Source organism: Gallinula chloropus, assembly GCF_964237585.1.
Source record: "Gallinula chloropus genome assembly, chromosome: Z".
Taxonomy (NCBI): Eukaryota; Metazoa; Chordata; class Aves; order Gruiformes; family Rallidae; genus Gallinula; species Gallinula chloropus.
Window position 1 is genome coordinate 56835880 of NC_140089.1, and position 261244 is coordinate 57097123.

The following is a 261244-nucleotide window of genomic DNA, read 5'->3' on the forward strand; positions in this document are numbered from 1 at the left end:
TCCAATCATGGCTTTAATGGTTGTCACACCTGGAAAAGATGCCTTACAAAGACACACAGACCCAAATGAAAAGGTGTTGCTGGATGTGCTTACAAAACCATGCTATTTGTTTTCGTCTCCCAGCCATCAAGTATATGAAGGCTTATCTTGAAATTCAGCTAGCAAATGTTCATCTTCCTTGATGTCATTCAATTCTTCTGGAAAAATCATCAGAAGGTGTTGCACTTTGGTATTCCTAACAAATGGGCTCAAAATCCACCCAAACTAATTCATCTGGAAGATTTCTACATAGCTCAGGAAATTCTCTTTGCCAATTTACATGTACAGAGTGGAAAGGTTTTTTTGTGTGACACTTGCAATGATTTTGGCAACAGGAATGCATTGACAACGTAAACACTTTCAAATACCACTTTTCAAAACACCTTCTCAAACGCATGACTTTCTTACAAAGAAGTAGATCACTCCTCCTTAAAACACCACCTTTATCTTGAAGGGACAAACTGTAAGTGTGTTTTGGGGTTTTTTTAAATAACTACTGGGTAGCACACTGCTGATGGCCACTTGTCATCACAGAAAATGTCAGCGAGTCTGCAAGTCTGTTTTGGTACAAGAAGAAAGCTGAAGCCATATTTAAATCCCTTGCCACAAGACAACCAGCAAACCTCTGTGCGATGCACAAAAGTTTCACGGTCACTTCCTCTACCATTACAAGGTGCAGCTAAAAACAACCCCTACTATTTAAAGAGAACTTCTATAAAATTAACCACACTGCTGGCATCCTGTAGCCCTTTGTGCACCAGCTCCACTTTCACTGCTGCAGTAACTTGCCTATGAATGAGGCGGTCAATAAATGTCATGGGTGGAAATAGATCGGTAACCTTATTCGAGAATCCATTTTTAGCCTAGTCAAAGCAATCACTCCATCAATGGTTACTCTGAGGCAGTCTTAATAAAAACATGGCTTTTATTAAAGAAATCATTCACTGTTGAGGATGCAGCTTCTCCAGCACAGCCCTCCTTCAGCATTTGACAATAAAGTTGTTCTTTCTGTATTTCATTACTGAAACAGAATTTAGCAAAAACCATAAGCAGAAACACGTTAGGAACATCTGTACAGCAAACCTTCCATACTGTGATCTGTTCTCATGCTTGTTTCTTATAATCATCAGCAATGTTTTCTATGTCTCCTTCCAACAGAATTTCCTGACAAATCCATTTGTCAACATATTGTTTGCATTTAATATTACAGACATTTTTACCACGTCTCTGGTGGTTTCTGAAATATATGCCAAGAAGTATCTTCAATATGAGTAAAGCTTGATTTTTCTTCTTTTTTTAGATAAAACTATTATAAAGGAATGCTCTGGTATTTTCTTCCTGCACCCAATGGATCGCCCAGCACATCCTCCTGGGGCTAAGAGCGCTCCACTCGGGAGTCCACGGCACTAGTGTGACTCAAGGTAATGTTACCAGATGTGTCAGAAAACTGAGCATTCGGTAGTCAAGCACATGGGGTTCAGACTCTGGAAAAATCAGATTCAGTGCTCTGATTACCACCCACAATAGTAAAATCCAAGTGATCGTCCACGTTTCTCACTATCCCCCACAAGACTGTAGACTTGTTTGAACTCCCTTCTGTGCTGCTCATCTCACTGTGCACTGTACTGGCCAGTATTCCCTGTCCCCACGTCCTTAAAAACCCTAAGTGCATCCACATGACTTCATCAAAAAGTTTCAAGAATAATAAAAACATTTACACTACTCTCTGTCAGATGTATGCCATACTGCCATGAGAAAGAAACAAATTCTTCCCATCAGCCTGGAGAAGAGCTCTCTAGGTTGATCCCAACACCTCTGGATGAACTGCTGTGCTTTAAAAAGACATGAATAAATATCACTGAGTTTCTGAGGAAGTTTCTGTACCTAATGACCTACCTGTAGCAGCAGTGGTAGCAGCTGTAGTCTCCCCTGCTGTGTTTGGTGGGGGTGTACCGGGTGGAGTTGTCTCTATTCCACTCTCTTCCATCATTTTCCTTCAGCTACAGAAAGCTGTAAGACAAAAAGAAAGGAAAATAAAGAAAAAGCTTATCTTGAGAAATAGGGATAGTGTTTGCTGCAATACTGAGCTGTAGTAACTCCAAGAAGGACCTGTTCTTTTCAGAGCTGATGCATGACAGGATGCAAAAGGTGGCAAGAAGCGAGACAGAGAACGAAGTCTCCCCCTTCTGCCCGTAAAGAACCACAACTACCCCTGAAGTTGGAGCCCTCTCCAGCTTAAGCACTGCCCCAGATGCTCTCGACCCACCATCAAACTGACTGCAAGCACTTTCTCCAACACCAGGCATAGTGGCAGAGCTTGCAAGGGCCTAGGGCTCCAGACTCCGTGACCTGAACTCTATGACCCTGTCTGCTTAAAGGAGAAGCTAAAGAAACCTCCAGACACGCCACAAGAAACCAGGGAAATTTACTTCCAACCTACCTAGAAGTACAATGACATTCATTTACACTGAACAAGTTCTCCACTGCACACAATTCCTGTAAAATCCAGGTCTCGTACTGCTCTGGTGAGTATCAGAAGTGACAGTAATTGAAAACTTTGGCTTTTCTTTTGAAGGCCACATTACATTGAAAGTATCTTCCAGCATCTTTGACTACACCTGTACAGTGCACTACTTGTGGAAAAGTAAAGCGATGTGCTTATTTAAAACCCCCTAAATTAAGAGAAAGGCCTCAGGAGATGAAAAGGAGAGGATGAAAGACTAAGATTAACACCTGGAGATTTTTGTTCTTCAGTGCAGAGGAAGTCACCTAAAACCCCCTGCTTCCTCCCAAGTCTGGTAAACCAGACCGAGATTGTTTGTACCACTCCCTGAGGTAGCAATTCCATAAGGACATTTTAATAACATAAAAACCCTACAGAAAGGAATTTATGTCTGAAAAATTGGCAGGAAAATATTTTCCATCATATCCATTACCTCAGTAGCTACTGAGGACTGACAGCTTACTACATTTAACAAGTATCAGAGGAAAAGCCTTAGGTAATGTGTTGAGTAAAAGTACTCACAGGTATTTATAAAGAACTCCACTTACAAAAATACAGGGGGGGTTCCTCTAAAAAAAAAGAAAAAACCCTCACTGCTGTTTAAAATGTGTATACAGCTATGTTTAATGTAGAGGGAAAATTACTGTTATGACCAAACTGAAAAATACAAAAAGTAGGATGCCAGTGTTAGTCTGGACAGGCTAAGGAGCATCAAAAGCAAATGAAAGCATTGAAATCACAAAGGAGAAAGTGTATTTCCTCTTACAACCAGTATGTGTTGTAAGAGGAAATAAAGTAACTCAAGATTAAGCATTTGAGCCCAGACTCGGAAAGCAAGTATGGTTCCTGTGCAGCACACCTCCTAAAAGCTCTGATGACCCAGGGACTGTGGGTTCTGAGTACCTTGAAAGTTTCTCTGCAGACGGGATGAAAGGGCCAGTAACTGCCTGGTGGGGAACAGACTGACCTTGACGAATGAGCACATCTCAGCATCCCTCAGAAAGGAGCTACACAGCCCTCCCCTAAAGTTCACTAAGCAGAAGAATTTGCAGTAAGATTTTGTCTTTTCACTCACCTACGGGAGTTCACGTTCCTCCTCGCAGAAGTATTTCTAAAGTCATTCTTCTTCCAATTATACACTGCAAACAAAGAGAGAATTTCCCACTGTGCAACATCTGTAATCACTGACCAAACCCTCCCAGAAACACTTTCTTTCATCAAGGCTCCTTTCAGCTGCTGCTTGATTTCACCTCTGTCGTGGTTTCACCCCGGCTGAGAGCCGAGATCCACGCAGCTGCCTGCTCCTTAAAGGAAAAGAGCAGGGAAAAGGGAAGGGGGGGAGGGGAGGGTAAGAGGTAAGGGAAGGGAAAAGGAAGGGGCAAATAACCCCAAAACCAAGAAATAAGAGGCCCGTGGGTTGGGATAAGGAGAGTTTACTAAGATAACAGAAAGATACCGTCTAACAATGCTGACAGGACTTTAGAGCAAAAATATATGAAGCTGTTGATACACAGTGCAGTTTCTCACCAAACCCACAACTCAGCCCGTGCCACCCAGAGCCGTCCCAGAACCCGACCGTCCCCCAAGAACCGCGCGTCCCGGAGCCGCCCTCGGCCTTCCTCCCGTCAGCCCCCCGATATCCTGGGCAGGAGGTAACTGGCGTGGAATACTCTCTTTGGTCAGTTAGGTCACCTGTCCTGGCCTCGCCCCTCCTTTCTCATGAAGAGCTGAGAAAGTCCTTGACTGTCTGACAGCAATTAACAACATCAGCATTCCATCTGCTGCTACAAATGAATTTAACTCCATCCTGACCAAAACCAGGACAAGAGGGAAAATTACTGTTATTACCAAACTGAAAAGTGAAGCAAGCATTGAACAGCAATAGCAAGCCCAAACCTGCAAAAATTAGAGAAGCCTGAAGCCTAAATGCTCCCTATCATCCTTCTCCCTTTAGCTTACCCAACTCCTCACACAATCAACAATCTCCTTGTGAACTCCTGACTTGGCAGGGATGAACAAGAAGTTTGCCCAGGTAACACTTTGCTATACACCGAATTCTCAACAAAAGCCAGGTGTAGTTTGCAAATGCTGCATGAAAAAGCATAAAAATAATAAGGTGAAGGAAAAAGATGAGAGATGGAAAGAGAAAATTCACAAGAGAAAAGCAAAACTATGATAGGTGTAATTGGAAGCAAATAGCTCATCATCTTGAAAGAATCTAGAACTGCTGACAATTAAAATTGATCCTACAGGACATGTGGTTAAATACTTTCATCTGAACGGCCTATCTGAAACCACTTACACGGAAGAAACCAGAAAGCACTGGGCTGAAAGAACATGGAAGGCAAAGAACCCAACCAACCCACGGACTTTTAAACAATGTTCAGGCCTCAGCAAAGTTTCCAGTGAACGTTTCTACCCTCCCCTACGGGAGATCCAGGGAAAAAGCTCCCCAGTAAGATCAGCCTGCAAATCCTCAATGCCAGATGGGTAGGGAAGTGGCTGCTCTTTTCAGTGACTTAAAAAAAACAGTAATAGATAATTCTCCACTGTCCAAGCCACAAACACAACATTTGCAGCAACTCCTGCTGAAATCCAGCCTAATTTCATAAGGAAGTGACTTCTATGTCCTTCTGCCAAGTAGAACGCTTTGTATTACTGCACTGAAAACACAAAGGAAACTCAGACAGCCCAGTGCAAACAGGCACTTTCGGTGACAGCAACTGCGGCACTGCCATCTAGCGATTTGTGAGCATCAGCTGATCTCACAAATTTCATCCCCCTGCCACATTTAGCTAGAAGGCAATCTCGGTTTAGGCTTACATGGAAGTAAAAAAGAAGGGATATGGAAAAAAGAAATACAGAAAACCACAAGGGGTGAGGGGGAAGGGAGGGGAGCGGGGGACACGGACGGGACGGGACACACACCACATTCCCAACACATCACGCTTAAATTTATTATCAAGTCGTTACGTTTCCGCTAATATTTTGCAATAATCTGGACAACATGACCATACTTCAAAAGCATTTTTCAGGTTGTGACTCCAAAATATAGAAATTCACAGCCAACTATAACCTACAATGCAGATGACCAAATTCCACATGGAAAAACACATTATCTAGAACGTGGTGGTATGTCAGAGTTTAGAAAAAGGAACTCTTTTCAGTCACCCTTAAATAACTGCTGCTTGTAGTGCAGTAGATGCTCCTGCTAATAAAGTCCTGTCCCCCCAATATACTTCATAACCCCAGGAGGAAAAACTGGTCTCTAAGCAGAGCCTCAAACAAAACAAACAGTTGGAATACTAAATTCAAATGCCATTAAAATGCTATTCTTGCCTGTAAGCGTAATATTGACTATTCTAATTGTGTGGAACAATACTGATTACATACATTGTTAATATCTAAGCACAAGTCAACAACTGTCCAGAAGAGTGAGCTGTCATTTATTTATTTATTTAACTAAACAAATCGATTGCTTTGAGCCATTCCCAGCGCAAAAACCTCTCTAAATAAGATATTGCATCCCAGGTTGCATTACCTGATAGAGAGATTCCTAGGCACATACTTGGAGTCAACAGGAGAGAAGACAAAAGGAAAACCTTCAGTTGTTAAAGACAGAGTGAAGCTGACACAAAATAAAAAGACAACACTTCAGAAAACACCCCAAAACAACAGAGCTGAGCTGTTCCTATATCAAAGTTTCATCTGAAAAGTCCCTCACCCTACTTTATTCCATTTCAGACAGGCAGGGACAAAACTTCCTTCAGACTGGGGCCTGGTCAATACAGCCAGATCCCAGGGGACACGCAAAGCCTCGCTCTAGCCAAAGCAAGGGCACGGAGGGATCTCCAATGTAATCACCTTGGGTCAAACGACTTGTTCTAACACCTGCTGAATAGTCACAGCATAATGTTAATCACAACTCCCACATTAAAAAAGAAAAAAAAAAGGAAATGTTTACCAAGCAGAAACCACTTTGCCTCAGACCTAATGCTGTACCAATAGCTTGAAACACCAGGCATGACAGAATGGTTTAGCCTCATCCTATGACTTCTGCAGACAGTTACTGTAGTGCACAGATAGCACAAAACCCAGGCAGTTTTTCTAAGAGTTTCCTAGTGCCTGAGAATTATTTTGTTTCCCACATTCTTAGTGCCATTGTCAACCTTTGGGATTCGTTGCACACCCTTACTGTTGTTATTTTGAAATCATAGAGAGCTTACATAGCTCCACAAGCCACTGATGACCACAGAGAACTGTTGGTCTAGTATACAGTGTTATCTACATGGGACTACGTAAACCCAAAGACACAGCTACACAGAACCACATGCATTCAACCAGTTTGTACCAACTGATGTAGGGTAAATGTCATGATGCAACAGCTCCAGCACCTGCAGACGATTTTGCCCAAAAGAAACGTTTGTTTTTCACGGCACTATAAACGAACTAGAAAGGGCAAAGCACTGCAACAAGGTATCCTCCAGAAACAGACTTCCTGAAGCATCACTTCTATCCTATGCTAAGAGATCCTCAAGGGTAAGGATTTCTACTGCCAATCATGCTAATTCCAGCTAAAACCACAAGGGATCTAGCACTTCCAGCCTGAGCTGCAACGCTGGAGCACAGGGCCCTGAGAGCAGGCATCTGAACACTACCCAGTGCCGGGAGAAAGCCTGGTCACCAGGAGGGTGACTCGCAGGAGCAGATCACTATACAGGACCTAGCAAGCTATCAGGAGCTGGAAGTTCCGTGAAGTGCTGGTGGTTTCCAATACCACTGCCAGTCATCACTGAGGCCGCAAGGGGTCTTGCTCTGTAGCTTCATCTGCCTCACAACCCACAACCGTAACGCTGCAAGAAGCCCCAGAGCCTGCCAGCAAGGAGCACTGGGGCCAGTGCAGCCTTTCTTTAGAAGGACAAGACGGTTCAGAGTAAGGGCAACAAGACAGACTGCCTACACCAGAATCAGTCTGGTGAGGGGCAGACACCGTGCAGTCGCAGGTGTGCTGCCCAAGGGGGGAAAGTCGCCCCGACGGGACGGCTGCCGGAGCTCGTCCCGGGGCGGACCCCGCCGACATTCCTCACACACACAGCCCGGCAAAGACCTCAGCGACCCTCCGCCCCACCTGGCACAACCTCCCGCGCTGCCCCCAGGACCGCGTCTTAACATCCGGACCTGCCTACAGGGCCCCAACGGCCCCAGACGGCACCCGGGACCGGGGGACACCCACCGCTCGCTCCGGGATGCCGCCCACCGCCCAGCCTCACCCGCCCAAAGCCTTCCAGACGCTCCCTCCCCGCCGCCGCCGCGGACGACGGGTGCCAAGGCGTGCCCTCCTCCCGCCGCGACACGGGGCCTCACCGAGCCCATCCTCCAGAGCCCACCGCCTCCTCCCGCTGCGCACCGCCCAGACATTCTGGCCCAGCCAGAAGGCCGCGGCCCCGAGCACCTCCGGGTGGCCCCGCCTCCCAGGAAAAGGCTCCTTCGGGCTCGGCCGCAGGAGCAGCACAGCTCCCCCGCCACGCTCGCAGCGGACCTCGCGTCACGTGGGGGTGCCGGTCCCGCAACCTGCCCCCCACCCCCCTCCCGGCCCGCTGCGTGCCGCCTCAGGCTGCGCAAGTCGGCAGCTGCCCAGCTACCCGTAACCCTCGTGCCTTCATCCTCTGCCAGCCGGAGAGAAAACAGTTACTTCAGTTTTACAGCCTTTACAAAGCACCAGGCAACCCTCCCAGCTGCCCAGGGTTTCCCCCACAACTCACCTCTGCTGCTGCCAGTGCACTTCCTGGGTCCAGTGAAGGTGGTGGACAGCGCTGGGGTGGCGAGTGATGGGGGTGTGCCCCAGCTGCTGGACCGGCTCTGGTGTTGGCAGCTCCTGGGCCCAGGTCTAGTTTTCCTGGGAGGGTGGCCTCTTGGGGGGCTGGGAAGAGTCCTGGGAGCCGCTGGCCCTCCTCTTTGCTGCTCGTCTTGGTCTCCCAGGGGCACGGTCCCTGCCCTGGCTGGCACTGGAGGGACCTGCCACAGCCTGCCCCAGACCCGCCGCCGGCTCTTCACGCTCCCCGTGGATGGGAGAGGGGGCGTGGTGTGGGCTGGTGGGATGCTCAGCAAGAGCAGCGGCCGAGGTGCTGGGGCGCTCCTCTTCCCGAGCCCCTGCTGGGCTGCTGGAGGGGGCTGGTCCAGGGGCAGGAGAGCCGGCTCTGGAGGCAGCAGGATGGGGGGCAGAGGTGGGCCTGCCCTCCCGCGCCTCGGCTGCAGGGCCATCCTCCAGGCCCAGGAGACGTCGGGCCTCCCTGCGGCAGCGCCGCACGGCGACACTGATGAGCCGGCGCACGAACGACACTGCGCGCTCCTGCAGGCTGGGCTGCAGCAGCCGGACCAGCACGTCTTCATCCAGCCCGTATAAGCCCAGGACGGCCCGGATGAGGTCCTCCAACACATCTGCTGTGGAAGGCTGCCGTTGAAATGTGGCCCTCAGGTGTTGTTGTAGCCACGGCAGAAAGCGTTGGAGGAGGGCTGGGTGCTCGTCAAAGAGAGATGCCCAGGTGTCTGGCTGCAGGCCACCCACTGTAGCCCTGGGCACCGTCTCCACCGCCGGCGGCTGGGCAGCTAGCGGGCGAGGGGGGCTGTCGGTCCCCGGGTGTGCGGGCGCTCCTCCAGCTGCAGGTATGGCAGGCCATGTTGAGTCCTCTTGTGGTGGTCTGATGTGGACCTCTTCAAATTCATGGTCTGCCCGCACCGAGTGCAAGATGGATTGTACTCCCCTCTTGCAGAGGGGGCACTCAGGTTTGCTGTTAGCCCACCGCAGGATGCAGGCGTAGCAGAACTGGTGGAGGCATGGCATCACGAAGGCGGCGTTGTCAATGCTGTCCAGGCAGACTGGACAGCGGTGTTCCACCTCCGTGGCCATGCTGTTCTGGCTGCGGTGGGCTGGGAGGAGCTGCGGGTGGTGAACTGCTTCCTCCAAATGGCGCTGCAGCAGCTGGAAGCTGCGCTCGAAGATGCGCCGCGTGTGCCCTGGACACACCCTTCAGTATCTCTGGGATACCGCACTGGAAAACCGTCCTGGATAAGGCAGCAGCACCAAGCCTCGCTCAGCACTCCAGCCTCGCTGGCTGCTCAGCTGGAGTCTGCGCTTGAGGCCGTTGGGCACCCCTGTGTGCTGGGTTACAGGGCTGGGTGACGTCACGCTTGTCCGTTGGTGACCAGTAAACATGGCACTCAGGCAGCTTCCAGAAGCTGCCATGTCAGATGACTACTTTTTGGTGGTCTTCTGGCTTTCACAAACCTTGACGGACAATAAAACACAACAGAACAGAACTGTCCCTGGTGGAAGGAACTCCAACAATCTTCTAGTCCGACTGCCCGACCACTCCAGGGCTGACCAAAAGTTCAAGCCTGTTGTTAAGGGCATTGTCCAAATGCCTCTGAAACGGATGGGCACGGGGCATGGGCCATCCCTTGAGGAAGGCTGTTGCAGTGTTTGATCACCCTCCTGATACAGAAATTGATCCTGAGCTCAAGTCTGAACCTGCCTTGACACAGCTTTGAGCGCTCAGTCACATGCTCTGGCTTGGCCGGCCCTGTGTGGAGCCAGGAGTTGCACTTGATGATCGTTGTGCATCTCTTCCCACTCAGGATATTCTGTGATTCTATGAATTTATACTTGTGCCTGGCACCCAGCCACCCAAGGTGCAGAAGCCAACAGTTTGTCTTGTTAAATTTCATGCCCTTGATAACTGCCCCAGGCTCCAGTGTATCTACTGCCCACTGCAAGGCCTGTTCTTGCTCAAGAGACTTAACAGCGGCTGCCGGTTTAGTAGCATCAGTAAACTTGCTAACAGTGCATCCAACCCCTGCCCCCGGATCACTGATAAAAGGATTGACTGGAACTAGCCCTAGAACTGAGCCCTGAGGAACAAGCCCGAAGCACTTGGCTCACTCTTGTGGGTTTTCTCCTGCCTTTCTCTCCTTCCATTATGCCAAATCTCATCCTTGATCAAACTCTAACTAAATTGGAATAATAGTTAAAGCAATAAATAAGTAGAACTAAAATAAATAACAATTTCCCACACATCTGCCTGTAACCAGTGTTTGAAATGAATCGTTGGCGGTCAGAGTTACAAAGGAGAAACTGCCATATGCTTTGCCCCTTTGTGCTGCGTTTGTACGTTGTTACTGGCTCCTTAGTCATTAATCCAAGGCGATCATTGTTATTATTATTATTAATTTATTAAAGTGATCTGAGGGTATAGAATCACGAATTGTGTTCGTAGACCTTGTTACTGGAGGAAAGCGGATAGTTAATAAGGACATAAATTAGTTCAGACTGATAAGAACACTGCAAGCTTGCAAGATCAGCACATTCCAGGCCAGAGTTGAAAAGTACATCATGAGGAGGACTCGGGGCCTTCCTCCCAAGGACCACCAAAGACCCTTGCCCACAATTTTTGGAAGAAAGTGCGCAATCGCAAAGGACTGATAAGCTAATTAGCATAAGAAGCGAGAGTAGGCGGGTTTAGGTAATGAATATGTATAAGACTTAATTGAATATTCATTATTTTATTGTATAAACATGGGACGGTTTTGTTACTCTAGGTGTGCACGTCTGTGGTGGAGCAATCTCCCATGCATCTGCGCGCAATAAACATACCTACATTATAACTTTCGAGTTATAGAGTCTATTTACATACGTCAAAAGGGAAAATATCTTGCTTTTGTGAAGTCAACTTCCCATCTTTCTCAAGGGTAAAGTATTCAAGGGACTGGCTTGGAAGAATCATCCCACTTCTGGACATGGTTCCTCTAGGAACAGGCAGAACATCACAGAAGTTCAGCAGCTCAAATCAGCCTTGATTTCTGTCAGAGTTTTGCGTGGCTGGGTCCTGGTGGAAAAGGGGGCGGGGGGCTGCAGAAAATGGCTGCTGCAAGAAGCAGCCAGAAGCTCTCTGCAGGCCCGAGAGAGTAAACATGGGCTAATTCAAGGCCAGAGTTGCTGCTGAACAAGGCCGAGCCAATCGTCCAATGTCACAGCGCATCAGGGAATCACATTTAGGAGAATAAAAACGCAGGCAGGTGCATTTTCCCACCAAAGAGGGGAGTGAGAAGATGTAAGGAGCTGCGCAGGCAGCAAGGCCGGGGAGGGCGGGAGAGGAGGCCTCGCCCTGCTGCTGGAGAGAATGATGCCCCTGCAGCCTGTGGAGAAAGCCATGGTGGAGCGGGTGTCCCTCCGCAGCCCATGGAAAAGGCTGAGACCCCACCTGCAGCCCCTGGAGAGGCTCCACGCTAGATGAAGCAGGTGGAGACATAGAGGAGATGCTGTGACCCACGTTAGAGCAAGCCCCTCCCTGTGCCACAATGCAGGGGAAGAAGGGAGTGAAATCATGACCAAAGTCTGAAGTGATAGAGCAGCTTTGGTGGGCGTCTGGCCTCCAGCCAGGACCAAACCACCACAATTTATGACAAAGCATCTCAGGAACTACTTGCTGTCTCTAAGAGAGAGACTTGTATGCCATCAAATACATGACTTGGTTGTCCAGCATGGGTAAGTGTAACATGTTTTATAGTTCCTGCGCTATTTCTAGACCCACCCTCAGCAAAAGAAAGGGAAAGGAAAAAACGTCACAGCATTTCACATCTTTCATTAGAAACTTTATTCCATCAGCCTACAGGTACATGAAGTGAAATAAATGGTAGTGAAGGGCAGAAGGACCAACAGCAGTCATGTTTGGAAAACAGAAACATTTTCACAACAAAACACCTTTTTGTTACAGCGAAGAAAAAAAGCCAGGCACACTTGATAGGTTTTCTTTAAAGATGTATTACAGTTCAGTCACACCAAAGTGAAACCTTGTGGGCTAAAACTGGGAAGTTCTGTGCTTTAGCACTAGTACAAGCCTACCAAACCACACGATTTTCTGGGCAGCAATTAGGAAACATGCTTCTTTCTGTCAAAATTTCTGTCCAAATGAGCTGTGTATTCTTCAGTCTGGACTTCAGAGCTTCAGTATAAGGATCATTAGTTGGATACCTACGTAATGAAACAAATTCAATCATGGTCACGGTCCTTGGAGAATCCAACAGATCTTAACTGACACCTTGGCCACTGTGGAGTTTGTTTTATTCTGTATTCCCTTCAATATGAACTCAGCTTTGCAGATTGTCTCAGCAGAAAGTATGAATGCACTGAAATCTTCTTTCCCCTAATCTGCATGTGCATCTCCAATTAAAATTTATGTGACTTTGCTGGGTACATCAGGACAAACATTATATGTTACTGTGTTGTGATTAAAATCTTTGCTTAAAAGCCTTTAAGCCTTTTAAAAAACCTTGAGGTTCATGGTGTTTCTCCATGACCACCATTAGTACACCTACATTATGGAAAACCTTAGGTTTCTACTTACTACCTCATTTAAAGTCAGCTACACACTTTGTGCATCGTTTTGCACTTTAGTAAACTGGCACCAAGTTGCTCCCTTTTCAGTGTGACATTTCTCACTCTTGTAATGTGACTGTTTAGCAGCAAAGCTTCTCTTGCTGTCCCTGTCCCTGGTGAAGGCATTTCTCTTAGTAGACAGTACTTGCTGAAATTACTCGTCAGCTTACTCATTAAATTCCCACCACAATATAGTATCTCTGTTTGGATTTAAATTCTCTAAAGAGCATACTGGGATCTACAGAAAGGGCTAGATGACAAGCATGAAGATTAAGTTGGGGGGGTGGTCTCTCAAATTGACAGATGAGTGTCCTTCAGTGGAAGCCTCCTGGGGCACAGAGGGGACAGTGGGATTGCCAACGCCAGTCCCACGGGCTTTTGTCCTGTGGCTGTCATTTGACAAAACTATGTGAGCCCTGCAGGTAATCTGTTCAGAGTGTCTACCAGCGATCCTTCGCTGAAATAAAGTCAGGGAGGACTCGTGCTTCCCGCTGTATGCCATACGATGCAACTGCCTATCCCAATGAAGAAGGTTAAAGTGTTATGTATTAGGTAACCACCTCTGACAGACATGGGGACGACACGAATTCTGCCTTCAATCCTCTCCCTCTGCCCAGAGGTTCCTTCAGCCGGACAAAATAAAGGCCAGTTGGCCAAAATGCCAAAGAAACGCACACACGGTAGAATATTTTTGCAATTACAACTAGATGGCTAGAACACAGACACACAGCATAGAAATGGAGACAGGAGTTAATAAAGAATAGGGGGTACATGTGTCACGTTATCAGTGATGCAAAAGACCAGCTTAAGCACGTGTTTCTCTACGTCAGCTATAAAAAAGGTGCCTTTTTAGCAAGTATGCACAGAGATTGCTCAGTTATTTCTAAGAAAAAAAAAAAAACAGAACACTTTACTATTTTTATCCTCTATTACAGACATTATTACTACCTGTTTATAAAATGTAAACCTTTCCTCGCAGTTAAGATTTACAGCAGTCATCACCTTTGTCCACTCCTTACATAATCAGTCCCTGGTGACAAAAATAAACTGATGTAGCACACACCTTTTCTGAAGTAATTACTGATATGTGATGGAGCATTAGTTGTGTAGTGGCAGAAGTAGTGGTCAGAACTGCAACGTATGGAGCTGAATGGCAGCAAAAGACTTGTTGAAGGCTGGTGCTGGGTCTGGAATATAAGGAGTTTCTCAAGGCATCCACCGTAGCATACTGAGGTACGCAATGCTTTTAACTCCCAAACTATGCAAGCAAGGTATGCCCACCACCAGTAATGGACAAGAAAAACCTGGTCATGGATTCCCCAAGCTTCCTTATCACCATTAGATCATGTCTTGAGATCAGAATGGAAGGTAAAATTTGGCCAAGCACCTTTTATTCTACAGAACTAGTGAATCAAATCACCTGTATAAAGTGGTATTTGGTAAATGGCACTGTCCTGGGAGGACACGAAGTCTATATTTAAAGTGGCTGAAATGGGATGTTATAAAAACTGATCTGCAAGCTAGTATTTTTAAGCCAGTATATTACAGTATAAATGTGCTGCATACCTGCAAAAGAACAACCAGGATCCCTAGAGTGTGGTGGCATTTGTCCATCTGTCACTTGTAGACACAATACAAACCTCACATTGAGATTCTGTTTCAGGTACAGCAGCTGTCTGCTGGACAGATTTGGAACCAAATCTGATGGGAAGGAAACTAGAGGAAGGAGCACAGTCCTGCCACTTTGCCCCGGGAGAGTCCCACTGTGCTACACATCAGCTTTTGGGGTCATTCACTGCCGACCTCTTTCGGTGAGGATGTGGGGCTGTCTCGAACTGGTAGCAAGTCATAATGACATGGAATGTGGCTGTTTTTTGGCAGATCATACGGATCCTGGCTGAAACGTCCGGTGCTGCTGAGTGCTCCCTGGACAACACTCAACGTAGGTTCTGTGATAAAAGAGAGAAGATGCATTCAACACTAGAAGCAGCAAACAGAAACAAACGCGGGGTTACACTTCAGTTTGCATTACAAAAGATCCTCTCTTCTCTGCTTCAGTATTCCTTGTCACAAGGCAGGTGTGGGAACAAAGAGGGGTATTATGGTGCTTTGGCTTTACACTAAGTTACACCTGTGGGTTTGCAGCAGGGCCCTGCCACAAGTACATTTCCTGACAGAAGCAAGTGTGCTTTGTCTGTGCATAAACAAAACCAACCAAACAAACCCCCCCAACAATAAACACAAAATTAAAAAACCCACCCACCAAACTAATTTGGGGATTTTAATTAGTTTCATAACGAATTTTTAATTAGTTTTTATAAAAATCCTTAGAAATGTGGGGAGGAATGGTGGGTTTTGGAGGAATGTCTAACTGGGGACAGAAAAGGCAAATGGTATCCTATGACAGAAGACATAGACTTTATTCCAGCCTAGAGAGCATTGGGATAAGGAGGATTCTACCAGACCCCCAACTTTTCTGGAACTACACCAGCCACAGTAACGCAGGAACTTGATAGGGCCCCTGTCAGTCAAATACAGCCCCGTTGTGGGGGGGGTGGAAAGATGCTGGTTTTCATGTCAAGAAGAGGAAACAGATTCTTTCTATCCCTCCCATAAATTTACTCCAGCTGTGTTCAGTACTTAACTGCTGCTGTGGGTCTGCATGGCCAAACCAGCTCAAGGACCGATCCGCCGCTGACCAAGGCCAAGCCCGTCAGCACCAGTCACAGCCCCTCTGTGGTCACATATTTAAGAGGAAAAAAACCCACCAGTGGACGCTTTTTGCCACCAGAGGAGGGAGTGAGAAGATGGAAGAAACTTTGCAGACACCAAGGTCAGTGAAGAAGGGGAGGAGGAGGCGCTCCAGGTGCCACAGGAGAGATTCCCCTGCAGCCCGTGGAGAAGAGCATGGGGAACAGGTTGTCCCCTTGCCACCCACTGAAGATGATGGGGAGCAGAGATGCTTCCTGCAGCCCGTGGAGAGGCCCCAGGCTGAAGCGGGGAGACACATGTAGAAGATGTAGTGACCTGTGTTGGAGCAAGCTCCTGGCAGGACCTGCAGCCTATGCAGAGACAGGCCCCAGGCCACAGCATGTTTTCTGGGGGCACTGGGGGGCACCAGGATGGAGCAGTGTGGGCCTGAGAGACTCATAGATGTTCTATGATTTTATGACTGTACTCCATAGCAGTGACCCACGCTGGGACAGCTGGTGAAGAGATGGAGCCCCGTGGGAAAAGACTGACGTTGAAGAAGTTTGTGGAGGACCCCATGCTGGAGGAGGGGAAGAGTGTAAGGAATGCCCACCCCCCCCTTTCCCGCTAAGAAGGAAGATTACTTATGAGGAACTGATGGAAACCCCCATTCCGCCACCCCCCTGTGACACCTCAGCGAGGAGGAAGGGAGAGAAATAATGAATAAAGTTGAGTCTTTGAAGAAGGGAGAGGCAGGGACAGGCTTTTTAAGATTTGGTTGCACTTCTCATTATTCAACCCTGGTTTCTGTGCATGTGAGTGTGGTAAGATGGGTTTTTTCAATTCCCTGTTGAGTCTGTTCTGCCTGTGACGCTGATTGCGGAATGATCTCTCCCTGTCCTTATCTCCACTCCTAAGCCTCTCAAGAGGTATTTTCTCCCCCAGCTGAAAAGGGGAGTGAGAAGAGTGTCTTTGCTGGGAACCCGGCCTCCAGTCAAGGTGCAACCACCACAACAGCCTAAAATAGAGTGCGATCAAATGCTTAGCTTACGCTGTTGTTTAAAGACAGGCCTTCAAACCAGGGAAATTGAGCGCTCTCTCTAGGTTAGAGATCAGAGCTGAAGGTATTTAAAGCTCTGTCCTTGTGATCTCTACCACTTCCCTGGAAAAGACGTTGTTAGATGGGTGGAGCAGAAAACAGAACCCGAACGTATCGCTTTTTTAACTTATTTTTTAATGTGTTTTGATTAACCTGGCTCAAAGGAAAAAGTCCTGTGCTCTTTGTTCTTAACCTTCAACATCGAGAAGTACATTTTGCACTTACCAACTTCATAAACGTTCCTATTGGCTGAAGCAGAGCCAGCGATCTCAGCATACGGGGAGTCCCCGCGTGCCGGGGACTTCATTTCCACATAGCCGCATTCTGAACTTCTGGGGACAAGAGCTGGTGGGTCTTTTATAGTAGCGTAGGGGTTCTCAGAACTACTTAACGAGCAATTACTTAAATTATATTGGGAGTTCTTCACTAGATCTGCAACAAGAAAAACACGTGTTTCTCTCAAGCATGCTAGTAGTATGGACATCAATGCTACACAGGGTGTTGAGTTCTAACAACTCGCTCCCCATCAAATATTTAAATAGAAACCAGTCATAGCACTTCCAAATGGTTAGACAGTCCTTAATGAATCCACTTCTACTGCTATTCTTGTTTATGGCCCTTGGTCTTGTCATCAGCAAATTCCTGTTGCAGTCTGAGAACTGTCAATTCTGGTTAGAATAGTAGCTGGCATTCAATACAGATAATCCCAGAGTGGTTGGGGTTGGAAGGGACCTCAAAGCACATCTAGTTCCAACGCCCTGCCGTGGGCAGAGACACCCTCCACTAGACCAGGTTGCCCAAAGCCCCATCCAGCCTGGCCCTGAACAATGCCAGGGAGGTGGCAGCCACCGCTTCTCTGGGCAGCCTGTGACGGGACCTCACCACCCCAACAGAGAAGAATTCCATCCTAACACCTGATCTAAATCTACCCTCTTTCAGGTTAAGGCCATGACCTTTTGTCCTTTCACTATATGCCCTTGTAAACAGCCCCTCTCCAGATTTCTGGTAGCCCCCTCCCGGTTAGGTAGTGAAAGGCTGCTACAGAATCTCCCCAGAGCCTTCTCTTCCCCAGGTGGAACAAGCACAACTCTCTCAGCCCGTCTTTGTAGGAGAGGTGCTCCAGCCCTGTGGTGACCTTTGTAGCCCTCCCCTGGCCTCACTTCAGCAGCTCAGTGTCTTTTACTGGGGAGCTCAGAGCTGGACACTGTACTTCATGTGCTTTCACTTTCTGTGCCTTGGGCACTGTGGCTTGAGCACTTGCCAGAAAAGACTGAGGCAAAAAGTCATGAAGTACCTCAGCCTTCTCCAGATCCTGGGTAACTGCATCTCCTGTTTCCTTCTGGAGACAAGCCCAATTTTTCTCTCACTCTCATATTGTCACTGATGGAGCTATAGAAGCTTTTGATGTTGCCCTTGATGTCTCAGGCCAGATTTAATTCTGTCAGCACTTTAGCTTTCTTAACCTGGTCCCTGGCTGTTGGAACAGTTTCTCGTTATTCCCCCTAGACTACCTGCCCATGCTTCTACCCTCTGTAGGCTTCCTTTCTCTGTCTGAGTTTGCCCAGGAGCTCCTTGTTCATCCAGGCAGGTCTCCTGGTGCATTTGTTGGGCTGCATCTCTCCAGAGCTTGAAGGAGGCAGTCCTTGAATACTAACCAGCTGTCTTGGGCCCCTGGTCCTTCCAGGGCTTCGTTCCATGGTACTCTACTGAGCAGGTCCCTGAAGAGGCCGAAGTATGTTCTCCTGCAGTCCAGGGTAGTGAGCTTGCTGTGCACCCTCCTTACTTCCCTGAGGATCTAGAACTCCAACATTTCATGGTCACTGCAACCAAGATTGCATCATGGTACTCTGTTACAAGCATTACAGCAGTCTAAAGGAACTTTCTCTAGACAGTCTCTCTCTAAACAAAATACACAGTTTCCAAGAACAAAATTAAGTTATTTGAGAAGACCTAAACCAACTAAATTTATTCCTACTCCATCTTTATTTACTAGGTCTCATGTCAGCTGTCCTGCTGTTTTTGCCAAGCCTGACACTCAGGTCACAAGCCTAGAGCTACCCAAGCAATCCCACTGCACCTTCTAGAAACCAGGCATAACATCAGCATTCCTCCAGTCTTCCAGAATCTCCCCATGCAGTGGGGTAGCCACAGCCGGGATCTCTCAGAAGTCCCAAGTGCTGGTACATCTGCTCTAAGAAAATGTAAAGCTGAACTCTGAGCGTTAAACTGTTTTCTTAAAAACCCCGGGTCTCGGGCGGAGCTGTTGTTAGACCAAGGCTGGGGATGGGCAGGGAAAAATCCTGCTGCAGACTGCTTCTGATGCTGCACCTGATCCCCAGAACCTGACAGTGAGAAGGACTAGAAATGAAGGTAATTAAATCATCTAAAGATTAATGGCACTCAAAGTCCCTTCTAAGGCTTTCACTGGGCAGAGACATGAGGAGTGTGATCCAGCCTTTTTGGGATGCTTGAGATTGGGAAAGGATGAAGCGACAACAGGATACAGAAATTCTCACCCCTTCTCAGGAATTTTCTTTTGACAGACAATGTGCTGTGTTTTAGCAGACAGGAGGCTTAGCTGGGAAGATGCTGCTACAATTTACATCTGCAGCAGCCCAGATGATGAGAAACTACTTCAAAAAGCCTTGATTCTGTGTGGTGGGGATTAGAGAAAAGGATTCACCCAACCCCACACCTATTTAATCAAAGTAATTTTGCCAAAGCAGATCCTTATTTACAACACCCATTGATTTATGAAAGTAATTAGTATGAAAATATTTGTATGACAATATGATGAGAGTTTTGCATATCATGTCTGCACTGGGCATCAGGCGGATTCACCGCTCCTCACAAGGAGTCACTTTTTTGTCTCCTTGAAGAAAGGTCGAACCCATAACCCTGAACCTCACGCACAGCCAGACCACCTTGGCATTACCCTGAGCGGAGAACCAGGAAAAATTCCCTGCTTCCCTCTCTATCCCAAACACAGTAAATACCATTCACCCTCTCCTCCTCCTCCTTCTTCCTTCTTACCAAGCTCGTTGAGGTAGCCACCATGTTTCCAGTCTGCAGGCAATGTTCCCGCGTAGTCCATGACAGTTCCTCGTTTTCCAGGTTCCACGTTTTTAAGGTTCACAAACAGCTGATTGGTTTTGGCCTAATTCAAAGGAAGACAGATAACAGAAACTGAAACTGATGGGAAGTTATAGGATTTCCAGGTGCTAATCAGGGAAAGTAGTTTGGGTTTGCGTGGCCAGGTTTTGGTAGTGGTGGGAGGCCAGGAGTGGCTTCTGCAAGAAGCTCCTAGAAGCTTCCCCTACATCCAACAGAGTAAATACCCAACGGCTCAAGGATGGACCCACCGCTGGCCAGCGATGAGCCCATCAGCGATGGTGGCAGCACCTCTGTGATAGGATGTTTCAGAAGGAAAAAAACCCACAGGCAGACACTTCTTGCTGCCAGAGAAGGGAGTGAGAAGATGAAGAAACTCTGCAGACACCAAGGCCAGGGAAGAAGGAGGGGGAGGAAGCGCTCCAGGCACCAGAGGGGAGATTCCCGAGCAGCCCATGGAGATGACCAGGGTGAAGCAGGCAGTCCTCCTGCAGCCCAGGAGGAAGATGATGCCGAGTAGAGATCCCAGCTGCAGCTCCATGCTGGAGCGGGTGGACACACCTGAAGGAGGCAGTGACCCCATGGGAAACCTGCATTAGAGCAAGCTCCTGGCAGGACCTGCAGCCCGTGGACAGAGGAGGCCATGCCACAGCAGGTTTCCCTGGGGCAGCCTGTGGCTTTGTGGGGAAGCAGGCTGGAGCAGTCTGTCCCTGGAGGTCTGAGCCCCACGGAAGCCACGCCGGGGCAGTTGGTGAAGAGCTGTAGCCCCCATGGTAAGGATTCATGTTGGAGAAGTTCATGGAGGATTGTCTGATATGGGAAAGACCCCACACTGGAGCAGGGGAAGCATGTGAGGAGTCCTCTGCCCGAACAGGAAGGAGCAGCAAAGACAACGTGTGATTAACTGGCCACAATCCCCATTCTGCCCCCTCCTGTGCCGCTCGGGGGCAGGTGGCAGAGAATTTGTGAATGAAGTTGAGGCCAGGAAGAAGGGAGAGGTGAGGGGAGGTGTTTGAACATTTGGTTTTATATCTCATTATCCCAGTCTCTTTTGATTAGGTAGGAAATTAGATGCATTTTATTCCGCGTTGCGGCTGTTTTGCCCATGATGTTATCTGCGGAATGATCTCTCCCTGCTCTTATCTCAACTCATAAGCTTTTGGTTATATCTTCTCTCCCCTCTCCAGCTGTGGAGGGGAGTTATAGAGCGGCTTTGCTGGGCACCTGGCCTCCAGCCAGGGTCAACCCACCACAAAAAGAAACCAAACGTGAAACATGATGGAACCAAATGAAATAAACTAGAAGCTAATTGACAGAGGAGCACTGAGATTTTGATGCTCTACCTTTGCCAGGGGCAGTCTGTCCATGTTGTTGACATGAGGTGGGGTAGCGCACTGAGTCAGAGTATGATAACTGGGGTTAGAGAAATAGTGACTGTTGGAATTTCCACCGGTACTGTGAGGGATGGCTTCTGAAAAGAAAAGAAAATCAACAACTATCAATAACATGGCATTTCTTTCTGAGGAGATGCAACACTCTCTAGTGCCTCAAGAGCACTCTCACCTTTGCTGACAGCTCTTTCTTGGCTCTGAAAACTCTTTCTGCCACCTTCTTCACCTGCTGCCTGCCTTAACAGCTGTGTGCAGAAGACGGCAGTGCCTGAAGTTTCACGTACCCGTTGCGTCACTCCCGGGTTTGCTCTTTGCCTTCACTTGTTTCAGACTTGAGCCTCTCTGCTCCCTGCCTCTCCAGGAAATCTTGCCACAGCTCCTGTGAAATCCTGACTGGCCACAGCTACAGCAGCCGCCTTTGTGCAGTCCAGCTGTTGGCACGGAACTAAAGTCTCAGTAGAAACTGTATTTTGCCCATTTCCAATCCTGTTTTTAAGTAGACACACAGGAATAGAAAAGGCCATGCCTCCAGTGTATAACGCAGAAAACCCTTTGAGAGTGCAAAATATCACACCACAGAGTGAGGTACATGGTCGCTTGTTCGTTACAAGCAGGGGAAGCCACCCGCAGAGGATCAAACGCAGAGACTAACAGAGAACAGGCTGAGCGGCTGGAGGTGCTGGGGCAGCACCCTCTGAACTGGGCTGAACTGTCTCTGACAGCTGAAAGGTAAGCACGTACATCTGCCATCACACCCCACTGGTCCCCTGTGCCAGTTCACCGGCACGGCTGCCAGGGTGGTCTCTCTGCCCCGTGAAAGGCAACTGACAGCAGTGTCTCAGGCTTCCTCTTCCCACAGGTGGAAGCCCTCCCCTGCCTCTCCTTCCAGGAAGCCTCCCATGGCAGTACTGTAGACATCCTCTTCAAAACCACATATGCGCCTGCTCACAGCAACCCTTGCTCATCCCAAATGGTGAAATGGGCACTGTTAGGGGCACGTGAGAACCCTTCAGAGCTCAGCTAAAAAAGTGCAATGTAAAGAGATGGAGAAAAACCCCCACCTTCAAAATGTCACTTACCTGGAATGGTGTAATCTGCATTGATGGCCCTCAGAGCAGGGGTGTAGGTCACTGCAGGCATATTCTTTTCCTTTTTGCTTACGTCTGTAAAGGATGAACAGCACCAGCAGGGAAAGCAGAACCATGACAAGAATGATGATGCCTGCGATAGCCCCTATCTGATAAGAATCAGCAGGGATGGCCGTACTGGTGCGACTTAAACTCTTCATGTTTCCAAGTATTATTACTGCAGCTGAAATTTAAAAAAAAGAAATTAAAAATGTGGCATGAATTCAGAGGCTTCTGTGTCAGGAACTGAAGGCAATTTTTAACTTCTAAACCTTTCTGCTAATTTAACTGTGTTTAATCAGGCAAAACAATTGAATGATGTTTGATACCAATGTGAAGACATTCCTGGCCTTAAGGAGAATCATTCATGTTCTGCCTAGAAAGAGGTGTTTTCATGGACTTGAGAAAGTAACAACATTTTCTAGGCAAAAGCTCAAAGCAGGTCAAGCACTCGCTCCATCAGCAATTCTGCCTTTTTGGAGAGGACAGCGCTGTAAAGGCTGTCCTGTCCTGTTCCAGACTCCCCAGGGAAGTGGTCACAGCACCCAGCTTGACTGAGTTCAAGAAGCGGCTGGACGATGCGCTCGGTCCCATGCTCTGACTTGGCTGGTCCTGTGTGGAGCCAGGAGTTGGACCCTATGATCCTTCTGGGTCCCTGCCAACTCAGAACATTCTAGGAAGGACTCTGTATTTCACACAACTACACTGATTGCTTTGCTCCAGTGAACTATTACTGAGGCATGGAATACGTACAAAATCCACAGAATATACATCACTTAACAGGATGGACTATTTAAACCTACGAGCTTTATCAGACTAATTTAGTGAGCGATACAGAGATGGAATGTAATAGGCTAATCCAAATTTCCTATCAAACAACTAGGAGAATTTACTTGGATGGAGGCTTTACCTTGATCACATCTGGCCCCCTTCCAGCCTGGGCTGCAGTAACATGTTCCCGTGATGTGGTCACACGTTGAGTTGTTCAGACAGTCACAAATCTGCCGAAATCCATACCCGTATGTACCCTGAGGGCATTCTGCACCAAGAGGATGTATCAAAACACTGGCCAAAACTGAGGCTCCCCTGAGGGTTGAGTAATTGCTCTTAGGCACCAACACTTGCCATTCCTACTCACTTTGCTCACAGTGCTTCCCCATGAAGCCCATGCGGCAGGTGCACTGCCCACTGATGTGGTCGCAGTCAGCTCCGTTCTGACACTGGCATAGCAATGCACAGTCCTTCCCATAAAAACCCAGGGGACATCCTGCAATAGAAGGAGCGGGAAGAGAACTGGAGTGAAGCAACTGCTCCAGAACTAAAATGCAAACATCCTGGGTAAGTATATTAATGGACTACAGCCAGTACTGCACATCCGCAGGGGGAGCATCTGAATGTCAGAGTCATTCATTCTGTGTGTGCACATGACAGACTCTTCCACAGGGATGCCCAGCCGCAGCCAAAAGTTGTCTTCCTCTAAAGCAAGGCTAAAGAGGAGTTCAAATGTAGTTGCCAGCACTCTGCCAGTGCTTGTGCAGCTGCCTCCCCTGCTACCGCGGAGGTAACGTGTTACATCTTCTGGGCCAAAAATGCTTAGCAGCGTGGGAAGACATCAACGACTGAAATGTGAAAACACCAAAGGAAAGTTCTGTCACTCGTTTATAGACCAAGAATGGATGACAAAAGTCACTTACTCTGTGTACAGTAAAGGCCAGTCCATCCTGGGGTACATTTGCACTCCCCATCGCAGGCACTGCAGTAAGCTCCATTATGGCAATTGCACGTGTGGATGCAGTTCGGTCCCCAGTGGGAAGGTGGGCAAGCTAAAACAACCCACAGCAATTCATTAATTGATCTCAAATGACAAAGATCAGTGATATCCACAAACAGAGCTGCTTACATTCACATAGAAGCACTGCTTCACTTGGTGTTTGTTGTTTTGCTTTTAAAGCCATTTCTTGGGCTACTCCATTCTGAGCAAATCGCCACAGGTTGGGTTTTCTCTAACTAAGGACTTCTTTTACTCTACATAAAAAGTGTTGAAAAAAATTGGAAGTGTCGAAAAAGCCAGCAATTCAAACTTGATCCTCAGTAACTAGGACACTCATACCAGCTTTCTCCACACAGAAAGCCAAGTAACTTTCCTCTTTTCATTATTTTTTAATCTGCAAGCAGTTATGTTGAACACAGCCAAAGGTATAAGTCTTCTAAGCCTCAAAACTGAAGGAGTACAAATAGAGAAGGTTGAAACACATCTCACAGCCTATAGATTTAGGCTAAATATGAAGCTTAATTCTTTAATTTCTAATGTTAGAGTCTAGGTAATTACCTAAATAGAGTGCAAATGATCCGGACTGTACCTTTATCAAGTGGACTCTTGCTGCTGTGGTTGCATTGATGAATATAGTATTTCTAAAAAATAGAAATTCCTGAATCCTTTAAATGCAAAAGGACTCATCTATGTGTGGGCTGCATTTTTGCAAAGTGGTGGTTTTGCCCAAATTTCACTTCATTAAGAAATATACTACATTGTAGTGACAATAAAAAAAAGCACTAAGTTTGGTTTTTCTTGTTTTTGCTTCAGTTGTGCCTTATGATTCTTTTTGTTATTGTTTTTGTTTGAAAATAGTGGTCAGCTATGAGGGAATGTAAATCCCATACAGATGAAAGGTTAAAAGTTTTAAGAAGGTTACTGGTTCCAGAAGAATTTAATGGAATCGTTATTTTCCATGTGAACAAAAGGCCTGTACACAAAGCAAAGAAACTTGCTCTGTTACAGCCCATGAGCACAGTCTAAATAGATGCTTCCATTCATATTGCTGGCACCATTTTCTTGTTATTGATTTGTGAGTAAGTCTCTCCTCCTCCTAAATACCCCTATTCTTCTACTCTCCAAAATACCTACTTATTTTACCATAAAACCAGACACCTTTCTTGCTACTGGCTTCCACAGGAATCGGCTCAAGATTTATCTTGCTATGATACTTAGTTGTGCATGCCAATCCTTCACAGAATTTAGACAGCAAAGAGTTTTTTTTCCAAAGTCACCAGCTGCTACATTGCACTGGTACAGAGCTAGTTAACCTGGACTAGCCAAGCCATAAATGAGTTACCATAAGTGACGTGAAACCAATGCGGGATGGTATTCGGAAATGCACCTCCATGGAAATCAGCACAGTCTCTTTGGAATGTTGACGTATCAGGCTCTGGTGTGGCTTCTTTTATTCACAGAAATGGGTTAACTGAAACTTTGGAATACAGTGTTTCGGACCGTGTGGATTTTGGTACTTCATGGAATCAATCTATTTCTTGTGAGAATTCTGCCTCAGGTATTTCTCTCCTATTATCAGTATTTTCATAGACCTGACAAGGCATCTGGAGAATGCTGATTTATTTAATAAAAGAACTCCTATGAAACATAATGAAATTAAGACCTCTGAGTGAGTAACAAAGTTTTCACTGCTTTAGCATACCAAGGCAATACTCCCCAAGTGAGGTAGAATGACAGTAAAAACGGGTATCTGCGTTGTGCTTTTATGTGGCAAGGTTCTGGTGGCGAAGCGGGGAAGCAGGGGTGGCTTCTGCAAGAAGCAGCCAGAAGCTCTCTGCAGATCCTCTACAACTCTTCTTGGGCAGTGAAAGACTGAAAATCGGTCTCTTCTCTCATATTCTCCATCCCACTTCTTAGAAAAGCCAGAGTGCAATTATGTTGCTGATAGTGCTGATAAACTGAAGAAGAAAACTTTCGGATTTCTTCCTCCCATACCACACAGTCCTCTTTTCTGACTTGGACAGTGGGGTCTTTTACTACAAACTAGATAATGTAAATAGTCAAACCCAGACTGATTGTTGTTAAAAGAAAGGGGAACATTCCATACTTACGTTGAGAGCAGTCACTACCAATCCAGCCAGGGTAACACTGACAGGATTTATCAATAGGATTGCACGTTCCGTTATTGGTGCACGTGCATATTCCAATGCAGTTCTTGCCAAATCTGCCACTGGGACATACTGGAACAAAACACAATTAGAACTCCTTAGTAATCAGAATGGGATTACCTTTTCTTTATTTCAAGAGGAATCTTGATACTAGGATCAAGACAGGTACTGCTTAGTATAATGTTCAGTAAGGCATTAGAAATTCTGGGAAGCCCTTTATACATGCTCATTATACAAATAATAGAAATAACAATACAGTGGGTTTCATACTGTAGGATCAAATGTTCAAACAGTTTAAACCTGCTTAAGATTCCTAATTTATACGCTGCAAGCACTACAACAGCAACTGCTGTTGGTTTTATGGCTTCCAAGCGACGGAAGGAAAATTGCTGAAGTGCCTGGTCTCTCTGTCCCAGAGAGTCTTTACTACAACTTGTACCTTTGTTACAGAGGGCTCCTGTAAATCCAGGTAAGCAGTCATGTAAGCCAGTAATATGGTGGCAGGGACCACTGCTGTGTACACACTGGGGGCATGTCTGGCTGCAGCGGTGTCCATAAAACCCAGGGGAACAGACTGGAATCGGAAAGAACAAACCGTCATTCCTTCCTACACTTTCTATACAGCCGTGAACTACTCTTCAGAGCACTTCCTGACTCTGAATTAGCGCTGCTTTCTAAACACACAAGGCTGGCAATGGCGTCCTCATTATTCGTGCAGTTCAAGGCTTTACACTCACAAATGGAGATTTGCTCGTCTTCCTCTAGGGTTTGCTATATCCCAGCTCTTAATGACTTAACTGACATTCTGTTACTTGTCAGGCCATGCTGACTTGGGTTGCATGTGAAATGCATCTCTAGTTTTTATGTTATACACATTTGACTACACATAGTATGTCCTCTCCAACACAAACAACTCCTAAGGCATATTTGAAGAAAAGTCATTTAAAAAGATCGACTGGACAGTTTTATCTGTAGAGGAGTATGGTCATCTTAGACCTTGACTTCTTACCTGTTTCCTAACTTGGAAAACAAATAGCCATTACTTCACTGAGAAAAACTTACCAATGTTTTCCAGTGATCCTTTAAGTACTCATGACATGATACAGCCAGCTACACATCACCTAACTTTTAGAGAACCTGAGACCAGAAATAGGAATTCACTTAATACTTACGCAAAAGGCACAAGTTTTTTAAAAGAAAGGAGGAAAAAAAAAAAAAGGAGAGGCTAGGGAGACGGACAGGGAGAGGCTGTTCCATAAAATCTCCTCCTTTGCTGCTCTAATCCCTTCTGGTATTTTTTTCCTGATAAATTAGAATATTAGGTAGCTAAGCTACTCTAACATACTTTGTTGCACTTAGTTCCTTCCTCTATTGTGACAAACCCTTTGCCTGCTACTCCACTTATTATGCATATACATATGTTCCACACCACCTTTCTGACGTGTGAAGTGTGGGAGGAGGATATTTCCAGACACCGAGCAGAAAGCAAACTATGCTCTTTATGTCATACAGTGTGTCCTGACATCACCAACGTGTTGAAACTAGTCCGTTACACACGCTGTTGTGATGACATCATCCCGGGACAGATATTCCATTTTTTCTAGAATCAAGCACAAAGTCTCTTTCCAGCAAAATCTTTTTCCTTTCCAAAGATAAAGATTTCACTGAAGCCAAAAGCAGTGTCTCCTTTCCAATACCTGAGGTCACGCAGTCAAGGTCTGTGCTACGCCTGAAGTCGTCATCTCCACCCAGGATAGTTCTATCACACCGGCCAGCTTATTTTTAGAACCTGTTACAAAAAGATGCTACACTTTTACTACGGACTTTCAAATCATAGAATCTACCTACTTTAACCTGGCTTCATTCGTTACCATACTTTCTGTCTCTGGAGATCTGTCTGCCCTAGTGTCTCACAAACTACTCATCGATGGCACAATGACAATACTACTATTTTCTCATCATTCACTCCAATTACTTTTATTATTTTTGCAGCCTTGCCATTTCCCAGCGGTATCTGAGTGACTGAGGGGAGGTCACACTGTGGCTTTTGGGACGACAATAAGGCCAAGAACACTCTGGGCTCAGTTAGGTGAGTGCTGGCTGTGGGAGCCTCTCTCTCTTTCTGTGAGGACTCCTGTGGAGAGAGTCCACAGAGGCTACTGACCCTTGAATACAAACAGGAAAGCTGAAGCTTGCAACGCTACAGTATCGCACGGAGACACAAAACTCCAGAACCCTCTGAGAGGGGCAAACTTAAGAATGTCAACTCCATCTTGCGGAAGCTGGAAGAGTTTTCCCAACACTTACATAGTCATTTAGGTGAGAACTCAAATCCCTTCCTGGAGATAAAAGGTTTGTGATAGCATGCCTTTCTGCAGAGTTTCATCATGTTTTCAAATTACCTTGCTCTTCATAGACAACAGCGTCAAACACAAATTCTAATGGATAACCAAATACAAATACTTCCTAAAACCACAAGGAAAATGCCAGAGAAACCTTGCAGAAAAGTGCAACAATTTTCATGCAGAACAAAATATGTGCAGAGACACTTGAGTTCTCAAGTTTGAAAAACCTAAGTGGAAGCACAGCTTCTGCACAACTGATCCTCTTTTTGGCTGCCAGAGCCAAGCTTTCTGGGTTCCTGCACGCAAGGCTTTACGTACCAGAGCTGCCAGCACAGCCCTGCATATTTACAGCTCTTCACCACTTCCTGAGGAATGGTTCTGTGAAGGCGCGCAAGGTTTCAGATTGACCCGTCTACTCTCCTACTCCCCGTTTGTCTGTGGATCCCACACTCAACAACATTTCCATACCTGTGAATCACAGATGGAACAAAACAGCCACAGAACTGGCCCTTGTCTCCTTCCAGCCCCACACAGTCCTCTTGTGCACACCAAGTGAAAGGCAAGACCAAGCCCCGCCATAGTGGAAACTCCCATTGTCCTTCAAGAGTCTCTTTTGTACCTGACCATCCCGGCAGACAGCGACAGGAACCCGTGGTGGGATGACAACTGTCTGCATGGCTGCAGTCACAGCGTTCAGCGCAATCCATACCGTACGTGCCATCCTGTGGAAACCAAACAAACAACCCAGAGATGACGACAGCTGGGAGCTAGAAGAGAACAAGTTCTGGTCAGTCCTGCCTCAAAAAACAACCACGCATCTCTCCTGAATCCATAAGCTGCGTTCTTAAGATAAAGCACTTTGGGCTTCTGCAGCAGTTTTTGTGTCCTGCATTTTCATTCCTTCAGTTACGAGGGGAAAATAAAGAATTATATTCTCTGGAAAAATCCCAGAGGAGGGACTTGGAGACGGTGATCCAGAACATGGCAACCTACACTATCAGAGGCTGCAACGAAGCCTTCTTGGACTGTCCCTCTAATTTCCCTAACAGCTGAGGTCCTACTCCAGGACCGGGGAATCCCTTGATGAGAAAGCAGTTCAGACTCCTTTCTGCCTCAGCTCCTGAGTTGTCGACGTACTGGACAAAAAGAAGATACCACAGAATACCACAATTTCTACAACAAAGTACTAAAACGTTAGATTAAAATGTATCTTCAGGGTAAAGCTCATTGCCTAAACAATGCAAAGTGTATCCCTTTGATTAAAAGTCCTTCTCTCTGCACTACAGCATGTGCTGTTAAAAGAGAATTTCTCTGGCCAGGAGACAGGGCACAAAACATTTCTTCTGGCTACGCAACGTTTTTTGAACCATCAAGAGAAATTACAGTTGTAGGTTAAACACCCTTCTTGCTGTGCTGAGCTGTGCCACAAAAGCACAGCTGATTTTCATGGAACTACATCTGAACGTCTGAATTTGCCTTTTCTTCTTCCACAGAAGGTGGCACATACATCTGGGGGCAGTTCCATACAAAATCAATCTGACAAACGGAAAAGAGCAAAAATCTTCACAACTGCATTTGTAAAACAAGGGAAAGTACAGCTGTGAACTGATCTTACACGAGAAGTGTCAAAACTAAATTAGCAACATGGAAAAACCCCACTAGGGTGGGGTGATACTTATGAGGCTGCCCACAGCAAAACAAAAAAGGAAAGAAAATCCATGCCAGGGTTTAAAACGAGCTAAAAAGAGGCTTTGCCTTCTAAATTAAATGAATTTATCAGTCCTTCAAAGTCAGAATAAACCCTATAGGAAAGCTCCTTTGCTGGTTTTGGTGTTCGTGCCTACAATTCTACTAGGTTCCACAGCATTTACCTATTCAATTCCAGCAATTTCGAGTCTGAAGTAGAACAAAATCTAAGAGCACTCAAGTGCTAGGAGCCCTTGCTCATGGCAACAGTACATTTTTATACAGAGAAAAAGAAAAGATTAGGCATTTCCTTTGCGTATAATCAGATTTGCAAAGAAAGGAAATCCTCAAGTACCTAATTGAAAAGTGGTATGTTTAGTCTGCTATTTATTTAGACTTAAGTAACGATCTGGGCAGTGATAGGAATTTTCTGAAGTTACTGAAAGAAATTGAAATACGTTGATTTAAATAAACTCCTCAAACAAGAACAAAACCAAGATAACTCTGGACTCAACTGAATTAGTTTCCCATTCATTCTCCTACTCTGGAATTCGGAGGCAGAATATGCATTGGAATATGTACATGCTTACAGACTTCACTTGACACAGGCAGAGAGAGACAGCAAGACAAGGAGCATGGGCATGCTAAATTATCTGATGGAGAAATGCTTTTAAGCACTATTGTGGCTCTATTTGCAACAGTGAAGCAAATGCTATGAGACACTACCCATCAGTTTTAGTAAGTCCGTTTTGGAAGAGCTATTGGAGCTTGGGAGATCGCATCGTCCTCCAGATCAGACACTAAGTGATAAACAAAGCTGCCCTAGGACAAAGAAACATTAGTCTTCTGATGGAGACGTACTGTTGAAAACGCTGCATGAACGTGCACAGATGGAACTCTAATCCACTTTGCAGAACGTCTTAGAATTTGTCTGTCACTCTACTCAATCCGTCAACGTAAACTGTAGCTCACCTGGAAACTAAAAACAACCACCAAAACCCCAAACAAAAAAAAGCTGAGTATTCTGAGAGAAGTTCAACAGAACAAATTTTCATGCAAAACAAAGTCGTGGCTCCCAGTTTAACACTGTAGTTCAGCCATTCCTACCACATTACTGCTCAGTAGAGCTCCTCCAACCTGAGAGAAGCTTAAAGGTGAATTTCCCAGAAAACCAAACTCTATCACTGGAAAAGATGGACTCTGGAAAACCCAGTTTTTCAGAGAAAGAGTTCATGTTTTGACTACAAAATGTAATAAAAAACAGTTATGGAATAAAACACATCAGGTTTGACTTTTACCATTTTAAAACCTTTGAAATTAGATATTTTGATTGCTCTCCCCAAGCACAAATTGCAAGGTGCAGCAGACCTGATGCAGCAATGTCATGTCAGTGCAATGAATTCTAACTTTGCAGTTCTCAATGTCGGCGTGACGGCGTCAGAGCCCCAAAAGGAAGGCAAAGACCTGTCTGTCACTGCACTCTTCGCAGTGCCTTCTCACAGCTGACTAAGAATAAAGGCAACTTCTCCGTTCATATTGTACCAGAGATAGAAGATAATTTAACTAAAATTATGTTGTTTGATGTTAAGTATCTATTTCTGGCACATTCTTTCCTCTCATAGTTTTTTCTGCTTTAACAGAAGCACTCTGGAGAGCATTTGATGCCAACAGGGAAAAATCTGGGTCTGTGTTTTTCAACAAATTCTAAAGGAGCTGGAGAAAAGTCTGAGGCTCGACTTTAAAGCATGAAAGCAGGAAGAGTTTTTCATCTGTGCATCATAACTGTGTGTTCTGTGCACTTCAGTGTGTTGCACTGGAGAGTTCTTCCCAAAGATTTGTTGGCGCGTGTCCCTAATCTTCAACCCAGTTGTGTATGGGCTACCAGGAGCAGTCCTCCTTGGAGACTTATCCCCCCGACAAAATTCAGTGCAAAATCTGGTGAAATTATGAAACTACCTGGCAAGGGAATTCACATTTTTCTCCTCTCCAGCCTGGAGCACAGGTACAGGTTCCATCCAGAGCACTGCAAGCCCCTCTGTTAAGGCACTGGCAAGTTAAGTTACAGCCAAGCCCCCAGGTACCTCTGGGACAATTTATTGAGCAATCTACACCATGCCAACCTGCCAAAAAGAAGAATTTCAAGTGACAAATTAATCCAAGTTTTCCCCCATTCCTCTCTGAGGACGTGTTTCACTCTGCCTATCAGGCAGCATCTTTCGGAGATGTGCAATGCCAGGGTACCACTAGCTACAAGCTAGTAGCAGCAGTTTCAGACGAGGACTTGTCCACGTTGGAACAAGGGTGGTGAAGGGCACCTCCTGACATCTCTGCACAGCACACATTTGCAGATGGGTGCCACCATGCAATAGCAATGCAGGGCAGATCGGCAAGGAAAACACAGACACCTTGAAATTTCACTGCCAAGCACCAGAGGATACTGAAGGTTTAAGGCATGGGTTGAAAAAGCAAGGACTGTATTCCCTACATTCAAGCTGCTGCTTTCATCATTCTTCCGCCAGTACTGAACAGATGGAGTTCTGCAATACAGTTTAGAAACTAAAATCCTAGACACAAAACAGAAGGAAACATAGCAGCAGTGCCTAAGTTGCATTTCTCCAAGGATACATGGAAGACCTCCTAGATCATTGCTGTACTTCCCTCCAGATGCAAAAAAGACTGTAATGGGAAATGGTTCTAAAATGCACCCTTCACTGCTGATTATGCTGGGTAGCAATGATTTGCAGACTGCACGCTGGAGGCAGAGAAATGGAAATAGATTTTTAAAAATGTGACCATCTGATACAATAGAAACGGCAGGAGACAGTCCGACGTGACCATCAGCAGTGACACAAGCCAAGGTTCTAATTTTGTACCTTGTTTACAGCAAGCCAAGGGAAAAGTAATTCTGCACTGAGCCTAATCAATAGACTGTGCAAAACACATGGATTGAAACGAAGCCGCCTCGTGCCCTGGATAGAGAACTTCACATTTAGGGGTCATTTCAGGCAAAAATCAGTCCCTGACAGAGGTGGGCAGGCACGTGCAGTTTCTGAGGGGGTACAATGTCCATCAGAATTACTGCTGGGAGGTGAGAGCCAGGCAGGGAGGTCAAGGAGCGTCAGTCTAGTCGCACGAATACTGGGAGACCTAGAAAGTTTCTCACAGAAGCAGGGAACAGCGCGCAAAGGCTTGGAAGGGTCTTAGGCAAGGTTTTCTCAGAGAGCTGGTGAGGAAAAGAGCATTCAAATAGAATAAATTGCCAGGAGATACTAACATCAGTGCTAAAATGGCAGGAAGAAATCGGTGCCTCTGTGTGGCTGAGAGGGGCAAGGGTTGCAGCCAGAGGTCATGCACACCCAGGCTGAGGGAAACCCGCCTATGCATTTCGACTAGACAGGCTGCTGTCAGACACATGGCAGGCATGCCTGTGGTACATCCAGCAGATGACAGCACTGCCACCAAGAGAGAAGTGGTGGCACACCTCAGGGTAAACACCAGTAATTCAGTAAACTGCAGCCTCCAGCCCACTGAGAACACAAACATGAGGCATGTGCACTCTTCTTGGGGCAGATGGTTTCCTAGTTTTCACCTCCCAGAGCAGCAGATGCATAAATCAGCTGGTGATATGGCCTTCAGGGTGCTCTGCTTTTTATTAAGTTTCTTTCTTCTTCTCTACTTCCAAAACTCAAATTCATTTTATGATTAGGGAAAAAGGAAATTAATCTGAAGGGATGCTTACCTGCTTTGCAGGCACAAGAACCATCTACTGGTGAACAGATGGCTTCGTTTTTGCAGTTGCATACAGATGAACAGTTTATTCCATACGTCCCCAGAAGACAGGCAGTACCACAAGCAGCACCCTGAATGACACAAAAACAGAGTCTAAAAACTATTCAGACAATAGAACCAGTACATTCTGTAGACTGACTCAGGTGCTACAAAAGCCAGAGAACATGCCTGTTCCAGGCTGTCACTAAGGTATCTGAAATTTCATGGCGAGGGACTCCTTCATGCTCTTTAAGTCCACAGTAAGCATTACTTTCCTGTTAGTTGTTGGGAGAGCTCAGGTCACACAGCAAACACCACTTGGTTAGATCAATGGACAGTATCTTAAGTAATAAGGAAGCCCTTCACGAAACCAAATCTCAGTAAGACAGCAGGTTCATGGAACGTGGATGTCTACGGTATTTTTAGGAATTAATTTGACTGAAGTTTTCACAGTTGTTGTTCCTACAACAGTCACCCTGTAAATATCCAAAGCACAGGTAACCGCAAATGCATGTAAAAGCTGCAGAATAATCCATCCTGAACTGCAAAAACAAGTGTCTTGCTCTAGATTTTCTCTGGATGGAACATCAGGAGCTGCTGCAGCAAGATAATGATTGAAACCATCATTCCTCCCTTTATTTACACCTCACAAGCACATCCTCCTACTTATCACTGTCTTACAAAGTCACTATCTTTTCTTTCCTGAAATGCTCTTCAGTGCTGAGAACCAATCCCAGATTTGCCTCAGAATCTTAGACAACGCCCAGTATTATTTATGTACCTAAATACCGTTACCTTTCTTTTCCTGTGGTGGAGAAAGGACACTCGGGCACCATGAAGAACTTGGCAATCAACTAAAGCCAATGGAGTTGAAAATGTACTGTGAAAGAGAGACTTATTTACCTTAAATCCAGGGCCACAGGTGCATTTTCCAGTCACACTATTGCAGTCAGCACCATTTTGGCAGCTGCGGATCTGCTGACATGACTCGCCATAGAATCCTGGAGAACACGTCTCGTTGCAGTAGAGCCCCGACCAGCCAGGCTTGCAGGAGCATTCCCCAGACACAGGGTGACAGCTGCCAGGAGGGGATGGAAGGATAAGTAATTCAGGACTAAATGTGACAATCTACAACTGAACAGTTCTTGAGATCTAAATTAGAACGTATTTATAAAATTAATAGTACTGGCATTTTAAGACATACATCACTGTCCTGTTTGGAGTGGTTTTTTCGTTTCTGCAGAGGAGGACACAACACACATGAGATAGCACTGGGTATAAAGCAGAGTCATTGAATATTCTTGGCCCCCCAGTGAGTGTTACTAAGGCATACTGACTCATATACTGATTCACACCAAACTTAGGACTCTGTAATTTGTAATTAGATGTAAGAAGCTGCAACACTTCTGAAGGTTTTTGATGGGTTCTCATGCAGTAGCACTGGGTATAAAGCAGAGTCATTGAATATTCTTGGCCCCCCAGTGAGTGTTACTAAGGCATACTGACTCATATACTGATTCACACCAAACTTAGGACTCTGTAATTTGTAATTAGATGTAAAAAGCTGCAACACTTCTGAAGGTTTTTGATGGGTTCTCATGCAGTTAAGCCTAATTGGCAGTAAGATTTATACATTAAAAAAGGGAATTAAAGAGATCTGGAGAGATACTGCCTATTCTGTAGCACCCTATGCAATTTAACATTCCCATGAAAAGCTTTTGACCATGTACACAAAGTCTGTGAGAAAAATGCAAACTTGCAAGATGGCCTATACTTTGGCTTAAAAAATACAAATGTGAAGTAGGGGTGGAAGATCACCAGAAAGAGCTTACAAGACAAAAGAAAAAACCCTTCTAGAAAAGTACGTAGCTACAGTGTGCTCTTTTTACACCAGGTGTCACGTGAGTAAAGACATTCCTGTACAAAACAAGGCGCTAATGTTGACAAAGGCAGACAGAGGCCTTTTTTGCTTCTTCCTGCAAACTGCATCTTTAGAATGACAAGTTTCTGTAAACCCCCCAACCTGTGATGGGAAGTGGCAGGGACGTATGGATCTGCTCATACCAGGTCACAGCGCTGTTGCTGTACCCCACTGAGGAAACGGGGTTTATGTGGCCTTAGTCTCAGCCAGCCAGTGCTCACTCTCCGTTTTCTCTTGACTGTTGAGTACCAAGGGAAAAATGGATACTTTCACCTGGTCACAGAGAACAGAGGGCTGGGTTCAATACACACTCTAGCTCAAATCCTTGCATATCTACCAAAAGAGGCAATCAACAAGAACCATTTGTGAAAAAACTCTTTGCCTAAGAGGCTTGTTACCTGCTGCTGCTCTCTGGACCCCTGGAAAATAGTAGAACCTCCCAGGTATACCTATATCTAACCCTTCACGAAGCATAGAGGCTGCTAAGCACAAGGATGGGCTTGCCCTTCATGCCCTGGAGCTGCCATCAACTGACCACATCTACTGATTTCAGTTATTTCGCACTTACAGCACACCAGAACGTGCAAGGGATGTATGATCTCTCCTGCCTACACACAGTGAGCAATGTAATGATCTACCCACCTGGTAAACAGAGACAAAGGTCCCACTTTGTCATAATATTTATTTGGCGGGTAAGCAACCAAATAAATACAGCAATGAATATTAAGATCACATATAGCTGCAAGCACTGTAATTCAGAAGCTCTTTTGGGCTGAGAGTTTCCTGATCCAGTTAGGGAATACCAGATTCTCTCACAAGTCCTTCGCTGCTTCAGATTGCATGAAAGTACTAGAAAAATCAGGAAATCTTTCTTTTCAGATTTCTATCTTCTCTACAGAAGAACAGGTTCAAGGGTGTAAAGCCTACCTCCAGGTAGTGGGCCTGTGCCAGGGACATCTTTTATCACACTTGAGACCATAAATTCCTTTGGGACAAAGCCTTGTTTCACACTGCTCTCCAGTGTATCCTGCTTCACAGAGACAGGCACCACTAATATGGTAGCATTTCCCACCATTCATACACTTGCAGGGCTCAATACACTGCACCCCGTAAGTCCCCACTGGACACTCCTCTTGGCACCTATGAGAAAAACAAACAAAGAAAAAAGTGGTTTAGTTCCCATCAAATACAGCTTTGGGACATTCCAGGGAAATCGAGTTTATGAGCAATCTCTATACGGCTCTAAAAAGCTTCTGAAGTGGAGCAGTGATTTATAGAAATTCATGTTTCAAGTACTTTATGTCAAAATTTGTAACTTTTAGAAGTAAACTAGATTCTCCACTTAGCAATAGCGTGAACAGCCAGCAGATTCCTGTGCCCCTGTAGATGCTCAGGGCCTGGCAGTCCTCTGGCAATCACGCTCAGCAGTCTCTGATGAGAACCTGTCTGTTTGCTGGTGGTTAACAACATAAATATGAAGGCTCTATGAGCTTTATTAAAGACTGAGTGGCAAGATCTCAAAATAGACACTTGTTCCTAAATGACGTGCCAGATACTTTGCTCAATTGCTAATGTGCTCACACAGACACCTCACTGGTGATGCCATTTTGTTGGCATTAGATTACACTCAAACACATCTGGGAAGTAAGCTAAAGAAAGGAAAATGAGCCTTTGGACGGGTAAGAGTGCTTACTGCACCTCCTAGGTGCACTTGCTTAGTGCATTACTTGAGCTACAAGACCTCCTTCTGCACCTAAGGAAGAGTGAGGATTCTTATCTATCTAAACATTTGTGAGTCATGGAATCAGATTGATGACAACAATTCAATAATTAAAGCTGTACTTCCTTTTCTGAGGGAGTACTTTGAGGTTATTTTTTCCTTGGTTAACTTCTTCTTGGAATATTTCTTCTTCTTTAACAAGAATTAAAATCAGCGGCTCAAGTGCCATGTACTGCAGAATGAAGACTCCCAAGGGAGAACTGCTTTTCTACAAAGGCCTGAAGATTTTTAGGCAATGCATGACTCAAAAATATTTTGATCCTCATTTTATAAACTAAGAAATTCAAGTGTAGCTACTACCAGTAAGGGCTGACATCATAAATTAAATCTTAAATCTGAAGTCTTAATCCAACTTTAATAAGAAAACAGAAAACTCACCTGCTGAACATATTGCAAAGGCACTGGTGTTGCTTGGGTAAAAGCTTCCAGATGAATTCCATGAATTGGATCCTCGATAATCAGACATCCAATGTCAAACCACCTGCAATGACAGCCAAGTTAGAGTCTGTTGAAAAGCAACATGTTAGTTCTTGAATGATGACCGTTTTACAACCTCTAATACAACTGTAGTTAAAAATGTAACAATGACTTACATCAAGGCATCCCAGCATTTTTCAAATCAAATTTGCATGTATCAGTTCATGTATATATGAAAAACTGTAGTGCCTGTGTTCCCATCTAAAGAATTCTATGGTTCCTGTTGTTTCATGTATTTTATATGTGTCTACATATAAATGACATTTTATTCTTTAAAGCACTGGAAGCAAGACCCTTTGAGTCAATGAGAAACAACCCTCTCCCCACCTCAGGGATATATTTCAAGTTCTCACTTGTCAGGAAGCAATTCCTCAATGAAGTTTTCTACCGATACAGCAGGCTGTTTTTCATGGATTACTCCAGTCCGGCGCAAGCTGTCTATTCTTTCTTGGGCTCCCTACATGGGAACATGATCTGTTAGACAACATTCTCTTTCAATCACATCATACAACACTCAGAGATGAGTGCAAAAAACCCCTCTGGAGCAGAATTTTCAAGTTAAACAGAAAACAGCGATTTTAAAAAATTACTCTTTTTATCAACAGTAGAAAAACAAGAAACAAAAGTCATGAAAAAGCACCATAGCCTTTCCCAAACAGGAATCTCAAACAGTAACACAAGCTATGATAAAACTCACTAAAGTATCAGAATATATCCTGTTACTCACATCAACATTTTTGCATCTTAAGATCTGTTGTGCTTTGATCCTTTCAGAGCTTTGGACCAACTCTGTCCAGTGAAGAGACCCTCTCTGTTCTGGTACCTATCCAGCTAAGGAATCATTTACTCCAACCCTGTTCTCACTCTGAGTTGCCATACAAACACTATTACCACTACGCTGCAGTAGCTAATCAGGTAAAGCAACATGTCTATTTTTCTCCTTTACCTCCATATAAAATTGTTTCAGCTAATACATTGCTATGAGGATAAGCTTCACTCTGCTGTGAATGCTGCCACAGCAGTTAGGAGAAAATACCCCCTTTTTATGGAGGAAATGGTTTGCTTACATTGAAGAAACAGAATACAAAATAGTTGGTGTCACTGGGTTTAGGTATTGGCCAAGGAGACGGTTCCACCTAGATACAAGGAACAACTGTGTATTTTTAAAAGGTGGTGAAACAACCCTTGCTAACTCTTCTTCTGGGCCAGCACAGCTGTTTGAAAAGCTGCACAATGAATTCCTACATACTAAATCTAAGAATGGAGCTGTTCAGGAAGATCCTTGGCAAGTGTTGATCAACCTGTCTTTCACCTACAGAATTAGTTGGGAGACAACCCAGTCTCAAAGGCTCTCTTAACTTCTGATTACATTTTTCCTATTCAATTTCTCATGTTTAGTTTTCATCCCAAAGTACTGTGCTAGTGACAGACTAAGAACAAATGCCTGATACACTTTCAAACTACAGTCATATCACAATGCATGCCAGATGTGATGGCAATCAACTGCTTTAGAAGAAAATGGACATAAATGTTCTTCACTGCTGTGACCGCGTTTGCACAAGAACCCCAAAGGCTATTCCAACAAGCAGCTTCAGAATGATCTAACGGAACAGGCGGCAAGTTACACCAAAAACAAGAAAAGGAGAAGTCTCCCAATGCCACAGACTGACATTCCCCTTAGGGAAAATCAGATTTTTCTGGGTCAATGCCCCATCCCTGGAAGTGCTTAAGGTCAGGCTCGATGTGGCTTTGAGCAGTGTGGTCTAGTGCAGAGAGTTTCAGCCCCCTCTGCTGAGGACAATTTGTAAGGTCACTTCCAAACCAAACCACTCTCTCATCCTACGTTTCCATTGCCCTTCTCTGTGCTGGAGGTACTTTACTACTTACTTTTAAACCTGCAGCGTAGCCCACAGGTTGTACTTTAGTAAAACACAAAATTGTGACTACCACAATGCTGCTCCTTCCTATTCATTTTAAAGCTCTAACTGAGATACTATGCTTTTCATTCCAGGCTCAATGCTCAGCAATACTTCACAAAATCACAGAATCATACGACTGGAAGAGACCTTTGTAGATCATCAACCCTTTCAGTAAACATTTCTTTCTAATATCCAATCTAAACCTCTGCTGGCGCAGCTTTGTGCCATTTCCCCTTCTCCTATCTTCTCTCTCCTGGCTGAAGAGACCATTGCCCACCTCCCCACAACCTCCCTTCTGGTAGTTGAGACTTTATTAGACTGTTTTAGCCTTTTCAATGTTCTTCCCAAGTGTTTCAGGAACTGCTTCAAGTTTGCTGAGCTTCCTAAAATAGTATAAATACTGTTGGGCTAGAAAAGCAGAACAGCTGAAAGTCAGAAGAAAGCCTCAAAAGCGATGTAAACACCGTTGTGAGCACGCTTACCTTTCGGCTTGTCGACCCTCAATGCGATACCTTACACACCGGGATTTAATCACCAGATCCAACAGAACACATACAGCATATTTTAAACTCAATTCCATATCACTCCCTCAAACAGAGAAACAGGGAGGGAAAAAAGTATGTGACTTCCAGATTACAGACAAGGACTTGTCACCGTTTTGTTCTCTGTAACTTGCTCATCTCTCACAACCTGAACTGAAGGGTATTACTATGCTACTACCTAAACTACAGCAGAATACACAAGTAAATGAACCTTAAGACGCACATAAAAAAATCAGCCTGCAGAGTGAGAGTCTCACTGGACAACGCACCTGAGAAATCACCACGTAACTGTGACAGAATTAACACACTCTCCAGATAAACTTCAAGTGCTGTTACATTAATCTAACATTCTATGCATTACTTAATGGTTTGTCACAAATACTTACTGATATATGGAACCATGCCAGGGTCCAGCGGTGTAATCATGGTCTCCACTGAATGTTTGGGTTTATCAAGAACAGACTTCACCATGGGATTCTCAGCTACACCCTAAACATAAGCAAACAGACTTCCATATCATTTTCTCGTTTTTCCCCAAGAAACTCACAATAGCACAGTTAAAACCCAACCAAACAAAACCCAAGTATTAAGCTGCTTCGTGGTCTTCTTACCACATTTACACTTTGTAATGCCTGGTGCATCTCACTCGCCAGCACAAATGCTGCAAGACGTGACCAGGAGTGCGTGACTTTTCGGATACAGCAAAGGCCAAATATCATCACCGCCATCCTCTCACGCACCAATGCAGAAACAGGCCTGCCAGTGATGGTGGGCAACACACTTGATTTCCTCCTATTCTGGGACGGGAAGTCTTGAACATTTAACAAATACTAATTACAGCTATCATCAGACTCGGTAGCTAGACTCAAACTGTGACAACTCCAACTGAAGAGCCTCTTTTTTATGACCTTACAGACAAGAGGACCTATTTTTGAATGGCCCATTACTAACAAATATTTTTACAGCTGAAATTGAGCTGAAATTCCTCAATTTATAAGTAGATTCTAAACAACGCTGAAAAAACGCTCTATCTTCTCCAGCCAAATCCCAGGTGGAGCTGCTGACAGACCTAAAAGTTCATTAAATGTAAGCACAAACACTGACAAGGTCTTACTGGCCTATTATCTACCTTGAGGGACATCTGAAAGAATGGTGTTGGATTTCTGAAGAACAGCAGAGCAAAAAGTAGTTCAATCGATTTCAAGAGCAGAAACAGAGATAACTGCAGCACTGCCGTGTATGCACTTCAACAGAGAATCCAGCTTGCATTTCTGCAAAAAATGACAGTTAAGCCTCACAGATTCTGTCTGATGTTTAAAAACCTGACTCTGACGTGTGCTTCCACACATCCAACACTTGACAGCTTCAGTACAACTAATGATTCCTCATTCTTCCACCTAGGAAATTCTCAGAGGTCATGGAAAACACAGAGCACGTACAACATTTAATACTCCAATCAAAGAATCTACATTTGGGTTGAAGTCAATCATACACATTCTCCAGAAACAGACATAGGTCACTTGCTGGAACCTACTGGTATACAGGCAACAATAACGTGGATGAGATTGGCTTCTCAACTAATTCACTACTGCCCTTTCAAACGGGCTACAAAATCATGTCACAAGGAAAACCTTCTCTTCTGGAACATTACCTTCTATCGCAAAAAAGCAAGAGGAATATGGTGACTGGAAGACATTTTCACTTGAAGACCAAAGAAGCTGTCTTTTTATGATTATAAGACACGTGCCCTAGAAAAAAGCAGCACGACAACTCTGCTCTCACCATACTGATGGACGATTAATCTTGCTCTTTAAGACTGTAGCACTGTCAAGATGACTGGAGTAAGGGAGGGCTCCCTCTGCCACGTCACACACAACTCATTCTTCCAGATTTTCTTCTTCAAAAGGCCTTGAAAGCCCCTCCAAAAGTCTCCAGTCCCACTGGGACGTCAATCTTGATTCTTCCTTCCGATTTACTATTGCACAGTACAGATAGTAGTGTTGCTCCTGAAGGCAGCTCAGAGCTCACACACAGTCCCTGCATCTTTCTGCCACAGCCTTCACGACACTACTCAGATGTAGCATGTCACAGCTCCAAAAAGGTTACAGGCTCATGAGATGCTGTCAGTTGTTGCTGCTTATTTCCTCTCTACAATTAGATCGCACCACAAGGATTATCTGTTCTGCATTATACACTCCGTGCCCTCTAGCGGAATAGAAAAATCCTACAAAATACCACAGACACCTCTTAAGAAACCCCTCCTCAGTGGAAGAAACACTTATTTCCCTCTCCCTGAGGAGACTTGTTTGGTTTAGAACAGGCAGGACTTGCATCCCCTAAAAAACCAATTCAGTTCATTAGGAAATGATAAAAAAAACCAGGATGTACAAAGAATCAAAGAGGTTCTGACATTTCCCATGATTTAAGGGCATGTGACAAAACCTCTAAGGTAGAAGGATCTCCCTGTCACGAGCACCTAGACGCCTGCATTTATGTAGTCATTCCTCTTCTGGAAAGGAAAGAAGCACAGTTTCAGCAAACGCGCCTATTAAAAACAGCCACCTGCAACTGAGCACAGAGGAAAGACAGGACCTAGAGCAACATGCCCTTAAAAGTTGTATCTTGTTAGAGACAACAAAAAATGGTAGTTCCTCCTGAAAGGTAACATACAAAACCACAGAGCTTTATAAACCCCCACAGCCCTCCAGCAGGTGTTCCACCTTGGGCAGTAGCTACTCTGGGGTCTTCAAGCTCCTCAGGAAAAGTGATTGCAGAACCAGTTCCAGGAGCCAAAGGGGAAGAGAAAGTTGCTTGCTGAGTAATAGGATCTGCGAAGACACCTAGGAAGAGGGAAAAACAAGACACAAGTACTGCGTTTCATTTCTTATGCCGTAGCAACATGCAATTGTTTTACAGGAAAATGAACAGGAAGAATAGAATAATACTGGGCTGATTCCTTTCATTTCTTGAAGGCCCCAGAACAATCCTGCTTGTTAGAGTTTAGCAGAGGCAACTACTGTGAATGAGTTCAACAATATCTGCTCATAGAACCGAGCCTACCTGCACCTTATGTGTAAAATTAAACAAAGACATGTTAGCTTAAGAGTGGTGCTTTTTATTGTCTTCAAATTTCCATAGGTCTTTCTGGACAGACTGCTTAAAAGACATGTCACAAACAATGGTTAAAGCCTGGCCCAACTGCTGCTGAAGAGCTAAGTTTCCATTAGGCTAGTAGAAAATCACCTCAGTTCAGCAACTACAGCACTCGCTTGCATGGCAGGCAAGTATTTTTCACTGTCCTGATGCAATTTAGTAGCCAGAAGCAAGAAAAGAGAAGCTACTCTCATGTGACAGACGACTTCTTACAGATAGCGAGCTTCTCAGAACAAAAACTTGCCCATTAGGAGATTACAGCCTGAGATACCTTACCATTCCGTGGAAATACAATGGCTGAAATTGCCTCTGAGCTGAACAGCAGCAACACAGAAATAAATGGTCAGCTGGGCTTTCCTGGGCACATTTTAAAATACTGCTCTCAAACACTTTTCTGTGAGCCTGAGTGCTAGCAGAACTCTGTGGAAGAGGACTCTTGTCCTACACCGTGATCGTACTTCAAAGGCCATTCTCCATTCCTCCGAGCGCAGCTACTCAGTAATTAAGTGTCACAAGAATACTAAAGAAGCTGAACTTGTGGGACTCTAGCAGACTGCTGAAGTAGCCACCCAGGAGACCCCTCATCCTGTCTCACAAGCACAAAGGTCTATATACAAAAGGTTACCTGTGACGGGAGGTGCAGAGAATGATGGCATCAGTGGGCTCTGTGGTGCTCGACCAGCGTGGCCTCTGGTGATATCATACGTTGAAGACATGGAAAATCCTGAAATCGGGGGACCAGCAGGAGGTGCAGGAAGACCAGAGCCAGCAGTAGAGCTTAATGAAGGAGCTGTAGAGAACTGCAACACAGAAGACGAAGGGGCAACTGGAGGTCGGGCTGGAGTTAGAGGTGGCGCCATAGTAGAAACTGTTGCAGATGGCACAAGTGGAAAAGAAGATGAAGTCATCATAGGAGGAGGAAGTGGAGATGCTCCAGCTGCCAGAGGTGCTGAGCACTCAGGAGAAGATGACAGGCTTGGTGTAGCAAGGGGACTGGACAAAGCTAGGGGAAAAAAAGACAAATGGAATTTTAGAAACACCGAGCCTTCATCTCAGAGATTCAGGTATGTAATTGTTCAGCTAGTTTACAAGTAAGTTTTGAGCAAGTCTGCTTTTCTCCTTTCAAAGGAAAAAAGTTTAGTTCTGCTTGAGTTTGCAACCACCACCAATTGCCCTCAATTTCTGGAGATAGTAGCCTGGAATCTCTTTTCTTCTCTGACCCTATTTATCACAGCTAAAAAGACGAGTCAACATTTGACTACCCATTTTGTAGCAGATGAAGTGGGCCTCAGAAATTTCCAGCTAGCACGCTTCTTCCTGCTTCATCCACAGGAATAACAAAGATGCAGGAAGTGTCCCTCTTTAGATTAAGAAATGCACTCAGGGGACCTGTGAGGCTGGGACTTACTGCAGAGGTACAGGTCTATGAGATGGGCTGAGCACCAGGCAGCCCTCTCTTCCCTGGCACCCAGCTACCCAGGCTCCTAAACCCTCTGCTTTCTGTGTTTCAGTCTGGCCCCCAGCTGATCCTTGGATAAGCCAATTTTGTTCTCTAAACCAAATTTAGACAGAAAATTAAGCCAGAGAAACAGAAAACACTGGTTTTTACAGCACTAAGCTGTTGGATCAGCTCAGATGTGAAACTGCACTCAGCCTAAACATTGATGACAGTCAAGTGACGTGCCAAGTTACCGTAAGGAGGTCGTTTCCAAACTTTATCACGCACACCAGTCAATAAAAAATGGAACATGCACACCCCCAACATAGCTACAAAATACTTACATGGGCCACTGTCCTAGTATATTCCATAGATTTTAAAACATACAGAACAGAAATATTAAAAGGATGAGATAAAGATCAAGAAACTCTTCTGCTCCCACTGAAAATTAGTATTTTAATAGTATATTCATAAAACAATATGTTATGTTATTAACGGTTAGCACACTATAGAATACCATTAATAATATTGTAGTGTGAGCAATGTCACTACAGAAGCCTCATCATTTTTACAATCTTGGGTTATCATCAGCAATTTGAAGGTCTGGTTCTATATTCCAATCATGGCTTTAATGGTTGTCACACCTGGAAAAGATGCCTTACAAAGACACACAGACCCAAATGAAAAGGTGTTGCTGGATGTGCTTACAAAACCATGCTATTTGTTTTCGTCTCCCAGCCATCAAGTATATGAAGGCTTATCTTGAAATTCAGCTAGCAAATGTTCATCTTCCTTGATGTCATTCAATTCTTCTGGAAAAATCATCAGGTGGTGTTGCACCTTGGTATTCTTAACAAATGGGCTCAAAATCCACCAAAGCTAATTCATCTGGAAGATTTTTACATAGCTCAGGAAATTCCACTTTTCAAAACACCTTCTCAAACGCATGACTTTCTTACAAAGAAGTAGATCACTCCTCCTTAAAACACCACCTTTATCTTGAAGGGACAAACTGTAAGTGTGTTTTGGGGTTTTTTTAAATAACTACTGGGTAGCACACTGCTGATGGCCACTTGTCATCACAGAAAATGTCAGCGAGTCTGCAAGTCTGTTTTGGTACAAGAAGAAAGCTGAAGCCATATTTAAATCCCTTGCCACAAGACAACCAGCAAACCTCTGTGCGATGCACAAAAGTTTCACGGTCACTTCCTCTACCATTACAAGGTGCAGCTAAAAACAACCCCTACTATTTAAAGAGAACTTCTATAAAGTTAACCACACTGCTGGCATCCTGTAGCCCTTTGTGCACCAGCTCCACTTTCACTGCTGCAGTAACTTGCCTATGAATGAGGCGGTCAATAAATGTCATGGGTGGAAATAGATCGGTAACCTTATTCGAGAATCCATTTTTAGCCTAGTCAAAGCAATCACTCCATCAATGGTTACTCTGAGGCAGTCTTAATAAAAACATGGCTTTTATTAAAGAAATCATTCACTGTTGAGGATGCAGCTTCTCCAGCACAGCCCTCCTTCAGCATTTGACAATAAAGTTGTTCTTTCTGTATTTCATTACTGAAACAGAATTTAGCAAAAACCATAAGCAGAAACACGTTAGGAACATCTGTACAGCAAACCTTCCATACTGTGATCTGTTCTCATGCTTGTTTCTTATAATCATCAGCAATGTTTTCTATGTCTCCTTCCAACAGAATTTCCTGACAAATCCATTTGTCAACATATTGTTTGCATTTAATATTACAGACATTTTTACCACGTCTCTGGTGGTTTCTGAAATATATGCCAAGAAGTATCTTCAATATGAGTAAAGCTTGATTTTTCTTCTTTTTTTAGATAAAACTATTATAAAGGAATGCTCTGGTATTTTCTTCCTGCACCCAATGGATCGCCCAGCACATCCTCCTGGGGCTAAGAGCGCTCCACTCGGGAGTCCACGGCACTAGTGTGACTCAAGGTAATGTTACCAGATGTGTCAGAAAACTGAGCATTCGGTAGTCAAGCACATGGGGTTCAGACTCTGGAAAAATCAGATTCAGTGCTCTGATTACCACCCACAATAGTAAAATCCAAGTGATCGTCCACGTTTCTCACTATCCCCCACAAGACTGTAGACTTGTTTGAACTCCCTTCTGTGCTGCTCATCTCACTGTGCACTGTACTGGCCAGTATTCCCTGTCCCCACGTCCTTAAAAACCCTAAGTGCATCCACATGACTTCATCAAAAAGTTTCAAGAATAATAAAAACATTTACACTACTCTCTGTCAGATGTATGCCATACTGCCATGAGAAAGAAACAAATTCTTCCCATCAGCCTGGAGAAGAGCTCTCTAGGTTGATCCCAACACCTCTGGATGAACTGCTGTGCTTTAAAAAGACATGAATAAATATCACTGAGTTTCTGAGGAAGTTTCTGTACCTAATGACCTACCTGTAGCAGCAGTGGTAGCAGCTGTAGTCTCCCCTGCTGTGTTTGGTGGGGGCGTACCGGGTGGAGTTGTCTCTATTCCACTCTCTTCCACCATTTTCCTTCAGCTACAGAAAGCTGTAAGACAAAAAGAAAGGAAAATAAAGAAAAAGCTTATCTTGAGAAATAGGGATAGTCTTTGCTGCAATACTGAGCTATAGTAACTCCAAGAAGGACCTGTTCTTTTCAGAGCTGATGCATGACAGGATGCAAAAGGTGGCAAGAAGCAAGACAGAGAACGAAGTCTCCCCCTTCTGCCCGTAAAGAACCACAACTACCCCTGAAGTTGGAGCCCTCTCCAGCTTAAGCACTGCCCCAGATGCTCCTGACCCACCATCAAACTGACTGCAAGCACTTTCTCCAACACCAGGCATAGTGGCAGAGCTTGCAAGGGCCTAGGGCTCCAGACTCCGTGACCTGAACTCTATGACCCTGTCTGCTTAAAGGAGAAGCTAAAGAAACCTCCAGACACGCCACAAGAAACCAGGGAAATTTACTTCCAACCTACCTAGAAGTACAATGACATTCATTTACACTGAACAAGTTCTCCACTGCACACAATTCCTGTAAAATCCAGGTCTCGTACTGCTCTGGTGAGTATCAGAAGTGACAGTAATTGAAAACTTTGGCTTTTCTTTTGAAGGCCACATTACATTGAAAGTATCTTTCAGCATCTTTGACTACACCTGCACAGTGCACTACTTGTGGAAAAGTAAAGCTATGTGCTTATTTAAAACCCCCTAAATTAAGAGAAAGGCCTCAGGAGATGAAAAGGAGAGGATGAAAGACTAAGATTAACACCTGGAGATTTTTGGTCTTCAGTGCAGAGGAAGTCACCTAAAACCCCCTGCTTCCTCCCAAGTCTGGTAAACCAGACCGAGATTGTTTGTACCACTCCCTGAGGTAGCAATTCCATAAGGACATTTTAATAACATAAAAACCCTACAGAAAGGAATTTATGTCTGAAAAATTGGCAGGAAAATATTTTCCATCATATCCATTACCTCAGTAGCTACTGAGGACTGACAGCTTACTACATTTAACAAGTATCAGAGGAAAAGCCTTAGGTAATGTGTTGAGTAAAAGTACTCACAGGTATTTATAAAGAACTCCACTTACAAAAATACAGGGGGGGTTCCTCTAAAAAAAAGAAAAAACCCTCACTGATGTTTAAAATGTGTATACAGCTATGTTTAATGTAGAGGGAAAATTACTGTTATGACCAAACTGAAAAATACAAAAAGTAGGATGCCAGTGTTAGTCTGGACAGGCTAAGGAGCATCAAAAGCAAATGAAAGCATTGAAATCACAAAGGAGAAAGTGTATTTCCTCTTACAACCAGTATGTGTTGTAAGAGGAAATAAAGTAACTCAAGATAAGGTATTTGAGCCCAGACTCGGAAAGCAAGTATGGTTCCTGTGCAGCACACCTCCTAAAACCTCTGATGACCCAGGGACTGTGGGTTCTGAGTACCTTTTCAATTAACTTGAAAGCTTCTCTGCAGACAGGATGAAAGGGTCAGTAACTGCCTGGTGGGGAACAGACTGACCTTGACGAATGAGCACATCTCAGCATCCCTCAGAAAGGAGCTACACAGCCCTCCCCTAAAGTTCACTAAGCAGAAGAATTTGCAGTAAGATTTTGTCTTTTCACTCACCTACGGGAGTTCACGTTCCTCCTCGCAGAAGTATTTCTAAAGTCATTCTTCTTCCAATTATACACTGCAAACAAAGAGAGAATTTCCCACTGTGCAACATCTGTAATCACTGACCAAACCCTCCCAGAAACACTTTCTTTCATCAAGGCTCCTTTCAGCTGCTGCTTGATTTCACCTCTGTCGTGGTTTCACCCCGGCTGAGAGCCGAGATCCACGCAGCTGCCTGCTTCTTAAAGGAAAAGAGCAGGGAAAAGGGAAGGGGGGGAGGGGAGGGTAAGAGGTAAGGGAAGGGAAAAGGAAGGGGCAAATAACCCCAAAACCAAGAAATAAGAGGCCCGTGGGTTGGGATAAGGAGAGTTTACTAAGATAACAGAAAGATACAGTCTAACAATGCTGACAGGACTTTAGAGCAAAAATATATGAAGCTGTTGATACACAGTGCAGTTTCTCACCAAACCCACAACTCAGGCCGTGCCACCCAGAGCCGTCCCAGAACCCGACCGTCCCCCAAGAACCGCGCGTCCCGGAGCCGCCCTCGGCCTTCCTCCCGTCAGCCCCCCGATATCCTGGGCAGGACGTAACTGGCGTGGAATACTCTCTTTGGTCAGTTAGGTCACCTGTCCTGGCCTCGCCCCTCCTTTCTCATGAAGAGCTGAGAAAGTCCTTGACTGTCTGACAGCAATTAACAACATCAGCATTCCATCTGCTGCTACAAATGAATTTAACTCCATCCTGACCAAAACCAGGACAAGAGGGAAAATTACTGTTATTACCAAACTGAAAAGTGAAGCAAGCATTGAACAGCAATAGCAAGCCCAAACCTGCAAAAATTAGAGAAGCCTGAAGCCTAAATGCTCCCTATCATCCTTCTCCCTTTAGCTTACCCAACTCTTCACACAATCAACAATCTCCTTGTGAACTCCTGACTTGGCAGGGATGAACAAGAAGTTTGCCCAGGTAACACTTTGCTATACACCGAATTCTCAACAAAAGCCAGGTGTAGTTTGCAAATGCTGCATGAAAAAGCATAAAAATAATAAGGTGAAGGAAAAAGATGAGAGATGGAAAGAGAAAATTCACAAGAGAAAAGCAAAACTATGATAGGTGTAATTGGAAGCAAATAGCTCATCATCTTGAAAGAATCTAGAACTGCTGACAATTAAAATTGATCCTACAGGACATGTGGTTAAATACTTTCATCTGAACGGCCTATCTGAAACCACTTACACGGAAGAAAACAGAAAGCACTGGGCTGAAAGAACATGGAAGGCAAAGAACCCAACCAACCCACGGACTTTTAAACAATGTTCAGGCCTCAGCAAAGTTTCCAGTGAACGTTTCTACCCTCCCCTACGGGAGATCCAGGGAAAAAGCTCCCCAGTAAGATCAGCCTGCAAATCCTCAATGACTGATGGGTAGGGAAGTGGCTGCTCTTTTCAGTGACTTAAAAAAAACAGTAATAGATAATTCTCCACTGTCCAAGCCACAAACACAACATTTGCAGCAACTCCTGCTGAAATCCAGCCTAATTTCATAAGGAAGTGACTTCTATGTCCTCCTGCCAAGTAGAACGCTTTGTATTACTGCACTGAAAACACAAAGGAAACTCAGACAGCCCAGTGCAAACAGGCACTTTCGGTGACAGCAACTGCGGCACTGCCATCTAGCGATTTGTGAGCATCAGCTCATCTCACAAATTTCATCCCCCTGCCACATTTAGCTAGAAGGCAATCTCGGTTTAGGCTTACATGGAAGTAAAAAAGAAGGGATATGGAAAAAAGAAATACAGAAAACCACAAGGGGTGAGGGGGAAGGGAGGGGAGCGGGGGACACGGACGGGACGGGACACACACCACATTCCCAACACATCACGCTTAAATTTATTATCAAGTCGTTACGTTTCCGCTAATATTTTGCAATAATCTGGACAACATGACCATACTTCAAAAGCATTTTTCAGGTTGTGACTCCAAAATATAGAAATTCACAGCCAACTATAACCTACAAATGCAGATGACCAAATTCCACATGGAAAAACACATTATCTAGAACGTGGTGGTATGTCAGAGTTTAGAAAAAGGAACTCTTTTCAGTCACCCTTAAATAACTGCTGCTTGTAGTGCAGTAGATGCTCCTGCTAATAAAGTCCTGTCCCCCCAATATACTTCATAACCCCAGGAGGAAAAACTGGTCTCTAAGCAGAGCCTCAAACAAAACAAACAGTTGGAATACTAAATTCAAATGCCATTAAAATGCTATTCTTGCCTGTAAGCGTAATATTGACTATTCTAATTGTGTGGAACAATACTGATTACATACATTGTTAATATCTAAGCACAAGTCAACAACTGTCCAGAAGAGTGAGCTGTCATTTATTTATTTATTTAACTAAACAAATCGATTGCTTTGAGCCATTCCCAGCGCAAAAACCTCTCTAAATAAGATATTGCATCCCAGGTTGCATTACCTGATAGAGAGATTCCTAGGCACATACTTGGAGTCAACAGGAGAGAAGACAAAAGGAAAACCTTCAGTTGTTAAAGACAGAGTGAAGCTGACACAAAATAAAAAGACAACACTTCAGAAAACACCCCAAAACAACAGAGCTGAGCTGTTCCTATATCAAAGTTTCATCTGAAAAGTCCCTCACCCTACTTTATTCCATTTCAGACAGGCAGGGACAAAACTTCCTTCAGACTGGGGCCTGGTCAATACAGCCAGATCCCAGGGGACACGCAAAGCCTCGCTCTAGCCAAAGCAAGGGCACGGAGGGATCTCCAATGTAATCACCTTGGGTCAAACGACTTGTTCTAACACCTGCTGAATAGTCACAGCATAATGTTAATCACAACTCCCACATTAAAAAAGAAAAAAAAAAGGAAATGTTTACCAAGCAGAAACCACTTTGCCTCAGACCTAATGCTGTACCAATAGCTTGAAACACCAGGCATGACAGAATGGTTTAGCCTCATCCTACGACTTCTGCAGACAGTTACTGTAGTGCACAGATAGCACAAAACCCAGGCAGTTTTTCTAAGAGTTTCCTAGTGCCTGAGAATTGTTTCCCACATTCTTAGTGCCATTGTCAACCTTTGGGATTCGTTGCACACCCTTACTGTTGTTATTTTGAAATCATAGAGGGCTTACATAGCTCCACATACCACTGATGACCACAGAGAACTGTTGGTCTAGTATACAGTGTTATCTACATGGGACTACGTAAACCCAAAGACACAGCTACACAGAACCACATGCATTCAACCAGTTTGTACCAACTGACGTAGGGTAAATGTCATGATGCAACAGCTCCAGCACTTGCAGACGATTTTGCCCAAAAGAAACGTTTGTTTTTCACGGCACTATAAACGAACTAGAAAGGGCAAAGCACTGCAACAAGGTATCCTCCAGAAACAGACTTCCTGAAGCATCACTTCTATCCTATGCTAAGAGATCCCCAAGGGTAAGGATTTCTACTGCCAATCATGCTAATTCCAGCTAAAACCACAAGGGATCTAGCACTTCCAGCCTGAGCTGCAACGCTGGAGCACAGGGCCCTGAGAGCAGGCATCTGAACACTACCCAGTGCCGGGAGAAAGCCTGGTCACCAGGAGGGTGACTCGCAGGAGCAGATCACTATACAGGACCTAGCAAGCTATCAGGAGCTGGAAGTTCCGTGAAGTGCTGGTGGTTTCCAATACCACTGCCAGTCATCACTGAGGCCGCAAGGGGTCTTGCTCTGTAGCTTCATCTGCCTCACAACCCACAACCGTAACGCTGCAAGAAGCCCCAGAGCCTGCCAGCAAGGAGCACTGGGGCCAGTGCAGCCTTTCTTTAGGACAAGACGGTTCAGAGTAAGGGCAACAAGACAGACTGCCTACACCAGAATCAGTCTGGTGAGGGGCAGACACCGTGCAGTCGCAGGTGTGCTGCCCAAGGGGGGAAAGTCGCCCCGACGGGACGGCTGCCGGAGCTCGTCCCGGGGCGGACCCCGCCGACATTCCTCACACACACAGCCCGGCAAAGACCTCAGCGACCCTCCGCCCCACCTGGCACAACCTCCCGCGCTGCCCCCAGGCCCGCGTCTTAACATCCGGACCTGCCTACAGGGCCCCAACGGCCCCAGACGGCACCCGGGACCGGGGGACACCCACCGCTCGCTCCGGGATGCCGCCCACCGCCCAGCCTCACCCGCCCCAAGCCTTCCAGACGCTCCCTCCCCGCCGCCGCCGCGGACGACGGGTGCCAAGGCGTGCCCTCCTCCCGCCGCGACACGGGGCCTCACCGAGCCCATCCTCCAGAGCCCACCGCCTCCTCCCGCTGCGCACCGCCCAGACATTCTGGCCCAGCCAGAAGGCCGCGGCCCCGAGCACCTCCGGGTGGCCCCGCCTCCCAGGAAAAGGCTCCTTCGGGCTCGGCCGCAGGAGCAGCACAGCTCCCCCGCCACGCTCGCAGCGGACCTCGCGTCACGTGGGGGTGCCGGTCCCGCAACCTGCCCCCCACCCCCCTCCCGGCCCGCTGCGTGCCGCCTCAGGCTGCGCAAGTCGGCAGCTGCCCAGCTACCCGTAACCCTCGTGCCTTCATCCTCTGCCAGCCGGAGAGAAAACAGTTACTTCAGTTTTACAGCCTTTACAAAGCACCAGGCAACCCTCCCAGCTGCCCAGGGTTTCCCCCACAACTCACCTCTGCTGCTGCCAGTGCACTTCCTGGGTCCAGTGAAGGTGGTGGACAGCGCTGGGGTGGCGAGTGATGGGGGTGTGCCCCAGCTGCTGGACCGGCTCTGGTGTTGGCAGCTCCTGGGCCCAGGTCTAGTTTTCCTGGGAGGGTGGCCTCTTGGGGGGCTGGGAAGAGTCCTGGGAGCCGCTGGCCCTCCTCTTTGCTGCTCGTCTTGGTCTCCCAGGGGCACGGTCCCTGCCCTGGCTGGCACTGGAGGGACCTGCCACAGCCTGCCCCAGACCCGCCGCCGGCTCTTCACGCTCCCCGTGGATGGGAGAGGGGGCGTGGTGTGGGCTGGTGGGATGCCCAGCAAGAGCAGCGGCCGAGGTGCTGGGGCGCTCCTCTTCCCGAGCCCCTGCTGGGCTGCTGGAGGGGGCTGGTCCAGGGGCAGGAGAGCCGGCTCTGGAGGCAGCAGGATGGGGGGCAGAGGTGGGCCTGCCCTCCCGCGCCTCGGCTGCAGGGCCATCCTCCAGGCCCAGGAGACGTCGGGCCTCCCTGCGGCAGCGCCGCACGGCGACACTGATGAGCCGGCGCACGAACGACACTGCGCGCTCCTGCAGGCTGGGCTGCAGCAGCCGGACCAGCACGTCTTCATCCAGCCCGTATAAGCCCAGGACGGCCCGGATGAGGTCCTCCAACACATCTGCTGTGGAAGGCTGCCGTTGAAATGTGGCCCTCAGGTGTTGTTGTAGCCACGGCAGAAAGCGTTGGAGGAGGGCTGGGTGCTCATCAAAGAGAGATGCCCAGGTGTCTGGCTGCAGGCCACCCACTGTAGCCCTGGGCACCGTCTCCACCGCCGGCGGCTGGGCAGCTAGCGGCCGAGGGGGGCTGTCGGTCCCCGGGTGTGCGGGCGCTCCTCCAGCTGCAGGTATGGCAGGCCATGTTGAGTCCTCTCGTGGTGGTCTGATGTGGACCTCTTCAAATTCATGGTCTGCCCGCACCGAGTGCAAGATGGATTGTACTCCCCTCTTGCAGAGGGGGCACTCAGGTTTGCTGTTAGCCCACCGCAGGATGCAGGCGTAGCAGAACTGGTGGAGGCATGGCATCACGAAGGCGGCGTTGTCAATGCTGTCCAGGCAGACTGGACAGCGGTGTTCCACCTCCGTGGCCATGCTGTTCTGGCTGCGGTGGGCTGGGAGGAGCTGCGGGTGGTGAACTGCTTCCTCCAAATGGCGCTGCAGCAGCTGGAAGCTGCGCTCGAAGATGCGCCGCGTGTGCCCTGGACACACCCTTCAGTATCTCTGGGATACCGCACTGGAAAACCGTCCTGAGTAAGGCACCAGCACCAAGCCTTCGCTCAGCACTCCAGCCTCGCTGGCTGCTCAGCTGGAGTCTGCGCTTGAGGCCGTTGGGCACCCCTGTGTGCTGGGTTACAGGGCTGGGTGACGTCACGCTTGTCCATTGGTGACCAGTAAACATGGCACTCAGGCAGCTTCCAGAAGCTGCCATGTCAGATGACTACTTTTTGGTGGTCTTCTGGCTTTCACAAACCTTGACGGACAATAAAACACAACAGAACAGAACTGTCCCTGGTGGAAGGAACTCCAACAATCTTCTAGTCCGACTGCCCGACCACTCCAGGGCTGACCAAAAGTTCAAGCCTGTTGTTAAGGGCATTGTCCAAATGCCTCTGAAACGGATGGGCACGGGGCATGGGCCATCCCTTGAGGAAGGCTGTTGCAGTGTTTGATCACCCTCTTGGTACAGAAATTGATCCTGAGCTCAAGTCTGAACCTGCCTTGACACAGCTTTGAGCGCTCAGTCACATGCTCTGGCTTGGCCGGCCCTGTGTGGAGCCAAGAGTTGCACTTGATGATCCTTGTGCATCTCTTCCCACTCAGGATATTCTGTTATTCTGTGAATTTATACTTGTGCCTGGCACCCACCCACCCAAGGTGCAGAAGCCAATAGTTTGTCTTGTTAAATTTCATGCCCTTGATGACTGCCCCATGCTCCAGTGTATCTACAGCCCACTGCAAGGCCTGTTCTTGCTCAAGAGACTTAACAGCGGCTGCCGGTTTAGTAGCATCAGTAAACTTGCTAACGGTGCATCCAACCCCTGCCCCCGGATCACTGATAAAAGGATTGACTGGAACTGGCCCTAGAACTGAGCCCTGAGGAACAAGCCCGAAGCACTTGGCTCACTCTTGTGGGTTTTCTCCTGCCTTTCTCTCCTTCCATTATGCCAAATCTCATCCTTGATCAAACTCTAACTAAATTGGAAAAATAGTTAAAGCAATAAATAAGTAGAACTAAAAGAAATAACAATTTCCCTCACATCTGCCTGTAACCAGTGTTTGAAATGAATTGTTGGCGGTCAGAGTTACAAAGGGGAAACTGCCATATGCTCTGCCCCTTTATGCTGCATTTGTACGTTGTTACTGGCTCCTTAGTCATTATTCCAAGGCGTTCATTGTTATTATTATTATTAATTTATTAAAGGGAAAATATCTTGCTTTTGTGAAGTCAACTTCCCATCTTTCTCAAGGGTAAAGGGATAAATTGAAGAGACTGGCTTGGAAGAATTGCCCTACTTCTGGACGTGGCTCCTCCAGGAACAGGCAGAACATCACAGAAGTTCAGGAGCTCAAAATCAGCCTTGATTTCTGTCACAGTTTTGCGTGGCTGGGTCCTGGTGGAAAAGGGGGCGGGGGGCTGCATAAAATGGCTGCTGCAAGAAGCAGCCAGAAGCTCTCTGCAGGCCCGAGAGAGTAAACATGGGCTAATTCAAGGCCAGAGTTGCTGCTGAACAAGGCCGAGCCAATCGTCCAATGTCACAGCGCCTCAGGGAATCACATTTAGGAGAATAAAAACGCAGGCAGGTGCATTTTCCCACCAAAGAGGGGAGTGAGAAGATGTAAGGAGCTGTGCAGGCAGCAAGGCCGGGGAGGGCGGGAGAGGAGGCCTCGCCCTGCTGCTGGAGAGAATGATGCCCCTGCAGCCTGTGGAGAAAGCCATGGTGGAGCGGGTGTCCCCCCAGAGCCCATGGAAAAGGCTGAGACCCCACCTGCAGCCCCTGGAGAGGCTCCACGCTAGATGAAGCAGGTGGAGACATAGAGGAGATGCTGTGACCCACGTTAGAGCAAGCCCCTCCCTGTGCCACAATGCAGGGGAAGAAGGGAGTGAAATCATGACCAAAGTGAAGTCTGAAGTGATAGAGCGGCTTTGGTGGGCGTCTGGCCTCCAGCCAGGACCAAACCACCACAATTTATGACAAAGCATCTCAGGAATTACTTGCTGTCTCTAAGAGAGAGACTTGTATGCCATCAAATACATGACTTGGTTGTCCAGCATGGGTAAGTGTAACATGTTTTATAGTTCCTGCGCTATTTCTAGACCCACCCTCAGCAAAAGAAAGGGAAAGGAAAAAACGTCACAGCATTTCACATCTTTCATTAGAAACTTTATTCCATCAGCCTCCAGGTACATGAAGTGAAATAAATGGTAGTGAAGGGCAGAAGGACCAACAGCAGTCATCTTTGGAAAACAGAAACATTTTCACAACAAAACACCTTTTTGTTACAGCTAAGAAAAAAAGCCAGGCACACTTGATAGCTTTTCTTTAAAGATGTATTACAGTTCAGTCACACCAAAGTGAAACGTTGTGGGCTAAAACTGGGAAGTTCTGTGCTTTAGCACTAGTACAAGCCTACCAAACCACACGATTTGCATCTTTCTGTCAAAATTTCTGTCCAAATGAGCTGTGTATTCTTCAGTCTGGACTTCAGAGCTTCAGTATAAGGATCATTAGTTGGATACCTACGTAAAGAAACAAATTCAATCATGGTCACGGTACTTGGAAAATCCAACAGATCTTAACTGACACCTTGGCCACTTTGGAGTTTGTTTTATTCTGTATTCCCTTCAATATGAACTCAGCTTTGCAGATTGTCTCAGCAGAAAGTATGAATGCACTGAAATCTTCTTTCCCCTAATCTGCATGCGCATCTCCAATTAAAATTTATGTGACTTCTCTGGGTACATCAAAATAAGGACAAACTTCATGTGTGACTGTGTTGTGATTAAAATCTTTGCTTAAAAGCCTTTAAGCGTTTTAAAAAGCCTTGAGGTTCATGGTGTTTCTCCATGACCACCATTAGTACGCCTACATTATGGAAAACCTTAGGTTTCTACTTACTACCTCAATTAAAGTCAGCTACACACTTTGTGCATCGTTTTGCACTTCAGTAAACTGGTACTAAGTTGCTCCCTTTTCAGTGTGACATTTCTCACTCTTGTAATGTGACTGTTTAGCAGCAAAGCTTCTCTTGCCGTCCCTGTCCCTGGTGAAGGCCTTTCTCTTAGTAGACAGTACTTGCTGAAATTACTCGTCAGCTTACTCGTTAAATTCCCACCACAATATAGTATCTCTGTTTGGATTTAAATTCTCTAAAGAGCATACTGGGATCTACAGAAAGGGCTAGATGACAAGCATGAAGATTAAGTTGGGGGGGTGGTCTCTCAAATTGACAGATGAGTGTCCTTCAGTGGAAGCCTCCTGGGGCACAGAGGGGACAGTGGGATTGCCAACGCCAGTCCCACGGGCTTTTGTCCTGTGGCTGTCATTTGACAAAACTATGTGAGCCCTGCAGGTAATCTGTTCAGAGTGTCTACCAGCGATCCTTCGCTGAAATAAATTCAGGGAGGACTCGTGCTTCCCGCTGTATGCCATACGATGCAACTGCCTACCCCTTTTACCTGGGCACAGAGCAAATGTTGGGACACGCTGCTCCCAAGAAGCTGGAGAGCTACTGCCAGAAGAGGGTGGAGGAGCCTGCTGGGGCTCTGTTACAAGCATGTTTTCCGGCACCATCACCAGCAGCAGCAGCTAGAAACAGTCCTGCCACACCTGATGCAGGGTTCTAGAGGTAACTTGGCACTGACACAGAATGTCCGGTCTGGATCAACCATTTTATTTCCAGCTGAGATGTTTGGGGAACAATTCTGCTCCAATGCATCGCTACCTTGGCAGATTTCACAGTTCCCAACAGGCTGTTCTGGAGGGAGAGAAAGGAGCCTGTTGGAAAGGTGCTCTCCATGCAGAGCCAACAGAATGAGCTAAACTTTAAGGAGGGACTGGTTTGGACTTTCCTTCTGCTTCCTCGTTACTAGCCTTGACAACACCACCTTGATGTTTTTTCCCAATGAAGTAGGTTAAAGTGTTATGTATTAGGTAACCACCTCTGACAGACATGGGGACGACACGAATTCTGCCTTCAATCCTCTCCCTCTGCCCAGAGGTTCCTTCAGCCGGACAAAATAAAGGCCAGTTGGCCAAAATGCCAAAGAAACGCACACACGGTAGAATATTTTTGCAATTACAACTAGATGGCTAGAACACAGACACACAGCATAGAAATGGAGACAGGAGTTAATAAAGAATGGGGGGTACATGTGTCACATTATCAGCGATGCAAAAGACCAGCTTAAGCACGTGTTTCTCTACGTCAGCTATAAAAAAGAAAAGGTGCCTTTTTAGCAAGTATGCACAGAGATTGCTCAGTTATTTCTAAGAAAAAAAAAAACCACAGAATACTTGACAATTTTTATCCTCTATTACAGACATTATTACTACCTGTTTATAAAATGTAAACCTTTCCTCGCAGTTAAGATTTACAGCAGTCATCACCTTTGTCCACTCCTTACATAATCAGTCCCTGGTGACAAAAATAAACTGATGTAGCACACACCTTTTCTGAAGTAATTACTGATATGTGATGGAGCATTAGTTGTGTAGTGGCAGAAGTAGTGGTCAGAACTGCAACGTATGGAGCTGAATGGCAGCAAAAGACTTGTTGAAGGCTGGTGCTGGGTCTGGAATACCAGGAGTTTCTCGAGGCATCCATCGTAGCATACTGAGGTACGCAATGCTTTTAACTCCCAAACTATGCAAGCAAGGTATGCCCACCACCAGTAATGGACAAGAAAAACCTGGTCATGGATTCCCCAAGCTTCCTTATCACCATCAGATCATGTCTTGAGATCAGAATGGAAGGTAAAATTTGGCCAAGCGCCTTTTCTTCTACAGAACTAGTGAATCAAATCACCTGTACAAAGTGGTATTTGGTAAACTGCACTGTCCTGGGAGGACACGAAGTCTATATTTAAAGTGTCTGAAATGGGATGTTATAAAAACTGATCTGCAAGCTAGTATTTTTAAGCCAGTATATTACAGTATAAATGTGCTGCATACCTGCGTCTATAAAATTAACTGCCATGAAAAAAGAACAACCAGGATCCCCAGAGTGTGGCATTTGTCCATCTGTCACTTGTAGACACAATACAAACCTCACATTGAGATTCTGTTTCAGGTACAGCAGCTGTCTGCTGGACAGATTTGGAACCAAATCTGATGGAAAGGAAACTAGAGGAAGGAGCACAGTCCTGCCACTTTGCCCCGGGAGAGTCCCACTGTGCTACACATCAGCTTTTGGGGTCATTCACTGCCGACCTCTTTCGGTGAGGATGTGGGGCTGTCTCGAACTGGTAGCAAGTCATAATGACATGGAATGTGGCTGTTTTTTGGCAGATCATACGGATCCTGGCTGAAACGTCCGGTGCTGCTGAGTGCTCCCTGGACAACACTCAACGTAGGTTCTGTGATAAAAGAGAGAAGATGCATTCAACACTAGAAGCAGCAAACAGAAACAAACGCGGGGTTACACTTCAGTTTGCATTACAAAAGATCCTCTCTTCTCTGCTTCAGTATTCCTTGTCACAAGGCAGGTGTGGGAACAAAGAGGGATATTATGGTGCTTTGGCTTTACACTAAGTTACACCTGTGGGTTTGCAGCAGGGCCCTGCCACAAGTACATTTCCTGACAGAAGCAAGTGTGCTTTGTCTGTGCATAAACAAAACCAACCAAACAAACCCCCCCAACAATAAACACAAAATTAAAAAACCCACCCACCAAACTAATTTGGGGATTTTAATTAGTTTCATAACGAATTTTTAATTAGTTTTTATAAAAATCCTTAGAAATGTGGGGAGAACTGGTGGGTTTTGGAGGAATGTCTAACTGGGGACAGAAAAGGCAAATGGTATCCTATGACAGAAGACATAGACTTTATTCCAGCCTAGAGAGCATTGGGATAAGGAGGATTCTACCAGACCCCCAAGTTTTCTGGAACTACACCAGCCACAGTAGCGCAGGAACTCGATAGGGCCCCTGTCAGTGAAATACAGCCTCTGGGAGGGAAGATGCTGGTTTTCATGTCAAGAAGAGGAAAGATTCTTTCTATCCCTCCCATAAACTTACTCCAGCTGTGTTCAGTACTTAACTGCTGCTGTGGGTCTGCATGGCCAAACCAGCTCAAGGACCGATCCGCCGCTGACCAAGGCCGAGCCCATCAGCACCGGTCACAGCCCCTCTGTGGTCACATATTTAAGAGGAAAAAACCCACCAGTGGAAGCTTTTGCCACCAGAGGAGGGAGTGAGAAAATGGAAGAAACTTTGCAGACACCAAGGTCAGTGAAGAAGGGGAGGAGGAGGCGCTCCGGGCACCACAGGAGAGATTCCCCTGCAGCCTGTGAAGAGCATGGGGAACAGGTTGTCCCCTTGCCACCCACTGAAGATGATGGGGAGCAGAGATGCTTCCTGCAGCCCGTGGAGAGGCCCCCAGGCTGGAGTGGGGAGACACACGTTGAAGATGTAGTGACCTGTGTTGGAGCAAGCTCCTGGCAGGACCTGCAGCCTATGCAGAGACAGGCCCCAGGCCACAGCATGTTTTCTGGGGGGACTTGTGACTCTGTGGGGGACCAGGATGGAGCAGTGTGGGCCTGAGAGACTCAGAGACATTCTATGATTTTATGACTGTACTCCATAGCAGTGACCCACACTGGGACAGCTGGTGAAGAGATGGAGCCCCGTGGGAAAAGACTGATGTTGAAGAAGTTTGTGGAGGACCCCATGCTGGAGCAGGGGAAGAGTGTAAGGAATGCCCACCCCCCCCTTTCCCGCTAAGAAGGAAGATTACTTATGAGGAACTGATGGAAACCCCCATTCCGCCACCCCCCTGTGACACCTCAGCAAGGAGGAAGGGAGAGAAATAATGAATAAAGTTGAGTCTTTGAAGAAGGGAGAGGCAGGGACAGGCCTTTTAGGATTTGGTTGCACTTCTCATTATTCTACCCTGGTTTCTGTGCATGTGAGTGTGGTAAGATGGGTTTTTTCAATTCCCTGTTGAGTCTGTTCTGCCTGTGACGCTGATTGCGGAATGATCTCTCCCTGTCCTTATCTCCACTCCTAAGCCTCTCAAGAGGTATTTTCTCCCCCAGCTGAAAAGGGGAGTGAGAAGAGTGTCTTTGCTAGGAACCCGGCCTCCAGTCAAGGTGCAACCACCACAACAGCCTAAAATAGAGTGCGATCAAATGCTTAGCTTACGCTGTTGTTTAAAGACAGGCCTTCAAACCAGGGAAATTGAGCGCTCTCTCTAGGTTAGAGATCAGAGCTGAAGGTATTTAAAGCTCTGTCCTTGTGATCTCTACCACTTCCCTGGAAAAGACGTTGTGAGATGGGTGGAGCAGAAAACAGAACCTGAACGTATCGCTTTTTTAACTGATTTTTTAATGTGTTTTGATTAACCTGGCTCAAAGGAAAAAGTCCTGTGCTCTTTGTTCTTAACCTTCAACATCGAGAAGTACATTTTGCACTTACCAACTTCATAAACGTTCCTATTGGCTGAAGCAGAGCCAGCGATCTCAGCATACGGGGAGTCCCCGCGTGCCGGGGACTTCATTTCCACATAGCCGCATTCTGAACTTCTGGGGACAAGAGCTGGTGGGTCTTTTATAGTAGCGTAGGGGTTCTCAGAACTACTTAACGAGCAATTACTTAAATTATATTCGGAGTTCTTCGCTAGATCTGTAACAAGAAAAACACGTGTTTCTCTCAAGCATGCTAGTAGTATGGACATCAATGCTAAACAGGGTGTTGAGTTCTAACAACTCGCTCCCCATCAAATATTTAAATAGAAACCAGTCATAGCACTTCCAAATGGTTAGACAGTCCTTAATGAATCCACTTCTACTGCTATTCTTGTTTATGGCCCTTGGTCTTGTCATCAGCAAATTCCTGTTGCAGTCTGAGAACTGTCAATTCTGGTTAGAATAGTAGCTGGCATTCAATACAGATAATCCCAGAGTGGTTGGGGTTGGAAGGGACCTCAAAGCACATCTAGTTCCAGCGCCCTGCCGTGGGCAGAGACACCCTCCACTAGACCAGGTTGCCCAAAGCCCCATCCAGCCTGGCCCTGAACAATGCCAGGGAGGGGGCAGCCACCGCTTCTCTGGGCAGCCTGTGACGGGGCCTCACCACCCCAACAGAGAAAAATTCCATCCTAACACCTGATCTAAATCTAACCTCTTTCAGGTTAAGGCCATTACATTTTGTCCTTTCACTATATGCCCTTGTAAACAGCCCCTCTCCAGATTTCTGGTAGCCCCCTCCTGGTTAGGTAGTGAAAGGCTGCTACAGAATCTCCCCAGAGCCTTCTCTTCCCCAGGTGGAACAAGCACAACTCTCTCAGCCTGTCTTTGTAGGAGAGGTGCTCCAGCCCTGCGGTGACCTTTGTAGCCCTCCCCTGGCCTCACTTCAGCAGCTCAGTGTCTTTTACTGGGGAGCTCAGAGCTGGACACTGCACTTCACGTGCTTTCACTTTCTGTGCCTTGGGCACTGTGGCTTGAGCACTTGCCAGAAAAGACTGAGGCAAAAAGTCATGAAGTACCTCAGCCTTCTCCAGATCCTGGGTAACTGCATCTCCTGTTTCCTTCTGGAGACAAGCCCAATTTTTCCTCTCACCCTCATTTTGTCACTGATGGAGCTATAGAAGCTTTTGATGTTGCCCTTGATGTCTCAGGGCAGATTTAGTTCTGTCAGCACTTTAGCTTTCTTAACCTGGTCCCTGGCTGTTGGAACAGTTTCTCGTTATTCCCCCTAGACTACCTGCCCATGCTTCTACCCTCTGTAGGCTTCCTTTCTCTGTCTGAGTTTGCCCAGGAGCTCCTTGTTCATCCAGGCAGGTCTCCTGGTGCATTTGTTGGGCTGCATCTCTCCAGAGCTTGAAGGAGGCAGTCCTTGAATACTAACCAGCTGTCTTGGGCCCCTGGTCCTTCCAGGGCTTCGTTCCATGGTACTCTACTGAGCAGGTCCCTGAAGAGGCCGAAGTATGTTCTCCTGCAGTCCAGGGTAGTGAGCTTGCTGTGCACCCTCCTTACTTCCCTGAGGATCTAGAACTCCAACATTTCATGGTCACTGCAACCAAGATTGCATCATGGTACTCTGTTACAAGCATTACAGCAGTCTAAAGGAACTTTCTCTAGACAGTCTCTCTCTAAACAAAATACACAGTTTCCAAGAACAAAATTAGGTTATTTGAGAAGACCTAAACCAACTAAATTTATTCCTACTCCATCTTTATTTACTAGGTCTCATGTCAGCTGTCCTGCTGTTTTTGCCAAGCCTGACACCCAGGTCACAAGCCTAGAGCTACCCAAGCAATCCCATTGCACCTTCTAGAAACCAGGCATAACATCAGCATTCCTCCAGTCTTCCAGAATCTCCCCATGCAGTGGGGTAGCCACAGCCGGGATCTCTCAGAAGTCCCAAGTGCTGGTACATCTGCTCTAAGAAAATGTAAAGCTGAACTCTGAGCGTTAAACTGTTTTCTTAAAAACCCCGCGTCTCAGCCGGAGCTGTTGTTAGACCAAGGCTGGGGATGGGCAGGGAAAAATCCTGCTGCAGACTGCTTCTGATGCTGCACCTGATCCCCAGAACCTGACAGTGAGAAGGACTAGAAATGAAGGTAATTAAATCATCTAAAGAATAATGGCACTCAGAGTCCCTTCTAAGGCTTTCACTGGGCAGAGACATGAGGAGTGTGATCCAGCCTTTTTGGGATGCTTGAGATTGGGAAAGGATGAAGCGACAACAGGATACAGAAATTCTCACCCCTTCTCAGGAATTTTCTTTTGAGGGACAATGTGCTGTGTTTCAGCAGACAGGAGGCTTAGCTGGGAAGATGCTGCTACAATTTACATCTGCAGCAGCCCAGATGATGAGAAACTACTTCAAAAAGCCTTGATTCTGTGTGGTGGGGATTTAAAAAAAGGATTCACCCAACCCCACACCTATTTAATCAAAGTAATTTTGCCAAAGCAGATCCTTATTTACAACACCCATTGATTTATGAAAGTAATTAGTATGAAAATAGTTGTATGACAATATGATGAGATTTTTGCATATCATGTCTGCACTGGGCATCAGGTGGATTCACCGCTCCTCACAAGGAGTCACTTTTTTGTCTCCTTGAAGAAAGGTCGAACCCATAACCCTGAACCTCATGCACAGCCAGACCACCTTGGCATTACCCTGAGCGGAGAACCAGGAAAAATTCCCTGCTTCCCTCTCTATCCCAAACACAGTGAATCCCATTCACCCTCTCCTCCTCCTCCTTCTTCCTTCTTACCAAGCTCGTTGAGGTAGCCACCATGTTTCCAGTCTGCAGGCAATGTTCCCGCGTAGTCCATGACAGTTCCTCGTTTTCCAGGTTCCACGTTTTTAAGGTTCACAAACAGCTGATTGGTTTTGGCCTAATTCAAAGGAAGACAGATAACAGAAACTGAAACTGATGGGAAGTTATAGGATTTCCAGGTGCTAATCAGGCAAAGTGGTTTGGGTTTGCGTGGCCAGGTTTTGGTAGTGGTGGGGGGCCAGGAGTGGCTTCTGCAAGAAGCTCCTAGAAGCTTCCCCTACATCCAACAGAGTAAATACCCAACGGCTCAAGGATGGACCCACCGCTGGCCAGCGATGAGCCCATCAGCGATGGTGGCAGCACCTCTGTGATAGGATGTTTCAGAAGGAAAAAACCCCACAGATAGACACTTCTTGCTGCCAGAGAAGGGAGTGAGAAGATGAAGAAACTCTGCAGACACCAAGGCCAGGGAAGAAGGAGGGGGAGGAAGCGCTCCAGGCACCAGAGGGGAGATTCCCGAGCAGCCCATGGAGATGACCAGGGTGAAGCAGGCAGTCCTGCTGCAGCCCAGGAGAAAGATGATGCCGAGTAGAGATCCCAGCTGCAGCTCCATGCTGGAGCGGGTGGACACACCTGAAGGAGGCAGTGACCCCATGGGAAACCTGCATTAGAGCAAGCTCCTGGCAGGACCTGCAGCCCGTGGACAGAGGAGGCCATGCCATAGCAGGTTTCCCTGGGGCAGCCTGTGGCTCTGTGGGGAAGCAGGCTGGAGCAGTCTTCTCCTGGAGGTCTGAGCCCCACGGAAGCCACGCCGGGGCAGTTGGTGAAGAGCTGTAGCCCCCATGGTAAGGATTCATGTTGGAGAAGTTCATGGAGGATTGTCTGATGTGGGAAAGACCCCACACTGGAGCAGGGGAAGCATGTGAGGAGTCCTCTGCCCGAACAGGAAGGAGCAGCAAAGACAACGTGTGATTAACTGGCCACAATCCCCATTCTGCCCCCTTCTGAGCCGCTCGGGGGCAGGTGGCAGAGAATTTGTGAATGAAGTTGAGGCCAGGAAGAAGGGAGAGGTGAGGGGAGGTGTTTGAACATTTGGTTTTATACTTGATTATCCCAGTCTCTTTTGATTAGGTAAGAAATTAGATGCATTTTATTCCGCGTCGCGGCTGTTTTGCCCATGATGTTATCTGCAGAATGATCTCTCCCTGCTCTTATCTCAACTCATAAGCTTTTGGTTATATCTTCTCTCCCCTGTCCAGCTGTGGAGGGGAGTTATAGAGCGGCTTTGCTGGGCACCTGGCCTCCAGCCAGGGTCAACCCACCACAAAAAGAAACCAAACCTGAAACATGATGGAACCAAATGAAATAAACTAGAAGCTAATTGACAGAGGAGCACTGAGATTTTGATGCTCTACCTTTGCCAGGGTCAGTCTGTCCATGTTGTTGACATGAGGTGGGGTAGCGCACTGAGTCAGAGTATGATAACTGGGGTTAGAGAAATAGTGACTGTTGGAATTTCCACTGGTACTGTGAGGGATGGCTTCTGAAAAGAAAAGAAAATCAACAACTATCAATAACATGGCATTTCTTTCTGAGGAGATGTTTTTTACAGCTCTGCACTCATTCCAAAACCTAATGGAGAGTTTCTGGAAAATATCTACCTAGGAAATTGCCATTCATTTGACAGATTTAGGGACACAGAGCAGGAACTGACAGGTCACTTGAAGCAAGAGCATGTTACTTGCTAACTTACTTCTCTCCTGAGGTTCCTTGCTCTCTTTTGCCTCTGCAGTCACTGTCCCAATTACAGAGAATTTTAACCACCAAGTTCATAGCAACACTCTCTAGTGCCTCAAGAGCACTCCCACCTTTGCTGACAGCTCTTTCTTGGCTCTGAAAACTCTTTCTGCCACCTTCTTCACCTGCTGCCTGCCTTAACAGCTGTGGGCAGAAGACAGCAGTGCCTGAAGTTTCACGTACCCGTTGAGTCACTCCCGGGTTTGCTCTTTGCCTTCACTTGTTTCAGACTCGAGCCTCTCTGCTCCCTGCCTCTCCAGGAGATCTTGCCACAGCTCCTGTGAAATCCTGACTGGCCACAGCTACAGGAGCCGCCTTGTGCAGTCCAGCTGTTGGCACGGAACTAAATTCTCAGTAGAAACTGTATTTTGCCCGTTTCCAATCCTGTTTTTAAGTAGCCACAGAGGAATAGAAAAGTCCATGCTTCCTCTGAACTGGGCTGAACTGTCTCTGACAGCTGAAAGGTAAGCACGTACATCTGCCATCACACCCCACTGGTCCCCTGTGCCAGTTCACCGGCACGGCTACCAGGGTGGTCTCTCTCCCCCGTGAAAGGCAACTGACAGCAGTGTCTCAGGCTGCCTCTTCCCACCGGTGGAAGCCCTCCCCTGCCTCTCCTTCCAGGAAGCCTCCCATGGCAGAATTGTAGACATCCTTTTCAAAACCACGTATGCTCCTGCTCACAGCAACCCTTGCTCATCCCAAAAGGTGAAATGGGCACTGTTAGGGGCATGTGAGAACCCTTCAGAGCTCAGCTAAGAAAGCGCAAAGTGAAGAGATGGAGAAAAACCCCCACCTTCTAAATGTCATTTACCTGGAATGGTGTAAGCTGCATTGATGGCCCTCAGAGCAGGGGTGTAGGTCACTGCAGGCATATTGTTGAATGATGTTTGAAACCGATGTGAAGACATTCCTGGCCTTAAGGAGAAACATTCATGTTCTTCCTAGAAAAAGGTGTTTTCATGGACTTGAGAAAGTAACAACATTTTCTAAGCAAAAGCACAAAGCAGGTCAAGCACTCGCTCCATCAGCAATTCTGCCTTTTTGGAGAGGACAGCGCTGTAAAGGCTGTCCTGTCCTGTTCCAGACTCCCCAGGGAAGTGGTCACAGCACCCAGCTTGACTGAGTTCAAGAAGCAGCTGGACGATGCGCTCGGTCCCATGCTCTGACTTGGCTGGTCCTGTGTGGAGCCAGGAGTTGGACCCTATGATCCTTCTGGGTCCCTGCCAACTCAGAACATTCTAGGAAGGACTCTGTATTTCACACAACTACACTGATTGCTTTGCTCCAGTGAACTCTTACTGAGGCATGGAATACTTACAAAATCCACAGAATATACATCACTTAACAGGATGGACTATTTAAACCTACGAGCTTTATCAGACTAATTTAGTGAGTGATACAGAGATGGAATGTAATAGGCTAATCCAAATTTCCTATCAAACAATTAAGAGAATTTGATTGCATGGAGGCTTTACCTTGATCACATCTGGCCCCCTTCCAGCCTGGGCTGCAGTAACATGTTCCCGGGATGTGGTCACACGTTGAGTTGTTCAGACAGTCACAAATCTGCCGGCATCCATACCCGTATGTACCCTGAGGGAATTCTGCACCAAGTGTGAGAGAAAAAAGGAACTCGAATCAGTCAGAGCTTCTTAACTGTGTTGGGATTACAGATCTGCAGCACCACGGACGCTACCATTCGTTCCTAGCCCCAAGCTCTGTCTGTCCACGGCCAGCAGATGGCCAGCAGATGGCAATGTGTCACCAGTGGCAGACCCCTAGGACTTGGGCTACTCCATTCTGAGCAAATAGCCACAGGTTGGGTCTTTTCTAACTAAGGACTTCTTTTACTCTAGATATGCATATGATCAGGACTGTACCTTTATCAAGTGAACTCTTGCTGCTGTGGTTGCATTGATGAATATAGCATGTCTAAAAAACAAGTAATTATCTATAAAGCTGGAGATTTCTCACAACAAGTTCAACATGTCATGAGAAAGAATTTCACTGACTGCTTTGAAAATGTCACAGTGAATGAATCTGATACTATGTACTGCCATTAGAACGGTGAAGTGGGTCCAAAATGTTAATTACTGCTCAGAGACAGGCAAGGATAGTTTTCTTCATGATAAAATATCTCTGAATGCAGAGGGTACTCTAAGAACAGCCCCTTTCTCCTGATTAGGGGTCACATCCTGAAGTTTTTATTTGTTTCTTTACCAAAAAGAGATGGGTAATTTTAAAATGCTTTTGTGGAAAGGTATTGCATGTGTGTTTCAAGGAGAGAAGAAACAGGTCAGATATAGAAGCCTTAGCTTTAATTCTGTGTAAGTTTAAAAAGACTGTTAACTGTTTGTTGCTGTGCACTGATTTGGTTGTCCAGAGACCTGTCTGAGAGCAATAAAAATTCCTGAATCCTTTAAACGCATAAGGACTCATCTATGTGTGGGCTGCATTTTTGCAAAGTGGTGGTTTTGCCCAAATTTCACTTCATTAAGAAATATACTACATTGTAGTGACAAAAAAAAAAGTACTAAGTTTGTTTTTTCTTGTTTTCGCTTCAGTTGTGCCTTTTGATTCTTTTTGTTATTGTTTTTGTTTGAAAATAGTGGTCAGCTATGAGGGAATGTAAATCCCATACAGATGAAAGGTTAAAAGTTTTAAGAAGGTTACTGGTTCCAGAAGAAATTAATGGAATCATTATCTTCCATGTGAACAAAAGGCCTGTACACAAAGCAAAGAAACTTGCTCTGTTACAGCCCATGAGCACAGTCTAAATAGATGCTTCCATTCATATTGCTGGCACCATTTTCTTGTTATTGATTTGTGAGTAAGTCTCTCCTCCTCCTAAATACCCCTATTCTTCTACTCTCCAAAATACCTACTTATTTTACCATAAAACCAGACGCCTTTCTTGCTACTGGCTTCCACAGGAATCGGCTCAAGATTTATCTTGCTATGATACTTAGTTGTGCATGCCAATCACTTCACAGAATTTAGACAGCAGAGGGTTTTTTTCCAAAGTCACCAGCTGCTACATTGCACTGGTACAGAGCTAGTTAACCTGGACTAGCCAAGCCATAAATGAGTTACCATAAGTGACGTGAAACCAATGCGGGATGGTATTCGGAAATGCACCTCCCTGGAAATCAGCACAGTCTCTTTGGAATGTTGACGTATCAGGCTCTGGTGTGGCTTCTTTTATTCACAGAAATGGGTTGACTGAAACTTTGGAATACAGTGTTTTGGACCGTGTGGATTTTGGTACTTCATGGAATTGGATCTATTTCTCGTGAGAATTCTGCCTCAGGTATTTCTCTCCTATTATCAGTATTTTCATAGACCTGACAAGGCATCTGGAGAATGCTGAATTATTTCATAAAAGAACTCCTATGAAACATAATGAAATTAGGGCCTAGCACTCTGAGTCAGTAACAAAGTCTTCACTGGTTTAGCATACCAAGGCAATACTCCCCAAGTGAGGTAGAATGACAGTAAAAACGGGTATCTGCGTTGTGCTTTTATGTGGCAAGGTTCTGGTGGCGAAGGGGGGAAGCAGGGGTGGCTTCTGCAAGAAGCAGCCAGAAGCTCTCTGCAGATCCTCTACAACTCTTCTTGGGCAGTGAAAGACTGAAAATCGGTCTCTTCTCTCATATGCTCCATCCCACTTCTTAGAAAAGCCAGAGTGCAATTATGTTGCTGATAGTGCTGATAAACTGAAGAAGAAAACTTTCGGATTTCTTCCTCCTATACCACACAGTCCTCATTTCTGACTTAGACAGTGGGTGTTTGACTACAAAAACTAGATAATGTAAATAGCCAAACCCGGATTGATTGCTGTTAAAAGAAAGGGGAACATTCCATACTTACGTTGAGAGCAGTCACTACCAATCCAGCCAGGGTAACACTGACAGGATTTATCAATAGGATTGCACATTCCTTTACTGGTGCACGTGCATATTCCAATGCAGTTCTTGCCAAATCTGCCACTGGGACATACTGGAACAAAACACAATTAGAACTCCTTAGTAATCAGAATGGGATTACCTTTTCTTTATTTCAAGAGGAATCTTGATACTAGGATCAAGACAGGTACCGCTTAGTATAATGTTCAGTAAGGCATTAGAAATTCTGGGAAGCCCTTTATACATGCTCATTATACAAATAATACAAATAACAATACAGTGGGTTTCATACTGTAGGATCAAATGTTTAAGCAGTTTAAACCTGCTTAAGATTCCTAATTTATACGCTGCAAGCACTACAACAGCAACTGCTGTTGGTTTTATGGCTTCCAAGCGACGGAAGGAAAATTGCTGAAGTGCCTGGTCTCTCTGTCCCAGACAGTCTTTACTACAACTTGTACCTTCGTTACAGAGGGCTCCTGTAAACCCAGGTAAGCAGTCACGTAAGCCATTAATATGGTGGCAGGGACCACTGCTGTGTACACACTGGGGGCATGTCTGGCTGCAGCGGTGTCCATAAATCCCAGGGGAACAGACTGGAATCAGAAAGAACAAACCGTCATTCCTTCCTACACTTTCTATACAGCCGTGAACTACTCTTCAGAGCACTTCCTGACTCTGAATTAGCGCTGCTTTCTAAACACACAAGGCTGGCAATGGCGTCCTCATTATTCGTGCAGTTCAAGGCTTTACACTCACAAATGGAGATTTGCTCGTCTTCCTCCAGGGTTTACTATATCCCAGCTCTTCATGACTTAACTGACATTCTGTTACTTGTCAGGCCATGCTGACTTGGGTTGCAGGTGAAATGCATCTCTAGTTTTTATGTTATACACATTTGACTACACATAGTATGTCCTCTCCAACACAAACAACTCCTAAGGCATATTTGAAGAAAAGTCATTTAAAAAGATAGACTGGACAGTTTTATCTGTAGAGGAGTATGGTCATCTTAGACCTTGACTTCTTACCTGTTTCCTAACTTGGAAAACAAATAGCCATTACTTCACTGAGAAAAACTTACCAATGTTTTCCAGTGATCCTTTAAGTACTCATGACATGATACAGCCAGCTACACATCACCTAACTTTTAGAGAGCCTGAGACCAGAAATAGGAATTCACTTAATTCTTACGCGAAAGGCACAAGTTTCTTTTAAAAAAGGAGGAAAAAAAAAAAAGGGGAGGCTAGGAGGACAGACAGGGAGAGGCTGTTCCATAAAATCTCCTCCTTTGCTGCTCTAATCCCTTCTGGTATTTTTTTCCTGATAAATTAGAATATTAGGTAGCTAAGCTACTCTAACATACTTTGTTGCACTTAGTTCCTTCCTCTATTGTGACAAACCCTTTGCCTGCTACTCTACTCATTATGCATATACATATGTTCCACACCACCTTTCTTAATCCTACCTTCTAATGCTATCTCTGCAATGTAACTTTATAGAGCAGCTATTTGAGACCCTGTTATGAAAGTACTGCTCAGGAGTATTGCTCTGACATGTGAAGTGTGGGAGGAGGATATTTCCAGACACGGAGCAGAAAGCAAACTATGCTCTTTATGTCATACAGTGTGTCCAGACATCACCAACGTGTTGAAACTAGTCCGTTACACGCTGTTGTGATGACATCATCCCAGGACAGATACTCCATCTTTTCTAGAATCAAGCACAAAGTCTCTTTCTAGCAAAATCTTTTTCCTTTCCATAGATGAAGATTTCACTGAAGCTAAAAGCAGTGTCTCCTTTCCAATACCTGAGGTCACGCAGTCAAGGTCTGTGCTACGTCTGAAGTCGTCATCTCCACCCAGGATAGTTCTATCACACCGGCCAGCTCATTTTTAGAACCTGTTACAAAAAGATGCTACATTTTTACTACGGACTTTCAAATCATAGAATCTACCTACTTTAACCTGGCTTCATTCGTTACCATACTTTCTGTCTCTGGCGATTTGTCTGCCCTAGTGTCTCACAAACTACTCATCGATGGCACAATGACAATACTACTATTTTCTCATAATTCACTCCAATTACTTTCATTATTTTTGCAGCCTTGCCATTTCCCAGCGGTATCTGAGTGACTGAGGGGAGGTCACACTGCAGCTTTTGGGGCCTCCCTCTCTTTCTGTGAGGACTCCTGTGGAGAGAGTACACAGAGGCTACTGACCCTTGAATACAAACAGGAAAGCTGAAGCTTGCAACGCTACAGTATCGCACGGAGACACAAAACTCCAGAACCCTCTGAGAGGGGCAAAACTTAGAGCGTCAACTCCATCTTGCGGAAGCTGGAAGAGTTTTCCCAACACTTACATAGTCATTTAGGTGAGAACTCAAATCCCTTCCTGGAGATAAAAGGTTTGTGATAGCATGCCTTTCTGCAGAGTTTCATCATGTTTTCAAATTACCTTGCTCTCCATAGACAACAGTGCCAAACACAAATTCTAATGGATAACCAAATACAAATACTTCCTAAAACCACAAGGAAAATGACAGAGAAACCTTGCAGAAAAGTGCAACAATTTTCATGCAGAACAAAATATGTGCAGAGACACTTGAGTTCTCAAGTTTGAAAAACCTAAGTAGAAGCACAGCTTCTGCACAACAGATCCTCTTTTTGGTTGCCAGAGCCAAGCTTTCTGGGTTCCTGCACGCAAGGCTTTACGTACCAGAGCTGCCAGCACAGCCCTGCATATTTACAGCTCTTCACCACTTCCTGAGGAATGGTTCTGTGAAGGCGCGCAAGGTTTCAGATTGACCCGTCTACTCTCCTACTCCCCGTTTGTCTGTGGATCCCACACTCAACAACATTTCCATACCTGTGAATCACAGATGGAACAAAACAGCCACAGAACTGGCCCCTGTCTCCTTCCAGCCCCACACAGTCCTCCTGTGCACACCAAGTGAAAGGCAAGACCAAGCCCCGCCATAGTGGAAACTCCCATTGTCCTTCAAGAGTCTCTTTTGTACCTGACCATCCCGGCAGACAGCGACAGGAACCTCTGATGGGATGACAACTGTCTGCATGGCTGCAGTCACAGCGTTCAGCGCAATCCATACCGTACGTGCCATCCTGTGGAAACCAACCAAACAACCCAGAGATGACGACAGCTGGGAGTTAGAAGAGAACAAGTTCTGGTCAGTCCTGCCTCAAAAAACAACCACGCATCTCTCCTGAATCCATAAGCTGCGTTCTTAAGATAAAGCACTTTGGGCTTCTGCAGCAGTTTTTGTGTCCTGCATTTTCCTTCCTTCAGTTAAGAGGGGAAAATAAAGAATTACATTCTCTGGAAAAATCCCAGAGGAGGGACTTGGAGACGGTGATCCAGAACACAGCAACCTACACTATCAGAGGCTGCAACGAAGCCTTCTTGGACTGTCCCTCTAATTTCCCTAACAGCTGAGGTCCTACTCCAGGACCTGGGAATCTCTTGATGAGAAAGCAGTTCAGACTCCTTTCTGCCTCAGCTCCTGAGTTGTCGACGTACTGGACAAAAAAAAGATACCACAGAATACCACAATTTCTACAACAAAGTAGTAAAACGTAAAATGTATCTTCAGGGTAAAGCTCATTGCCTAAGCAATGCAAAGTGTATCCCTTTGATTAAAAGTCCTTCTCTCTGCACTACAGCATGTGCTGTTAAAAGAGAATTTCTCTGGCCAGGAGACAGGGCACAAAACATTTCTTCTGGCTACGCAACGTTTTTTGAACCATCAAGAGAAATTACAGTTGTAGGTTAAACACCCTTCTTGCTGTGCTGAGCTGTGCCACAAAAGCACAGCTGATTTTCATGGAACTACATCTGAACGTCTGAATTTGCCTTTTCTTCTTCCACAGAAGGTGGCACATACATCCGGGGGCAGTTCCATACAAAATCAATCTGACAAACTGAAAAGAGCAAAAATCTTCACAATTGCATTTGTAAAACAAGGGAAAGTACAGCTGTGAACCGATCTTACACGAGAAGTGTCAAAACTAAATTAGCAACATGGAAAAACCCCACTAGAATTAAGGTGATACTTATGAGGCTGCCCACAGCAAAGGCCAAAAATGAAAGAAAATCCACGTCATGTTTTAAAATCAGCTAAAAAAGAGGGTTTCGTTTCTAAATTAAATGAATTGAATTTACCAGTCACTAAAAGCCAGAATAAACCCCACAGGAAAGCTCCTCTGCTGGTTTTGGTGTTCGTGCCTACAATTCTACTAGGTTCCACAGCATTTACCTACTCAATCCCAGCACTTTCGAGTCTGACGTAGAACAAAATCTAAGAGCACTCAAGTGCTAGGAGCCCTTTGCTCATGGCAACAGTACATTTTTATACAGAGAAAAAGAAAAGATTAGGCATTTCCTTTGCATATAATCAGATTTGCAAAGAAAGGAAATCCTCAAGTACCTAATTGAAAAGTGGTATGTTTAGTCTGCTATTTATTTAGACTTAAGTAACGATCTGGGCAGTGATAGGAATTTTCTGAAGTTACTGAAAGAAATTGAAATACGTTGATTTAAATAAACTCCTCAAACAAGAACAAAACCAAGATAACTCTGGACTCAACTGAATTAGTTTCCCATTCATTCTCCTACTCTGGAATTCGGAGGCAGAATATGCATTGGAATATGTACATGCTTACAGACTTCACTTGACACAGGCAGAGAGAGACAGCAAGACAAGGAGCATGGGCATGCTAAATTATCTGATGGAGAAATGCTTTTAAGCACTATTGTGGCTCTATTTGCAACAGTGAAGCAAATGCCATGAAACAGTTACCCATCTTTTTTAATAAGTCAGTTTTGGAAGAGCTATTGGAGCTTGGGAGATCGCATCGTCCTCCAGATCAGACACTAAGTGATAAACAAAGCTGCCCTAGGACAAAGAAACATTAGTCTTCTGATGGAGACGTACTGTTGAAAACGCTGCATGAACGTGCACAGATGGAACTCTAATCCACTTTGCAGAACGTCTTAGAATTTGTCTGTCACTCTACTCACTCCGTCAACGTAAACTGTAGCTCACCTGGAAACTAAAAACAACCACCAAAACCCCAAACAAAAAAAAGCTGAGTATTCTGAGAGAAGTTCAACAGAACAAATTTTCATGCAAAACGAAGTCGTGGCTCCCAGTTTAACACTGTAGTTCAGCTATTCCTACCACATTACTGCTCAGTAGAGCTCCTCCAACCTGAGAGAAGCTTAAAGGTGAATTTCCCAGAAAACCAAACTCTATCACTGGAAAAGATGGACTCTGGAAAACCCAGTTTTTCAGAGAAAGAGTTCATGTTTTGACTACAAAATGTAATAAAAAACAGTTACGGAATAAAACACATCAGGTTTGACTTTTACCATTTTAAAACCTTTGAAATTAGATATTTTGATTGCTCTCCCCAAGCACAAATTCCAATGTGCAGCAGACCTGATGCAGCAGACCTGATGCAGCAATGTCATGTCAGTGCAATGATTTCTAACTTTGCAGTTCTCAATGTCAGGGTGACGGCGTCAGAGCCCCAAGAGGAAGGCAAAGACCTGTCTGTCACTGCAATCTTCGGAGTGCCTTCTCACAGCTGACTAAGAATGAAGGCAACTTCTCCGTTCATATTGTACCAGAGATAGAAGATAATGTAATCAAAACTAGGTTGTTTGATGCTAAGTATCTATTTCTGGTACATTCTTTCCTCTCATAGTTTTTTCTGCTTTAACAGAAGCACTCTGGAGAGCATTTGATGCCAACAGGGAAAAATCTGGGTCTGTGCTTTTCAACAAATTCTAAAGGAGCTGGAGAAAAGTCTGAGGCTCGACGTCAAAGCATGAAAGCAGGAAGAGTTTTTCATCTGTGCATCTTAACTGTGTGTTTTGTGTACTTCAGTGTGTTGCACTGCAGAGTTCTTCCCAAAGATTTGTTGTCACGTGTCCCCAATCTTCAACCCAGTTGTGTATGGGCTACCAGGAGCAGTCCTCCTTGGAGACTTATCCCCCCGACAAAATTCAGTGCAAAATCTGGTGAAATTATGAAACTACCTGACAAAGGAGTTCGAATTTTTCTCCTCTCCAGCCTGGGGCACAGGTACAGGTTCCATCCAGTGCACTGCAAGCCCCTCCGTTAAGGCACTGGCAAGTTAAGTTACAGCCAAGCCCCCAGGTACCTCCGGGACAATTTGTTGAGCAATCTACACCATGCCAACCTGCCAAAAAGAAGAATTTCAAGTGACAAATTAATCCAAGATTTCCCCCATTCCTCTCTGCGGACGTGTTTCACTCTGCCTATCAGGCAGCATCTTTCGGAGATGTGCAATGCCAGGGTACCACTAGCTACAAGCTAGTAGCAGCAGTTTCAGACGAGGACTTGTCCACGTTGGAACAAGGGTGGTGAAGGGCACCTCCTGACATCTCTGCACAGCACACATTTGCAGATGGGTGCCACCATGCAATAGCAATTCAGGGCAGATCGGCAAGGAAAACACAGACACCTTGAAATTTCACTGCCAAGCACCAGAGGATACTGAAGGTTTAAGGCATGGGCCAAAAAAGCAAGGACTATATTCCCTACATTCAAGCTGCTGCTGTCGTCATTCTTCCGCCAGTACTGAACAGATGGAGTTCTGCAATACAGTTTAGAAACTAAAATCCTAGACACAAAACAGAAGGAAACATAGCAGCAGTGCCTAAGTTGCATTTCTCCAAGGATACATGGAAGACCTTCTAGATTATTGCTGTACTTCTATCCAGATGCAAAAAAGACTGTAATGGGAAATGGTTCTAAAATGCACCCTACACTGCTGATTATGCTGGGTAGCAATGATTTGCAGACTGCACGCTGGAGGCAGAGAAATGGAAATAGATTTTTAAAAATGTGACCATCTGATACAATAGAAACGGCAGGAGACAGTCCGACGTGACCATCAGCAGTGACACAAGCCAAGGTTCTAATTTTGTACCTTGTTTACAGCAAGCCAAGGGAAAAGTAATTCTGCACTGAGACCAATCAATAGACTGTGCAAAACACATGGATTGAAACGAAGCCGCCTTGTGCCCTGGATTGAGAACTTCACATTTAGGGGTCATTTCAGGCAAAAATGTTACACCATATGAGCTAGAAAACTGAGACACTTTCTCCCATGTCTCTTTCCAGGATTTATACATCTCCTTCTGTTACAAGACAAGCAGCTGAGTGCAGATGAATTGCACCGTTTGCCGACCTTTTGCACTGTACTATGACTAAAACTGCACAATGCACAAGAAGACAGGATTTTGCCTGGCTCAAGGGTAGTTTTTCTCTCACAACCTAGCCTCTCAGCAGTAGCTGCTTTGCGATGGTTACAGAATTGTCTCAGCTGCACTGTCTCCGGGAAGAGCAGAAGATAGAAACTCCACATTTCCTACACGTCTGATTTAACAGTATCAGTCCCTGACAAATTTAGTGGCTGTTTTCCGGTGTAACTAACACTTCTCTCCCACACTCATGCGTTGTGCATTTTTAGACAGGGAGGTCTACCACGCAGGCTTGGCATGGAATTTGCTTGGGAGCATTCAACAGTCTCCCCTCTCAGCAAACCCCCATCACCGCTGAAGGACGCTGGACTACAAACCCTTCCTTACAGCAGAAGTGACAAAGAGAAAGGTGTATTGGAAGAGTGGATCTTTAAGGGAGGTGAGTAGCATAGTTTTGGGTTGAACGTCGATACCACGTGAAAAGATTTCTATGAAACCAGTGCTGGAGGATGTCTGAGATATCTTTGTTCCAGCCAAAGGCATGTGCTACCAGGAGATGAAGAGGTGGGCAGGCACGTGCAGTTTCTGAGGGGGTACAATGACCATCAGAATTACTGCTGAGAGGTGAGAGCCATGCAGGGAGGTCAAGGAGCGTCAGTCTAGTCACACGAATACTGGGAGACCTAGAAAGTTTCTCACAGAAGCAGGGAACAGTAGCGGGCAAAGGCTTGGAAGGGTCTTAGGCAAGATTTTCTCAGAGAGCTGGTGAGGAAAAGAGCATTCAAATAGAATAAATTGCCAGTAGATACTAACATCAGTGCTAAAATGACAGGAAGAAATCGGTGCCTCTGTGTGGCTGAGAGGGGCAAGGGTTGCAGCCAGAGGTCATGCACACCCAGGCTGAGGGAAACCTGCCTATGCATTTCGACTAGGCAGGCTGCTGTCAGACACATGGCAGGCATGCCTGTGGTAATCCCAGCAGATGACAGCACTGCCACCAAGAGAGAAGTGGTGGCACACCTCAGGGTAAACACCAGTAATTCAGTAAACTGCAGCCTCCAGCCCACTGAGAACACAAACATGAGGCATGTGCACTCTTCTTGGGGCAGATGGTTTCCTAGTTTTCACCTCCCAGAGCAGCAGAAGCATAAATCAGCTGGTGATATGGCCTTCAGGGTGCTCTGCTTTTTATTAAGTTTCTTTCTCCTTCTGTACTTCCAAAACTCAAATTCATTTTATGATTAGGGAAAAAGGAAATTAATCTGAAGGGATGCTTACCTGCTTTGCAGGCACAAGAACCATCTACTGGTGAACAGATGGCTTCGTTTTTGCAGTTGCATACAGATGAACAGTTTATTCCATACGTCCCCAGAAGACAGGCAGTACCACAAGCAGCACCCTGAATGACACAAAAACAGAGTCTAAAAACTATTCAGACAATAGAACCAGTACATTCTGTAGACTGACTCAGGTGCTACAAAAGCCAGAGAACATGCCTGTTCCAGGCTGTCACTAAGGTATCTGAAATTTCATGGCGAGGGACTCCTTCATGCTCTTTAAGTCCACAGTAAGCATTACTTTCCTGTTAGTTGTTGGGAGAGCTCAGGTCACACAGCAAACACCACTTGGTTAGACCAAATCTCGGTAAGACAGCAGGTTCATGGAACGTGGATGTCTACAGTATTTTTAGGAATTAATTTGACTGAAGTTTTCACAGTTGTTGTTCCTACAACAGTCACCCTGTAAATATCCAAAGCACAGGTAACCGCAAATGCATGTAAAAGCTGCAGAATAATCCATCCTGAACTGCAAAAACAAGTGTCTTGCTCTAGATTTTCTCTGGATGGAACATCAGGAGCTGCTGCAGCAAGATAATGATTGAAACCATCATTCCTCCCTTTATTTACACCTCACAAGCACATCCTCCTACTTATCACTGTCTTACAAAGTCACTATCTTTTCTTTCCTGAAATGCCTTCACTTCAGTGCTGAGAACCAATCCCAGATTTGCCTCAGAATCTTAGACAACGCCCAGTATTATTTATGTACCTAAATACCGTTACCTTTCTTTTCCTGTGGTGGAGAAAGGACACTCGGGCACCATGAAGAACTTGGCACTCAACTAAAGCCAATGGAGTTGAAAATGTACTGCGAAAGAGAGACTTATTTACCTCAAATCCAGGGGCAGAGGTGCATTTTCCAGTCACACTATTGCAGTCAGCACCATTTTGGCAGCTGCGGATCTGCTGACATGACTCGCCATAGAATCCTGGAGAACACGTCTCGTTGCAGTAGAGCCCCGACCAGCCAGGCTTGCAGGAGCATTCCCCAGACACAGGGTGACAGCTGCCAGGAGGGGATGGAAGGATAAGTAATTCAGGACTAAATGTGACAATCTACAACTGAACAGTTCTTGAGATCTAAATTAGAACGTATTTATAAAATTAATAGTACTGGCATTTTAAGACAGTCATCACTGTCCTGTTTGGAGTGGTTTTTTCGATACATCAGAGGGGGACACAACACACATGAGAAAGCACTGGGTATAAAGCAGAGTCATTGAATATTCTTGGCCCCCCAGTGAGTGTTACTAAGGCATACTGACTCATATACTGATTCACACCAAACTTAGGACTCTATAATTTGTAATTAGATGTAAGAAGCTGCAAAACTTTTGAAGGTTTTTGATGGGTTCTCATGCAGTTAAGCCTAATTGGCAGTAAGATTTATACATTAAGAAAGGGAAGGAAAGAGATGTGGAGAGATACTGCCTATTCAGTAGCACCCTATGCAATTTAACATTCCCATGAAAAGATTTTGACCATGTACACACGAGTCTGTGAGAAACATGCAAACTTGCAAGATGTCCTAAGTTTGGCTTTAAATATACACCCTGACTACATTAACTGAATTCACACCACAAAATTCAACCCTATATATATATATATATACCCCTCAGAGAAAGCAAGAGACAAAAGAAACGCCAGCAGAATGTGTCCTGAAAAAACCCTAATCCCAGCCTAACTATACCAAATTAGTTGGTGATGCAGAATGACCTCCAACAGTCTTATTTACAAATGTGAAGCAGGGATGGAAGATCACCAGAAAGAGCTTACAAGACAAAAGAAAAAACCCTTCTAGAAAAGTACATAGCTACAGTGTGCTCTTTTTACACCAGGTGTCATGTGAATAAAGACATGACAAAACCAGCCTGAAATGCTACAATTCCTACAAACCCCCCAAACTGTGATGGGAAGGGGCAGGGACGTATGGATCTGCTCACATCAGGTCACAGCGCTGTTGCTGTACCCCACTGAGGAAACGGGGTTTATGTGGCCTTAGTCTCAGCCAGCCAGTGCTCACTCTCCATTTTCTCTTGACTGTTGAGTACAAAGGGAAAAATGGATAGTTTCACCTGGTCACAGAGAACAGAGGGCTGGGTTCAATACACACTCTAGCATATCTACCAAAAGAGGCAATGGACAAGAGCCATTTCTGAAAAAACTCTTTGCATAAGAGGCTTGTTACCTGCTGCTGCTCTCTGGATCCCTGGAAAATAATAGAACCTCCCAGGTATACCTATATCTAACCCTTCATGAAGCATAGAGGCTGACAAGCACGAGGATGGGCTTGCCCTTCATGCCCTGGAGCTGCCATCAACTGACCACATCTATTGATTTCAGTTATTTCGCACTTACAGCACACCAGAACGTGCAAGGGATGTATGATCTATCCTGCCTACACACAGTGAGCAATGTAATGATCTACCCACCTGGTAAACAGAGACAAAGGTCCCACTTTGTCATAATATTTATTTGGCGGGTAAGCAACCAAATAAATACAGCAATGAATATTAAGATCACATATAGCTGCAAGCACTGTAATTCAGAAGCTCTTTTGGGCTGAGAGTTTCCTGATCCAGTTAGGGAATACCAGATTCCCTCACAAGTCCTTCACTGCTTCAGATTGCATGGAAGTACTAGAAAAATCAGAAAATCTTTCTTTTCAGATTTCTATCTTCTCTACAGAAGAACAGGTTCAAGGGTGTAAAGCCTACCTCCAGGTAGTGGGCCTGTGCCAGGGACATCTTTTATCACACTTGAGACCATAAATTCCTTCAGGACAAAGCCTTGTTTCACACTGCTCTCCAGTGTATCCTGCTTCACAGAGACAGGCACCACTAATATGGTAGCATTTCCCACCATTCATACACTTGCAGGGCTCAGCACACTGCACCCCGCAAGTCCCCACTGGACACTCCTCTTGGCACCTATGAGAAAAACAAACAAAGAAAAAAGTGGGTTATTTCCCATCAAATACAGCTTTGGGACATTCCAGGGAAATCGAGTTTATGAGCAATCTCTATACGGCTCTAAAAAGCCTCTGAAGTGGAGCAGTGATTTATAGAAATTCATGTTTCAAGTACTTTATGTCAGAATTTGTAACTTTTAGAAGTAAACTGGATTCTGCACTTAGCAATAGCGTGGACAGCCAGCAGATTCCTGTGCCCCTGTAGATGCTCAGGGCCTGGCAGTCCTCTGGCAATCACGCTCAGCAGTCTCTGATGAGAACCTGTCTGTTTGCTGGTTCCTAAATGACGTACCAGATACTTTGCTCAATTGCTAACGTGCTCACACAGACACCTCACTGGTGATGCCATTTTGTTGGCATTAGATGACACTCAAACACATCTGGGAAGTAAGCTAAAGAAAGGAAAATGAGCCTTTGGACGGGTAAGAGTGCTTACTGCACCTCCTAGGTGCACTTGCTTAGTGCATTACTTGAGCTACAAGACCTCCTTCTGCACCTAAGGAAGAGTGAGGATTCTTATCTATCTAAACATTTGTGAGTCATGGAATCAGATTGATGACAACAATTCAATAATTAAAGCTGTACTTCCTTTTCTGAGGGAGTACTTTGAGGTTATTTTTTCCTTGGTTAACTTCTTCTTGGAATATTTCTTCTTCTTTAACAAGAATTAAAATCAGCGGCTCAAGTGCCATGTACTGCAGAATGAAGACTCCCAAGGAAGAACTGCTTTTCTACAAAGGCCTGAAGATTTTTAGGCAATGCATGACTCAAAAATATTTTTGATCCTCATTTTATAAACTAAGAAATTCAAGTGTAGCTACTACCAGTAAGAGCTGACATCATAAATTAAATCTTAAATCCTAAGTCTTAATCCAACTTTAATAAGAAAACAGAAAACTCGCCTGCTGAACATATTGCAAAGGCACTGGTGTTGCTTGGGTAAAAGCTTCCAGATGAATTCCATGAATTGGATCCTCGATAATCAGACATCCAATGTCAAACCACCTGCAATGACAGCCAAGTTAGAGTCTGTTGAAAAGCAACAAGTTAGCCTTTGAACGATGACTGTTTTACAACTTCTAATACTACTGTAGTTAAAAATGTAACAATGACTTACATGAAGGCATTGCAGCATTTCTGAGGGAAAAGAAACACTCTCTAGTGCCTCAAGAGCACCCCCACCTTTGCTGACAGCTCTTTCTTGGCTCTGAAAACTTTCTGCTACCTTCTTCACCTGCTGCCCTGTGTGCAGAAGACGGCAGTGCCTGAAGTTTCACGTACCTGTTGCGTCACTCCTGGGTTTGCTCTTTGCCTTCACTTGTTTCAGACTCGAGCCTCTCTGCTCCCTGCCTCTCCAGGAGATCTTGCCACAGCTCCTGTGTAATCCTGACTGGCCACAGCTACAGCAGCTGCCTTTGTGCAGTCCAGCTGTTGGCACGGAACGTTTCCAATCCTGTTTTTAAGTAGCCACAGAGGAATAGAAAAGTCCATGCTTCCTCTGAACTGGGCTGAACTGTCTCTGACAGCTGAAAGGTAAGCACGTACATCTGCCATCACACCCCACTGGTCCCCTGTGTCAGTTCACCGGCACGGCTGCCAGGGTGGTCTCTCTCCCCCGAGAAAGGCTACTGACAGCAGTGTCTCAGGCTGCCTCTTCCCACAGGTGGAAGCCCTCCCCTGCCTCTCCTTCCAGGAAGCCTCCCATGGCAGAACTGTAGACATCCTTTTCAAAACCACGTATGCTCCTGCTCACAGCAACCCTTGCTCATCCCAAAAGGTGAAATGGGCACTGTTAGGGGCATGTGAGAACCCTTCAGAGCTCAGCTAAAACAACGCAAAGTGAAGAGATGGAGAAAAACCCCCACCTTCAAAATGTCACTTACCTGGAATGGTGTAAGCTGCATTGATGGCCCTCAGAGCAGGGGTGTAGGTCACTGCAGGCATATTGTTGAATGATGTTTGAAACCGATGTGAAGACATTCCTGGCCTTAAGGAGAAACATTCATGTTCTTCCTAGAAAAAGGTGTTTTCATGGACTTGAGAAAGTAACAACATTTTCTAAGCAAAAGCACAAAGCAGGTCAAGCACTCGCTCCATCAGCAATTCTGCCTTTTTGGAGAGGACAGCGCTGTAAAGGCTGTCCTGTCCTGTTCCAGACTCCCCAGGGAAGTGGTCACAGCACCCAGCTTGACTGAGTTCAAGAAGCAGCTGGACGATGCGCTCGGTCCCATGCTCTGACTTGGCTGGTCCTGTGTGGAGCCAGGAGTTGGACCCTATGATCGTTCTGGGTCCCTGCCAACTCAGAACATTCTAGGAAGGACTCTGTATTTCACACAACTACACTGATTGCTTTGCTCCAGTGAACTCTTACTGAGGCATGGAATACTTACAAAATCCACAGAATATACATCACTTAACAGGATGGACTATTTAAACCTACGAGCTTTATCAGACTAATTTAGTGAGTGATACAGAGATGGAATGTAATAGGCTAATCCAAATTTCCTATCAAACAATTAAGAGAATTTGATTGCATGGAGGCTTTACCTTGATCACATCTGGCCCCCTTCCAGCCTGGGCTGCAGTAACATGTTCCCGGGATGTGATCACACGTTGAGTTGTTCAGACAGTCACAAATCTGCCGGCATCCATACCCGTATGTACCCTGAGGGAATTCTGCACCAAGTGTGAGAGAAAAAAGGAACTCGAATCAGTCAGAGCTTCTTAACTGTGTTGGGATTACAGATCTGCAGCACCACGGACGCTACCATTCGTTCCTAGCCCCAAGCTCTGTCTGTCCACGGCCAGCAGATGGCAATGTGTCACCAGTGGCAGACCCCTAGGGCAAGATTTGCTTCGAGAGGATCTCTGTGTATCTGGGAGACTATGAGAAGGGAAGAGGGAAAAGGAGAAGGAAATTGTCTCTACTTGGGATTTGGCTTTACTTGTACTGGGCCTGCCACTAAGGCCGTGAAATTAGGAAGGAACGAAAACCGAAAAAGAAGAAAAGGGTAAAAGACAGTAAAGAAACAGGCAAATTAGGAACCAATTGTCCTTCTCCACCAGACTGTCAGGTCTCCCAGGCTACTCAGAGCCCTGTGCTTGAAAACCCGTGCAGTCGTATGAGCGGAGCCAGACATCTGGCTGGTGTCACGTCATATGACACGTGTGTCGATGTGGGAAGACAGCAAGAGATAAGGTCTTCATAACCAATTCTGCAGGTTTTCTCTGGAAAAAGCCCAGGTCCGAGTTGGGGACATCCTGCAATAGAAGGAGCGGGAAGAGAACTGGAGTGAAGCAACTGCTCCAGAACTAAAATGCAAACATCCTGGGTAAGTATATTAATGGACTACAGCCAGTACTGCACATCCGCAGGGGGAGCATCTGAATGTCAGAGTCATTCATTCTGTGTGTGCACATGACAGACTCTTCCACAGGGATGCCCAGCCGCAGCCAAAAGTTGTCTTCCTCTAAAGCAAGGCTAAAGAGGAGTTCAAATGTAGTTGCCAGCACTCTGCCAGTGCTTATGCAGCTGCCTCCCCTGCTACCGCGGAGGTAACGTGTTACATCTTCTGGGCCAAAAATGCTTAGCAGCGTGGGAAGACATCAACGACTGAAATGTGAAAACACCAAAGGAAAGTTCTGTCACTCATTTATAGACCAAGAATGGATGACAAAAGTCACTTACTCTGTGTACAGTAAAGGCCAGTCCATCCTGGAGTACATTTGCACTCCCCATCGCAGGCACTGCAGTAAGCTCCATTATGGCAATTGCACGTGTGGATGCAGTTCGGTCCCCAGTGGGAAGGTGGGCAAGCTAAAACAACCCACAGCAATTCATTAATTGATCCCAAATGACAAAGATCAGTGATATCCACAAACAGAGCTGCTTACATTCACATAGAAGCACTGCTTCACTTGGTGTTTGTTGTTTTGCTTTTAAAGCCATTTCTTGGGCTACTCCATTCTGAGCAAATCGCCACAGGTTGGGTTTTCTCTAACTAAGGACTTCTTTTACTCTACATAAAAAGTGTTGAAAAAAATTGGAAGTGTCGAAAAAGCCAGCAATTCAAACTTGATCCTCAGTAACTAGGACACTCATACCAGCTTTCTCCACACAGAAAGCCAAGTAACTTTCCTCTTTTCATTATTTTTTAATCTGCAAGCAGTTACGTTGAACACAGCCAAAGGTATAAGTCTTCTAAGCCTCAAAACTGAAGGAGTACAAACAGAGAAGGTTGAAACACATCTCACAGCCTATAGATTTAGGCTAAATATGAAGCTTAATTCTTTAATTTCTAATGTTAGAGTCTAGGTAATTACCTAAATAGAGTGCAAATGATCAGGACTGTACCTTTATCAAGTGGACTCTTGCTGCTGTGGTTGCATTGATGAATATAGTATTTTTTAAAAAAAGTAATTCCTGAATCCTTTAAATGCAAAAGGACTCATCTATGTGTGGGCTGCATTTTTGCAAAGTGGTGGTTTTGCCCAAATTTCACTTCATTAAGAAATATACTACATTGTAGTGACAAAAAAATAAACACTAAGTTTGGTTTTTCTTGTTTTTGCTTCAGTTGTGCCTTATGATTCTTTTTGTTATTGTTTTTGTTTGAAAATAGTGGTCAGCTATGAGGGAATGTAAATCCCATACAGATGAAAGGTTAAAAGTTTTAAGAAGGTTACTGGTTCCAGAAGAATTTAATGGAATCGTTATTTTCCATGTGAACAAAAGGCCTGTACACAAAGCAAAGAAACTTGCTCTGTTACAGCCCATGAGCATAGTCTAAATAGATGCTTCCATTCATATTGCTGGCACCATTTTCTTGTTATTGATTTGTGAGTAAGTCTCTCCTCCTCCTAAATACCCCTATTCTTCTACTCTCCAAAATACCTACTTATTTTACCATAAAACCAGACGCCTTTCTTGCTACTGGCTTCCACAGGAATCGGCTCAAGATTTATCTTGCTATGATACTTAGTTGTGCATGCCAATCACTTCACAGAATTTAGACAGCAAAGAGTTTTTTTTCCAAAGTCACCAGCTGCTACATTGCACTGGTACAGAGCTAGTTAACCTGGACTAGCCAAGCCATAAATGAGTTACCATAAGTGACGTGAAACCAATGTGGGATGGTATTCGGAAATGCACCTCCCTGGAAATCAGCACAGTCTCTTTGGAATGTTGACGTATCAGGCTTTGGTGTGGCTTCTTTTATTCACAGAAATGGGTTGACTGAAACTTTGGAATACAGTGTTTTGGACCGTGTGGATTTTGGTACTTCATGGAATTGGATCTATTTCTCGTGAGAATTCTGCCTCAGGTATTTCTCTCCTATTATCAGTATTTTCATAGACCTGACAAGGCATCTGGAGAATGCTGAATTATTTCATAAAAGAACTCCTATGAAACATAATGAAATTAGGGCCTAGCACTCTGAGTCAGTAACAAAGTCTTCACTGGTTTAGCATACCAAGGCAATACTCCTCAAGTGAGGTAGAATGGCAGTAAAAAGGGGTATCTGCGTTGTGCTTTTATGTGGCAAGGTTCTGGTGGCGAAGGGGGGAAGCAGGGGTGGCTTCTGCAAGAAGCAGCCAGAAGCTCTCTGCAGATCCTCTACAACTCTTCTTGGGCAGTGAAAGACTGAAAATTGGTCTCTTCTCTCATATTCTCCATCCCACTTCTTAGAAAAGCCAGAGTGCAATTATGTTGCTGATAGTGCTGATAAACTGAAGAAGAAAACTTTCGGATTTCTTCCTCCTATACCACACAGTCCTCATTTCTGACTTGGACAGTGGGTTTTTTACTAAATACTAGATAATGTAAATAGCCAAACCCGAATTGATTGTTGTTAAAAGAAAGGGGAACATTTCATACTTACGTTGAGAGCAGTCACTACCAATCCAGCCAGGGTAACACTGACAGGATTTATCAATAGGATTGCACATTCCTTTACTGGTGCACGTGCATATTCCAATGCAGTTCTTGCCAAATCTGCCACTGGGACATACTGGAACAAAACACAATTAGAACTCCTTAGTAATCAGAATGGGATTACCTTTTCTTTATTTCAAGAGGAATCTTGATACTAGGATCAAGACAGGTACCGCTTAGTATAATGTTCAGTAAGGCATTAGAAATTCTGGGAAGCCCTTTATACATGCTCATTATGCAAATAATACAAATAACAATACAGTGGGTTTCATACTGTAGGATCAAATGTTCAAACAGTTTAAACCTGCTTAAGATTCCTAATTTATACGCTGCAAGCACTACAACAGCAACTGCTGTTGGTTTTATGGCTTCCAAGCGACAGAAGGAAAATTGCTGAAGTGCCTGGTCTCTCTGTCCCAGAGAGTCTTTACTACAACTTGTACCTTCGTTACAGAGGGCTCCTGTAAACCCAGGTAAGCAGTCACATAAGCCAGTAATATGGTGGCAGGGACCACTGCTGTGTACACACCGGGGGCATGTCTGGCTGCAGCGGTGTCCATAAATCCCAGGGGAACAGACTGGAATCAGAAAGAACAAACCGTCATTCCTTCCTACACTTTCTATACAGCCGTGAACTACTCTTCAGAGCAATTCCTGACTCTGAATTAGCGCTGCTTTCTAAATACACAAGGCTGGCAATGGCATCCTCATTATTCGTGCAGTTCAAGGCTTTACACTCACAAATGGAGATTTGCTCGTCTTCCTCTAAGGTTCACTATATCCCAGCTCTTAATGACTTAACTGACATTCTGTTACTTGTCAGGCCATGCTGACTTGGGTTGCATGTGAAATGCATCTCTAGTTTTTATGTTATACACATTTGGCTATACATAGTATGTCCTCTCCAACAAAAACAACTCCTAAGGCATATTTGAAGAAAAGTAATTTAAAAAGATAGACTGGATAGTTTTATCTGTAGAGGAGTATGGTCATCTTAGACCTTGACTTCTTACCTGTTTCCTAACTTGGAAAACAAATAGCCATTACTTCACTGAGAAAAACTTACCAATGTTTTCCAGTGATCCTTTAAGTACTCATGACATGATACAGCCAGCTACACATCACCTAACTTTTAGAGAACCTGGGACCAGAAATAGGAATTCACTTAATTCTTACGCGAAAGGCAGAAGTTTCTTTTAAAAAAGGAGGAAAAAAAAAGGGGGGGGCGAGGAGGACAGACAGGGAGAGGCCGTTCCATAAAATCTCCTCCTTTGCTGCTCTAATCCCTTCTGGTATTTTTTTCCTGATAAATTAGAATATTAGGTAACGCATCAAGAGAAATAGCTGTTGCACAGCAGCACAATTAGCACAATGCACAATTAGCACTCACAGAACTTAACTTGGAACCTTTCCCGTATTTTAATTTCATTCAAGATTCAGTCTTTTAATTATACACTCGATACGAGTTACATGGCTCGATCTCCCTAGAGATCCTCGCTGTTTTGGTAGGTAATACTAAACACCAAAAAATACCAAGTCTGATGGTTACTTTAACAAACCTAAAAGAAAAAAAACCCAAGCTATTCTAACATACTTTGTTGAATTTAGTTCCTTCCTCTATTGTCACAAACCCTTTGCCTGCTGCTCCACTTATTATGCATATACATATGTTCCACAACACCTTTCTTAATCCTACCTTCTGATGCTATCTCTGCAGTGTAACTTTATAGAGCAGCTATTTGAGACCGTGTTATGAAAGTATTGCTCAGGAGTATTGCTCTGACGTGTGAAGCGTGGGAGGAGGATATTTCCAGACACCGAACAGAAAGCAAACTATGCTCTTTATGTCATACAGTGTGTCCTGACATCACCAACGTGTTGAAACTAGTCCGTTACACACGCTGTTGTGATGACATCATTCCAGGACAGATACTCCATTTTTTCTAGAATCACGCACAAAGTCTCTTTCTAGCAAAATCTTTTTCCTTTCCATAGATGAAGATTTCACTGAAGCTAAAAGCAGTGTCTCCTTTCCAATACCTGAGGTCACGCAGTCAAGGTCTGTGCTACGCCTGAAGTTGTCATCTCCACCCAGGATAGTTCTATCACACCGGCCAGCTCATTTTTAGAACCTGTTACAAAAAGATGCTACACTTTTACTACGGACTTTCAAATCATAGAATCTACCTACTTTAACCTGGCTTCATTCGTTACCATACTTTTGGTCTCTGGTGATTTGTCTGCCCTAGTGTCTCACAAACTACTCATCGATGGCACAATGACAATACTACTATTTTCTCATAATTCACTCCAATTACTTTTATTATTTTTGCAGCCTTGCCATTTCCCAGCGGTATCTGAGTGACTGAGGGGAGGTCGCACTGCGGCTTTTGGGACGACAATAAGGCCAAGAAGACTCCGCGCTCAGTTAGGTGAGTGCTGGCTGTGGCAGCCTCCCTCTCTTTCTGTGAGGACTCCTGTGGAGAGAGTCCACAGAGACTACTGACCCTTGAATACAAACAGGAAAGCTGAAGCTTGCAATGCTACAGTATCGCACGGAGACACAAAACTCCAGAACCCTCTGAGAGGGGCATACTTAAGAGTGTCAACTCCATCTTATGGAAGCTGGAAGAGTTTTCCCAACACTTACATAGACATTTAGGTGAGAACTCAAATCCCTTCCTGGAGATAAAAGGTTTGTGATAGCATGCCTTTCTGCAGAGTTTCATCATGTTTTCAAATTACCTTGCTCTCCATAGACAACAGTGCCAAACACAAATTCTAATGGATAACCAAATACAAATACTTCCTAAAACCACAAGGAAAATGCCAGAGAAACCTTGCAGAAAAGTGCAACAATTTTCATGCAGAACAAAATATGTGCAGAGACACTTGAGTTCTCAAGTTTGAAAAACCTAAGTGGAAGCACAGCTTCTGCACAACTGATCCTCTTTTTGGCTGTCAGAGCCAAGCTTTCTGGGTTCCTGCACGCAAGGCTTTACGTACCAGAGCTGCCAGCACAGCCTTGCATATTTACAGCTCTTCACCACTTCCTGAGGAATGGTTCTTTGAAGGCGCGCAAGGTTTCAGATTGACCCGTCTACTCTCCTACTCCCCGTTTGTCTGTGGATCCCACACTCAACAACATTTCCATACCTGTGAATCACAGATGGAACAAAACAGCCACAGAACTGACCCCTGTCTCCTTCCAGCCCCACACAGTCCTCCTGTAGAGCAGAGAATTTATTTAAAAACTGGAGTTTCTAAGAATTTCCCAGAAAACCAAACACTATCACTGGAAAAGATGGAGCCAGTTTTTCAGAGAAAGAGTTCATGTTTTGACTACAAAATGTAATAAAAAACAGTTATGGAATAAAACAAATCGGTTTTGACTTTTACCATTTTAAAACCTTTGAAATTAGATATTTTGATTGCTCTCCCCAAGCACAAATTGCAAGGTGCAGCAGACCTGATGAGGCAATGTTATGGCAGTGCAATGATTTCTAACTTTGCAGTTCTCAATGTCGGGGTGACAGCGTCAGAGCCCCAAGAGGAAGGCAAAGACCTGTCTGTCACTGCACTCTTTGCAGTGCCTTCTCACAGCTGACTAAGAATGAAGGCAACTTCTCCGTTCATATTGTACCAGAGATAGAAGATAATGTAATCAAAACTAGGTTGTTTGATGTTAAGTATCTATTTCTGGCACATTCTTTCCTCTCATAGTTTTTTCTGCTTTAACAGAAGCACTCTGGAGAGCATTTGATGCCAACGGGGAAAAATTTGGGTCTGTGTTTTTCAACAAATTCTAAAGGAGCTGGAGAAAAGTCTGAGGCTCGACGTCAAAGCATGAAAGCAGGAAGAGTTTTTCATCTGTGCATCTTAACTGTGTGTTTTCTGCACTTCAGTGTGTTGCACTGCAGAGTTCTTCCCAAAGATTTGTCGTCATGTGTCACCAATCTTCAACCCAGTTGTGTATGGGCTACCAGGAGCAGTCCTCCTTGGAGACTTATCCCCCCGACAAAATTCAGTGCAAAATCTGGTGAAATTATGAAACTACCTGGCAAGGGAATTCACATTTTTCTCCTCTCCAGCCTGGAGCACAGGTACAGGTTCCATCCAGAGCTTTGCAAGCCCCTCCGTTAAGGCACTGGCAAGTTAAGTTACAGCCAAGCCCCCAGGTACTTCTGGGACAATTTATTGAGCAATCTACACCATGCCAACCTGCCAAAAAGAAGAATTTCAAGTGACAAATTAATCCAAGTTTTCCCCCATTCCTCTCTGCGGACGTGTTTCACTCTGCCTATCAGGCAGCATCTTTCGGAGATGTGCAATCCCAGGGTACCACTAGCTACAAGCTAGTAGCAGCAGTTTCAGACGAGGACTCGTCCACATTGGAACAAGGGTGGTGAAGGGCACCTCCTGACATCTCTGCACAGCACACATTTGCAGATGGGTGCCACCGTGCAATAGCAATGCAGGGCAGATCGTCAAGGAAAACACAGACACCTTGAAATTACACTGCCAAGCACCAGAGGATACTGAAGGTTTAAGGCATGGGCCAAAAAAGCAAGGACTATATTCCCTACATTCAAGCTGCTGCTTTCATCACTCTTCCGCCAGTACTGAACAGATGGAGTTCTGCAATACAGTTTAGAAACTAAAATCCTAGACACAAAACAGAAGGAAACATAGCAGCAGTGCCTAAGTTGCATTTCTCCAAGGATACATGGAAGACCTTCTAGATCATTGCTGTACTTCCCTCCAGATGCAAAAAAGACTGTAATGGGAAATGGGTCTAAAATGCACCCTTCACTGCTGATTATGCTGGGTAGCAATGATTTGCAGACTGCACGCTGGAGGCAGAGAAATGGAAATAGATTTTTAAAAATGTGACCATCTGATACAATAGAAACGGCAGGAGACAGTCTGACGTGACCATCAGCAGTGACACAAGCCAAGGTTCTAATTTTGTACCTTGTTTACAGCAAGCCAAGGGAAAAGTAATTCTGCACTGAGCCTAATCAATAGACTGTGCAAAACACATGGATTGAAACGAAGCCGCCTCGTGCCCTGGATAGAGAACTTCACATTTAGGGGTCATTTCAGGCAAAAATCAGTCCCTGACAGAGGTGGGCAGGGACGCGCAGTTTCTGAGGGGGTACAATGTCCATCAGAATTACTGCTGGGAGGTGAGAGCCAGGCAGGGAGGTCAAGGAGCGTCAGTCTAGTCACACGAATACTGGGAGACCTAGAAAGTTTCTCACAGAAGCAGGGAACAGCGCGCAAAGGCTTGGAAGGGTCTTAGGCAAGGTTTTCTCAGAGAGCTGGTGAGGAAAAGAGCATTCAAATAGAATAAATTGCCAGTAGATACTAACATCAGTGCTAAAATGACAGGAAGAAATCGGTGCCTCTGTGTGGCTGAGAGGGGCAAGGGTTGCAGCCAGAGGTCATGCACACCCAGGCTGAGGGAAACCCGCCTATGCATTTTGACTAGGCAGGCTGCTGTCAGACACATGGCAGGCATGCCTGTGGTACATCCAGCAGATGACAGCACTGCCACCAAGAGAGAAGTGGTGGCACACCTCAGGGTAAACACCAGTAATTCACTAAGCCGCAGCAGCCTCCAGCCCACTGAGAACACAAACATGAGGCATGTGCACTCTTCTTGGGGCAGATGGTTTCCTAGTTTTCACCTCCCAGAGCAGCAGAAGCATAAATCAGCTGGTGATATGGCCTTCAGCGTGGTCTGCTTTTTATTAAGTTTCTTTCTTCTTCTCTACTTCCAAAACTCAAATTCATTTTATGATTAGGGAAAAAGGAAATTAATCTGAAGGGATGCTTACCTGCTTTGCAGGCACAAGAACCATCTACTGGTGAACAGATGGCTTCGTTTTTGCAGTTGCATACAGATGAACAGTTTATTCCATACGTCCCCAGAAGACAGGCAGTACCACAAGCAGCACCCTGAATGACACAAAAACAGAGTCTAAAAACTATTCAGACAATAGAACCAGTACATTCTGTAGACTGACTCAGGTGCCAGAGAACAAGCCTGTTCCAGGCTGTCACTAAGGTATCTGAAATTTCATGGCGAGGGACTCCTTCATGCTCTTTAAGTCCACAGTAAGCATTACTTTCCTGTTAGTTGTTGGGAGAGCTCAGGTCACACAGCAAACACCACTTGGTTAGATCAATGGACAGTATCTTAAGTAATAAGGAAGCCCTTCACGAAACCAAATCTCGGTAAGACAGCAGGTTCATGGAACGTGGATGTCTACAGTATTTTTAGGAATTAATTTGACTGAAGTTTTCACAGTTGTTGTTCCTACAACAGTCACCCTGTAAACATCCAAAGCACAGGTAACCGCAAATGCATGTAAAAGCTGCAGAATAATCCATCCTGAACCGCAAAAACAAGTGTCTTGCTCTAGATTTTCTCTGAATGGAACATCAGGAGCTTCTGCAGCAAGATAATGATTGAAACCATCATTCCTCCCTTTATTTACACCTCACAAGCACATCCTCCTACTTATCACTGTCTTACAAAGTCACTATCTTTTCTTTCCTGAAATGCCTTCACTTCAGTGCTGAGAACCAATCACATTTTTGCCTCAGAATCTTAGACAACGCCCAGTATTATTTATGTACCTAAATACCGTTACCTTTCTTTTCCTGTGGTGGAGAAACGACACCTGGGCACCATGAAGAACTTGGCACTCAACTAAAGCCAATGGAGTTGAAAATGTACTGTGAAAGAGAGACTTATTTACCTCAAATCCAGGGGCAGAGGTGCATTTTCCAGTCACACTATTGCAGTCAGCACCATTTTGGCAGCTGCGGATCTGCTGACATGACTCGCCATAGAATCCTGGAGAACACGTCTCGTTGCAGTAGAGCCCCGACCAGCCAGGCTTGCAGGAGCATTCCCCAGACACAGGGTGACAGCTGCCAGGAGGGGATGGAAGGATAAGTAATTCAGGACTAAAAATGACAATCTACAACTGAACAGTTCTTGAGATCTAAATTAGAACGTATTTATAAAACTACTAGTACTGGCATTTTAAGACATACATCACTGTCCTGTAAATAGATGTAGGAAGCTGTAATACTTTTGAAGGATTTTGATGGGTTTTCATGAAGTCAGACTAATTGGCAGTAAGATTTATACATTAAGAAAGGGAGCCTATATATATATGCATGCACATATCCCTCAGAGAAAGCAAGAGACAAAAGAAATGCCACCAGAACGTGTCCTGAAAAAACCCTAATCCCAGCCTAACTATACCAAATTAGTTGGTGATGCAGAATGACCTCTCACAGTCTTATTTACAAATGTGAAGCAGGGATGGAAGATCACCAGAAAGAGCTTACAAGACAAAAGGAAAAACCCTTCTAGAAAAGTACGTAGCTACAGTGTGCTCTTTTTACACCAGGTGTCACGTGAGTAAAGACATGCCAAAACCAGCCTGAAATGCTACAATTCCTACATTTTGTACATTCCTGTACAAAACAAGGCGCTAATGTTGACAAAGGCAGACAGAGGCCTTTTTTGCTTCTTCCTGCAAACTGCATCTTCAGAATGACAAGTTTCTGTAAACCCCCCAACCTGTGATGGGAAGTGGCAGGGACGTATGGATCTGCTCATACCAGGTCACAGCGCTGTTGCTGTACCCCACTGAGGAAACGGGGTTTATGTGGCCTTAGTCTCAGCCAGCCAGTGCTCACTCTCTCTTTTCTCTTGACTGTTGAGTACCAAGGGAAAAATGGATACTTTCACCTGGTCACGGAGAACAGAGGGCTGGGTTCAATACACACTCTAGCTCAAATCCTTGCATATCTACCAAAAGAGGTAATGGACAAGAACCTTTTCTGAAAAAACTCTTTGCATAAGAGGCTTGTTACCTGCTGGTGCTCTCTGGACCCCTGGAAAATAATAGAACCTCCCAGGTATACCTATATCTAACCCTTCACGAAGCATAGAGGCTGACAAGCACGAGGATTGGCTGGAGCTGCCATCAACTGACCACATCTACTGATTTCAGTTATTTTGCACTTACAGCACACCAGAACGTGCAAGGGATGTATGATCTATCCTGCCTACACACAGTGAGCAATGCAATGATCTACCCACCTGGTAAACAGAGACAAAGGTCCCACTTTGTCATAATATTTATTTGGCGGGTAAGCAACCAAATAAATACAGCAATGAATATTAAGATCACATATAGCTGCAAGCACTGTAATTCAGAAGCTCTTTTGGGCTGAGAGTTTCCTGATCCAGTTAGGGAATACCAGATTCTCTCACAAGTCCTTCGCTGCTTCAGATTGCATGAAAGTACTAGAAAAATCAGGAAATCTTTCTTTTCAGATTTCTATCTTCTCTACAGAAGAACAGGTTCAAGGGTGTAAAGCCTACCTCCAGGTAGTGGGCCTGTGCCAGGGACATCTTTTATCACACTTGAGACCATAAATTCCTTCAGGACAAAGCCTTGTTTCACACTGCTCTCCAGTGTATCCTGCTTCACAGAGACAGGCACCACCAATATGGTAGCATTTCCCACCATTCATACACTTGCAGGGCTCAGCACACTGCACCCCGTACGTCCCCACTGGACACTCCTCTTGGCACATATGAGAAAAACAAAGAAAAAAGTGGGTTAGTTCCCATCAAATACAGCTTTGGGACATTCCAGGGAAATCGAGTTTATGAGCAATCTCTATACGGCTCTAAAAAGCCTCTGAAGTGGAGCAGTGATTTATAGAAATTCATGTTTCAAGTACTTTATGTCAGAATTTGTAACTTTTAGAAGTAAACTGGATTTTCCACTTAGCAATAGCGTGAACAGCCAGCAGATTTCTGTGCCCCTGTAGATGCTCAGGGCCTGGCAGTCCTCTGGCAATCACGCTCAGCAGTCTCTGATGAGAACCTTTTCTAACTGTGTTTTCCAAACACACTATGTTTGACACAAGGCACGGCAAAATGTAATAGAAGTCACAAGAGCCTTCTGACTGAGGTCAAAGGGGTATATGTGTTCATATCATGCCTCCGCAGTACTGGCCTCAATCCCTTACTCGTATCCAAGTGTCGAGGTATTTGCAACTCTGCCCTGAGGGGAGCAATAAAATCCCCATTACTTCAAAGGTGCAGCGTAATAATAGAGCTAATAACCCCCTACAAATGTTTCCCAGTGAAGTTATACAAATCAGCTGTGAATGGATTGTCTCCCAATGACCATCTGGAATTCCAGCACTGCAACTCCACTTACTTTTTAAACATCATCTTCATGACCTTCTGAAACACTGTCTTCCTGGTGAGGACAGTGTTGTCTCAGCCAAAAGGTTTTAGGCAAAACGGGAATTTAAAGTCGATTCTCCCAAGTTAACTCCGATCATGTAGAAATTGTTACCGATGTAGGAAAAGTTAAGGGTTCAGAGTGCAAAGTACATGACACTTCACGTACCCTTCACGGTACCTTCTGAGATTACAGTAACCAGGATGGCATCTCTTCATGGACCAAGAATTTAGAAGAAGAGGACCCTGCAAAGTATTCTGCCCCTTTTGTAAGTGCATATAACACAAATCTAGCCTTGCAATAGCATCAAGAAACGACGTCTCCTTAACTCCCCTGTACTGATTTTAATGCCGAGTTGTACCCCGCTTTGTGAATCATGCGGGTGCTAATTACAAGGCCTCACCAAGTCTCTGAACCATGAGGAAAAACACGTCTTTATGGTGACGGTGAATGAAAGGTGGGTAAGGAAGTTTCACACCACCGATCGGCTACATCTGACTGTAATAAAAAAGGCACGCTTGATGTGCTGGGTGTACGTGCTGGTGTTTTAGGCCTGGCACCCTGTTCTGACCAGAACTGAAATGAACACCTCGACTCTGCGTGTGATTAGCTCTTTTCACACCAGGGGGTTTTTGATCATGGGATGGTTTATTTGGCACTGGGATTCCTTGGAATATTTCTTCTTCTTTAACAAGAATTAAAATCAGCGGCTCAAGTGCCATGTACTGCAGAATGAAGACTCCCAAGGGAGAACTGCTTTTCTACAAAGGCCTGAAGATTTTTAGGCAATGCATGACTGAAAAATATTTTTGATCCTCATTTTATAAACTAAGAAATTCAAGTGTAGCTACTACCAGTAAGAGCTGACATCATAAATTAAATCTTAAATCCTAAGTCTTAATCCAACTTTAATAAGAAAACAGAAAACTCACCTGCTGAACATATTGCAAAGGCACTGGTGTTGCTTGGGTAAAAGCTTCCAGATGAATTCCATGAATTGGATCCTCGATAATCAGACATCCAATGTCAAACCACCTGCAATGACAGCCAAGTTAGAGTCTGTTGAAAAGCAACATGTTAGCCCTTGAATGATGACCGTTTTACAACCTCTAATACAACTGTAGTTAAAAATGTAACAATGACTTACATCAAGGCATCCCAGCATTTTTCAAATCAAATTTGCATGTATCAACTCATGTATATATAAAAAACTGAAGTGCCTGTGTTCCCTTGTAAAAAATTCTACGGCTCCGGTTGTTTCATATATTTTATATGTGTCTACATATAAATGACATTTTTTTCTTTAAAGCACTGGAAGCAAGACCCTTTGAGTCAATGAGAAACAGCCCTCTCCCCACCTCAGGGATATATTTCAAGTTCTCACTTGTCAGGAAGCAATTCCTCAATGAAGTTTTCTACCGATACAGCAGGCTGTTTTTCATGGATTACTCCAGTCCGGCGCAAGCTGTCTATTCTTTCTTGGGCTCCCTACATGGGAACATGATCTGTTAGACAACATTCTCTTTCAATCACATCATACAACACTCAGAGATGAGTGCAAAAAACCCCTGTGGAGCAGAATTTTCAAGTTAAACAGAAAACAGCGATTTAAAAAAATTACTCTTTTTATTCAACAGTAGAAAAACCAAAAAAGTCATGAAAAAGCACCATAGCCTTTCCCAAACAGGAATCTCAAACAGTAACACAAGCTATGATAAAACTCATGTTTGAAAAGCTGCACAATGAATTCCTACATACTAAATGTAAGAATGGAGCTGTTCAGGAAGATCCTTGGCAAGTGTTGATCAACCTGTCTTTCACCTACAGAATTAGTTGGGAGACAACCCAGTCTCAAAGGCTCTCTTAACTTCTGATTACATTTTTCCTATTCAATTTCTCATGTTTAGTTTTCATCCCAAAGTACTGTGCTAGTGACAGACTAAGAACAAATGCCTGATACACTTTCAAACTACAGTCATATCACAATGCATGCCAGATGTGATGGCAATCAACTGCTTTAGAAGAAAATGGACATAAATGTTCTTCACTGCTGTGACCGCGTTTGCACAAGAACCCCAAAAGCTATTCCAACAAGCAGCTTCAGAATGATCTAACGGAACAGGCGGCAAGTTACACCAAAAACAAGAAAAGGAGAAGTCTCCCAATGCCACAGACTGACATTCCCCTTAGGGAAAATCAGATTTTTCTGGGTCAATGCCCCATCCCTGGAAGTGCTTAAGGTCAGGCTCGATGTGGCTTTGAGCAGTGTGGTCTAGTGCAGAGAGTTTCAGCCCCCTCTACTGAGGACAATTTGTAAGGTCACTTCCAAACCAAACCACTCTCTCATCCTACGTTTCCATTGCCCTTCTCTGTGCTGGAGGTACTTTAGTACTTACTTTTAAACCTGCAGCGTAGCCCACAGGTTGGGGTGCGATGTTAGACTGCGCAGCCTCTCCAGTAACAACGGCCATTCCAAAGACTTCTTGAAAGGCATCTCGAATGGCTGCAACTTTCACCTCTTTGGTAGAAGTAACCACTATGTCCAGTTCTCCCCCAGTTTCTGTAAAACACAGGTGTGTGTATATATATAGAGAGAGATGTATATCTATGAGCGTGTACTATTCTTCATTCCCATTACAAGCCAGTTTAAATACATTCTACATCTTAAGACTATGCTTCAGTTGGTTTTCTCTTTCTCACACGTTGCACAAAAGTTCTTTCCTGAAGCAGAAGTCACTTAATTTAGCTAGTCACCTAACTTTTACTTCCTAAGTGATTCATCAATGAAAAAAGGACAACAGGAACTGAGGCGTATTCTGCACCTGAAACAAAGCATAGTGCTCATTTAAGATGACAACTCATGGATTTAGAAGAATAATCCTGACATTCACCTCCTGCTGCTTCTGCTGAAGACAGAATATTGAACTAGATGAACCACTGGGCTAGAATCTCTCTTTTAGGGGGAAAGACTGACAGAGATAGGCACGTTCAGCCTGCAGAAGATAAAGCCAGAGGGATCTCACTGATTTGTACACATATCTGAAGGGAGCCTGCAAAGAGGAAGAAGCCAGACTCTTTTTGGTGGTGCCCATGGACAGGAGCAGAAGCAATGGGCACAAACTGAAACAAAGGAGGTTCCATACAAACATCTGAAGGATCTTTTTAACCATGAAGGTAACCAAGCATTGGCACAGGTTGTCCAGAACCACGAGGAAGTCTCCATCCTCAAACATACTCAGAAGCTGCCTGGATGCACTCAAGAGAATCAAAGAATGGTAGGGAATGGAAGAGAACCTTCTGCGTTCCAGTTTGTGCCCATTACCCCGTGTCCTGTCACTGGGCACCACTGAAAAGAGTCTGGCCCCATTCTCCCTTCAGATATTTAGGAGTATTGACCAGATCCCCCCTTAAGTCTTCCCCAGACTACCGAGACCAAGCTGATTCACCCTTTCCCCCTATGAGAGATGATCCCGTTTTATTCCACATATTGCCCACTGCTTTAGTACAATGGTGCAGCAATGTGGTCAGCTGGATCACACCACAGGTCCAATTGAGTGACAGCTCAGAAAAACAAAGCGCACAAAGGTGTTAATGCTTTCTTCTCTGCCTCATCAGTTTCCTGACCAGCTTCACCTACATGCAAAGAGCAGCACTAGCACAACTAAGAAGGAGGACTGCTCACCAGACTGCTGCAACAAAAGCAAAAAGCAAAACAAAACAAACAAACAAAACACAGCAAGGAAAAAACACCTAAACCAGCCAAACAAAAACCCAACCCATAAAACCTGTCCAGTACTCTGACAAATTGTAGAAATCTCAGCTCAGTTAGACGTGACATGAATGTACTTTAGTAAAACACAAAATTGTGACTACCACAATGCTGCTCCTTCCTATTCATTTTAAAGCTCTAACTGAGATACTATGCTTTTCATTCCAGGCTCAATGCTCAGCAATACTTCACAAAATCACAGAATCATACGACTGGAAGAGACCTTTGTAGATCATCAACCCTTTCAGCAAAAATTTCTTTCTAATATCCAATCTAAACCTCTGCTGGCGCAGCTTTGTGCCATTTCCCCTTCTCCTATCTCCTCTCACCTGGCTGAAGAGACCATTGCCCACCTCCCCACAACCTCCCTTCCTGTAGTTGAGACTTTATTAGACTGTTTTAGCCTTTTCAATGTTCTTCCCAAGTGTTTCAGGAACTGCTTCAAGTTTGCTGAGCTTCCTAAAATAGTATAAATACTGTTGGGCTAGAAAAGCAGAACAGCTGAAAGTCAGAAGAAAGCCTCAAAAGCGATGTAAACACCGTTGTGAGCACGCTTACCTTTCGGCTTGTCGACCCTCAATGCGATACCTTACACACCGGGATTTAATCACCAGATCCAACAGAACACATACAGCATATTTTAAACTCAATTCCATATCACTCCCTCAAACAGAGAAACAGGGAGGGAAAAAAGTATGTGACTTCCAGATTACAGACAAGGACTTGTCACCGTTTTGTTCTCTGTAACTTGCTCATCTCTCACAACCTGAACTGAAGGGTATTACTATGCTACTACCTAAACTACAGCAGAATACACAAGTAAATGAACCTTAAGACGCACATAAAAAAATCAGCCTGCAGAGTGAGAGTCTCACTGGACAACGCACCTGAGAAATCACCACGTAACTGTGACAGAATTAACACACTCTCCAGATAAACTCCAAGTGCTGTTACATTAATCTAACATTCTATGCATTACTTAATGGTTTGTCACAAATACTTACTGATATATGGAACCATGCCAGGGTCCAGCGGTGTAATCATGGTCTCCACTGAATGTTTGGGTTTATCAAGAACAGACTTCACCATGGGATTCTCAGCTACACCCTAAACATAAGCAAACAGACTTCCATATCATTTTCTCGTTTTTCCCCAAGAAACTCACAATAGCACAGTTAAAACCCAACCAAACAAAACCCAAGTATTAAGCTGCTTCGTGGTCTTCTTACCACATTTACACTTTGTAATGCCTGGTGCATCTCACTCGCCAGCACAAATGCTGCAAGACGTGACCAGGAGTGCGTGACTTTTCGGATACAGCAAAGGCCAAATATCATCACCGCCATCCTCTCACGCACCAATGCAGAAACAGGCCTGCCAGTGATGGTGGGCAACACACTTGATTTCCTCCTATTCTGGGACGGGAAGTCTTGAACATTTAACAAATACTAATTACAGCTATCATCAGACTCGGTAGCTAGACTCAAACTGTGACAACTCCAACTGAAGAGCCTCTTTTTTATGACCTTACAGACAAGAGGACCTATTTTTGAATGGCCCATTACTAACAAATATTTTTACAGCTGAAATTGAGCTGAAATTCCTCAATTTATAAGTAGATTCTAAACAACGCTGAAAAAACGCTCTATCTTCTCCAGCCAAATCCCAGGTGGAGCTGCTGACAGACCTAAAAGTTCATTAAATGTAAGCACAAACACTGACAGGGTCTTGCTGGCCTATTATCTACCTTGAGGGACATCTGAAAGAATGGTGTTGGATTTCTGAAGAACAGCAGAGCAAAAAAGGTAGTTCAATCGATTTCAAGAGCAGAAACAGAGATAACTGCAGCACTGCCGTGTATGCACTTCAACAGAGAATCCAGCTTGCATTTCTGCAACAACTGACAGTTAAGCCTCACAGATTCTGTCTGATGTTTAAAAACCTGACTCTGACGTGTGCTTCCACACATCCAACACTTGACAGCTTCAGTACAACTAATGATTCCTCATTCTTCCACCTAGGAAATTCTCAGAGGTCATGGAAAACACAGAGCACGTACAACATTTAATACTCCAATCAAAGAATCTACATTTGGGTTGAAGTCAATCATACACATTCTCCAGAAACAGACATAGGTCACTTGCTGGATCCTACTGGTATACAGGCAACAATAACGTGGATGAGATTGGCTTTTCAACTAATTCACTACTGCCCTTTCAAACGGGCTACAAAATCATGTCACAAGGAAAACCTTCTCTTCTGGAACATTACCTTCTATCGCAAAAAAGCAAGAGGAATATGGTGACTGGAAGACATTTCTACTTGAAGACCAAAGAAGCTGTCTTTTTATGATTATAAGACACGTGCCCTAGAAAAAAGCAGCACGACAACTCTGCTCTCACCATACTGATGGACGATTAATCTTGCTCTTTAAGACTGTAGCACTGTCAAGATCACTGGAGTAAAGGGGGGCTCACTATGCCACATCACACACAACTCATTCTTCCAGATTTTCTTCTTCAAAAGGCCTTGAAAGCCCCTCCAAAAGTCTCCAGTCCCACTGGGACGTCAATCTTGATTCTTCCTTCCGATTTACTATCGCACAGTACAGATAGTAGTGTTGCTCCTGAAGGCAGCTCAGAGCTCACACACAGTCCCTGCATCTTTCTGCCACAGCCTTCACGACGCTACTCAGATGTAGCATGTCACAGCTCCAAAAAGGTTACAGGCTCATGAGATGCTGTCAGTTGTTGCTGCTTATTTCCTCTCTACGATTAGATCGCACCACAAGGATTATCTGTTCTGCATTATACACTCCGTGCCCTCTAGCGGAATAGAAAAATCCTACAAAATACCACAGACACCTCTTAAGAAACCCCTCCTCAGTGGAAGAAACACTTATTTGCCTCTCCCTGAGGAGACTTGTTTGGTTTAGAACAGGCAGGACTTGCATCCCCTAAAAAACCAATTCAGTTCATTAGGAAATGATAAAAAAAAACAGGATGTACAAAGAATCAAAGAGGTTCTGACATTTCCCATGATTTAAGGGCATGTGACAAAACCTCTAAGGTAGAAGGATCTCCCTGTCACGAGCACCAAGATGCCTGCATTTATGTAGTCATTCCTCTTCTGGAAAGGAAAGAAGCACAGTTTCAGCAAACGCGCCTATTAAAAACAGCCACCTGCAACTGAGCACAGAGGAAAGACAGGACCTAGAGCAACATGCACTTAAAAGTTGTATCTTGTTAGAGACAACAAAAAATGGTAGTTCCTCCTGAAAGGTAACATACAAAACCACAGAGCTTTATAAACCCCCACAGCCCTCCAGCAGGTGTTCCACCTTGGGCAGTAGCTACTCTGGGGTCTTCAAGCTCCTCAGGAAAAGTGATTGCAGAACCAGTTCCAGGAGCCAAAGGGGAAGAGAAAGTTGCTTGCTGAGTAATAGGATCTGTGAAGACACCTAGGAAGAGGGAAAAACAAGACACAAGTACTGCGTTTCATTTCTTATGCCGTAGCAACATGCAATTGTTTTACAGGAAAATGAACAGGAAGAATAGAATAATACTGGGCTGATTCCTTTCATTTCTTGAAGGCCCCAGAACAATCCTGCTTGTTAGAGTTTAGCAGAGGCAACTACTGTGAATGAGTTCAACAATATCTGCTCATAGAACCGAGCCTACCTGCACCTTATGTGTAAAATTAAACAAAGACATGTTAGCTTAAGAGTGGTGCTTTTTATTGTCTTCAAATTTCCATAGGTCTTTCTGGACAGACTGCTTAAAAGACATGTCACAAACAATGGTTAAAGCCTGGCCCAACTGCAGCTGAAGAGCTAAGTTTCCATTAGGCTAGTAGAAAATCACCTCAGTTCAGCAACTACAGCACTCGCTTGCATGGCAGGCAAGTATTTTTCACTGTCCTGATGCAATTTAGTAGCCAGAAGCAAGAAAAGAGAAGCTACTCTCATGTGACGGACGACTTCTTACAGATAGCGAGCTTCTCAGAACAAAAACTTGCCCATTAGGAGATTACAGCCTGAGATACCTTACCATTCCGTGGAAATACAATGGCTGAAATTGCCTCTGAGCTGAACAGCAGCAACACAGAAATAAATGGTCAGCTGGGCTTTCCTGGGCACATTTTAAAATACTGCTCTCAAACACTTTTCTGTGAGCCTGAGTGCTAGCAGAACTCTGTGGAAGAGGACTCTTGTCCTACACCGTGATCGTACTTCAAAGGCCATTCTCCATTCCTCCAAGCGCAGCTACTCAGTAATTAAGTGTCACAAGAATACTAAAGAAGCTGAACTTGTGGGACTCTAGCAGACTGCTGAAGTAGCCACCCAGGAGACCCCTCATCCTGTCTCACAAGCACAAAGGTCTATATACAAAAGGTTACCTGTGACGGGAGGTGCAGAGAATGATGGCATCAGTGGGCTCTGTGGTGCTCGACCAGCGTGGCCTCTGGTGATATCATATGTTGAAGACATGGAAAATCCTGAAATCGGGGGACCAGCAGGAGGTGCAGGAAGACCAGAGCCAGCAGTAGAGCTTAATGAAGGAGCTGTAGAGAACTGCGACACAGAGGTACTAAAAGACGAAGGGGCAACTGGAGGTCGGGCTGGAGTTAGAGGTGGCGCCATAGTAGAAACTGTTGCAGATGGCACAAGTGGAAAAGAAGATGAAGTCATCATAGGAGGAGGAAGTGGAGATGCTCCAGCTGCCAGAGGTGCTGAGCACTCAGGAGAAGATGACAGGCTTGGTGTAGCAAGGGGACTGGACAAAGCTAGGGGAAAAAAAGACAAATGGAATTTTAGAAACACCGAGCCTTCATCTCAGAGATTCAGGTATGTAATTGTTCAGCTAGTTTACAAGCAAGTTTTGACCAAGTCTGCTTTTCTCCTTTCAAAGGAAAAAAGTTTAGTTCTGCTTGAGTTTGCAACCACCACCAATTGCCCTCGATTTCTGGAGATAGTAGCCTGGAATCTCTTTTCTTCTCTGACCCTATTTATCACAGCTAAAAAGACGAGTCAACATTTGACTACCCATTTTGTAGCAGATGAAGTGGGCCTCAGAAATTTCCAGCTAGCACGCTTCTTCCTGCTTCATCCACAGGAATAACGAAGATGCAGGAAGTGTCCCTCTTTAGATTAAGAAATGCACTCAGGGGACCTGTGAGGCTGGGACTTACTGCAGAGGTACAGGTCTATGAGAAGGGCTGAGCCCCAGGCAGCCCTCTCTTCCCTGGCACCCAGCTACCCAGGCTCCTAAACGCTCTGCTTTCTGTGTTTCAGTCTGGCCCCCAGCTGATCCTTGGATAAGCCAATTTTGTTCTCTAAACCAAATTTAGACAGAAAATTAAGCCAGAGAAACAGAAAACACTGGTTTTTACAGCACTAAGCTGTTGGATCAGCTCAGATGTGAAACTGCACTCAGCCTAAACATTGATGACAGTCAAGTGACGTGCCAAGTTACCGTAAGGAGGTCGTTTCCAAACTTTATCACGCACACCAGTCAATAAAAAACAGAACATGCACACCCCCAACATAGCTACAAAATACTTACATGGGCCACTGTCCTAGTATATTCCATAGATTTTAAAACATACAGAACAGAAATATTAAAAGGATGAGATAAAGATCAAGAAACTCTTCTGCTCCCACTGAAAATTAGTATTTGAATAGTATATTCATAAAACAATATGTTATGTTATTAATGGTTAGCACACTATAGAATACCATTAATAATATTGTAGTGTGAGCAATGTTACTACAGAAGCCTCATTAATTTTACATCAGCAATTTGGAGGTCTGGTTCTATATTCCGATTATGGCTTTAATGGTTGTCACACCTGGAAAAAATGCCTTACAAAGACACACAGACCCAAATGAAAAGGTGTTGCTGGATGTGCTTACAAAATCATGCTATTTGTTTTCGTCTCCCAGCCATCAAGTATATGAAGGCTTATCTTGAAATTCAGCTAGCAAATGTTCATCTTCCTTGATGTCATTCAATTCTTCTGGAAAAATCATCAGAAGGTGTTGCACTTTGGTATTCCTAACAAATGGGCTCAAAATCCACCAAAGCTAATTCATCTGGAAGATTTTTACATAGCTCAGGAAATTCTCTTTGCCAATTTACATATACAGAGTGGAAAGGGTTTTTTGTGTGACACTTGCAATGATTTTGGCAACAGGAATGCATTGACAACATAAACACTTTCAAATAACAATTTTCTCAAACGCATGACTTTCTTACAAAGAAGTAGGTAACTCCTTCTTAAAACACCACCTTTATCTTGAAGGGATAAACCACCTTTATCTTGAAGGGACAAACTGTAAGTGTGTTTTGGGGTTTTTTTAAATAACTACTGGGTAGCACACTGCTGATGGCCACTTGTCATCACAGAAAATGTCAGCGAGTCTGCAAGTCTGTTTTGGTACAAGAAGAAAGCTGAAGCCATATTTAAATCCCTTGCCACAAGACAACCAGCAAACCTCTGTGCGATGCACAAAAGTTTCACGGTCACTTCCTCTACCATTACAAGGTGCAGCTAAAAACAACCCCTACTATTTAAAGAGAACTTCTATAAAGTTAACCACACTGCTGGCATCCTGTAGCCCTTTGTGCACCAGCTCCACTTTCACTGCTGCAGTAACTTGCCTATGAATGAGGCGGTCAATAAATGTCATGGGTGGAAATAGATCGGTAACCTTATTCGAGAATCCATTTTTAGCCTAGTCAAAGCAATCACTCCATCAATGGTTACTCTGAGGCAGTCTTAATAAAAACATGGCTTTTATTAAAGAAATCATTCACTGTTGAGGATGCAGCTTCTCCAGCACAGCCCTCCTTCAGCATTTGACAATAAAGTTGTTCTTTCTGTATTTCATTACTGAAACAGAATTTAGCAAAAACCATAAGCAGAAACACGTTAGGAACATCTGTACAGCAAACCTTCCATACTGTGATCTGTTCTCATGCTTGTTTCTTATAATCATCAGCAATGTTTTCTATGTCTCCTTCCAACAGAATTTCCTGACAAATCCATTTGTCAACATATTGTTTGCATTTAATATTACAGACATTTTTACCACGTCTCTGGTGGTTTCTGAAATATATGCCAAGAAGTATCTTCAATATGAGTAAAGCTTGATTTTTCTTCTTTTTTTAGATAAAACTATTATAAAGGAATGCTCTGGTATTTTCTTCCTGCACCCAATGGATCGCCCAGCACATCCTCCTGGGGCTAAGAGCGCTCCACTCGGGAGTCCACGGCACTAGTGTGACTCAAGGTAATGTTACCAGATGTGTCAGAAAACTGAGCATTCGGTAGTCAAGCACATGGGGTTCAGACTCTGGAAAAATCAGATTCAGTGCTCTGATTACCACCCACAATAGTAAAATCCAAGTGATCGTCCACGTTTCTCACTATCCCCCACAAGACTGTAGACTTGTTTGAACTCCCTTCTGTGCTGCTCATCTCACTGTGCACTGTACTGGCCAGTATTCCCTGTCCCCACGTCCTTAAAAACCCTAAGTGCATCCACATGACTTCATCAAAAAGTTTCAAGAATAATAAAAACATTTACACTACTCTCTGTCAGATGTATGCCATACTGCCATGAGAAAGAAACAAATTCTTCCCATCAGCCTGGAGAAGAGCTCTCTAGGTTGATCCCAACACCTCTGGATGAACTGCTGTGCTTTAAAAAGACATGAATAAATATCACTGAGTTTCTGAGGAAGTTTCTGTACCTAATGACCTACCTGTAGCAGCAGTGGTAGCAGCTGTAGTCTCCCCTGCTGTGTTTGGTGGGGGTGTACCGGGTGGAGTTGTCTCTATTCCACTCTCTTCCATCATTTTCCTTCAGCTACAGAAAACTGTAAGACAAAAAAGAGAGGAAAAAAAAAAGTCATATATTGAGAAATAGGCATAGTGTTTGCTGCAATACTGAGCTGTAGTAACTCCAAGGACCTGTTCTTTTCAGAGCTGATGCATGACAGGATGCAAAAGGTGGCAAGAGGCGAGACAGAGAATGAAGTCTCCCCGCTCTGCCCGTAAAGAACCACAACTACCCCTGAAGTTGGAGCCCTCTCCAGCTTAAGCACTGCCACAGATGCTCCCGACCCACCATCAAACTGACTGCAAGCACTTTCTCCAACACCAGGCATAGTGGCAGAGCTTGCAAGGGCCTAGGGCTCCAGACTCCGTGACCTGAACTCTATGACCCTGTCTGCTTAAAGGAGAAGCTAAAGAAACCTCCAGACATGCCACAAGAAACCAGGGAAATTTACTTCCAACCTACCTAGAAGTACAATGACATTCATTTACACTGAACAAGTTCTCCACTGCACACAATTCCTGTAAAATCCAGGTCTCGTACTGCTCTGGTGAGTATCAGAAGTGACAGTAATTGAAAACTTTGGCTTTTCTTTTGAAGGCCACATTACATTGAAAGTATCTTCCAGCATCTTTGACTACACCTGTACAGTGCACTACTTGTGGAAAAGTAAAGCGATGTGCTTATTTAAAACCCCCTAAATTAAGAGAAAGGCCTCAGGAGATGAAAAGGAGAGGATGAAAGACTAAGATTAACACCTGGAGATTTTTGTTCTTCAGTGCAGAGGAAGTCACCTAAAACCCCCTGCTTCCTCCCAAGTCTGGTAAACCAGACCGAGATTGTTTGTACCACTCCCTGAGGTAGCAATTCCATAAGGACATTTTAATAACATAAAAACCCTACAGAAAGGAATTTATGTCTGAAAAATTGGCAGGAAAATATTTTCCATCATATCCATTACCTCAGTAGCTACTGAGGACTGACAGCTTACTACATTTAACAAGTATCAGAGGAAAAGCCTTAGGTAATGTGTTGAGTAAAAGTACTCACAGGTATTTATAAAGAACTCCACTTACAAAAATACAGGGGGGGTTCCTCTAGAAAAAAGAAAAAACCCTCACTGCTGTTTAAAATGTGTATACAGCTATGTTTAATGTAGAGGGAAAATTACTGTTATGACCAAACTGAAAAATACAAAAAGTAGGATGCCAGTGTTAGTCTGGACAGGCTAAGGAGCATCAAAACCAAATGAAAGCATTGAAATCACAAAGGAGAAAGTGTATTTCCTCTTACAACCAATGTGTGTTGTAAGAGGAAATAAAGTAACTCAAGATTAAGCATTTGAGCCCAGACTCGGAAAGCAAGTATGGTTCCTGTGCAGCACACCTCCTAAAAGCTCTGATGACCCAGGGACTGTGGGTTCTGAGTACCTTTTCAATTAACTTGAAAGCTTCTCTGCAGACAGGATGAAAGGGTCAGTAACTGCCTGGTGGGGAACAGACTGACCTTGACGAATAAGCACATCTCAGCATCCCTCAGAAAGGAGCTACACAGCCCTCCCCTAAAGTTCACTAAGCAGAAGAATTTGCAGTAAGATTTTGTCTTTTCACTCACCTACGGGAGTTCACGTTCCTCCTCGCAGAAGTATTTCTAAAGTCATTCTTCTTCCAATTATACACAGCAAACAAAGAGAGAATTTCCCACTGTGCAACATCTGTAATCACTGACCAAACCCTCCCAGAAACACTTTCTTTCATCAAGGCTCCTTTCAGCTGCTGCTTGATTTCACCTCTGTCGTGGTTTCACCCCGGCTGAGAGCCGAGATCCACACAGCTGCCTGCTCCTTAAAGGAAAAGAGCAGGGAAAAGGGATGGGGGGGAGGGGAGGGTAAGGGGTAAGTGGTAAGGGAAGGGAAAAGGAAGAGGAAGGGGCAAATAACCCCAAAACCAAGAAATAAGAGGCCCGTGGGTTGGGATAAGGAGAGTTTACTAAGATAACAGAAAGATACAATATAACAATGTTGACAGGACTCTAGAGCAAAAATATATGAAGCTGTTGATACACAGTGCAGTTTCTCACCAAACCACACAACTCAGCCCGTGCCACCCAGAGCCGTCCCAGAACCCGACCGTCCCCCAAGAACCGCACGTCCCGGAGCCGCCCTCGGCCTTCCTCCCGTCAGCCCCCTGATATCCTGGGCAGGAGGTAACTGGCGTGGAATACTCTCTTTGGTCAGTTAGGTCACCTGTCCTGGCTTTGCCCCTCCTTTCTCATGAAGAGCTGAGAAAGTCCTTGACTGTCTGACAGCAACCAGAAACATCAGGGTGTTATCAGCACTACTCCCATTTTAACTCCCAAACACAGCATTCCATCCGCTGTTACAAATGAATTTAACTCCATCCGGACCAAAACCAGGACAGTTGAACACCCTTACTGTTGTTATTTTGAAATCATAGAGGGCTTACATAGCTCCACAAGCCACTGATGACCACAGAGAACTGTTGGTCTAGTATACAGTGTTATCTTCATGGGACTACGTAAACCCAAAGACACAGCTACACAGAACCACATGCATTCAACCAGTTTGTACCAACTGACGTAGGGTAAATGTCATGATGCAACAGCTCCAGCACCTGCAGACGATTTTGCCCAAAAGAAACGTTTGTTTTTCACGGCACTATAAACGAACTAGAAAGGGCAAAGCACTGCAACAAGGTATCCTCCAGAAACAGACTTCCTGAAGCATCACTTCTATCCTATGCTAAGAGATCCTCAAGGGTAAGGATTTCTACTGCCAATCATGCTAATTCCAGCTAAAACCACAAGGGATCTAGCACTTCCAGCCTGAGCTGCAACGCTGGAGCACAGGGCCCTGAGAGCAGGCATCTGAACACTACCCAGTGCCGGGAGAAAGCCTGGTCACCAGGAGGGTGACTCGCAGGAGCAGATCACTATACAGGACCTAGCAAGCTATCAGGAGCTGGAAGTTCCGTGAAGTGCTGGTGGTTTCCAATACCACTGCCAGTCATCACTGAGGCCGCAAGGGGTCTTGCTCTGTAGCTTCATCTGCCTCACAACCCACAACCGTAACGCTGCAAGAAGCCCCAGAGCCTGCCAGCAAGGAGCACTGGGGCCAGTGCAGCCTTTCTTTAGAAGGACAAGACGGTTCAGAGTAAGGGCAACAAGACAGACTGCCTACACCAGAATCAGTCTGGTGAGGGGCAGACACCGTGCAGTCGCAGGTGTGCTGCCCAAGGGGGGAAAGTCGCCCCGACGGGACGGCTGCCGGAGCTCGTCCCGGGGCGGACCCCGCCGACATTCCTCACACACACAGCCCGGCAAAGACCTCAGCGACCCTCCGCCCCACCTGGCACAACCTCCCGCGCTGCCCCCAGGACCGCGTCTTAACATCCGGACCTGCCTACAGGGCCCCAACGGCCCCAGACGGCACCCGGGACCGGGGGACACCCACCGCTCGCTCCGGGATGCCGCCCACCGCCCAGCCTCACCCGCCCAAAGCCTTCCAGACGCTCCCTCCCCGCCGCCGCCGCGGACGACGGGTGCCAAGGCGTGCCCTCCTCCCGCCGCGACACGGGGCCTCACCGAGCCCATCCTCCAGAGCCCACCGCCTCCTCCCGCTGCGCACCGCCCAGACATTCTGGCCCAGCCAGAAGGCCGCGGCCCCGAGCACCTCCGGGTGGCCCCGCCTCCCAGGAAAAGGCTCCTTCGGGCTCGGCCGCAGGAGCAGCACAGCTCCCCCGCCACGCTCGCAGCGGACCTCGCGTCACGTGGGGGTGCCGGTCCCGCAACCTGCCCCCCACCCCCCTCCCGGCCCGCTGCGTGCCGCCTCAGGCTGCGCAAGTCGGCAGCTGCCCAGCTACCCGTAACCCTCGTGCCTTCATCCTCTGCCAGCCGGAGAGAAAACAGTTACTTCAGTTTTACAGCCTTTACAAAGCACCAGGCAACCCTCCCAGCTGCCCAGGGTTTCCCCCACAACTCACCTCTGCTGCTGCCAGTGCACTTCCTGGGTCCAGTGAAGGTGGTGGACAGCGCTGGGGTGGCGAGTGATGGGGGTGTGCCCCAGCTGCTGGACCGGCTCTGGTGTTGGCAGCTCCTGGGCCCAGGTCTAGTTTTCCTGGGAGGGTGGCCTCTTGGGGGGCTGGGAAGAGTCCTGGGAGCCGCTGGCCCTCCTCTTTGCTGCTCGTCTTGGTCTCCCAGGGGCACGGTCCCTGCCCTGGCTGGCACTGGAGGGACCTGCCACAGCCTGCCCCAGACCCGCCGCCGGCTCTTCACGCTCCCCGTGGATGGGAGAGGGGGCGTGGTGTGGGCTGGTGGGATGCCCAGCAAGAGCAGCGGCCGAGGTGCTGGGGCGCTCCTCTTCCCGAGCCCCTGCTGGGCTGCTGGAGGGGGCTGGTCCAGGGGCAGGAGAGCCGGCTCTGGAGGCAGCAGGATGGGGGGCAGAGGTGGGCCTGCCCTCCCGCGCCTCGGCTGCAGGGCCATCCTCCAGGCCCAGGAGACGTCGGGCCTCCCTGCGGCAGCGCCGCACGGCGACACTGATGAGCCGGCGCACGAACGACACTGCGCGCTCCTGCAGGCTGGGCTGCAGCAGCCGGACCAGCACGTCTTCATCCAGCCCGTATAAGCCCAGGACGGCCCGGATGAGGTCCTCCAACACATCTGCTGTGGAAGGCTGCCGTTGAAATGTGGCCCTCAGGTGTTGTTGTAGCCACGGCAGAAAGCGTTGGAGGAGGGCTGGGTGCTCATCAAAGAGAGATGCCCAGGTGTCTGGCTGCAGGCCACCCACTGTAGCCCTGGGCACCGTCTCCACCGCCGGCGGCTGGGCAGCTAGCGGGCGAGGGGGGCTGTCGGTCCCCGGGTGTGCGGGCGCTCCTCCAGCTGCAGGTATGGCAGGCCATGTTGAGTCCTCTCGTGGTGGTCTGATGTGGACCTCTTCAAATTCATGGTCTGCCCGCACCGAGTGCAAGATGGATTGTACTCCCCTCTTGCAGAGGGGGCACTCAGGTTTGCTGTTAGCCCACCGCAGGATGCAGGCGTAGCAGAACTGGTGGAGGCATGGCATCACGAAGGCGGCGTTGTCAATGCTGTCCAGGCAGACTGGACAGCGGTGTTCCACCTCCGTGGCCATGCTGTTCTGGCTGCGGTGGGCTGGGAGGAGCTGCGGGTGGTGAACTGCTTCCTCCAAATGGCACTGCAGCAGCTGGAAGCTGCGCTCGAAGATGCGCCGCGTGTGCCCTGGACACACCCTTCAGTATCTCTGGGATACGCACTTGAAAACCGTCCTGAGTAAGGCACCAGCACCAAGCCTTCGCTCAGCACTCCAGCCTCGCTGGCTGCTCAGCTGGAGTCTGCGCTTGAGGCCGTTGGGCACCCCTGTGTGCTGGGTTACAGGGCTGGGTGACGTCACGCTTGTCCGTTGGTGACCAGTAAACATGGCACTCAGGCAGCTTCCAGAAGCTGCCATGTCAGATGACTACTTTTTGGTGGTCTTCTGGCTTTCACAAACCTTGACGGACAATAAAACACAACAGAACAGAACTGTCCCTGGTGGAAGGAACTCCAACAATCTTCTAGTCCGACTGCCCGACCACTCCAGGGCTGACCAAAAGTTCAAGCCTGTTGTTAAGGGCATTGTCCAAATGCCTCTGAAACGGATGGGCACGGGGCGTGGGCCATCCCTTGAGGAAGGCTGTTGCAGTGTTTGATCACCCTCTTGGTACAGAAATTGATCCTGAGCTCAAGTCTGAACCTGCCTTGACACAGCTTTGAGCGCTCAGTCACATGATCTGGCTTGGCCGGCCCTGTGTGGAGCCAAGCGTTGCACTTGATGATCCTTGTGCATCTCTTCCCACTCAGCATATTCTGTTATTCTATGAATTTATACTTGTGCCTGGCACCCAGCCACCCAAGGTGCAGAAGCCAACAGTTTGTCTTGTTAAATTTCATGCCCTTGATGACTGCCCCATGCTCCAGTGTATCTACAGCCCACTGCAAGGCCTGTTCTTGCTCAAGAGACTTAACAGCGGCTGCCGGTTTAGTAGCATCAGTAAACTTGCTAACGGTGCATCCAACCCCTGCCCCCGGATCACTGATAAAAGGATTGACTGGAACTGGCCCTAGAATTGAGCCCTGAGGAACAAGCCCGAAGCACTTGGCTCACTCTTGTGGGTTTTCTCCTGCCTTTCTCTCCTTCCATTATGCCAAATCTCATCCTTGATCAAACTCTAACTAAATTGGAATAATATTTAAAGCAATAAATAAGTAGAACTAAAATAAATAACAATTTCCCACACATCTGCCTGTAACCAGTGTTTGAAATGAATCGTTGGCGGTCAGAGTTACAAAGGGGAAACTGCCATATGCTCTGCCCCTTTATGCTGCGTTTGTACGTTGTTACTGGCTCCTTAGTCATTATTCCAAGGCGATCATTGTTATTATTATTATTAATTTATTAAAGGGAAAATATCTTGCTTTTGTGAAGTCAACTTCCCATCTTTCTCAAGGGTAAAGGGATAAATTGAAGAGACTGGCTTGGAAGAATTTCCCTACTTCTGGACGTGGCTCCTCCAGGAACAGGCAGAACATCACAGAAGTTCAGGAGCTCAAAATCAGCCTTGATTTCTGTCAGAGTTTTGCGTGGCTGGGTCCTGGTGGAAAAGGGGGCAGGGGGCTGCAGAAAATGGCTGCTGCAAGAAGCAGCCAGAAGCTCTCTGCAGGCCCGAGAGAGTAAACATGGGCTAATTCAAGGCCAGAGTTGCTGCTGAACAAGGCCAAGCCAATCGTCCAATGTCACAGCGCCTCAGGGAATCACATTTAGGAGAATAAAAAGGCAGGCAGGTGCATTTTCCCACCAAAGAGGGGAGTGAGAAGATGTAAGGAGCTGTGCAGGCAGCAAGGCCGGGGAGGGCGGGAGAGGAGGCCTCGCCCTGCTGCTGGAGAGAATGATGCCCCTGCAGCCTGTGGAGAAAGCCATGGTGGAGCGGGTGTCCCCCCAGAGCCCATGGAAAAGGCTGAGACCCCACCTGCAGCCCCTGGAGAGGCTCCACGCTAGATGAAGCAGGTGGAGACATAGAGGAGATGCTGTGACCCACGTTAGAGCAAGCCCCTCCCTGTGCCACAATGCAGGGGAAGAAGGGAGTGAAATCATGACCAAAGTGAAGTCTGAAGTGATAGAGCGGCTTTGGTGGGCGTCTGGCCTCCAGCCAGGACCAAACCACCACAATTTATGACAAAGCATCTCAGGAATTACTTGCTGTCTCTAAGAGAGAGACTTGTATGCCATCAAATACATGACTTGGTTGTCCAGCATGGGTAAGTGTAACATGTTTTATAGTTCCTGCGCTATTTCTAGACTCACCCTCAGCAAAAGAAAGGGAAAGGAAAAAACATCACAGCATTTCACATCTTTCATTAGAAACTTTATTCCATCAGCCTCCAGGTACATGAAGTGAAATAAATGGTAGTGAAGGGCAGAAGGACCAACAGCAGTCATCTTTGGAAAACAGAAACATTTTCACAACAAAACACCTTTTTGTTACAGCGAAGAAAAAAAGCCAGGCACACTTGATAGCTTTTCTTTAAAGATGTATTACAGTTCAGTCACACCAAAGTGAAACCTTGTGGGCTAAAACTGGGAAGTTCTGTGCTTTAGCACTAGTACAAGCCTACCAAACCACACGATTTTCTGGGCAGCAATTAAGAAACATGCATCTTTCTGTCAAAATTTCTGTCCAAATGAGCTGTGTATTCTTCAGTCTGGACTTCAGAGCTTCAGTATAAGGATCATTAGTTGGATACCTACGTAAAGAAACAAATTCAATCATGGTCACGGTACTTGGAAAATCCAACAGATCTTAACTGACACCTTGGCCACTGTGGAGTTTGTTTTATTCTGTATTCCCTTCAATATGAACTCAGCTTTGCAGATTGTCTCAGCAGAAAGTATGAATGCACTGAAATCTTCTTTCCCCTAATCTGCATGCGCATCTCCAATTAAAATTTATGTGACTTCTCTGGGTACATCAAAATAAGGACAAACTTCATGTGTGACTGTGTTGTGATTAAAATCTTTGCTTAAAAGCCTTTAAGCGTTTTAAAAAGCCTTGAGGTTCATGGTGTTTCTCCATGACCACCATTAGTACACCTACATTATGGAAAACCTTAGGTTTCTACTTACTACCTCAATTAAAGTCAGCTACACACTTTGTGCATCGTTTTGCACTTCAGTAAACTGGTACTAAGTTGCTCCCTTTTCAGTGTGACATTTCTCACTCTTGTAATGTGACTGTTTAGCAGCAAAGCTTCTCTTGCCGTCCCTGTCCCTGGTGAAGGCCTTTCTCTTAGTAGACAGTACTTGCTGAAATTACTTGTCAGCTTACTCGTTAAATTCCCACCACAATATAGTATCTCTGTTTGGATTTAAATTCTCTAAAGAGCATACTGGGATCTACAGAAAGGGCTAGATGACAAGCATGAAGATTAAGTTGGGGGGGTGGTCTCTCAAATTGACAGATGAGTGTCCTTCAGTGGAAGCCTGCTGGGGCACAGAGGGGACAGTGGGATTGCCAACGCCAGTCCCACGGGCTTTTGTCCTGTGGCTGTCATTTGACAAAACTATGTGAGCCCTGCAGGTAATCTGTTCAGAGTGTCTACCAGCGATCCTTCGCTGAAATAAATTCAGGGAGGACTCGTGCTTCCCGCTGTATGCCGTACGATGCAACTGCCTACCCCTTTTAACTGGGCACAGAGCAAATGTTGGGACACGCTGCTCCCAAGAAGCTGGAGAGCTAATGCCAGAAGAGGGTGGAGGAGCCTGCTGGGGCTCCGTTACAAGCATGTTTTCCGGCACCATCACCAGCAGCAGCAGCTAGAAACAGTCCTGCCACACCTGATGCAGGGTTCTAGAGGTAACTTGGCACTGACACAGAATGTCCGGTCTGGATCAACCATTTTATTTCCAGCTGAGATGTTTGGGGAACAATTCTGCTCCAATGCATCGCTACCTTGGCAGATTTCACAGTTCCCAACAGGCTGTTCTGGAGGGAGAGAAAGGAGCCTGTTGGAAAGGTGCTCTCCATGCAGAGCCAACAGAATAAGCTAAACTTTAAGGAGGGACTGGTTTGGACTTTCCTTCTGCTTCCTCGTTACTAGCCTTGACAACACCACCTTGATGTTTTTTCCCAATGAAGTAGGTTAAAGTGTTATGTATTAGGTAACCACCTCTGACAGACATGGGGACGACACGAATTCTGCCTTCAATCCTCTCCCTCTGCCCAGAGGTTCCTTCAGCCGGACAAAATAAAGGCCAGTTGGCCAAAATGCCAAAGAAACGCACACACGGTAGAATATTTTTGCAATTACAACTAGATGGCTAGAACACAGACACACAGCATAGAAATGGAGACAGGAGTTAATAAAGAATGGGGGGTACATGTGTCACATTATCAGCGATGCAAAAGACCAGCTTAAGCACGTGTTTCTTTACGTCAGCTATAAAAAAGAAAAGGTGCCTTTTTAGCAAGTATGCACAGAGATTGCTCAGTTATTTCTAAGAAAAAAAATACACAGAACACTTTACTATTTTTATCCTCTATTACAGACATTATTACTACCTGTTTATAAAATGTAAACCTTTCCTCGCAGTTAAGATTTACAGCAGTCATCACCTTTGTCCACTCCTTACATAATCAGTCCCTGGTGACAAAAATAAACTGATGTAGCACACACCTTTTCTGAAGTAATTACTGATATGTCATGGAGCATTAGTTGTGTAGTGGCAGAAGTAGTGGTCAGAACTGCAACGTATGGAGCTGAATGGCAGCAAAAGACTTGTTGAAGGCTGGTGCTGGGTCTGGAATACCAGGAGTTTCTCGAGGCATCCACCGTAGCATACTGAGGTACGCAATGCTTTTAACTCCCAAACTATGCAAGCAAGGTATGCCCACCACCAGTAATGGACAAGAAAAACCTGGTCATGGATTCCCCAAGCTTCCTTATCACCATCAGATCATGTCTTGAGATCAGAATGGAAGGTAAAATTTGGCCAAGCGCCTTTTCTTCTACAGAACTAGTGAATCAAATCACCTGTACAAAGTGGTATTTGGTAAACTGCACTGTCCTGGGAGGACACGAAGTCTATATTTAAAGTGTCTGAAATGGGATGTTATAAAAACTGATCTGCAAGCTAGTATTTTTAAGCCAGTATATTACAGTATAAATGTGCTGCATACCTGCGTCTATAAAATTAACTGCCATGAAAAAAGAACAACCAGGATCCCCAGAGTGTGGCATTTGTCCATCTGTCACTTGTAGACACAATACAAACCTCACATTGAGATTCTGTTTCAGGTACAGCAGCTGTCTGCTGGACAGATTTGGAACCAAATCTGATGGGAAGGAAACTAGAGGAAGGAGCACAGTCCTGCCACTTTGCCCCGGGAGAGTCCCACTGTGCTACACATCAGCTTTTGGGGTCATTCACTGCCGACCTCTTTCGGTGAGGATGTGGGGCTGTCTCGAACTGGTAGCAAGTCATAATGACATGGAATGTGGCTGTTTTTTGGCAGATCATACGGATCCTGGCTGAAACGTCCGGTGCTGCTGAGTGCTCCCTGGACAACACTCAACGTAGGTTCTGTGATAAAAGAGAGAAGATGCATTCAACACTAGAAGCAGCAAACAGAAACAAACGCGGGGTTACACTTCAGTTTGCATTACAAAAGATCCTCTCTTCTCTGCTTCAGTATTCCTTGTCACAAGGCAGGTGTGGGAACAAAGAGGGATATTATGGTGCTTTGGCTTTACACTAAGTTACACCTGTGGGTTTGCAGCAGGGCCCTGCCACAAGTACATTTCCTGACAGAAGCAAGTGTGCTTTGTCTGTGCATAAACAAAACCAACCAAACAAACCCCCCCAACAATAAACACAAAATTAAAAAACCCACCCACCAAACTAATTTGGGGATTTTAATTAGTTTCATAATGAATTTTTAATTAGTTTTTATAAAAATCCTTAGAAATGTGGGGAGAACTGGTGGGTTTTGGAGGAATGTCTAACTGGGGACAGAAAAGGCAAATGGTATCCTATGACAGAAGACATAGACTTTATTCCAGCCTAGAGAGCATTGGGATAAGGAGGATTCTACCAGACCCCCAAGTTTTCTGGAACTACACCAGCCACAGTAGCGCAGGAACTCGATAGGGCCCCTGTCAGTGAAATACAGCCTCTGGGAGGGAAGATGCTGGTTTTCATGTCAAGAAGAGGAAAGATTCTTTCTATCCCTCCCATAAACTTACTCCAGCTGTGTTCAGTACTTAACTGCTGCTGTGGGTCTGCATGGCCAAACCAGCTCAAGGACCGATCCGCCGCTGACCAAGGCCGAGCCCATCAGCACCGGTCACAGCCCCTCTGTGGTCACATATTTAAGAGGAAAAAACCCACCAGTGGAAGCTTTTGCCACCAGAGGAGGGAGTGAGAAAATGGAAGAAACTTTGCAGACACCAAGGTCAGTGAAGAAGGGGAGGAGGAGGCGCTCCGGGCACCACAGGAGAGATTCCCCTGCAGCCTGTGAAGAGCATGGGGAACAGGTTGTCCCCTTGCCACCCACTGAAGATGATGGGGAGCAGAGATGCTTCCTGCAGCCCGTGGAGAGGCCCCCAGGCTGGAGTGGGGAGACACACGTTGAAGATGTAGTGACCTGTGTTGGAGCAAGCTCCTGGCAGGACCTGCAGCCTATGCAGAGACAGGCCCCAGGCCACAGCATGTTTTCTGGGGGGACTTGTGACTCTGTGGGGGACCAGGATGGAGCAGTGTGGGCCTGAGAGACTCAGAGACATTCTATGATTTTATGACTGTACTCCATAGCAGTGACCCACACTGGGACAGCTGGTGAAGAGATGGAGCCCCGTGGGAAAAGACTGATGTTGAAGAAGTTTGTGGAGGACCCCATGCTGGAGCAGGGGAAGAGTGTAAGGAATGCCCACCCCCCCCTTTCCCGCTAAGAAGGAAGATTACTTATGAGGAACTGATGGAAACCCCCATTCTGCCACCCCCCTGTGACACCTCAGCAAGGAGGAAGGGAGAGAAATAATGAATAAAGTTGAGTCTTTGAAGAAGGGAGAGGCAGGGACAGGCCTTTTAGGATTTGGTTGCACTTCTCATTATTCTACCCTGGTTTCTGTGCATGTGAGTGTGGTAAGATGGGTTTTTTCAATTCCCTGTTGAGTCTGTTCTGCCTGTGACGCTGATTGCGGAATGATCTCTCCCTGTCCTTATCTCCACTCCTAAGCCTCTCAAGAGGTATTTTCTCCCCCAGCTGAAAAGGGGAGTGAGAAGAGTGTCTTTGCTAGGAACCCGGCCTCCAGTCAAGGTGCAACCACCACAACAGCCTAAAATAGAGTGCGATCAAATGCTTAGCTTACGCTGTTGTTTAAAGACAGGCCTTCAAACCAGGGAAATTGAGCGCTCTCTCTAGGTTAGAGATCAGAGCTGAAGGTATTTAAAGCTCTGTCCTTGTGATCTCTACCACTTCCCTGGAAAAGACGTTGTGAGATGGGTGGAGCAGAAAACAGAACCTGAACGTATCGCTTTTTTAACTGATTTTTTAATGTGTTTTGATTAACCTGGCTCAAAGGAAAAAGTCCTGTGCTCTTTGTTCTTAACCTTCAACATCGAGAAGTACATTTTGCACTTACCAACTTCATAAACGTTCCTATTGGCTGAAGCAGAGCCAGCGATCTCAGCATACGGGGAGTCCCCGCGTGCCGGGGACTTCATTTCCACATAGCCGCATTCTGAACTTCTGGGGACAAGAGCTGGTGGGTCTTTTATAGTAGCGTAGGGGTTCTCAGAACTACTTAACGAGCAATTACTTAAATTATATTCGGAGTTCTTCACTAGATCTGCAACAAGAAAAACACGTGTTTCTCTCAAGCATGCTAGTAGTATGGACATCGATGCTACACAGGGTGTTGAGTTCTAACAAGTCGCTCCCCAACAAATATTTAAATGGAAACCAGTCATAGCACTTCCAAATGGTTAGACAGTCCTTAATGAATCCACTTCTACTGCTATTCTTGTTTATGGCCCTTGGTCTTGTCATCAGCAAATTCCTGTTGCAGTCTGAGAACTGTCAATTCTGGTTAGAATAGTAGCTGGCATTCAATACAGATAATCCCAGAGTGGTTGGGGTTGGAAGGGACCTCAAAGCACATCTAGTTCCAGCGCCCTGTCGTGGGCAGGGACACCCTCCACTAGACCAGGTTGCCCAAAGCCCCATCCAGCCTGGCCCTGAACAATGCCAGGGAGGGGGCAGCCACCGCTTCTCTGGGCAGCCTGTGACGGGGCCTCACCACCCCAACAGAGAAGAATTCCATCCTAACACCTGATCTAAATCTAACTTCTTTCAGGTTAAGGCCATTACATTTTGTCCTTTCACTATATGCCCTTGTAAACAGCCCCTCTCCAGATTTCTGGTAGCCCGCTCCCGGTTAGGTAGTGAAAGGCTGCTACAGAATCTCCCCAGAGCCTTCTCTTCCCCAGGTGGAACAAGCACAACTCTCTCAGCCTGTCTTTGTAGGAGAGGTGCTCCAGCCCTGCGGTGACCTTTGTAGCCCTCCCCTGGCCTCACTTCAGCAGCTCAGTGTCTTTTACTGGGGAGCTCAGAGCTGGACACTGCACTTCACGTGCTTTCACTTTCTGTGCCTTGGGCACTGTGGCTTGAGCACTTGCCAGAAAAGACTGAGGCAAAAAGTCATGAAGTACCTCAGCCTTCTCCAGATCCTGGGTAACTGCATCTCCTGTTTCCTTCTGGAGACAAGCCCAATTTTTCCTCTCACCCTCATTTTGTCACTGATGGAGCTATAGAAGCTTTTGATGTTGCCCTTGATGTCTCAGGGCAGATTTAGTTCTGTCAGCACTTTAGCTTTCTTAACCTGGTCCCTGGCTGTTGGAACAGTTTCTCGTTATTCCCCCTAGACTACCTGCCCATGCTTCTACCCTCTGTAGGCTTCCTTTCTCTGTCTGAGTTTGCCCAGGAGCTCCTTGTTCATCCAGGCAGGCCTCCTGGCACATTTGTTGGGCTGCATCTCTCCAGAGCTTGAAGGAGGCAGTCCTTGAATACTAACCATCTGTCTTGGGCCCCTGGTCCTTCCAGGGCTTCGTTCCATGGTACTCTACTGAGCAGGTCCCTGAAGAGGCCGAAGTATGTTCTGCTGCAGTCCAGGGTAGTGAGCTTGCTGTGCACCCTCCTTACTTCCCTGAGGATCTAGAACTCCAACATTTCATGGTCACTGCAACCAAGATTGCATCATGGTACTCTGTTACAAGCATTACAGCAGTCTAAAGGAACTTTCTCTAGACAGTCTCTCTCTAAACAAAATACACAGTTTCCAAGAACAGAATTAGGTTATTTGAGAAGACCTAAACCAACTAAATTTATTCCTACTCCATCTTTATTTACTAGGTCTCATGTCAGCTGTCCTGCTGTTTTTGCCAAGCCTGACACCCAGGTCACAAGCCTAGAGCTACCCAAGCAATCCCATTGCACCTTCTAGAAACCAGGCATAACATCAGCATTCCTCCAGTCTTCCAGAATCTCCCCATGCAGTGGGGTAGCCACAGCCGGGATCTCTCAGAAGTCCCAAGTGCTGGTACGTCTGCTCTAAGAAAATGTAAAGCTGAACTCTGAGCGTTAAACTGTTTTCTTAAAAACCCCGCGTCTCAGCCGGAGCTGTTGTTAGACCAAGGCTGGGGATGGGCAGGGAAAAATCCTGCTGCAGACTGCTTCTGATGCTGCACCTGATCCCCAGAACCTGACAGTGAGAAGGACTAGAAATGAAGGTAATTAAATCATCTAAAGAATAATGGCACTCAGAGTCCCTTCTAAGGCTTTCACTGGGCAGAGACATGAGGAGTGTGATCCAGCCTTTTTGGGATGCTTGAGATTGGGAAAGGATGAAGCGACAACAGGATACAGAAATTCTCACCCCTTCTCAGGAATTTTCTTTTGAGGGACAATGTGCTGTGTTTCAGCAGACAGGAGGCTTAGCTGGGAAGATGCTGCTACAATTTACATCTGCAGCAGCCCAGATGATGAGAAACTACTTCAAAAAGCATTGATTCTGTGTGGTGGGGATTAAAGAAAAGGATTCACCCAACCCCACACCTATTTAATCAAAGTAATTTTGCCAAAGCAGATCCTTATTTACAACACCCATTGATTTATGAAAGTAGTTAGTATGAAAATAGTTGTATGACAATATGATGAGAGTTTTGCATATCATGTCTGCACTGGGCATCAGGTGGATTCACCGCTCCTCACAAGGAGTCACTTTTTTGTCTCCTTGAAGAAAGGTCGAACCCATAACCCTGAACCTCACGCACAGCCAGACCACCTTGGCATTACCCTGAGCGGAGAACCAGGAAAAATTCCCTGCTTCCCTCTCTATCCCAAACACAGTGAATCCCATTCACCCTCTCCTCCTCCTCCTTCTTCCTTCTTACCAAGCTCCTTGAGGTAGCCACCATGTTTCCAGTCTGCAGGCAATGTTCCCGCGTAGTCCATGACAGTTCCTCGTTTTCCAGGTTCCACGTTTTTAAGGTTCACAAACAGCTGATTGGTTTTGGCCTAATTCAAAGGAAGACAGATAACAGAAACTGAAACTGATGGGAAGTTATAGGATTTCCAGGTGCTAATCAGGGAAAGTGGTTTGTGTTTGCGTGGCCAGGTTTTGGTAGCGGTGGGAGGCCAGGAGTGGCTTCTGCAAGAAGCTCCTAGAAGCGTCCCCTACATCCAACAGAGTAAATACCCAACGGCTCAAGGATGGACCCACCGCTGGCCAGCGATGAGCCCATCAGCGATGGTGGCAGCACCTCTGTGATAGGATGTTTCAGAAGGAAAAAACCTCACAGATAGACACTTCTTGCTGCCAGAGAAGGGAGTGAGAAGATGAAGAAACTCTGCAGACACCAAGGCCAGGGAAGAAGGAGGGGGAGGAAGCGCTCCAGGCACCAGAGGGGAGATTCCCGAGCAGCCCATGGAGAAGACCATGGTGAAGCAGGCAGTCCTGCTGCAGCCCAGGAGGAAGATGCCGAGTAGAGATCCCAGCTGCAGCTCCATGCTGGAGCGGGTGGACACACCTGAAGGAGGCTGTGACCCCATGGGAAACCTGCATTAGAGCAAGCTCCTGGCAGGACCTGCAGCCCGTGGACAGAGGAGGCTATGCCACAGCAGGTTTCCCTGGGGCAGCCTGTGGCTCTGTGGGGAAGCAGGCTGGAGCAGTCTTCTCCTGGAGGTCTGAGCCCCACGGAAGCCATGCCGGGGCAGTTGGTGAAGAGCTGTAGCCCCCATGGTAAGGATTCATGTTGGAGAAGTTCATGGAGGATTGTCTGATGTGGGAAAGACCCCACACTGGAGCAGGGGAAGCATGTGAGGAGTCCTCTGCCTGAAGAGGAAGGAGCAGCAAAGACAACGTGTGATTAACTGGCCACAATCCCCATTCTGCCCCCTCCTGTGCCGCTCGGGGGCAGGTGGCAGAGAATTTGTGAAGTTGAGGCCAGGAAGAAGGGAGAGGTGAGGGGAGGTGTTTGAACATTTGGTTTTATACTTCATTATCCCAGTCTCTTTTGATTTGGTAAGAAATTAGATGCATTTTATTCCGCGTTGCGGCTGTTTTGCCCATGATGTTATCTGCAGAATGATCTCTCCCTGCTCTTATCTCAACTCATAAGCTTTTGGTTATATCTTCTCTCCCCTGTCCAGCTGTGGAGGGGAGTTATAGAGCGGCTTTGCTGGGCACCTGACCTCCAGCCAGGGTCAACCCACCACAAAAAGAAACCAAACCTGAAACATGATGGAACCAAATGAAATAAACTAGAAGCTAATTGACACAGGAGCACTGAGATTTTGATGCTCTACCTTTGCCAGGGTCAGTCTGTCCATGTTGTTGACATGAGGTGGGGTAGCGCACTGAGTCAGAGTATGATAACTGGGGTTAGAGAAATAGTGACTGTTGGAATTTCCACTGGTACTGTGAGGGATGGCTTCTGAAAAGAAAAGAAAATCAACAACTATCAATAACATGGCATTTCTTTCTGAGGAGATGTTTTTTACAGCTCTGCACTCATTCCAAAACCTAATGGAGAGTTTCTGGAAAATATCTACCTAGGAAATTGCCATTCATTTGACGGATTTAGGGACACAGAGCAGGAACTGACAGGTCACTTGAAGCAAGAGCATGTTACTTGCTAACTTACTTCTCTCCTGAGGTTCCTTGCTCTCTTTTGCCTCTGCAGTCACTGTCCCAATTACAGAGAATTTTAACCACCAAGTTCATAGCAACACTCTCTAGTGCCTCAAGAGCACCCCCACCTTTGCTGACAGCTCTTTCTTGGCTCTGAAAACTCTTTCTGCCACCTTCTTCACCTGCTGCCTGCCTTAACAGCTGTGGGCAGAAGACAGCAGTGCCTGAAGTTTCACGTACCCGTTGAGTCACTCCCGGGTTTGCTCTTTGCCTTCACTTGTTTCAGACTCGAGCCTCTCTGCTCCCTGCCTCTCCAGGAGATCTTGCCACAGCTCCTGTGAAATCCTGACTCGCCACAGCTACAGGAGCCGCCTTGTGCAGTCCAGCTGTTGGCACGGAACTAAATTCTCAGTAGAAACTGTATTTTGCCCGTTTCCAATCCTGTTTTTAAGTAGCCACAGAGGAATAGAAAAGTCCATGCTTCCTCTGAACTGGGCTGAACTGTCTCTGACAGCTGAAAGGTAAGCACGTACATCTGCCATCACACCCCACTGGTCCCCTGTGCCAGTCCACCGGCACGGCTACCAGGGTGGTCTCTCTCCCCCGTGAAAGGCAACTGACAGCAGTGTCTCAGGCTGCCTCTTCCCACAGGTGGAAGCCCTCCCCTGCCTCTCCTTCCAGGAAGCCTCCCATGGCAGAACTGTAGACATCCTTTTCAAAACCACGTATGCTCCTGCTCACAGCAACCCTTGCTCATCCCAAAAGGTGAAATGGGCACTGTTAGGGGCATGTGAGAACCCTTCAGAGCTCAGCTAAAAAAGCGCAAAGTGAAGAGATGGAGAAAAACCCCCACCTTCTAAATGTCATTTACCTGGAATGGTGTAAGCTGCATTGATGGCCCTCAGAGCAGGGGTGTAGGTCACTGCAGGCATATTGTTGAATGATGTTTGAAACCGATGTGAAGACATTCCTGGCCTTAAGGAGAAACATTCATGTTCTTCCTAGAAAAAGGTGTTTTCATGGACTTGAGAAAGTAACAACATTTTCTAAGCAAAAGCACAAAGCAGGTCAAGCACTCGCTCCATCAGCAATTCTGCCTTTTTGGAGAGGACAGCGCTGTAAAGGCTGTCCTGTCCTGTTCCAGACTCCCCAGGGAAGTGGTCACAGCACCCAGCTTGACTGAGTTCAAGAAGCAGCTGGACGATGCGCTCGGTCCCATGCTCTGACTTGGCTGGTCCTGTGTGGAGCCAGGAGTTGGACCCTATGATCCTTCTGGGTCCCTGCCAACTCAGAACATTCTAGGAAGGACTCTGTATTTCACACAACTACACTGATTGCTTTGCTCCAGTGAACTCTTACTGAGGCATGGAATACTTACAAAATCCACAGAATATACATCACTTAACAGGATGGACTATTTAAACCTACGAGCTTTATCAGACTAATTTAGTGAGTGATACAGAGATGGAATGTAATAGGCTAATCCAAATTTCCTATCAAACAATTAAGAGAATTTGATTGCATGGAGGCTTTACCTTGATCACATCTGGCCCCCTTCCAGCCTGGGCTGCAGTAACATGTTCCCGGGATGTGGTCACACGTTGAGTTGTTCAGACAGTCACAAATCTGCCGGCATCCATACCCGTATGTACCCTGAGGGAATTCTGCACCAAGTGTGAGAGAAAAAAGGAACTCGAATCAGTCAGAGCTTCTTAACTGTGTTGGGATTACAGATCTGCAGCACCACGGACGCTACCATTCGTTCCTAGCCCCAAGCTCTGTCTGTCCACGGCCAGCAGATGGCCAGCAGATGGCAATGTGTCACCAGTGGCAGACCCCTAGGACTTGGGCTACTCCATTCTGAGCAAATAGCCACAGGTTGGGTCTTTTCTAACTAAGGACTTCTTTTACTCTAGATATGCATATGATCAGGACTGTACCTTTATCAAGTGAACTCTTGCTGCTGTGGTTGCATTGATGAATATAGCATGTCTAAAAAACAAGTAATTATCTATAAAGCTGGAGATTTCTCACAACAAGTTCAACATGTCATGAGAAAGAATTTCACTGACTGCTTTGAAAATGTCACAGTGAATGAATCTGATACTATGTACTGCCATTAGAATGGTGAAGTGGGTCCAAAATGTTAATTACTGCTCAGAGACAGGCAAGGATAATTTTCTTCATGATAAAATATCTCTGAATGCAGAGGGTACTCTAAGAACAGCCCCTTTCTCCTGATTAGGGGTCACATCCTGAAGTTTTTATTTGTTTCTTTACCAAAAAGAGATGGGTAATTTTAAAATGCTTTTGTGGAAAGGTATTGCATGTGTGTTTCAAGGAGAGAAGAAACAGGTCAGATATAGAAGCCTTAGCTTTAATTCTGTGTAAGTTTAAAAAGACTGTTAACTGTTTGTTGCTGTGCACTGATTTGGTTGTCCAGAGACCTGTCTGAGAGCAATAAAAATTCCTGAATCCTTTAAACGCATAAGGACTCATCTATGTGTGGGCTGCATTTTTGCAAAGTGGTGGTTTTGCCCAAATTTCACTTCATTAAGAAATATACTACATTGTAGTGACAAAAAAAAAAGTACTAAGTTTGTTTTTTCTTGTTTTCGCTTCAGTTGTGCCTTTTGATTCTTTTTGTTATTGTTTTTGTTTGAAAATAGTGGTCAGCTATGAGGGAATGTAAACCCCATACAGATGAAAGGTTAAAAGTTTTAAGAAGGTTACTGGTTCCAGAAGAAATTAATGGAATCATTATCTTCCATGTGAACAAAAGGCCTGTACACAAAGCAAAGAAACTTGCTCTGTTACAGCCCATGAGCACAGTCTAAATAGATGCTTCCATTCATATTGCTGGCACCATTTTCTTGTTATTGATTTGTGAGTAAGTCTCTCCTCCTCCTAAATCCCTATTCTTCTACTCTCCAAAATACTTACTTATTTTACCATAAAACCAGACACCTTTCTTGCTACTGGCTTCCACAGGAATCGGCTCAAGATTTATCTTGCTATGATACTTAGTTGTGCATGCCAATCACTTCACAGAATTTAGACAGCAGAGGGTTTTTTTCCAAAGTCACCAGCTGCTACATTGCACTGGTACAGAGCTAGTTAACCTGGACTAGCCAAGCCATAAATGAGTTACCATAAGTGACGTGAAACCAATGCGGGATGGTATTCGGAAATGCACCTCCCTGGAAATCAGCACAGTCTCTTTGGAATGTTGACGTATCAGGCTCTGGTGTGGCTTCTTTTATTCACAGAAATGGGTTGACTGAAACTTTGGAATACAGTGTTTTGGACCGTGTGGATTTTGGTACTTCATGGAATTGGATCTATTTCTTGTGAGAATTCTGCCTCAGGTATTTCTCTCCTATTATCAGTATTTTCATAGACCTGACAAGGCATCTGGAGAATGCTGAATTATTTCATAAAAGAACTCCTATGAAACATAATGAAATTAGGGCCTAGCACTCTGAGTCAGTAACAAAGTCTTCACTGGGTTAGCATACCAAGGCAATACTCCCCAAGTGAGGTAGAATGGCAGTAAAAAGGGGTATCTGCGTTGTGCTTTTATGTGGCAAGGTTCTGGTGGCGAAGCGGGGAAGCAGGGGTGGCTTCTGCAAGAAGCAGCCAGAAGCTCTCTGCAGATCCTCTACAACTCTTCTTGGGCAGTGAAAGACTGAAAATCGGTCTCTTCTCTCATATGCTCCATCCCACTTCTTAGAAAAGCCAGAGTGCAATTATGTTGCTGATAGTGCTGATAAACTGAAGAAGAAAACTTTCGGATTTCTTCCTCCTATACCACACAGTCCTCATTTCTGACTTGGACAGTGGGTTTTTTACTAAATACTAGATAATGTAAATAGCCAAACCCGAATTGATTGTTGTTAAAAGAAAGGGGAACATTCCATACTTACGTTGAGAGCAGTCACTACCAATCCAGCCAGGGTAACACTGACAGGATTTATCAATAGGATTGCACATTCCTTTACTGGTGCACGTGCATATTCCAATGCAGTTCTTGCCAAATCTGCCACTGGGACATACTGGAACAAAACACAATTAGAACTCCTTAGTAATCAGAATGGGATTACCTTTTCTTTATTTCAAGAGGAATCTTGATACTAGGATCAAGACAGGTACCGCTTAGTATAATGTTCAGTAAGGCATTAGAAATTCTGGGAAGCCCTTTATACATGCTCATTATGCAAATAATACAAATAACAATACAGTGGGTTTCATACTGTAGGATCAAATGTTCAAACAGTTTAAACCTGCTTAAGATTCCTAATTTATACGCTGCAAGCACTACAACAGCAACTGCTGTTGGTTTTATGGCTTCCAAGCGACAGAAGGAAAATTGCTGAAGTGCCTGGTCTCTCTGTCCCAGAGAGTCTTTACTACAACTTGTACCTTCGTTACAGAGGGCTCTTGTAAACCCAGGTAAGCAGTCACATAAGCCAGTAATATGGTGGCAGGGACCACTGCTGTGTACACACCGGGGGCATGTCTGGCTGCAGCGGTGTCCATAAATCCCAGGGGAACAGACTGGAATCAGAAAGAACAAACCGTCATTCCTTCCTACACTTTCTATACAGCCGTGAACTACTCTTCAGAGCAATTCCTGACTCTGAATTAGCGCTGCTTTCTAAATACACAAGGCTGGCAATGGCATCCTCATTATTCGTGCAGTTCAAGGCTTTACACTCACAAATGGAGATTTGCTCGTCTTCCTCTAAGGTTCACTATATCCCAGCTCTTAATGACTTAACTGACATTCTGTTACTTGTCAGGCCATGCTGACTTGGGTTGCATGTGAAATGCATCTCTAGTTTTTATGTTATACACATTTGGCTATACATAGTATGTCCTCTCCAACAAAAACAACTCCTAAGGCATATTTGAAGAAAAGTCATTTAAAAAGATAGACTGGATAGTTTTATCTGTAGAGGAGTATGGTCATCTTAGACCTTGACTTCTTACCTGTTTCCTAACTTGGAAAACAAATAGCCATTACTTCACTGAGAAAAACTTACCAATGTTTTCCAGTGATCCTTTAAGTACTCATGACATGATACAGCCAGCTACACATCACCTAACTTTTAGAGAACCTGAGACCAGAAATAGGAATTCACTTAATTCTTACGCGAAAGGCTGCTCTAATCCCTTCCGGTATTTTTTTCCTGATAAATTAGATTATGAGGTAGCTAAGCTACTCTAACATACTTTGTCGCACTTAGTTACTTCCTCTATTGTGACAAACCCTTTGCCTGCTACTCCACTCATTATGCATATACATATGTTCCACACCACCTTTCTTAATCCTACCTTCTAATGCTCTCTCTGCAATGTAACTTTATAGAGCAGCGATTTGAGGCCCTGTTATGAAAGTATTGCTCAGGAGTATTGCTCTGACGTGTGAAGTGTGGGAGGAGGATATTTCCATACACTGAGCAGAAAGCAAACTATGCTCTTTATGTCATGTGTGTCTAGACATCACCAATGTGTTGAAACTAGTCCGTTACACACGCTGTTGTGATGACATCATCCCAGGACAGATATTCCATTTTTTCTAGAATCAAGCACAAAGTCTCTTTCTAGCAAAATCTTTTTCCTTTCCATAGATGAAGATTTCACTGAAGCCAAAAGCAGTGTCTCCTTTCCAATACCTGAGGTCACGCAGTCAAGGTCTGTGCTACGCCTGAAGTCGTCATCTCCACCCAGGATAGTTCTATCACACCGGCCAGCTCATTTTTAGAACCTGTTACAAAAAGATGCTACATTTTTACTACGGACTTTCAAATCATAGAATCTACCTACTTTAACCTGGCTTCATTCGTTACCATACTTTTGGTCTCTGGTGATTTGTCTGCCCTAGTGTCTCACAAACTACTCATCGATGGCACAATGACAATACTACTATTTTCTCATCATTCACTCCAATTACTTTTATTATTTTTGCAGCCTTGCCATTTCCCAGCGGTATCTGAGTGACTGATGGGAGGTCACACTGCGGCTTTTGGGACGACAATAAGGCCAAGAAGACTCCGCGCTCAGTTAGGTGAGTGCTGGCTGTGGCAGCCTCTCTCTCTTTCTGTGAGGACTCCTGTGGAGAGAGTCCACAGAGACTACTGACCCTTGAATACAAACAGGAAAGCTGAAGCTTGCAACGCTACAGTATCGCACGGAGACACAAAACTCCAGAACCCTCTGAGAGGGGCAAACTTAGAGCGTCAACTCCATCTTACAGAAGCTGGAAGAGTTTTCCCAACACTTACATAGACATTTAGGTGAGAACTCAAATCCCTTCCTGGAGATAAAAGGTTTGTGATAGCATGCCTTTCTGCAGAGTTTCATCATGTTTTCAAATTACCTTGCTCTTCATAGACAACAGCGTCAAACACAAATTCTAATGGATAACCAAATACAAATACTTCCTAATACCACAAGGAAAATGCCAGAGAAACCTTGCAGAAAAGTGCAACAATTTTCATGCAGAACAAAATATGTGCAGAGACACTTGAGTTCTCAAGTTTGAAAAACCTAAGTGGAAGCACAGCTTCTGCACAACTGATCCTCTTTTTGGCTGCCAGAGCCAAGCTTTCTGGGTTCCTGCACGCAAGGCTTTACGTACCAGAGCTGCCAGCACAGCCCTGCATATTTACAGCTCTTCACCACTTCCTGAGGAATGGTTCTGTGAAGGCGCGCAAGGTTTCAGATTGACCCGTCTACTCTCCTACTCCCAGTTTGCCTGTGGATCCCACACTCAACAACATTTCCATACCTGTGAATCACGGATGGAACAAAACAGCCACAGAACTGGCCCCTGTCTCCTTCCAGCCCCACACAGTCCTCCTATAGAGCAGAGAGTTTAGTTAAAAACTGGAGCTTCTAAGAATTTCCTAGAAAACCAAACTCTATCACTGGAAAAGATGGAGCCAGTTTTTCAGAGAAAGAGTTCATGTTTTGACTACAAAATGTAATAAAAAACAGTTATGGAATAAAACAAATCAGGTTTGACTTTTACCATTTTAAAAAACTTTGAAATTAGGTATTTTGATTGCTCTCCCCAAGCACAAATTCCAATGTGCAGCAGACCTGATGCAGCAGACCTGATGCAGCAATGTCATGTCAGTGCAATGAATTCTAACTTTGCAGTTCTCAATGTCAGCGTGACGGCATCAGAGCCCTAAAAGGAAGGCAAAGACCTGTCTGTCACTGCACTCTTCGGAGTGCCTTCTCACAGCTGACTAAGAATGAAGGCAACTTCTCCGTTCATATTGTACCAGAGATAGAAGATAATTTAACTAAAATTATGTTGTTTGATGTTAAGTATCTATTTCTGGCACATTCTTTCCTCTCATAGTTTTTTCTGCTTTAACAGAAGCACTCTAGAGAGCATTTGATGCCAACAGGGAAAAATCTGGGTCTGTGTTTTTCAACAAATTCTAAAGGAGCTGGAGAAAAGTCTGAGGCTCGACGTCAAAGCATGAAAGCAGGAAGAGTTTTTCATCTGTGCATCATAACTGTGTGTTTTCTGCACTTCAGTGTGTTGCACTGCAGAGTTCATCCCAAAGATTTGTTGGCGCGTGTCCCTAATCTTCAACTCAGTTGTCTATGAGCTACCAGGAGCAGTCCTCCTTGGAGACTTATCCCCCCGACAAAATTCAGTGCAAAATCTGGTGAAATTATGAAACTACCTGGCAAGGGAATTCACATTTTTCTCCTCTCCAGCCTGGAGCACAGGTACAGGTTCCATCCAGAGCACTGCAAGCCCCTCTGTTAAGGCACTGGCAAGTTAAGTTACAGCCAAGCCCCCAGGTACCTCTGGGACAATTTATTGAGCAATCTACACCATGCCAACCTGCCAAAAAGAAGAATTTCAAGTGACAAATTAATCCAAGATTTCCCCCATTCCTCTCTGAGGACGTGTTTCATCCTGCCTATCAGGCAGCATCTTTCGGAGATGTGCAATCCCAGGGTACCACTAGCTACAAGCTAGTAGCAGCAGTTTCAGACGAGGACTTGTCCACGTTGGAACAAGGGTGGTGAAGGGCACCTCCTGACATCTCTGCACAGCACACATTTGCAGATGGGTGCCACCATGCAATAGCAACTCGGGGGAGATCGGCAAGGAAAACACAGACACCTTGAAATTTCACTGCCAAGCACCAGAGGATACTGAAGGTTTAAGGCATGGGCCAAAAAAGCAAGGACTATATTCCCTACATTCAAGCTGCTGCTGTCGTCATTCTTCCGCCAGTACTGAACAGATGGAGTTCTGCAATACAGTTTAGAAACTAAAATCCTAGACACAAAACAGAAGGAAACATAGCAGCAGTGCCTAAGTTGCATTTCTCCAAGGATACATGGAAGACCTTCTAGATTATTTCTGCACTTCTCTCCAGATGCAAAAAAGACTGTAATGGGAAATGGTTCTAAAATGCACCCTTCACTGCTGATTATGCTGGGTAGCAATGATTTGCAGACTGCACGCTGGATGGAGAGAAATGGAAATGGATTTTTAAAAATGTGACCATCTGATACAATAGAAACGGCAGGAGACAGTCCGACGTGACCATCAGCAGTGACACAAGCCAAGGTTCTAATTTTGTAGATACAGTATCAGCCCCTGACAAATTTAGTGGCTGTCTTCCGGTGTAACTAACACTTCTCTCCCACTCTCAAGCGTTGTGCATTTTTAGACAGGGAGTCCTACCACGCAGGCTTGGCATGGAATTTGCTTGGGAGCATTCAACAGTCTCCCCTCTCAGCAATCCCCCATCAGAGCTGAAGGACGCTGGACTACAAACCCTTCCTTACAGCAGAAGTGACAAAGAGAAAGGTGTATTGGAAGAGTGGATCTTTAAGGGAGGTGAGTAGCATAGTTTTGGGTTGAACGTCGACACCACGTGAAAAGATTTCTACGAAACCAGTGCTGGAGGATGTCTGAGATATCTGGTGATATGGCCTTCAGGGTGCTCTGCTTTTTATTAAGGGAGTACCACAAGCAGCACCCTGAATTACACAAAAACAGAGTCTAAAAACTATTCAGACAATAGAACTAGTACATTCTGTAGACTGACTCAGGTGCTACAAAAGCCAGAGAACATGCCTGTTCCAGGCTGTCACTAAGGTATCTGAAATTTCATGGCGAGGGACTCCTTCATGCTCTTTAAGTCCACAGTAAGCATTACTTTCCTGTTAGTTGTTGGGAGAGCTCAGGTCACACAGCAAACACCACTTGGTTAGATCAATGGACAGTATCTTAAGTAATAAGGAAGCCCTTCACGAAACCAAATCTCGGTAAGACAGCAGGTTCATGGAACGTGGATGTCTACAGTATTTTTAGGAATTAATTTGACTGAAGTTTTCACAGTTGTTGTTCCTACAACAGTCACCCTGTAAATATCCAAAGCACAGGTAACCACAAATGCATGTAAAAGCTGCAGAATAATCCATCCTGAACCGCAAAAACAAGTGTCTTGCTCTAGATTTTCTCTGGATGGAACATCAGGAGCTGCTGCAGCAAGATAATGACTGAAACCATCATTCCTCCCTTTATTTACACCTCACAAGGACATCCTCGTACTTAGCACTGTCTTATAAAGTCACTATCTTTTCTTTCCTGAAATGCCTTCACTTCAGTGCTGAGAACCAATCCCAGATTTGCCTCAGAATCTTAGACAACGCCCAGTATTATTTATGTACCTAAATACCGTTACCTTTCTTTTCCTGTGGTGGAGAAAGGACACTCGGGCACCATGAAGAACTTGGCACTCAACTAAAGCCAATGGAGTTGAAAATGTACTGCGAAAGAGAGACTTATTTACCTTAAATCCAGGGCCACAGGTGCATTTTCCAGTCACACTATTGCAGTCAGCACCATTTTGGCAGCTGCGGATCTGCTGACATGACTCGCCATAGAATCCTGGAGAACACGTCTCGTTGCAGTAGAGCCCCGACCAGCCAGGCTTGCAGGAGCATTCCCCAGACACAGGGTGACAGCTGCCAGGAGGGGATGGAAGGATAAGTAATTCAGGACTAAAAATGACAATCTACAACTGAACAGTTCTTGAGATCTAAATTAGAACGTATTTATAAAACTACTAGTACTGGCATTTTAAGACATACATCACTGTCCTGTAAATAGATGTAGGAAGCTGTAATACTTTTGAAGGATTTTGATGGGTTTTCATGAAGTCAGACTAATTGGCAGTAAGATTTATACATTAAGAAAGGGAGCCTATATATATATGTATGCACATATCCCTCAGAGAAAGCAAGAGACAAAAGAAAGGCCACCAGAACGTGTCCTGAAAAAACCCTAATCCCAGCCTAACTATACCAAATTAGTTGGTGATGCAGAATGACCTCCCACAGTCTTATTTACAAATGTGAAGCAGGGGTGGAAGATCACCAGAAAGAGCTTACAAGACAAAAGGAAAAACCCTTGTAGAAAAGTACGTAGCTACAGTGTGCTCTTTTTACACCAGGTGTCACGTGAGTAAAGACATGCCAAAACCAGCCTGAAATGCTGCAATTCCTACATTTTGTACATTCCTGTACAAAACAAGGCGCTAATGTTGACAAAGGCAGACAGAGGCCTTTTTCGCTTCTTCCTGCAAACTGCATCTTCAGAATGACAAGTTTCTGTAAACCCCCCAACCTGTGATGGGAAGTGGCAGGGACGTATGGATCTGCTCATACCAGGTCACAGCGCTGTTGCTGTACCCCACTGAGGAAACGGGGTTTATATGGCCTTAGTCTCAGCCAGCCAGTGCTCACTCTCTGTTTTCTCTTGACTGTTGAGTACCAAGGGAAAAATGGATACTTTCACCTGGTCACAGAGAACAGAGGGCTGGGTTCAATACACACTCCAGCTCAAATCCTTGCATATCTACCAAAAGAGGCAATGGACAAGAACCATTTCTGAAAAAACTCTTTGCATAAGAGGCTTGTTACCTGCTGGTGCTCTCTGGACCCCTGGAAAATAATAGAACCTCCCAGGTATACCTATATCTAACCCTTCACGAAGCATAGAGGCTGACAAGCATGAGGATTGGCTGGAGCTGCCATCAACTGACCACATCTATTGATTTCAGTTATTTTGCACTTACAGCACACCAGAACGTGCAAGGGATATATGATCTATCCTGCCTACACACAGTGAGCAATGTAATGATCTACCCACCTGGTAAATAGAGACAAAGGTCCCACTTTGTCATAATATTTATTTGGCGGGTAAGCAACCAAATAAATACAGCAATGAATATTAAGATCACATATAGCTGCAAGCACTGTCATTGGGAAGCTCTTTTGGGCTGAGAGTTTCCTGATCCAGTTAGGGAATACCAGATTCTCTCACAAGTCCTTCGCTGCTTCAGATTGCATGAAAGTACTAGAAAAATCAGGAAATCTTTCTTTTCAGATTTCTATCTTCTCTACAGAAGAACAGGTTCAAGGGTGTAAAGCCTACCTCCAGGTAGTGGGCCTGTGCCAGGGACATCTTTTATCACACTTGAGACCATAAATTCCTTCAGGACAAAGCCTTGTTTCACACTGCTCTCCAGTGTATCCTGCTTCACAGAGACAGGCACCACCAATATGGTAGCATTTCCCACCATTCATACACTTGCAGGGCTCAGCACACTGCACCCCGTACGTCCCCACTGGACACTCCTCTTGGCACATATGAGAAAAACAAAGAAAAAAGTGGGTTAGTTCCCATCAAATACAGCTTTGGGACATTCCAGGGAAATCGAGTTTATGAGCAATCTCTATACGGCTCTAAAAAGCCTCTGAAGTGGAGCAGTGATTTATAGAAATTCATGTTTCAAGTACTTTATGTCAGAATTTGTAACTTTTAGAAGTAAAGTGGATTCTCCACTTAGCAATAGCGTGAACAGCCAGCAGATTTCTGTGCCCCTGTAGATGCTCAGGGCCTGGCAGTCCTCTGGCAATCACGCTCAGCAGTCTCTGATGAGAACCTTTTCTAACTGTGTTTTCCAAACACACTATGTTTGACACAAGGCACGGCAAAATGTAATAGAAGTCACAAGAGCCTTCTGACTGAGGTCAAAGGGGTATATGTGTTCATATCATGCCTCCGCAGTACTGGCCTCAATCCCTTACTCGTATCCAAGTGTCGAGGTATTTGCAACTCTGCCCTGAGGGGAGCAATAAAATCCCCATTACTTCAAAGGTGCAGCGTAATAATAGAGCTAATAACCCCCTACAAATGTTTCCCAGTGAAGTTACACAAATCAGCTGTGAATGGATTGTCTCCCAATGACCATCTGGAATTCCAGCACTGCAACTCCACTTACTTTTTAAACATCATCTTCATGACCTTCTGAAACACTGTCTTCCTGGTGAGGACAGTGTTGTCTCAGCCAAAAGGTTTTAGGCAAAACGGGAATTTAAAGTCGATTCTCCCAAGTTAACTCCGATCATGTAGAAATTGTTACCGATGTAGGAAAAGTTAAGGGTTCAGAGTGCAAAGTACATGACACTTCACGTACCCTTCACGGTACCTTCTGAGATTACAGTAACCAGGATGGCATCTCTTCATGGACCAAGAATTTAGAAGAAGAGGACCCTGCAAAGTATTCTGCCCCTTTTGTAAGTGCATATAACACAAATCTAGCCTTGCAATAGCATCAAGAAACGACGTCTCCTTAACTCCCCTGTACTGATTTTAATGCCGAGTTGTACCCCGCTTTGTGAATCATGCGGGTGCTAATTACAAGGCCTCACCAAGTCTCTGAACCATGAGGAAAAACACGTCTTTATGGTGACGGTGAATGAAAGGTGGGTAAGGAAGTTTCACACCACCGATCGGCTACATCTGACTGTAATAAAAAAGGCACGCTTGATGTGCTGGGTGTACGTGCTGGTGTTTTAGGCCTGGCACCCTGTTCTGACCAGAACTGAAATGAACACCTCGACTCTGCGTGTGATTAGCTCTTTTCACACCAGGGGGTTTTTGATCATGGGATGGTTTATTTGGCACTGGGATTCCTGGCGGCAGATGGGGTCCACCTGTCCCAAAGGGGAACAAGGATCCTAGCCCAGCAGTTGGCAGGGCTTGTGGAGTGGGCTTTAAACTAGGTCTGAAGGGGGAAGGGAATAAAACCAGGCTAGCGGGAAAAGAGTGTCAGAGTCAGGGGTGGGAGTCTACTGTGGACTGCCCAGCCAGAACAACAACAACATTGATGAGTTATTCTTCAAGGGACTAAGAGCCACCTCTAGATCCCCTGTCCGTGTCCTTATGGGGGTTTCAACTGGCCAGATGTTAGCTGGGAACACCACCACAGCTAATACAAACAGGTCCAGGAGAGTCCTAAAGCAACTGGATGGTAACTTCCTTGTTCAGGTATTGAGGGAGCCAACGAAGAAAGGTGCCCTCCTAGATCTCTTGCTCATCCACAAAGAAGGACTTGGGGGGAAGTAGAAGTAGGTGGACTTCTTGGCCACAGAGTAGTGGAATTCAAAATCTTTGTTGAAAGAAGGGAAACTGCCTCCAAAACTTCAACACTAGATACAGGGAGAGCAGATTTTGGACTGCTCAGGAAAGTAGCTGGTAAGGTCCCCTGGGAAACTGCTTTTGAAAGTCCATCAATGCTGGCCACTTTTTAAGTACCACCTCCTAAAAGCACAGGAATAGGCAACTCCAAAACATTAGAAATCAAGCAGGTGGGGCAGGAGGCTGAGCAGGGACGTTCCTCTAGAGCTCAGCAGAAAAAGAAAGTGGAAGCAAGATCAGGAAATGTGCGGGGATTACGGGGACACTCTTCACCTTTGCAGGGAGAAAATGTGTGTGGCCAAAGCTTAGAGAGAGCCGAGGCTGGACAATACTGTGGTAGACAGTCTGGGGTCTTCAAATACAGTAACAACAAGAGGAGGACCAGAGAGAACATTGGTCTGTTGCTAGATGAGAACGGTCACATTACTAACAGGGACACAGAGAAAGAAAAGGAGTTTAACACCTTCACTGCCTCTGTCTTCAACAGAGTCGATGGGCTTTGGGACTCCAGATGCCTCAAGTTGGAGGCCCATGACTGCAGTAAACTCCTAGCGAATTCTGACCATTCAGTGACGTGCTCTGACCTGGCTGGCCCTGTGTGGAGCCAGGACTTGGAGTTGATGATCTTCATGGGTCCCTTCCAACTCAGGATATTGTATGATTCTGTGAGTAGTTTTTGCATAAGAACTTGGTTTTGGACTGGTTTTATAGAAGCCTAAATATCTTGCATTCAAGAAAAACCCACTCTGATTCTGGAAGAGACAGGCATAATGGGAATAAGGGTAACAACTGCTGCCCAATGACTCACTGCCACACCATGCACAACTCAACTGAAAAATGTACCAGCAACACCAGGAAAAATTTAACTCTGAAAAGTATGAAAGCAAGCAGTGTTTTTCTGTTGAAGTATATACAAGCACAGTTCTCTTTCAACAGGAGAGTAGAATTTGATCTAATGCAAGTTAAAAGGCTTGCAGTTGTACTGCATGCTGTCTGTTTGCTGGTGGTTAACAACATAAATATGAAGGCTCTATGAGCTTTATTAAAGACTGAGTGGCAAGATCTCAAAATAGACACTTGTTCCTAAATGACGTGCCAGATACTTTGCTCAATTGCTAACGTGCTCACACAGACACCTCACTGGTGATGCCATTTTGTTGGCATTAGATGACACTCAAACACATCTGGGAAGTAAGCTAAAGAAAGGAAAATGAGCCTTTGGACGGGTAAGAGTGCTTACTGCACCTCCTAGGTGCACTTGCTTAGTGCATTACTTCAGCTACAAGACCTCCTTCTGCACCTAAGGAAGAGTGAGGATTCTTATCTATCTAAACATTTGTGAGTCATGGAATCAGATTGATGACAACAATTCAATAATTAAAGCTGTACTTCCTTTTCTGAGGGAGTACTTTGAGGTTATTTTTTCCTTGGTTAACTTCTTCTTGGAATATTTCTTCTTCTTTAACAAGAATTAAAATCAGCGGCTCAAGTGCCATGTACTGCAGAATGAAGACTCCCAAGGAAGAACTGCTTTTCTACAAAGGCCTGAAGATTTTTAGGCAATGCATGACTCAAAAATATTTTTGATCCTCATTTTATAAACTAAGAAATTCAAGTGTAGCTACTACCAGTAAGAGCTGACATCATAAATTAAATCTTAAATCCTAAGTCTTAATCCAACATTAATAAGAAAACAGAAAACTCGCCTGCTGAACATATTGCAAAGGCACTGGTGTTGCTTGGGTAAAAGCTTCCAGATGAATTCCATGAATTGGATCCTCGATAATCAGACATCCAATGTCAAACCACCTGCAATTACAGCCAAGTTAGAGTCTGTTGAAAAGCAACATGTTAGCCCTTGAATGATGACCGTTTTACAACCTCTAATACAACTGTAGTTAAAAATTTAACAATGACTTACATCAAGGCATCCCAGCATTTTTCAAATCAAATTTGCATGTATCAACTCATGTATATATAAAAAACTGAAGTGCCTGTGTTCCCTTGTAAAAAATTCTACGGCTCCGGTTGTTTCATGTATTTTATATGTGTCTACATATAAATGACATTTTATTCTTTAAAGCACTGGAAGCAAGACCCTTTGAGTCAATGAGAAACAGCCCTCTCCCCACCTCAGGGATATATTTCAAGTTCTCACTTGTCAGGAAGCAATTCCTCAATGAAGTTTTCTACCGATACAGCAGGCTGTTTTTCATGGATTACTCCAGTCCGGCGCAAGCTGTCTATTCTTTCTTGGGCTCCCTACATGGGAACATGATCTGTTAGACAACATTCTCTTTCAATCACATCATACAACACTCAGAGATGAGTGCAAAAAACCCCTGTGGAGCAGAATTTTCAAGTTAAACAGAAAACAGCGATTTAAAAAAATTACTCTTTTTATTCAACAGTAGAAAAACCAAAAAAGTCATGAAAAAGCACCATAGCCTTTCCCAAACAGGAATCTCAAACAGTAACACAAGCTATGATAAAACTCATGTTTGAAAAGCTGCACAATGAATTCCTACATACTAAATGTAAGAATGGAGCTGTTCAGGAAGATCCTTGGCAAGTGTTGATCAACCTGTCTTTCACCTACAGAATTAGTTGGGAGACAACCCAGTCTCAAAGGCTCTCTTAACTTCTGATTACATTTTTCCTATTCAATTTCTCATGTTTAGTTTTCATCCCAAAGTACTGTGCTAGTGACAGACTAAGAACAAATGCCTGATACACTTTCAAACTACAGTCATATCACAATGCATGCCAGATGTGATGGCAATCAACTGCTTTAGAAGAAAACGGACATAAATGTTCTTCACTGCTGTGACCGCGTTTGCACAAGAACCCCAAAGGCTATTCCAACAAGCAGCTTCAGAATGATCTAGTTACAGCAAAAACAAGAAAAGGAGAAGTCTCCCAATGCCACAGACTGACATTCCCCTTAGGGAAAATCAGATTTTTCTGGGTCAATGCCCCATCCCTGGAAGTGCTTAAGGTCAGGCTCGATGTGGCTTTGAGCAGTGTGGTCTAGTGCAGAGAGTTTCAGCCCCCTCTGCTGAGGACAATTTGTAAGGTCACTTCCAAACCAAACCACTCTCTCATCCTACGTTTCCATTGCCCTTCTCTGTGCTGGAGGTACTTTACTACTTACTTTTAAACCTGCAGCGTAGCCCACAGGTTGTACTTTAGTAAAACACAAAATTGTGACTACCACAATGCTGCTCCTTCCTATTCATTTTAAAGCTCTAACTGAGATACTATGCTTTTCATTCCAGGCTCAATGCTCAGCAATACTTCACAGAATCACAGAATCATACGACTGGAAGAGACCTTTGTAGATCATCAACCCTTTCAGTAAACATTTCTTTCTAATATCCAATCTAAACCTCTGCTGGCGCAGCTTTGTGCCATTTCCCCTTCTCCTATCTCCTCTCACCTGGCTGAAGAGACCATTGCCCACCTCCCCACAACCTCCCTTCCTGTAGTTGAGACTTTATTAGACTGTTTTAGCCTTTTCAATGTTCTTCCCAAGTGTTTCAGGAACTGCTTCAAGTTTGCTGAGCTTCCTAAAATAGTATAAATACTGTTGGGCTAGAAAAGCAGAACAGCTGAAAGTCAGAAGAAAGCCTCAAAAGCGATGTAAACACCGTTGTGAGCACGCTTACCTTTCGGCTTGTCGACCCTCAGTGCGATACCTTACACACCAGGATTTAATCACCAGATCCAACAGAACACATACAGCATATTTTAAACTCAATTCCATATCACTCCCTCAAACAGAGAAACAGGGAGGGAAAAAAGTATGTGACTTCCAGATTACAGACAAGGACTTGTCACCGTTTTGTTCTCTGTAACTTGCTCATCTCTCACAACCTGAACTGAAGGGTATTACTATGCTACTACCTAAACTACAGCAGAATACACAAGTAAATGAACCTTAAGACGCACATAAAAAAATCAGCCTGCAGAGTGAGAGTCTCACTGGACAACGCACCTGAGAAATCACCACGTAACTGTGACAGAATTAACACACTCTCCAGATAAACTTCAAGTGCTGTTACATTAATCTAACATTCTATGCATTACTTAATGGTTTGTCACAAATACTTACTGATATATGGAACCATGCCAGGGTCCAGCGGTGTAATCATGGTCTCCACTGAATGTTTGGGTTTATCAAGAACAGACTTCACCATGGGATTCTCAGCTACACCCTAAACATAAGCAAACAGACTTCCATATTATTTTCTCGTTTTTCCCCAAGAAACTCACAATAGCACAGTTAAAACCCAACCAAACAAAACCCAAGTATTAAGCTGCTTCGTGGTCTTCTTACCACATTTACACTTTGTAATGCCTGGTGCATCTCACTCGCCAGCACAAATGCTGCAAGACGTGACTAGGAGTGCGTGACTTTTCGGATACAGCAAAGGCCAAATATCATCACCGCCATCCTCTCACGCACCAATGCAGAAACAGGCCTGCCAGTGATGGTGGGCAACACACTTGATTTCCTCCTATTCTGGGACGGGAAGTCTTGAACATTTAACAAATACTAATTACAGCTATCATCAGACTCGGTAGCTAGACTCAAACTGTGACAACTCCAACTGAAGAGCCTCTTTTTTATGACCTTACAGACAAGAGGACCTATTTTTGAATGGCCCATTACTAACAAATATTTTTACAGCTGAAATTGAGCTGAAATTCCTCAATTTATAAGTAGATTCTAAACAACGCTGAAAAAACGCTCTATCTTCTCCAGCCAAATCCCAGGTGGAGCTGCTGACAGACCTAAAAGTTCATTAAATGTAAGCACAAACACTGACAGGGTCTTGCTGGCCTATTATCTACCTTGAGGGACATCTAAAAGAATGGTGTTGGATTTCTGAAGAACAGCAGAGCAAAAAAGGTAGTTCAATCGATTTCAAGAGCAGAAACAGAGATAACTGCAGCACTGCCATGTATGCACTTCAACAGAGAATCCAGCTTGCATTTCTGCAACAACTGACAGTTAAGCCTCACAGATTCTGTCTGATGTTTAAAAACCTGACTCTGACGTGTGCTTCCACACATCCAACACTTGACAGCTTCAGTACAACTAATGATTCCTCATTCTTCCACCTAGGAAATTCTCAGAGGTCATGGAAAACACAGAGCACGTACAACATTTAATACTCCAATCAAAGAATCTACATTTGGGTTGAAGTCAATCATACACATTCTCCAGAAACAGACATAGGTCACTTGCTGGATCCTACTGGTATACAGGCAACAATAACGTGGATGAGATTGGCTTTTCAACTAATTCACTACTGCCCTTTCAAACGGGCTACAAAATCATGTCACAAGGAAAACCTTCTCTTCTGGAACACTACCTTCTATCGCAAAAAAGCAAGAGGAATATGGTGACTGGAAGACATTTCTACTTGAAGACCAAAGAAGCTGTCTTTTTATGATTATAAGACACGTGCCCTAGAAAAAAGCAGCACGACAACTCTGCTCTCACCATACTGATGGACGATTAATCTTGCTCTTTAAGACTGTAGCACTGTCAAGATCACTGGAGTAAAGGGGGGCTCCCTCTGCCACATCACACACAACTCATTCTTCCAGATTTTCTTTTTCAAAAGGCTTTGAAAGCCCCTCCAAAAGTCTCCAGTCCCACTGGGACGTCAATCTTGATTCTTCCTTCCGATTTACTATCGCACAGTACAGATAGTAGTGTTGCTCCTGAAGGCAGCTCAGAGCTCACACACAGTCCCTGCATCTTTCTGCCACAGCCTTCACGACGCTACTCAGATGTAGCATGTCACAGCTCCAAAAAGGTTACAGGCTCATGAGATGCTGTCAGTTGTTGCTGCTTATTTCCTCTCTACGATTAGATCGCACCACAAGGATTATCTGTTCTGCATTATACACTCCGTGCCCTCTAGCGGAATAGAAAAATCCTACAAAATACCACAGACACCTCTTAAGAAACCCCTCCTCAGTGGAAGAAACACTTATTTGCCTCTCCCTGAGGAGACTTGTTTGGTTTAGAACAGGCAGGACTTGCATCCCCTAAAAAAACAATTCAGTTCATTAGGAAATGATAAAAAAACCCAGGATGTGCAAAGAATCAAAGAGGTTCTGACATTTCCCATGATTTAAGAGCATGTGACAAAACCTCTCAGGTAGAAGGATCTCCCTGTCACGAGCACCTAGACGCCAGCATTTATGTAGTCATTCCTCTTCTGGAAAGGAAAGAAGCACAGTTTCAGCAAAAAACAGCCACCTTGCAAATGAGGACAGAGGAAAGACAGGACCTAGAGCAACATGCCCTTAAAAGTTGTATCTTGTTAGAGACAACAAAAAATGGTAGTTCCTCCTGAAAGGTAACATACAAAACCACAGAGCATTATAAACCCCCACAGCCCTCCAGCAGGTGTTCCACCTTGGGCAGTAGCTACTCTGGGGTCTTCAAGCTCCTCAGGAAAAGTGATTGCAGAACCAGTTCCAGGAGCCAAAGGGGAAGAGAAAGTTGCTTGCTGAGTAATAGGATCTGCGAAGACACCTAGGAAGAGGGAAAAACAAGACACAAGTACTGCGTTTCATTTCTTATGCCGTAGCAACATGCAATTGTTTTACAGGAAAATGAACAGGAAGAATAGAATAATACTGGGCTGATTCCTTTCATTTCTTGAAGGCCCCAGAACAATCCTGTTTGTTAGAGTTTAGCAGAGGCAACTACTGTGAATGAGTTCAACAATATCTGCTCATAGAACCGAGCCTACCTGCACCTGATGTGTAAAATTAAACAAAGACATGTTAGCTTAAGAGTGGTGCTTTTTATTGTCTTCAAATTTCCATAGGTCTTTCTGGACAGACTGCTTAAAAGACATGTCACAAACAATGGTTAAAGCCTGGCCCAACTGCAGCTGAAGAGCTAAGTTTCCATTAGGCTAGTAGAAAATCACCTCAGTTCAGCAACTACAGCACTCGCTTGCATGGCAGGCAAGTATTTTTCACTGTCCTGATGCAATTTAGTAGCCAGAAGCAAGAAAAGAGAAGCTACTCTCATGTGACAGACGACTTCTTACAGATAGCGAGCTTCTCAGAACAAAAACTTGCCCATTAGGAGATTACAGCCTGAGATACCTTACCATTCCGTGGAAATACAATGGCTGAAATTGCCTCTGAGCTGAACAGCAGCAACACAGAAATAAATGGTCAGCTGGGCTTTCCTGGGCACATTTTAAAATACTGCTCTCAAACACTTTTCTGTGAGCCTGAGTGCTAGCAGAACTCTGTGGAAGAGGACTCTTGTCCTACACCGTGATCGTACTTCAAAGGCCATTCTCCATTCCTCCAAGCGCAGCTACTCAGTAATTAAGTGTCACAAGAATACTAAAGAAGCTGAACTTGTGGGACTCTAGCAGACTGCTGAAGTAGCCACCCAGGAGACCCCTCATCCTGTCTCACAAGCACAAAGGTCTATATACAAAAGGTTACCTGTGACGGGAGGTGCAGAGAATGATGGCATCAGTGGGCTCTGTGGTGCTCGACCAGCGTGGCCTCTGGTGATATCATATGTTGAAGACATGGAAAATCCTGAAATCGGGGGACCAGCAGGAGGTGCAGGAAGACCAGAGCCAGCAGTAGAGCTTAATGAAGGAGCTGTAGAGAACTGCGACACAGAGGTACTAGAAGACGAAGGGGCAACTGGAGGTCGGGCTGGAGTTAGAGGTGGCGCCATAGTAGAAACTGTTGCAGATGGCACAAGTGGAAAAGAAGATGAAGTCATCATAGGAGGAGGAAGTGGAGATGCTCCAGCTGCCAGAGGTGCTGAGCACTCAGGAGAAGATGACAGGCTTGGTGTAGCAAGGGGACTGGACAAAGCTAGGGGAAAAAAAGACAAATGGAATTTTAGAAACACCGAGCCTTCATCTCAGAGATTCAGGTATGTAATTGTTCAGCTAGTTTACAAGTAAGTTTTGACCAAGTCTGCTTTTCTCCTTTCAAAGGAAAAAAGTTTAGTTCTGCTTGAGTTTGCAACCACCACCAATTGCCCTCAATTTCTGGAGATAGTAGCCTGGAATCTCTTTTCTTCTCTGACCCTATTTATCACAGCTAAAAAGACGAGTCAACATTTGACTACCCATTTTGTAGCAGATGAAGTGGGCCTCAGAAATTTCCAGCTAGCACGCTTCTTCCTGCTTCATCCACAGGAATAACAAAGATGCAGGAAGTGTCCCTCTTTAGATTAAGAAATGCACTCAGGGGACCTGTGAGGCTGGGACTTACTGCAGAGGTACAGGTCTATGAGATGGGCTGAGCACCAGGCAGCCCTCTCTTCCCTGGCACCCAGCTACCCAGGCTCCTAAACCCTCTGCTTTCTGTGTTTCAGTCTGGCCCCCAGCTGATCCTTGGATAAGCCAATTTTGTTCTCTAAACCAAATTTAGACAGAAAATTAAGCCAGAGAAACAGAAAACACTGGTTTTTACAGCACTAAGCTGTTGGATCAGCTCAGATGTGAAACTGCACTCAGCCTAAACATTGATGACAGTCAAGTGACGTGCCAAGTTACCGTAAGGAGGTTGTTTCCAAACTTTATCACGCACACCAGTCAATAAAAAATGGAACATGCACACCCCCAACATAGCTACAAAATACTTACATGGGCCACTGTCCTAGTATATTCCATAGATTTTAAAACATACAGAACAGAAATATTAAAAGGATGAGATAAAGATCAAGAAACTCTTCTGCTCCCACTGAAAATTAGTATTTTAATAGTATATTCATAAAACAATATGTTATGTTATTAACGGTTAGCACACTATAGAATACCATTAATAATATTGTAGTGTGAGCAATGTCACTACAGAAGCCTCATCATTTTTACAATCTTGGGTTATCATCAGCAATTTGGAGGTCTGGTTCTATATTCCAATCATGGCTTTAATGGTTGTCACACCTGGAAAAGATGCCTTACAAAGACACACAGACCCAAATGAAAAGGTGTTGCTGGATGTGCTTACAAAACCATGCTATTTGTTTTCGTCTCCCAGCCATCAAGTATATGAAGGCTTATCTTGAAATTCAGCTAGCAAATGTTCATCTTTCTTGATGTCATTCAATTCTTCTGGAAAAATCATCAGAAGGTGTTGCACTTTGGTATTCCTAACAAATGGGCTCAAAATCCACCCAAACTAATTCATCTGGAAGATTTCTACATAGTTCAGGAAATTCTCTTTGCCAATTTACATGTACAGAGTGGAAAGGGTTTTTTGTGTGACACTTGCAATGATTTTGGCAACAGGAATGCATTGACAACGTAAACACTTTCAAATACCACTTTTCAAAACACCTTCTCAAACGCATGGCTTTCTTACAAAGAAGTAGATCACTCCTCCTTAAAACACCACCTTTATCTTGAAGGGACAAACTGTAAGTGTGTTTTGGGGTTTTTTTAAATAACTACTGGGTAGCACACTGCTGATGGCCACTTGTCATCACAGAAAATGTCAGCGAGTCTGCAAGTCTGTTTTGGTACAAGAAGAAAGCTGAAGCCATATTTAAATCCCTTGCCACAAGACAACCAGCAAACCTCTGTGCGATGCACAAAAGTTTCACGGTCACTTCCTCTACCATTACAAGGTGCAGCTAAAAACAACCCCTACTATTTAAAGAGAACTTCTATAAAGTTAACCACACTGCTGGCATCCTGTAGCCCTTTGTGCACCAGCTCCACTTTCACTGCTGCAGTAACTTGCCTATGAATGAGGCGGTCAATAAATGTCATGGGTGGAAATAGATCGGTAACCTTATTCGAGAATCCATTTTTAGCCTAGTCAAAGCAATCACTCCATCAATGGTTACTCTGAGGCAGTCTTAATAAAAACATGGCTTTTATTAAAGAAATCATTCACTGTTGAGGATGCAGCTTCTCCAGCACAGCCCTCCTTCAGCATTTGACAATAAAGTTGTTCTTTCTGTATTTCATTACTGAAACAGAATTTAGCAAAAACCATAAGCAGAAACACGTTAGGAACATCTGTACAGCAAACCTTCCATACTGTGATCTGTTCTCACGCTTGTTTCTTATAATCATCAGCAATGTTTTCTATGTCTCCTTCCAACAGAATTTCCTGACAAATCCATTTGTCAACATATTGTTTGCATTTAATATTACAGACATTTTTACCATGTCAGGAAAAACAAGTGATGCCCCAAAGAATATACATTTGTCTCTTCTCTGGTGGTTTCTGAAATATATGCCAAGAAGTATATTCGATATCAGTAAAGCTTGATTTTTCTGCTTTTTTTAGATAAAAGAACTATTAAGGAATGCTCTGGTATTTTCTTCCTGCACCCAATGGATCGCCCAGCACATCCTCCTGGGGCTAAGAGCGCTCCACTCGGGAGTCCACGGCACTAGTGTGACTCGAGGTAATGTTACCAGATGTGTCAGAAAACTGAGCATTCGGTAGTCAAGCACATGGGGTTCAGACTCTGGAAAAATCAGATTCAGTGCTCTGATTACCACCCACAACAGTAAAATCCAAGTGATCGTCCACGTTTCTCACTATCCCCCACAAGACTGTAGACTTGTTTGAACTCCCTTCTGTGCTGCTCATCTCACTGTGCACTGTACTGGCCAGTATTCCCTGTCCCCACGTCCTTAAAAACCCTAAGTGCATCCACATGACTTCATCAAAAAGTTTCAAGAATAAAAAAAACATTTACACTACTCTCTGTCAGATGTATGCCATACTGCCATGAGAAAGAAACAAATTCTTCCCATCAGCCTGGAGAAGAGCTCTCTAGGTTGATCCCAACACCTCTGGATGAACTGCTGTGCTTTAAAAAGACATGAATAAATATCACTGAGTTTCTGAGGAAGTTTCTGTACCTAATGACCTACCTGTAGCAGCAGTGGTAGCAGCTGTAGTCTCCCCTGCTGTGTTTGGTGGGGGTGTACCGGGTGGAGTTGTCTCTATTCCACTCTCTTCCATCATTTTCCTTCAGCTACAGAAAGCTGTAAGACAAAAAGAAAGGAAAATAAAGAAAAAGCTTATCTTGAGAAATAGGGATAGTGTTTGCTGCAATACTGAGCTGTAGTAACTCCAAGAAGGACCTGTTCTTTTCAGAGCTGATGCATGACAGGATGCAAAAGGTGGCAAGAAGCGAGACAGAGAACGAAGTCTCCCCCTTCTGCCCGTAAAGAACCACAACTACCCCTGAAGTTGGAGCCCTCTCCAGCTTAAGCACTGCCCCAGATGCTCCCGACCCACCATCAAACTGACTGCAAGCACTTTCTCCAACACCAGGCATAGTGGCAGAGCTTGCAAGGGCCTAGGGCTCCAGACTCCGTGACCTGAACTCTATGACCCTGTCTGCTTAAAGGAGAAGCTAAAGAAACCTCCAGACACGCCACAAGAAACCAGGGAAATTTACTTCCAACCTACCTAGAAGTACAATGACATTCATTTACACTGAACAAGTTCTCCACTGCACACAATTCCTGTAAAATCCAGGTCTCGTACTGCTCTGGTGAGTATCAGAAGTGACAGTAATTGAAAACTTTGGCTTTTCTTTTGAAGGCCACATTACATTGAAAGTATCTTCCAGCATCTTTGACTACACCTGTACAGTGCACTACTTGTGGAAAAGTAAAGCGATGTGCTTATTTAAAACCCCCTAAATTAAGAGAAAGGCCTCAGGAGATGAAAAGGAGAGGATGAAAGACTAAGATTAACACCTGGAGATTTTTGTTCTTCAGTGCAGAGGAAGTCACCTAAAACCCCCTGCTTCCTCCCAAGTCTGGTAAACCAGACCGAGATTGTTTGTACCACTCCCTGAGGTAGCAATTCCATAAGGACATTTTAATAACATAAAAACCCTACAGAAAGGAATTTATGTCTGAAAAATTGGCAGGAAAATATTTTCCATCATATCCATTACCTCAGTAGCTACTGAGGACTGACAGCTTACTACATTTAACAAGTATCAGAGGAAAAGCCTTAGGTAATGTGTTGAGTAAAAGTACTCACAGGTATTTATAAAGAACTCCACTTACAAAAATACAGGGGGGGTTCCTCTAGAAAAAAAGAAAAAACCCTCACTGCTGTTTAAAATGTGTATACAGCTATGTTTAATGTAGAGGGAAAATTACTGTTATGACCAAACTGAAAAATACAAAAAGTAGGATGCCAGTGTTAGTCTGGACAGGCTAAGGAGCATCAAAACCAAATGAAAGCATTGAAATCACAAAGGAGAAAGTGTATTTCCTCTTACAACCAGTATGTGTTGTAAGAGGAAATAAAGTAACTCAAGATTCAGCATTTGAGCCCAGACTCGGAAAGCAAGTATGGTTCCTGTGCAGCACACCTCCTAAAACCTCTGATGACCCAGGGACTGTGGGTTCTGAGTACCTTTTCAATTAACTTGAAAGCTTCTCTGCAGACAGAATGAAAGGGTCAGTAACTGCCTGGTGGGGAACAGACTGACCTTGACGAATGAGCACATCTCAGCATCCCTCAGAAAGGAGCTACACAGCCCTCCCCTAAAGTTCACTAAGCAGAAGAATTTGCAGTAAGATTTTGTCTTTTCACTCACCTACGGGAGTTCACGTTCCTCCTCGCAGAAGTATTTCTAAAGTCATTCTTCTTCCAATTATACACTGCAAACAAAGAGAGAATTTCCCACTGTGCAACATCTGTAATCACTGACCAAACCCTCCCAGAAACACTTTCTTTCATCAAGGCTCCTTTCAGCTGCTGCTTGATTTCACCTCTGTCGTGGTTTCACCCCGGCTGAGAGCCGAGATCCACGCAGCTGCCTGCTCCTTAAAGGAAAAGAGCAGGGAAAAGGGAAGGGGGGGAGGGGAGGGTAAGAGGTAAGTGGTAAGGGAAGGGAAAAGGAAGGGGCAAATAACCCCAAAACCAAGAAATAAGAGGCCCGTGGGTTGGGATAAGGAGAGTTTACTAAGATAACAGAAAGATACAGTCTAACAATGCTGACAGGACTTTAGAGCAAAAATATATGAAGCTGTTGATACACAGTGCAGTTTCTCACCAAACCCACAACTCAGGCCGTGCCACCCAGAGCCGTCCCAGAACCCGACCGTCCCCCAAGAACCGCGCGTCCCGGAGCCGCCCTCGGCCTTCCTCCCGTCAGCCCCCCGATATCCTGGGCAGGACGTAACTGGCGTGGAATACTCTCTTTGGTCAGTTAGGTCACCTGTCCTGGCCTCGCCCCTCCTTTCTCATGAAGAGCTGAGAAAGTCCTTGACTGTCTGACAGCAATTAACAACATCAGCATTCCATCTGCTGCTACAAATGAATTTAACTCCATCCTGACCAAAACCAGGACAAGAGGGAAAATTACTGTTATTACCAAACTGAAAAGTGAAGCAAGCATTGAACAGCAATAGCAAGCCCAAACCTGCAAAAATTAGAGAAGCCTGAAGCCTAAATGCTCCCTATCATCCTTCTCCCTTTAGCTTACCCAACTCCTCACACAATCAACAATCTCCTTGTGAACTCCTGACTTGGCAGGGATGAACAAGAAGTTTGCCCAGGTAACACTTTGCTATACACCGAATTCTCAACAAAAGCCAGGTGTAGTTTGCAAATGCTGCATGAAAAAGCATAAAAATAATAAGGTGAAGGAAAAAGATGAGAGATGGAAAGAGAAAATTCACAAGAGAAAAGCAAAACTATGATAGGTGTAATTGGAAGCAAATAGCTCATCATCTTGAAAGAATCTAGAACTGCTGACAATTAAAATTGATCCTACAGGACATGTGGTTAAATACTTTCATCTGAACGGCCTATCTGAAACCACTTACACGGAAGAAAACAGAAAGCACTGGGCTGAAAGAACATGGAAGGCAAAGAACCCAACCAACCCACGGACTTTTAAACAATGTTCAGGCCTCAGCAAAGTTTCCAGTGAACGTTTCTACCCTCCCCTACGGGAGATCCAGGGAAAAAGCTCCCCAGTAAGATCAGCCTGCAAATCCTCAATGACTGATGGGTAGGGAAGTGGCTGCTCTTTTCAGTGACTTAAAAAAAACCAGTAATAGATAATTCTCCACTGTCCAAGCCACAAACACAACATTTGCAGCAACTCCTGCTGAAATCCAGCCTAATTTCATAAGGAAGTGACTTCTATGTCCTCCTGCCAAGTAGAACGCTTTGTATTACTGCACTGAAAACACAAAGGAAACTCAGACAGCCCAGTGCAAACAGGCACTTTCGGTGACAGCAACTGCGGCACTGCCATCTAGCGATTTGTGAGCATCAGCTCATCTCACAAATTTCATCCCCCTGCCACATTTAGCTAGAAGGCAATCTCGGTTTAGGCTTACATGGAAGTAAAAAAGAAGGGATATGGAAAAAAGAAATACAGAAAACCACAAGGGATGAGGGGGAAGGGAGGGGAGCGGGGGACACGGACGGGACGGGACACACACCACATTCCCAACACATCACGCTTAAATTTATTATCAAGTCGTTACGTTTCCGCTAATATTTTGCAATAATCTGGACAACATGACCATACTTCAAATGCATTTTTCAGGTTGTGACTCCAAAATATAGAAATTCACAGCCAACTATAACCTACAAATGCAGATGACCAAATTCCACATGGAAAAACACATTATCTAGAACGTGGTGGTATGTCAGAGTTTAGAAAAAGGAACTCTTTTCAGTCACCCTTAAATAACTGCTGCTTGTAGTGCAGTAGATGCTCCTGCTAATAAAGTCCTGTCCCCCCAATATACTTCATAACCCCAGGAAGAAAAACTGGTCTCTAAGCAGAGCCTCAAACAAAACAAACAGTTGGAATACTAAATTCAAATGCCATTAAAATGCTATTCTTGCCTGTAAGCGTAATACTGACTATTCTAATTGTGTGGAGCAATACTGATTACATACATTGTTAATATCTAAGCACAAGTCAACAACTGTCCAGAAGAGTGAGCTGTCATTTATTTATTTATTTAACTAAACAAATCGATTGCTTTGAGCCATTCCCAGCGCAAAAACCTCTCTAAATAAGATATTGCATCCCGGGTTGCATTACCTGATAGAGAGATTCCTAGGCACATACTTGTAGTCAACAGGAGAGAAGACAAAAGGAAAACCTTCAGTTGTTAAAGACAGAGTGAAGCTGACACAAAATAAAAAGACAACACTTCAGAAAACACCCCAAAACAACAGAGCTGAGCTGTTCCTATATCAAAGTTTCATCTGAAAAGTCCCTCACCCTACTTTATTCCATTTCAGACAGGCAGGGACAAAACTTCCTTCAGACTGGGGCCTGGTCAATACAGCCAGATCCCAGGGGACACGCAAAGCCTCGCTCTAGCCAAAGCAAGGGCACGGAGGGATCTCCAATGTAATCACCTTGGGTCAAACGACTTGTTCTAACACCTGCTGAATAGTCACAGCATAATGTTAATCACAACTCCCACATTAAAAAAGAAAAAAAAAAAGGAAATGTTTACCAAGCAGAAACCACTTTGCCTCAGACCTAATGCTGTACCAATAGCTTGAAACACCAGGCATGACAGAATGGTTTAGCCTCATCCTACGACTTCTGCAGACAGTTACTGTAGTGCACAGATAGCACAAAACCCAGGCAGTTTTTCTAAGAGTTTCCTAGTGCCTGAGAATTATTTTGTTTCCCACATTCTTAGTGCCATTGTCAACCTTTGGGATTCGTTGCACACCCTTACTGTTGTTATTTTGAAATCATAGAGGGCTTACATAGCTCCACAAGCCACTGATGACCACAGAGAACTGTTGGTCTAGTATACAGTGTTATCTTCATGGGACTACGTAAACCCAAAGACACAGCTACACAGAACCACATGCATTCAACCAGTTTGTACCAACTGACGTAGGGTAAATGTCATGATGCAACAGCTCCAGCACTTGCAGACGATTTTGCCCAAAAGAAACGTTTGTTTTTCACGGCACTATAAACGAACTAGAAAGGGCAAAGCACTGCAACAAGGTATCCTCCAGAAACAGACTTCCTGAAGCATCACTTCTATCCTATGCTAAGAGATCCTCAAGGGTAAGGATTTCTACTGCCAATCATGCTAATTCCAGCTAAAACCACAAGGGATCTAGCACTTCCAGCCTGAGCTGCAACGCTGGAGCACAGGGCCCTGAGAGCAGGCATCTGAACACTACCCAGTGCCGGGAGAAAGCCTGGTCACCAGGAGGGTGACTCGCAGGAGCAGATCACTATACAGGACCTAGCAAGCTATCAGGAGCTGGAAGTTCCGTGAAGTGCTGGTGGTTTCCAATACCACTGCCAGTCATCACTGAGGCCGCAAGGGGTCTTGCTCTGTAGCTTCATCTGCCTCACAACCCACAACCGTAACGCTGCAAGAAGCCCCAGAGCCTGCCAGCAAGGAGCACTGGGGCCAGTGCAGCCTTTCTTTAGAAGGACAAGACGGTTCAGAGTAAGGGCAACAAGACAGACTGCCTACACCAGAATCAGTCTGGTGAGGGGCAGACACCGTGCAGTCGCAGGTGTGCTGCCCAAGGGGGGAAAGTCGCCCCGACGGGACGGCTGCCGGAGCTCGTCCCGGGGCGGACCCCGCCGACATTCCTCACACACACAGCCCGGCAAAGACCTCAGCGACCCTCCGCCCCACCTGGCACAACCTCCCGCGCTGCCCCCAGGACCGCGTCTTAACATCCGGACCTGCCTACAGGGCCCCAACGGCCCCAGACGGCACCCGGGACCGGGGGACACCCACCGCTCGCTCCGGGATGCCGCCCACCGCCCAGCCTCACCCGCCCAAAGCCTTCCAGACGCTCCCTCCCCGCCGCCGCCGCGGACGACGGGTGCCAAGGCGTGCCCTCCTCCCGCCGCGACACGGGGCCTCACCGAGCCCATCCTCCAGAGCCCACCGCCTCCTCCCGCTGCGCACCGCCCAGACATTCTGGCCCAGCCAGAAGGCCGCGGCCCCGAGCACCTCCGGGTGGCCCCGCCTCCCAGGAAAAGGCTCCTTCGGGCTCGGCCGCAGGAGCAGCACAGCTCCCCCGCCACGCTCGCAGCGGACCTCGCGTCACGTGGGGGTGCCGGTCCCGCAACCTGCCCCCCACCCCCCTCCCGGCCCGCTGCGTGCCGCCTCAGGCTGCGCAAGTCGGCAGCTGCCCAGCTACCCGTAACCCTCGTGCCTTCATCCTCTGCCAGCCGGAGAGAAAACAGTTACTTCAGTTTTACAGCCTTTACAAAGCACCAGGCAACCCTCCCAGCTGCCCAGGGTTTCCCCCACAACTCACCTCTGCTGCTGCCAGTGCACTTCCTGGGTCCAGTGAAGGTGGTGGACAGCGCTGGGGTGGCGAGTGATGGGGGTGTGCCCCAGCTGCTGGACCGGCTCTGGTGTTGGCAGCTCCTGGGCCCAGGTCTAGTTTTCCTGGGAGGGTGGCCTCTTGGGGGGCTGGGAAGAGTCCTGGGAGCCGCTGGCCCTCCTCTTTGCTGCTCGTCTTGGTCTCCCAGGGGCACGGTCCCTGCCCTGGCTGGCACTGGAGGGACCTGCCACAGCCTGCCCCAGACCCGCCGCCGGCTCTTCACGCTCCCCGTGGATGGGAGAGGGGGCGTGGTGTGGGCTGGTGGGATGCCCAGCAAGAGCAGCGGCCGAGGTGCTGGGGCGCTCCTCTTCCCGAGCCCCTGCTGGGCTGCTGGAGGGGGCTGGTCCAGGGGCAGGAGAGCCGGCTCTGGAGGCAGCAGGATGGGGGGCAGAGGTGGGCCTGCCCTCCCGCGCCTCGGCTGCAGGGCCATCCTCCAGGCCCAGGAGACGTCGGGCCTCCCTGCGGCAGCGCCGCACGGCGACACTGATGAGCCGGCGCACGAACGACACTGCGCGCTCCTGCAGGCTGGGCTGCAGCAGCCGGACCAGCACGTCTTCATCCAGCCCGTATAAGCCCAGGACGGCCCGGATGAGGTCCTCCAACACATCTGCTGTGGAAGGCTGCCGTTGAAATGTGGCCCTCAGGTGTTGTTGTAGCCACGGCAGAAAGCGTTGGAGGAGGGCTGGGTGCTCATCAAAGAGAGATGCCCAGGTGTCTGGCTGCAGGCCACCCACTGTAGCCCTGGGCACCGTCTCCACCGCCGGCGGCTGGGCAGCTAGCGGGCGAGGGGGGCTGTCGGTCCCCGGGTGTGCGGGCGCTCCTCCAGCTGCAGGTATGGCAGGCCATGTTGAGTCCTCTCGTGGTGGTCTGATGTGGACCTCTTCAAATTCATGGTCTGCCCGCACCGAGTGCAAGATGGATTGTACTCCCCTCTTGCAGAGGGGGCACTCAGGTTTGCTGTTAGCCCACCGCAGGATGCAGGCGTAGCAGAACTGGTGGAGGCATGGCATCACGAAGGCGGCGTTGTCAATGCTGTCCAGGCAGACTGGACAGCGGTGTTCCACCTCCGTGGCCATGCTGTTCTGGCTGCGGTGGGCTGGGAGGAGCTGCGGGTGGTGAACTGCTTCCTCCAAACGGCGCTGCAGCAGCTGGAAGCTGCGCTCGAAGATGCGCCGCGTGTGCCCTGGACACACCCTTCAGTATCTCTGGGATACCGCACTGGAAAACCGTCCTGAGTAAGGCAGCAGCACCAAGCCTTCGCTCAGCACTCCAGCCTCGCTGGCTGCTCAGCTGGAGTCTGCGCTTGAGGCCGTTGGGCACCCCTGTGTGCTGGGTTACAGGGCTGGGTGACGTCACGCTTGTCCGTTGGTGACCAGTAAACATGGCACTCAGGCAGCTTCCAGAAGCTGCCATGTCAGATGACTACTTTTTGGTGGTCTTCTGGCTTTCACAAACCTTGACGGACAATAAAACACAACAGAACAGAACTGTCCCTGGTGGAAGGAACTCCAACAATCTTCTAGTCCGACTGCCCGACCACTCCAGGGCTGACCAAAAGTTCAAGCCTGTTGTTAAGGGCATTGTCCAAATGCCTCTGAAACGGATGGGCACGGGGCATGGGCCATCCCTTGAGGAAGGCTGTTGCAGTGTTTGATCACCCTCTTGGTACAGAAATTGATCCTGAGCTCAAGTCTGAACCTGCCTTGACACAGCTTTGAGCGCTCAGTCACATGCTCTGGCTTGGCCGGCCCTGTGTGGAGCCAAGAGTTGCACTTGATGATCCTTGTGCATCTCTTCCCACTCAGGATATTCTGTTATTCTGTGAATTTATACTTGTGCCTGGCACCCACCCACCCAAGGTGCAGAAGCCAATAGTTTGTCTTGTTAAATTTCATGCCCTTGATGACTGCCCCATGCTCCAGTGTATCTACAGCCCACTGCAAGGCCTGTTCTTGCTCAAGAGACTTAACAGCGGCTGCCGGTTTAGTAGCATCAGTAAACTTGCTAACGGTGCATCCAACCCCTGCCCCCGGATCACTGATAAAAGGATTGACTGGAACTGGCCCTAGAACTGAGCCCTGAGGAACAAGCCCGAAGCACTTGGCTCACTCTTGTGGGTTTTCTCCTGCCTTTCTCTCCTTCCATTATGCCAAATCTCATCCTTGATCAAACTCTAACTAAATTGGAAAAATAGTTAAAGCAATAAATAAGTAGAACTAAAAGAAATAACAATTTCCCTCACATCTGCCTGTAACCAGTGTTTGAAATGAATCGTTGGCGGTCAGAGTTACAAAGGGGAAACTGCCATATGCTCTGCCCCTTTATGCTGCATTTGTACGTTGTTACTGGCTCCTTAGTCATTATTCCAAGGCGTTCATTGTTATTATTATTATTAATTTATTAAAGGGAAAATATCTTGCTTTTGTGAAGTCAACTTCCCATCTTTCTCAAGGGTAAAGGGATAAAGTGAAGAGACTGGCTTGGAAGAATTGCCCTACTTCTGGACGTGGCTCCTCCAGGAACAGGCAGAACATCACAGAAGTTCAGGAGCTCAAAATCAGCCTTGATTTCTGTCAGAGTTTTGCGTGGCTGGGTCCTGGTGGAAAAGGGGGCGGGGGGCTGCAGAAAATGGCTGCTGCAAGAAGCAGCCAGAAGCTCTCTGCAGGCCCGAGAGAGTAAACATGGGCTAATTCAAGGCCAGAGTTGCTGCTGAACAAGGCCGAGCCAATCGTCCAATGTCACAGCGCCTCAGGGAATCACATTTAGGAGAATAAAAACGCAGGCAGGTGCATTTTCCCACCAAAGAGGGGAGTGAGAAGATGTAAGGAGCTGTGCAGGCAGCAAGGCCGGGGAGGGCAGGAGAGGAGGCCTCGCCCTGCTGCTGGAGAGAATGATGCCCCTGCAGCCTGTGGAGAAAGCCATGGTGGAGCGGGTGTCCCTCCGCAGCCCATGGAAAAGGCTGAGACCCCACCTGCAGCCCCTGGAGAGGCTCCATGCTAGATGAAACAGGTGGAGACATAGAGGAGATGCTGTGACCCACGTTAGAGCAAGCCCCTCCCTGTGCCACAATGCGGGGGAAGAAGGGAGTGAAATCATGACCAAAGTGAAGTCTGAAGTGATAGAGCGGCTTTGGTGGGCGTCTGGCCTCCAGCCAGGACCAAACCACCACAATTTATGACAAAGCATCTCAGGAATTACTTGCTGTCTCTAAGAGAGAGACTTGTATGCCATCAAATACATGACTTGGTTGTCCAGCATGGGTAAGTGTAACATGTTTTATAGTTCCTGCGCTATTTCTAGACCCACCCTCAGCAAAAGAAAGGGAAAGGAAAAAACGTCACAGCATTCACATCTTTCATTAGAAACTTTATTCCATCAGCCTACAGGTACATGAGGTGAAATAAATGGTAGTGAAGGGCAGAAGGACCAACAGCAGTCATCTTTGGAAAACAGAAACATTTTCACAACAAAACACCTTTTTGTTACAGCGAAGAAAAAAAGCCAGGCACACTTGATAGCTTTTCTTTAAGGATGTATTACAGTTCAGTCACATCAAAGTGAAACCTTGTGGGCTAAAACTGGGAAGTTCTGTGCTTTAGCACTAGTACAAGCCTACCAAACCACACGATTTTCTGGGCAGCAATTAGGAAACACGCATCGTTCTGTCAAAATTTCTGTCCAAATGAGCTGTGTATTCTTCAGTCTGGACTTCAGAGCTTCAGTATAAGGATCATTAGTTGGATACCTATGTAATGAAACAAATTCAGTCATGGTCACGGTACTTGGAGAATCCAATAGATCTTAACTGACACCTTGGCCACTGTGGAGTTTGTTTTATTCTGTATTCCCTTCAATATGAACTCAGCTTTGCAGATTGTCTCAGCAGAAAGTATGAATGCACTGAAATCTTCTTTCCCCTAATCTGCATGTGCATCTCCAATTAAAATTTATGTGACTTCTCTGAGTACATCAAAATAAGGACAAACTTTATGCGTGACTGTGTTGTGATTAAAATCTTTGCTTAAAAGCCTTTAAGCGTTTTAAAAAACCTTGAGGTTCATGGTGTTTCTCCATGACCACCATTAGTACACCTACATTATGGAAAACCTCAAGTTTCTACTTACTACCTCAATTAAAGTCAGCTACACACCTTGTGCATCGTTTTGCACTTTAGTAAACTGGTACCAAGTTGCTCCCTTTTCAGTGTGACATTTCTCACTCTTGTAATGTGACTGTTTAGCAGCAAAGCTTCTCTTGCCGTCCCTGTCCCTGGTGAAGGCCTTTCTCTTAGTAGACAGTACTTGCTGAAATTACTCGTCAGCTTACTCGTTAAATTCCCACCACAATATAGTATCTCTGTTTGGATTTAAATTCTCTAAAGAGCATACTGGGATCTACAGAAAGGGCTAGATGACAAGCATGAAGATTAAGTTGGGGGGGTGGTCTCTCAAATTGACAGATGAGTGTCCTTCAGTGGAAGCCTCCTGGGGCACAGAGGGGACAGTGGGATTGCCAACACCAGTCCCACGGGCTTTTGTCCTGTGGCTGTCATTTGACAAAACTATGTGAGCCCTGCAGGTAATCTGTTCAGAGTGTCTACCAGCGATCCTTCGCTGAAATAAATTCAGGGAGGACTCGTGCTTCCCGCTGTATGCCGTACGATGCAACTGCCTACCCCTTTTACCTGGGCACAGAGCAAATGTTGGGACACGCTGCTCCCAAGAAGCTGGAGAGCTACTGCCAGAAGAGGGTGGAGGAGCCTGCTGGGGCTCCATTACAAGCATGTTTTCCGGCACCATCACCAGCAGCAGCAGCTAGAAACAGTCCTGCCGCACCTGATGCAGGGTTCTAGAGGTAACTTGGCACTGACACAGAATGTCCGGTCTGGATCAACCATTTTATTTCCAGCTGAGATGTTTGGGGAACAATTCTGCTCCAATGCATCGCTACCTTGGCAGATTTCACAGTTCCCAACAGGCTGTTCTGGAGGGAGAGAAAGGAGCCTGTTGGAAAGGTGCTCTCCATGCAGAGCCAACAGAATAAGCTAAACTTTAAGGAGGGACTGGTTTGGACTTTCCTTCTGCTTCCTCGTTACTAGCCTTGACAACACCACCTTGATGTTTTTTCCCAATGAAGTAGGTTAAAGTGTTATGTATTAGGTAACCACCTCTGACAGACATGGGGACGACACGAATTCTGCCTTCAATCCTCTCCCTCTGCCCAGAGGTTCCTTCAGCCGGACAAAATAAAGGCCAGTTGGCCAAAATGCCAAAGAAACGCACACACGGTAGAATATTTTTGCAATTACAACTAGATGGCTAGAACACAGACACACAGCATAGAAATGGAGACAGGAGTTAATAAAGAATGGGGGGTACATGTGTCACATTATCAGCGATGCAAAAGACCAGCTTAAGCACGTGTTTCTCTACGTCAGCTATAAAAAAGAAAAGGTGCCTTTTTAGCAAGTATGCACAGAGATTGCTCAGTTATTTCTAAGAAAAAAAAAAAAACAGAACACTTTACTATTTTTATCCTCTATTACAGACATTATTACTACCTGTTTATAAAATGTAAACCTTTCCTCGCAGTTAAGATTTACAGCAGTCATCACCTTTGTCCACTCCTTACATAATCAGTCCCTGGTGACAAAAATAAACTGATGTAGCACACACCTTTTCTGAAGTAATTACTGATATGTTATGGAGCATTAGTTGTGTAGTGGCAGAAGTAGTGGTCAGAACTGCAACGTATGGAGCTGAATGGCAGCTCCTAAGGATAAAAATCCTTAGAAATGTTGGGAGAACTGGTGCGTTTTGGAGGAATGTCTAATTGGGAACAGAAAAGGCAAATGGTATCCTATGACAGAAGACATAGACTTTATTCCAGCCTAGAGACCATTGGGATAAGGAGGATTCTACCAGAACCCCAAGTTTTCTGGAACTACACCAGCCACAGTAACGCAGGAACTCGATAGGGCACCTGTCAGTGAAATACAGCCTCTGGGGGGGAAGATGCTGGTTTTCACGTCAAGAAGAGGAAACAGATTCTTTCTATCCCTCCCATAAACTTACTCCAGCTGTGTTCAGTACTTAACTGCTGCTGTGGGTCTGCATGGCCAAACCAGCTCAAGGACCGATCCGCCACTGACCAAGGCCAAGCCCATCAGCACCAGTCACAGCCCCTCTGTGGTCAAATATTTTAGGAAAAATCCCACAAGTGGACGCTTTTTGCCACCAGAGGAGGGAGTGAGAAGATGGAAGAAACTTTGCAGACACCAAGGTCAGTGAAGAAGGGGAGGAGGAGGCGCTCCAGGTGCCACAGGAGAGATTCCCCTGCAGCCCATGGAGAAGAGCATGGGGAACAGGTTGTCCCCTTGCCACCCACTGAAGATGATGGGGAGCAGAGATGCTTCCTGCAGCCCGTGGAGAGGCCCCAGGCTGGAGCGGGGAGACAAATGTAGAAGATGCAGTGACCTGTGTTGGAGCAAGCTCCTGGCAGGACCTGCAGCCTATGCAGAGACAGGCCCCAGGCCACAGCATGTTTTCTGGGGGGACTGGGGGGCACCAGGATGGAGCAGTGTGGGCCTGAGAGACTCAGAGACGTTCTATGATTTTATGACTGTACTCCATAGCAGTGACCCACGCTGGGACAGCTGGTGAAGAGATGGAGCCCTGTGGGAAAAGACTGACGTTGAAGAAGTTTGTGGAGGACCCCATGCTGGAGGAGGGGAAGAGTGTAAGGAATGCCCACCCCCCCCTTTCCCGCTAAGAAGGAAGATTACTTATGAGGAACTGATGGAAACCCCCATTCCGCCACCCCCCTGTGACACCTCAGCGAGGAGGAAGGGAGAGAAATAATGAATAAAGTTGAGTCTTTGAAGAAGGGAGAGGCAGGGACAGGCCTTTTAGGATTTGGTTGCACTTCTCGTTATTCTACCCTGGTTTCTGTGCATGTGAGTGTGGTAAGATGGGTTTTTTCAATTCCCTGTTGAGTCTGTTCTGCCTGTGACGCTGATTGCGGAATGATCTCTCCCTGTCCTTATCTCCACTCCTAAGCCTCTCAAGAGGTATTTTCTCCCCCAGCTGAAAAGGGGAGTGAGAAGAGTGTCTTTGCTAGGAACCCGGCCTCCAGTCAAGGTGCAACCACCACAACAGCCTAAAATAGAGTGCGATCAAATGCTTAGCTTACGCTGTTGTTTAAAGACAGGCCTTCAAACCAGGGAAATTGAGCGCTCTCTCTAGGTTAGAGATCAGAGCTGAAGGTATTTAAAGCTCTGTCCTTGTGATCTCTACCACTTCCCTGGAAAAGACGTTGTGAGATGGGTGGAGCAGAAACCAGAACCTGAACGTATCGCTTTTTTAGCTGATTTTTAATGTGTTTTGATTAACCTGGCTCAAAGGAAAAAGTCCTGTGCTCTTTGTTCTTAACCTTCAACATCGAGAAGTACATTTTGCACTTACCAACTTCATAAACGTTCCTATTGGCTGAAGCAGAGCCAGCGATCTCAGCATACGGGGAGTCCCCGCGTGCCGGGGACTTCATTTCCACATAGCCGCATTCTGAACTTCTGGGGACAAGAGCTGGTGGGTCTTTTATAGTAGCGTAGGGGTTCTCAGAACTACTTAACGAGCAATTACTTAAATTATATTCGGAGTTCTTCACTAGATCTGCAACAAGAAAAACACGTGTTTCTCTCAAGCATGCTAGTAGTATGGACATCAATGTTACACAGGGTGTTGAGTTCTAACAAGTCGCTCCCCAACAAATATTTAAATGGAAACCAGTCATAGCACTTCCAAATGGTTAGACAGTCCTTAATGAATCCACTTCTACTGCTATTCTTGTTTATGGCCCTTGGTCTTGTCATCAGCAAATTCCTGTTGCAGTCTGAGAACTGTCAATTCTGGTTAGAATAGTAGCTGGCATTCAATACAGATAATCCCAGAGTGGTTGGGGTTGGAAGGGACCTCAAAGCACATCTAGTTCCAGCGCCCTGCCGTGGGCAGAGACACCCTCCACTAGACCAGGTTGCCCAAAGCCCCATCCAGCCTGGCCCTGAACAATGCCAGGGAGGGGGCAGCCACCGCTTCTCTGGGCAGCCTGTGACGGGGCCTCACCACCCCAACAGAGAAAAATTCCATCCTAACACCTGATCTAAATCTAACCTCTTTCAGGTTAAGGCCATTACATTTTGTCCTTTCACTATATGCCCTTGTAAACAGCCCCTCTCCAGATTTCTGGTAGCCCGCTCCCGGTTAGGTAGTGAAAGGCTGCTACAGAATCTCCCCAGAGCCTTCTCTTCCCCAGGTGGAACAAGCACAACTCTCTCAGCCTGTCTTTGTAGGAGAGGTGCTCCAGCCCTGTGGTGACCTTTGTAGCCCTCCCCTGGCCTCACTTCAGCAGCTCAGTGTCTTTTACTGGGGAGCTCAGAGCTGGACACTGTACTTCACGTGCTTTCACTTTCTGTGCCTTGGGCACTGTGGCTTGAGCACTTGCCAGAAAAGACTGAGGCAAAAAGTCATGAAGTACCTCAGCCTTCTCCAGATCCTGGGTAACTGCGTCTTCTGTTTCCTTCTGGAGACAAGGCCAATTTTTCCTCTCACCCTCATTTTGTCACTGATGGAGCTATAGAAGCTTTTGATGTTGCCCTTGATGTCTCAGGCCAGATTTAATTCTGTCAGCACTTTAGCTTTCTTAACCTGGTCCCTGGCTGTTGGAACAGTTTCTCGTTATTCCCCCTAGACTACCTGCCCATGCTTCTACCCTCTGTAGGCTTCCTTTCCCTGTCTGAGTTTGCCCAGGAGCGCCTTGTTCATCCAGGCAGGTCTCCTGGTGCATTTGTTGGGCTGCATCTCTCCAGAGCTTGAAAGAGGCAGTCCTTGAATACTAACCAGCTGTCCTGGGCCCCTGGTCCTTCCAGGGCTTCGTTCCATGGTACTCTACTGAGCAGGTCCCTGAAGAGGCCGAAGTATGTTCTGCTGCAGTCCAGGGTAGTGAGCTTGCTGTGCACCCTCCTTACTTCCCTGAGGATCTAGAACTCCAACATTTCATGGTCACTGCAACCAAGATTGCATCATGGTACTCTGTTACAAGCATTACAGCAGTCTAAAGGAACTTTCTCTAGACAGTCTCTCTCTAAACAAAATACACAGTTTCCAAGAACAAAATTAGGTTATTTGAGAAGACCTAAACCAACTAAATTTATTCCTACTCCATCTTTATTTACTAGGTCTCATGTCAGCTGTCCTGCTGTTTTTGCCAAGCCTGACACCCAGGTCACAAGCCTAGAGCTACCCAAGCAATCCCACTGCACCTTCTAGAAACCAGGCATAACATCAGCATTCCTCCAGTCTTCCAGAATCTCCCCATGCAGTGGGGTAGCCACAGCCGGGATCTCTCAGAAGTCCCAAGTGCTGGTACATCTGCTCTAAGAAAATGTAAAGCTGAACTCTGAGCGTTAAACTGTTTTCTTAAAAACCCCGCGTCTCAGCCGGAGCTGTTGTTAGACCAAGGCTGGGGATGGGCAGGGAAAAATCCTGCTGCAGACTGCTTCTGGTGCTGCACCTGATCCCCAGAACCTGACAGTGAGAAGGACTAGAAATGAAGGTAATTAAATCATCTAAAGATTAATGGCACTCAGAGTCCCTTCTAAGGCTTTCACTGGGCAGAGACATGAGGAGTGTGATCCAGCCTTTGGGATGCTTGAGATTGGGAAAGGATGAAGTGTCAATAGGATACAGAAATTCTCACCCCTTCTCAGGAATTTTCTTTTGACGGACAATGTGCTGCGTTTTAGCAGACAGGAGGCTTAGCTGGGAAGATGCTGCTACAATTTACATCTGCAGCAGCCCAGATGATGAGAAACTACTTCAAAAAGCCTTGATTCTGTGTGGTGGGGATTAGAGAAAAGGATTCACCCAACCCCACACCTATTTAATCAAAGTAATTTTGCCAAAGCAGATCCTTATTTACAACACCCATTGATTTATGAAAGTAATTAGTATGAAAATAGTTGTATGACAATATGATGAGAGATTTGCATATCATGTCTGCACTGGGCATCAGGTGGATTCACCGCTCCTCACAAGGAGTCACTTTTTTGTCTCCTTGAAGAAAGGTCGAACCCATAACCCTGAACCTCACGCACAGCCAGACCACCTTGGCATTACCCTGAGCGGAGAACCAGGAAAAATTCCCTGCTTCCCTCTCTATCCCAAACACAGTAAATACCATTCACCCTCTCCTCCTCCTCCTTCTTCCTTCTTACCAAGCTCGTTGAGGTAGCCACCATGTTTCCAGTCTGCAGGCAATGTTCCCGCGTAGTCCATGACAGTTCCTCGTTTTCCAGGTTCCACGTTTTTAAGGTTCACAAACAGCTGATTGGTTTTGGCCTAATTCAAAGGAAGACAGATAACAGAAACTGAAACTGATGGGAAGTTACAGGATTTCCAGGTGCTAATCAGGCAAAGTGGTTTGGGTTTGCGTGGCCAGGTTTTGGTAGCGGTGGGGGGCCAGGGGTGGCTTCTGCAAGAAGCTCCTAGAAGCTTCCCCTACGTCTGACAGAGTAAATACCCGACGGCTCAAGGATGGACCCACCGCTGGCCAGTGACGAGCCCATCAGCGATGGTGGCAGCACCTCTGTGATAGGATGTTTCAGAAGGAAAAAAACCCACAGGCAGACACTTCTTGCTGCCAGAGAAGGGAGTGAGAAGATGAAGAAACTCTGCAGACACCAAGGCCAGGGAAGAAGGAGGGGGAGGAAGCGCTCCAGGCACCAGAGGGGAGACTCCCCAGCAGCCCATGGAGAAGACCATGGTGAAGCAGGCAGTCCTGCTGCAGCCCAGGAGGAAGATGCCGAGTAGAGATCCCAGCTGCAGCTCCATGCTGGAGCGGGTGGACACACCTGAAGGAGGCAGTGACCTCATGGGAAGCCTGCATTAGAGCAAGCTCCTGGCAGGACCTGCAGCCCGTGGACAGAGGAGCCCACACCGCAGCAGGTTTCCCTGGGGCAAGCTGTGGCTCTGTGGGGAAGCAGGCTGGAGCAGTCTGTCCCTGGAGGTCTGAGCCACATGTAAGCCACACCGGGGCAGTTGGTGAAGAGCTGTAGCCCCCATGGTAAGGATTCATGTTGGAGAAGTTCATGGAGGATTGTCTGATGTGGGAAAGACCCCACACTGGAGCGGGGGAAGCATGTGAGGAGTCCTCTGCCTGAAGAGGAAGGAGCGGCAAAGACAATGTGTGATTAACTGGCCACAATCCCCATTCTGCCCCCGTCCTGTGCCGCTCGGGGGTAGGTGGCAGAGAATTTGTGAATAAAGTTGAGGCCAGGAAGAAGGGAGGGGTGAGGGGAGGTGTTTGAAGATTTGGTTTTATACCTCATTATCTCACTCTCTTTTGATTTGGTAGGAAATTAGATGCTTTGCCCATGATGTTACCTGCGGAATGATCTCTCCCTGCTCTTATCTCAACTCATAAGCTTTTGGTTATATCTTCTCTCCCCTGTCCAGCTGTGGAGGGGAGTTATAGAGCGGCTTTGCTGGGCACCTGACCTCCAGCCAGGGTCAACCCACCACAAAAAGAAACCAAACCTGAAACATGATGGAACCAAATGAAATAAACTAGAAGCTAATTGACAGAGGAGCACTGAGATTTTGATGCTCTACCTTTGCCAGGGTCAGTCTGTCCATGTTGTTGACATGAGGTGGGGTAGCGCACTGAGTCAGAGTATGATAACTGGGGTTAGAGAAATAGTGACTGTTGGAATTTCCTCCGGTAATGTGAGGGATGGCTTCTGAAAAGAAAATAAAATCAACAACTATCAATAGCATGGCATTTCTTTCTGAGGAGAAGTTTTTGACAGCTCTGCACTCATTCCAAAACCTAATGGGAGAGTTTCTGGAAAGAGCTACCTAGGAAATTGCCATTCATTTGACGGATTTAGGGACACAGAGCAGGAACTGACAGGTCACTTGAAGCAAGAGCATGTTACTTGCTAACTTACTTCTCTCCTGAGGTTCCTTGCTCTCTTTTGCCTCTGCAGTCACTGTCCCAATTACAGAGAATTTTAACCACCAAGTTCATAGCAACACTCTCTAGTGCCTCAAGAGCACCCCCACCTTTGCTGACAGCTCTTTCTTGGCTCTGAAAACTCTTTCTGCCACCTTCTTCACCTGCTGCCTGCCTTAACAGCTGTGGGCAGAAGACAGCAGTGCCTGAAGTTTCACGTACCCGTTGCGTCACTCCCAGGTTTGCTCTTTGCCTTCACTTGTTTCAGACTCGAGCCTTCAGATGGAGCTTCTTAACTGTATCGGGATTACAGATCTGCAGCACCACGGACGCTACCCTTTGTTCCTAGCCCTAAACTCTGTCTGTCCATGGCCAGCAGATGGCAATGTGTCACCAGTGGCAGACCCCTACGGACAAGATTTGCTTCGAGAGGATCTCTGTGTATCTGGGAGACTATGAGAAGGGAAGAGGGAAAAGGAGAAGGAAATTGTCTCTACTTGGGATTTGGCTTTACTTGTACTGGGCCTGCCACTGAGGCCATGAAATTAGGAAGGAACGAAAACCGAAAAAGAAGAAAAGGGTAAAAGACAGTAAAGAAACAGGCAAATTAGGAACCAATTGTCCTTCTCCACCAGACTGTCAGGTCTCCCAGGCTACTCAGAGCCCTGTGCTTGAAAACCCGTGCAGTCGTATGAGCGGAGCCAGACATCTGGCTGGTGTCACGTCATATGACACGTGTGTCGATGTGGGAAGACAGCAAGAGATAAGGTCTTCATAACCAATTCTGCAGGTTTTCTCTGGAAAAAGCCCAGGTCCAACTCCTGAAGCATCTACCCCATTAAGACTCCCCCTGAAGCAAAGAGGATGTATCAAAACACTGGCCAAAACAGAGGCTCCCCTGAGGGTTGAGTAATTGCTCTTAGGCACCAACACTTGCCATTCCTACTCACTTTGCTCACAGTGCTTCCCCATGAAGCCCGTGCGGCAGGTGCACTGCCCACTGATGTGGTCGCAGTCAGCTCCGTTCTGACACTGGCATAGCAATGCACAGTCCTTCCCGTAAAAATCCAGGGGACATCCTGCAATAGAAGGAGCGGGAAGAGAACTGGAGTGAAGCAACTGCTCCAGAACTAAAATGCAAACATCCTGGGTAAGTATATTAATGGACTACAGCCAGTACTGCACATCCGCAGGGGGAGCATCTGAATGTCAGAGTCATTCATTCTGTGTGTGCACATGACAGACTCTTCCACAGGGATGCCCAGCCGCAGCCAAAAGTTGTCTTCCTCTAAAGCAAGGCTAAAGAGGAGTTCAAATGTAGTTGCCAGCACTCTGCCAGTGCTTATGCAGCTGCCTCCCCTGCTACCGCGGAGGTAACGTGTAACATCTTCTGGGCCAAAAATGCTTAGCAGCGTGGGAAGACATCAACGACTGAAATGTGAAAACACCAAAGGAAAGTTCTGTCACTCGTTTATAGACCAAGAATGGATGACAAAAGTCACTTACTCTGTGTACAGTAAAGGCCAGTCCATCCTGGGGTACATTTGCACTCCCCATCGCAGGCACTGCAGTAAGCTCCATTATGGCAATTGCACGTGTGGATGCAGTTCTGTCCCCAGTGGGAAGGTGGGCAAGCTAAAACAACCCACAGCAATTCATTAATTGATCCCAAATGACAAAGATCAGTGATATCCACAAACAGAGCTGCTTACATTCACATAGAAGCACTGCTTCACTTGGTGTTTGTTGTTTTGCTTTTAAAGCCATTTCTTGGGCTACTCCATTCTGAGCAAATCGCCACAGGTTGGGTTTTCTCTAACTAAGGACTTCTTTTACTCTACATAAAAAGTGTTGAAAAAAATTGGAAGTGTCGAAAAAGCCAGCAATTCAAACTTGATCCTCAGTAACTAGGACACTCATACCAGCTTTCTCCACACAGAAAGCCAAGTAACTTTCCTCTTTTCATTATTTTTTAATCTGCAAGCAGTTACGTTGAACACAGCCAAAGGTATAAGTCTTCTAAGCCTCAAAACTGAAGGAGTACAAACAGAGAAGGTTGAAACACATCTCACAGCCTATAGATTTAGGCTAAATATGAAGCTTAATTCTTTAATTTCTAATGTTAGAGTCTAGGTAATTACCTAAATAGAGTGCAAATGATCAGGACTGTACCTTTATCAAGTGGACTCTTGCTGCTGTGGTTGCATTGATGAATATAGTATTTCTAAAAATTCGAAATTCCTGAATCCTTTAAATGCAAAAGGACTCATCTATGTGTGGGCTGCATTTTTGCAAAGTGGTGGTTTTGCCCAAATTTCACTTCATTAAGAAATATACTACATTGTAGTGACAAAAAAATAAACACTAAATTTTGTTTTTCTTGTTTTTGCTTCAGTTGTGCCTTATGATTCTTTTTGTTATTGTTTTTGTTTGAAAATAGTGGTCAGCTATGAGGGAATGTAAATCCCATACAGATGAAAGGTTAAAAGTTTTAAGAAGGTTATTGGTTCCAGAAGAATTTAATGGAATCGTTATTTTCCATGTGAACAAAAGGCCTGTACACAAAGCAAAGAAACTTGCTCTGTTACAGCCCATGAGCATAGTCTAAATAGATGCTTCCATTCATATTGCTGGCACCATTTTCTTGTTATTGATTTGTGAGTAAGTCTCTCCTCCTCCTAAATACCCCTATTCTTCTACTCTCCAAAATACCTACTTATTTTACCATAAAACCAGACGCCTTTCTTGCTACTGGCTTCCACAGGAATCGGCTCAAGATTTATCTTGCTATGATACTTAGTTGTGCATGCCAATCACTTCACAGAATTTAGACAGCAAAGAGTTTTTTTTCCAAAGTCACCAGCTGCTACATTGCACTGGTACAGAGCTAGTTAACCTGGACTAGCCAAGCCATAAATGAGTTACCATAAGTGACGTGAAACCAATGTGGGATGGTATTCGGAAATGCACCTCCCTGGAAATCAGCACAGTCTCTTTGGAATGTTGACGTATCAGGCTTTGGTGTGGCTTCTTTTATTCACAGAAATGGGTTGACTGAAACTTTGGAATACAGTGTTTTGGACCGTGTGGATTTTGGTACTTCATGGAATTGGATCTATTTCTCGTGAGAATTCTGCCTCAGGTATTTCTCTCCTATTATCAGTATTTTCATAGACCTGACAAGGCATCTGGAGAATGCTGAATTATTTCATAAAAGAACTCCTATGAAACATAATGAAATTAGGGCCTAGCACTCTGAGTCAGTAACAAAGTCTTCACTGGTTTAGCATACCAAGGCAATACTCCTCAAGTGAGGTAGAATGGCAGTAAAAAGGGGTATCTGCGTTGTGCTTTTATGTGGCAAGGTTCTGGTGGCGAAGCGGGGAAGCAGGGGTGGCTTCTGCAAGAAGCAGCCAGAAGCTCTCTGCAGATCCTCTACAACTCTTCTTGGGCAGTGAAAGACTGAAAATTGGTCTCTTCTCTCATATTCTCCATCCCACTTCTTAGAAAAGCCAGAGTGCAATTATGTTGCTGATAGTGCTGATAAACTGAAGAAGAAAACTTTCGGATTTCTTCCTCCTATACCACACAGTCCTCATTTCTGACTTGGACAGTGGGTTTTTTACTAAATACTAGATAATGTAAATAGCCAAACCCGAATTGATTGTTGTTAAAAGAAAGGGGAACATTTCATACTTACGTTGAGAGCAGTCACTACCAATCCAGCCAGGGTAACACTGACAGGATTTATCAATAGGATTGCACGTTCCGTTACTGATGCATGTGCATATTCCAATGCAGTTCTTGCCAAATCTGCCACTGGGACATACTGGAACAAAACACAATTAGAACTCCTTAGTAATCAGAATGGGATTACCTTTTCTTTATTTCAAGAGGAATCTTGATACTAGGATCAAGACAGGTACTGCTTAGTATAATGTTCAGTAAGGCATTAGAAATTCTGGGAAGCCCTTTATACATGCTCATTATACAAATAATACAAATAACAATACAGTGGGTTTCATACTGTAGGATCAAATGTTCAAACAGTTTAAACCTGCTTAAGATTCCTAATTTATACGCTGCAAGCACTACAACAGCAACTGCTGTTGGTTTTATGGCTTCCAAGCGACGGAAGGAAAATTGCTGAAGTGCCTGGTCTCTCTGTCCCAGAGAGTCTTTACTACAACTTGTACCTTTGTTACAGAGGGCTCCTGTAAATCCAGGTAAGCAGTCATGTAAGCCAGTAATATGGTGGCAGGGACCACTGCTGTGTACACACTGGGGGCATGTCTGGCTGCAGCGGTGTCCATAAAACCCAGGGGAACAGACTGGAATCAGAAAGAACAAACCGTCATTCCTTCCTACACTTTCTATACAGCCGTGAACTACTCTTCAGAGCACTTCCTGACTCTGAATTAGCGCTGCTTTCTAAACACACAAGGCTTGCAATGGCGTCCTCATTATTCGTGCAGTTCAAGGCTTTACACTCACAAATGGAGATTTGCTCGTCTTCCTCTAAGGTTTACTATATCCCAGCTCTTAATGACTTAACTGACATTCTGTTACTTGTCAGGCCATGCTGACTTGGGTTGCATGTGAAATGCATCTCTAGTTTTTATGTTATACACATTTGACTACACATTGTATGTCCTCTCCAACACAAACAACTCCTAAGGCATATTTGAAGAAAAGTCATTTAAAAAGATAGACTGGATAGTTTTATCTGTAGAGGAGTATGGTCATCTTAGACCTTGACTTCTTACCTGTTTCCTAACTTGGAAAACAAATAGCCATTACTTCACTGAGAAAAACTTACCAATGTTTTCCAGTGATCCTTTAAGTACTCATGACATGATACAGCCAGCTACACATCACCTAACTTTTAGAGAACCTGAGACCAGAAATAGGAATTCACTTAATTCTTACGCGAAAGGCACAAGTTTCTTTTAAAAAAGGAGGAAAAAAAAAGGGGGGGGCGAGGAGGACAGACAGGGAGAGGCCGTTCCATAAAATCTCCTCCTTTGCTGCTCTAATCCCTTCTGGTATTTTTTTCCTGATAAATTAGAATATTAGGTAACACATCAAGAGAAATAGCTGTTGCACAGCAGCACAATTAGCACAATGCACAATTAGCACTCACAGAACTTAACTTGGAACCTTTCCCGTATTTTAATTTCATTCAAGATTCAGTCTTTTAATTATACACTCGATACGAGTTACATGGCTCGATCTCCCTAGAGATCCTCGCTGTTTTGGTAGGTAATACTAAACACCAAAAAATACCAAGTCTGATGGTTACTTTAACAAACCTAAAAGAAAAAAAACCCAAGCTATTCTAACATACTTTGTTGAATTTAGTTCCTTCCTCTATTGTCACAAACCCTTTGCCTGCTGCTCCACTTATTATGCATATACATATGTTCCACAACACCTTTCTTAATCCTACCTTCTGATGCTATCTCTGCAGTGTAACTTTATAGAGCAGCTATTTGAGACCGTGTTATGAAAGTATTGCTCAGGAGTATTGCTCTGACGTGTGAAGCGTGGGAGGAGGATATTTCCAGACACCGAACAGAAAGCAAACTATGCTCTTTATGTCATACAGTGTGTCCTGACATCACCAACGTGTTGAAACTAGTCCGTTACACACGCTGCTGTGATGACATCATCCCGGGACAGATATTCCATTTTTTCTAGAATCAAGCACAAAGTCTCTTTCTAGCAAAATCTTTTTCTTTTCCAAAGATGAAGATTTCACTGAAGCCAAAAGCAGTGTCTCCTTTCCAATACCTGAGGTCACGCAGTCAAGGTCTGTGCTACGCCTGAAGTCGTCATCTCCACCCAGGATAGTTCTATCACACCGGCCAGCTCATTTTTAGAACCTGTTACAAAAAGATGCTACATTTTTACTACGGACTTTCAAATCATAGAATCTACCTACTTTAACCTGGCTTCATTCGTTACCATACTTTTGGTCTCTGGTGATTTGTCTGCCCTAGTGTCTCACAAACTACTCATCGATGGCACAATGACAATACTACTATTTTCTCATCATTCACTCCAATTACTTTTATTATTTTTGCAGCCTTGCCATTTCCCAGCGGTATCTGAGTGACTGAGGGGAGGTCGCACTGCGGCTTTTGGGACGACAATAAGGCCAAGAACACTCTGGGCTCAGTTAGGTGAGTGCTGGCTGTGGCAGCCTCCCTCTCTTTCTGTGAGGACTCCTGTGGAGAGAGTCCACAGAGACTACTGACCCTTGAATACAAACAGGAAAGCTGAAGCTTGCAACGCTACAGTATCGCACGGAGACACAAAACTCCAGAACCCTCTGAGAGGGGCATACTTAAGAGTGTCAACTCCATCTTATGGAAGCTGGAAGAGTTTTCCCAACACTTACATAGACATTTAGGTGAGAACTCAAATCCCTTCCTGGAGATAAAAGGTTTGTGATAGCATGCCTTTCTGCAGAGTTTCATCATGTTTTCAAATTACCTTGCTCTCCATAGACAACAGTGCCAAACACAAATTCTAATGGATAACCAAATACAAATACTTCCTAAAACCACAAGGAAAATGCCAGAGAAACCTTGCAGAAAAGTGCAACAATTTTCATGCAGAACAAAATATGTGCAGAGACACTTGAGTTCTCAAGTTTGAAAAACCTAAGTGGAAGCACAGCTTCTGCACAACTGATCCTCTTTTTGGCTGCCAGAGCCAAGCTTTCTGGGTTCCTGCACGCAAGGCTTTACGTACCAGAGCTGCCAGCACAGCCCTGCATATTTACAGCTCTTCACCACTTCCTGAGGAATGGTTCTGTGAAGGCGCGCAAGGTTTCAGATTGACCCATCTACTCTCCTACTCCCAGTTTGCCTGTGGATCCCACACTCAACAACATTTCCATACCTGTGAATCACAGATGGAACAAAACAGCCACAGAACTGGCCCCTGTCTCCTTCCAGCCCCACACAGTCCTCCTGTAGAGCAGAGAATTTATTTAAAAACTGGAGTTTCTAAGAATTTCCCAGAAAACCAAACACTATCACTGGAAAAGATGGAGCCAGTTTTTCAGAGAAAGAGTTCATGTTTTGACTACAAAATATAATAAAAAACAGTTATGGAATAAAACAAATCAGTTTTGACTTTTACCATTTTAAAACCTTTGAAATTAGATATTTTGATTGCTCTCCCCAAGCACAAATTGCAAGGTGCAGCAGACCTGATGAGGCAATGTTATGGCAGTGCAATGATTTCTAACTTTGCACTTCTCAATGTCGGGGTGACAGCATCAGAGCCCCAAGAGGAAGGCAAAGACCTGTCTGTCACTGCACTCTTCGCAGTGCCTTCTCACAGCTGACTAAGAATGAAGGCAACTTCTCCGTTCATATTGTACCAGAGATAGAAGATAATGTAATCAAAACTAGGTTGTTTGATGTTAAGTATCTATTTCTGGCACATTCTTTCCTCTCACAGTTTTTTCTGCTTTAACAGAAGCACTCTGGAGAGCATTTGATGCCAACGGGGAAAAATTTGGGTCTGTGTTTTTCAACAAATTCTAAAGGAGCTGGAGAAAAGTCTGAGGCTCAACTTTAAAGCATGGAAGCAGGAAGAGTTTTTCATCTGTGCATCTTAACTGTGTGTTTTCTGCACTTCAGTGTGTTGCACTGCAGAGTTCTTCCCAAAGATTTGTCGTCATGTGTCACCAATCTTCAACCCAGTTGTGTATGGGCTACCAGGAGCAGTCCTCCTTGGAGACTTATCCCCCCGACAAAATTCAGTGCAAAATCTGGTGAAATTATGAAACTACCTGGCAAGGGAATTCACATTTTTCTCCTCTCCAGCCTGGAGCACAGGTACAGGTTCCATCCAGAGCTTTGCAAGCCCCTCCGTTAAGGCACTGGCAAGTTAAGTTACAGCCAAGCCCCCAGGTACCTCTGGGACAATTTATTGAGCAATCTACACCATGCCAACCTGCCAAAAAGAAGAATTTCAAGTGACAAATTAATCCAAGTTTTCCCCCATTCCTCTCTGCGGACGTGTTTCACTCTGCCTATCAGGCAGCATCTTTCGGAGATGTGCAATCCCAGGGTACCACTAGCTACAAGCTAGTAGCAGCAGTTTCAGACGAGGACTCGTCCACGTTGGAACAAGGGTGGTGAAGGGCACCTCCTGACATCTCTGCACAGCACACATTTGCAGATGGGTGCCACCGTGCAATAGCAATTCAGGGCAGATTGGCAAGGAAAACACAGACACCTTGAAATTACACTACCAAGCACCAGAGGATACTGAAGGTTTAAGGCATGGGTTGAAAAAGCAAGGACTGTATTCCCTACATTCAAGCTGCTGCTTTCATCACTCTTCCGCCAGTACTGAACAGATGGAGTTCTGCAATACAGTTTAGAAACTAAAATCCTAGACACAAAACAGAAGGAAACATAGCAGCAGTGCCTAAGTTGCATTTCTCCAAGGATACATGGAAGACCTTCTAGATCATTGCTGTACTTCCCTCCAGATGCAAAAAAGACTGTAATGGGAAATGGTTCTAAAATGCACCCTTCACTGCTGATTATGCTGGGTAGCAATGATTTGCAGACTGCACGCTGGAGGCAGAGAAATGGAAATAGATTTTTAAAAATGTGACCATCTGATACAATAGAAACGGCAGGAGACAGTCTGACGTGACCATCAGCAGTGACACAAGCCAAGGTTCTAATTTTGTACCTTGTTTACAGCAAGCCAAGGGAAAAGTAATTCTGCACTGAGCCTAATCAATAGACTGTGCAAAACACATGGATTGAAACGAAGCCGCCTCGTGCCCTGGATAGAGAACTTCACATTTAGGGGTCATTTCAGGCAAAAATCAGTCCCTGACAGAGGTGGGCAGGCACGTGCAGTTTCTGAGGGGGTACAATGTCCATCAGAATTACTGCTGGGAGGTGAGAGCCAGGCAGGGAGGTCAAGGACCGTCAGTCTAGTCACACGAATACTGGGAGACCTAGAAAGTTTCTCACAGAAGCAGGGAACAGCGCGCAAAGGCTTGGAAGGGTCTTAGGCAAGGTTTTCTCAGAGAGCTGGTGAGGAAAAGAGCATTCAAATAGAATAAATTGCCAGTAGATACTAACATCAGTGCTAAAATGACAGGAAGAAATCGGTGCCTCTGTGTGGCTGAGAGGGGCAAGGGTTGCAGCCAGAGGTCATGCACACCCAGGCTGAGGGAAACCCGCCTATGCATTTCGACTAGGCAGGCTGCTGTCAGACACATGGCAGGCATGCCTGTGGTACATCCAGCAGATGACAGCACTGCCACCAAGAGAGAAGTGGTGGCACACCTCAGGGTAAACACCAGTAATTCACTAAGCCGCAGCAGCCTCCAGCCCACTGAGAACACAAACATGAGGCATGTGCACTCTTCTTGGGGCAGATGGTTTCCTAGTTTTCACCTCCCAGAGCAGCAGAAGCATAAATCAGCTGGTGATATGGCCTTCAGCGTGGTCTGCTTTTTATTAAGTTTCTTTCTTCTTCTCTACTTCCAAAACTCAAATTCATTTTATGATTAGGGAAAAAGGAAATTAATCTGAAGGGATGCTTACCTGCTTTGCAGGCACAAGAAACATCTACTGGTGAACAGATGGCTTCGTTTTTGCAGTTGCATACAGATGAACAGTTTATTCCATACGTCCCCAGAAGACAGGCAGTACCACAAGCAGCACCCTGAATGACACAAAAACAGAGTCTAAAAACTATTCAGACAATAGAACCAGTACATTCTGTAGACTGACTCAGGTGCTACAAAAGCCAGAGAACATGCCTGTTCCAGGCTGTCACTAAGGTATCTGAAATTTCATGGCGAGGGACTCCTTCATGCTCTTTAAGTCCACAGTAAGCATTACTTTCCTGTTAGTTGTTGGGAGAGCTCAGGTCACACAGCAAACACCACTTGGTTAGATCAATGGACAGTATCTTAAGTAATAAGGAAGCCCTTCACGAAACCAAATCTCAGTAAGACAGCAGGTTCATGGAACGTGGATGTCTACAGTATTTTTAGGAATTAATTTGACTGAAGTTTTCACAGTTGTTGTTCCTACAACAGTCACCCTGTAAATATCCAAAGCACAGGTAACCGCAAATGCATGTAAAAGCTGCAGAATAATCCATCCTGAACCGCAAAAACAAGTGTCTTGCTCTAGATTTTCTCTGAATGGAACATCAGGAGCTTCTGCAGCAAGATAATGATTGAAACCATCATTCCTCCCTTTATTTACACCTCACAAGCACATCCTCCTACTTATCACTGTCTTACAAAGTCACTATCTTTTCTTTCCTGAAATGCCTTCACTTCAGTGCTGAGAACCAATCCCAGATTTGCCTCAGAATCTTAGACAACGCCCAGTATTATTTATGTACCTAAATACCGTTACCTTTCTTTTCCTGTGGTGGAGAAAGGACACTCGGGCACCATGAAGAACTTGGCACTCAACTAAAGCCAATGGAGTTGAAAATGTACTGCGAAAGAGAGACTTATTTACCTCAAATCCAGGGCCACAGGTGCATTTTCCAGTCACACTATTGCAGTCAGCACCATTTTGGCAGCTGCGGATCTGCTGACATGACTCGCCATAGAATCCTGGAGAACACGTCTCGTTGCAGTAGAGCCCCGACCAGCCAGGCTTGCAGGAGCATTCCCCAGACACAGGGTGACAGCTGCCAGGAGGGGATGGAAGGATAAGTAATTCAGGACTAAAAATGACAATCTACAACTGAACAGTTCTTGAGATCTAAATTAGAACGTATTTATAAAACTACTAGTACTGGCATTTTAAGACAGTCATCACTGTCCTGTAAATAGGTGTAGGAAGCTGTAATACTTTTGAAGGATTTTGATGGGTTTTCATGAAGTCAGACTAATTGGCAGTAAGATTTATACATTAAGAATGGGAGCCGATATATATATGTATGCACATATCCCTCAGAGAAAGCAAGAGACAAAAGAAATGCCACCAGAACGTGTCCTGAAAAAACCCTAATCCCAGCCTAACTATACCATATTAGTTGGTGATGCAGAATGACCTCCCACAGTCTTATTTACAAATGTGAAGCAGGGGTGGAAGATCACCAGAAAGAGCTTACAAGACAAAAGAAAAACCCTTCTAGAAAAGTACGTAGCTACAGTGTGCTCTTTTTACACCAGGTGTCACGTGAGTAAAGACATGCCAAAACCAGCCTGAAATGCTGCAATTCCTACATTTTGTACATTCCTGTACAAAACAAGGCGCTAATGTTGACAAAGGCAGACAGAGGCCTTTTTCGCTTCTTCCTGCAAACTGCATCTTCAGAATGACAAGTTTCTGTAAACCCCCCAACCTGTGATGGGAAGTGGCAGGGACGTATGGATCTGCTCATACCAGGTCACAGCGCTGTTGCTGTACCCCACTGAGGAAACGGGGTTTATATGGCCTTAGTCTCAGCCAGCCAGTGCTCACTCTCTGTTTTCTCTTGACTGTTGAGTACCAAGGGAAAAATGGATACTTTCACCTGGTCACAGAGAACAGAGGGCTGGGTTCAATACACACTCCAGCTCAAATCCTTGCATATCTACCAAAAGAGGCAATGGACAAGAACCATTTCTGAAAAAACTCTTTGCATAAGAGGCTTGTTACCTGCTGGTGCTCTCTGGACCCCTGGAAAATAATAGAACCTCCCAGGTATACCTATATCTAACCCTTCACGAAGCATAGAGGCTGACAAGCATGAGGATTGGCTGGAGCTGCCATCAACTGACCACATCTATTGATTTCAGTTATTTTGCACTTACAGCACACCAGAACGTGCAAGGGATATATGATCTATCCTGCCTACACACAGTGAGCAATGTAATGATCTACCCACCTGGTAAATAGAGACAAAGGTCCCACTTTGTCATAATATTTATTTGGCGGGTAAGCAACCAAATAAATACAGCAATGAATATTAAGATCACATATAGCTGCAAGCACTGTCATTGGGAAGCTCTTTTGGGCTGAGAGTTTCCTGATCCAGTTAGGGAATACCAGATTCTCTCACAAGTCCTTCACTGCTTCAGATTGCATGAAAGTACTAGAAAAATCAGGAAATCTTTCTTTTCAGATTTCTATCTTCTCTACAGAAGAACAGGTTCAAGGGTGTAAAGCCTACCTCCAGGTAGTGGGCCTGTGCCAGGGACATCTTTTATCACACTTGAGACCATAAATTCCTTCAGGACAAAGCCTTGTTTCACACTGCTCTCCAGTGTATCCTGCTTCACAGAGACAGGCACCACCAATATGGTAGCATTTCCCACCATTCATACACTTGCAGGGCTCAGCACATTGCACCCCGTACGTCCCCACTGGACACTCCTCTTGGCACCTATGAGAAAAACAAAGAAAAAAGTGGGTTAGTTCCCATCAAATACAGCTTTGGGACATTCCAGGGAAATCGAGTTTATGAGCAATCTCTATACGGCTCTAAAAAGCCTCTGAAGTGGAGCAGTGATTTATAGAAATTCATGTTTCAAGTACTTTATGTCAGAATTTGTAACTTTTAGAAGTAAACTGGATTCTCCACTTAGCAATAGCGTGAACAGCCAGCAGATTTCTGTGCCCCTGTAGATGCTCAGGGCCTGGCAGTCCTCTGGCAATCACGCTCAGCAGTCTCTGATGAGAACCTTTTCTAACTGTGTTTTCCAAACACACTATGTTTGACACAAGGCACGGCAAAATGTAATAGAAGTCACAAGAGCCTTCTGACTGAGGTCAAAGGGGTATATGTGTTCATATCATGCCTCCGCAGTACTGGCCTCAATCCCTTACTCGTATCCAAGTGTCGAGGTATTTGCAACTCTGCCCTGAGGGGAGCAATAAAATCCCCATTACTTCAAAGGTGCAGCGTAATAATAGAGCTAATAACCCCCTACAAATGTTTCCCAGTGAAGTTATACAAATCAGCTGTGAATGGATTGTCTCCAAATGACCATCTGGAATTCCAGCACTGCAACTCCACTTACTTTTTAAACATCACCTTCATGACCTTCTGAAACACTGTCTTCCTGGTGAGGACAGTGTTGTCTCAGCCAAAAGGTTTTAGGCAAAACGGGAATTTAAAGTCGATTCTCCCAAGTTAACTCCGATCATGTAGAAATTGTTACCGATGTAGGAAAAGTTAAGGGTTCAGAGTGCAAAGTACATGACACTTCACGTACCCTTCACGGTACCTTCTGAGATTACAGTAACCAGGATGGCATCTCTTCATGGACCAAGAATTTAGAAGAAGAGGACCCTGCAAAGTATTCTGCCCCTTTTGTAAGTGCATATAACACAAATCTAGCCTTGCAATAGCATCAAGAAACGACGTCTCCTTAACTCCCCTGTACTGATTTTAATGCCGAGTTGTACCCCGCTTTGTGAATCATGCGGGTGCTAATTACAAGGCCTCACCAAGTCTCTGAACCATGAGGAAAAACACGTCTTTATGGTGACGGTGAATGAAAGGTGGGTGAGGAAGTTTCACACCACCGATCGGCTACATCTGACTGTAATAAAAAAGGCACGCTTGATGTGCTGGGTGTACGTGCTGGTGTTTTAGGCCTGGCACCCTGTTCTGACCAGAACTGAAATGAACACCTCGACTCTGCGTGTGATTAGCTCTTTTCACACCAGGGGGTTTTTGATCATGGGATGGTTTATTTGGCACTGGGATTCCTGGCGGCAGATGGGGTCCACCTGTCCCAAAGGGGAACAAGGATCCTAGCCCAGCAGTTGGCAGGGCTTGTGGAGTGGGCTTTAAACTAGGTCTGAAGGGGGAAGGGAATAAAACCAGGCTAGCGGGAAAAGCGTGTCAGAGTCAGGGGTGGGAGTCTACTGTGGACTGCCCAGCCAGAACAACAACAACATTGATGAGTTATTCTTCAAGGGACTAAGAGCCACCTCTAGATCCCCTGTCCGTGTCCTTACGGGGGTTTCAACTGGCCAGATGTTAGCTGGGAACACCACCACAGCTAATACAAACAGGTCCAGGAGAGTCCGAAAGCAACTGGATGGTAACTTCCTTGTTCAGGTATTGAGGGAGCCAACGAAGAAAGGTGCCCTCCTAGATCTCTTGCTCATCCACAAAGAAGGACTTGGGGGGAAGTAGAAGTAGGTGGACTTCTTGGCCACAGAGTAGTGGAATTCAAAATCTTTGTTGAAAGAAGGGAAACTGCCTCCAAAACTTCAACACTAGATACAGGGAGAGCAGATTTTGGACTGCTCAGGAAAGTAGCTGGTAAGGTCCCCTGGGAAACTGCTTTTGAAAGTCCATCAATGCTGGCCACTTTTTAAGTACCACCTCCTAAAAGCACAGGAATAGGCAACTCCAAAACATTAGAAATCAAGCAGGTGGGGCAGGAGGCTGAGCAGGGACGTTCCTCTAGAGCTCAGCAGAAAAAGAAAGTGGAAGCAAGATCAGGAAATGTGCGGGGATTACGGGGACACTCTTCACCTTTGCAGGGAGAAAATGTGTGTGGCCAAAGCTTAGAGAGAGCCGAGGCTGGACAATACTGTGGTAGACAGTCTGGGGTCTTCAAATACAGTAACAACAAGAGGAGGACCAGAGAGAACATTGGTCTGTTGCTAGATGAGAACGGTCACATTACTAACAGGGACACAGAGAAAGAAAAGGAGTTTAACACCTTCACTGCCTCTGTCTTCAACAGAGTCGATGGGCTTTGGGACTCCAGATGCCTCAAGTTGGAGGCCCATGACTGCAGTAAACTCCTAGCGAATTCTGACCATTCAGTGACGTGCTCTGACCTGGCTGGCCCTGTGTGGAGCCAGGACTTGGAGTTGATGATCTTCATGGGTCCCTTCCAACTCAGGATATTGTATGATTCTGTGAGTAGTTTTTGCATAAGAACTTGGTTTTGGACTGGTTTTATAGAAGCCTAAATATCTTGCATTCAAGAAAAACCCACTCTGATTCTGGAAGAGACAGGCATAATGGGAATAAGGGTAACAACTGCTGCCCAATGACTCACTGCCACACCATGCACAACTCAACTGAAAAATGTACCAGCAACACCAGGAAAATTTAACTCTGAAAAGTATGAAAGCAAGCAGTGTTTTTCTGTTGAAGTATATACAAGCACAGTTCTCTTTCTACAGGAGAGTAGAATTTGATCTAATGCAAGTTAAAAGGCTTGCAGTTGTACTGCATGCTGTCTGTTTGCTGGTGGTTAACAACATAAATATGAAGGCTCTATGAGCTTTATTAAAGACTGAGTGGCAAGATCTCAAAATAGACACTTGTTCCTAAATGACGTGCCAGATACTTTGCTCAATTGCTAACGTGCTCACACAGACACCTCACTGGTGATGCCATTTTGTTGGCATTAGATGACATTCAAACACATCTGGGAAGTAAGCTAAAGAAAGGAAAATGAGCCTTTGGACGGGTAAGAGTGCTTACTGCACCTCCTAGGTGCACTTGCTTAGTGCATTACTTCAGCTACAAGACCTCCTTCTGCACCTAAGGAAGAGTGAGGATTCTTATCTATCTAAACATTTGTGAGTCATGGAATCAGATTGATGACAACAATTCAATAATTAAAGCTGTACTTCCTTTTCTGAGGGAGTACTTTGAGGTTATTTTTTCCTTGGTTAACTTCTTCTTGGAATATTTCTTCTTCTTTAACAAGAATTAAAATCAGCGGCTCAAGTGCCATGTACTGCAGAATGAAGACTCCCAAGGGAGAACTGCTTTTCTACAAAGGCCTGAAGATTTTTAGGCAATGCATGACTCAAAAATATTTTTGATCCTCATTTTATAAACTAAGAAATTCAAGTGTAGCTACTACCAGTAAGAGCTGACATCATAAATTAAATCTTAAATCCTAAGTCTTAATCCAACATTAATAAGAAAACAGAAAACTCTCCTGCTGAACATATTGCAAAGGCACTGGTGTTGCTTGGGTAAAAGCTTCCAGATGAATTCCATGAATTGGATCCTCGATAATCAGACATCCAATGTCAAACCACCTGCAATGACAGCCAAGTTAGAGTCTGTTGAAAAGCAACATGTTAGCCCTTGAATGATGACCGTTTTACAACCTCTAGTACAACTGTAGTTAAAAATTTAACAATGACTTACATCAAGGCATCCCAGCATTTTTCAAATCAAATTTGCATGTATCAACTCATGTATATATAAAAAACTGAAGTGCCTGTGTTCCCTTGTAAAAAATTCTACGGCTCCGGTTGTTTCATGTATTTTATATGTGTCTACATATAAATGACATTTTATTCTTTAAAGCACTGGAAGCAAGACCCTTTGAGTCAATGAGAAACAACCCTCTCCCCACCTCAGGGATATATTTCAAGTTCTCACTTGTCAGGAAGCAATTCCTCAATGAAGTTTTCTACCGATACAGCAGGCTGTTTTTCATGGATTACTCCAGTCCGGCGCAAGCTGTCTATTCTTTCTTGGGCTCCCTACATGGGAACATGATCTGTTAGACAACATTCTCTTTCAATCACATCATACAACACTCAGAGATGAGTGCAAAAACCCCTCTGGAGCAGAATTTTCAAGTTAAACAGAAAACAGCGATTTAAAAAAATTACTCTTTTTATTCAACAGTAGAAAAACCAAAAAAGTCATGAAAAAGCACCATAGCCTTTCCCAAACAGGAATCTCAAACAGTAACACAAGCTATGATAAAACTCATGTTTGAAAAGCTGCACAATGAATTCCTACATACTAAATGTAAGAATGGAGCTGTTCAGGAAGATCCTTGGCAAGTGTTGATCAACCTGTCTTTCACCTACAGAATTAGTTGGGAGACAACCCAGTCTCAAAGGCTCTCTTAACTTCTGATTACATTTTTCCTATTCAATTTCTCATGTTTAGTTTTCATCCCAAAGTACTGTGCTAGTGACAGACTAAGAACAAATGCCTGATACACTTTCAAACTACAGTCATATCACAATGCATGCCAGATGTGATGGCAATCAACTGCTTTAGAAGAAAATGGACATAAATGTTCTTCACTGCTGTGACCGCGTTTGCACAAGAACCCCAAAGGCTATTCCAACAAGCAGCTTCAGAATGATCTAACGGAACAGGCGGCAAGTTACACCAAAAACAAGAAAAGGAGAAGTCTCCCAATGCCACAGACTGACATTCCCCTTAGGGAAAATCAGATTTTTCTGGGTCAATGCCCCATCCCTGGAAGTGCTTAAGGTCAGGCTCGATGTGGCTTTGAGCAGTGTGGTCTAGTGCAGAGAGTTTCAGCCCCCTCTGCTGAGGACAATTTGTAAGGTCATTTCCAAACCCAACCACTCTCTCATCCTACGTTTCCATTGCCCTTCTCTGTGCTGGAGGTACTTTAGTACTTACTTTTAAACCTGCAGCGTAGCCCACAGGTTGGGGTGCGATGTTAGACTGCGCAGCCTCTCCAGTAACAACGGCCATTCCAAAGACTTCTTGAAAGGCATCTCGAATGGCTGCAACTTTCACCTCTTTGGTAGAAGTAACCACTATGTCCAGTTCTCTCCCAGTTTCTGTAAAACACAGGTGTGTGTATATATAGAGAGAGAGATGTATATCTATGAGCGTGTACTATTCTTCATTCCCATTACAAGCCAGTTTAAATACATTCTACATCTTAAGACTATGCTTCAGTTGGTCTTCTCTTTCTCACACGTTGCACAAAAGTTCTTTCCTGAAGCAGAAGTCACTTAATTTAGCTAGTCACCTAACTTTTACTTCCTAAGTGATTCATCAATGAAAAAAGGACAACAGGAACTGAGGCGTATTCTGCACCTGAAACAAAGCATAGTGCTCATTTAAGATGACAACTCATGGATTTAGAAGAATAATCCTGACATTCACCTCCTGCTGCTTCTGCTGAAGACAGAATATTGAACTAGATGAACCACTGGGCTAGAATCTCTCTTTTAGGGGGAAAGACTGACAGAGATAGGCACGTTCAGCCTGCAGAAGATAAAGCCAGAGGGATCTCACTGATTTGTACACATATCTGAAGGGAGCCTGCAAAGAGGAAGAAGCCAGACTCTTTTTGGTGGTGCCCATGGACAGGAGCAGAAGCAATGGGCACAAACTGAAACAAAGGAGGTTCCATACAAACATCTGAAGGATCTTTTTAACCATGAAGGTAACCAAGCATTGGCACAGGTTGTCCAGAACCACGAGGAAGTCTCCATCCTCAAACATACTCAGAAGCTGCCTGGATGCACTCAAGAGAATCAAAGAATGGTAGGGAATGGAAGAGAACCTTCTGCGTTCCAGTTTGTGCCCATTACCCCGTGTCCTGTCACTGGGCACCACTGAAAAGAGTCTGGCCCCATTCTCCCTTCAGATATTTAGGAGTATTGACCAGATCCCCCCTTAAGTCTTCCCCAGACTACCGAGACCAAGCTGATTCACCCTTTCCCCCTATGAGAGATGATCCCGTTTTATTCCACATATTGCCCACTGCTTTAGTACAATGGTGCAGCAATGTGGTCAGCTGGATCACACCACAGGTCCAATTGAGTGACAGCTCAGAAAAACAAAGCGCACAAAGGTGTTAATGCTTTCTTCTCTGCCTCATCAGTTTCCTGACCAGCTTCACCTACATGCAAAGAGCAGCACTAGCACAACTAAGAAGGAGGACTGCTCACCAGACTGCTGCAACAAAAGCAAAAAGCAAAACAAAACAAACAAACAAAACACAGCAAGGAAAAAACACCTAAACCAGCCAAACAAAAACCCAACCCATAAAACCTGTCCAGTACTCTGACAAATTGTAGAAATCTCAGCTCAGTTAGACGTGACATGAATGTACTTTAGTAAAACACAAAATTGTGACTACCACAATGCTGCTCCTTCCTATTCATTTTAAAGCTCTAACTGAGATACTATGCTTTTCATTCCAGGCTCAATGCTCAGCAATACTTCACAGAATCACAGAATCATACGACTGGAAGAGACCTTTGTAGATCATCAACCCTTTCAGTAAACATTTCTTTCTAATATCCAATCTAAACCTCTGCTGGCGCAGCTTTGTGCCATTTCCCCTTCTCCTATCTCCTCTCACCTGGCTGAAGAGACCATTGCCCACCTCCCCACAACCTCCCCTCTGGTAGTTGAGACTTTATTAGACTGTTTTAGCCTTTTCAATGTTCTTCCCAAGTGTTTCAGGAACTGCTTCAAGTTTGCTGAGCTTCCTAAAATAGTATAAATACTGTTGGGCTAGAAAAGCAGAACAGCTGAAAGTCAGAAGAAAGCCTCAAAAGCGATGTAAACACCGTTGTGAGCACGCTTACCTTTCGGCTTGTCGACCCTCAGTGCGATACCTTACACACCGGGATTTAATCACCAGATCCAACAGAACACATACAGCATATTTTAAACTCAATTCCATATCACTCCCTCAAACAGAGAAACAGGGAGGGAAAAAAGTATGTGACTTCCAGATTACAGACAAGGACTTGTCACCGTTTTGTTCTCTGTAACTTGCTCATCTCTCACAACCTGAACTGAAGGGTATTACTATGCTACTACCTAAACTACAGCAGAATACACAAGTAAATGAACCTTAAGACGCACATAAAAAAATCAGCCTGCAGAGTGAGAGTCTCACTGGACAACGCACCTGAGAAATCACCACGTAACTGTGACAGAATTAACACACTCTCCAGATAAACTTCAAGTGCTGTTACATTAATCTAACATTCTATGCATTACTTAATGGTTTGTCACAAATACTTACTGATATATGGAACCATGCCAGGGTCCAGCGGTGTAATCATGGTCTCCACTGAATGTTTGGGTTTATCAAGAACAGACTTCACCGTGGGATTCTCAGCTACACCCTAAACATAAGCAAACAGACTTCCATATTATTTTCTCGTTTTTCCCCAAGAAACTCACAATAGCACAGTTAAAAACCAACCAAACAAAACCCAAGTATTAAGCTGCTTCGTGGTCTTCTTACCACATTTACACTTTGTAATGCCTGGTGCATCTCACTCGCCAGCACAAATGCTGCAAGACGTGACTAGGAGTGCGTGACTTTTCGGATACAGCAAAGGCCAAATATCATCACCGCCATCCTCTCACGCACCAATGCAAAAACAGGCCTGCCAGTGATGGTGGGCAACACACTTGATTTCCTCCTATTCTGGGACGGGAAGTCTTGAACATTTAACAAATGCTAATTACAGCTATCATCAGACTCGGTAGCTAGACTCAAACTGTGACAACTCCAACTGAAGAGCCTCTTTTTTATGACCTTACAGACAAGAGGACCTATTTTTGAATGGCCCATTACTAACAAATATTTTTACAGCTGAAATTGAGCTGAAATTCCTCAATTTATAAGTAGATTCTAAACAACGCTGAAAAAACGCTCTATCTTCTCCAGCCAAATCCCAGGTGGAGCTGCTGACAGACCTAAAAGTTCATTAAATGTAAGCACAAACACTGACAGGGTCTTGCTGGCCTATTATCTACCTTGAGGGACATCTGAAAGAATGGTGTTGGATTTCTGAAGAACAGCAGAGCAAAAAAGGTAGTTCAATCGATTTCAAGAGCAGAAACAGAGATAACTGCAGCACTGCCGTGTATGCACTTCAACAGAGAATCCAGCTTGCATTTCTGCAACAACTGACAGTTAAGCCTCACAGATTCTGTCTGATGTTTAAAAACCTGACTCTGACGTGTGCTTCCACACATCCAACACTTGACAGCTTCAGTACAACTAATGATTCCTCATTCTTCCACCTAGGAAATTCTCAGAGGTCATGGAAAACACAGAGCACGTACAACATTTAATACTCCAATCAAAGAATCTACATTTGGGTTGAAGTCAATCATACACATTCTCCAGAAACAGACATAGGTCACTTGCTGGATCCTACTGGTATACAGGCAACAATAACGTGGATGAGATTGGCTTTTCAACTAATTCACTACTGCCCTTTCAAACGGGCTACAAAATCATGTCACAAGGAAAACCTTCTCTTCTGGAACATTACCTTCTATCGCAAAAAAGCAAGAGGAATATGGTGACTGGAAGACATTTTCACTTGAAGACCAAAGAAGCTGTCTTTTTATGATTATAAGACACGTGCCCTAGAAAAAAGCAGCACGACAACTCTGCTCTCACCATACTGATCGACGATTAATCTTGCTCTTTAAGACTGTAGCACTGTCAAGATGACTGGAGTAAGGGAGGGCTCCCTCTGCCACGTCACACACAACTCATTCTTCCAGATTTTCTTCTTCAAAAGGCCTTGAAAGCCCCTCCAAAAGTCTCCAGTCCCACTGGGACGTCAATCTTGATTCTTCCTTCCGATTTACAGTACAGATAGTCGTGTTGCTCCTGAAGACAGCTCAGAGCTCACACACAGTCCCTGCATCTTTCTGCCACAGCCTTCACAACACTACTCAGATGTAGCATGTCACAGCTCCAAAAAGGTTACAGGCTCATGAGATGCTGTCAGTTGTTGCGGCTTATTTCCTCTCTACGATTAGATCGCACCACAAGGATTATCTGTTCTGCATTATACACTCCGTGCCCTCTAGCGGAATAGAAAAAATCCTACCAAATACCACAGACACCTCTTAAGAAACCCCTCCTCAGTGGAAGAAACACTTATTTCCCTCTCCCTGAGGAGACTTGTTTGGTTTAGAACAGGCAGGACTTGCATTCCCTAAAAAAACAATTCAGTTCATTAGGAAATGATAAAAAAACCCAGGATGTGCAAAGAATCAAAGAGGTTCTGACATTTCCCATGATTTAAGAGCATGTGACAAAACCTCTAAGGTAGAAGGATCTCCCTGTCACGAGCACCAAGATGCCTGCATTTATGTAGTCATTCCTCTTCTGGAAAGGAAAGCAGCACAGTTTCAGCAAAAAACAGCCACCTTGCAAATGAGGACAGAGGAAAGACAGGACCTAGAGCAACATGCCCTTAAAAGTTGTATCTTGTTAGAGACAACAAAAAATGGTAGTTCCTCCTGAAAGGTAACATACAAAACCACAGAGCTTTATAAACCCCCACAGCCCTCCAGCAAGTGTTCCACCTTGGGCAGTAGCTACTCTGGGGTCTTCAAGCTCCTCAGGAAAAGTGATTGCAGAACCAGTTCCAGGAGCCAAAGGGGAAGAGAAAGTTGCTTGCTGAGTAATAGGATCTGCGAAGACACCTAGGAAGAGGGAAAAACAAGACACAAGTACTGCGTTTCATTTCTTATGCCGTAGCAACATGCAATTGTTTTACAGGAAAATGAACAGGAAGAATAGAATAATACTGGGCTGATTCCTTTCATTTCTTGAAGGCCCCAGAACAATCCTGCTTGTTAGAGTTTAGCAGAGGCAACTACTGTGAATGAGTTCAACAATATCTGCTCATAGAACCGAGCCTACCTGCACCTGATGTGTAAAATTAAACAAAGACATGTTAGCTTAAGAGTGGTGCTTTTTATTGTCTTCAAATTTCCATAGGTCTTTCTGGACAGACTGCTTAAAAGACATGTCACAAACAATGGTTAAAGCCTGGCCCAACTGCAGCTGAAGAGCTAAGTTTCCATTAGGCTAGTAGAAAATCACCTCAGTTCAGCAACTACAGCACTCGCTTGCATGGCAGGCAAGTATTTTTCACTGTCCTGATGCAATTTAGTAGCCAGAAGCAAGAAAAGAGAAGCTACTCTCATGTGACGGACGACTTCTTACAGATAGCGAGCTTCTCAGAACAAAAACTTGCCCATTAGGAGATTACAGCCTGAGATACCTTACCATTCCGTGGAAATACAATGGCTGAAATTGCCTCTGAGCTGAACAGCAGCAACACAGAAATAAATGGTCAGCTGGGCTTTCCTGGGCACATTTTAAAATACTGCTCTCAAACACTTTTCTGTGAGCCTGAGTGCTAGCAGAACTCTGTGGAAGAGGACTCTTGTCCTACACCGTGATCGTACTTCAAAGGCCATTCTCCATTCCTCCGAGCGCAGCTACTCAGTAATTAAGTGTCACAAGAATACTAAAGAAGCTGAACTTGTGGGACTCTAGCAGACTGCTGAAGTAGCCACCCAGGAGACCCCTCATCCTGTCTCACAAGCACAAAGGTCTATATACAAAAGGTTACCTGTGACGGGAGGTGCAGAGAATGATGGCATCAGTGGGCTCTGTGGTGCTCGACCAGCGTGGCCTCTGGTGATATCATACGTTGAAGACATGGAAAATCCTGAAATCGGGGGACCAGCAGGAGGTGCAGGAAGACCAGAGCCAGCAGTAGAGCTTAATGAAGGAGCTGTAGAGAACTGCGACACAGAGGTACTAAAAGACGAAGGGGCAACTGGAGGTCGGGCTGGAGTTAGAGGTGGCGCCATAGTAGAAACTGTTGCAGATGGCACAAGTGGAAAAGAAGATGAAGTCATCATAGGAGGAGGAAGTGGAGATGCTCCAGCTGCCAGAGGTGCTGAGCACTCAGGAGAAGATGACAGGCTTGGTGTAGCAAGGGGACTGGACAAAGCTAGGGGAAAAAAAGACAAATGGAATTTTAGAAACACCGAGCCTTCATCTCAGAGATTCAGGTATGTAATTGTTCAGCTAGTTTACAAGTAAGTTTTGACCAAGTCTGCTTTTCTCCTTTCAATGGAAAAAAGTTTAGTACTGCTTGAGTTTGCAACCACCACCAATTGCCCTCAATTTCTGGAGATAGTAGCCTGGAATCTCTTTTCTTCTCTGACCCTATTTATCACAGCTAAAAAGACGAGTCAACATTTGACCACCCATTTTGTAGCAGATGAAGTGGGCCTCAGAAATTTCCAGCTAGCACGCTGAGCCCCAGGCAGCCCTCTCTTCCCTGGCACCCAGCTACCCAGGCTCCTAAACGCTCTGCTTTCTGTGTTTCAGTCTGGCCCCCAGCTGATCCTTGGATAAGCCAATTTTGTTCTCTAAACCAAATTTAGACAGAAAATTAAGCCAGAGAAACAGAAAACACTGGTTTTTACAGCACTAAGCTGTTGGATCAGCTCAGATGTGAAACTGCACTCAGCCTAAACATTGATGACAGTCAAGTGACGTGCCAAGTTACCGTAAGGAGGTCGTTTCCAAACTTTATCACGCACACCAGTCAATAAAAAACAGAACATGCACACCCCCAACATAGCTACAAAATACTTACATGGGCCACTGTCCTAGTATATTCCATAGATTTTAAAACATACAGAACAGAAATATTAAAAGGATGAGATAAAGATCAAGAAACTCTTCTGCTCCCACTGAAAATTAGTATTTGAATAGTATATTCATAAAACAATATGTTATGTTATTAACGGTTAGCACAATATATAATACCATTAATAATATTGTAGTGTGAGCAATGTTACTACAGAAGCCTCATTAATTTTACATCAGCAATTTGGAGGTCTGGTTCTATATTCCGATTATGGCTTTAATGGTTGTCACACCTGGAAAAAATGCCTTACAAAGACACACAGACCCAAATGAAAAGGTGTTGCTGGATGTGCTTACAAAACCATGCTATTTGTTTTCGTCTCCCAGCCATCAAGTATATGAAGGCTTATCTTGAAATTCAGCTAGCAAATGTTCATCTTCCTTGATGTCATTCAATTCTTCTGGAAAAATCATCAGAAGGTGTTGCACCTTGGTATTCCTAATAAATGGGCTCAAAATCCACCCAAACTAATTCATCTGGAAGATTTCTACATAGTTCAGGAAATTCTCTTTGCCAATTTACATGTACAGAGTGGAAAGGTTTTTTTGTGTGACACTTGCAATGATTTTGGCAACAGGAATGCATTGACAACGTAAACACTTTCAAATACCACTTTTCAAAACACCTTCTCAAACGCATGACTTTCTTACAAAGAAGTAGATCACTCCTCCTTAAAACACCACCTTTATCTTGAAGGGACAAACTGTAAGTGTGTTTTGGGGTTTTTTTAAATAACTACTGGGTAGCACACTGCTGATGATAGAGAGCGGCTCAGCAATCACTTCTGCCAGCTCCCTCAGGACACATGGATGCATCCCATCCGGGCCCATGGATTTATGTGCATTAATTCTTTTGAGACCCTCCTGGACCACCCCCACCTCAAACAGAGGGAAGCTCTTCATTTCCCAAACTCTATTACTTACTTCCAGTGCTGGGGGTCCCGAGGGGCCTTTGAAGTGAAGACAGCAAAGAAGGCATTCAGTATCTCCACCTTCTCAGCATTCCCCATAACCAGGACACCCTTCTCATTCAGCAGTAGACTCCCATTATCCCTGGTCATCTTACTATTCACATATCTAAAAAAAACCCTTTTTATTATCCTTTATGTCCCTTGCCAGTTTGATTTCCTGGTGGCCTTTAGCCTTCCTAGACGCATCCCTACAGGCCCTCACAACATTCCTATATTCTTTCCAGGTGCTCAGACCCTTTTTCCACAATTCATAGACCTTCTGCTTCCCTTTGAGGTTACTCATGAGCTCCCTGCTCATCCACACAGGTCTACTGCCATGCTTTCCTGATTTCTTGCTCAAAGGGATGTATCAAGAGGGATTATTCCCCCATCACCCTTAGCTCCGCCTCCGATGAGTCACCGCACCATGCGGTCAGGGGGTCTTGCTGTGGTGGGCGAGGGGGAAGTTGGGTGCCTCTCTCTCTCTACCTTTCTCCCTTCGCTTTTTTTACCCTCGTGGTTCTGTGCCCAGCCTTGCCGCTTTCAGGAAGGGTCCCTCAATGCGGTCTCCCACTCCAGAGCCCTTCTCCTCAGCGACTCAAGAGGAAACATCCTGCCGCTGCAGGTGCAACAGCTGGGGCACATCCAGAGATGCCTGAAGGCAACAGAAACTGGGCGGAAGGGACAGGTGGCAGGGGGAGATCACAACCACCCACCCAGCTCAAGGCCTGTGTAAACGCCCCAGTCCAGCACCTTCAAGCAGCATGCCTGCTAATTTGACTATGCTTGATGCGTTAATTACTCACCAATTAATGGAAATTTAGGCAGGCTTTTCTAATCCTGTAACAAGAGATACAGGTTGTAAATTCTGTGTGTAGGGGGCTAGTTTGGTGGAATTGCCACCTAGCACCCGTCTCTGTAGAGACATGGAAATAATCCTAAACCTCTGCTCTTCTTTCTCACCTCTGGGTGATGACAGGTTGCTCCAACCCGCCATGGCTGCGAGCAACCTCCTCTCTGAGCTGACATGGTTGCAGGCCTTTGGAGTGACTCTTCCCCTTTGTGCCCTATGTGACTGTGGCTGGATTTTGGCTGCGAGGAACATGGAAGCACTTGCCCTTTCCCAGGAGACTTGTCCGAAGCTTGGTGAACAGTGAAAATGGGCAACTTTATTTCAAGAACTGGGCTGAAATCAGCAACTGTGTGAAACCCTGAGGAATGTGGGCGAGACAGAGCAGGCCTCTGACGCTGCGTATCAGAGGCCATTGGCCCAGCAGCAGACAGCGGTGGTACCATGCTGCCCAGCCTGGACGCTGTCCCTCCTGCTTCCTCATGCCTTTTCTTCCCACATGCCCCGCAGGAGCTCCCGCACCCCAGTGAAGAACTGCACCAGTTTCTCAATGGGAAATGGGCAGGAGGTAGGCCCACCCGCTGGAGCTGGTGTTGGGGCTGGCTTCTGCCATGGTCTTGAGGTGGTGAGGAAGTGACTCCATGCCTGTGCTGTTGGGGTACTCCTGAATGCCGAGCTGGCTCCCATCTGGACCAGGATCCATTCATAGAAGTGCTGGGTGGACGTGTAGATGCCAGGCCGCCTTGCTCTTGCACAGCCTGTGCCCCAGCTGGTCAATCCCACGAGCCAGAAGTACTCGGCATTCTTGTCCTGGCAGACAAGGGGGCCACCACTGTCACCCTGAGGGGAAGGAGAGAGCATGAAGGTGGTGTTGGGTGGCCATTGTCAGCACTATGGCTAGCTCCTTCCCATGAGCCAGAGATCCCCCTCTTGCCTCTGAGGGGATTGACTCTCCCTCAGCTCCGCGCAGTGATGCTGGATGCACAGAAGACTCATCTGCCAGGACTGGGATGTGGGCCTACAGGCTATCAAGAGCCCTAGGTGGGCCAAGGTGGGGCACCGGACAAGGACATGCTCATGGGGAAGGAGAGGCAAGTCCCAGCAGTGCTGGGAAGGTGACTTGCCAGGCAAAGCCCATGCCAGCAGAACTTTGGGCTGTTGTGACAGGGCTGCTAGTGGTGCTGGGGACCGGTTTGTCGCAGACTCCTACCTGGCAGGTGTCGATGCCACCCTGGGGATAACCAGCACACAGGTTGTGGCTGTGGATGGCCCCTCGGTACCAGTTGCTGCTGTTACACTGCTTGATGTCGATGAGGTAGACCTTGGCCTCCTGCAGCCTGTCGGTGGCTTCTGCAGCTGTGAGCAAAGAATGCAGCAGCTCATTCCTGGTTCTCCTCCCTGGTCTGGGTAAGCCCCTTGCCTAGGGCTTGGCTTGGCCTCCAGAATGCACTGTAGCAGTGTTTGCTTTGTGTCTTGCTTTGACTAATGGGTCAGGCCCGCCTCCTCTCTCTAGGCACACATCCCCATGCAACCTGACTGTGTCGACATTTCGCCTCTGCTGCCTGAAAGCCCAGCCCGCCTCCCCAGTGTTCCATGCTTGCTCTCAGGACACAAGGAGTGCTCAGGAACTCACATCTTGCAGTTGTGGAGCCCCAGCCGCTGACATAGCAGTTGGTCAGCTCTGAAACTCTCAGCGAGGCATCAGGCACACAGGCAAGCTGGATGTAGTCATTGCACTGGACAGGCTGGTCCAATTCCATAAGCGCGATGTCATTCTTCTGTGTGATGTTGCTGTAGTGCTCGTGAACAATCACCTGCATGATACGGCGCACTTGTGCCTCAGGACCCAGCCGCGTCAACTGCGTGGCACCGATGACCACATGCCACATGCTGACGTCCCTGGAAGGCAGACAGAGAGAGCACTCAGAGCCAGCGGAGCTACGTGCTGTCACAGCCCAGCCGTTGTCTGCCACCTGCTCTTGACAAGGCAGAGAGGAAAGTGGTGCTACAGAGGGCCCAACCACCCTAGCACGCCTTGGGCACCAGGAACTTGGAGCTGGAGGCTGCTGGGAAGCAGTGGCGTGAGCCCACCTTTCTCCTGAGCTGGGCTGGGGAGAGTCCAGACAGTGGGTGTCCAGCGGGCGAATGGAACGGGATGGGGTGAGGGTAGCCTGAGGTGCTGTGGGCAGGGCAGCTGGGAGTGTTGTGTGCTGTTCCCTACTCCTCCTTACCAGACGTTGATGAAACAGTGGGCTGCTGTAAGGACCCACTGTGGGTGGATCAGGGAGCCTCCGCATATATGCCCTGTGCCCACGTTCCAGGGATTCTGGATGCTCACAATCCAGGGCCAGGCTCCCTTCTGGGCATCTCTGCCGCCCACAACACGCGACATGCCTGAGTTCCAGGCCATGGGCCGGTGCCCGCAGGTCCTGTAAGCAGAAGATCGTTACTGTCCTGCTCAATGACTTGCTGCTGTTCAGGCTGAAGGTCAGCCGTCTTCCCTCCCCGCAAGGTGCTGTATGGACAGGAGGGCCAGGGAACGCCATGGAGCGTGCACCCATCTGCCTCTGTTTTGGCTTTAGCCCCGTAGACAAGCGGTGCCAGCAGCCTGGGTGCTGGCAAAGATCCGAGGGCCCCACAGGGGGTTCAGGAAGCCGTGGCGTGACCATGGGGGACAAGTGGAAACCCTCCAGTGAATCCCATAAGGCTTGCCCATGCTACCTTCAAGAGCCAAGGGCCACTTACCAGCAGGTATCCCATGTGCCCTGCACAGGCCAGCACAAGGACAGCAAAATGAGGAAGGAGAGCAGTTTCATGTCTGTCAGGAGGAGCAGCAGGAGAACGTGGTAGCTGCAAGAAGCAAGCAGAGCTTGTTACCCACAGCGCAGCAGCTGACAGAGTGCTCACAGTACTCCCGTTGCCTGGGGTGCCCTTGGCCGCAGGGCTGATGTCACAGATCCACTGGTTCCAGGTGCTAGGCACAGCCTATGGGGCGAGGGGAGGGGCAGCATGGGGGCGTTCCAAGCTGAAGAGAGGACAGAAGTGGTGCTTGGACACCCCTGGGGTTACCCATAAAGATAAATTTTCATGGGGACAGAAATGTGTTTGGGTCAGTGCTTTGACACTCTTTAGTTTAGGGGTAAACGTACTGACCTGCTTTGCTAACAGCTCTGCTTTTGAAGAAGGGCGGAAGGAAGGACTGATAAGAAGCCTGCTCTGCTCAATTGCTAACGTGCTCACACAGACACCTCACTGGTGATGCCATTTTGTTGGCATTAGATGACACTCAAACACATCTGGGAAGTAAGCTAAAGAAAGGAAAATGAGCCTTTGGACGGGTAAGAGTGCTTACTGCACCTCCTAGGTGCACTTGCTTAGTGCATTACTTGAGCTACAAGACCTCCTTCTGTACCTAAGCAAGAGTGAGGATTCTTATCTATCTAAACATTTGTGAGTCATGGAATCAGATTGATGACAACAATTCAATAATTAAAGCTGTACTTCCTTTTCTGAGGGAGTACTTTGAGGTTATTTTTTCCTTGGTTAACTTCTTGGAATATTTCTTCTTCTTTAACAAGAATTAAAATCAGCGGCTCAAGTGCCATGTACTGCAGAATGAAGACTCCCAAGGGAGAACTGCTTTTCTACAAAGGCCTGAAGATTTTTAGGCAATGCATGACTCAAAAATATTTTTGATCCTCATTTTATAAACTAAGAAATTCAAGTGTAGCTACTACCAGTAAGAGCTGACATCATAAATTAAATCTTAAATCCTAAGTCTTAATCCAACTTTAATAAGAAAACAGAAAACTCGCCTGCTGAACATATTGCAAAGGCACTGGTGTTGCTTGGGTAAAAGCTTCCAGATGAATTCCATGAATTGGATCCTCGATAATCAGACATCCAATGTCAAACCACCTGCAATTACAGCCAAGTTAGAGTCTGTTGAAAAGAAACATGTTAGCCCTTGAATGATGACCGTTTTACAACCTCTAGTACAACTGTAGTTAAAAATGTAACAATGACTTACATCAAGGCATCCCAGCATTTTTCAAATCAAATTTGCATGTATCAGTTCATGTATATACGAAAAACTGTAGTGCCTGTGTTCCCATCTAAAGAATTCTATGGTTCCTGTTGTTTCATGTATTTTATATGTGTCTACATATAAATGACATTTTTTTCTTTAAAGCACTGGAAGCAAGACCCTTTGAGTCAATGAGAAACAGCCCTCTCCCCACCTCAGGGATATATTTCAAGTTCTCACTTGTCAGGAAGCAATTCCTCAATGAAGTTTTCTACCGATACAGCAGGCTGTTTTTCATGGATTACTCCAGTCCGGCACAAGCTGTCTATTCTTTCTTGGGCTCCCTACATGGGAACATGATCTGTTAGACAACATTCTCTTTCAATCACATCATACAACACTCAGAGATGAGTGCAAAAAACCCCTCTGGAGCAGAATTTTCAAGTTAAACAGAAAACAGCGATTTTGAAAAATTACTCTTTTTATCAACAGTAGAAAAACAAGAAACAAAAGTCATGAAAAAGCACCATAGCCTTTCCCAAACAGGAATCTCAAACAGTAACACAAGCTATGATAAAACTCACTAAAGTATCAGAATATATCCTGTTACTCACATCAACATTTTTGCATCTTAAGATCTGTTGTGCTTTGATCCTTTCAGAGCTTTGGACCAACTCTGTCCAGTGAAGAGACCCTCTCTGTTCTGGTACCTATCCAGCTAAGGAATCATTTACTCCAACCCTGTTCTCACTCTGAGTTGCCATACAAACACTATTACCACTACGCTGCAGTAGCTAATCAGGTAAAGCAACATGTCTATTTTTCTCCTTTACCTCCATATAAAATTGTTTCAGCTAATACATTGCTATGAGGATAAGCTTCACTCCGCTGTGAATGCTGCCACAGCAGTTAGGAGAAAATACCTCCTTTTTATGGAGGAAATGGTTTGCTTACATTGAAGAAACAGAATACAAAATCGTTGGTGTCACTGGGTTTAGGTATTGGCCAAGGAGATGGTTCCACCTAGATACAAGGAACAACTGTGTATTTTTAAAAGGTGGTGAAACAACCCTTGCTAACTCTTCTTCTGGGCCAGCACAGCTGTTTGAAAAGCTGCACAATGAATTCCTACATACTAAATGTAAGAATGGAGCTGTTCAGGAAGATCCTTGGCAAGTGTTGATCAACCTGTCTTTCACCTACAGAATTAGTTGGGAGACAACCCAGTCTCAAAGGCTCTCTTAACTTCTGATTACATTTTTCCTATTCAATTTCTCATGTTTAGTTTTCATCCCAAAGTACTGTGCTAGTGACAGACTAAGAACAAATGTCTGATACACTTTCAAACTACAGTCATATCACAATGCATGCCAGATGTGATGGCAATCAACTGCTTTAGAAGAAAATGGACATAAATGTTCTTCACTGCTGTGACCGCGTTTGCACAAGAACCCCAAAGGCTATTCCAACAAGCAGCTTCAGAATGATCTAACGGAACAGGCGGCAAGTTACACCAAAAACAAGAAAAGGAGAAGTCTCCCAATGCCACAGACTGACATTCCCCTTAGGGAAAATCAGATTTTTCTGGGTCAATGCCCCATCCCTGGAAGTGCTTAAGGTCAGGCTCGATGTGGCTTTGAGCAGTGTGGTCTAGTGCAGAGAGTTTCAGCCCCCTCTGCTGAGGACAATTTGTAAGGTCATTTCCAAACCCAACCACTCTCTCATCCTACGTTTCCATTGCCCTTCTCTGTGCTGGAGGTACTTTAGTACTTACTTTTAAACCTGCAGCGTAGCCCACAGGTTGGGGTGCGATGTTAGACTGCGCAGCCTCTCCAGTAACAACGGCCATTCCAAAGACTTCTTGAAAGGCATCTCGAATGGCTGCAACTTTCACCTCTTTGGTAGAAGTAACCACTATGTCCAGTTCTCTCCCAGTTTCTGTAAAACACAGGTGTGTGTATATATAGAGAGAGAGATGTATATCTATGAGCGTGTACTATTCTTCATTCCCATTACAAGCCAGTTTAAATACATTCTACATCTTAAGACTATGCTTCAGTTGGTCTTCTCTTTCTCACACGTTGCACAAAAGTTCTTTCCTGAAGCAGAAGTCACTTAATTTAGCTAGTCACCTAACTTTTACTTCCTAAGTGATTCATCAATGAAAAAAGGACAACAGGAACTGAGGCGTATTCTGCACCTGAAACAAAGCATAGTGCTCATTTAAGATGACAACTCATGGATTTAGAAGAATAATCCTGACATTCACCTCCTGCTGCTTCTGCTGAAGACAGAATATTGAACTAGATGAACCACTGGGCTAGAATCTCTCTTTTAGGGGGAAAGACTGACAGAGATAGGCACGTTCAGCCTGCAGAAGATAAAGCCAGAGGGATCTCACTGATTTGTACACATATCTGAAGGGAGCCTGCAAAGAGGAAGAAGCCAGACTCTTTTTGGTGGTGCCCATGGACAGGAGCAGAAGCAATGGGCACAAACTGAAACAAAGGAGGTTCCATACAAACATCTGAAGGATCTTTTTAACCATGAAGGTAACCAAGCATTGGCACAGGTTGTCCAGAACCACGAGGAAGTCTCCATCCTCAAACATACTCAGAAGCTGCCTGGATGCACTCAAGAGAATCAAAGAATGGTAGGGAATGGAAGAGAACCTTCTGCGTTCCAGTTTGTGCCCATTACCCCGTGTCCTGTCACTGGGCACCACTGAAAAGAGTCTGGCCCCATTCTCCCTTCAGATATTTAGGAGTATTGACCAGATCCCCCCTTAAGTCTTCCCCAGACTACCGAGACCAAGCTGATTCACCCTTTCCCCCTATGAGAGATGATCCCGTTTTATTCCACATATTGCCCACTGCTTTAGTACAATGGTGCAGCAATGTGGTCAGCTGGATCACACCACAGGTCCAATTGAGTGACAGCTCAGAAAAACAAAGCGCACAAAGGTGTTAATGCTTTCTTCTCTGCCTCATCAGTTTCCTGACCAGCTTCACCTACATGCAAAGAGCAGCACTAGCACAACTAAGAAGGAGGACTGCTCACCAGACTGCTGCAACAAAAGCAAAAAGCAAAACAAAACAAACAAACAAAACACAGCAAGGAAAAAACACCTAAACCAGCCAAACAAAAACCCAACCCATAAAACCTGTCCAGTACTCTGACAAATTGTAGAAATCTCAGCTCAGTTAGACGTGACATGAATGTACTTTAGTAAAACACAAAATTGTGACTACCACAATGCTGCTCCTTCCTATTCATTTTAAAGCTCTAACTGAGATACTATGCTTTTCATTCCAGGCTCAATGCTCAGCAATACTTCACAGAATCACAGAATCATACGACTGGAAGAGACCTTTGTAGATCATCAACCCTTTCAGTAAACATTTCTTTCTAATATCCAATCTAAACCTCTGCTGGCGCAGCTTTGTGCCATTTCCCCTTCTCCTATCTCCTCTCACCTGGCTGAAGAGACCATTGCCCACCTCCCCACAACCTCCCCTCTGGTAGTTGAGACTTTATTAGACTGTTTTAGCCTTTTCAATGTTCTTCCCAAGTGTTTCAGGAACTGCTTCAAGTTTGCTGAGCTTCCTAAAATAGTATAAATACTGTTGGGCTAGAAAAGCAGAACAGCTGAAAGTCAGAAGAAAGCCTCAAAAGCGATGTAAACACCGTTGTGAGCACGCTTACCTTTCGGCTTGTCGACCCTCAGTGCGATACCTTACACACCGGGATTTAATCACCAGATCCAACAGAACACATACAGCATATTTTAAACTCAATTCCATATCACTCCCTCAAACAGAGAAACAGGGAGGGAAAAAAGTATGTGACTTCCAGATTACAGACAAGGACTTGTCACCGTTTTGTTCTCTGTAACTTGCTCATCTCTCACAACCTGAACTGAAGGGTATTACTATGCTACTACCTAAACTACAGCAGAATACACAAGTAAATGAACCTTAAGACGCACATAAAAAAATCAGCCTGCAGAGTGAGAGTCTCACTGGACAACGCACCTGAGAAATCACCACGTAACTGTGACAGAATTAACACACTCTCCAGATAAACTTCAAGTGCTGTTACATTAATCTAACATTCTATGCATTACTTAATGGTTTGTCACAAATACTTACTGATATATGGAACCATGCCAGGGTCCAGCGGTGTAATCATGGTCTCCACTGAATGTTTGGGTTTATCAAGAACAGACTTCACCGTGGGATTCTCAGCTACACCCTAAACATAAGCAAACAGACTTCCATATTATTTTCTCGTTTTTCCCCAAGAAACTCACAATAGCACAGTTAAAAACCAACCAAACAAAACCCAAGTATTAAGCTGCTTCGTGGTCTTCTTACCACATTTACACTTTGTAATGCCTGGTGCATCTCACTCGCCAGCACAAATGCTGCAAGACGTGACTAGGAGTGCGTGACTTTTCGGATACAGCAAAGGCCAAATATCATCACCGCCATCCTCTCACGCACCAATGCAAAAACAGGCCTGCCAGTGATGGTGGGCAACACACTTGATTTCCTCCTATTCTGGGACGGGAAGTCTTGAACATTTAACAAATGCTAATTACAGCTATCATCAGACTCGGTAGCTAGACTCAAACTGTGACAACTCCAACTGAAGAGCCTCTTTTTTATGACCTTACAGACAAGAGGACCTATTTTTGAATGGCCCATTACTAACAAATATTTTTACAGCTGAAATTGAGCTGAAATTCCTCAATTTATAAGTAGATTCTAAACAACGCTGAAAAAACGCTCTATCTTCTCCAGCCAAATCCCAGGTGGAGCTGCTGACAGACCTAAAAGTTCATTAAATGTAAGCACAAACACTGACAGGGTCTTGCTGGCCTATTATCTACCTTGAGGGACATCTGAAAGAATGGTGTTGGATTTCTGAAGAACAGCAGAGCAAAAAAGGTAGTTCAATCGATTTCAAGAGCAGAAACAGAGATAACTGCAGCACTGCCGTGTATGCACTTCAACAGAGAATCCAGCTTGCATTTCTGCAACAACTGACAGTTAAGCCTCACAGATTCTGTCTGATGTTTAAAAACCTGACTCTGACGTGTGCTTCCACACATCCAACACTTGACAGCTTCAGTACAACTAATGATTCCTCATTCTTCCACCTAGGAAATTCTCAGAGGTCATGGAAAACACAGAGCACGTACAACATTTAATACTCCAATCAAAGAATCTACATTTGGGTTGAAGTCAATCATACACATTCTCCAGAAACAGACATAGGTCACTTGCTGGATCCTACTGGTATACAGGCAACAATAACGTGGATGAGATTGGCTTTTCAACTAATTCACTACTGCCCTTTCAAACGGGCTACAAAATCATGTCACAAGGAAAACCTTCTCTTCTGGAACATTACCTTCTATCGCAAAAAAGCAAGAGGAATATGGTGACTGGAAGACATTTTCACTTGAAGACCAAAGAAGCTGTCTTTTTATGATTATAAGACACGTGCCCTAGAAAAAAGCAGCACGACAACTCTGCTCTCACCATACTGATCGACGATTAATCTTGCTCTTTAAGACTGTAGCACTGTCAAGATGACTGGAGTAAGGGAGGGCTCCCTCTGCCACGTCACACACAACTCATTCTTCCAGATTTTCTTCTTCAAAAGGCCTTGAAAGCCCCTCCAAAAGTCTCCAGTCCCACTGGGACGTCAATCTTGATTCTTCCTTCCGATTTACAGTACAGATAGTCGTGTTGCTCCTGAAGACAGCTCAGAGCTCACACACAGTCCCTGCATCTTTCTGCCACAGCCTTCACAACACTACTCAGATGTAGCATGTCACAGCTCCAAAAAGGTTACAGGCTCATGAGATGCTGTCAGTTGTTGCGGCTTATTTCCTCTCTACGATTAGATCGCACCACAAGGATTATCTGTTCTGCATTATACACTCCGTGCCCTCTAGCGGAATAGAAAAAATCCTACCAAATACCACAGACACCTCTTAAGAAACCCCTCCTCAGTGGAAGAAACACTTATTTCCCTCTCCCTGAGGAGACTTGTTTGGTTTAGAACAGGCAGGACTTGCATTCCCTAAAAAAACAATTCAGTTCATTAGGAAATGATAAAAAAACCCAGGATGTGCAAAGAATCAAAGAGGTTCTGACATTTCCCATGATTTAAGAGCATGTGACAAAACCTCTAAGGTAGAAGGATCTCCCTGTCACGAGCACCAAGATGCCTGCATTTATGTAGTCATTCCTCTTCTGGAAAGGAAAGCAGCACAGTTTCAGCAAAAAACAGCCACCTTGCAAATGAGGACAGAGGAAAGACAGGACCTAGAGCAACATGCCCTTAAAAGTTGTATCTTGTTAGAGACAACAAAAAATGGTAGTTCCTCCTGAAAGGTAACATACAAAACCACAGAGCTTTATAAACCCCCACAGCCCTCCAGCAAGTGTTCCACCTTGGGCAGTAGCTACTCTGGGGTCTTCAAGCTCCTCAGGAAAAGTGATTGCAGAACCAGTTCCAGGAGCCAAAGGGGAAGAGAAAGTTGCTTGCTGAGTAATAGGATCTGCGAAGACACCTAGGAAGAGGGAAAAACAAGACACAAGTACTGCGTTTCATTTCTTATGCCGTAGCAACATGCAATTGTTTTACAGGAAAATGAACAGGAAGAATAGAATAATACTGGGCTGATTCCTTTCATTTCTTGAAGGCCCCAGAACAATCCTGCTTGTTAGAGTTTAGCAGAGGCAACTACTGTGAATGAGTTCAACAATATCTGCTCATAGAACCGAGCCTACCTGCACCTGATGTGTAAAATTAAACAAAGACATGTTAGCTTAAGAGTGGTGCTTTTTATTGTCTTCAAATTTCCATAGGTCTTTCTGGACAGACTGCTTAAAAGACATGTCACAAACAATGGTTAAAGCCTGGCCCAACTGCAGCTGAAGAGCTAAGTTTCCATTAGGCTAGTAGAAAATCACCTCAGTTCAGCAACTACAGCACTCGCTTGCATGGCAGGCAAGTATTTTTCACTGTCCTGATGCAATTTAGTAGCCAGAAGCAAGAAAAGAGAAGCTACTCTCATGTGACGGACGACTTCTTACAGATAGCGAGCTTCTCAGAACAAAAACTTGCCCATTAGGAGATTACAGCCTGAGATACCTTACCATTCCGTGGAAATACAATGGCTGAAATTGCCTCTGAGCTGAACAGCAGCAACACAGAAATAAATGGTCAGCTGGGCTTTCCTGGGCACATTTTAAAATACTGCTCTCAAACACTTTTCTGTGAGCCTGAGTGCTAGCAGAACTCTGTGGAAGAGGACTCTTGTCCTACACCGTGATCGTACTTCAAAGGCCATTCTCCATTCCTCCGAGCGCAGCTACTCAGTAATTAAGTGTCACAAGAATACTAAAGAAGCTGAACTTGTGGGACTCTAGCAGACTGCTGAAGTAGCCACCCAGGAGACCCCTCATCCTGTCTCACAAGCACAAAGGTCTATATACAAAAGGTTACCTGTGACGGGAGGTGCAGAGAATGATGGCATCAGTGGGCTCTGTGGTGCTCGACCAGCGTGGCCTCTGGTGATATCATACGTTGAAGACATGGAAAATCCTGAAATCGGGGGACCAGCAGGAGGTGCAGGAAGACCAGAGCCAGCAGTAGAGCTTAATGAAGGAGCTGTAGAGAACTGCGACACAGAGGTACTAAAAGACGAAGGGGCAACTGGAGGTCGGGCTGGAGTTAGAGGTGGCGCCATAGTAGAAACTGTTGCAGATGGCACAAGTGGAAAAGAAGATGAAGTCATCATAGGAGGAGGAAGTGGAGATGCTCCAGCTGCCAGAGGTGCTGAGCACTCAGGAGAAGATGACAGGCTTGGTGTAGCAAGGGGACTGGACAAAGCTAGGGGAAAAAAAGACAAATGGAATTTTAGAAACACCGAGCCTTCATCTCAGAGATTCAGGTATGTAATTGTTCAGCTAGTTTACAAGTAAGTTTTGACCAAGTCTGCTTTTCTCCTTTCAATGGAAAAAAGTTTAGTACTGCTTGAGTTTGCAACCACCACCAATTGCCCTCAATTTCTGGAGATAGTAGCCTGGAATCTCTTTTCTTCTCTGACCCTATTTATCACAGCTAAAAAGACGAGTCAACATTTGACCACCCATTTTGTAGCAGATGAAGTGGGCCTCAGAAATTTCCAGCTAGCACGCTGAGCCCCAGGCAGCCCTCTCTTCCCTGGCACCCAGCTACCCAGGCTCCTAAACGCTCTGCTTTCTGTGTTTCAGTCTGGCCCCCAGCTGATCCTTGGATAAGCCAATTTTGTTCTCTAAACCAAATTTAGACAGAAAATTAAGCCAGAGAAACAGAAAACACTGGTTTTTACAGCACTAAGCTGTTGGATCAGCTCAGATGTGAAACTGCACTCAGCCTAAACATTGATGACAGTCAAGTGACGTGCCAAGTTACCGTAAGGAGGTCGTTTCCAAACTTTATCACGCACACCAGTCAATAAAAAACAGAACATGCACACCCCCAACATAGCTACAAAATACTTACATGGGCCACTGTCCTAGTATATTCCATAGATTTTAAAACATACAGAACAGAAATATTAAAAGGATGAGATAAAGATCAAGAAACTCTTCTGCTCCCACTGAAAATTAGTATTTGAATAGTATATTCATAAAACAATATGTTATGTTATTAATGGTTAGCACACTATAGAATACCATTAATAATATTGTAGTGTGAGCAATGTTACTACAGAAGCCTCATTAATTTTACATCAGCAATTTGGAGGTCTGGTTCTATATTCCGATTATGGCTTTAATGGTTGTCACACCTGGAAAAAATGCCTTACAAAGACACACAGACCCAAATGAAAAGGTGTTGCTGGATGTGCTTACAAAATCATGCTATTTGTTTTCGTCTCCCAGCCATCAAGTATATGAAGGCTTATCTTGAAATTCAGCTAGCAAATGTTCATCTTCCTTGATGTCATTCAATTCTTCTGGAAAAATCATCAGAAGGTGTTGCACTTTGGTATTCCTAACAAATGGGCTCAAAATCCACCAAAGCTAATTCATCTGGAAGATTTTTACATAGCTCAGGAAATTCTCTTTGCCAATTTACATATACAGAGTGGAAAGGGTTTTTTGTGTGACACTTGCAATGATTTTGGCAACAGGAATGCATTGACAACGTAAACACTTTCAAATAACAATTTTCTCAAACGCATGACTTTCTTACAAAGAAGTAGGTAACTCCTTCTTAAAACACCACCTTTATCTTGAAGGGATAAACCACCTTTATCTTGAAGGGACAAACTGTAAGTGTGTTTTGGGGTTTTTTTAAATAACTACTGGGTAGCACACTGCTGATGGCCACTTGTCATCACAGAAAATGTCAGCGAGTCTGCAAGTCTGTTTTGGTACAAGAAGAAAGCTGAAGCCATATTTAAATCCCTTGCCACAAGACAACCAGCAAACCTCTGTGCGATGCACAAAAGTTTCACGGTCACTTCCTCTACCATTACAAGGTGCAGCTAAAAACAACCCCTACTATTTAAAGAGAACTTCTATAAAGTTAACCACACTGCTGGCATCCTGTAGCCCTTTGTGCACCAGCTCCACTTTCACTGCTGCAGTAACTTGCCTATGAATGAGGCGGTCAATAAATGTCATGGGTGGAAATAGATCGGTAACCTTATTCGAGAATCCATTTTTAGCCTAGTCAAAGCAATCACTCCATCAATGGTTACTCTGAGGCAGTCTTAATAAAAACATGGCTTTTATTAAAGAAATCATTCACTGTTGAGGATGCAGCTTCTCCAGCACAGCCCTCCTTCAGCATTTGACAATAAAGTTGTTCTTTCTGTATTTCATTACTGAAACAGAATTTAGCAAAAACCATAAGCAGAAACACGTTAGGAACATCTGTACAGCAAACCTTCCATACTGTGATCTGTTCTCATGCTTGTTTCTTATAATCATCAGCAATGTTTTCTATGTCTCCTTCCAACAGAATTTCCTGACAAATCCATTTGTCAACATATTGTTTGCATTTAATATTACAGACATTTTTACCACGTCTCTGGTGGTTTCTGAAATATATGCCAAGAAGTATCTTCAATATGAGTAAAGCTTGATTTTTCTTCTTTTTTTAGATAAAACTATTATAAAGGAATGCTCTGGTATTTTCTTCCTGCACCCAATGGATCGCCCAGCACATCCTCCTGGGGCTAAGAGCGCTCCACTCGGGAGTCCACGGCACTAGTGTGACTCAAGGTAATGTTACCAGATGTGTCAGAAAACTGAGCATTCGGTAGTCAAGCACATGGGGTTCAGACTCTGGAAAAATCAGATTCAGTGCTCTGATTACCACCCACAATAGTAAAATCCAAGTGATCGTCCACGTTTCTCACTATCCCCCACAAGACTGTAGACTTGTTTGAACTCCCTTCTGTGCTGCTCATCTCACTGTGCACTGTACTGGCCAGTATTCCCTGTCCCCACGTCCTTAAAAACCCTAAGTGCATCCACATGACTTCATCAAAAAGTTTCAAGAATAATAAAAACATTTACACTACTCTCTGTCAGATGTATGCCATACTGCCATGAGAAAGAAACAAATTCTTCCCATCAGCCTGGAGAAGAGCTCTCTAGGTTGATCCCAACACCTCTGGATGAACTGCTGTGCTTTAAAAAGACATGAATAAATATCACTGAGTTTCTGAGGAAGTTTCTGTACCTAATGACCTACCTGTAGCAGCAGTGGTAGCAGCTGTAGTCTCCCCTGCTGTGTTTGGTGGGGGTGTACCGGGTGGAGTTGTCTCTATTCCACTCTCTTCCACCATTTTCCTTCAGCTACAGAAAGCTGTAAGACAAAAAGAAAGGAAAATAAAGAAAAAGCTTATCTTGAGAAATAGGGATAGTGTTTGCTGCAATACTGAGCTGTAGTAACTCCAAGGACCTGTTCTTTTCAGAGCTGATGCATGACAGGATGCAAAAGGTGGCAAGAAGCGAGACAGAGAACGAAGTCTCCCCCCTCTGCCCGTAAAGAACCACAACTACCCCTGAAGTTGGAGCCCTCTCCAGCTTAAGCACTGCCACAGATGCTCCCGACCCACCATCAAACTGACTGCAAGCACTTTCTCCAACACCAGGCATAGTGGCAGAGCTTGCAAGGGCCTAGGGCTCCAGACTCCGTGACCTGAACTCTATGACCCTGTCTGCTTAAAGGAGAAGCTAAAGAAACCTCCAGACACGCCACAAGAAACCAGGGAAATTTACTTCCAACCTACCTAGAAGTACAATGACATTCATTTACACTGAACAAGTTCTCCACTGCACACAATTCCTGTAAAATCCAGGTCTCGTACTGCTCTGGTGAGTATCAGAAGTGACAGTAATTGAAAACTTTGGCTTTTCTTTTGAAGGCCACATTACATTGAAAGTATCTTCCAGCATCTTTGACTACACCTGTACAGTGCACTACTTGTGGAAAAGTAAAGCTATGTGCTTATTTAAAACCCCCTAAATTAAGAGAAAGGCCTCAGGAGATGAAAAGGAGAGGATGAAAGACTAAGATTAACACCTGGAGATTTTTGTTCTTCAGTGCAGAGGAAGTCACCTAAAACCCCCTGCTTCCTCCCAAGTCTGGTAAACCAGACCGAGATTGTTTGTACCACTCCCTGAGGTAGCAATTCCATAAGGACATTTTAATAACATAAAAACCCTACAGAAAGGAATTTATGTCTGAAAAATTGGCAGGAAAATATTTTCCATCATATCCATTACCTCAGTAGCTACTGAGGACTGACAGCTTACTACATTTAACAAGTATCAGAGGAAAAGCCTTAGGTAATGTGTTGAGTAAAAGTACTCACAGGTATTTATAAAGAACTCCACTTACAAAAATACAGGGGGGGTTCCTCTAAAAAAAAAGAAAAAACCCTCACTGCTGTTTAAAATGTGTATACAGCTATGTTTAATGTAGAGGGAAAATTACTGTTATGACCAAACTGAAAAATACAAAAAGTAGGATGCCAGTGTTAGTCTGGACAGGCTAAGGAGCATCAAAAGCAAATGAAAGCATTGAAATCACAAAGGAGAAAGTGTATTTCCTCTTACAACCAATGTGTGTTGTAAGAGGAAATAAAGTAACTCAAGATTAAGCATTTGAGCCCAGACTCGGAAAGCAAGTATGGTTCCTGTGCAGCACACCTCCTAAAACCTCTGATGACCCAGGGACTGTGGGTTCTGAGTACCTTTTCAATTAACTTGAAAGCTTCTCTGCAGACAGGATGAAAGGGTCAGTAACTGCCTGGTGGGGAACAGACTGACCTTGACGAATAAGCACATCTCAGCATCCCTCAGAAAGGAGCTACACAGCCCTCCCCTAATGTTCACTAAGCAGAAGAATTTGCAGTAAGATTTTGTCTTTTCACTCACCTACGGGAGTTCACGTTCCTCCTCGCAGAAGTATTTCTAAAGTCATTCTTCTTCCAATTATACACTGCAAACAAAGAGAATTTCCCACTGTGCAACATCTGTAATCACTGACCAAACCCTCCCAGAAACACTTTCTTTCATCAAGGCTCCTTTCAGCTGCTGCTTGATTTCACCTCTGTCGTGGTTTCACCCCGGCTGAGAGCCGAGATCCACACAGCTGCCTGCTCCTTAAAGGAAAAGAGCAGGGAAAAGGGAAGGGGGGGAGGGGAGGGTAAGGGGTAAGTGGTAAGGGAAGGGAAAAGGAAGAGGAAGGGGCAAATAACCCCAAAACCAAGAAATAAGAGGCCCGTGGGTTGGGATAAGGAGAGTTTACTAAGATAACAGAAAGATACAATATAACAATGTTGACAGGACTCTAGAGCAAAAATATATGAAGCTGTTGATACACAATGCAGTTTCTCACCAAACCACACAACTCAGCCCGTGCCACCCAGAGCCGTCCCAGAACCCGACCGTCCCCCAAGAACCGCACGTCCCGGAGCCGCCCTCGGCCTTCCTCCCGTCAGCCCCCTGATATCCTGGGCAGGAGGTAACTGGCGTGGAATACTCTCTTTGGTCAGTTAGGTCACCTGTCCTGGCTTTGCCCCTCCTTTCTCATGAAGAGCTGAGAAAGTCCTTGACTGTCTGACAGCAACCAGAAACATCAGGGTGTTATCAGCACTACTCCCATTTTAACTCCCAAACACAGCATTCCATCCGCTGTTACAAATGAATTTAACTCCATCCGGACCAAAACCAGGACAGTTGAACACCCTTACTGTTGTTATTTTGAAATCATAGAGGGCTTACATAGCTCCACAAGCCACTGATGACCACAGAGAACTGTTGGTCTAGTATACAGTGTTATCTTCATGGGACTACGTAAACCCAAAGACACAGCTACACAGAACCACATGCATTCAACCAGTTTGTACCAACTGACGTAGGGTAAATGTCATGATGCAACAGCTCCAGCACCTGCAGACGATTTTGCCCAAAAGAAACGTTTGTTTTTCACGGCACTATAAACGAACTAGAAAGGGCAAAGCACTGCAACAAGGTATCCTCCAGAAACAGACTTCCTGAAGCATCACTTCTATCCTATGCTAAGAGATCCTCAAGGGTATGGATTTCTACTGCCAATCATGCTAATTCCAGCTAAAACCACAAGGGATCTAGCACTTCCAGCCTGAGCTGCAACGCTGGAGCACAGGGCCCTGAGAGCAGGCATCTGAACACTACCCAGTGCCGGGAGAAAGCCTGGTCACCAGGAGGGTGACTCGCAGGAGCAGATCACTATACAGGACCTAGCAAGCTATCAGGAGCTGGAAGTTCCGTGAAGTGCTGGTGGTTTCCAATACCACTGCCAGTCATCACTGAGGCCGCAAGGGGTCTTGCTCTGTAGCTTCATCTGCCTCACAACCCACAACCGTAACGCTGCAAGAAGCCCCAGAGCCTGCCAGCAAGGAGCACTGGGGCCAGTGCAGCCTTTCTTTAGAAGGACAAGACGGTTCAGAGTAAGGGCAACAAGACAGACTGCCTACACCAGAATCAGTCTGGTGAGGGGCAGACACCGTGCAGTCGCAGGTGTGCTGCCCAAGGGGGGAAAGTCGCCCCGACGGGACGGCTGCCGGAGCTCGTCCCGGGGCGGACCCCGCCGACATTCCTCACACACACAGCCCGGCAAAGACCTCAGCGACCCTCCGCCCCACCTGGCACAACCTCCCGCGCTGCCCCCAGGACCGCGTCTTAACATCCGGACCTGCCTACAGGGCCCCAACGGCCCCAGACGGCACCCGGGACCGGGGGACACCCACCGCTCGCTCCGGGATGCCGCCCACCGCCCAGCCTCACCCGCCCCAAGCCTTCCAGACGCTCCCTCCCCGCCGCCGCCGCGGACGACGGGTGCCAAGGCGTGCCCTCCTCCCGCCGCGACACGGGGCCTCACCGAGCCCATCCTCCAGAGCCCACCGCCTCTTCCCGCTGCGCACCGCCCAGACATTCTGGCCCAGCCAGAAGGCCGCGGCCCCGAGCACCTCCGGGTGGCCCCGCCTCCCAGGAAAAGGCTCCTTCGGGCTCGGCCGCAGGAGCAGCACAGCTCCCCCGCCACGCTCGCAGCGGACCTCGCGTCACGTGGGGGTGCCGGTCCCGCAACCTGCCCCCCACCCCCCTCCCGGCCCGCTGCGTGCCGCCTCAGGCTGCGCAAGTCGGCAGCTGCCCAGCTACCCGTAACCCTCGTGCCTTCATCCTCTGCCAGCCGGAGAGAAAACAGTTACTTCAGTTTTACAGCCTTTACAAAGCACCAGGCAACCCTCCCAGCTGCCCAGGGTTTCCCCCACAACTCACCTCTGCTGCTGCCAGTGCACTTCCTGGGTCCAGTGAAGGTGGTGGACAGCGCTGGGGTGGCGAGTGATGGGGGTGTGCCCCAGCTGCTGGACCGGCTCTGGTGTTGGCAGCTCCTGGGCCCAGGTCTAGTTTTCCTGGGAGGGTGGCCTCTTGGGGGGCTGGGAAGAGTCCTGGGAGCCGCTGGCCCTCCTCTTTGCTGCTCGTCTTGGTCTCCCAGGGGCACGGTCCCTGCCCTGGCTGGCACTGGAGGGACCTGCCACAGCCTGCCCCAGACCCGCCGCCGGCTCTTCACGCTCCCCGTGGATGGGAGAGGGGGCGTGGTGTGGGCTGGTGGGATGCCCAGCAAGAGCAGCGGCCGAGGTGCTGGGGCGCTCCTCTTCCCGAGCCCCTGCTGGGCTGCTGGAGGGGGCTGGTCCAGGGGCAGGAGAGCCGGCTCTGGAGGCAGCAGGATGGGGGGCAGAGGTGGGCCTGCCCTCCCGCGCCTCGGCTGCAGGGCCATCCTCCAGGCCCAGGAGACGTCGGGCCTCCCTGCGGCAGCGCCGCACGGCGACACTGATGAGCCGGCGCACGAACGACACTGCGCGCTCCTGCAGGCTGGGCTGCAGCAGCCGGACCAGCACGTCTTCATCCAGCCCGTATAAGCCCAGGACGGCCCGGATGAGGTCCTCCAACACATCTGCTGTGGAAGGCTGCCGTTGAAATGTGGCCCTCAGGTGGTGTTGTAGCCACGGCAGAAAGCGTTGGAGGAGGGCTGGGTGCTCATCAAAGAGAGATGCCCAGGTGTCTGGCTGCAGGCCACCCACTGTAGCCCTGGGCACCGTCTCCACCGCCGGCGGCTGGGCAGCTAGCGGGCGAGGGGGGCTGTCGGTCCCCGGGTGTGCGGGCGCTCCTCCAGCTGCAGGTATGGCAGGCCATGTTGAGTCCTCTCGTGGTGGTCTGATGTGGACCTCTTCAAATTCATGGTCTGCCCGCACCGAGTGCAAGATGGATTGTACTCCCCTCTTGCAGAGGGGGCACTCAGGTTTGCTGTTAGCCCACCGCAGGATGCAGGCGTAGCAGAACTGGTGGAGGCATGGCATCACGAAGGCGGCGTTGTCAATGCTGTCCAGGCAGACTGGACAGCGGTGTTCCACCTCCGTGGCCATGCTGTTCTGGCTGCGGTGGGCTGGGAGGAGCTGCGGGTGGTGAACTGCTTCCTCCAAACGGCGCTGCAGCAGCTGGAAGCTGCGCTCGAAGATGCGCCGCGTGTGCCCTGGACACACCCTTCAGTATCTCTGGGATACGCACTGGAAAACCGTCCTGAGTAAGGCACCAGCACCAAGCCTTCGCTCAGCACTCCAGCCTCGCTGGCTGCTCAGCTGGAGTCTGCGCTTGAGGCCGTTGGGCACCCCTGTGTGCTGGGTTACAGGGCTGGGTGACGTCACGCTTGTCCGTTGGTGACCAGTAAACATGGCACTCAGGCAGCTTCCAGAAGCTGCCATGTCAGATGACTACTTTTTGGTGGTCTTCTGGCTTTCACAAACCTTGACGGACAATAAAACACAACAGAACAGAACTGTCCCTGGTGGAAGGAACTCCAACAATCTTCTAGTCCGACTGCCCGACCACTCCAGGGCTGACCAAAAGTTCAAGCCTGTTGTTAAGGGCATTGTCCAAATGCCTCTGAAACGGATGGGCACGGGGCATGGGCCATCCCTTGAGGAAGGCTGTTGCAGTGTTTGATCACCCTCTTGATACAGAAATTGATCCTGAGCTCAAGTCTGAACCTGCCTTGACACAGCTTTGAGCGCTCACTCACATGCTCTGGCTTGGCCGGCCATGTGTGGAGCCAAGCGTTGCACTTGATGATCCTTGTGCATCTCTTCCCACTCAGGATATTCTGTTATTCTGTGAATTTATACTTGTGCCTGGCACCCACCCACCCAAGGTGCAGAAGCCAATAGTTTGTCTTGTTAAATTTCATGCCCTTGATGACTGCCCCATGCTCCAGTGTATCTACAGCCCACTGCAAGGCCTGTTCTTGCTCAAGAGACTTAACAGCGGCTGCCGGTTTAGTAGCATCAGTAAACTTGCTAACGGTGCATCCAACCCCTGCCCCCGGATCACTGATAAAAGGATTGACTGGAACTAGCCCTAGAACTGAGCCCTGAGGAACAAGCCCGAAGCACTTGGCTCACTCTTGTGGGTTTTCTCCTGCCTTTCTCTCCTTCCATTATGCCAAATCTCATCCTTGATCAAACGCTAACTAAATTGGAATAATATTTAAAGCAATAAATAAGTAGAACTAAAATAAATAACAATTTCCCACACATCTGCCTGTAACCAGTGTTTGAAATGAATCCTTGGAGGTCAGAGTTACAAAGGAGAAACTGCCATATGCTTTGCCCCTTTATGCTGCGTTTGTACGTTGTTACTGGCTCCTTAGTCATTATTCCAAGGCGATCATTGTTGTTATTATTATTAATTTATTAAAGGGAAAATATCTTGCTTTTGTGAAGTCAACTTCCCATCTTTCTCAAGGGTAAAGGTTAAAGTATTCAAGAGACTGGCTTGGAAGAATTGCCCTACTTCTGGACGTGGCTCGTCTAGGAACAGGCAGAACATCACAGAAGTTTAGGAGCTCAAAATCAGCCTTGATTTCTGTCAGAGTTTTGCGTGGCTGGGTCCTGGTGGAAAAGGGGGCGGGGGGCTGCAGAAAATGGCTGCTGCAAGAAGCAGCCAGAAGCTCTCTGCAGGCCCGAGAGAGTAAACATGGGCTAATTCAAGGCCAGAGTTGCTGCTGAACAAGGCCGAGCCAATCGTCCAATGTCACAGCGCATCAGGGAATCACATTTAGGAGAATAAAAACGCAGGCAGGTGCATTTTCCCACCAAAGAGGGGAGTGAGAAGATGTAAGGAGCTGTGCAGGCAGCAAGGCCGGGGAGGGCGGGAGAGGAGGCCTCGCCCTGCTGCTGGAGAGAATGATGCCCCTGCAGCCTGTGGAGAAAGCCATGGTGGAGCGGGTGTCCCCCCAGAGCCCATGGAAAAGGCTGAGACCCCACCTGCAGCCCCTGGAGAGGCTCCACGCTAGATGAAGCAGGTGGAGACATAGAGGAGATGCTGTGACCCACGTTAGAGCAAGCCCCTCCCTGTGCCGCAGTGCGGGGGAAGAAGGGAGTGAAATCATGACCAAAGTCTGAAGTGATAGAGCAGCTTTGGTGGGCGTCTGGCCTCCAGCCAGGGCCAAACCACCACAATTTATGACAAAGCATCTCAGGAACTACTTGCTGTCTCTAAGAGAGAGACTTGTATGCCATCAAATACATGACTTGGTTGTCCAGCATGGGTAAGTGTAACATGTTTTATAGTTCCTGCGCTATTTCTAGACCCACCCTCAGCAAAAGAAAGGGAAAGGAAAAAACGTCACAGCATTCACATCTTTCATTAGAAACTTTATTCCATCAGCCTACAGGTACATGAGGTGAAATAAATGGTAGTGAAGGGCAGAAGGACCAACAGCAGTCATCTTTGGAAAACAGAAACATTTTCACAACAAAACACCATTTTGTTACAGCTAAGAAAAAAAGCCAGGCACACTTGATAGCTTTTCTTTAAGGATGTATTACAGTTCAGTCACACCAAAGTGAAACGTTGTGGGCTAAAACTGGGAAGTTCTGTGCTTTAGCACTAGTACAAGCCTACCAAACCACATGATTTTCTGGGCAGCAATTAGGAAACACGCATCGTTCTGTCAAAATTTCTGTCCAAATGAGCTGTGTATTCTTCAGTCTGGACTTCAGAGCTTCAGTATAAGGATCATTAGATGGATACCTATGTAATGAAACAAATTCAGTCATGGTCACGGTACTTGGAGAATCCAATAGATCTTAACTGACACCTTGGCCACTTTGGAGTTTGTTTTATTCTGTATTCCCTTCAATATGAACTCAGCTTTGCAGATTGTCTCAACAGAAAGTATGAATGCACTGAAATCTTCTTTCCCCTAATCTGCATGTGCATCTCCAATTAAAATTTATGTGACTTCTCTGAGTACATCAAAATAAGGACAAACTTTATGCGTGACTGTGTTGTGATTAAAATCTTTGCTTAAAAGCCTTTAAGCCTTTTAAAAAACCTTGAGGTTCATGGTGTTTCTCCATGACCACCATTAGTACACCTACATTATGGAAAACCTCAAGTTTCTACTTACTACCTCAATTAAAGTCAGCTACACACCTTGTGCATCGTTTTGCACTTTAGTAAACTGGTACCAAGTTGCTCCCTTTTCAGTGTGACATTTCTCACTCTTGTAATGTGACTGTTTAGCAGCAAAGCTTCTCTTGCCGTCCCTGTCCCTGGTGAAGGCCTTTCTCTTAGTAGACAGTACTTGCTGAAATTACTCGTCAGCTTACTCGTTAAATTCCCACCACAATATAGTATCTCTGTTTGGATTTAAATTCTCTAAAGAGCATACTGGGATCTACAGAAAGGGCTAGATGATAAGCATGAAGATTAAGTTGGGGGGGTGGTCTCTCAAATTGACAGATGAGTGTCCTTCAGTGGAAGCCTCCTGGGGCACAGAGGGGACAGTGGGATTGCCAACGCCAGTCCCACGGGCTTTTGTCCTGTGGCTGTCATTTGACAAAACTATGTGAGCCCTGCAGGTAATCTGTTCAGAGTGTCTACCAGCGATCCTTCGCTGAAATAAATTCAGGGAGGACTCGTGCTTCCTGCTGTATGCCGTACGATGCAACTGCCTACCCCTTTTACCTGGGCACAGAGCAAATGTTGGGACACGCTGCTCCCAAGAAGCTGGAGAGCTACTGCCAGAAGAGGGTGGAGGAGCCTGCTGGGGCTCCATTACAAGCATGTTTTCCGGCACCATCACCAGCAGCAGCAGCTAGAAACAGTCCTGCCGCACCTGATGCAGGGTTCTAGAGGTAACTTGGCACTGACACAGAATGTCCGGTCTGGATCAACCATTTTATTTCCAGCTGAGATGTTTGGGGAACAATTCTGCTCCAATGCATCGCTACCTTGGCAGATTTCACAGTTCCCAACAGGCTGTTCTGGAGGGAGAGAAAGGAGCCTGTTGGAAAGGTGCTCTCCATGCAGAGCCAACAGAATAAGCTAAACTTTAAGGAGGGACTGGTTTGGACTTTCCTTCTGCTTCCTCGTTACTAGCCTTGACAACACCACCTTGATGTTTTTTCCCAATGAAGTAGGTTAAAGTGTTATGTATTAGGTAACCACCTCTGACAGACATGGGGACGACACGAATTCTGCCTTCAATCCTCTCCCTCTGCCCAGAGGTTCCTTCAGCCGGACAAAATAAAGGCCAGTTGGCCAAAATGCCAAAGAAACGCACACACGGTAGAATATTTTTGCAATTACAACTAGATGGCTAGAACACAGACACACAGCATAGAAATGGAGACAGGAGTTAATAAAGAATGGGGGGTACATGTGTCACATTATCAGCGATGCAAAAGACCAGCTTAAGCACGTGTTTCTCTACGTCAGCTATAAAAAAGAAAAGGTGCCTTTTTAGCAAGTATGCACAGAGATTGCTCAGTTATTTCTAAGAATAAAAAAAAAACAGAATACTTGACAATTTTTATCCTCTATTACAGACATTATTACTACCTGTTTATAAAATGTAAACCTTTCCTCGCAGTTAAGATTTACAGCAGTCATCACCTTTGTCCACTCCTTACATAATCAGTCCCTGGTGGCAAAAATAAACTGATGTAGCACACACCTTTTCTGAAGTAATTACTGATATGTTATGGAGCATTAGTTGTGTAGTGGCAGAAGTAGTGGTCAGAACTGCAACGTATGGAGCTGAATGGCAGCTCCTAAGGATAAAAATCCTTAGAAATGTTGGGAGAACTGGTGCGTTTTGGAGGAATGTCTAATTGGGAACAGAAAAGGCAAATGGTATCCTATGACAGAAGACATAGACTTTATTCCAGCCTAGAGAGCATTGGGATAAGGAGGATTCTACCAGACCCCCAAGTTTTCTGGAACTACACCAGCCACAGTAACGCAGGAACTCGATAGGGCACCTGTCAGTGAAATACAGCCTCTGGGGGGGAAGATGCTGGTTTTCATGTCAAGAAGAGGAAACAGATTCTTTCTATCCCTCCCATAAACTTACTCCAGCTGTGTTCAGTACTTAACTGCTCCTGTGGGTCTGCATGGCCAAACCAGCTCAAGGACCGATCCGCCACTGACCAAGGCCAAGCCCATCAGCACCAGTCACAGCCCCTCTGTGGTCACATATTTAAGGAAAAATCCCACAAGTGGACGCTTTTTGCCACCAGAGGAGGGAGTGAGAAGATGAAAGAAACTTTGCAGACACCAAGGTCAGTGAAGAAGGGGAGGAGGACGCGCTCCAGGTGCCACAGGAGAGATTCCCCTGCAGCCCGTGGAGAAGAGCATGGGGAACAGGTTGTCCCCTTGCCACCCACTGAAGATGATGGGGAGCAGAGATGCTTCCTGCAGCCCGTGGAGAGGCCCCAGGCTGGAGCGGGGAGACAAGTGTAGAAGATGCAGTGACCTGTGTTGGAGCAAGCTCCTGGCAGGACCTGCAGCCTATGCAGAGACAGGCCCCAGGCCACAGCACGTTTTCTGGGGGCACTGGGGGGCACCAGGATGGAGCAGTGTGGGCCTGAGAGACTCAGAGACGTTCTATGATTTTATGACTGTACTCCATAGCAGTGACCCACGCTGGGACAGCTGGTGAAGAGATGGAGCCCTGTGGGAAAAGACTGACGTTGAAGAAGTTTGTGGAGGACCCCATGCTGGAGGAGGGGAAGAGTGTAAGGAATGCCCACCCCCCCCTTTCCCGCTAAGAAGGAAGATTACTTATGAGGAACTGATGGAAACCCCCATTCCGCCACCCCCCTGTGACACCTCAGCGAGGAGGAAGGGAGAGAAATAATGAATAAAGTTGAGTCTTTGAAGAAGGGAGAGGCAGGGACAGGCCTTTTAGGATTTGGTTGCACTTCTCGTTATTCTACCCTGGTTTCTGTGCATGTGAGTGTGGTAAGATGGGTTTTTTCAATTCCCTGTTGAGTCTGTTCTGCCTGTGACGCTGATTGCGGAATGATCTCTCCCTGTCCTTATCTCCACTCCTAAGCCTCTCAAGAGGTATTTTCTCCCCCAGCTGAAAAGGGGAGTGAGAAGAGTGTCTTTGCTAGGAACCCGGCCTCCAGTCAAGGTGCAACCACCACAACAGCCTAAAATAGAGTGCGATCAAATGCTTAGCTTACGCTGTTGTTTAAAGACAGGCCTTCAAACCAGGGAAATTGAGCGCTCTCTCTAGGTTAGAGATCAGAGCTGAAGGTATTTAAAGCTCTGTCCTTGTGAACTCTACCACTTCCCTGGAAAAGAGATGGGTGGAGCAGAAACCAGAACCTGAACGTATCGCTTTTTTAGCTGATTTTTAATGTGTTTTGAGTAACCTGGCTCAAAGGAAAAAGTCCTGTGCTCTTTGTTCTTAACCTTCAACATCGAGAAGTACATTTTGCACTTACCAACTTCATAAACGTTCCTATTGGCTGAAGCAGAGCCAGCGATCTCAGCATACGGGGAGTCCCCGCGTGCCGGGGACTTCATTTCCACATAGCCGCATTCTGAACTTCTGGGGACAAGAGCTGGTGGGTCTTTTATAGTAGCGTAGGGGTTCTCAGAACTACTTTACGAGCAATTACTTAAATTATATTGGGAGTTCTTCACTAGATCTGCAACAAGAAAAACACGTGTTTCTCTCAAGCATGCTAGTAGTATGGACATCAATGCTACACAGGGTGTTGAGTTCTAACAACTCGCTCCCCATCAAATATTTAAATAGAAACCAGTCATAGCACTTCCAAATGGTTAGACAGTCCTTAATGAATCCACTTCTACTGCTATTCTTGTTTATGGCCCTTGGTCTTGTCATCAGCAAATTCCTGTTGCAGTCTGAGAACTGTCAATTCTGGTTAGAATAGTAGCTGGCATTCAATACAGATAATCCCAGAGTGGTTGGGGTTGGAAGGGACCTCAAAGCACATCTAGTTCCAGCGCCCTGCCGTGGGCAGAGACACCCTCCACTAGACCAGGTTGCCCAAAGCCCCATCCAGCCTGGCCCTGAACAATGCCAGGGAGGGGGCAGCCACCGCTTCTCTGGGCAGCCTGTGACGGGGCCTCACCACCCCAACAGAGAAGAATTCCATCCTAACACCTGATCTAAATCTAACTTCTTTCAGGTTAAGGCCATTACATTTTGTCCTTTCACTATATGCCCTTGTAAACAGCCCCTCTCCAGATTTCTGGTAGCCCCCTCCCTGTTAGGTAGTGAAAGGCTGCTACAGAATATCCAGAGCCTTCTCTTCTCAAGGCGGAACAAGCACAACTCTCTCAGCCTGTCTTTGTAGGAGAGGTGCTCCAGCCCTGCGGTGACCTTTGTAGCCCTCCCCTGGCCTCACTTCAGCAGCTCAGTGTCTTTTACTGGGGAGCTCAGAGCTGGACACTGTACTTCATGTGCTTTCACTTTCTGTGCCTTGGGCACTGTGGCTTGAGCACTTGCCAGAAAAGACTGAGGCAAAAAGTCATGAAGTACCTCAGCCTTCTCCAGATCCTGGGTAACTGCATCTCCTGTTTCCTTCTGGAGACAAGGCCAATTTTTCCTCTCACCCTCATTTTGTCACTGATGGAGCTATAGAAGCTTTTGATGTTGCCCTTGATGTCTCAGGCCAGATTTAATTCTGTCAGCACTTTAGCTTTCTTAACCTGGTCCCTGGCTGTTGGAACAGTTTCTCGTTATTCCCCCTAGACTACCTGCCCATGCTTCTACCCTCTGTAGGCTTCCTTTCCCTGTCTGAGTTTGCCCAGGAGCGCCTTGTTCATCCAGGCAGGTCTCCTGGTGCATTTGTTGGGCTGCATCTCTCCAGAGCTTGAAGGAGGCAGTCCTTGAATACTAACCAGCTGTCCTGGGCCCCTGGTCCTTCCAGGGCTTCGTTCCATGGTACTCTACTGAGCAGGTCCCTGAAGAGGCCGAAGTATGTTCTGCTGCAGTCCAGGGTAGTGAGCTTGCTGTGCACCCTCCTTACTTCCCTGAGGATCTAGAACTCCAACATTTCATGGTCACTGCAACCAAGATTGCATCATGGTACTCTGTTACAAGCATTACAGAAGTCTAAAGGAACTTTCTCTAGACAGTCTCTCTCTAAACAAAATACACAGTTTCCAAGAACAAAATTAGGTTATTTGAGAAGACCTAAACCAACTAAATTTATTCCTACTCCATCTTTATTTACTAGGTCTCATGTCAGCTGTCCTGCTGTTTTTGCCAAGCCTGACACCCAGGTCACAAGCCTAGAGCTACCCAAGCAATCCCACTGCACCTTCTAGAAACCAGGCATAACATCAGCATTCCTCCAGTCTTCCAGAATCTCCCCATGCAGTGGGGTAGCCACAGCCAGGATCTCTCAGAAGTCCCAAGTGCTGGTACATCTGCTCTAAGAAAATGTAAAGCTGAACTCTGAGCGTTAAACTGTTTTCTTAAAAACCCCGCGTCTCGGCCGGAGCTGTTGTTAGACCAAGGCTAGGGATGGGCAGGGAAAAATCCTGCTGCAGACTGCTTCTGATGCTGCACCTGATCCCCAGAACCTGACAGTGAGAAGGACTAGAAATGAAGGTAATTAAATCATCTAAAGAATAATGGCACTCAGAGTCCCTTCTAAGGCTTTCACTGGGCAGAGACATGAGGAGTGTGATCCAGCCTTTTTGGGATGCTTGAGATTGGGAAAGGATGAAGCGACAACAGGATACAGAAATTCTCACCCCTTCTCAGGAATTTTCTTTTGACGGACAATGTGCTGTGTTTCAGCAGACAGGAGGCTTAGCTGGGAAGATGCTGCTACAATTTACATCTGCAGCAGCCCAGATGATGAGAAACTACTTCAAAAAGCCTTGATTCTGTGTGGTGGGGATTAGAGAAAAGGATTCACCCAACCCCACACCTATTTAATCAAAGTAATTTTGCCAAAGCAGATCCTTATTTACAACACCCATTGATTTATGAAAGTAATTAGTATGAAAATAGTTGTATGACAATATGATGAGAGTTTTGCATATCATGTCTGCACTGGGCATCAGGTGGATTCACCGCTCCTCACAAGGAGTCACTTTTTTGTCTCCTTGAAGAAAGGTCGAACCCATAACCCTGAACCTCACGCACAGCCAGACCACCTTGGCATTACCCTGAGCGGAGAACCAGGAAAAATTCCCTGCTTCCCTCTCTATCCCAAACACAGTAAATACCATTCACCCTCTCCTCCTCCTCCTTCTTCCTTCTTACCAAGCTCGTTGAGGTAGCCACCATGTTTCCAGTCTGCAGGCAATGTTCCCGCGTAGTCCATGACAGTTCCTCGTTTTCCAGGTTCCACGTTTTTAAGGTTCACAAACAGCTGATTGGTTTTGGCCTAATTCAAAGGAAGACAGATAACAGAAACTGAAACTGATGGGAAGTTACAGGATTTCCAGGTGCTAATCAGGCAAAGTGGTTTGGGTTTGCGTGGCCAGGTTTTGGTAGCGGTGGGGGGCCAGGGGTGGCTTCTGCAAGAAGCTCCTAGAAGCTTCCCCTACGTCTGACAGAGTAAATACCCGACGGCTCAAGGATGGACCCACCGCTGGCCAGTGACGAGCCCATCAGCGATGGTGGCAGCACCTCTGTGATAGGATGTTTCAGAAGGAAAAAAACCCACAGGCAGACACTTCTTGCTGCCAGAGAAGGGAGTGAGAAGATGAAGAAACTCTGCAGACACCAAGGCCAGGGAAGAAGGAGGGGGAGGAAGCGCTCCAGGCACCAGAGGGGAGACTCCCCAGCAGCCCATGGAGAAGACCATGGTGAAGCAGGCAGTCCTGCTGCAGCCCAGGAGGAAGATGCCGAGTAGAGATCCCAGCTGCAGCTCCATGCTGGAGCGGGTGGACACACCTGAAGGAGGCAGTGACCTCATGGGAAGCCTGCATTAGAGCAAGCTCCTGGCAGGACCTGCAGCCCGTGGACAGAGGAGCCCACACCGCAGCAGGTTTCCCTGGGGCAAGCTGTGGCTCTGTGGGGAAGCAGGCTGGAGCAGTCTGTCCCTGGAGGTCTGAGCCACATGTAAGCCACACCGGGGCAGTTGGTGAAGAGCTGTAGCCCCCATGGTAAGGATTCATGTTGGAGAAGTTCATGGAGGATTGTCTGATGTGGGAAAGACCCCACACTGGAGCGGGGGAAGCATGTGAGGAGTCCTCTGCCTGAAGAGGAAGGAGCGGCAAAGACAATGTGTGATTAACTGGCCACAATCCCCATTCTGCCCCCGTCCTGTGCCGCTCGGGGGTAGGTGGCAGAGAATTTGTGAATAAAGTTGAGGCCAGGAAGAAGGGAGGGGTGAGGGGAGGTGTTTGAAGATTTGGTTTTATACCTCATTATCTCACTCTCTTTTGATTTGGTAGGAAATTAGATGCTTTGCCCATGATGTTACCTGCGGAATGATCTCTCCCTGCTCTTATCTCAACTCATAAGCTTTTGGTTATATCTTCTCTCCCCTCTCCAGCTGTGGAGGGGAGTTATAGAGCGGCTTTGCTGGGCACCAGACCTCCAGCCAGGGTCAACCCACCACAAAAAGAAACCAAACCTGAAACATGATGGAACCAAATGAAATAAACTAGAAGCTAATTGACAGAGGAGCACTGAGATTTTGATGCTCTACCTTTGCCAGGGTCAGTCTGTCCATGTTGTTGACATGAGGTGCGGTAGCGCACTGAGTCAGAGTATGATAACTGGGGTTAGAGAAATAGTGACTGTTGGAATTTCCACCGGTACTGTGAGGGATGGCTTCTGAAAAGAAAATAAAATCAACAACTATCAATAGCATGGCATTTCTTTCTGAGGAGAAGTTTTTGACAGCTCTGCACTCATTCCAAAACCTAATGGGAGAGTTTCTGGAAAGAGCTACCTAGGAAATTGCCATTCATTTGACGGATTTAGGGACACAGAGCAGGAACTGACAGGTCACTTGAAGCAAGAGCATGTTACTTGCTAACTTACTTCTCTCCTGAGGTTCCTTGCTCTCTTTTGCCTCTGCAGTCACTGTCCCAATTACAGAGAATTTTAACCACCAAGTTCATAGCAACACTCTCTAGTGCCTCAAGAGCACCCCCACCTTTGCTGACAGCTCTTTCTTGGCTCTGAAAACTCTTTCTGCCACCTGCTGCCTGCCTTAACAGCTGTGGGCAGAAGACAGCAGTGCCTGAAGTTTCACGTACCCGTTGCGTCACTCCCAGGTTTGCTCTTTGCCTTCACTTGTTTCAGACTCGAGCCTTCAGATGGAGCTTCTTAACTGTATCGGGATTACAGATCTGCAGCACCACGGACGCTACCCTTTGTTCCTAGCCCTAAACTCTGTCTGTCCATGGCCAGCAGATGGCAATGTGTCACCAGTGGCAGACCCCTACGGACAAGATTTGCTTCGAGAGGATCTCTGTGTATCTGGGAGACTATGAGAAGGGAAGAGGGAAAAGGAGAAGGGAATTGTCTCTACTTGGGATTTGGCTTTACTTGTACTGGGCCTGCCACTAAGGCCGTGAAATTAGGAAGGAACGAAAACCGAAAAAGAAGAAAAGGGTAAAAGACAATGAAGAAACAGGCAAAACAGCAACCAATTGTCCTTCTCCACCAGACTGTCAGGTCTCCCAGGCTACTCAGAGCCCCGTGCTTCAAAACCCATGCAGTCGTATGAGCGGAGCCAGACATCTGGCTGGTGTCACGTCATATGACATGTGTGCCGATGTGGGAAGACAGCAAGAGATAAGGTCTTCATAACCAATTCTGCAGGTTTTCTCTGGAAAAAGCCCAGGTCCAACTCCTGAAGCATCTACCCCATTAAGACTCCCCCTGAAGCAAAGAGGATGTATCAAAACACTGGCCAAAACAGAGACTCCCCTGACGGTTGAGTAATTGCTCTTAGGCACCAACACTTGCCATTCCTACTCACTTTGCTCACAGTGCTTCCCCATGAAGCCCGTGCGGCAGGTGCACTGCCCACTGATGTGGTCGCAGTCAGCTCCGTTCTGACACTGGCATAGCAATGCACAGTCCTTCCCGTAAAAACCCAGGGGACATCCTGCAATAGAAGGAGCGGGAAGAGAACTGGAGTGAAGCAACTGCTCCAGAACTAAAATGCAAACATCCTGGGTAAGTATATTAATGGACTACAGCCAGTACTGCACATCCGCAGGGGGAGCATCTGAATGTCAGAGTCATTCATTCTGTGTGTGCACATGACAGACTCTTCCACAGGGATGCCCAGCCGCAGCCAAAAGTTGTCTTCCTCTAAAGCAAGGCTAAAGAGGAGTTCAAATGTAGTTGCCAGCACTCTGCCAGTGCTTATGCAGCTGCCTCCCCTGCTACCGCGGAGGTAACGTGTAACATCTTCTGGGCCAAAAATGCTTAGCAGAGTGGGAAGACATCAACGACTGAAATGTGAAAATACCAAAGGAAAGTTCTGTCACTCGTTTATAGACCAAGAATGGATGACAAAAGTCACTTACTCTGTGTACAGTAAAGGCCAGTCCATCCTGGGGTACACTTGCACTCCCCATCGCAGGCACTGCAGTAAGCTCCATTATGGCAATTGCACGTGTGGATGCAGTTCGGTCCCCAGTGGGAAGGTGGGCAAGCTAAAACAACCCACAGCAATTCATTAATTGATCCCAAATGACAAAGATCAGTGATATCCACAAACAGAGCTGCTTACATTCACATAGAAGCACTGCTTCACTTGGTGTTTGTTGTTTTGCTTTTAAAGCCATTTCTTGGGCTACTCCATTCTGAGCAAATCGCCACAGGTTGGGTTTTCTCTAACTAAGGACTTCTTTTACTCTACATAAAAAGTGTTGAAAAAAATTGGAAGTGTCGAAAAAGCCAGCAATTCAAACTTGATCCTCAGTAACTAGGACACTCATACCAGCTTTCTCCACACAGAAAGCCAAGTAACTTTCCTCTTTTCATTATTTTTTAATCTGCAAGCAGTTACGTTGAACACAGCCAAAGGTATAAGTCTTCTAAGCCTCAAAACTGAAGGAGTACAAACAGAGAAGGTTGAAACACATCTCACAGCCTATAGATTTAGGCTAAATATGAAGCTTAATTCTTTAATTTCTAATGTTAGAGTCTAGGTAATTACCTAAATAGAGTGCAAATGATCAGGACTGTACCTTTATCAAGTGGACTCTTGCTGCTGTGGTTGCATTGATGAATATAGTATTTTTTAAAAAAAGTAATTCCTGAATCCTTTAAATGCAAAAGGACTCATCTATGTGTGGGCTGCATTTTTGCAAAGTGGTGGTTTTGCCCAAATTTCACTTCATTAAGAAATATACTACATTGTAGTGACAAAAAAATAAACACTAAGTTTGGTTTTTCTTGTTTTTGCTTCATATGTGCCTTATGATTCTTTTTGTTATTGTTTTTGTTTGAAAATAGTGGTCAGCTATGAAGGAATGTAAATCCCATACAGATGAAAGGTTAAAAGTTTTAAGAAGGTTACTGGTTCCAGAAGAATTTAATGGAATCGTTATTTTCCATGTGAACAAAAGGCCTGTACACAAAGCAAAGAAACTTGCTCTGTTACAGCCCATGAGCATAGTCTAAATAGATGCTTCCACTCATATTGCTGGCACCATTTTCTTGTTATTGATTTGTGAGTAAGTCTCTCCTCCTCCTAAATACCCCTATTCTTCTACTCTCCAAAATACCTACTTATTTTACCATAAAACCAGACGCCTTTCTTGCTACTGGCTTCCACAGGAATCGGCTCAAGATTTATCTTGCTATGATACTTAGTTGTGCATGCCAATCACTTCACAGAATTTAGACAGCAAAGAGTTTTTTTTCCAAAGTCACCAGCTGCTACATTGCACTGGTACAGAGCTAGTTAACCTGGACTAGCCAAGCCATAAATGAGTTACCGTAAGTGACGTGAAACCAATGTGGGATGGTATTCGGAAATGCACCTCCCTGGAAATCAGCACAGTCTCTTTGGAATGTTGACGTATCAGGCTTTGGTGTGGCTTCTTTTATTCACAGAAATGGGTTGACTGAAACTTTGGAATACAGTGTTTTGGACCGTGTGGATTTTGGTACTTCATGGAATTGGATCTATTTCTCGTGAGAATTCTGCCTCAGGTTTTTCTCTCCTATTATCAGTATTTTCATAGACCTGACAAGGCATCTGGAGAATGCTGAATTATTTAATAAAAGAACTCCTATGAAACATAATGAAATTAGGGCCTAGCACTCTGAGTCAGTAACAAAGTCTTCACTGGTTTAGCATACCAAGGCAATACTCCTCAAGTGAGGTAGAATGGCAGTAAAAAGGGGTATCTGCGTTGTGCTTTTATGTGGCAAGGTTCTGGTGGCGAAGGGGGGAAGCAGGGGTGGCTTCTGCAAGAAGCAGCCAGAAGCTCTCTGCAGATCCTCTACAACTCTTCTTGGGCAGTGAAAGACTGAAAATTGGTCTCTTCTCTCATATTCTCCATCCCACTTCTTAGAAAAGCCAGAGTGCAATTATGTTGCTGATAGTGCTGATAAACTGAAGAAGAAAACTTTCGGATTTCTTCCTCCTATACCACACAGTCCTCATTTCTGACTTGGACAGTGGGTTTTTTACTAAATACTAGATAATGTAAATAGCCAAACCTGAACTGATTGTTGTTAAAAGAAAGGGGAACATTCCATACTTACGTTGAGAGCAGTCACTACCAATCCAGCCAGGGTAACACTGACAGGATTTATCAATAGGATTGCACGTTCCGTTACTGGTGCACGTGCATATTCCAATGCAGTTCTTGCCAAATCTGCCACTGGGACATACTGGAACAAAACACAATTAGAACTCCTTAGTAATCAGAATGGGATTACCTTTTCTTTATTTCAAGAGGAATCTTGATACTAGGATCAAGACAGGTACTGCTTAGTATAATGTTCAGTAAGGCATTAGAAATTCTGGGAAGCCCTTTATACATGCTCATTATACAAATAATAGAAATAACAATACAGTGGGTTTCATACTGTAGGATCAAATGTTCAAACAGTTTAAACCTGCTTAAGATTCCTAATTTATACGCTGCAAGCACTACAACAGCAACTGCTGTTGGTTTTATGGCTTCCAAGCGACGGAAGGAAAATTGCTGAAGTGCCTGGTCTCTCTGTCCCAGAGAGTCTTTACTACAACTTGTACCTTTGTTACAGAGGGCTCCTGTAAATCCAGGTAAGCAGTCATGTAAGCCAGTAATATGGTGGCAGGGACCACTGCTGTGTACACACTGGGGGCATGTCTGGCTGCAGCGGTGTCCATAAATCCCAGGGGAACAGACTGGAATCAGAAAGAACAAACCGTCATTCCTTCCTACACTTTCTATACAGCCGTGAACTACTCTTCAGAGCACTTCCTGACTCTGAATTAGCGCTGCTTTCTAAATACACAAGGCTGGCAATGGCATCCTCATTATTCGTGCAGTTCAAGGCTTTACACTCACAAATGGAGATTTGCTCGTCTTCCTCTAAGGTTTGCTATATCCCAGCTCTTAATGACTTAACTGACATTCTGTTACTTGTCAGGCCATGCTGACTTGGGTTGCAGGTGAAATGCATCTCTAGTTTTTATGTTATACACATTTGACTACACATTGTATGTCCTCTCCAACGCAAACAACTCCTAAGGCATATTTGAAGAAAAGTCATTTAAAAAGATAGACTGGATAGTTTTATCTGTAGAGGAGTATGGTCATCTTAGACCTTGACTTCTTACCTGTTTCCTAACTTGGAAAACAAATAGCCATTACTTCACTGAGAAAAACTTACCAATGTTTTCCAGTGATCCTTTAGGTACTCATGACATGATACAGCCAGCTACACATCACCTAACTTTTAGAGAACCTGAGACCAGAAATAGGAATTCACTTAATTCTTACGTGAAAGGCACAAGTTTCTTTTAAAAAAGGAGGAAAAAAAAAGGGGGGGGCGAGGAGGACAGACAGGGGTTCCATAAAATCTCCTCCTTTGCTGCTCTAATCCCTTCTGGTATTTTTTTCCTGATAAATTAGAATATTAGGTAACGCATCAAGAGAAATAGCTGTTGCACAGCAGCACAATTAGCACAATGCACAATTAGCACTCACAGAACTTAACTTGGAACCTTTCCCGTATTTTAATTTCATTCAAGATTCAGTCTTTTAATTATACACTCGATACGAGTTACATGGCTCGATCTCCCTAGAGATCCTCGCTGTTTTGGTAGGTAATACTAAACACCAAAAAATACCAAGTCTGATGGTTACTTTAACAAACCTAAAAGAAAAAAAACCCAAGCTATTCTAACATACTTTGTTGAATTTAGTTCCTTCCTCTATTGTCACAAACCCTTTGCCTGCTGCTCCACTTATTATGCATATACATATGTTCCACAACACCTTTCTTAATCCTACCTTCTGATGCTATCTCTGCAGTGTAACTTTATAGAGCAGCTATTTGAGACCGTGTTATGAAAGTATTGCTCAGGAGTATTGCTCTGACATGTGAAGCGTGGGAGGAGGATATTTCCAGACACCGAACAGAAAGCAAACTATGCTCTTTATGTCATACAGTGTGTCCTGACATCACCAACGTGTTGAAACTAGTCCGTTACACACGCTGCTGTGATGACATCATTCCAGGACAGATACTCCATTTTTTCTAGAATCACGCACAAAGTCTCTTTCTAGCAAAATCTTTTTCCTTTCCATAGATGAAGATTTCACTGAAGCCAAAAGCAGTGTCTCCTTTCCAATACCTGAGGTCACGCAGTCAAGGTCTGTGCTACGCCTGAAGTCGTCATCTCCACCCAGGATAGTTCTATCACACCGGCCAGCTCATTTTTAGAACCTGTTACAAAAAGATGCTACACTTTTACTACGGACTTTCAAATCATAGAATCTACCTACTTTAACCTGGCTTCATTCGTTACCATACTTTTGGTCTCTGGTGATTTGTCTGCCCTAGTGTCTCACAAACTACTCATCGATGGCACAATGACAATACTACTATTTTCTCATCATTCACTCCAATTACTTTTATTATTTTTGCAGCCTTGCCATTTCCCAGCGGTATCTGAGTGACTGAGGGGAGGTCGCACTGCGGCTTTTGGGACGACAATAAGGCCAAGAACACTCTGGGCTCAGTTAGGTGAGTGCTGGCTGTGGCAGCCTCCCTCTCTTTCTGTGAGGACTCCTGTGGAGAGAGTCCACAGAGACTACTGACCCTTGAATACAAACAGGAAAGCTGAAGCTTGCAACGCTACAGTATCGCACGGAGACACAAAACTCCAGAACCCTCTGAGAGGGGCATACTTAAGAGTGTCAACTCCATCTTATGGAAGCTGGAAGAGTTTTCCCAACACTTACATAGACATTTAGGTGAGAACTCAAATCCCTTCCTGGAGATAAAAGGTTTGTGATAGCATGCCCTTCTGCAGAGTTTCATCATGTTTTCAAATTACCTTGCTCTCCATAGACAACAGTGCCAAACACAAATTCTAATGGATAACCAAATACAAATACTTCCTAAAACCACAAGGAAAATGCCAGAGAAACCTTGCAGAAAAGTGCAACAATTTTCATGCAGAACAAAATATGTGCAGAGACACTTGAGTTCTCAAGTTTGAAAAACCTAAGTGGAAGCACAGCTTCTGCACAACTGATCCTCTTTTTGGCTGCCAGAGCCAAGCTTTCTGGGTTCCTGCACGCAAGGCTTTACGTACCAGAGCTGCCAGCACAGCCTTGCATATTTACAGCTCTTCACCACTTCCTGAGGAATGGTTCTGTGAAGGCGCGCAAGGTTTCAGATTGACCCGTCTACCCTCCTACTCCCAGTTTGCCTGTGGATCCCACACTCAACAACATTTCCATACCTGTGAATCACAGATGGAACAAAACAGCCACAGAACTGGCCCCTGTCTCCTTCCAGCCCCACACAGTCCTCCTGTAGAGCAGAGAATTTATTTAAAAACTGGAGTTTCTAAGAATTTCCTAGAAAACCAAACACTATCACTGGAAAAGATGGAGCCAGTTTTTCAGAGAAAGAGTTCATGTTTTGACTACAAAATGTAATAAAAAACAGTTATGGAATAAAACAAATCGGTTTTGACTTTTACCATTTTAAAACCTTTGAAATTAGATATTTTGATTGCTCTCCCCAAGCACAAATTGCAAGGTGCAGCAGACCTGATGAGGCAATGTTATGGCAGTGCAATGATTTCTAACTTTGCACTTCTCAATGTCGGGGTGACAGCGTCAGAGCCCCAAGAGGAAGGCAAAGACCTGTCTGTCACTGCACTCTTCGCAGTGCCTTCTCACAGCTGACTAAGAATGAAGGCAACTTCTCCGTTCATATTGTACCAGAGATAGAAGATAATGTAATCAAAACTAGGTTGTTTGATGTTAAGTATCTATTTCTGGCACATTCTTTCCTCTCACAGTTTTTTCTGCTTTAACAGAAGCACTCTGGAGAGCATTTGATGCCAACGGGGAAAAATTTGGGTCTGTGTTTTTCAACAAATTCTAAAGGAGCTGGAGAAAAGTCTGAGGCTCAACTTTAAAGCATGGAAGCAGGAAGAGTTTTTCATCTGTGCATCTTAACTGTGTGTTTTCTGCACTTCAGTGTGTTGCACTGCAGAGTTCTTCCCAAAGATTTGTCGTCATGTGTCACCAATCTTCAACCCAGTTGTGTATGGGCTACCAGGAGCAGTCCTCCTTGGAGACTTATCCCCCCGACAAAATTCAGTGCAAAATCTGGTGAAATTATGAAACTACCTGGCAAGGGAATTCACATTTTTCTCCTCTCCAGCCTGGAGCACAGGTACAGGTTCCATCCAGAGCTTTGCAAGCCCCTCCGTTAAGGCACTGGCAAGTTAAGTTACAGCCAAGCCCCCAGGTACTTCTGGGACAATTTATTGAGCAATCTACACCATGCCAACCTGCCAAAAAGAAGAATTTCAAGTGACAAATTAATCCAAGTTTTCCCCCATTCCTCTCTGAGGACGTGTTTCACTCTGCCTATCAGGCAGCATCTTTCGGAGATGTGCAATCCCAGGGTACCACTAGCTACAAGCTAGTAGCAGCAGTTTCAGACGAGGACTCGTCCACGTTGGAACAAGGGTGGTGAAGGGCACCTCCTGACATCTCTGCACAGCACACATTTGCAGATGGGTGCCACCGTGCAATAGCAATTCAGGGCAGATTGGCAAGGAAAACACAGACACCTTGAAATTACACTACCAAGCACCAGAGGATACTGAAGGTTTAAGGCATGGGTTGAAAAAGCAAGGACTGTATTCCCTACATTCAAGCTGCTGCTTTCATCACTCTTCCGCCAGTACTGAACAGATGGAGTTCTGCAATACAGTTTATTTTTTTTATTATGCTGGGTAGCAATGATTTGCAGACTGCACGCTGGAGGCAGAGAAATGGAAATAGATTTTTAAAAATGTGACCATCTGATACAATAGAAACGGCAGGAGACAGTCTGACGTGACCATCAGCAGTGACACAAGCCAAGGTTCTAATTTTGTACCTTGTTTACAGCAAGCCAAGGGAAAAGTAATTCTACACTGAGCCTAATCAATAGACTGTGCAAAACACATGGATTGAAACGAAGCCGCCTCGTGCCCTGGATAGAGAACTTCACATTTAGGGGTCATTTCAGGCAAAAATCAGTCCCTGACAGTGGTGGGCAGGCACGTGCAGTTTCTGAGGGGGTACAATGTCCATCAGAATTACTGCTGGGAGGTGAGAGCCAGGCAGGGAGGTCAAGGAGCGTCAGTCTAGTCACACGAATACTGGGAGACCTAGAAAGTTTCTCACAGAAGCAGGGAACAGCGCGCAAAGGCTTGGAAGGGTCTTAGGCAAGGTTTTCTCAGAGAGCTGGTGAGGAAAAGAGCATTCAAATAGAATAAATTGCCAGTAGATACTAACATCAGTGCTAAAATGACAGGAAGAAATCGGTGCCTCTGTGTGGCTGAGAGGGGCAAGGGTTGCAGCCAGAGGTCATGCACACCCAGGCTGAGGGAAACCCGCCTATGCATTTCGACTAGGCAGGCTGCTGTCAGACACATGGCAGGCATGCCTGTGGTACATCCAGCAGATGACAGCACTGCCACCAAGAGAGAAGTGGTGGCACACCTCAGGGTAAACACCAGTAATTCACTAAGCCGCAGCAGCCTCCAGCCCACTGAGAACACAAACATGAGGCATGTGCACTCTTCTTGGGGCAGATGGTTTCCTAGTTTTCACCTCCCAGAGCAGCAGAAGCATAAATCAGCTGGTGATATGGCCTTCAGCGTGGTCTGCTTTTTATTAAGTTTCTTTCTTCTTCTCTACTTCCAAAACTCAAATTCATTTTATGATTAGGGAAAAAGGAAATTAATCTGAAGGGATGCTTACCTGCTTTGCAGGCACAAGAAACATCTACTGGTGAACAGATGGCTTCGTTTTTGCAGTTGCATACAGATGAACAGTTTATTCCATACGTCCCCAGAAGACAGGCAGTACCACAAGCAGCACCCTGAATGACACAAAAACAGAGTCTAAAAACTATTCAGACAATAGAACCAGTACATTCTGTAGACTGACTCAGGTGCTACAAAAGCCAGAGAACATGCCTGTTCCAGGCTGTCACTAAGGTATCTGAAATTTCATGGCGAGGGACTCCTTCATGCTCTTTAAGTCCACAGTAAGCATTACTTTCCTGTTAGTTGTTGGGAGAGCTCAGGTCACACAGCAAACACCACTTGGTTAGATCAATGGACAGTATCTTAAGTAATAAGGAAGCCCTTCACGAAACCAAATCTCGGTAAGACAGCAGGTTCATGGAACGTGGATGTCTACGGTATTTTTAGGAATTAATTTGACTGAAGTTTTCACAGTTGTTGTTCCTACAACAGTCACCCTGTAAATATCCAAAGCACAGGTAACCGCAAATGCATGTAAAAGCTGCAGAATAATCCATCCTGAACTGCAAAAACAAGTGTCTTGCTCTAGATTTTCTCTGAATGGAACATCAGGAGCTTCTGCAGCAAGATAATGATTGAAACCATCATTCCTCCCTTTATTTACACCTCACAAGCACATCCTCCTACTTATCACTGTCTTACAAAGTCACTATCTTTTCTTTCCTGAAATGCCTTCACTTCAGTGCTGAGAACCAATCACATTTTTGCCTCAGAATCTTAGACAACGCCCAGTATTATTTATGTACCTAAATACCGTTACCTTTCTTTTCCTGTGGTGGAGAAAGGACACTCGGGCACCATGAAGAACTTGGCACTCAACTAAAGCCAATGGAGTTGAAAATGTACTGCGAAAGAGAGACTTATTTACCTCAAATCCGGGGGCACAGGTGCATTTTCCAGTCACACTATTGCAGTCAGCACCATTTTGGCAGCTGCGGATCTGCTGACATGACTCGCCATAGAATCCTGGAGAACACGTCTCGTTGCAGTAGAGCCCCGACCAGCCAGGCTTGCAGGAGCATTCCCCAGACACAGGGTGACAGCTGCCAGGAGGGGATGGAAGGATAAGTAATTCAGGACTAAAAATGACAATCTACAACTGAACAGTTCTTGAGATCTAAATTAGAACGTATTTATAAAACTACTAGTACTGGCATTTTAAGACATACATCACTGTCCTGTAAATAGATGTAGGAAGCTGTAATACTTTTGAAGGATTTTGATGGGTTTTCATGAAGTCAGACTAATTGGCAGTAAGATTTATACATTAAGAAAGGGAGCCTATATATATATGTATGCACATATCCCTCAGAGAAAGCAAGAGACAAAAGAAAGGCCACCAGAACGTGTCCTGAAAAAACCCTAATCCCAGCCTAACTATACCAAATTAGTTGGTGATGCAGAATGACCTCCCACAGTCTTATTTACAAATGTGAAGCAGGGGTGGAAGATCACCAGAAAGAGCTTACAAGACAAAAGGAAAAACCCTTGTAGAAAAGTACGTAGCTACAGTGTGCTCTTTTTACACCAGGTGTCACGTGAGTAAAGACATGCCAAAACCAGCCTGAAATGCTACAATTCCTACATTTTGTACATTCCTGTACAAAACAAGGCGCTAATGTTGACAAAGGCAGACAGAGGCCTTTTTTGCTTCTTCCTGCAAACTGCATCTTCAGAATGACAAGTTTCTGTAAACCCCCCAACCTGTGATGGGAAGTGGCAGGGACGTATGGATCTGCTCATACCAGGTCACAGCGCTGTTGCTGTACCCCACTGAGGAAACGGGGTTTATGTGGCCTTAGTCTCAGCCAGCCAGTGCTCACTCTCTCTTTTCTCTTGACTGTTGAGTACCAAGGGAAAAATGGATACTTTCACCTGGTCACGGAGAACAGAGGGCTGGGTTCAATACACACTCCAGCTCAAATCCTTGCATATCTACCAAAAGAGGTAATGGACAAGAACCATTTCTGAAAAAACTCTTTGCATAAGAGGCTTGTTACCTGCTGGTGCTCTCTGGACCCCTGGAAAATAATAGAACCTCCCAGGTATACCTATATCTAACCCTTCACGAAGCATAGAGGCTGACAAGCACGAGGATTGGCTGGAGCTGCCATCAACTGACCACATATACTGATTTCAGTTATTTTGCACTTACAGCACACCAGAACGTGCAAGGGATATATGATCTATCCTGCCTACACACAGTGAGCAATGTAATGATCTACCCACCTGGTAAACAGAGACAAAGGTCCCACTTTGTCATAATATTTATTTGGCGGGTAAGCAACCAAATAAATACAGCAATGAATATTAAGATCACATATAGCTGCAAGCACTGTAATTCAGAAGCTCTTTTGGGCTGAGAGTTTCCTGATCCAGTTAGGGAATACCAGATTCTCTCACAAGTCCTTCGCTGCTTCAGATTGCATGAAAGTACTAGAAAAATCAGGAAATCTTTCTTTTCAGATTTCTATCTTCTCTACAGAAGAACAGGTTCAAGGGTGTAAAGCCTACCTCCAGGTAGTGGGCCTGTGCCAGGGACATCTTTTATCACACTTGAGACCATAAATTCCTTCAGGACAAAGCCTTGTTTCACACTGCTCTCCAGTGTATCCTGCTTCACAGAGACAGGCACCACCAATATGGTAGCATTTCCCACCATTCATACACTTGCAGGGCTCAGCACACTGCACCCCGTACGTCCCCACTGGACACTCCTCTTGGCACATATGAGAAAAACAAAGAAAAAAGTGGGTTAGTTCCCATCAAATACAGCTTTGGGACATTCCAGGGAAATCGAGTTTATGAGCAATCTCTATACGGCTCTAAAAAGCCTCTGAAGTGGAGCAGTGATTTATAGAAATTCATGTTTCAAGTACTTTATGTCAGAATTTGTAACTTTTAGAAGTAAACTGGATTCTCCACTTAGCAATAGCGTGAACAGCCAGCAGATTTCTGTGCCCCTGTAGATGCTCAGGGCCTGGCAGTCCTCTGGCAATCACGCTCAGCAGTCTCTGATGAGAACCTTTTCTAACTGTGTTTTCCAAACACACTATGTTTGACACAAGGCACGGAAAAATGTAATAGAAGTCACAAGAGCCTTCTGACTGAGGTCAAAGGGGTATATGTGTTCATATCATGCCGAGTTGTACCCCGTTTTGTGAATCATGCGGGTGCTAATTACAAGGCCTCACCAAGTCTCTGAACCATGAGGAAAAACACGTCTTTATGGTGACGGTGAATGAAAGGTGGGTAAGGAAGTTTCACACCACCGATCGGCTACATCTGACTGTAATAAAAAAGGCACGCTTGATGTGCTGGGTGTACGTGCTGGTGTTTTAGGCCTGGCACCCTGTTCTGACCAGAACTGAAATGAACACCTTGACTCTGCGTGTGATTAGCTCTTTTCACACCAGGGGGTTTTTGATCATGGGATGGTTTATTTGGCACTGGGATTCCTGGCGGCAGATGGGGTCCACCTGTCCCAAAGGGGAACAAGGATCCTAGCCCAGCAGTTGGCAGGGCTTGTGGAGTGGGCTTTAAACTAGGTCTGAAGGGGGAAGGGAATAAAACCAGGCTAGCGGGAAAAGAGTGTCAGAGTCAGGGGTGGGAGTCTACTGTGGACTGCCCAGCCAGAACAACAACAACATTGATGAGTTATTCTTCAAGGGACTAAGAGCCACCTCTAGATCCCCTGTCCGTGTCCTTACGGGGGTTTCAACTGGCCAGATGTTAGCTGGGAACACCACCACAGCTAATACAAACAGGTCCAGGAGAGTCCGAAAGCAACTGGATGGTAACTTCCTTGTTCAGGTATTGAGGGAGCCAACGAAGAAAGGTGCCCTCCTAGATCTCTTGCTCATCCACAAAGAAGGACTTGGGGGGAAGTAGAAGTAGGTGGACTTCTTGGCCACAGAGTAGTGGAATTCAAAATCTTTGTTGAAAGAAGGGAAACTGCCTCCAAAACTTCAACACTAGATACAGGGAGAGCAGATTTTGGACTGCTCAGGAAAGTAGCTGGTAAGGTCCCCTGGGAAACTGCTTTTGAAAGTCCATCAATGCTGGCCACTTTTTAAGTACCACCTCCTAAAAGCACAGGAATAGGCAACTCCAAAACATTAGAAATCAAGCAGGTGGGGCAGGAGGCTGAGCAGGGATGTTCCTCTAGAGCTCAGCAGAAAAAGAAAGTGGAAGCAAGATCAGGAAATGTGCGGGGATTACGGGGACACTCTTCACCTTTGCAGGGAGAAAATGTGTGTGGCCAAAGCTTAGAGAGAGCCGAGGCTGGACAATACTGTGGTAGACAGTCTGGGGTCTTCAAATACAGTAACAACAAGAGGAGGACCAGAGAGAACGTTGGTCTGTTGCTAGATGAGAACGGTCACATTACTAACAGGGACACAGAGAAAGAAAAGGAGTTTAACACCTTCACTGCCTCTGTCTTCAACAGAGTCGATGGGCTTTGGGACTCCAGATGCCTCAAGTTGGAGGCCCATGACTGCAGTAAACTCCTAGCGAATTCTGACCATTCAGTGACGTGCTCTGACCTGGCTGGCCCTGTGTGGAGCCAGGACTTGGAGTTGATGATCTTCATGGGTCCCTTCCAACTCAGGATATTGTATGATTCTGTGAGTAGTTTTTGCATAAGAACTTGGTTTTGGACTGGTTTTATAGAAGCCTAAATATCTTGCATTCAAGAAAAACCCACTCTGATTCTGGAAGAGACAGGCATAATGGGAATAAGGGTAACAACTGCTGCCCAATGACTCACTGCCACACCATGCACAACTCAACTGAAAAATGTACCAGCAACACCAGGAAAATTTAACTCTGAAAAGTATGAAAGCAAGCAGTGTTTTTCTGTTGAAGTATATACAAGCACAGTTCTCTTTCTACAGGAGAGTAGAATTTGATCTAATGCAAGTTAAAAGGCTTGCAGTTGTACTGCATGCTGTCTGTTTGCTGGTGGTTAACAACATAAATATGAAGGCTCTATGAGCTTTATTAAAGACTGAGTGGCAAGATCTCAAAATAGACACTTGTTCCTAAATGACGTGCCAGATACTTTGCTCAATTGCTAACGTGCTCACACAGACACCTCACTGGTGATGCCATTTTGTTGGCATTAGATGACACTCAAACACATCTGGGAAGTAAGCTAAAGAAAGGAAAATGAGCCTTTGGACGGGTAAGAGTGCTTACTGCACCTCCTAGGTGCACTTGCTTAGTGCATTACTTGAGCTACAAGACCTCCTTCTGCACCTAAGGAAGAGTGAGGATTCTTATCTATCTAAACATTTGTGAGTCATGGAATCAGATTGATGACAACAATTCAATAATTAAAGCTGTACTTCCTTTTCTGAGGGAGTACTTTGAGGTTATTTTTTCCTTGGTTAACTTCTTCTTGGAATATTTCTTCTTCTTTAACAAGAATTAAAATCAGCGGCTCAAGTGCCATGTACTGCAGAATGAAGACTCCCAAGGAAGAACTGCTTTTCTACAAAGGCCTGAAAATTTTTAGACAATGCATGACTCAAAAATATTTTTGATCCTCATTTTATAAACTAAGAAATTCAAGTGTAGCTACTACCAGTAAGAGCTGACATCATAAATTAAATCTTAAATCCTAAGTCTTAATCCAACATTAATAAGAAAACAGAAAACTCGCCTGCTGAACATATTGCAAAGGCACTGGTGTTGCTTGGGTAAAAGCTTCCAGATGAATTCCATGAATTGGATCCTCGATAATCAGACATCCAATGTCAAACCACCTGCAATGACAGCCAAGTTAGAGTCTGTTGAAAAGCAACATGTTAGCCCTTGAATGATGACCGTTTTACAACCTCTAATACAACTGTAGTTAAAAATGTAACAATGACTTACATCAAGGCATCCCAGCATTTTTCAAATCAAATTTGCATGTATCAACTCATGTATATATAAAAAACTGAAGTGCCTGTGTTCCCTTGTAAAAAATTCTACGGCTCCGGTTGTTTCATGTATTTTATATGTGTCTACATATAAATGACATTTTATTCTTTAAAGCACTGGAAGCAAGACCCTTTGAGTCAATGAGAAACAACCCTCTCCCCACCTCAGGGATATATTTCAAGTTCTCACTTGTCAGGAAGCAATTCCTCAATGAAGTTTTCTACCGATACAGCAGGCTGTTTTTCATGGATTACTCCAGTCCGGCGCAAGCTGTCTATTCTTTCTTGGGCTCCCTACATGGGAACATGATCTGTTAGACAACATTCTCTTTCAATCACATCATACAACACTCAGAGATGAGTGCAAAAAACCCCTGTGGAGCAGAATTTTCAAGTTAAACAGAAAACAGCGATTTAAAAAAATTACTCTTTTTATTCAACAGTAGAAAAACCAAAAAAGTCATGAAAAAGCACCATAGCCTTTCCCAAACAGGAATCTCAAACAGTAACACAAGCTATGATAAAACTCATGTTTGAAAAGCTGCACAATGCATTCCTACATACTAAATCTAAGAATGGAGCTGTTCAGGAAGATCCTTGGCAAGTGTTGATCAACCTGTCTTTCACCTACAGAATTAGTTGGGAGACAACCCAGTCTCAAAGGCTCTCTTAACTTCTGATTACATTTTTCCTATTCAATTTCTCATGTTTAGTTTTCATCCCAAAGTACTGTGCTAGTGACAGACTAAGAACAAATGCCTGATACACTTTCAAACTACAGTCATATCACAATGCATGCCAGATGTGATGGCAATCAACTGCTTTAGAAGAAAACGGACATAAATGTTCTTCACTGCTGTGACCGCGTTTGCACAAGAACCCCAAAGGCTATTCCAACAAGCAGCTTCAGAATGATCTAGTTACACCAAAAACAAGAAAAGGAGAAGTCTCCCAATGCCACAGACTGACATTCCCCTTAGGGAAAATCAGATTTTTCTGGGTCAATGCCCCATCCCTGGAAGTGCTTAAGGTCAGGCTCGATGTGGCTTTGAGCAGTGTGGTCTAGTGCAGAGAGTTTCAGCCCCCTCTGCTGAGGACAATTTGTAAGGTCACTTCCAAACCAAACCACTCTCTCATCCTACGTTTCCATTGCCCTTCTCTGTGCTGGAGGTACTTTACTACTTACTTTTAAACCTGCAGCGTAGCCCACAGGTTGTACTTTAGTAAAACACAAAATTGTGACTACCACAATGCTGCTCCTTCCTATTCATTTTAAAGCTCTAACTGAGATACTATGCTTTTCATTCCAGGCTCAATGCTCAGCAATACTTCACAAAATCACAGAATCATACGACTGGAAGAGACCTTTGTAGATCATCAACCCTTTCAGTAAACATTTCTTTCTAATATCCAATCTAAACCTCTGCTGGCGCAGCTTTGTGCCATTTCCCCTTCTCCTATCTCCTCTCACCTGGCTGAAGAGACCATTGCCCACCTCCCCACAACCTCCCTTCCTGTAGTTGAGACTTTATTAGACTGTTTTAGCCTTTTCAATGTTCTTCCCAAGTGTTTCAGGAACTGCTTCAAGTTTGCTGAGCTTCCTAAAATAGTATAAATACTGTTGGGCTAGAAAAGCAGAACAGCTGAAAGTCAGAAGAAAGCCTCAAAAGCGATGTAAACACCGTTGTGAGCACGCTTACCTTTCGGCTTGTCGACCCTCAATGCGATACCTTACACACCGGGATTTAATCACCAGATCCAACAGAACACATACAGCATATTTTAAACTCAATTCCATATCACTCCCTCAAACAGAGAAACAGGGAGGGAAAAAAGTATGTGACTTCCAGATTACAGACAAGGACTTGTCACCGTTTTGTTCTCTGTAACTTGCTCATCTCTCACAACCTGAACTGAAGGGTATTACTATGCTACTACCTAAACTACAGCAGAATACACAAGTAAATGAACCTTAAGACGCACATAAAAAAATCAGCCTGCAGAGTGAGAGTCTCACTGGACAACGCACCTGAGAAATCACCACGTAACTGTGACAGAATTAACACACTCTCCAGATAAACTTCAAGTGCTGTTACATTAATCTAACATTCTATGCATTACTTAATGGTTTGTCACAAATACTTACTGATATATGGAACCATGCCAGGGTCCAGCGGTGTAATCATGGTCTCCACTGAATGTTTGGGTTTATCAAGAACAGACTTCACCATGGGATTCTCAGCTACACCCTAAACATAAGCAAACAGACTTCCATATTATTTTCTCGTTTTTCCCCAAGAAACTCACAATAGCACAGTTAAAACCCAACCAAACAAAACCCAAGTATTAAGCTGCTTCGTGGTCTTCTTACCACATTTACACTTTGTAATGCCTGGTGCATCTCACTCGCCAGCACAAATGCTGCAAGACGTGACTAGGAGTGCATGACTTTTCGGATACAGCAAAGGCCAAATATCATCACCGCCATCCTCTCACGCACCAATGCAGAAACAGGCCTGCCAGTGATGGTGGGCAACACACTTGATTTCCTCCTATTCTGGGACGGGAAGTCTTGAACATTTAACAAATACTAATTACAGCTATCATCAGACTCGGTAGCTAGACTCAAACTGTGACAACTCCAACTGAAGAGCCTCTTTTTTATGACCTTACAGACAAGAGGACCTATTTTTGAATGGCCCATTACTAACAAATATTTTTACAGCTGAAATTGAGCTGAAATTCCTCAATTTATAAGTAGATTCTAAACAACGCTGAAAAAACGCTCTATCTTCTCCAGCCAAATCCCAGGTGGAGCTGCTGACAGACCTAAAAGTTCATTAAATGTAAGCACAAACACTGACAGGGTCTTGCTGGCCTATTATCTACCTTGAGGGACATCTAAAAGAATGGTGTTGGATTTCTGAAGAACAGCAGAGCAAAAAAGGTAGTTCAATCGATTTCAAGAGCAGAAACAGAGATAACTGCAGCACTGCCGTGTATGCACTTCAACAGAGAATCCAGCTTGCATTTCTGCAACAACTGACAGTTAAGCCTCACAGATTCTGTCTGATGTTTAAAAACCTGACTCTGACGTGTGCTTCCACACATCCAACACTTGACAGCTTCAGTACAACTAATGATTCCTCATTCTTCCACCTAGGAAATTCTCAGAGGTCATGGAAAACACAGAGCACGTACAACATTTAATACTCCAATCAAAGAATCTACATTTGGGTTGAAGTCAATCATACACATTCTCCAGAAACAGACATAGGTCACTTGCTGGATCCTACTGGTATACAGGCAACAATAACGTGGATGAGATTGGCTTTTCAACTAATTCACTACTGCCCTTTCAAACGGGCTACAAAATCATGTCACAAGGAAAACCTTCTCTTCTGGAACACTACCTTCTATCGCAAAAAAGCAAGAGGAATATGGTGACTGGAAGACATTTCTACTTGAAGACCAAAGAAGCTGTCTTTTTATGATTATAAGACACGTGCCCTAGAAAAAAGCAGCACGACAACTCTGCTCTCACCATACTGATGGACGATTAATCTTGCTCTTTAAGACTGTAGCACTGTCAAGATCACTGGAGTAAAGGGGGGCTCCCTCTGCCACATCACACACAACTCATTCTTCCAGATTTTCTTCTTCAAAAGGCTTTGAAAGCCCCTCCAAAAGTCTCCAGTCCCACTGGGACGTCAATCTTGATTCTTCCTTCCGATTTACTATCGCACAGTACAGATAGTAGTGTTGCTCCTGAAGGCAGCTCAGAGCTCACACACAGTCCCTGCATCTTTCTGCCACAGCCTTCACGACGCTACTCAGATGTAGCATGTCACAGCTCCAAAAAGGTTACAGGCTCATGAGATGCTGTCAGTTGTTGCTGCTTTTTTCCTCTCTACGATCAGATCGCACCACAAGGATTATCTGTTCTGCATTATACACTCCGTGCCCTCTAGCGGAATAGAAAAATCCTACAAAATACCACAGACACCTCTTAAGAAACCCCTCCTCAGTGGAAGAAACACTTATTTGCCTCTCCCTGAGGAGACTTGTTTGGTTTAGAACAGGAAGGACTTGCATCCCCTAAAAAACCAATTCAGTTCATTAGGAAATGATAAAAAAAACCAGGATGTACAAAGAATCAAAGAGGTTCTGACATTTCCCATGATTTAAGGGCATGTGACAAAACCTCTAAGGTAGAAGGATCTCCCTGTCACGAGCACCTAGACGCCTGCATTTATGTAGTCATTCCTCTTCTGGAAAGGAAAGAAGCACAGTTTCAGCAAACGCGCCTATTAAAAACAGCCACCTGCAACTGAGCACAGAGGAAAGACAGGACCTAGAGCAACATGCACTTGAAAGTTGTATCTTGTTAGAGACAACAAAAAATGGTAGTTCCTCCTGAAAGGTAACATACAAAACCACAGAGCTTTATAAACCCCCACAGCCCTCCAGCAGGTGTTCCACCTTGGGCAGTAGCTACTCTGGGGTCTTCAAGCTCCTCAGGAAAAGTGATTGCAGAACCAGTTCCAGGAGCCAAAGGGGAAGAGAAAGTTGCTTGCTGAGTAATAGGATCTGCGAAGACACCTAGGAAGAGGGAAAAACAAGACACAAGTACTGCGTTTCATTTCTTATGCCGTAGCAACATGCAATTGTTTTACAGGAAAATGAACAGGAAGAATAGAATAATACTGGGCTGATTCCTTTCATTTCTTGAAGGCCCCAGAACAATCCTGCTTGTTAGAGTTTAGCAGAGGCAACTACTGTGAATGAGTTCAACAATATCTGCTCATAGAACTGAGCCTACCTGCACCTGATGTGTAAAATTAAACAAAGACATGTTAGCTTAAGAGTGGTGCTTTTTATTGTCTTCAAATTTCCATAGGTCTTTGAACAGACTGCTTAAAAGACATGTCACAAACAATGGTTAAAGCCTGACTCAACTGCAGCTGAAGAGCTAAGTTTCCATTAGGCTAGTAGAAAATCACCTCAGTTCAGCAACTACAGCACTCGCTTGCATGGCAGGCAAGTATTTTTCACTGTCCTGATGCAATTTAGTAGCCAGAAGCAAGAAAAGAGAAGCTACTCTCATGTGACGGACGACTTCTTACAGATAGCGAGCTTCTCAGAACAAAAACTTGCCCATTAGGAGATTACAGCCTGAGATACCTTACCATTCCGTGGAAATACAATGGCTGAAATTGCCTCTGAGCTGAACAGCAGCAACACAGAAATAAATGGTCAGCTGGGCTTTCCTGGGCACATTTTAAAATACTGCTCTCAAACACTTTTCTGTGAGCCTGAGTGCTAGCAGAACTCTGTGGAAGAGGACTCTTGTCCTACACCGTGATCGTACTTCAAAGGCCATTCTCCATTCCTCTGAGCGCAGCTACTCAGTAATTAAGTGTCACAAGAATAATAAAGAAGCTGAACTTGTGGGACTCTAGCAGACTGCTGAAGTAGCCACCCAGGAGACCCCTCATCCTGTCTCACAAGCACAAAGGTCTATATACAAAAAGTTACCTGTGACGGGAGGTGCAGAGAATGATGGCATCAGTGGGCTCTGTGGTGCTCGACCAGCGTGGCCTCTGGTGATATCATACGTTGAAGACATGGAAAATCCTGAAATCGGGGGACCAGCAGGAGGTGCAGGAAGACCAGAGCCAGCAGTAGAGCTTAATGAAGGAGCTGTAGAGAACTGCGACACAGAGGTACTAAAAGACGAAGGGGCAACTGGAGGTCGGGCTGGAGTTAGAGGTGGCGCCATAGTAGAAACTGTTGCAGATGGCACAAGTGGAAAAGAAGATGAAGTCATCATAGGAGGAGGAAGTGGAGATGCTCCAGCTGCCAGAGGTGCTGAGCATTCAGGAGAAGATGACAGGCTTGGTGTAGCAAGGGGACTGGACAAAGCTAGGGGAAAAAAAGACAAATGGAATTTTAGAAACACCGAGCCTTCATCTCAGAGATTCAGGTATGTAATTGTTCAGCTAGTTTACAAGTAAGTTTTGACCAAGTCTGCTTTTCTCCTTTCAAAGGAAAAAAGTTTAGTTCTGCTTGAGTTTGCAACCACCACCAATTGCCCTCAATTTCTGGAGATAGTAGCCTGGAATCTCTTTTCTTCTCTGACCCTATCTGTCACAGCTAAAAAGACGAGTCAACATTTGACTACCCATTTTGTAGCAGATGAAGTGGGCCTCAGAAATTTCCAGCTAGCACGCTTCTTCCTGCTTCATCCACAGGAATAACAAAGATGCAGGAAGTGTCCCTCTTTAGATTAAGAAATGCACTCAGGGGACCTGTGAGGCTGGGACTTACTGCAGAGGTACAGGTCTATGAGATGGGCTGAGCACCAGGCAGCCCTCTCTTCTTTGGCACCCAGCTACTCAGGCTCCTAAACCCTCTGCTTTCTGTGTTTCAGTCTGGCCCCCAGCTGATCCTTGGATAAGCCAATTTTGTTCTCTAAACCAAATTTAGACAGAAAATTAAGCCAGAGAAACAGAAAACACTGGTTTTTACAGCACTAAGCTGTTGGATCAGCTCAGATGTGAAACTGCACTCAGCCTAAACATTGATGACAGTCAAGTGACGTGCCAAGTTACCGTAAGGAGGTCGTTTCCAAACTTTATCACGCACACCAGTCAATAAAAAATGGAACATGCACACCCCCAACATAGCTACAAAATACTTACATGGGCCACTGTCCTAGTATATTCCATAGATTTTAAAACATACAGAACAGAAATATTAAAAGGATGAGATAAAGATCAAGAAACTCTTCTGCTCCCACTGAAAATTAGTATTTTAATAGTATATTCATAAAACAATATGTTATGTTATTAACGGTTAGCACACTATAGAATACCATTAATAATATTGTAGTGTGAGCAATGTCACTACAGAAGCCTCATCATTTTTACAATCTTGGGTTATCATCAGCAATTTGGAGGTCTGGTTCTATATTCCAATCATGGCTTTAATGGTTGTCACACCTGGAAAAGATGCCTTACAAAGACACACAGACCCAAATGAAAAGGTGTTGCTGGATGTGCTTACAAAACCATGCTATTTGTTTTCGTCTCCCAGCCATCAAGTATATGAAGGCTTATCTTGAAATTCAGGTAGCAAATGTTCATCTTCCTTGATGTCATTCAATTCTTCTGGAAAAATCATCAGAAGGTGTTGCACTTTGGTATTCCTAACAAATGGGCTCAAAATCCACCCAAACTAATTCATCTGGAAGATTTCTACATAGCTCAGGAAATTCTCTTTGCCAATTTACATGTACAGAGTGGAAAGGTTTTTTTGTGTGACACTTGCAATGATTTTGGCAACAGGAATGCATTGACAACGTAAACACTTTCAAATACCACTTTTCAAAACACCTTCTCAAACGCATGACTTTCTTACAAAGAAGTAGATCACTCCTCCTTAAAACACCACCTTTATCTTGAAGGGACAAACTGTAAGTGTGTTTTGGGGTTTTTTTAAATAACTACTGGGTAGCACACTGCTGATGGCCACTTGTCATCACAGAAAATGTCAGCGAGTCTGCAAGTCTGTTTTGGTACAAGAAGAAAGCTGAAGCCATATTTAAATCCCTTGCCACAAGACAACCAGCAAACCTCTGTGCGATGCACAAAAGTTTCACGGTCACTTCCTCTACCATTACAAGGTGCAGCTAAAAACAACCCCTACTATTTAAAGAGAACTTCTATAAAATTAACCACACTGCTGGCATCCTGTAGCCCTTTGTGCACCAGCTCCACTTTCACTGCTGCAGTAACTTGCCTATGAATGAGGCGGTCAATAAATGTCATGGGTGGAAATAGATCGGTAACCTTATTCGAGAATCCATTTTTAGCCTAGTCAAAGCAATCACTCCATCAATGGTTACTCTGAGGCAGTCTTAATAAAAACATGGCTTTTATTAAAGAAATCATTCACTGTTGAGGATGCAGCTTCTCCAGCACAGCCCTCCTTCAGCATTTGACAATAAAGTTGTTCTTTCTGTATTTCATTACTGAAACAGAATTTAGCAAAAACCATAAGCAGAAACACGTTAGGAACATCTGTACAGCAAACCTTCCATACTGTGATCTGTTCTCATGCTTGTTTCTTATAATCATCAGCAATGTTTTCTATGTCTCCTTCCAACAGAATTTCCTGACAAATCCATTTGTCAACATATTGTTTGCATTTAATATTACAGACATTTTTACCACGTCTCTGGTGGTTTCTGAAATATATGCCAAGAAGTATCTTCAATATGAGTAAAGCTTGATTTTTCTTCTTTTTTTAGATAAAACTATTATAAAGGAATGCTCTGGTATTTTCTTCCTGCACCCAATGGATCGCCCAGCACATCCTCCTGGGGCTAAGAGCGCTCCACTCGGGAGTCCACGGCACTAGTGTGACTCAAGGTAATGTTACCAGATGTGTCAGAAAACTGAGCATTCGGTAGTCAAGCACATGGGGTTCAGACTCTGGAAAAATCAGATTCAGTGCTCTGATTACCACCCACAACAGTAAAATCCAAGTGATCGTCCACGTTTCTCACTATCCCCCACAAGACTGTAGACTTGTTTGAACTCCCTTCTGTGCTGCTCATCTCACTGTGCACTGTACTGGCCAGTATTCCCTGTCCCCACGTCCTTAAAAACCCTAAGTGCATCCACATGACTTCATCAAAAAGTTTCAAGAATAATAAAAACATTTACACTACTCTCTGTCAGATGTATGCCATACTGCCATGAGAAAGAAACAAATTCTTCCCATCAGCCTGGAGAAGAGCTCTCTAGGTTGATCCCAACACCTCTGGATGAACTGCTGTGCTTTAAAAAGACATGAATAAATATCACTGAGTTTCTGAGGAAGTTTCTGTACCTAATGACCTACCTGTAGCAGCAGTGGTAGCAGCTGTAGTCTCCCCTGCTGTGTTTGGTGGGGGTGTACCGGGTGGAGTTGTCTCTATTCCACTCTCTTCCACCATTTTCCTTCAGCTACAGAAAGCTGTAAGACAAAAAGAAAGGAAAATAAAGAAAAAGCTTATCTTGAGAAATAGGGATAGTGTTTGCTGCAATACTGAGCTGTAGTAACTCCAAGAAGGACCTGTTCTTTTCAGAGCTGATGCATGACAGGATGCAAAAGGTGGCAAGAAGCGAGACAGAGAACGAAGTCTCCCCCTTCTGCCCGTAAAGAACCACAACTACCCCTGAAGTTGGAGCCCTCTCCAGCTTAAGCACTGCCCCAGATGCTCTCGACCCACCATCAAACTGACTGCAAGCACTTTCTCCAACACCAGGCATAGTGGCAGAGCTTGCAAGGGCCTAGGGCTCCAGACTCCGTGACCTGAACTCTATGACCCTGTCTGCTTAAAGGAGAAGCTAAAGAAACCTCCAGACACGCCACAAGAAACCAGGGAAATTTACTTCCAACCTACCTAGAAGTACAATGACATTCATTTACACTGAACAAGTTCTCCACTGCACACAATTCCTGTAAAATCCAGGTCTCGTACTGCTCTGGTGAGTATCAGAAGTGACAGTAATTGAAAACTTTGGCTTTTCTTTTGAAGGCCACATTACATTGAAAGTATCTTCCAGCATCTTTGACTACACCTGTACAGTGCACTACTTGTGGAAAAGTAAAGCGATGTGCTTATTTAAAACCCCCTAAATTAAGAGAAAGGCCTCAGGAGATGAAAAGGAGAGGATGAAAGACTAAGATTAACACCTGGAGATTTTTGTTCTTCAGTGCAGAGGAAGTCACCTAAAACCCCCTGCTTCCTCCCAAGTCTGGTAAACCAGACCGAGATTGTTTGTACCACTCCCTGAGGTAGCAATTCCATAAGGACATTTTAATAACATAAAAACCCTACAGAAAGGAATTTATGTCTGAAAAATTGGCAGGAAAATATTTTCCATCATATCCATTACCTCAGTAGCTACTGAGGACTGACAGCTTACTACATTTAACAAGTATCAGAGGAAAAGCCTTAGGTAATGTGTTGAGTAAAAGTACTCACAGGTATTTATAAAGAACTCCACTTACAAAAATACAGGGGGGGTTCCTCTAAAAAAAAAGAAAAAACCCTCACTGCTGTTTAAAATGTGTATACAGCTATGTTTAATGTAGAGGGAAAATTACTGTTATGACCAAACTGAAAAATACAAAAAGTAGGATGCCAGTGTTAGTCTGGACAGGCTAAGGAGCATCAAAAGCAAATGAAAGCATTGAAATCACAAAGGAGAAAGTGTATTTCCTCTTACAACCAGTATGTGTTGTAAGAGGAAATAAAGTAACTCAAGATTAAGCATTTGAGCCCAGACTCGGAAAGCAAGTATGGTTCCTGTGCAGCACACCTCCTAAAACCTCTGATGACCCAGGGACTGTGGGTTCTGAGTACCTTGAAAGTTTCTCTGCAGACGGGATGAAAGGGCCAGTAACTGCCTGGTGGGGAACAGACTGACCTTGACGAATGAGCACATCTCAGCATCCCTCAGAAAGGAGCTACACAGCCCTCCCCTAAAGTTCACTAAGCAGAAGAATTTGCAGTAAGATTTTGTCTTTTCACTCACCTACGGGAGTTCACGTTCCTCCTCGCAGAAGTATTTCTAAAGTCATTCTTCTTCCAATTATACACTGCAAACAAAGAGAGAATTTCCCACTGTGCAACATCTGTAATCACTGACCAAACCCTCCCAGAAACACTTTCTTTCATCAAGGCTCCTTTCAGCTGCTGCTTGATTTCACCTCTGTCGTAGTTTCACCCCGGCTGAGAGCCGAGATCCACGCAGCTGCCTGCTCCTTAAAGGAAAAGAGCAGGGAAAAGGGAAGGGGGGGAGGGGAGGGTAAGAGGTAAGGGAAGGGAAAAGGAAGGGGCAAATAACCCCAAAACCAAGAAATAAGAGGCCCGTGGGTTGGGATAAGGAGAGTTTACTAAGATAACAGAAAGATACCGTCTAACAATGCTGACAGGACTTTAGAGCAAAAATATATGAAGCTGTTGATACACAGTGCAGTTTCTCACCAAACCCACAACTCAGCCCGTGCCACCCAGAGCCGTCCCAGAACCCGACCGTCCCCCAAGAACCGCGCGTCCCGGAGCCGCCCTCGGCCTTCCTCCCGTCAGCCCCCCGATATCCTGGGCAGGACGTAACTGGCGTGGAATACTCTCTTTGGTCAGTTAGGTCACCTGTCCTGGCCTCGCCCCTCCTTTCTCATGAAGAGCTGAGAAAGTCCTTGACTGTCTGACAGCAATTAACAACATCAGCATTCCATCTGCTGCTACAAATGAATTTAACTCCATCCTGACCAAAACCAGGACAAGAGGGAAAATTACTGTTATTACCAAACTGAAAAGTGAAGCAAGCATTGAACAGCAATAGCAAGCCCAAACCTGCAAAAATTAGAGAAGCCTGAAGCCTAAATGCTCCCTATCATCCTTCTCCCTTTAGCTTACCCAACTCCTCACACAATCAACAATCTCCTTGTGAACTCCTGACTTGGCAGGGATGAACAAGAAGTTTGCCCAGGTAACACTTTGCTATACACCGAATTCTCAACAAAAGCCAGGTGTAGTTTGCAAATGCTGCATGAAAAAGCATAAAAATAATAAGGTGAAGGAAAAAGATGAGAGATGGAAAGAGAAAATTCACAAGAGAAAAGCAAAACTATGATAGGTGTAATTGGAAGCAAATAGCTCATCATCTTGAAAGAATCTAGAACTGCTGACAATTAAAATTGATCCTACAGGACATGTGGTTAAATACTTTCATCTGAACGGCCTATCTGAAACCACTTACACGGAAGAAACCAGAAAGCACTGGGCTGAAAGAACATGGAAGGCAAAGAACCCAACCAACCCACGGACTTTTAAACAATGTTCAGGCCTCAGCAAAGTTTCCAGTGAACGTTTCTACCCTCCCCTACGGGAGATCCAGGGAAAAAGCTCCCCAGTAAGATCAGCCTGCAAATCCTCAATGCCAGATGGGTAGGGAAGTGGCTGCTCTTTTCAGTGACTTAAAAAAAACAGTAATAGATAATTCTCCACTGTCCAAGCCACAAACACAACATTTGCAGCAACTCCTGCTGAAATCCAGCCTAATTTCATAAGGAAGTGACTTCTATGTCCTCCTGCCAAGTAGAACGCTTTGTATTACTGCACTGAAAACACAAAGGAAACTCAGACAGCCCAGTGCAAACAGGCACTTTCGGTGACAGCAACTGCGGCACTGCCATCTAGCGATTTGTGAGCATCAGCTCATCTCACAAATTTCATCCCCCTGCCACATTTAGCTAGAAGGCAATCTCGGTTTAGGCTTACATGGAAGTAAAAAAGAAGGGATATGGAAAAAAGAAATACAGAAAACCACAAGGGGTGAGGGGGAAGGGAGGGGAGCGGGGGACACGGACGGGACGGGACACACACCACATTCCCAACACATCACGCTTAAATTTATTATCAAGTCGTTACGTTTCCGCTAATATTTTGCAATAATCTGGACAACATGACCATACTTCAAAAGCATTTTTCAGGTTGTGACTCCAAAATATAGAAATTCACAGCCAACTATAACCTACAAATGCAGATGACCAAATTCCACATGGAAAAACACATTATCTAGAACGTGGTGGTATGTCAGAGTTTAGAAAAAGGAACTCTTTTCAGTCACCCTTAAATAACTGCTGCTTGTAGTGCAGTAGATGCTCCTGCTAATAAAGTCCTGTCCCCCCAATATACTTCATAACCCCAGGAGGAAAAACTGGTCTCTAAGCAGAGCCTCAAACAAAACAAACAGTTGGAATACTAAATTCAAATGCCATTAAAATGCTATTCTTGCCTGTAAGCGTAATACTGACTATTCTAATTGTGTGGAGCAATACTGATTACATACATTGTTAATATCTAAGCACAAGTCAACAACTGTCCAGAAGAGTGAGCTGTCATTTATTTATTTATTTAACTAAACAAATCGATTGCTTTGAGCCATTCCCAGCGCAAAAACCTCTCTAAATAAGATATTGCATCCCAGGTTGCATTACCTGATAGAGAGATTCCTAGGCACATACTTGGAGTCAACAGGAGAGAAGACAAAAGGAAAACCTTCAGTTGTTAAAGACAGAGTGAAGCTGACACAAAATAAAAAGACAACACTTCAGAAAACACCCCAAAACAACAGAGCTGAGCTGTTCCTATATCAAAGTTTCATCTGAAAAGTCCCTCACCCTACTTTATTCCATTTCAGACAGGCAGGGACAAAACTTCCTTCAGACTGGGGCCTGGTCAATACAGCCAGATCCCAGGGGACACGCAAAGCCTCGCTCTAGCCAAAGCAAGGGCACGGAGGGATCTCCAATGTAATCACCTTGGGTCAAACGACTTGTTCTAACACCTGCTGAATAGTCACAGCATAATGTTAATCACAACTCCCACATTAAAAAAGAAAAAAAAAAGGAAATGTTTACCAAGCAGAAACCACTTTGCCTCAGACCTAATGCTGTACCAATAGCTTGAAACACCAGGCATGACAGAATGGTTTAGCCTCATCCTACGACTTCTGCAGACAGTTACTGTAGTGCACAGATAGCACAAAACCCAGGCAGTTTTTCTAAGAGTTTCCTAGTGCCTGAGAATTATTTTGTTTCCCACATTCTTAGTGCCATTGTCAACCTTTGGGATTCGTTGCACACCCTTACTGTTGTTATTTTGAAATCATAGAGAGCTTACATAGCTCCACAAGCCACTGATGACCACAGAGAACTGTTGGTCTAGTATACAGTGTTATCTACATGGGACTACGTAAACCCAAAGACACAGCTACACAGAACCACATGCATTCAACCAGTTTGTACCAACTGACGTAGGGTAAATGTCATGATGCAACAGCTCCAGCACCTGCAGACGATTTTGCCCAAAAGAAACGTTTGTTTTTCACGGCACTATAAACGAACTAGAAAGGGCAAAGCACTGCAACAAGGTATCCTCCAGAAACAGACTTCCTGAAGCATCACTTCTATCCTATGCTAAGAGATCCTCAAGGGTAAGGATTTCTACTGCCAATCATGCTAATTCCAGCTAAAACCACAAGGGATCTAGCACTTCCAGCCTGAGCTGCAACGCTGGAGCACAGGGCCCTGAGAGCAGGCATCTGAACACTACCCAGTGCCGGGAGAAAGCCTGGTCACCAGGAGGGTGACTCGCAGGAGCAGATCACTATACAGGACCTAGCAAGCTATCAGGAGCTGGAAGTTCCGTGAAGTGCTGGTGGTTTCCAATACCACTGCCAGTCATCACTGAGGCCGCAAGGGGTCTTGCTCTGTAGCTTCATCTGCCTCACAACCCACAACCGTAACGCTGCAAGAAGCCCCAGAGCCTGCCAGCAAGGAGCACTGGGGCCAGTGCAGCCTTTCTTTAGAAGGACAAGACGGTTCAGAGTAAGGGCAACAAGACAGACTGCCTACACCAGAATCAGTCTGGTGAGGGGCAGACACCGTGCAGTCGCAGGTGTGCTGCCCAAGGGGGGAAAGTCGCCCCGACGGGACGGCTGCCGGAGCTCGTCCCGGGGCGGACCCCGCCGACATTCCTCACACACACAGCCCGGCAAAGACCTCAGCGACCCTCCGCCCCACCTGGCACAACCTCCCGCGCTGCCCCCAGGACCGCGTCTTAACATCCGGACCTGCCTACAGGGCCCCAACGGCCCCAGACGGCACCCGGGACCGGGGGACACCCACCGCTCGCTCCGGGATGCCGCCCACCGCCCAGCCTCACCCGCCCAAAGCCTTCCAGACGCTCCCTCCCCGCCGCCGCCGCGGACGACGGGTGCCAAGGCGTGCCCTCCTCCCGCCGCGACACGGGGCCTCACCGAGCCCATCCTCCAGAGCCCACCGCCTCCTCCCGCTGCGCACCGCCCAGACATTCTGGCCCAGCCAGAAGGCCGCGGCCCCGAGCACCTCCGGGTGGCCCCGCCTCCCAGGAAAAGGCTCCTTCGGGCTCGGCCGCAGGAGCAGCACAGCTCCCCCGCCACGCTCGCAGCGGACCTCGCGTCACGTGGGGGTGCCGGTCCCGCAACCTGCCCCCCACCCCCCTCCCGGCCCGCTGCGTGCCGCCTCAGGCTGCGCAAGTCGGCAGCTGCCCAGCTACCCGTAACCCTCGTGCCTTCATCCTCTGCCAGCCGGAGAGAAAACAGTTACTTCAGTTTTACAGCCTTTACAAAGCACCAGGCAACCCTCCCAGCTGCCCAGGGTTTCCCCCACAACTCACCTCTGCTGCTGCCAGTGCACTTCCTGGGTCCAGTGAAGGTGGTGGACAGCGCTGGGGTGGCGAGTGATGGGGGTGTGCCCCAGCTGCTGGACCGGCTCTGGTGTTGGCAGCTCCTGGGCCCAGGTCTAGTTTTCCTGGGAGGGTGGCCTCTTGGGGGGCTGGGAAGAGTCCTGGGAGCCGCTGGCCCTCCTCTTTGCTGCTCGTCTTGGTCTCCCAGGGGCACGGTCCCTGCCCTGGCTGGCACTGGAGGGACCTGCCACAGCCTGCCCCAGACCCGCCGCCGGCTCTTCACGCTCCCCGTGGATGGGAGAGGGGGCGTGGTGTGGGCTGGTGGGATGCCCAGCAAGAGCAGCGGCCGAGGTGCTGGGGCGCTCCTCTTCCCGAGCCCCTGCTGGGCTGCTGGAGGGGGCTGGTCCAGGGGCAGGAGAGCCGGCTCTGGAGGCAGCAGGATGGGGGGCAGAGGTGGGCCTGCCCTCCCGCGCCTCGGCTGCAGGGCCATCCTCCAGGCCCAGGAGACGTCGGGCCTCCCTGCGGCAGCGCCGCACGGCGACACTGATGAGCCGGCGCACGAACGACACTGCGCGCTCCTGCAGGCTGGGCTGCAGCAGCCGGACCAGCACGTCTTCATCCAGCCCGTATAAGCCCAGGACGGCCCGGATGAGGTCCTCCAACACATCTGCTGTGGAAGGCTGCCGTTGAAATGTGGCCCTCAGGTGTTGTTGTAGCCACGGCAGAAAGCGTTGGAGGAGGGCTGGGTGCTCGTCAAAGAGAGATGCCCAGGTGTCTGGCTGCAGGCCACCCACTGTAGCCCTGGGCACCGTCTCCACCGCCGGCGGCTGGGCAGCTAGCGGGCGAGGGGGGCTGTCGGTCCCCGGGTGTGCGGGCGCTCCTCCAGCTGCAGGTATGGCAGGCCATGTTGAGTCCTCTTGTGGTGGTCTGATGTGGACCTCTTCAAATTCATGGTCTGCCCGCACCGAGTGCAAGATGGATTGTACTCCCCTCTTGCAGAGGGGGCACTCAGGTTTGCTGTTAGCCCACCGCAGGATGCAGGCGTAGCAGAACTGGTGGAGGCATGGCATCACGAAGGCGGCGTTGTCAATGCTGTCCAGGCAGACTGGACAGCGGTGTTCCACCTCCGTGGCCATGCTGTTCTGGCTGCGGTGGGCTGGGAGGAGCTGCGGGTGGTGAACTGCTTCCTCCAAATGGCGCTGCAGCAGCTGGAAGCTGCACTCGAAGATGCGCCGCGTGTGCCCTGGACACACCCTTCAGTATCTCTGGGATACCGCACTGGAAAACCGTCCTGGATAAGGCAGCAGCACCAAGCCTCGCTCAGCACTCCAGCCTCGCTGGCTGCTCAGCTGGAGTCTGCGCTTGAGGCCGTTGGGCACCCCTGTGTGCTGGGTTACAGGGCTGGGTGACGTCACGCTTGTCCGTTGGTGACCAGTAAACATGGCACTCAGGCAGCTTCCAGAAGCTGCCATGTCAGATGACTACTTTTTGGTGGTCTTCTGGCTTTCACAAACCTTGACGGACAATAAAACACAACAGAACAGAACTGTCCCTGGTGGAAGGAACTCCAACAATCTTCTAGTCCGACTGCCCGACCACTCCAGGGCTGACCAAAAGTTCAAGCCTGTTGTTAAGGGCATTGTCCAAATGCCTCTGAAACGGATGGGCACGGGGCATGGGCCATCCCTTGAGGAAGGCTGTTGCAGTGTTTGATCACCCTCCTGATACAGAAATTGATCCTGAGCTCAAGTCTGAACCTGCCTTGACACAGCTTTGAGCGCTCAGTCACATGCTCTGGCTTGGCCGGCCCTGTGTGGAGCCAGGAGTTGCACTTGATGATCCTTGTGCATCTCTTCCCACTCAGGATATTCTGTGATTCTATGAATTTATACTTGTGCCTGGCACCCAGCCACCCAAGGTGCAGAAGCCAACAGTTTGTCTTGTTAAATTTCATGCCCTTGATAACTGCCCCAGGCTCCAGTGTATCTACTGCCCACTGCAAGGCCTGTTCTTGCTCAAGAGACTTAACAGCGGCTGCCGGTTTAGTAGCATCAGTAAACTTGCTAACAGTGCATCCAACCCCTGCCCCCGGATCACTGATAAAAGGATTGACTGGAACTAGCCCTAGAACTGAGCCCTGAGGAACAAGCCCGAAGCACTTGGCTCACTCTTGTGGGTTTTCTCCTGCCTTTCTCTCCTTCCATTATGCCAAATCTCATCCTTGATCAAACTCTAACTAAATTGGAATAATAGTTAAAGCAATAAATAAGTAGAACTAAAATAAATAACAATTTCCCACACATCTGCCTGTAACCAGTGTTTGAAATGAATCGTTGGCGGTCAGAGTTACAAAGGAGAAACTGCCATATGCTTTGCCCCTTTGTGCTGCGTTTGTACGTTGTTACTCGCTCCTTAGTCATTAATCCAAGGCGATCATTGTTATTATTATTATTAATTTATTAAAGTGATCTGAGGGTATAGAATCACGAATTGTGTTCGTAGACCTTGTTACTGGAGGAAAGCGGATAGTTAATAAGGACATAAATTAGTTCAGACTGATAAGAACACTGCAAGCTTGCAAGATCAGCACATTCCAGGCCAGAGTTGAAAAGTACATCATGAGGAGGACTCGGGGCCTTCCTCCCAAGGACCACCAAAGACCCTTGCCCACAATTTTTGGAAGAAAGTGCGCAATCGCAAAGGACTGATAAGCTAATTAGCATAAGAAGCGAGAGTAGGCGGGTTTAGGTAATGAATATGTATAAGACTTAATTGAATATTCATTATTTTATTGTATAAACATGGGACGGTTTTGTTACTCTAGGTGTGCACGTCTGTGGTGGAGCAATCTCCCATGCATCTGCGCGCAATAAACATACCTACATTATAACTTTCGAGTTATAGAGTCTATTTACATACGTCAAAAGGGAAAATATCTTGCTTTTGTGAAGTCAACTTCCCATCTTTCTCAAGGGTAAAGTATTCAAGGGACTGGCTTGGAAGAATCATCCCACTTCTGGACATGGTTCCTCTAGGAACAGGCAGAACATCACAGAAGTTCAGCAGCTCAAATCAGCCTTGATTTCTGTCAGAGTTTTGCGTGGCTGGGTCCTGGTGGAAAAGGGGGCGGGGGGCTGCAGAAAATGGCTGCTGCAAGAAGCAGCCAGAAGCTCTCTGCAGGCCCGAGAGAGTAAACATGGGCTAATTCAAGGCCAGAGTTGCTGCTGAACAAGGCCGAGCCAATCGTCCAATGTCACAGCGCATCAGGGAATCACATTTAGGAGAATAAAAACGCAGGCAGGTGCATTTTCCCACCAAAGAGGGGAGTGAGAAGATGTAAGGAGCTGCGCAGGCAGCAAGGCCGGGGAGGGCGGGAGAGGAGGCCTCGCCCTGCTGCTGGAGAGAATGATGCCCCTGCAGCCTGTGGAGAAAGCCATGGTGGAGCGGGTGTCCCTCCGCAGCCCATGGAAAAGGCTGAGACCCCACCTGCAGCCCCTGGAGAGGCTCCACGCTAGATGAAGCAGGTGGAGACATAGAGGAGATGCTGTGACCCACGTTAGAGCAAGCCCCTCCCTGTG

The 261244-nt window shown here is 45.6% G+C and overlaps 11 protein-coding genes across 11 annotated transcripts; all 11 read right to left on the reverse strand.

The window, feature by feature from the left end:
* Window positions 1-14689: 14689 nt before the first annotated feature.
* LOC311203704 (uncharacterized protein) lies at window positions 14690-84935 on the reverse strand (the record flags this gene model as incomplete). Its single annotated transcript, XM_084278461.1, is given in 20 exon segments — window positions 14690-14923; window positions 16990-17196; window positions 19768-19921; window positions 21219-21346; window positions 22346-22410; window positions 22412-22577; window positions 23304-23432; window positions 23532-23660; window positions 24088-24216; window positions 26276-26404; window positions 26772-26906; window positions 28735-28770; window positions 29297-29399; window positions 32320-32483; window positions 34103-34223; window positions 35035-35209; window positions 36980-37192; window positions 82786-82914; window positions 84360-84408; window positions 84839-84935. Coding segments are annotated over 20 exon segments (2619 nt in total). The 3' UTR covers window positions 14690-14762.
* Window positions 60578-68358, reverse strand: LOC311203996 (multiple epidermal growth factor-like domains protein 10; the record flags this gene model as incomplete). Its single annotated transcript, XM_084278835.1, has 5 exons — window positions 60578-60811; window positions 62872-63114; window positions 65681-65804; window positions 67102-67229; window positions 68298-68358. The coding sequence occupies 5 exons, from the start codon at window positions 68356-68358 to the stop codon at window positions 60651-60653; spliced, it is 717 nt and encodes a 238-aa protein (XP_084134961.1). The 3' UTR covers window positions 60578-60650.
* A 1170-nt stretch (window positions 84936-86105) lies between the features above and the next one.
* LOC311203705 (uncharacterized protein) lies at window positions 86106-97521 on the reverse strand (the record flags this gene model as incomplete). The annotated part of the gene is made up of 7 exons (XM_084278462.1): window positions 86106-86216; window positions 88838-88966; window positions 89334-89468; window positions 92948-93111; window positions 94734-94854; window positions 95661-95835; window positions 97307-97521. 7 exons carry the CDS (start codon window positions 97519-97521, stop codon window positions 86106-86108), a joined length of 1050 nt encoding a protein of 349 aa, XP_084134588.1.
* Window positions 97522-97958: 437 nt separating this feature from the next.
* LOC311203706 (protein PRRC1-like) lies at window positions 97959-109815 on the reverse strand (the record flags this gene model as incomplete). The annotated part of the gene is made up of 8 exons (XM_084278463.1): window positions 97959-97997; window positions 99116-99218; window positions 99568-99671; window positions 100580-100743; window positions 102957-103059; window positions 105255-105412; window positions 106351-106737; window positions 109722-109815. The coding sequence occupies 8 exons, from the start codon at window positions 109813-109815 to the stop codon at window positions 97959-97961; spliced, it is 1152 nt and encodes a 383-aa protein (XP_084134589.1).
* A 10397-nt stretch (window positions 109816-120212) lies between these two features.
* Window positions 120213-183020, reverse strand: LOC311203707 (uncharacterized protein; the record flags this gene model as incomplete). Its single annotated transcript, XM_084278464.1, has 14 exons — window positions 120213-120446; window positions 165428-165670; window positions 168235-168358; window positions 169631-169758; window positions 170924-171052; window positions 171480-171608; window positions 173674-173802; window positions 174170-174304; window positions 176472-176535; window positions 177784-177947; window positions 179570-179690; window positions 180506-180680; window positions 182151-182363; window positions 183001-183020. The coding sequence occupies 14 exons, from the start codon at window positions 183018-183020 to the stop codon at window positions 120286-120288; spliced, it is 1935 nt and encodes a 644-aa protein (XP_084134590.1). The 3' UTR covers window positions 120213-120285.
* Window positions 122334-138757, reverse strand: LOC311203248 (uncharacterized protein; the record flags this gene model as incomplete). The annotated part of the gene is made up of 6 exons (XM_084277902.1): window positions 122334-122344; window positions 122507-122713; window positions 125316-125439; window positions 134764-134984; window positions 136875-137071; window positions 138543-138757. 6 exons carry the CDS (start codon window positions 138755-138757, stop codon window positions 122334-122336), a joined length of 975 nt encoding a protein of 324 aa, XP_084134028.1.
* LOC311203249 (protein PRRC1-like) lies at window positions 144692-151598 on the reverse strand (the record flags this gene model as incomplete). The annotated part of the gene is made up of 4 exons (XM_084277903.1): window positions 144692-144808; window positions 146993-147150; window positions 148089-148475; window positions 151493-151598. The coding sequence occupies 4 exons, from the start codon at window positions 151596-151598 to the stop codon at window positions 144692-144694; spliced, it is 768 nt and encodes a 255-aa protein (XP_084134029.1).
* Window positions 183021-185880: 2860 nt separating the features above from the next.
* Window positions 185881-193415, reverse strand: LOC311203708 (protein PRRC1-like; the record flags this gene model as incomplete). The annotated part of the gene is made up of 6 exons (XM_084278465.1): window positions 185881-186007; window positions 186357-186460; window positions 187368-187531; window positions 189745-189847; window positions 192025-192182; window positions 193121-193415. The coding sequence occupies 6 exons, from the start codon at window positions 193413-193415 to the stop codon at window positions 185881-185883; spliced, it is 951 nt and encodes a 316-aa protein (XP_084134591.1).
* A 3079-nt stretch (window positions 193416-196494) lies between these two features.
* Window positions 196495-198406, reverse strand: LOC311203709 (acrosin-like; the record flags this gene model as incomplete). Its single annotated transcript, XM_084278466.1, has 4 exons — window positions 196495-196854; window positions 197225-197370; window positions 197648-197913; window positions 198246-198406. The coding sequence occupies 4 exons, from the start codon at window positions 198404-198406 to the stop codon at window positions 196495-196497; spliced, it is 933 nt and encodes a 310-aa protein (XP_084134592.1).
* A 1399-nt stretch (window positions 198407-199805) lies between these two features.
* LOC311203710 (protein PRRC1-like) lies at window positions 199806-210908 on the reverse strand (the record flags this gene model as incomplete). Its single annotated transcript, XM_084278467.1, has 7 exons — window positions 199806-199932; window positions 200282-200385; window positions 201816-201979; window positions 204193-204295; window positions 206473-206630; window positions 207569-207955; window positions 210815-210908. The coding sequence occupies 7 exons, from the start codon at window positions 210906-210908 to the stop codon at window positions 199806-199808; spliced, it is 1137 nt and encodes a 378-aa protein (XP_084134593.1).
* Window positions 210909-210918: 10 nt separating this feature from the next.
* Window positions 210919-239176, reverse strand: LOC311203711 (uncharacterized protein; the record flags this gene model as incomplete). Its single annotated transcript, XM_084278468.1, is given in 17 exon segments — window positions 210919-210928; window positions 212506-212569; window positions 214891-214941; window positions 215363-216142; window positions 222411-222573; window positions 222577-222653; window positions 225218-225341; window positions 226614-226741; window positions 227898-228026; window positions 228454-228582; window positions 230648-230776; window positions 231144-231278; window positions 233439-233502; window positions 234751-234914; window positions 236380-236500; window positions 237316-237490; window positions 238962-239176. Coding segments are annotated over 17 exon segments (2658 nt in total).
* Between the last annotated feature and the right edge of the window lie 22068 nt (window positions 239177-261244).